Source organism: Pristis pectinata, chromosome 28 (genome assembly GCF_009764475.1).
Source record: "Pristis pectinata isolate sPriPec2 chromosome 28, sPriPec2.1.pri, whole genome shotgun sequence".
In the NCBI taxonomy this organism is placed as follows: Eukaryota; Metazoa; Chordata; class Chondrichthyes; order Rhinopristiformes; family Pristidae; genus Pristis; species Pristis pectinata.
The window spans coordinates 9,733,308-9,984,684 of NC_067432.1; the positions used below are offsets into that span (position 1 = coordinate 9,733,308).

Below are 251,377 nucleotides of genomic sequence, written 5' to 3' on the forward strand. Positions count from 1 at the left end.
TCCTGCTCTAAGATCTATCTAACCCTTCCCTCCCACATAGCCCCCGATCATTCATGTGTCTATCTTAAAGTCTCTTAAATGTCCCTAATGTATCTGTCCTCCACAACCTCTGCCGGCAGTGCATTCCACGCACCCACCACTCTCTGTGTAAAAAACTTACCCCTGACATCCCCCTTATACCTTCCTCCAATCACTTTAAAATTATGTCCCCTCGTGTTAGCCATTGTCGCTTAATAAGGTTTAAAAAAGTTTAAAAAGACCAAGGAATTGATTGTGGACTTCAGAACAGGGAAGTCAGGAGCACACATACCAGTCCTCATTGAGGGGTCAGGGAAAGGGTGAGCAGCTTCAAGTTCCTGGGTGTCAACATCTCAGAGGATCTATCCTGGGCCCAATACATTGAATGCAATCACGAAGAAGACACGCCAGTGGCTCTACTTTGTTCGGAGTTTGGGAGATTCATGATGTCATCAAAGACTTATAAATTTCTATAGATGTATGGTGGAGAGTATTCTGACTGGTTGTATCACAGCCTGGTATGAAGGCACTAGTGCACAGGATTGCAAGAGACTTCAGAGGGTTATAGAGTCGGCTACCTCTATCACAGGCACAACCCTCCCCATTATTAAGGACATCTTCAAGAGGCGGTGCCTCAAGAAGTCGGCATCCTTCACTAAGGACCCTCACCATCTGGAACATACCCTCTTCTCATTAATACCATCAGGGAGGAGGTACAGGAGCCTGAAGACCCACACTCAACGATTCAGGAACAGCTTCTTCCCCTCCGCCATTAGATTTTTGAACGGTCCATGACCACTACCTCGTTATTCCTTTTCTTTGCACTATTTATTTATTTTTGTTATTTATAGTAATTTTATATTGTTGCACTGCATTGCTGCAGCAAAACAACAAATTTCATGACATATAGCTCAGTGATAATAAATCTGATTCTTCTGATTTTTCAAATCGCATCGCAGGCAATTTAACAGTGTCATGATCTTTAAAATAGGACCTCATCAGAACAGCTCATCTGAAAAACATCGCCCTCACAAAAGCAGAACTCCATCAGTGCCATCACTGTAGTGTACCTGACCAGACAGCAAAATCAAAAATTTTGTAATTCAGAGGGAAAACTCCCACTGACGGAGCCAAGATTGCAGAGGTTGGTGAGTGAATGTATGGATTACTGTATCACTGTTTCTGTTACAACCCCATACCCAGATGCAAGTACAGAATCATTCCACTTGTGCTTAAATCCACGGCATGTTAAAGCTTCAAATAACTCAAGGGCTGCTTATCGTATGCTTTATTCAAAAACTCGGTGAAGAGTTAATACTTTGCAAAGTTATTGAATGAAATGTTGGAGTGGACTAAGTGGGTCCAGAGAGAGAGATGGTCAGACTCACACTCTGCAGCCAAGGTCTCATATACTGTACATCTGTCACTGTTCTTGGTTACGTCCAGCCCAACTGCCAAGACTGGCCATCAAAAATGGCAGTACAGTGAGGGGTGGGGTGGTCTCAGCACTGTTAACTCCTCAGATCAAAATCTGCTGCTGGTCACCATCTACTGCCTGATGAATCAGTGTTGCTTCAGGTTTGTCACATATATACATGTATGATGTATGTAATGTCATGTATGTACAGATGTGGAGAAGCAGATATGACTTGCACATTGACTCTATGTACCCTCATATTTCTTAATATTTTTTCTATTACTTACAGTGAGTGTAATATGTTGGTCATATATCACAAAATGGAGATTTGAGTGAATGGACTTACCTGCATGTTCAGGACTTGCCTGCTCTGATGCTTTCAGAGTTTATACTGCCACTGCACCTGTATGACAAGTGCAATGGCAGTATAAAGCTCTGAATGCATCAGCAAGCAGGGCAGCAGATAGACCTGAGTGGGTAATGGCGGGTGTGGGGACGGGTAGCTGTGCTGAAAGTAGGGATGAAACTAGTGATGCTCTGGAGTGAGTGCTTTGGAGGAAGGGCCAGCTCGAACATGGTGGCAGAAGAGCAGAGCAGTGGGATGTAAGCATCAGGGTACCTTTGGGGATGTTGAAATAGGAAACCTCCCAGTGGCCTTGACAGTGTAGGAGTTGTGCTACAGAGTCATGGTTAATGAGTTGTAGTCATTGCCTTGAACAGACACTTAAAAGGAGAGTAAGTTTCACACACTTCAATTGTTGACATCATCGATTCAGCAGTAATGAGAAGTAAAACACAAAGTGGAAAAGAATCAATTGATCAGAGTATCGATCACGTACACTTCTTTCAGGAATTAGGTGATTTCCATGTATGCTTCTGCTTTTATCTATTTTCGTGAGATATCTTTTTGCACCACAGCCTTTAGCAATCACTACAACATGCAATTTCTGAATGTCATATTTGTTTGGTGTTATTAAAACACCGATTCTATCATATTGTCTCAACTCTCTCACTCCATGACTTGAAGTATAATGTTATTTTTATTTCAATTGCTTCTCTTCCACTCACCCCTCAAGATTTGGCTGAGCTAAGCTCCCTCACATTCAGAGCCTTTTATGCATTAGGAACTCAGCAGAAGTATAACCTGAAGTGGAATGTGGCATCATCCTGTCATTGAGTAAGAAGTCTGCTACTCAATGTCTCATTGCTAGACTTAAGCACCTTTCTAATACTTATTACATCAAGTTCAACAATTCGCAATGAATGCTCAGCTGCACCATTGACACAGGATGACATGGTGAAATAAATGCACTTTGTTTCATAAAACACTCAAGTAAAAATGAACAAAACTGGGATTCATTTTCTGACACTAACTCTTCTGGTAAGCCACAATAGAAGCAAATGGATCTCATCTCTTCAATCATACATCCTGTTGTAGTGCAGGATCCAACAGTTTCACTTCAATCCATTTTGAGAGACAAACTATGAGTACCAAGGAGTTATTGGTCCCTTTCTTGCCTTAATCAATGCATACTCTTTGGGAAGTCTCACTGGCCATTTCCAACTCTGTAAATATGTCTTTTCTTTCACAGTGGTTTCCATTTTTGCTTAAACTGGTTGCAATTATTTGCATCTATCTCCAGGCCAAGATAAATAACTTCTCTTTGTGCACACAAGCACATGAATGCACACTTGCTCTCTTTGAGCTTTACACTGTGCTTGTGTAATTGTCTGAGCACTCTGGTATTCAAAGATTCTTTTTTTTTGGTACTTGTAACCATTTGGACATTGTCTTCATTTCACAGACAGTGATCTATATCTTGTAGTACCTTGTCTACTGCAGCTTGTAAAGTCTTTGGCAATGACTTTAGGCCAAATTCATTTGTTTTGGTTTAAGGACCCCTATAAATGTTAGCTGTTGAATGCTTTTGATTCTCCTTATCCTCTCACCAATTTTACACATAAATCTTGTGAAGGAGGCAAAGCATGCTGTTCATTTTGTTCAATGTCACCCTGTAATCCCTGCATATTTGAACACTTCTTGTTCACTTTCAGTACTACTATAACTGGTGTTATCTAATCCTTCTGGTTTTTCTTCAGTAGAACTGAATTCCATCCTAATTCTTCCATCTCTTTCTCCACTTGCTCCCTCAAGACACATGGTACTGATGGAGACTACAGTAGATTGGCTTTGCACCTAGCTTTAAATGAATATTGATCTTGTAAGATGTAATACTAGTAGTAGTATCCTCACATCCTGTGTAGTATCTCAACAGTATGTCTAAGTGTGTTTTTGAAGCATCTACCTTGAACATTTGGCTTGAGTCTAGCTTCAGTTCTCTGAGCCAATCTTTGTCCTTCAGTGACAGTCGGTTAATATAAATCAGTAAAAACCATTGATCTGAGGCGTGATTCCTTTGGCCTAAAATCGTCAATTCTTTGCAAATGTATTTTCAAGTTCAATGTACTCTTTATCAGGGGTACGGTTGAAATTACTTAAGTATGGGCCATTTCCCATCTACTTCCATAGCAATCCCTTTGTCGATGCACTATGATTATAATGATATAGGAAGCAGCCATTTGGCCCATCAGGTCCATGATGACTCCCAAGGAAGCAATGCTATTAGTCCAATTCCCTTCTCTTTATTTCTCTGCACCCCTGCAATTTGTTCTTTCATGCATGCCCATCAATTCCCCTTTGCACGTCAACTGTGCCTCTGTCTTAAACCCATTCTATTTTCCACCTTTCTCCTGTTAGCATAAAACCAATTCTCAATTGTTCACATTGTTTCAGCATAATTGACATCTTCTCTGTGGCTTACTGAAGTGAACCCTTCCAAACCATGAAGAAACACCATTACTGGAGTTGCTTTGATTCACTGTAGACTTACATGTCCTTTTATTCCTAACTGTTGAACACGTTGTTATTTTAATTTGCCATATGTGCAGCATCCACTTCATCCATCTCACACACATGCTTTGGATTCTGCTTTGGAACTGTGGGTTTCACCACTGCTTTTTATAACTAACAATTACAGCTACATTTGGAGTTGATTTTCTACAGCATTTTGTGAAACCTTATCCATCAATGTCATAATTTTGTACGCGAGACTAAACGTGAGGTTCTGTATGTCTATCATCTTCAATGTAATTTGCTCATCGATTTATATGCCACTTAACACACAGTCTGAATAAACTTTGAAGATGCAACTTCAAGACATTTCTCAACGCAATAATATACTTGCCTGATTTTGATTGCTAGTTCCAAATTTGGAGTTCTTCATAATTTCCGACAGTTTAGGATTGCAGTCACCTTCGAGCTTCTGGACTATTTCACTAAACAAAACATCTTCTGCTTTCTGCAATGATAACAAATGTATTAACATGCTGTATGTTTAAGAAAGCACCTCAGGTAGAAGAATGTCTTTCTTGCACTTCCATTTATTTGTATTGGTATTGGTTTATTATTGTCACTTGTACCGAGGTACAGTGAAAAGCTTGTCTTACAAACCAATCGTACAGGTCAATTCATTACACAGTGCAGTTACATTGAGTTAGTACAGAGTGCATTGATGTAGTACAGGTAAAAACAGTAACAGTACAGAGTAAAGTGTCACAGCTACAGAGAAAGTGCAGTGCAATAAGGTGCAAGGTCTGTGCCTGTACAATGTCAACATTGCTCTGAAAAACATTTTCCTATGGTTGGTGTATGAACTGAAAAGCTCACATCTCATGTTCCACACATGTTCAGAGTCCTGTTGAAGAGTCTCAGCTCAAAATGTCGACTGTTCATTTCCCTCCACAGATGTGGCCTGACCATTTGAGTTCCTCCAGCATTTTGTGTGTGTTGCTCCAGATTTCCAGCATCTGCAGTCTCTCTTGCATCTGCAAGTTCCTTTGAGAACATCAAAGAGACTCAGAAAAGCTGTGGCTAGTTAAATTTGTAAATACATGATCATACCCTTTTCAAAAAGCAGAAAACATTATCGTCTCTGTAAATCTTTAATGCATGTGGTGACATTTATGCACACATACACCGAAAATAAAGGAGTTCGAGAGTGGAATAAATGAATTGCACGTATTTACTAAATCTCTTTGTATCTTCATGTTCCTTAATATTCCATGTACTATTTACAGCTTGAATAGTAATATGTCACACAGCACAACGTTGAAGTTGGAAGTAACACTGAGAATAGCAAGGGCCTACGATGAATGCTGGGTAAGTGACTTTGATGTCCACTGACCATCAGCAGCTCAGTAGCACCAACACTGCCGAAACATAATGGCAGTAGGTCCTGTGTTAGTACTGCCATTGAATGAGGATCCTAACAGCACAGATTATTCCACACTTACACCTGGTAAAGGACAGTTGGAACCCTGTCTGACTTCTCATCCTCCATCCAAACATAGCCCAGAACAATCCAAGAGCCCGGATCAAAGGTCTTGACCTGAAATGTCGACTGTCCATTTCCCTCCATAGATGCTGCCTGACCTTCTGAGTTCCTCAAGCATCTCTTGTGTTGCTCCACAATCCAAGCTGTGGTACTTTACAAATAAGAAGTTACACTAATCCACTTACTGCATCATTGCATTATTCCAGGTTCCAACTTCTGTACACAGGATGAAACCTTTAAGTATCCAAATTACTGCAAAACACAAAAGCAAAATACTGTGGATGTGTAAATCTGAAACAGAAACAAAAATTTCTGGGAACACTCAAAAAGTTTCTGACAAAATGACCTGAAAATTTAACTTTTTCTCTTTGCTGCTGGACTTGTGACCACCATGCTTAATTTATATTTTAAAATATTCTGGAATTATGCAATGTTTAAATATTGTCTTGCTTCAATTGGATTATATTGTATCATTGTTAGTTACTAAAACCTTTCATCATCCAAACATATTAGATGAACTCTTGCTCTCCCAGTCTACCTCATTGTGGCCCTTGCACTTTCTCTGTAATTGTAACATTACATTCTGCATTTTGTTTTCCTTTTCACTACCTTGATGTACTTGTGTGTAGAATGATCTGTCTTGACGACATGCAAACAAAAGCTTTTTACTCTGTCTCAGTACATGTGACAATAATAGACCGATACCAATACAATAAGATGGTGTTGGTTGAAAAGCTTGCTTCAATCCAGTACAAAGTTTTATTTTAAAATCTATTGCTCAAATGTATTATGAGCAAATTGAGAGCCTCTAGAAATGATGCAACCATCAAATGATTAACTACTGGAAGGCTTATATTTGTTGTTCAAACTCCACAAAGTCACAATCAATCGGCTGGAGGAACTCAGTGGGTAGAGCAGTATCTGTGGGGGGGAAAGGAATTGTCGACGGCAATTGATTCTGATTCTGATTCTGATTCTGACAGCTCCTTTCCTCCCACCGATGATGCTCAACCTGCTGAGTTCCTCCAGTAGATTGTTTGTTGTTCCAGATTCAAACATTTGTGTCTCTACACAGACAGTACCTGAAGTTAGGATCAAACCAGGGACACTGGAGCTGTCAGGCAGCAGGAAACATCATGCAGTAGCTGGCTAAACCTCCTTCCTAGTCCATGGTTATCACAGCAACGTAGACCCCCCACAGTGTTTCCCTGGATTGAGATCAGTTAGTTCATCTCTGACTGAGTTACTCTGAAAGATTTTCTTTGAGAATTTCTCCCGAGTTTTGATTCTAACCTTTTTTGTAGTCAGTACTAATTCCCTGCTCTCCTCAGGATGTGGGAGATGAGAATGCAAAGAACAAACATTTTAGAAAAGAAGGCATTAATAAAAACTGTTCTGAAGAGCAGTCACTGGAAAGAATTGAAATACTATAATAAAGCTTGATTTCCTTTGATATCAGCCCACACAGGACAACAAAAGGGAGACTGTGGATTTAAAAATAATTTGGTTACAATCTGTTGTTTTATGTCTTTGAGCTTGCCTGGATTGTGCCTTCACTCCAGGCTCTGTGGTTAATTGTGACATAACAAATAATATTACATCTGGACTCAGAAGAATCAGGGTCAGCAAAGGAGAAAGCCAGTCAAATTGTCAGTCTGACTGACAGCTCATAGAAGCAATGGAATCAGGGGCTGGTCATATAGCCCCTTGAAGCTGTTCAATAAGATCACAGCAGATCTGACCACTTCCTACCTGAGCCCCATAACTTTTTTGTTTCTCTAAAATAGACTCAAAGGCCGAGTAACTACTTAAGAACCCTGCCTGACTGGCAAGCAATTGGACAATGTAAGTGGGGCCACATTACATCAGGTCTAGTGCACTCAACTCTTGGTATTGGTGTATTATTGTCACTTGTACCGAGATACAGAGAAAAACTTATATTGCTTACCAATCGTACAGATCAATTCATTACACAGTGCATTTACATTGGGTTAGTACAGAGTGCATTGAGGTAGTAAGTACAGAGTGCATTGACCTTGCCACTTTCCACTCCAATAATCTTGCCTCCATTTTATTGCATTCTTTCTCTCCTTGAATCTTACCTTTGGTCTTTCCATAGCTTGGCTTAGATGACCCTTGAACCCATAAACACCCTCAGGACCTGTTAATGGAATACCTGATCTCAGTGTTGGTTTTGGTCTCACCATGGGTTTGTTGTCCTTTCTTTGGATTCAGGAATGGCCCCACCCCCCGCCCAAAGCTGACAAAACTCCTCAACGTTTTCAGTGCTTGCTGCCTTTGTTTATGACTGTGAACAACCAGCCTATCACTTGACTTCCAGTAAAAGCCTCGACTGCAACATCTGGGAGCTGGCTTGTAGCTTCAGAGTTCCCTTCCCACAGATCAGTACTGGGTGGGATCATTCCAGTCCTTTTTAATGTTCAACGCCCAACATTTAACATGCTCACATAAAGTTGCTCTGCCGCTGTTTCATTGTGGTTAGTTTTCATCATCGGTAGAGATAAGAGTGACAGATCTGATGGTCCCCTGCTGAACTATTCAAATGATTTAGTGTGTCTGGAGTTTTTACATCCACTTCCAGACCTGGAAATCCACTCCAGGTTTTTACTCCAGGTATCAAGACTTTATTCATTTTCTGGGATGTGGGTATTGCTGATATGGTCAACGTTTAGAACCCATCCCTAATTACCCCTTGAGAAGATGGTGGTGACCTGTTGCCTTGAACCACTGCAGCCTCTTCTGGTGAAGGTACTTGATCCGTGCTATGGGGAGGGCAGTTCCAGGAATTAGAACCAGCGACAATGCAGGGATATACTTCCAAGTCAGTGACTTGGAGGGGAACGTGCATGGAGTGGGAGTTTCAGTGATTCCTCAGCCTCCTTGCCCCCATTCATTCAGGTGCTACATTTTTAATTCCTGAAAGCAAAAGACCTACATTTCTATAGCGCCTTTCACAATTTCAAGACATTCCAAAGCACCTGCAATGAAATCTTATGACAGGTATCTATCCTGGATTAACCATTTGGCCAGGGCAATGGAGATAACTCATTTTTCTTCTTTGAGATGGAGCCATGGGATCTTTCCCATCCACCAGAAACAGCAGATGAGTCTTGAGTTAACACCTCATCTAAAAGATCCATGTAACAATATCTCAATACTGCACTGGTGTTGGTCAATGGTCCATTCAAGCATTTCCTCTCAACCAATAGAGCAAGTGCTGGGTTTAGGAGGTACTCAGCTTTTATTCCTCACTTCTCTGCCTTTAAGTCAGGCCTCTATCCTCCTGAGAACCTTGGCTTGTACCAGTCTAACCTCTGCATAACAACCCAGCACACAGCTCTGCTCACCAAACTGCAGCAAGGATGTAATCATACTGGAGAGGTCATAGAGTTGTACAGCATGGAGATAGGCCATTCAGCCCATCACATCCATGCTGACCAGTGAGCACCCATCTATATTAATCCCATCTTCCAGTACCTGGCTTACAGCCTTCAAAGCCTAAACAATTCAAGTGCTCGTCTAGACACTTCTTGCATGCTGTCAGTGACTCTACTTCTACCAATCTCTCTGGCAGTGCATTCCAGGTACTCCCCACTCTCTGGGGTGGAAAAGGCCCCCCTCGGACCCCCTCTGAATCTCTTTTGATGCAGAGGACATTTACATAGCTGTTGCCAGGGCTGGAGAATTATAGTTATAAGGAGAGACTGGATAAGTTGGGGTCATTCTCTTAAAAACAAGGAGACTTGGAGGAGAATAAGTTGAGATGTGAATAATAAGAGCCCAAGACAGGGTGAACAGAAAGGATTTGATTCCCTTAGCAGAGAGAATGATAACAAGAGGACATTACTTTAACAAAATTAGTTTTTTAAAAAAGAGGGCTTTGAAGGGTAAAGAAAATCACCCAAGCTCTGGAATTCGCTCTCTGAAAGGTGGTGAAGACAGAAGCCCTCTCATGTTTAAAAGGCACCTGGATGACAACCTGCAGAACTGTGACCTCCAAGGTTGTAGGCTGAGAGCTAAAAAGCCTGAATTGTTTATTTGCCATCATGAACACAATGGACTGAACCCCCGCTTTCTGAGCCATACGGTTCTCTGAGTTCCTTTTAACTTCTGTTTCCATAGAATCACAGAGTCATGGAAAGTCATGGCCCCTGAGTCACCACCTATTACATTAACCCCATGTTTTATTCTCCCCACTTTCTCATTAAATCCCCCAGATTTGTCTACACACCAGGGGCCAATTAACCTACCAACCCACAAGTCTTTGGAATATGAGAGGAAACTGGAGCACCCAGAGGAAACCTACACCTCACAGAGAGAACGTGCAAACTGCACACAGACAGCACCAAAAGTCAGGAATGAACCTGGGTCTCTGGCGCTGTGAGGCAGTGGCTCTACTAGCTGGGCCACAGTGCTGCCAAGCACTAGATTGAAGAAGCTCTCATTTTTAGGAGCCCATCATAAATATTGTTCCTTGACACACTACCTTAAACTTCTAATTATTCTGCCTCCTAACTCGTCACCATTTTGTCTTCCATTTAAAAAAACAGGAGGCATTTTGTCCCATTTTACAAACCCATTAACACCTGCTTTCCATTAGTGGTCACACAACTTCTGTCTCCTCATCTTCTGACAGTGAAATTTATTTTATTCTACATTTTAATGGGATTTCTTTAAATCCCAGACTCCAGAAACCACCCTCACTTCCCAGAAGCAAAACTTCATTCCTGACATTTTGTTGATGTTCAAAGCTCTTCAACATCCTCAAGCTCTCCTTCCTGATAATTTCTTAGAAGTACTCTTTACCGACCAATGTAGCTCAACTATAAAGAATGGTATGTTATGAAATGAAGTCACTTGGGTGAGATTCCCAAAGCTCATCTAAAGTTGGCAGAGAAACACCCTGTTATAAATTAAATTGAAAAGGGCAGTGGGACGGAGAGACATGGGAAGATGGGGGGTGGCTACTAACTCCAGTCAGATAAGGTGGAGGGGTGTAAGTTACATTGGGTAGTCATTAGGAAACATGGCCAAGATAAAGTTCAACTCTTTTGTGTGCGATCTCTGATGGGAAAGCAAGTTAGAGTGTAGAAGGGATTACTTAGGAAGTGGGTAAACCTCTGTAGTTTGATGGAACTTGGGGAGGTTCAGGATCCACAAAGTGAACAGTGCCTGAAACAGGAAGCCCAGATTCACCTTTACGAAGGGTTCGCTTGTTATATTGTTTAATTGTAAATTCCACTGAATAACAAATGAAGTTGGGCTGACAGGGTGACAGATTGATAGACCCCTAACACAATGAGCAAGTTAATAACTCACCAGGTCATCAGACTCCTTAGTTGCAGGGGCTGCCTTTTCTTTGCAGCCAGCCACCGAGGCCACTACTCCCCTTGGTTAATGGGCCAATGGGAATATATATTTAACAGGGTCGCTTCGGTCTCAAAAATGTAGAAGAATTTGTGAGAGACCGATTGCCAAAGCTAAATGTCTAATTAGACACTCGCTGGTAAAAGCAACAGAGGTACAGATTGATAATTGTGCTGGAACTCTGCTTCCATGAATTGTGGCACTATGCTTCGTGAGTTTGGAACATTATCCGTCACTGTGACTGATGGCTTCCAGCAAGAGGTTTCAGCTCAAAGTAAAGAGCAAGCTCACCTTCAAGCTCAACTGGTGTAGATAATGCAATCTTATCCTTGAAGGTTGTTGCACACACGCACACAGTCACTCATCACCACCCCACCCTCAATCAGCCCCCACAGTCCTGCTCTGCTCTCTGACTTTTCCTTTTTCACCTCCTTTCTCTTTCTGCAAACCTCCTTATTTCATCACCTCACTTTTCATCTTTTGACAGAATTCACAATCCAGAGTGTTCGTTCCGCCCCCTGGTTCCCAGAAACAACCAATTCTTCCCAATGATTTGCAGTTATTCAATTCTCTATGTCAAAGATTAAAGTGCTAAGTAATTGCTTACTAATGGGGACTAAATCTGCTGTTGAAGTTCTTCCTTGCTTGTAATTATCATGAATTATTGAATTATCCCTTAATAAAAAATCATTTTTGATATGTACATTACCAATGAATTTGATTGTTCCTTCAATTGTGTGGAAAAAGGCAACAATCTCTTTAAATAAAATTTTAGTGAAGATTCAAGACGGTATTATTCAGCATTAATCATAATGGTTAGTTGAACTAGTGTCTCCTTCTAGTACTGCCCTGCCCTAGTGAATGCCTCCACCCCCTCTCCCCCTACTCCGTGACTCTGCAGGCTCCACCTCCAGCCTCTGATCTGCAGCTTGGTGACAGCTGTCATCCCCTGGACCATAGTCTGAGATCTACAAGAGGCGGATCCACAAATATGGTCATTTCCCAGCACAGGGGAGATACCCACGAACTGGCAGGAGGAGCCGTGCATCAGTTCTCAAGCTCTGCCCATTCTGTGGCTACTGATCTAGGCTTGGAGAAGTCTGCTCTAGCTCCCTCTCTGCCTCTCTCAAGGATCCTGTCTATCAGGGCAAGGATAATCTATCAGAAGGACAAGCAAAAGAAAACACACAAAAACAAGGAAGGAACGAACGAACCGAGAAGCGCGATCAGGAGAACCAGGATCCAAGATTTAAAACGAAGTTAGTTTCTCTGCAAGGTGTATGGTACTTTTCACATTTCTGAACAACGGCACTGAATTGTACAAGGTAATTAGCGTTTTGCCAGAGAGAGATTTAAGAAAAGCAAACAATTTCCTAATGTTTAGGGAACTATTGGATTTTAGAAACAGTGTGTGCTAGCTATTTCACTGAATGCTGAAAGTACTTCTGTTTCCCTTGTAAGGGAAGAGAACATAGTAAAAGATTTTATGCCAATTAATCAGCTCTACTTAAATTTGAGATACTGAACCATGGATTGTTAAGCAAACCAGTTTTCACTGTTGTTGGATTGTTACAGAAAACTTAAGATGCTATTTGGCAGTCAGTGACTAACTCCAGAATATCCAACAGCAATCAATAAAGTAATTACATGCTGCTGGCAAGGCTATTGTTTCCACAATCTAATACTTTAATATTCTAAATGATGCAGAAAGGAAGGAATAGGTTGATAATGTTGGCTGTTCACTGGAGTCCGACATTCCTGTGTAAATGTTGAGGACACAGTTGAGGCAGTGTTTGCTGTGGTGTGCACCAGGGAGTAACTTGAAGGTATGCTCTCAGACAGATGTTCAAATATTGCAGGATGAAATCAGTACAGCTTGTGGCTGTTTGATATACCAGTGTATGATTTTAGCTTGAGATGTTGAATTTGCCTGTATGAGCTTCAGATATGAATAGAAGTTAAAAAAAAGTTCTAAAAAGTAATGACCAGAAAATGAAAGAACAACAAAATCCATTTATTTTAATTGCTTTATTATTAGCTTATTATGCTTCTAAAATAAAAGCTACATTGCAGTATATGTTTTGATTATTTTCTCATTTTAAATGCACCACAGAGAAGGGGAAAATGTGATTTGCTTGGTGCTAATGCTGAATCACATTCTCCTGGCTCTTCCCAAGCATATTATTCATTTCCCCCTCATCAGGAGCCGTTAGTGTGCTTTAGTTCAGCCACCAGATGACGCCAGGCTTCCCTCCATAAATACACTGGTCTCTATGTCACTCCGGCAAGTCTCGTAGCAAGTAACAAAAGTAGTTTTCATGTGAGCTTTGGACCACATACAGAGCAAGGACTGATTGCAGAAGCCAGGAAAACGAAGGTCTAGAAAAGAGCATTTTTTACAGAAAAATACCCCTACCCTGAGTCCAACATTGAAACGGAAACCTGAAGTTTACTTTTGAAAAAAAGTCGTTCATTCCTTTTTTACACACCCTCTTGCTACACAGTCTGTGTCTCCTTGGAAATTAACATTACTTACCTGAAGGGACTTTTTGTTAGGTGGCTAAGTAGTCAGAAAGTTCAAGTTAAAGTAATCAAACCACTGCAAGTGATGCATTACTGTATCAGCTGGTGAGCAGGATAGAATGAAATGGAGCAATGAGAAGGATATTGGGATTAATCACCCACTTTAATAAGCACCCTTTGGTTACATAGAAAATATGTTAAGTTTCTCTTTTTGTCATTAGGATCAGTAAGGATGGCTATGAGCTGACTGGGATTAAAACCTAACGGAATTCACTATTCCCTTTAAGGAAAGGAAACATACCATCCTTCACCCATTTGGTTTCGACAGGAGCAAGCTCAGGGATTTCAATTTGCCAACTTTGTGTGCGTGTGTGTGTGTGTGTGTGTGTGTGTGTGTGTGTGTGTGTGTGTGTGTGTGTGTGTGTGTGTGTGTGTGTGTGTGTGTGTTCTCAATGTTCTGGAGCAAACATGTGTGCATTTGCCATTTTATATTTCTGGATGATTATTGGGGGCCCCTACTTCTTTTTTTTACCTTCACCTCCCCAAAATCAACAGCAGTAAGGTTGACTCTTAACTGCCTTCTGTAATGGCTCAGCAAGCCACTCAGTACAAGGCCAGTTGGGGATGGGTGATAAAAAGCCAACCTCATCAACAATGGCATGTTCATAAACAAATTAATAAAAAAAATTGTCTACATCCCCTCCCCCCTTTCCTTTCTCAGTGCCTCCTGCTATAGTTTGGGATCCACAGGTGTCCTTTTCTCTCGTGTAGCCTACTCAAGTATCCCTCACCCCGTGAACCAGGACAGAATGAGTGTAGAGTTTTTCAATGCACTCAAGCTGGGCTTAACCATGTCCTTGGCTAATGTACGCTTCTAGCCACTGGACAATGAGCAAGTACACACTTCACCAAATTTACCCTCAACAGTTCAGTGATGCTGAGGCAAAATGTACCCCTCCATGAGATCAATTAACTCATCATAGACTACAGCTGATGTATGTGAACTCCCTGGACCTCATAGCAAGATACCAACTGAACAATTTCATGAACTGTTAGGTGATAATTTCATTTAAATGAGATCAGAGTGCTTGAGAGTCCTCTCTCTACTTTTAGTAATTGTTCTTTCTTATCAGTTTTATGCACTTTTGATGCCATTCATTGCAATACTGTGGAGGTAAGGTTGCCATGCTGAGTGATTTTTACGGACAAAATTGATTTTGGATGTCTGTAAAATCGGAACCCGTTCGTTACCTGGGGACAGCTGTAGCGAAGGCATAGATGAAACCTTCACTGGTAGTTAAGCTAAAGCAAGAGCAGGGAGTGAATCAGATGATCTCAAGAAGATAGAAATAGGCGGTCTTAGTAACAGCACGGATACATGGGTTGAAGCTCCTCCCAAGCTTCAGTCTCAGGAACATGGATGCGGCTGATGACTAGGGTACAGAGCCGTTGGCAGGCACCAGAGGCATGGCTTCAGTTTTCCCAATAATTAGTTCAGGGAAGTTAATCCTTCTCTGATAATGGATGGCGGACTACCTGACTGCAAACTTATTGACAGTAGAGGGATTAGGGTGGTGAAGTAGAACTTGAGTACTGTTACGTGGCAGTTTAAATTGTGTGTTTAAATGTTGTTGCTGAGGACCAGCATGTGGGTGGTGGAAATAGAATGTGGACAAGCATAGAAGAGGCAACAGTGCAGGCACAAGAAGAGAAGCCATTACAACTGATTCTCTAGCCACTATATATGTATGTGCTCCCACACCACTGGACAATGAAGCGATGTGTCGGAGATTGGTGTGGTCCACCACAGATAGAACATATAGTACAAGGTGAGATATTCACCTGTGCCAAAACCATTAGAGGGTCTGAGAAAAACCAGTTTGGTACTATGGGAGGTAATATTAGCAATATATTTATAGGTCCACAGTTTAATTCTCTCTACTAAATCTCCCACCTGGTTTATTTGCGTGAACAGGGAAAATTAAACATTAAAACATGCCACAAACATTACTTGAGTATGTTACCTTAAGTGCTACAAGCGGATATTTATGTATTGGTTATATATGATTAATGCCATTGCCAGAACTCTCCATTTACTTCAATGCAGCTTTGGTGTAACAGTGGCCTAAGTTTTCAGTACTTATCCTATTTACTTAAATCTGTTTGCATTTTCATGTGGCATTATGAAATACATCCGTCCACAACTTCCCACCATATTAGTACAAGCAGTAGGTCTAAAATTGGTCAGAAAAATAAAAATAGGTTTCAATAAAAACAAAAAATTATTTATATACCCACTAGGTCAGGCAGCATCTGTGGAGAGAGAAACAGATTTAACATTTAGGTCAATGGCCATGTATCAGGACTCAAAGGTAGATTTACAGATCACCACACAGGCAGTCTACATAAACCACCAATGTAGAGTCAGGAAGCTACTAACACATGAGAACTGGTTTGACTATTGAAAAATTATCAATAAAAATTTACATAATCCTCTAAGTGAACCAGTCTGGAAATGGTTTGGCAATTGAGATTTCATTTACAAATGCTATGATGGTTACACCTACATTGCCCAATGAATCACATTTTACAACATTTGTGTGCACTTTAACCCTTGATGTTGATGGGAGGAGAAGCAATGGATGGAATTTAGGACTGTGTTAACAAATTATCAGTTCTTCAGGATCACACCACGGTCTTTGGGAATTGAAGATTAGTAATCCAAATACCGCTCTGAACAAACCCGAACATTGTAAATGAAAATGATCACTTTTATCTTCATTGTTTGGAGAACTTTTGTTTGTCGGTTGTTACCAGATTGGAGATTGATTTAAGGGGCCACGTGACTTGTTGCAGGTGGGAAGTCATGTGATGAAATCTTCTGGAATACGTCAACCTAGAGTTGCCTAGCCTGCTGGGGTGGGCGTGAACTCACATCGTGATCACAACCAGAGAAAAGTGCAACACAAGGTGTATTACTAAAAACAGAGCTTGACAAGGCTAAGCAACAAAGATAACCTGTACCTTTAACATATAAAATGTCCAAGGCAGTTTAATATTAATAAATAAAGTTTTACACTGAGCCTCATAAGATGATATAACCACAAGACATGAAAGAGTTTTAAGTTTTAAATCTCTTAAAAGAAGAGAGAGGTGGATATCTAGAGAAGTTTAGGTGGGATTTCCAGAGCTTAGAGCCTTGGTCGCTAATGTAAATACCTTGCCCATATCTCGCTGGGTTATTCCACTGTGAAAATGTGCTCGTACCATTGTGCATCGTACCATTTCTTTGACATTTGTATGTTTTGCTGTCTTTCCTTCTCTCATTTCCCGAACAATTTGACCTCTGCTGGGATGTCTTTCCACATGCTGTACGTAAGCCAAGAATGACCTGAGCGATCACCTTATGTGTACAAGTATACACAGAGGAAGCTGACAGACAAATAAACAGTCCCTACATCCACTTCCGGCACAGTAGCTCCTCACTACTGATCGGGCACAGGAGCAGTGTGAATTATTTTTAATTCCTCCTCTCCAGCCCCAGCTAATAGGATAACAACATTTATATGACACTTTTACAACAGCTAAAATTACTGAGATGCTCAACAGCTCTTCTTCAATAAAAATTCTGAGTTTAATCTGGAAAGTTTGATACTTTGGGATTCAGAAGGGCATCACAGAGTGTGATTACTGTGAGAGCTAATCATCAAGGAACATTAATGGATTGGCTGGAAAACATAAAATCCTACAGCATTTTGAGTGAGAATGACCTGCTGAGGTCCTCCAGCATTTTGTGTGTGTTGTTCCAGATCTCCAGCATCTGCAGTCTCTCTCGTGTCTCCATTTTGCTGCTCTACTGTGAAGTCTCTTCATGGTGTGCCTACCCTGAAGAAGTTTTCTTCCTTTCTTCGATGGGAGTTCTGTGAGACCCTCTCTCACTGCTCCCCCTCATGGTCCTCCCCCTCCCCCCACCCTTTTATTCTGGTTTCTGCCCTCTTTCTTTCCAGTCCTGATGAAGGGTCTCGGCCCGAAATGTCAACTGCTCATTTCCCTACAGAGATACTGCCTGTCCTGCTGAGTTCCTCCAGCATTTTGTGTGCATTGCTCTAGATTTCCAGCATCTGCAGTCTCTCTTGTCTCCATTTCTTACAAGGTTTTCTGATTCAATTTAAAATGCATTACTTTTGTATTCAATTCCACAGATCTAAATACTCCTTGTCAATTCAGTGCTTGCTGATGATAAAGGATGGGAAACTAATTCATATAAGTCCAGGGTGAATTTGGGAGCAGTCTCTAAAGTACTGGTCAATGACTGCTATGTATGTCAACTATGCCTACTGGATTGGACATTCAGTGCTGAGTCCCACTCTAGTCTGATGTCACTGGGTAGTATGGAGGAAAAGCAGTACAGTTAGAAGTGCGATCTTTCAGATGAATTGATAACCTGAGGCCTTGTTTGCTCTTTTAAGTGGCTGTAAAAGAACACGTGATGCTATTTCAAAAAAAGAGCAGTTTATTTCTCCTTGGTGTCCTGGCCTCCATCACTAAAACAGGTTATCAGCTCACTGTCTGTGGGAGCTTGCTGTGAGCAAATAGGCTGATTCATTTCCTCAGAGCAATAATGAAAAATTCTTCACTCGTTGGAAAGCACTTTGGGATACATGAAGGCACTACAATCTAGTTTTCAATCCTTTTTAAAGATATATTTAAATTAGGTTTGATTTACAAACTTAACGTGCTTGAAAGCGGTAAATACATTCTTGTATATTTCCATGGTTGTCGTTAAATGAACTTTACTGTCTTCTGATGACTGCACGTAAAAATAATACTTACATCATATGATTCTAAAACCAAAGAAGACAAAAGTCTTTGCCACATCTTCATGTTAAGCACTGTCACATTAGTTTTTGAAGAAAAAGTCACTTTAAAAGTTTGAAAGGATGTGGTTGCTAATTGTTACTCTGCATTACATGTGACTCAAAGTTAAGCTTTTAATCGCTGGAATTTCTATTCTTGCCTCTTCCCCAGCATCACTTTGTGACAACAGTAAGGCACGTGTAACGGATGTGGCTGCAAGATGTATCCAGATGTTTCTCAAAGCAGGGGAACCATGGCTTGCCCAAAACTAATATTATTGACTTAAAGATCCCCAGGATAATTAAACTAAATTATGGACTTTGTAAAGCCGTTACCCAAGGAGAGAGTCAATAAAAACTACAAAAAGGACAGCAGGAACCATGAGTCCTACATCATAAATCTAAATGTGATTCCTCAGTCACCGAGAAACAATGGCCCAATTATTGTAAATGAAAATATGACTTAAAATGTAGAGCTGCTTTGAAAACCATACACAGAGAGCGTACAATGCATTAAATATCACCCAGGATGTCCTGAAAGCATTGCTTCGCCCAGACACATCACTGCCCGCTTAAATTTGTGGATTGCCCAATGTCAACTTCCTGGCAGAAGCTGTCTCAATCATCATTATCAAAACCTCGCCCCTTCACAGAAATACCAGCATATAGTGGAGGATGGGGCAAGGGAGGGGACAAGGAAAATTCACCCAAAAAACAGATAAAAATTGTTTTGACAACCAGATAGATCACGTCAATGTCTTGGCCAGCTGTCAAACCTGTCAAGAACTTTGATGTTCAAGAACATTCAAAGACAACTAAGAAAGTCAAAATAAATGAAACCTACAACATTTAAAATCAATTAAAACATTTAACTGGTCTCAGTTGGTTAAAAAGCAATGCAAATGGCCTCATACCTACTTTTGGAACTTAAGTGACCCAGTTAAAACATAGGATTCCACGGAGCTTGACTGGGGAGATGCTGAGAGGGTGTTTTCCCTGGTGAGTGAGTCTGACACTAAGAGTATAGTCTCAGATAACAGGCCAGTTAATTAAGGCTGAGAGGAGGAGGAATTCTTTCCCTCAGAGGGCTGTGTATCTTTGGAATACACAGATACACAGGGGGCTGTAGATGTTGAATTTTTCAGAATATTCAAGGCTGAGATAGTTTTTGCACTTCAGGAGAATTGAGGGTTATGGGGATCGGGCCACTTAAAAGAGCAGACAAGGCCTCAGGTTATCAATTCATCTGAAAGATAGCACTTCTGACTGTACTGCTTTTCCTCTGTACCACTCAGTGACATCAGACTAGAGTGGGACTCAGCACTGAACATCCAATCCAGTAGACTTAGTTGACATACATGACCATCATTGACCATACTACTGTCCCTCTCCAGAGATCTACCCGAGGTATAACATGGAACAGGTTTGCTGCGTAGACCTCCTGCCTCTGCAACTTTGCTGCTGGACTTGAGTCCATGTGGAGGTTATCGCTGAAGCACAGTCAGGAAAAGGCTTTTAAGTAGAAGTCAACACATTTGGGAATCCCATCCTTACTGATATTTGTCCAAGGAACCACCCTACCTTTCAATACAAAATACAGGCCATCATTTCTGCCAAAGAATGTTCTTCCCTTTCTGATAACAAGGCAGTTTTCAGATGGGGTAGGATAGTTGGAGGAGGGAGGGACAATTATTCCAGGACAGGGGTCAGTTGTCTCCGTGCAAACAAAAAGTGGGGTTCGCTTTCATGTTTGGTCTGTGGAGCTAAGAGTATCAGCCATTAATAAAATCATGAGGTGCACAGATAAAGTGAAGGGTTGCAGTCATTTTCCCAGAGTAGGGCACTCTAAAAATTAGAGGACATAGGTTTGAGATGACAGGAGAAAGATCTAAAAATGATATGCAGGGCATTTTTTTCACACAGTGGGTGGTGGGTATATGGAACAAGCTGCCAGAGGAAGTGGTAGAGGCAAGTACAATTACAGCATTTAAAACACATCTAGCGACATGGATAGGAAAGGTTCAGAGGAATATGGGACAAACGCAGGCAGATGGGACTACCCCAGGTGAACAACTCAGGCAGGCACTGTAGTGTAGCAGTTAGTGTAACGCTCTTATAGCACCAGCGACCCGGGTTCAATTCCCGCTGCTGTCTGTAAGAAGTTTATACGTTCTCCCCGTGTCTACGTGGGTTTCCTCCGGGTGCTCAAGTTTCCTCCCACATTCCAAAGACGTACGGGTTAGGAAGTCGTGGTGCATGCTATGTTGGCGCCAGAAGCGTGGTGACACTTGCAGGCTGCCCCCAGAACACTACGCAAAAGATGCATTTCCCTGTGTGTTTTGATGTGCATGTGACTAATAAAAATATCTTAAATCTTAACTTGGTCAGCATGGACAAGTTGGTTCAAAGGGTCTGCTTCCATGCTGTATAACTCTATGTTTCGGTAACTTCTCCCACACATCCAGTGGAGTTATTGGAGCTTATAGTGAGGAGGTGAGTACCAGCATTAACTGATTCTCTCACGTCCATTTGCCATCACCGAAAAGACACAAGTTTTTTCAATTGGTTTGTCTCTTTCTATTGGGCTTCAAGATTCTCTTTTACAGAATTTTCAGAGGTCTTGTAGTGATACTCAAAAAAAAAGCATGTAAAAAGTGTGCTGGAAACCTTGCACACACTGTTGAACTGCAAAACAGCAGGAGATATTGGCTATTCGATCCCACAAGTCTGCTCTGGTAAAAGTAGGTTAATTGGCCCCTCAAACCTGTTCTCATAGTCAATAAAATATGATTTATCTGATTTTGACTACAACTCCATCTTTTTTGGCCCAATCCCCATAACCCTTAATTCCCCCGAAGTGCAAAAACCATCTCAGCCTTGAATATTCTGAAAAATTCAACATCTACAGCCCCCTGTGTATCAGCGTATTCCAAAGATACACAGCCCACTGAGGGAAAGAATTCCTCCTCCTCTCAGACTTAATTAACTGGCCTGTTATCTGAGACTATACCCTTGGTGTCAGACTCACTCACCAGGGAAAACACACTCTCAGCATCTCTCCAGTCAAGCTCCGTGGAATCCTATGTTTCATCTGAGTCACTTAAGTTCCAAAGAGCATAGACTGTGTTTCTTTATTGTTGGATTAGGCATAATAAATTGTGTTAAACCTCTGCTAGGGGTTGAAAACTGAAATGGCTTTTGACTTGTTGGAAACTAAACCAAGTCATTGTACCTTGGATTGTTTTCTCTGGAGTGTCAGATGCCGAGGGAAGACCAGCTAGAGGTCGAAAAAGTTATGAGGTGCATAGATAGGGCAGATCATCAGAGTCTTTTTTTCCAGGATAGAAATTCATATGCTAGAGGACATAACTTTAAGGTGAGAGGTGGTAAGATGTGAGGGGTAAGATTTTTTTGCAGAGAGTGATAGGTGCCAGGAATGCACTGCCAGGGGTGGTAGTAGAAACAGATGAGATAGTGGCGTTTAAGAGGCTTTTAGAGAGGCACATGAGTACGCAAGGAATGGAGGGATATGGATGACGTGCAGGCAGATAGGTTTAGTTTAATTTGGTATTATGGTTGTCACAGACATCATGGGCCAAAGGGCCTGTTCCTGTGCTGTCGGGTTCTGTGTTCTCTGTATCTGCTGCCAGGTTAGACACCATTCCTGATATTCAAGAACAGACAGAGCACGTAATCTGGTGCCAGATGCAAACTTGTCAGGACTTGTCAAACTTCTCATTATAGGAAGGATGTGGAAGCTTTAGAGAGGATGCAGAGGAGATTTACCAGGATGCTGCCTGGATTGGAGAGCATGTCTTATGAGGATAGGTTGAGTGAGCTAGGGCTTTTCTCTTTGGAGAGAAGAGGATGAGAGGTGACTTGATAGAGGTGTACAAGATGATAAGAGGCATAGATCGAGTGGACAGTCAGAGACTTTTTCCCAGGGCAAAAATGGCTAACACGAGGGGACATAATTATAAGGTGATTGGAGGAAAGTATAAGGGGGATGTCAGAGGTAGGTTTTTTAGACAAAGAAAGGTGGGTGCATGGAATGCACTGCTGGCAGAGGTTGTAGGGGAAGATACATTAGGGACATTTAAGGGACTTTTAGATAGCCACATGAATGATAGAAAAATGGAGGGCTATGTGGGAGGGAAGGGTTAGATAGATATTAGAGCAAGACAGAATGTCAGCACCACGTCGTGGGCTGAAGGGCCTGTACTGTGCTGTTATGTTCTACGACTGAATCAAATTTTACAACTTCAGAATGCTATGTTTCTGATTCAAGTATTCTGAAAGAAAAGTATGAGCTTGTCTGATCTGACCCAAAAGTTCAGAGTCATTTGAATTTGACCTTTTCCCCACAGCAAGTTTTGGGCCAGTGAGGTTGGATAGCAAACTCCAATTCACTTGTACAGTTCATCATAGCAATTGTCCTCCATGTTGTATACTGTGATTAATGCATGGGAATTTAGGTAATAACGTCTGAAGTAACATTGACATTTATGATAACACTCAGGAAATAAAGGTAAGATTTCCTGGATACCAGGAAAAATGCCTAAAGATGCTAGGTCAGGTCAGTTTGGGAAGATTTCTGGTACAATTATTACTCTTTGAGGGGTTGACATGTTATCATTCCCAAAGTCATATTTTAAACCCAGGGACACTTGCAATCAAATACACACTAGGGTTGTTCTTTAGACTTCCTAAAGTGTACAAGTGAAAACAATCCCAAATCTATTTTGTTCCTCTTAAGGGGACTTCTATGGCACACAGAATGTATAGCTGGCTTGACACTGGTTTAAACTGTAGTGATATCAGGTCTTATGTAATTTCAGGATACAGGTGGATAAGCCCCTGAGTGCAACAGATACATTCCTGTGCAAAGGTATATTGAGTAAAGCTTGAACTCAATCCATTATTAATATGGATTAATGAGTCTCAACTAGGATGGCATTAGGGAAAGTGGCATTGATCTAAGTAAATCAGGGCTGGGAAATTGAAAGGATTAGCCAGAGTTCCTATTCCTAATCTGTAGAAAGCTTCTGTATGTCAGTACCAGTTCAGTCTTGTTCAAGAGATGAGTCCCCTTGTCAAATAATGACTTAAACGAGATGTCCTTGCATAGATACCCTTGTGTGTGAACACCACAACACACTGCTGACAGAGCTGCTGCCTCAGCACCAGAGTCCTGGATTCAATCCTGACCTCAGGTGTTGTGAATGTGGAGTTTGCATGTTCTCTGTGTGACTGCGTGCATTTCCTTGGGATGCTCCAGTATCCTCCCACATCCCAAAGATGTGCAGGTTTAGAAGTTAATTGGCCGCTGTAAATTGTCCCTAGTGTGCAGGTGAGTGGTAGAATTTGGGGGAACTTGATGAGGTTAATGCAAGATTAGTGTAGAATGAGTGGTTGATGACCAGCACGGCCTGGATGGGCCAAAGGGCCTGCTTTCATCCTGTATCTCGCAATGACTTTAGAAATCGGATGGTGCAGAAAAAAGTTTAATGCTACGTGAGCTTTACTTTCAATGAAAAATAAAACATAAAAGAAAATCAGGGACTCACTGGGAGTTTCACAAGTTCCATAATTATCTTCTGAATCTTCCACATGCAAATGTAAAAAGTAATCGAGATGCATGCAGTGACATTCAATACATGCAATGGACAACTGTGTGCTAGTTCTTTACTTTACATTCATGTTCCTTGGCCTAACCTAAGACTTCCCACTTGTCCCTAACATCCTTGTAATGTCCAAATGCCCCAAAATCATAGTTTTCATCTGAACACCGAACCCAGTAACCTACCAATGCATTTACCAACTCCAACTGCCGCATACACCCACCAACTACTGACTCCTCCACGACTGCTGACCCCCACTCAATTATATCCTCTCCAACTACTGACCACCTCCTCAATTACCACCCCTCTGACTGCCAACCAGTCCCCAACAATTGACCATACCCTGCCACCCGCCATCGATAAGAACAACATTGATTAGTTTTGTGTTCCTCGCAGATCTTTATCTCAAAAATATTTAGCTTATTCTTATGTCATAGTGGGATAGAGCACGGGAAATGGTCCTTTGGCTCAACGAGTCTGCACTACCCATTAACACTAATCCTACATTAATCATTATTGTTATTCTTCCCATATTCTCATCAACTGCCCCCTAATTCTACCACTCAAGGGGCAATTTGCAATGACCAATGAACCTACCAAACTGCATACCTTTGGCATATGGGAGGAAATTGGAGCACTATGAGGACCATAAGCTATCAGTGTAGAATTAGGCCATTTGGCCCATCAGGTCTGCTCCACCATTCAATCATGGCTGATTTTTTTTCAACCCCATTCTCCCCCCTTCTCCCTGTAACCCTTAACCCCATTACCAATCAAGACGCTATCAGTCTCTGCCTTAAATACACCCAGTGACTTGTCCTATGGATGTACTTAACCCGTTTCTCGAGGAAACCCATGTGGTCACAGGGAGAACATGCAAACTCCACACAGACAGCACCCAAGGTCAGGATTGAACCCAGATCTCTGGCACTATGAGGCAGTGGTTCTACTAACTGCATCACTGTGCTTCCTTTAGTCTTCAGTCTTAACGTGGGTCTGGTGATTCTTTAAAGGTGGTAATTTACCTACAGTGAAAGAATCAGCGAAAGTTCATTTCATTGGAACAACTTTGGCAGTTCTCCAATAGTTCAGGGCAGGGTGGGTATGAAACTGAGAAACACTGGCCAAGAACATTTCAGCATCTCATGGCCTAAGTAATATCTACTGTTTTTTGCAGATTTTACTTAGGCCGTGCTCTGGATCCAACAATATATTTACTTGTAACCAAGATATCAATAGTCGATCAATTTACCTCAGCCTTTGTTCAATGAACTGACTCAGTGAAGGGTATTATCAGCCAGAGTTCTTGCTCCTGATTATTATCCATTTCATGCTCTTCATGTGGAAAGGAAGTGTGGAGAAGTGTTGGTCTTTCCTCAGATGCCTCTCATGACTAAATAACTTTGTGATCCTTTTTTGGACCTTGTGTATTGAATGGGAGGGAATGCTGAGGGCTTCTGTAAAGGTATAACTCAACAAAAGTTGGCACCATTAAGGAATAGAGAAGGAGTTAGATAAAATGTTCTTGATCACTTCAACTTTTTTTCTTCAAATTTATGATGTTGGATGATTTATTAGAATTTGTTTATTATTGTCACATGTACCAAGATACAGTGAAAAGCTTTTGTGTCATCCAGACAGATCACGCCATACATAATTACATTAAGGTACAGTTACAGAGAAAGTGCAGTGCAGGTGGACAAATAAAGTGCAAGAGCCAAGATGAGGTAGATTTGGAGATCAAGAGTTTATCTTTTACTGTATGAGAGGTCTGTTCAAGAGTCTGTTAACAGCGGGATAGAAGCTGTCCTTGAGCTGTGTTCTCAAGCTTTTGAATCTTCTGCCTGATGGGACGAGGGAGAAGAGAGAATGACCGAGGTGGGGGGGGGGGGGGGTTCTTGATTGTGCTGGCTGCTTTCCCGAGGCAGTGGGAAGTGTAGGTGGATTTATTTTAAAAATATACAGTTTTCATTAAAAAGGTTCTACAAATCTTACATGTCCAATAATATATGTATCTGAGCAATCATGAGCTAAATTTTAGCTAAATCTGAATCTACCACTGCTTGGAATAATCTCAGTGGGACGTGCAAAGTACTGTAGAGTAGGAATTTGCTGGGAATTTAACATCCAGCTATTGTACTGTCATCCCAACATTTGATCCCATTGTGCGTGACGAGATAACTTTCTATTCCTATAACCATTGAAGCGGGCCTCTCAAGTCTATGCCAACATGATGAGTGGGAAATGCAAACGTGGGGCTAAGAAGTTTGGTAATGTGTCAAATATAATTTGGCAGGAACATGGGTGGTTTCAATATAATCAGAATAGGTGGAATTACACCGATGGGTGTCTGCAATTAATGAATAAATTGAACTTTACAAGCAGGTTGATTAGTGGATGGGTAGCAAGCTGGCAAAGCTTATCTCAAGTTATCTGGAAAGTGCAAAAGAGAATCAATCTCTGTTCTTCCAATAGAGTGGAGGAGTGAAAGGATACTCATGCCTAAGAGGTTAATACAAGATGTCACTAAGTTCATACCTACTGGTAAATGACAAGCTAAACTTTGGTTTTGATCAAGAAGTGTGATAGTGCCAATAAGAAATAGAAGGCAAATCACTTCATTGCATGCTAACCAACTGATACTACCCGAAACTTGGAGGTCAAGTATGTTCCTCATAAGGTATAGTCATGGAACTAGACTTGTTCCATCCTATTGCATAATTTGGGGGGAAGTAAATGAAGTTTCCAACGCAGAGTGGGAGTATCTTTGAGAAGATTTCTGGTCATAATGTCCTTAGAGCTTTTTCTTTTATATAAGGCATAGTAGGTTATGGATCAAGTGCTGGTAAATGGGATTAGTTGAGGTTGAACTTGATGGTCAGCATGGACATGCAGATCTAAGGACCTGTTTCTGTGGCATATTACTCTACAACTCTGTAATTTTCATTGACAGTTCAATATTTCACTCAGTAGGTAGCACATCTGACAAGGCAGCATTCCCTTGGAACTGCACCAAGGTGTTAGTCTGGATTTTGAACTGTAGTCTTCTGTTGTACTCAAAATTTGATTCCAACCATGCCTTTGATATAAATTTTCTTGGAAAATGCACGGTAGTGTAGCGGTTAGCATAACGCTATTACAGCGCCAGTGACCCGGGTTCAACTCCAGCTGCTATCTGTAAGGAGTTTGTACGTTCTCCCCATGTCTGCGTGGGTTTCCTCTGGGTGCTCCGGTTCCCTCCACATTCCAAAGATGGACAGGTTAGGAATTTGTGGGCATGCTATATTGGCGCCGGAAGCATGGTGACACTTGTGGGCTGTCCCCAGAGCATTCCACGCAAAAGGATGCATTTCACTGTGTGTTTCGATGTACGTGACTAATTAAGATATCTTATCTTATCCCATTTAGTACTATATTATACATCTGTTGGATGTGACACAAAACTGATACCTAGTCTGCTATGTCAGGTGGAATTTAAGGCCTAGCATCATTTTTTCAAAGAACTCCCTGATGAAAAAGCCAAAAAACCGCACATGGTGGAAAACTGAGATAAATAAACAACAGAAGATGCTGGAAATACCATGCAGGCCAGTCTACATCTCTGCAGAGAGGAACAGAGTTAATGTGTCAGGTCCAGGACCTTGTATCAGAACTGATTTTGATAGTTCCGATGAAAGGTCATTGACCAGAAATGCTAACTCTGTTTCTCTCTCCACAGATGCTGCCTGACCTAATGAATATTTCCAGTATTCTCCTATCTTCCTGGTGTTGTAGTAAGAATTATTCTTCAAACATTATCAGTACTACAGATTTACTAATAAATTTGGTCACAAGGTACCACGTTTCTCTGATACAATTTCAATAAAGAATCTGACACAATTGAAAGTTGGGAATGTCATGGAAATTGCACAGTATCCTGATTTCCATTCCAAGTTCCCTCTCCATCTGATATGAAAATACACAAAGAATCTTGCATTTGCATTATGGCATTCAACATGCAACATGTTGACATCACTTCCATAACTTCTTTCAGACAGGTACATGGATAGGAAAGGTTTAAAGGGATCTATGCCAAACACAGGCAAATGGAACCAGCTCAGGTAGGCATGGACAAGTTGGGCCGAAGGGCCTGTTTCCACTCTACACTACTCTTCACACAGTATGCACTATCAACAAATCATTTATGCAAAGGCTGGCTTTCTTAACATCTGTTAGAGCTGATTCAGGCTTTGATCTGAATGCCCTAAATTGGAAAATCAGCTGCTCCTGTTCAATCAGGTTAACACCAGCAGAATGACAACTTAGGGGGTGAGGATACTGGTAGCTCAATGGTGTCAACAGAGTAGCGGAGCATGAATCTGTGTTATAGAGGAAGACAAGCAAGAAAAGATATCTATAACTAGGAAGAATTCAATTGGTCCTGAGAACTGTGGCATTATATACAGGGTAGATCATTCCCAGTAACTGATATTTAAACTGATTATCCAGTCATTTGAATTAAGCAGGTAATGCAGCAAAGTGTGAAGATGGTATGTAATGAAATTCATAGGACCAAATCATTTGAATTAAGTGTGCCTTTGCATTAAGGACAGTAAGGCATTAAGGACTGTGTGTAAAATGAATATACGAGAATCAGCCATGATTTTCACATGGAACACCAACACAACATAAATTGTCTGCAGGATGATTGTAAATTAGGAATGGAAGGGTCCAGATTCATTGGACCCCAAGAAGCTCCAGCAGTGGAAATTATGTACACTTGTAGAACTGCTGGATCCAGAATAGGTGCACAATGTACCAAGCAAATTTTGTATATTAAAGAGAAATGTTAAGGTAGATAACATACTGTTATGAATGTCACGTAGGTGCAAAGCAGTATCATTGAGGGATATGGGATTGTTTGCCTAAAAATGTCAAAGACAATTGCAATAAATTGGTTAACGTTATCACTAAAATACTAGAAATAAAAACAGAAAATACCAGAAATACTGAGCCAGTCAAATAGCATCTGTGAAGAAGTAAATAGAGTCAATGTTTCCAGTCAATGGACTTTCATGAGAGCACCTCAGATAACTTGTAACTATTTATAGATGCTGTTTGACCAGCTGATAAGTTCCAGAACTTTCTGCCTTTTTCTTAACGCTTGGATTTACAGCAACTGTACAATTTTACGAATTATTAAAAGAGGCACTGGAAGCCTTTTACAATTGGCAGGCCTGTTCTCTAAAATTATCTCACATTACTCCATAATAAGGCAGCAATTGATGTAATTGTTCTTTAATGCACCCACGGTGAATAGTGATAACAAAATGTAGAATTATACTTCTGAATGACTATTAGATGTTTGTAAATATCACACTACATTTTGTTTTATATCACTGTGGCACTTATTAATACACAAGTGAACACAAAGGCTTAAAAAGAATTAGGTTGTCAAAGAGCAACAACTACAAGGCTGGTAACTAAGTACATTTTTCAGTGAGAGATCCATTGTACTGTGTTAAATCTTTTTTAGTTTACAGAGTTATAATTAGTGCTGCTGTCTCACGACTCCAGAGACCTTGGTTTGATCCTAACCTTGGGTGCTGTCAGTGTGGAGAGTACATGCTCTCCCTGTGACTGTGTGGGTTTCCCCCAGGTGCTCTGGTGTCCTCCTGCATCCCAAAGGCATAGTGTATGCAAGTGGCAAAGAAATCAAAGGACAGTGAGAGAGAATAAGTTGCAGGAGTGCAGGGAAATAAGGAGGTGGGGGAGTGGGGGTGATGAATCTAATGGGATTGCCTCCCTGGGAGCCAACATGGACCTTCTGTGCCATTGTACATGTCAGATAAGATGGTCGACGGACTGAAACTGTGCAATTCAGAGTTGCATAGCAATTTCATTTGGCTCATTCTTGACAGGAATTCATTGTGAAAGCAGAAGATGTGGAAGAAAGGATTTAAAAGTAAAATTTTGGAATGTTGCTAGATTTTCAAGGCTCCCTGCAGTGAAGAGATCGATGGCGAGGGAATTCAAAACAGAAACTGAAAAGTTAGGATTAAGCTGGGATGTCAAAGGAAGCCTTTTGTTCTATGGGATGATATGCCGAGGTAAATTTCAGGGGAAGAACATTTGAAGAAGAGGGCAATGAAATATGGGTCCAGGGAAGGACTGAAGAACGTAGCGCAAAGCTGAAGATGAAGGTGTGTGAAAAGGTGAATAGGCAGAGTTGATCTTGTAAAATGGAGCAGGTTTAACTAGGCATTATATTTCTTTTGTTTCTAAACATAGCCTTTATTAATTATGTTACAGCAAAATGATCCTGATAGGCCACTAGTCACAAACACTGACTAGAATCAGTGTCTGTGACATTAACTCCTTGGTCTCACCCTATCACAGATATTCCCTTTGTTCTACCCACACCTAAAAAAAACTAACTTGTTTTCTCTTTTTCCCAGTTCTGATGAAGGGCCACAGACCTGCAATGTTAACTGTTTCCCTTTCCATAGATGCTGCCTGACCTGCTGAGTGTTTACAGCATTCTCAGGTTTTATTTCAGATTTGCAGCATCTGCGTTTTTTTTATTTTCACAAGCATAAACTGAAGGGAGCCATTGTGCCCATTTCAATTTGGGGAAAGCATAAGAGATTAGAGTCTTACAACATTTTTTCTGGTGCCCCAGGTTAATGGAGACTCTCCAGGATTTCTGCTGGTCGCACTGGGAAATCAAGGAAAGCCTTTCAATATTTCAGGAGAATGTGCCTTTCGTGAGAGTGAAAGGCCCAGCCTTAGATTACACAAAGTAATCTTTCTTAAGTTTTAGCACCACAAATGAATCAGGTATTGTTTGGAATGTAGTTTCAAAAATAGGGATTTCAGGTTGTTTAAAAAAATGTTTTTATTGAAGACACAAAGTAAACTCCAAGTTCATGTGACCATCCCCTGAATTTGTGTTGCTGAGAACAACTTTTGTGTTCATCCCCAAAGTATCACACCACTGCAGCTGCATGGAAGTGTGTTACAACTGTGGTGAATCATCCAAAATGAGTTAAAATCAATTGTTAGGATGCGAGTACCATTGGCAAAATGGTTGTCCATCTCTCATTGCCCTGATAGGTGGTGGGGATGTTGGTAGGGGAAGGATGGCTTTATGTTTGTGGCAACTTCTTATATTTTTCATATTTCCTTACATCAAAGAATGAGGTCATTCAGTCCATCCAGCCTGTGCCAGCTGTCAGAGCATTCCCATCCATTCCATTCCCCATTTATTTCCCTGTAAACTATTATCCCTCACATGGCCTTCAACTCCACACCCACCTGCACTAGGAGTAATTCACAGTAACTAAGTAACCAGCACAGCTTTGGGATGTGTGACCAAACTGGTGCACCCTGGGGGAAACCCATGTGGCCACAGGGAGAATGAGCAAATTCCACCCAGACAGCACCGGAGGTCAGGATTGAACCTGGGTCGCTGAAGCTGGGGAGCAGCAGCTCTTCCAGCTACGCCAATAGCCGGCTGGGTTACCTCAGCAGGAGATTGGGAGTCTCACACATAATGGAGTTGCATGATACTGGATAATGGGCTTTCTTCTCGAAAGACCACTAGTCAGCCAAGAATTACAAAGGCGACACAGCCTCATAGCTGATCCCAGGTTTCTATTTCAATGTGCTTCCAAATTTCAAAATGTCATTGTGGGAGCTGAGCTCGCATTCTCTGGATAAATGGTTCAATAACATAACCACTATACCAATACAGCCTGTGAATCATCCGTTGTGAGCCCAGAAGTCCACATGCATTTTGTTCATAAACTTCAAACTACTCTTAAGTTTTTGGTCAATTATTATATCTGTCAAAGCACAGAATGTAGTTACTCTTCATGGGTGGCAATTTTGAGAGGCTCTTGGTTTAAGTACACACATATTCTGGGGTGAGGCATTTGAGAGTGATCAAGGAAAAAAAATCGATGCATGTATATAGCATCTTACCAAAGCACTTCCCATGCAATGAAGTATTTTTGAACTGTATTCACTGCCGTAGTGTTGGAAATGCAGCACAGCAAGATCCTGCAGACAACAATGTGACGATGACAGGATAGTCTATTTTTGTGATACTGATCGAGGGTAAATGTTGACAAGTACTAGTGAAGAGTGGAGTGAACCAGAGATAAAATAAAACTAGCAATAAACTCCATTGAATGGAATTCCCAGGAAGCTTCTAGATCTCCCACCATGGCTTTAGCAGGAGGTTGAAGAAATCCATCTCCTCAGGAGGCTAAAGAAATTTGGCATGTCCCCTTTGACACTCAACTACATCTATCGATGCACCATAGAAAACATTCTATCCCGATGCATCGCAGCTTGGTACGGCAACCGCTCTGCCTGGGACCACAGGAAACTGCAGAGAGTTGTGGACACAGCCCAGCACATCACGGAAACCAGCCTCTCCTTCATGGACTCTTGTCTATACTTCTTGCTGCCTTGGTGAAGCAGCCAGAACAATCAAAGACCCCACCCACCTGGGTCATTCTCTTTTCTCCCCTCTCCCATCAGGCAGAAGATACAGGAGCCTGAGGGCACGTATCACCAGGCTCAAGGACAGCTTCTATCCCACTATGATAAGGCTATTGAACAGTTCCTTTATACGATGAGATGGACTCTTGACCTCACAATCTACCTTGTTATGACCTTGCACCTTATTGTCTACCTGCAATGCACTTCCCTGTAGCTGTGACACTTTACTCTGTATTCTGTTATTGTTTTTACTCTGTACTACCTCAATGCACTGTGTAATGAATTGATCTGTACGAACGGTATGCAAGACAAGTTTTTCACTGTACCTCAATACAAATGACAATAATAAACCAATACCAATACCATAGCATCATAGAGTCACACAGTACAGAGGCAGTCCCTTCAGCTCACCCAGGTCCATACCAACTATCAAGCACCCATTTACACTAATCCCATAATATTCTTCCCACATTAAAACTCCCCCTAGATTCTATATACTAGGGGCAATTTATAGTGGTCAATTAACCTACCAACCCTCACACTTTTGTGAGGTGGGTGGAAACTAGAGGACTGGGGGAAAACCCATGCAGTCACAGGGAGAACGTGCAAACTCCACACAGCCAGCACCTGAGGTCAGGATTGAACCCGGGTCTCTGGAGCTGTGAGGCAGCAGCTCTTCTCAGTGCACCATTGTGTCGCCCTACCCAGACAGAACTTAGACAACAATCAGAATGATCATTCCATATCCACTTCCCTGAAGTAGGATTTAGAGCAAAATAGTCACAAAACATTCTTATATTTGCGAATGGTGACAGGCCTTCACAAGTAAATGAGAACTCATTCACTCTCCTCGTCGTGGCCGCTCCAGGTCATTTGACCATCACCAAGCTCAGATCTATTAACGGGCAGTGTTCTTAACTACAGCGTGGGCTAACTCAGTGCCCACAAGCTACACTGTGGTAGTTCCATCACACCACCGAGACAACCACATTGTTAAAGTTGATATCTCCTACACCTGAAAGACCAGAGAGCATCACTTAGCAGTTATTGTACAGTCCCAGGTATCACATGTAGGAATCTTCACACTTTCCTCCTACCTCTCTACTGCCTTAGTCCCTTAACCACAACTTGTCTGAATCATGCTTTGAAGCCATTTCTCCCATTCTTGTTTACAAGAACAAATATTTTCATTTCTGTAGTGCCTTTAACACTAAAATATCCCCAGACTCTTTATGAGAGCTTTGTGAAACAACGGTCAACATTGGACCACATGAGATATTGACAAACATTTTGTTCCAAGCTCTGACATGGGAGGAGATGGAGTAAAAGACTTAAGACCGTAAGATATAGGAGAGGAATTAGGCCATTTGGCCCATCGAGTCTGCTCCACCATTCAATCATGGCTGTTTTTTTTTTCAACCCCATTCTCCCGCCTTCTCCCCGTAACCCTTAACCCCCTTACCAATCGAGAACCTATCAACCTCTGCCTTAAATACACCCAATGACTTGGCCTCCACCGCCCTCTGTGGCAACAAAGTCCACAGATTCACCACCCTCTGGCTGATGAAATTCCTCCTCATCTCATAAAGGGACATCCCTTTACTCTGAGGCTGTGCCTTCGGATCTTGTATTCTCCTACTAATGGAAACATCCTCTCCACGTTCGCTCTACCTCGGCCTTTGAGTGTTTGGCAGTTTTCAATGAGATTCCCCCTCATCCTTCTGAACACCATCAAGTACAGGCCCAGAGCCATCAAACGCTTCTCATGTGTCAAGCCCTCTGTTCCTGTGAACCACCTCTGGACCCTCTCCAAGGTCAGTACATCTTTCCTTAGATACAAGGCTCAAAATTGCTCACAATAATTGCTCAAATTAAGGATGCACCCAAGCTTTTTTTGAAGAGGTGCAATGTCCCTATGAATCTCTGGCCCATGACTGCTCAAAGTGGAGGAGAAGCATTCAGATAGTATTGAGAACTCTGAAGCCATGCATCAGGAGTACATAGAAGCCCAGCATAAGTGGCAGATGGACTGGACAACTTCACAAACTACCAACCTGCCTGCTCCATCAGTCACCTCCTGCCCCATCTGTGGAATCCCTGATTCACACACAGGTCTCTTTAGTCACCTCAGAACCCACAAAACTGATTTGGAAGCAAGTCACCCTCAATCCCAAGGAATGGCTTAAATAGAAGAAGAAGAAGGATACAACAAAGTTCACCATTGATCAGATGGCCAGAGGCCTGGTGAAAGAGGTAAGTTTTACTCTAAGCCAACCTCAACATTCTCTGTCAACCAAGCCTCCCACAACATAGCTCCGTATTTTTTATTAGTTATTCACAGAATATGGACAACAGTGAATCAGATGTGTTATTGTAATAATCTGGCAGTCTCATAGTTGCCAGACTGATCTCAGTTTTATGCTTCAGATTTTTTTTAATTAACTGAAGTCAAATCTCTGCATCAGGCCTCTGAATTCTCATGTTGTGACTTAACTGCTTACAGCAACAGGGCAGGTCGAGAACTGTACTTTTCCTACTTGTCCTCTTTTCTAAATCAAGCTGTCATATGACACAATCTTTGCTGCTTTTCCTCCTCTCCCCCAGCTGTAAAAATTAAAAAAGAAACAACTATCTGTTGTTTTAATTGCAAGCAGTGGTGTGGCGGGCTAACAGTTCATTGTAAACACTCACAGATAACCTGTAATTTTGTTCACATAAATGTACTTAAAAACGAGATTTTTTGAATGAAAATTAAATTGAAGACAACCAAACAAATATTGAGGAAAACAAATTTGTGTGGACGATCTATGTTTCTGTGGCAACCATCCAAGTAGATCATCAGATCACTGCAGTGCAGGTTGTTGATCCAAAGATTAAAAATAGCTTCACCTGTTGCTTCCTTTCTAAGTTCACACCTGACTTTGCAAACACCATTCACTTACACTACTACCACAGCAGTCTCTTTCAAACACTCCTCACCCTCCTTGTCTATCCTTCTCCCCACTTTTAGCCCCTTGCCTGTATTTCCTGGTAAGTTAATTGGCTGTGAGGCATTCTGGAATGTCCTGAGGCCATTATAGGAAAAATTATGAAAGCAAGTCTATCATTTTTTATGCAATTCCAACGATCAATATTTTATCATCAGAACTGCATGAAAAGAAGTCTTAGTTCTCTACTTCCTTTATACCTCATTTTCTCTATATCTCATTGAATCATGAATCCTCCATTTTACCAGTGCATACACCCTCAGTTTCCATTCCCAAGCTGCTCATGGGAAGTAATGTAAATGATGATTCATAATTTGGTTATTATTTTTAAATAGTGCTTAATATTTTTGGACAATGCCAGCTATTTGTGTGTATGCTGGTTGATAAGGTGCAAGAGAATGCTCCAAGCAGCAAGTGATTGAACTACCAAGCATTGTGCATCTACCAAGATTGAACTACCAAGCTGGCAGGACCTGAAAGATCCATGAGATGGGGCAGCTTCGGAAGAGTTGATTACCTCTTACAGATTATGTAATAGTGAAAACGCCTTTCAATTAGACACAGAACCCTTTGTATATCTGTAATATGCTGAGATCTTCATCAGTTGCTCTTCAACATCCAAAAGGTGGCTGGTTCCCTGGTGCCCACTCATGCGGGCAAAGGTCAAGCCTCTAGTCTGAGTTCAAGCGACTTGACTGAGAAGGTGATATGCAGGGACGTGGCTGGCTGAGGACTTTAACCTGTGCCCATCCAATCCGCAGCACAGACGTGCAACAGTACCTCCTGGATAGCTAGACCAGAACTCTGTTTCCCAGAAGTACCCCTATAGGCCCTGTTCCCACCCTCAATTCTATTTGGAAAACATCCCTGGAGAATGATAAGTTCCACCAAGTCTTGGCAATCAAGGACATTCTTTGATTCACCAGAGGCTTTGAATAAACTGGAAGAAAGTAATCAGATTCATATTTTTAGCAAAAGCCATTCAAGATGTCTGCAGTTCTAGCTGGGCACCGGACGGCCTGGTGGAAAAACATCCTGAGGGCCAAATTCAATAACCTCCGGAAACAGGTGGCATGATTGCAATGCACGATTGGCCCACGCTCATTGAGTGGAATAGGTCAGCAGGCCAACTTTTACTGCATACTTCAGCATTAGGCCAGTAACATGGGTGAATAGCCCCAGCTTAAAGATCAGCACCACCTCTTAAAGGGGAGGTCCACTCATATTGGAGCAGTTGATGGCAGGTGTTCTTTAACATAACCTGACCAAGGAGACGGGTGCAACATGGGAGTGAGCAGGATTGAAGATTTACAGATACTGACCGGGAAGCCTTGAGAGGGGAGGCGGAAAAAGAGTTGGGACGTCCTTTTTTCTGCAGGAGGGCCCGAGCACAGCAGGCTGTGGGAGCAAGTAGTTCAGGAGCTCAGGCATCAGATCCCATGGAGCTGGGTGGAGTACTGCAAAAATCTCTCAAGCAACCAAGGTCCGTCAATGCACCTTTGAAAGCCATATCCCAAGCACTGTGGCTGAGACACTACACAGTTTGCTGCACCCGCGTCACATCTCCCAATAACCCCATCAATTAGGACTCATACCTTACATTCATGCACTCCACTGCACCGGACTGTAACTCTTGCACCCATACCTCACAGCTTGCACACACACACTGCCAACTATTCAACCCTGACAGTCACATCTACCAAACAGATTGCATGGCACCACTGACACAGTCCAATGTAACTGGAAGGAGCAGGAGATAACCTATATGTATTAGTTCCATACAGGAGAGCGTGCTGGCCATTCCTAGTTTGTTTCAGAAATGCCGGGGATAAAGCCATTGAGGGAAGTGGTACTCTTATTCCTGATCCTCCTCCTCTCGTCCCGCCTCACTATCAGCTCACCTTCTCTTCTGACTGCAAAGCTATATATGGTGCAATAATAGAACTCCAACTTGCCTTCCCAACCAACCAACCCAATCCACTTCATATTTAAGATAAGATAAGATATCTTTATTAGTCACATGTACATCGAAACACACAGTGAAATGCATCATTGCGTAGAGTGTTCTGGGGCAGCCTGCAAGTGTCGCCACGCTTCTGGCGCCAACATAGCATGCCCGCAACTTCCGAACCCGTATGTCTTTGGAATGTGGGAGGAAACTGAAGCACCTGGAGGAAACCCACGCAGACACGTGGAGAACGTACAAACTCCTTACAGACAGTGGCCAGAATTGAACCCAGGTCGCTGGGGCTGTAATAGCGTTATGCTAATAGTGTTGTATGACTCCATGACCCTATAGAGCAGCCCGGTAGAGGAAGCACACCAATGATCTGCACTATCACAGAAACTAGAAGCAGGAGTAGGCCATTCCGACCTTTGTGCCTCCTCTGCCCTTCCAATGAAATCATGGCTGACCTTTTACCTGCACTAATCCCACATTATTTGACTCATGCAATATCCAAAAACCTATTAATATCCATCTTAAATATATTCAGAGACTGAGCCTCCACAACCCTCTTGGGCAAAGAACTCCAAATATTCACAACCTTCTGATTCAAGGTGCATCTTCTCATTTCAGTCCTGAGAGGCTGATATTCTTTCTGAAGGAAACAGTGGCCAGTATTTTGCATGACTCTCCTTGTGCATATGCAACCCTCAGACGTATGTGGGTTGTGCACCAAAATCCTCAGAGATGTTGTTTGCAGATAACCTTTGTCGCCCAGTGGTTACCTTTTGGCTCAGTGCTGTGGGTAGCTTCAAGAGAACTGTAACAGCAACATTGGGCATTGACTGCAAGATTAGTTGCCTAACATTGGTCACACATCAGATTGGCATCAAGGGTCTGGATCTTTCTTTGGTGCCAGTTTTGGGCAGAGTTACTATGCAGTGCCCACAAACCAATGTGGTGTGGTCTCTGGAACGGCACACTGGGGAACCTGTAAATCTTGTAAAGCCCCTTTCTGTGCAGCCTGTAGCCTCCGGCGATAGAGAAAGAAATACAAGCAGTTCTTTTTAATAGAAAGTCCTAGTGACCTCCCTTCCAGAGTGGGGATGTCCAACCACAAGATATTGCAGTATCTCCAGCTCAAGTTTGGAAAGAGAACATAAGAATGTAAGCACACAAAAAAATCAGAGCAGGACTCAACCAATCAGCTCCTCCAGTAATTTGGTAGGTTCATAGCTGATCCAGTCTTGGACCCAATACCGTTTTCCTGCTCTCTCCACATACCTTTTGATTCCTTTGTAATTTGAACATCTGTCTGTCTTTCACCTTGAATATGTTCAATGCCTCTGCGTGCACAGTTCTCTGGGGTAGAGGATTCCAAAGGTTTGCAGCACTCTGAGTAAAACATTCCTTCTCAGGTTCAGCTGAAAGGGGCAAACCTCACTAGGAGAAACATCCTCTCAGCATCATGCCTGTTAGTCCCTCTCTGAAACTTGTATTTTTCAATGAGATCACCTCCCAATCTTCAAGGAGCATGGGCCCAATCTTTCTTCAACATCAATTCCTTCATCCCAGGAATCGAACCACTGGTGAACCTTCTCTGCACTGCCTCCAATACAACCACTTCCTTCCTTCAATATAGACACCAAAACTGTGTACAGCGTTCCAAATGTGGTCCCAATGAGGCCCTGTAAAGTTGCACTAAAATTTCCATACTTTCATACTCCGTGCCCTTTGCAATGAAGGCCAACATTCTATTTGCTTTCCTAATGTTTTGTTACATTTGCAAACCAACCTTTTGTTTTATGCACTGACCCCCAGATCACTTTGCACCACAACATATTGTAGTCTCATTTCACTCAAATAACAATTTGCTTTTTCCGTTCTTCCTTACAAAGTGGACGACCTCACATTTTCCTACCTTACTTCAGCTGCCAACTCCTTGCCCACTCACATACCTGTGTCCCTTTGCAGGCACCTTTTGTTCTCCTCACAGCTTGCTAACCCACCTATCATTGTATCATCAGGAAATGTGGTTACAGTACACTCAATCCCTTCATTCAAGTCATCAAAATAGATTATAAACAGTTGAGGCCCCAGCAATGAACCCTGTGGACGGCACTAGTTATAGACTGCCAATCTCAAAATGTCCTTTTTATCACAACTCCCTGTTTTCTGTTAGTTAATCACTCCCTTATCCATGCGAATATATTACCCCAATCCCATGTTCCTTTTCTGGGCACCTTATAGAATGTCTTCTGGAAATCCAAACACACTACATCAACTGGTTCTCCTTTATCTGTCCTGTTTGTTACATCTTCAAGGAAGTGTACAAATTAGTCAAACGTGATTTCCCTTTCATAAAACTATGTTGACTTGATTGTTGTATGATTTTCTAATAATGCATTCCAGCATTTTTCCAATGATAGATATCAGGCTAACTGGCCTATAGTTTCTTGCCTTCAGTTTCCATCCTTCCTAGAATAATAGTGCATTTACAATTTTCCACTCATCTGAGACCTCTCCAGAATCCAAGGATCTTCAGTGGATTATAACTAATGCATTCACTGTCTCTTCTTTTAAGTCACTTCCTTTAAGATGCAGTCACTTCCTTTAAGATCCTGGGTGCAGACCGGTAGGTCAAGGAGACAGCAGCCTTTAGTCTCATTAGTTTGCCAAGTTTTCCAGTGATGGTGATTGTTTTAAGTTCTTCTCTCCATATCCATGATCAATTACCAATTATTGGGATGTTTTTAGTGTTTGCTATCAGGAAGACCAATGCAAAGTACATTGTTTAGGATCTCTGCTATTTCTGGCTTTCATTACTAATTCCACATTCTCAACCCCCAAGTGATCAACATTCACTATAGTTTGTCACTTCCTTCATATATAACTGTAAAAGCAACTGCAGTGTGTTCTTAAATTATCTGTTAGTTTCATGCTCCATCTTCTTCTTATAACATTTTAGTCATCTTATGCTGATTCCTAAAAATCTTCCAATCCTCCACAAATCTTCACAACATTAAAAGCATCTTATTTCATTTTGATACCATCTGTAACTTTCTCAGTGAGCCAAGGATCATGTATTTTTCTCGTAGATCTTTTCTTTCTCACTGGGGTATACCCTTGTTGAAACACGTCCTTAAACGCCTACCACTACTGATCTACTGTCTTACCCATTAATCTACTTTCCTAGTCCACATCAGCAACACGGTTCTCATATCATTGTAATTGTCTTTATTTAAATTCAGGACATCAGTTTCAGACCCAAGTTTGTCACCCTCAAATTGAATGTGAAATTCTACATTTCTGTGATTACTCTTCCCTGCCAGAACCCTGCCGGAACCCTTCTCTATGTGATTATTAAAGGGTCTTTATTCTTTTCCATGCATAAAAGATCCAGATGAGCGACCTGTCATTTAATTCATCAAAATGATTCAACAATTGCAGATGTCTATAGTAAACATAATTCATTGCTAGCATGTGGACTTCACTGGCAAGGCTCAATCCCAATTGACTCTTGAAAACTTGTGGCTTGTTCAACCATTTCAGAGCACAAGTGAGGGGCAATCTGTAATGAGGTGAGAAAGGGACCCTGGAATCACAAATAAGTTAAATTCCTCCTTTGATACTGGTGAAGATGATTCTTTTTTAATGATAATTTGGTAGGTTCATGATCACACAGTAAGATTCTTTTTCCAAGGGTAGAAATGTTAGATACCAGAGAATTGCATTTAAGGTGAGAGGGGGAAAGTTTAAGGAAGATTTGCGGGGCAAGTTTTTTACATAGCGAGTGATAGGTGCCTGGAATGGGCTGCCAGGAGCGGTGGTGGAAACAGATACAATAATGACATTTAACATACTTTTAGATAGACACATGAATATGCAGGGAATGGAAGGATATTGATCATGGGCAGGCAAAAGAGATTTAGTTTAATTTGGCATTGTGCTCAGCACAGACATTGTGGGCTGAAGGGCCTGTTCCTGGGCTGTACTGTTCTGTGGTCTATGTTTACTGTTATTGCTGTTACCTTCTTTATTCCCAATTCATTTTATTTGCAAGTTTTGATTTCCATCTGCAAGACTAATCTTCAGATTCACATCTCTGGATCAAAGGTTCAGGTGGTAACTTAGATCAGATTCCAGTCCAACAATTTATGCTACCGTCATCAAGCCCCTTTAATTAAGGCCTTTGCAAAATTAATTACAGTATCGACCTAGCAGAAGAAAATCCCAATACTGTCAGATTAATTTTGCCGTAAATGTTATTGCAGAGGGAAATCAATGACGTTGATATAAAAGAGTTGGCTGGAGCCTGTGGGACATCAAGATGTATTCAACAGCTCTACTCGGACTGCTCCAAGTTTCCAGTTTACGAGCATACAAACCGCAATGGACAGGGAAAGACCTTCTGATTCATGCTGTGCACAGTTTTATACCATGAAACATTCTCTCTCCATCCTACAGAAAAACATGTCATAGAGAGAGATACAGGACACAAAGCAGTCCCTTCAGCCCACTGAGGCCACAACAACCATCAGCCACCCATCTACGTTAATCCTACGTTAATCCCTTTTTTTATTCTCCCCACATTCTCATCAACTCCCCCCAATTCTACAACTCACATACACTAGGGGCAACTTATAATGGCCAATTAACCTATCAAACTACACTCTTTGGGATGTGGGAGGAAACTGGAGTACATGAGAAAACCCACGTGGGCACAGGGAGAACAGGCAAACTCCACACAGACAGCACCTGAGGTCAGGATTGAACCCAGGTCTCTGGCACTCTGAGACAGCATCTTTGAGATGAAAGTAAGTCCAGGATTATTTACAGGGGGGAAAAATATTGGGAAATCTCCTGCAGACTTTAGGTGATCTAGCTGAGGAGGTCATTTGGATCCCAGCTCCTCTCCAGTGCCTCATGTTTGTGTGTGGTGATCTGTGGCCCTCCCAGATACTGATCCAGTTCAGTCAATTCCCATCCATTGCAGACTCTTCCAGAGGTCCTCTGTTCTCTGGGGAGAAGAAAAACATTCACACGTCCGATATATCATCACTCTTGCAATGTCAGAGCTGGAGGAATTGCACAGAGCTGGAAAGATTTCACACCATAGACCTATCAAGTGGTGCACTTCCAAACCATCTGGGGCAAACCATCCCAGGTTTAATTCCTGGTTTGTGCTGAGTTAGTTCATCTCAGCCATCATGGTATTTTGGGTGCTCTAATTTGCCTCAGTACCCTTTGGGCTAGTGAGAGAGAGTGGTGTTCCCCCGTTTGATGGATAAAATTCTGCCTGCCATTTTCCAAGGACCCCCTGCTAGGAAGTGTATGTGTCAGATGAGTTGAGAGAGGACTTGCAAAGGAAGAGGGGTCTTCCTGATCGAAAAGCTTCAAGGTGCAGTGCCAAAGCAAGGTATCAACAGAACCATACCTCAGCAGATTTAGGACAGGTATGGAAAAAGGAGGTAGAGGGGAACAGATAGAGGCAACTTTACATCCAGTGTATTAGTATGAGGCATCAGTGAGTCAATGTTAGATTTTACAGGGCTGAATGAACCACTCTGTTCCTTATTCCCTGTTAAATGCAATCCATTTACCATTAAATTCTTATTTTATACTTCTGGCCAGAGCTTTGAACAATAAACAAATTGCATAAAGGGCCAGTATTTAAAAGGAGACCAAAACTGAATAAGGATTTAATGGAATTTTTCACCTAAAACAGCTGGAAAAACACAAAGTACACAGAAGTATTTATTTAGATTCCTGTGATGCCAACCCTTCTCTCCGCCAGCCTGAGACCTCTCTTCCCTTGCACTTCTGAGTCTGTACTTCAGGGCACCAAGGTACGGAAACGGTGCTGACAGTAGCTCCGTCAAATATTTATTTTACAATCAGTCCTGTCATAATCATTCTGAGTTAAGCATAGTGCATAATGTCTTCTTATGTAGATGTAAGATTCTTAAGGGAGGTGCAAGTTCACTTTAGGCACATTTCACCCCCTTCAGTGGTCAGAGGGCATCTTTGTTTTATTTTCTAATCCTCCAGCTACCTGTTAAGAATGCGATAAACCTTATATTCCCTGTTGATATGGCAGGCTACAGCTTTGCCTCTAAGTCAGAATGTGCAGAGACTTGAGAGTGATAACCCAGGCTGGTACTCCTATGCAATACTGGGGGAGTGATGCACTGTTGGAGATGTCACCCTTCAGATGAAATATAAATATGAGACAACTCTTTGTCTCCTATAAGAGCTCAAATAAAAACAGAAAGTGCTGGAAACTCTCAGCAGGTCAAGCAGCATCTATGAAAAGACACACAGTCTTTGATCTGAAACATTTCTCTTTCCACAGATGCTGCCTGACCTGCTGAGTGTTTCCAATATTTTCAGTTTTTATTTCAGATTTCTAGCATCTGCAGATTTTTAAAATATTTTTGGATATTAAAGCTCTGTGATGCAGTTTGAGCGAGGAGCAGAGACGTTAGAACATAGAACATAGAACACTACAGTGCAGTACAGGCCCTTCGGCCCACAATGCTGTGCAAACATTTTATCCTGCTCTAAGATCTATCTAACCCTTCCCTCCCACATAGCCCCCTATTTTTCTATCATTCATGCCCCGATATCCTGTCCAACATTTAATGGTGAACCAACAATTCTGAAAGCAAGCTGTCTGATCATTACATCATTGCTGTTTCTGTGGAATCTGTGCAATTCCTCTGTCTCTGACATTGCAAAAGTGATGATATATCGGATATACTTAACTGGCTTTGAAATATCCTAAGGGCGTGAGAGTTCTTTCTATGCTAGTTCTTTCTTTGCAGTGTGGAACTGAAAGAGGGAGAACAGAATGATCCCAGAGCCAATTTCCACTCACTTCTGAACTGACTGACCTTGAAGTGAGTGGCAATTGCAAAGCTACAGCTGGTTGCCAATCTCCAAGGTTAGGAGACAGAAAATCAGCTTGGGCTCCTGCTCCTAATCACAACCATGTGACTCCCAGTTTAATGTGTATCTGCATGAAAGATAGGTTTTCAATGAACTGCCATCCTTCTTGCAGTTGAATAGCTTGCTGAGCTCCAAATTGTTCTTTGAAGTCATCAAGGGCTTAGCTCAGTAGTACAATCAATGCTCACACACTTGGCAAGACTCCCAAGGGGAGTGCGATAGAGACAAGCCAGGCCAATTGTGAAACGGAGACACAAGAGACTACAGATGCTGGAATATGGAGCAACAAACAATCTGCTGGAGGAACTCAGTAGGCCGAGCAGCACCTGTGGAAAGAAATAGACATTCGACATTTCGGGTTGAGTCCCTTCTACTGGACTGAAAGAGTAGAGGGGAGTGTAAAGAGGTAAGGGGAAAGGGTGAAGCAAGAGCTGGCAAGAGATAGGTGGATCCAGGTCCAAGGGTCCAAGTCCAGATGAAGGGTCTCGATCTGAAACATCAACTGTCCATTTCCCTCCACAGACGCTGCCTCACCCATTGATTCCTCCAGCAGACTATTTGTTGCTGAGGCCAATTGTAAAACCCTCCATTGGCCCCTGGCTAGCGATCAGGTGGTTTTTCATGTTTTCCAGAAAAAGGCCCTGCAAACTGACAGGGTGGGAATCTTCCCTACATTTATTCCTTTCCAGTGACCCTGCCAGCTGAAATCATCTAAGTCAACACACACAGGTAGTTAGGCTGTTGAGTGTCCATGTGCCCATCCATGGTGCTGTCAGCCAGTAGCAGCTCAAGAATCAGCTCCTTCTGTTCCATCTGTTGCAATGGACCGAGAATGAACCTAAAAAGCTGCAGATGCTGAAAATCTGAAATTAAAAAAAATGCTGGAAACACTCAGCAGGTCAGGCAGCATCTGTGGAAAGAGAAACAGTTAACCTTTATTTCCAGCCTCTTGGGAAGTTCTAGAGTCACATTTAGGACAAGCATGGTAAGGATGGTAGATTTTGTTCTCTGAAGGGCATTAGTGAACCATGATGGTTTTTACTGACAACCTGGTAATGTTATTGGCACTGTTACTGACGAAGTTTCCCGGACCTGAAATGTTAACCGTTTTTCTTTCCACGGATGCTGTCTGACCTGCTGAGTGTTTCCAGCATTTTCTGCTTTTATTGCAACAGACTTATTTTGGCCAAAATAAATGGCAAATTCCAGTGAGCAGCACACTTTCATTAGTCTGCGATGCATTCGGTACCTGAAGATGAAATTCCTTCTTGTGCATATGGTTGCATAGCAGAGGGTTTAAACTGATCTGTAGCCAGTCAGTAAGGGTGAGCAGGGCACTGCCCAATTCATTCAGAAATCAGAGCTGGTGGTTGCTGACAAGGCCTCTGGCCCACACCAGCAGCAGATCACAGATGTATTAGGTGGCAGCAAACCAAACTGAAAGAGTTTATCACAAAGAATGAAGCTTCAGTGGAACTGGACATTAACATTGCAAAATGAATTTGTGTTGCAACATCTAAAATCCATATTTATCTTCACTTGATGGTCACAGTAAACCAACAACAACTTGCAATTATATAGAGCACCTGACATAGTAATGTTCAAGGGCACCTCATAGAACTGTTATCCAATAAAACTTGACACCATGACGCACAAAAAGAAGCTAGGATGAATGAACAAAAGGGAACAGGTTCAGGGAATGGATTCCTGTTCTGAAAACCTGTCCGAACTATTTCTCTCTCCATAGATGCTGCCTGGCCTGTTGAGTGTTCTCAGCACTTTCAGTTTTAATTTCAGAATTCCATTGTGTGAGTCCTGGTAGCTGGCAGTAAAGGTGTCATTAGTAGAGCAACTGAAATCGGAAGAGTACAGGTGGCCAGAACTGGAGGAGGGCCGAGATCTTGGAGGGTTGATGGGCTGGAGGAGATTAAAGGGAGGAAGGGGTGAGGTTGGTCGAAAATAAAGATGAGAATTTTAAAACTGCTGGACTGGAACCCAGGAAAGCGTAAGATGATGGGTGAACAGGAGTTGTTCTGAGTTAGGACATGATTAGCAGGAAATTGTGCTCAATGCAACATTTTAAACTGCAACCAATTTAGAGATGTACTACAAGGTAATATAAATAAAATCCCATGATTTTCTTCCCATAACCGTAAATTTAAAAATAAATGTGCAGGAGATTAGCTGAGACCTCTGTCTAAGTCGGTGCTATTTTAATCTTCCTCCTCCGAAGGTTCTGACTTTGGAGTTTGGATTATTCAGGCACAGGGACTTTCAACTGGGAAAAGGCTTCTGATGTGTTGAGCCACTATTTGCTTTTGCCCTGCTCTTGACCTCTTCTTCATCTGATGCCAAACACAGAGGAAATCATTTCACATCTCAGCAATCACATTAAACAGACAATATAAGAATAGTGTGCCGTTATATATCCCACCTCATTCTCCTAGTTATTTCTGTTTGCTTTTATTTGATCATGGAGAGGAGACATCACCTAAAATCCCAGTAATTATTGACCATCCCTAATTACCCTACATGAAGAGGTAGTTAAGAGTCAACCACATTGGTGACTCTGGAGTTACATGTAGGCCAGACTTGGTAAGTGTGGCAGATTTTGTTCTCTGAAGGCATTTTTATGCAATCTGGTAGTTTTCTGTTACTGTTGCTGAGAATTGTTTTAATTACAGATTTAGAGCCATAGAGAAATACAGCACAGAAATTGGTCCTTTAGCCTACCGAATTTGTGTTAACCATCGAGGACCCATTTTACACAAATCCTACCCTAACCCATTTTATTCTCCCCTCATTCCCATCAACTCCTTCCTAGGTTCTACCACTCACCTACACAATGGGGGCAATTTAGAGTGGCCAATTAATCTACTAACCAGCATATCTTTGGGATATGGGAGAAACCAGAGCACCCGGAGGAAACCCACGCAGTCACATAGAGAACGCGTAAACTTTAGATCAGGATTGAATGCAGGTTACTGGAGGCAACAGTTATACCAGCTGTACCACTGTGCCGCCCTATATAATATTAATTACCTGAATTTAAATTCCCTAGTTACTGTGGTAGAATTCATATAGTTGTATCAATGTTCCTGAACTCCGTCTATGAATCCAGCAATGCTAAGTCACTTGTTTACAGGTTCTCTCCATGGTGACCCCGGTTTTTCCCTTTCAGGGGCATCCCCTTTCCCCACCCTCCCTTCAGCTTGACAAGCTTCTTTTGTATCCTTCCCAATTCTGACAAAAAATGAGCTCTGTTTCTCTTCCCACAGATGCAGCCTGCCCTGCTGAGTATTTCCAGCAATTTCTGGTTTTTGGAACACTACATCACTTCCCATTTAATATGCATTTAATCCCATGTTGTGCAACTGCTGAAAGTGAAGGTAATCCCCCCATGAAGGGGGTTACCACACATGATCAGAAGCAAGAACCATGACAGACTGTGGTTCTCCCTCCCCTTTAACCCAGGGACGTGAGGCAGACTTTAACCTTCCCACTGCACCCTCAGCTGAGAACTGCTAACTGCACAGGAGCTGAATCCACCTTGTCTGCTGTGTAGATACTGAGCCACCAGAGGGAGCATTTGCATGACATTCTTCACTCACTCAATGCCTATCTTCAGACAGTAAGAGTTGAATCAAACTAGTTTCTGAAAACCAAGAAAAGGCTTGTATAAAATCTACATAAGCACTATGCACATGTGAGTAGATATTCTAAATAAATTTTCTGAGATTAAAACAGGAAATGCCAGAGATACTGGCCAGGTCAGGTGTTATCTGTGGAGAGAGAAGCAGAGTAACCAGTTCAGGTCTGTTCACTGAGCTTACTTTGAGCTGCATTGGAGCAATGTAGGAGACTGAAGTAGTCAAAGTGGGAGTGCATTGGAGAATTAAGTGACAGGTGACCAGAAGCTCACCTTTACTGACTGAATAGAATCCACTCGACCTGGCTTTCTGCCATGACTCCATTCCTTTCTTCCTGTTTCTCAATCTTCAATGCATCTGCTCTGATGACAACACCTTCCTCGCCAGTGGTTCCAATATAACTATCTCCTCAACCATCCTTGACATGACTCTCAACTAGGTCTGTTCCATTTAAATCACTTTGGTGCTCACCCCATCTCCTACCCAGAACAATGATAGGGTTCCCTATTGGGTCCTGTTCTGGTTGCCCCATTACAGGAAGGATGTGGAGGCTTTGGAAAGGGTACAGAAGAATTTTATCAGGATGCTGCTTGGATTAGAGGGTATGAGCTATAAGGAAAGGCTGGACAGACTTGGGTTGTTCTCTCTCTCGAGTGTCAGAGGCTGAGGGAAGACCTGATAGATTTATAAAATTATTAGAGGCATAGATAGGGTAGAGAGTCAAACTCTTTATCCCAGAGTAGAAATGACAAATACTGGAGGACATGTATTTAAGGTGAGAGGGGGAAAGTTTAGAGGAGATGTGCAGGGCAAGCTTTTACACAGAGAGTGGTGGGTGCCTGGAATGCGCTGCCAGGGATAGTGATGGAAGCAGAGACGACAGTGGCATTTAACAGGCTTTTAGACAGACACGTGAATATGCAGGGAATGGAGTGAGATGGATCATGTGCAGGCAGAAGGGATTTAATTTAATTCGGCGTCATGCTCAGCACAGACATTGTGGGTCAGAAGGCCTGTTCCTGTGCTGTACTGTTCTATGTTCTATGTTCGAGTCCTAACCTTCCACCTCACCAGCCTCCAATTCAATGGATCAGCCTCTGTGATTTCTGATACTTTCAACATAATGCCACGGCCATCCCCTTCCCTTTCAACATACCGAAATACACTCCAGTCCACTTTTCTGTCTCTGCCAATCCCCAATTCCTTTCTCGTTACACATTCCCACACAAATGCAGAAGATGTAACACTTGCCTTTCGACCTCCTCACTTCCCCTCATCATGGGTGGAAACCACTCCTTCCAGATGAAGCAGCAATATACATGTACTCCTTCTGATTTAGTGTATCGCATTCAGTGCTCAAGATGGGGTCTCCTTTATGCTGAGGAAACCAAATGCAGGTTGGATGACTGCCTTACGCAGCAACGTCTGGTCTGTTCAATCATGGTCATGGGAGTGGAGGCCAGTGAAGAACACAAGAAAATAGGAGCAGGAGTAGTCCACCTGGCCCGTCACATCCCACATTGTATGAACCTCTGAGACGCACAGATAAAGTCCCATTTTGTACTCGTGATCGATTTTGGACAAAATTGAACTGAAGAAGTTTCACGCATAAATAAAGTGATACACTTTGGGAGATTGAAGTTGAAGGCAGAATACAAGGTTAATGGCAGGACTCTTAGCAGTGTGGAGGAACAGAGGGATCTTGGGGTCCACGTCCATAGATCCCTCAAAGTTGCCACGCAGGTCAATAGGGTTGTTAAAAAGATGTATGGTGTGTTGGCCTTCATTAGTCGGGGTATTGAGCTCAAGAGCCACGAGGTAATGTTGCAGCTCTATAGAACTCTGGTTAGACTGCACTTGGAGTATTGTGTTCAGTTCTGGTCGCCTCATTATAGGAAGGATGTGGAAGCTTGAGAGAGGGTGCAGAGGAGATTTACCAGGATGCTGCCTAGGTTGGAGAGCATGTCTTATGAGGATAGGTTGAGTGAGTTAGGACTTCTCTCTTTGGAGGGAAGGAGGATGAGAGGTGACTTTATCAAGATGATAAGAGGCATAGATCGAGTGGACAGTCAGAGACTTTTTCCCAGAGCGAAAATGGCTAACACAAGGGGGCATAATTTTAAGGTGATTGAAGGAAGGTATAAGAGGGATGTCAGAGGTAAGTTTTTTTACACAGAGACTGGTGGGCGCGTGGAACACGCTGCCGGCAGAGGTTGTGGGAGCAGATACATTAGGGACACATGAATGATTGAGAAATGGAGGGCTATGTGGGAGGGAAGGGTTAGATAGATTTTAGAACAGAATAAAATATCAGCACAACATCGTGGGCCGATGGGCCTGTCCTGTGCTGTAATGTTCTATGTCCTAAAAAGGCAACAGTAAGAGCTTGTAACCCAAGTGATCAATATAATTGATTCACAGTATTGCTGGCTGCTGATACCATGCTCTACCTGCAGTGTCATTTTAATTAGGCGAGGAGGGGAAAAAAACTTCCAATTATTGATTAAACTCTCCTCAGTAATGACTCAGTATTTCCTTCCCAGTAAGTCACTCAGAATGTTTGTGTCTGTATTTATCCTTCATGTCAGCTTTTGTCAATCATTTAATATTATATAAAGCAATTTTTTTTTACTAACAATAACTAGAAACTGGTAACAACTTCAAAATAATGACAAAGGTATTTCCCAATAAGTTTTATTGTACTGCATCTTTTTTTATTCTTGCGTGGCTTGTAGATATCAATCATGAGACCAGTAGTTATTGGCCATCACTGATTGTCCTTGAGAAGCTGGTGGTGAACCTCCTTAAACAGTGACAGTCTGTATGGTGAAAGTATCCACAGGTAACCAAATGTGCAATCCTTGTCCAGCTGAAAAACTTGCATGTGTGCACCTCAGGAATGAGGTCATCATATCTAAGTCCAGTGTAATGTCCATTCATGAGCCCTGCCCACAAGGGGTATGGTCCTGCAATAAACCCCAGGGTCTCTGTTGTTAATTGCAGCAGGCCAATCCTACACTGGCTGAAATCGGCTGACTGTGGATATTGTTGCTTAATCCCAGGAGTTTCCCAATCATAGTTCTGCAGCAACCAATGTTTCTAAAAAATGAGACAAACCCAGGTTGCCGATGACTGATTGGCAAGGGAATTTCTGAATTCCCATCTTAAACCATTTGTTCTTCTTCAAGAAGTATAATTAAAACTTATTTCTTCAATCATGTCTTTGGCTTCCTCAAATCTTATTCCAAGCTCAGAGCTCCCTTGAGATAAAAGTTGGTGATGAGATGACTTCACAAAGTAGCCAATACCTTCTGTTTCTCTCTGCCTTACAGAATCCCTCCTTTGGCATTCATCAATATTTGTTCTGTACTAACGACACAAACTCATTTTTTAACTTTCTTTTCTCTAGGTAAATTATGACCACTCTGCTTTTAGTGTTTGTATGTTTGCGAGTGATCGCAGCAGCTATTTCTGTTGAAGTTTCTGGTAAGTCATGGATTAATAATTATATAGTATTGTCTAAATTGTTAGATTGTTGCTTTAGCTCGATCTGTAATAAATCTAACACTGTCAGCAGATATTCAAACAATCACTTTGGTGAGCTCCTGTGAGACAGTCAGGGCAAATAAACTCATTGACCACCTCATGGGGATTTCTCAAATTTCATATATGTGTTTTAAGATCAGTCTGTGGATTAGTATCAAAGCAGTCCCGGGCCAAAAAATATATATTACAAGATGATAAGAGGCATAGATCGAGTGGACAGTCAAAGACTTTTTCCCATGGTGACAATGGCTAACATGAGGGGACATAACTTTAAGGTGATTGGAGGAAGGTATAAGGGGGATGTCAGGAGTAAGATTTTTACAGACAGTGGTGGATGCATGGAACGCACTGCCGGCAGAGGTTGTGGGGGCAGATACATTAGGGACATTTAAGAGATAGACACAAGAATGATAGAAAAATAGGGGGCTATGTGGGAGGGAAGGGTTAGATAGAACTTCGAGCATGATAAAACCTCGGCACAATATTGTGGGCCGAAGGGCCTGCACTGTGCTGTAGTGTTCTATGTTCTATGTTCTATATTTAACTGGGACCTAGCTGCCTATGAACTATGCTCAACCATGTGCATTCCTTGGCTGGGAAGCCATCAGTATAACTTGGGTCTGCTAGCCTCCAGGAATGGTCTGCCTCATACCAGTGTAAGGATACCCTGAGGAATTTGTCATTTACACTTCTGGATATTAGCTGAGCTTGGATTTTTTAATCATACTGCATCTTTTTTCATTCTTATGGACATCAATATTGAAGCCAGCAATTATTGGCCATCACTGATTGCCCCTGAGAAGCTGGTGAAGTTTAAGAACTTTCTTCTTAAAGTGTGACAGTCTGTGTGGTGAAAGTATTCCCAGTGTTGTTGAGAGGGGATTTCCAGGAGTTTGACCCACAACAATGAGGGAATGGCGATATATTTCCAAGTGAGGATGATACATGACTTGTTTCTGCTGTCTTTGTCTCTCTCAGTGGGAGAGGTTATTGGTTTGGGGGTGGAAGCCTTGGTGAGTTGATGCAGTGTATCTTGCAGATGGCGCAGTAACAGTGTACCAGAAGTGGAAGGAGTGAATGTTTAGTGTGCTGGATGTACTTTGTGAACCATTCCTGGAGTAAAACTGTGCGTTTTTTTTTATCCCTGTTCAATAGATAATGCTAAGGCACTGAGTGTGAAGATTGCCGCACAGTCACCAGTGAAGGCTGTGCTCGCAAGCTCTGTGACTATTCCCTGCTACTTCATCACCTCCACACCACTCTCTCCGGACTCTCCCCTGACATCTCTGCTAGCCCCAAGAATCAAATGGACCAAAATCACAGAGGACAGAAAAGAGACAGTCATCGTGGTTGCTACTTCTGGAAAGGTTAAGATCAACCAAGAGTACAAAGGTCGAGTCCAGCTTCCAAGTTACCATGAAATTCCAAGTGATGCCACCCTACAGCTGGATAAACTACTGTCAAGTGATTCAGGAATGTACCGCTGTGAGGTAATGCATGGGATTGAGGACAGCCAGGATGCTGTAGAGTTGGTTGTCAAAGGTAAATGTACTGCTTTATTTGTATTACTGTTTCCTGTGTCTGTAACTGTTCTCATGTCTTGCATTTAGGTGCATTAGTTTTGCCATTCTAAATGGAACGAATGAAATTGAATGTGCACAGTCTTTTTCCCAGGGTTGGGAAGTCAAGAACTAGAGGGAATAGGTTTAAGGTGAGAGGGAAGAGATTTAAGAGGAACCTGAATGGCAACTTTTTCACTTCGAGGGTGTCCATGTATGGAATGAGCGGCCAGAGAAAGTGGTTGAGGCGGATACATTAACAATATTTAGAAGACACTTGAACAGATACGTGGATAGGAAGGGTTCGGAGGGATATGAGCCAAACGCGAGCAAGTGGAACTAGCTTAGATGGGTATCTTGGTCAGCCTGGACCGGTTGGGCCAAAGGGCCTGTATCCATGCTCTATGACTCTACGGCTACTCATTTTTACAATAGCTATGTTCCAGAAGCAGCCAAATTGGTTCCCAATGATCACTCCCAATAATCTTAAGGTAGATAATCATTAATCAGAGTGGTGACCCTCCCTCCCCTAAAGAAATACCTTTGTCATTTTCAGAAAATAATGGCAAACTATGGTTAGAATGAACCATTCCCTCTGGTTCAATCAAGAACTAGAAGGAATAAGTTTAAGGTGAGAGGGAAGAGATTTAATAGGAACCTCTAGTCCTTGATTGAACCAGTGCCTTTGTACTACTAGCCTTTCACATCATATGCATAATCAGAACCTTTCCTATCCACGTACCTGTCCCTTGAATATTGTTAATGTACCCTCCTCAACCACTTTCTCTGGCAGCTCATTCCCTACATGGACACCCTCGAAGTGAAAGAGTTGCCATTCAGGTTCCTATTAAATCTCTTCCTTCTCACCTTAAACCTATTCCCTCTAGTTCTTGAATGAACCAGTGCCTTTGTACTACTAGCCTTTCACATCATTTGTAGGTCTGCTAGATGTGCATAGTCAGACGTGGACTGAGAGTTCAACACCCCTGCTACAAACAATAGACGACCTCTTAACAATGCAGACACAAGAGACTGCAGATGCTGGAATTTGGACCAAAAACCAAACAAGACCTCTGTCACCCTGTTTCCTTCCCCTTCTTTCCTCTCGTCCACCCACTCCATCTGCCTGTCACCCACACACTCCTCCCACTGGGTCCCCTCACCCAAATGTTCCCATCTGCCCTCCCCACCTCCCCTATTTGGTTCCACGCTCCACCTTCCTTTACCAGCATCTGCAGCCCTTTGTTGCCTCCACCTACCCCCTCCCAGCCTCTTGTCACCATTTCCACACTTCCCTCCTCCATCTGTCCATCACCCTTCCTCACCTGGATCCATCCACCACCTGTCAGCTCTTGCTCCACTCCTAACCTTCATCTCTTTATACGAGCTAATCCCCTCTATCTTTCAGTCCAGCTGAAGGGTGTCGACCCAAAACAAAACGTCAACTGTCCATTTCCCTCCACAGATGATGCCTGACCCGCCGAGTTCCTCCAGCAGTTTGTTATTTGCTCTTAAAAATGCAGTAGTTCAAACCAGGAAGGTGTTTGTTATCTGCCTTTTCTTTTTTGACTCCAGGTGTCGTTTTCCATTATCGTGCCATCTCCAGCAGGTACACCCTCAACTTCTACAAAGCCCAGCAGGCTTGTATTGACAACACTGCCATCATTGCAACCCCAGAACAACTACAAGCAGCTTACGATGATGGATATGATCAGTGTGATGCTGGCTGGATGTCTGATCAAACAGTAAGGTCTGGACCAATTCCACATTTTGCCCCACTAACCTTTGGGGAATGGGACAGCTCCATGTGATAAAAAAAGACCTACAATATGAAGCAAACTTCCACAGAACCAATCAGTCCACAAGCTTCCAATGCATTGTGAGGCTCCGCAAATCCCAAAGGGACTTGGCACAATTTACCTCAATGTGCCTACAGATTAGCTTTTGGAACAAATACTTAATTTTATGTTCCAGCGCATGAGAGATGATTTAACATTATATTCTAGAATACATCCTCCACTTTCCCCCTCTGTCTCCAAGGGTAATGACTAATACTGAACTGTGCTTCCAACAGCATAATTCATCCCCAAAACCCACTGTATGTTACTGGGCCAGTTATCTAGAGCTAATCTGGAGGTATGAGTTCAAGTCCCACCCCAGCTACAATTCTTTAAATTTATTGGTAATTAAACAAATCTGAATTTAAAAAAAAAAATCTGTAATGATAAATATGAAATAGTTCAATTGTAAAATCCTATTGAGTTTGCTAATCGTTATTGGGGAAGGAAAGCTCCTTGCTCTGTCCCATCAGACCCACAGCATTGGCTGACTGAAATCAGCATTGAGCTCAGAGCCTTTAAAGATAGGTGATGGACTTTGAGCATGCAGGTGAAATGAATAAAGTATCACCCATGACATGTCATGGAGCTTGATTCTGTAACAACAAACAAAATGTTGGAGGAAATCAACGGGTCAGGCAGCATCTGTGGAGATGCTCAAGAGATGTGGAGATGCTGTGGAGAGGCACAAGACCTCTGTGTGGAGTGGGATTGAGTAGGCTCAGTTAAATGCTTCCTGGAGCCGATGTTTACTGTAGGAGCCGGTGGTCAACTGTTTGCTGCTTCCTGTCCAAGTCAAGAACTTAATCCAAAGCCTAAAATGAGACAGAAGTACAAGGATGTTGGTCTGGGCTCAGACAGTTAGTTCCTGTTTTGTCCTTTTTAAATCTTTTACAAGGGAGTCCAATATTTACAGTGAATAAAAAGACAGTGTTAACAGTATCCCTGAGACATATTTCTGAAATACTTTTCTCAGGTATCCAATTCACAAACCGCGAGTGGGATGCTATGGTAATTTGGATGAGTATCCAGGCGTCAGATCATATGGTATTAGAGACACCAATGAAACTTATGATGTTTATTGCTTTGCAAAAGAATTACAAGGTAAGAAGTATATTTTTCCCTGGAGAAATACAAATCTGCAAATGAGGATGCAAGGAAGTTGAGAACATTGAGTGAATGTGGCCAAGGGCTCATGTTTTGGTCAAAGTTAAAATCGAGTTTATTGTCATATGCACGAGTACATGTAAGCACAAGTTCAGTGAAAGACTTACTTGCAGCAGCATCACAGGCACATAGCATCAGATACACAACATTCACAAGGAAAACATAAATTAAACATAAATTATACACAATTTTTACAGGAAAGAATATAATTAGAACAAAAAAATCAAATTCCATTATAGTGCAAAGTGGTCATAGTGTTGCTATACTGAGGTAGTGATTAGGGTTGCGCAAGTTGTTTCAAGAACTAAAATGGTTGAAGGGAAATAGCTGTTCTTGAACCTGGTGGTGTGGGACTTCAGGCTTCTGCACACTGAAACCTTGGTTTATGAGGAGAAGGGGAAGAGCATAGGATCTTACCAGGCAGAGGAGAAGGGGAAGAGCATAGGATCTTACCAGGCACTAGGAAATTATGTGATTAATTTTGACATGGTTCGGGCAAAGATAAAGGGTGCAGGATCAGTAGAGGTGATTGGATGAACAAGGTCCTTTATCCCATTCATCTCCATGCTTCCAAACTGCCATACCTGCTGTCATCTCAGCATAACACCTGGTTAATTCTCATTGGGTCCGTCATCTATCTGTCAATTAATTCTAGCTGCCAAACCCCCGCAGAGTAAGGTAATAATTCTTGATATCAGTCTTAAACCTGTCATTCAGAACCCTGACTGTACCCACTGGAGGAATGAGGACACCTTAAATCCAAATCTGAAGACGAAATTCAGATCGTTCACCCCATTCTGGACAAGTGCCATCCCCACTTAAACATGTAGTGGAGGAGGGGTTCGTGAAATTCCACTGAATGTCTTGAAATGACTCGAGACTCTTTAAAAAAGACTTTAATTTACTACATCCAGATGAAATTGACTAATTGACTGTACCCATTTGTCCTGCTGCACTATTGTATCTTGAATCATTAACATCCCTTACCCCGTTAAGTATCTAACCATGTAAGGTCCTCTCGGAATAAGCTGCTATATGAAGCAATGATCATAATTACATCAATAAAAAGATGCAACACCTGAGAAGCAATTAGTTGCATACTGACTGATTACTGTGCCAGCTGGTTCACTCTGTCTCAGGTCTGGATGATGGCAATTAGAATATCAAGTGTTCACCCCAGAAGTAATTGGTGAATAAACCAGTAAGTAGCTGAGTCACAAGGACTTACAAAGTCCCAGGTCTGTGCTACCAATTGATAGAGAAAGGATCTGCAAGAGTTGACCTCGGATTGATACTTTGATCACAATCCAGAGGTTAATTGGAGAAACAGTGTGCACAAACAAAGTAAGAACTCTTTATCATAGATTGTAGAGTCGCTATCCAATATACTGATGTCACACCATTCTCCAGTCTATATCCCAGTGAACCCAGAACCATTTGTACTGTGACCTCAATTATTTAGCCAATGCCATACTCAGAGGTCCCAATAAGGATCAGTGGTCATAGGCAGTCCAAGTCAGAAAATGGGTCCTTGCTTCCATGTTTATTGTTCCAGACATTAGATTTTAGCACACGGTTTTATTATTCAAACAGTTTTCATAAGGACTGGAATGAACAACCTTTGTATAGGCTGATGACATTTTATTCCACTCCACGAGCTCTAAAAGCAGTAGCTCCATTCCTAATTTGCACCTCTTCTGGCAACTTTCCACAATCAGGAGTGCAGCCCAAGACTCTACCTACAGAAAGCTAATGAAGCTGCCTTACAAATCCAGAGGGGACAGCACATCAACATGATCATGTAGCTTAGTGTTGGCTGTTAGAAACAGCAGACCAGAAATTTGGGATTTATAATATAATCGTTAGTTTACTGGATCATGAGTTCAAATCCTGGGAGTTAGGGTTTTAAATCAATTTGGAATTAAAAATCTAGTATCAGCTTTTCCACCTCTCTTGGTTATTCCATTATTGTCTCTTTAGCATTTCTTTTTGCACTACTTCAGATTCCACAACAATATTTGTATTATTCTGCTCTTTTGTGCTCCTCGTTGTATTTAATGTGGCATTTATTATTACCACGTATACTGTTTACTCTGCGAGCTTTATGCAAGCAAAGAATTTCATTGCACCCTGAAGCATATGACAAGAAACTGATCTGAATCTGAATCCGAATCAGTGTCACTGAATTGTTGTAAAAACCCATCTGGTTTATCAATGTCCTTCAGGCATCTGTCATCCTTGCCTGAGCTGGTCTATATGTGACTCCTGACACTCAGCAATGTGGTTGACTCTTAATTGGTCTCTGAACTGGCCAAGTAAGCTGTTAAGTTCGGGGGATATTAGGGGGAGGGGTTAATGAGTGTTGGCCTTGTCAGGGATGCTGGCATCTTGCGAATGAAGAAAAGAAAGGAAAGGTTTCTGTTGGAAGACCCCCCCCCCCCCCATATCCATGTCTGAGCCCTTATTCTTTTTATGTTAATAGTTTATGTACAAAGAATTTTCTGGACTTTTAGATCAATTGATGTGACTCAACTGATGGTCTGCTTTTTGCCCTTCTGTTTCTAGGCAAAGTCTTCTACATAACCACCACTGGAAGATATGCCTTCAAGGAAGCAATGGAAGCTTGCCTGGATAAAGGTGCTCAGTTAGCCACCACAGGACAGTTGTACCTAGCATGGAAAGATGGCATGGATCAATGCAATACAGGCTGGCTTGCTGATGGCAGTGTCAGATACCCAATCTCAAAACGAAGACCTAACTGTGGCGGCAACCTATTAGGAGTTAGAACTGTGTACCGATACCCCAACCAGACTGGCTATCCTGATCCCATCAATCGCCATGATGCCTACTGCTTCAGTGGTAAGCCAATAGCAACTACAGTAAAAATGAAAAATTCTGGAAACACTCAGTGGGTCTGAGTAAATAGAAATGGTTAATGCTTCAGATTTGGAACTGGGAAGGAGAGAAAAACAAATTAATTTTCAGCAGCAGTAAAGGTGGGTAGAGTGGAGGAATGGGGAGAATAAAGGAAATATCTCTGATAGGGTGAGACCAAATGGGTTCATGGGGGCAGCTGTCACCACATTATGCTTCTTTGATCGTGTTGTTAATAATGAGGCTGTGGGATATCCCCAACCAGTCAGTCCATACGAAAGAAAAAATGTAGCCAAAATGAAGACAGGCACAAATGGTCAGGTCTGATGCAGGTAGAAAAAATGAGCGAGCTCCTTCAAGTTGGAAAATTCGAAGGCTGGATCAGGCCCAGATATAAGATAAGGTATTGTTCCAATTTAGTCTTAACTTTACGTTAAGAACTTTACCTTTGCGTGGACATGAATGCTTAGAAATTGGAGTTCATCCCTCATATGTGCACTAAACAGGTGACATGTGTAACAGCATCTCCTAAAATATGTGACACACACAAAAAAAATCAGGAACTTGGTGAAAACCCAGTTAAAAATCATTGGAGAGTTTTTCATCCTGATTCATTTTCGAGGAGTGAGTGGTGATGATTTGGACTGGATTCCTGTCAGGATTGTGGAGTCAGATGCGTTTTTCAAAAAGGAATTGGATAAGTCCTTGAAAGAAAAATAATTGCATTGCCACAGGGAAAGGGCTAATGGAACAGAAAAATCTGGATAGCTTTTATTAGAAGTTGGCATGGTTTAATGGGACACATGACCTCCTCCTTTGCAGTATTGATTCTGTGATTGTATAAAAACCTTTTCAGGAACAAGAAACTTTTGAACCCAACAAGTAAAGGGTGCAAAAGAAGTTTACCAGGATGCTGCCTGGATTAGAGGGTATGAGCTATAAAGGGAGGTTGGACAGACTTAGATTGTTTTCTCTGGAACGTCAGAGGCTGATAGACCTGATAGAGGTTTATAAAATTATGAGAGGCATAGATAGGGTAGGCAGTCAGAATCTTTTTCCTACGGTGGAAGTATCAGGTACTAGAGGGCACAGCTTTAAGTTGAGAGGAGGAAAGTTTAAAGGAGATGTGCAGGGCAAGTTTCTTTTACACAAAGTGTGGTAGGTGGAAGAAGATATAATAGTGGTATTTACAAAGTCTTGAAATAGGCACATGAACATCCAGGAATGGAGGGATATGGATCGCGTGCAGTTTAATTTGGCATCATTTTCGGCACAGACATATTGGTCCAAACGGCCTGTTCCTGTGTTGGGTTCTATGTTGCTTCATGTTCTAATAAAGCTTCAAATAAGCTGAATTAAGCAGACTGTATAAAGCAATCAATGTGCATTTTGAAGAAGGTGCACATTACAATGATGTATGGAATATCTGCATTAATATGGTGACTGATGAGTGGACAAGCCTTGAGGCTTGCTCCACCTAGAGCTTTATAATGATCACTGCAGCCTAACCACCAGCTACCTGCAAAAAGTGAAGTTAAGAGACATGCTAATGGCGCCAAGGGAAACTAGATTTCTTCCAACAGTTCCACACCACCCTTAAACACGAGCTTCAGACATCCAATTTCTCCCCATCCACACTATCTGCTATGTCCCTCAAAACTGGCAAAGCTCAACATTTGTCTCCACTATTCAAGGCTAACAATGTCAATGCCAATTCCAAATGGAATTGAAATGTGCAAGTGCACTCAATTTAGCTGGATTACCTACCTAAACAGAAGGGCTACCAGTCCATGAGGAAAAACAATATCGGCTGAGACCACCCTATATTGATTGATAGAGAATTCAATTTGTTGCTAGTCTGCACAAGGCCATGTGTCTTCCCTGTAGTGTTCTGTTCATTGATAATCTCTTCAACATGCTGCTATTTCTCAACAGGAAAGCCTGATGTAGAAGCATTTACAGAAACTCCAATCGTCTACCCAGCCACAGAGCCAGAAGAGGTATTTACCGATGAAGGAAGCGCCTTTACCATCCAAACCATACCTGAGAAGGTAGAGGTATTCTTCACAAAGACTACTGAAGAGGGAGAAGTACGGGGAGATGTTTTTACACTTAGCCCTTTCACTCCAATAACTCTACCATCCACTGAGGAAGCTCTTGAGTTGACCATGTCTCCAGCGGTCCTCACCCCAGAGACTGGCAGAATCCCAGCTCCTGAAGAAGCTGTTACTGAGGGAATTATCCTTCCTAACATTACAGGCCTACCTGAAGAACGAACCATCCCTGGAATCATATCAGCCATTACTGAGGAGATCTCCAGTCCAGAAGTGCCAGTATCTGTGGTAGCGACTGTTGGGGTCTCTGTACCCATCGAAGAACTGACAGCAACTATAGGACTAGAAGTCACAGAAGTTCCACCTCACACTCCAGCCACCATAGAGGAGGTTGTTCCTAAGGCAACAGCAGTTCCAGATGTCCTGGCAAAACTGCCCGAAGGGCTGACGGCAGCTCCGCCTGAGACAGGAACCCCAATCACAGAAGTCATCACCCAAAAATTGATCGAAGTGGATGAGAGTTCAACATTATGTCCCATCAGCCCAATGGCTCCAACTGGTGAGTTAAAATGCTTCACATACAAGGGTTAATCACATTGCTCTACTCTTTTTTCACACTCTCTTATGTATTATTTTGATTTTAAATATTGTGATTGACTCAGCTTCATCAATTATTTGTTATAATACACTCTGTGGTCTGGTAATCTATTGGCTATATGTTCTATCTGATTTTAACCTCTAAAGTTCTTATACTGATTCTGAATTTAGATTCTGGATTCCTATATTAGATTCTTAGATCCCATTCTCCACTGACTGGTTCAGGGGGCAGTAATTTCCCTTTCAAAGCTTTGTGCATCCCTCTAACCTTCCTGTCTCCAGTAAGCACAGCCTTGGTTCAAATGTCTTCTTTAATCCTCGTGTTTTCACTCAATTATAAGAGAGATAAGATATCTTTATTAGTCACATGTACATCAAAACACACAGTGTCGCCATGCTTCTGGAGCCAACATATCATACCCACAACTTCTGAACCCGTACGTCTTTGGAATGTGGGAGGAAACTGGAGCACCCGGAGGAAACCCACGCAGACACGGGGAGAACGTACAAACTCCTTACAGGCAGTGGCGGGAATTGAACCCGGGTCACTGGCACTGTAATAGCGTTACGCTAACCGCTACACTACCATGCCTGCCATATTATAAAGCAAATACCTCTGAACTTTGTGAATATCAAAAAGAAACTACAACGTCTGGAAATCTGAAACAAAAACAGAAAATGCTAGTTAACACTGAGTGTTTCCCGCATTTCTTGTTTGTACCTGATGGAACAATTATATCATCTCAGGTGCCTAACTTTTAGTGTGATGGAGTAGACATAACAAGTTTGTACCATCACACCAAATGTTAGGCACCTGGGATTAGATCATTAAAAAAATTTATTTGACACTTGTGGTATGATCACTTAACTTTTGAGCAAAGCTTCGGTTCCATTTCATCCAAAATTGGAGTGATGTGCAAATACCAAAGCTCAAAATTTGGCACCATTTTTGATTAATAAAATACAACTAATGTAGTGATCAATCTGCCATGTGCTGAAAAAAATCTAATTTGTCTTCTTTGATGCACCTGGAGATTTCAGGAATTTTGTTGAGTATTCGCTCATCCATATGATAGAAAGTCCAAGTGACCCCAGTGGGAAGTCAAGAATTCCTATATAATCTTCCTATTCAAAAGCCAGTAAAACTTTCTATAAAATGAGTCTTTGGGAGCCATGTCTGATGGCAAAGGATGCATGGTAAGATTTAGCTGCTCTGTGTATTATTGAAAACCTAAGATGTATTATACTAGAGAGTATGTAGGGTAAAGGCAAGGTGTATGCTTTACTTTAAAAGCAAAGAGAAACTGTGGATGCTGGAAATCTGAAATAAAACCAGAAAATGCTGAAAACATTAAGCAGGTTAGGCAGCATCTGTGGATAGAGAAACAGTTAATAATTCAAGTTCTGATGAAAAGTCATCAATCTGAAATGTTATCTGTATTTCACTCTTCACAGATGCTGCCGAACCTGCTGAATATTTCCAGCATTCTCTGCTTTTATTGCAATGTGTTTAATGTGGCTCAGCTCAATTGCCTGTCTATTTGTTCCTTAACAGGGATTGTTTTCCATTACCGTGCTATTTCAAGCAGGTATACCCTTAATTTCACCGAGGCCCAGATAGCCTGTTTGGAAAACAATGCCATTATTGCCACTCCTGAGCAGCTTCAGGCAGCCTACAAGAAAGGATACAACCAGTGTGATGCAGGCTGGCTCTCTGACCAGACAGTCAGGTAAAGCTTCCACTTTCTCAATTCCATTGGATCATATACAGTATTTTGCGAACTAGAAATCCTGGCCCCAGTGACAATGTTCAAGTTCAAGTTCAGAATCAGATTTATTATTATCACTGACTTAGATGACGTGAAATTTGTTGTCTTGCAGCAGTTTATTGTTGTCATTATCATACATATACAGGGTAGAAGTGCCATGAAAATTACCTTTTTATAGCAGCAGCACAGTACATTACAAACATGACAAACATACATTAACATAAACATAAATTAACAAAGTAATATAAATTGCCATAAATTAACATACATTTATTAATAAACATTTCATTTCAACTAGCTTAATAATGATATTCCATTGGCAGGTACTACCATTAAACATCAAACCAATGCTTACAATTGTTAATGTAATACGGAGCATTAGCAGTTAGAGGAGGCCATTCAGTCCCTCATGTTTGGTCAGCCATTTAATTCAATCATGGCTGACCTTGGCTCCATTTTCATACCATAGCTACATAACCTTTAATATTAAATATACATAAAAAGCTGTAAGCTCCGGATTTCCTGGTGCCCTGATTTTGGTTCAAAATTTTTACTTCCCTTTGTGTGAAAAAGATTTCCTGATTCTGCTCCTGAAAGTGTGTGAAGAGCTAACCTCCTCTGACAGAGCCCCTCCAGTGTTAGCTCCCTCTCAAATTGCAATACTTGAGCTAAAATTGTCTATGAATATCTATAGTTTTGCTCATCTCTTTTACCATGAATTCTGGATCTTTTCCTTCCTGGCTGGAGTTTTTGTATATAGGACACAGAGACTTAAGTGGTCCCTAACCCCCCAGCACCTCGACAGCACCTGCTAGCAGTGCATCCACCCTGGATCAGTGAGCTGGTGTCCCAACGTGTCAGGTGGAAGCCAAAGTTCTAAATTTAAGCACATACTTTTGAAACCTCACGGAATAAGCCTTCTTTGGCATCCAATGATCTGTAGAACGGAAAGAAACTCTTCATACAATTGTGTCCTTCCCTTGGGCAGGGGTACAATGGGCCTTCCCACCTGCACAGGGTATCCTTCTCCCATTCTGTTACAGGGTGTGGTTAACACTGGCAAGACCAGCATTTATTGCCCATCCCTAGTTGCCCTTGAGAAGGCAATCATGATCTTCCTCCTTAAGTTGTTGTAGCCCACAATTCTACAATGCCAGTGGCATAGAACAACAAAAAAAATAGATTTTTGCATTTTTATAAAAAAATATTAACAATCGGAAAAATAACTTCCAATTTACCAAACCTCTCCAGTCACCTTCCTCCCAGCTTCATCTGCTGAGACAGATAATCACTTTCATGGCATGATGTTCTCAATCACAAGATACCCTGAAGTAAGTCATCCAAGTTACCATTCCTACTAACTGCTCTTGCTGTTCTTTCTTTGTCCGCAGAACCATTGTTCCCAGAGGTTAACTCTGTAAGGTTTTCATATCTCAAACTCCTTATGATTAGGTACCCAATGGTGGACCCTCGAGATCATTGCTTTGGTGACAAAGATGGCTTTCCTGGTGTAAGGAGTTATGGCGTCCGCAGTCCTGAAGAAACTTACGATGTCTACTGCTACATCGAAGCTTTAAATGGTACAGTGTGCAGATTTGCCTAGGAACTATAGTCACAGCCCCTTAACCAACCTACTCAGCCCTTACCTCTGATAAGAAACTACTTAAGACCTAAAAGCAAAGACTGCAGATGCTAGAAATCATAAATAAAAAAATGTAAATGCTGGAAACACTCAACAGATCAGGCAGCATCTGTGGAGAGAGAAACAGTTAAAATGTCCTTTCCTTTAACCATGGAATTACCCAAACCTAATTCCTTATTACCCAAACCTAATTAACCTTGAAAAGATTCTGAGAAGCGTCCTTTATGAACCATTACGGTCTTCCTTGTGAGGTACATCCATAGTACAGAGTTTCAAAGTTTAGATCCAATGACATTGAAGGAACAGTGATATTTCCAAATCAGGACAATGTGTGACTTGGAGAGGAAGCTGCAGGGGGTGGTCTTGCCTTCTGCTCTTCTTTTTCTTGGAGGGAGAGGCGCTGGTTTGGGAGGTACCTCTGGAGTAGCCTGAGTGAGTGTAGATGGTCCATGTGTAAGAGCAAGTTGTTCAACGATTTGGAGGCTAATCTATGCTTTGGAAAAGATGTTTTGCTGTACTCTAGTCATTGTTCAGTAAACAGCACAGCCAGCTTTGGTGCTCAGAAAGTGAGTGAGTCCAGCATACTTGTTTGAGGAAGATGGAGAAATGAGTTACACTATGGAAAATTGGAGCTGTTTTGAACAGTAGTGTGTCCTGTGTGCTTTTTGATCCTATGAGATTAGTCTGTGGCTGAATCAACCACCTGTGGAGGAGATTGAGAGCACAGTTCCGAATGCACTTCGCGAATGGGTCTGAATGCCTTTTCTGGTGAGACATTAAACAAAGAGGTACAATTCTGTGAAGTATTAAGTTTGTGACAAAAACAGTGAGACATGGTATATCAAGAAATATGGATTGGGTGACACCAAACTCACTTTCTGTAGGTTATAGATTCAAGAGGTATGGAAGATGAGGACATTGAATTCCATGGCTCGAGGACCTACAGAAGTGTAAGAGATAGTAAATGTTATAGAGAAGCCAAAAATAATGCAGTAAGACATACTTAGAATTCACATTGAACAAAAGAGGAAAGAACGAGCTTGTTGCAACGTCTTTATCATTTAACTTTTTGTAAAATATTCATTCAAGTGATGTGGGCTTCACAGGCTGAGCCAACATTTAATTACCCATTCTAAACTGCCCTTAAGGAGGTGGTGGTGAGCTGCCTTCTTGAACCACTGCAGTCCTTGAGGTGTGGGTATATCCACAATGCTGTTAGGGAGAGAGTTCCAAGATTTTGACCCGGCGACAGTGAAGGAACTAGAAACAAGAAAACTGTAACAGAGTAAAGTTGAGGCTACTAATGAGAAGTTGGCAGATGTAATATTTTAAATTAAGCAGACATACTTCCCCTCAGGAAGTGAAGGATTAAGTTGTCTTCCTCAGCACCAAGAGGGGCACAGATAAATATTACCTTACAGTAGTGGGTGGAATGGCTGTGTCTGTAGAGTGGTAGGTACGTATGAAGTCTTCTGATCATGAATAGACAGATTATGCTAAAGTGCTGAAATATAGGTCCTAAATTATAATCTCTATGAAGATAGGAGTGAGATAAATTCAAATGACAATGGTAAAAAAATCCATACTTTTTTTAAAAAAAGAATGACACCATCATATAACCTGTCCATTCAAATTGAAAACAAAAGCTCTTGAAAATTTTGTGCTTGCTGTTTCCAAAATTATACTACTTATTAAATATTTTAGAAAGACAGAATGAGCTTTGATGCAAAAAAATGACATTGCTAAGCTTGCCTGACTGTTTCTGCATGCTTTTCGCAGGGAAGGTATTCCATGCAACTGTGGCGGATGGATTCACTTATGACGAAGCGGTTGACTACTGCATCAGCCATAACGCGAAGATAGCCAGCACCGGCCAGCTGTACGCAGCGTGGAAACAGGGCATGGACAGGTGCCGAGCCGGCTGGCTATCGGACGGCAGCGTTAGATACCCCATCCAAACTCCCAGACCGTATTGTGGCAGTGGGCGAGCTGGAGTGAGAACGGTGTACCTGAACCTGGATCAGACTGGATACCCTGACCCTGAGTCACGCTACGATGTTTACTGCTTTCGAGGTGAGCAAGAAGAAAATGCCTTTCCCTTTCCCAAGGATAAAAACATATGGAAGATGAAGCAGTTGTGGGATTGGTGCATTATGACCCTGCCCAGCATCATTGAATGGAGACACAAGAGACTGCAGATGCTGGAATCTGGAGCAACACACAATCTGCTGGAGGAACTCAGCGGATCGAGCAGCATCTATGGGGGGAGAGAAATTGTCGAAGTTTCGGGTCAAAACCCTGCTTCAGGACTGATGCAGGGTTTCGCCCCAAATCGTCAACAGTTCCCTTCTCCCACAGATGTTGTTTGACCCACTGAGTTCCTCTTGTAGATTGTTTATCATTGAATGAAGACTCATCTCCAATGAGCTGATACAGAATTAGTTCAGTCTGGAAGTACTCCCAAAAGATAAAACATAAATTGCAAAATGGCTCTAAAAGGATAGTTGGTGTGAAAAATGGCAAAATGTTGCAATAAAATAGGTATACCTGTCTTCAGAAGTTGGAACTGAACCACATAGGTGTGCAATTTACCCTTCATTTAACCCATGCTGCTTGTTTTTGTGGCAGTGTACAGACTGCTCTACACAGTACTACATCTGACCCTCAGGACCACTGCCTTGTAACAGATTTCTGGCAAATGTTGGAGGAAGCTTTACCCTGTCTCTATCTTTGCCTGAGATGGCTTGACACTGATTTTGTGAGCCTAAGGTCCAGAAGTATTTTTCTGATGCTGATAAAAATTCATCAAAAGGGAAAGAAAAGTTGAGTTTTAAGCTTCAAGCGACAATTAAAATAAATGTTGTCAATACATTTATTACACATTTTCTGTACCTACAAAGGATGTTCCTTTGACTTCGCTGTTAATGTGTCCTTCAGGTAAAATATACAAATTTATAATATACGATCAAGATACATCCTATCCTACAGTTTATCCTCGTCTAGGTGTTTTATATTTGAGTGCAACCTACATCAAAAATTGAATATAAAGAGGCTGGACTGGGATACACTTCAGTAAATAATGTATTTTGGTGGTATATCATAAATTTGTATACTGTAGCTGAAGGACACTTTATATGGAAGTATATGGTTAGTAAGGGAATCTATGATGCTGTTACCCAACACTATTGTAAGAAACAAAACACAAGAACAAAAGAAGTAGGAGCTGGAGTAGGACACAATTCTTCCCAAGCCTATTCTTCCATTCAATACGATTGTGACTGAGCTGACGTTGGCTTCGTCTCCAGTTTTCCATCCTGTTCCCTATAACTGTTGAATTCCCAACAGTCCAAAAATCTGTCCTTTTCAGTCTTGACTCAGCCCCCACAGCTCTATGGGTAGAGAATTCCAAAAGATTCACAACCCTCTGACGGAAGAAATTCCTTCTTTTCCCAGTCTTAAATGGGCATCCCCTGATCTTGACAATATCCTCCCTCTTTCTACATTGCTCCATAGGAGGAAAATTCTCTCAGCATCTGCACTGCTAAGCCCACACAGAATCTTAAATGTCTCAAGAAGATCACCTCTCATTCTTTAAACTCCAATATGCATAACCTCAGTTTGCTCAATCATTCCTCCTCAAACAAGCTCTTAATCTCCTCAATCGACCCAGTGAACCTTGTCTGAACAGTATCCAATGCAAATATATCCCCTCTTGAATGGAGAGAACAAATCTATATGCAGTATTCCTGATCCCTCACTCAGAAAGATAAAGTCAGCATGAAAAGGCTTATTGTGCAAGTTAATTTCATTCTGAATTATGAAGCCTGGTGAGAGATTTCAGCCACGGTTCAGGAGAAAACCCCTGCTGAAAGGAATTGAGGGCATAAATTGAGAGTCATACTTATCCGTGGTTAGTGACTCACTGTGATGGACAGCAACTTCTCCCAAGTTTCCTCCTCATCTTCTCCCATAATTTTGGCAGAGGATTAGCAGAAGCCCAGAGAAAAGGCATGAGCAACCATTGTCACCCATGTCAGGATGTTGTAGTGTAACACTGGGAAACCCCCTGGGAAATTTTCCACTGTACTTCCTGGCATTTTCTTCCAACATGAATCTCACTAACAGGGTATTCTTTGTAGTAATATTTTAAATGAATCTTCAGAATATAATGTTTTTGTTGTTTTTATTTCAGAAGCCATTGGTCCCATGGTGACGGAGGAGCCAGAGGTCAAGGAGCTGACGGTACCCATGATCCGAGTGGATGAAGTCACACAGACTCCTGTGGTAGAGCTGGAAGTAGCCAAGACCGTGAGACCAGAGGAAGTCGAGCTAGGCAAAACCGATATATTTGCCGAGGAGACAACTGGGCAGCCCACTATTACAATGGGTTTGATTGAAGAGACCATAGCAACCCAGGTGGTACCTAAGGTGAAGATATTGCCTCCTGAATTATCTACAGTATCCCAAGTTTCTGAGCCCACCACTGAAACCATCCCAGATCTATACCTCACAAGCGAAGAGGCTGAGAGACGCCTTGCAACAGTAACACCCACAGCAGAGCCTGGTGAGTTTGTTGAGGAGGAAATTGTTACTAACTGAAGCTTACAACCAAGCAACCAATGTTAGAGGATCTGAACTTTCTACCATTAAGAAGCTGCAAATTATATATTTATAAACTTATCCCTTCATTCCTAAAGGTGGCAGTTGGTATAACATTAAAGTCCGAAGGGAAACGTGATCGATGTGCATAAAATTATTAGAGGCCTAGACAGCTTTAACAGGAAGGACTTTTGTTTATAACAGAGAGCACTGTTGCTCTGGGGAACAGATTTAAGGTAATTGGTGAAGGGAGATGAGTCTTTCTACTCACTGAAGGTGGGCATCTGAAACTCACTGCCTGAAAGGCTGGTGGAGGTAGAAACCCTTCACTATATTTAAGATGAGCATTTGGAGTGCTCTAATCTATAGGACAAGAAAAGGGCAGCGGGATTCACTTGGTCTGTTTACAGCCGGCCTGGATATGGTGGGTTAAATAGACCACTTCTGTCTGATAACTTGCAATGGTTGACATGTTGTGACACTGACAGAGAGGCTTATGTTACCTTGCCTTGATGGGAGATGAGGTGGGTTGGGTGATTGATCTTGGGCTTGCAGTGTTGAACAAACCAATAGGATGTTCACTTAACATCAAGGCTACTAGATTCTCTTATCTTTAATGGGAACAATGGAATGGCAATGTTTAATTTGGTCCTCTGAGGTGCTGACTTCTCCCAAATGACCAGGGCCAACTTCACATCCTAGATAACTATCAGTATGGTTATCCAACTGATGGGGGAGGCTCGGCACTTACAGAGATGTTGATCCCTTAATATATGCAGTCAATAGGTGCCAAAGGGGAAGATCTTCCATCTTAAAGACAATGCTTCTACCAGAACTTAGCAGGTATCCCATGGGAATTCTAGCTTACAGTGCTAATCCAATCATAGAATCTTCTACCCGGAATGAAAGGGCTTACGTATGATGAGCGTTTGTCGGCTCTTGGACTGTACTCACTGGAGTACAGAAGAATGAGAGGGGACCTCATAGAGACATTTAAAATGTTGAAAGGACTGGACAGAGTAGATGTGGCTAGGCTGTTTCCCTTGGTGGGTGAGTCCAGGACCAGAGGGCACAATCTTAGAATTAGAGGGTACAGTTTCAAAACAGAGATGAGGAGAAATTTCTTTAGCCAGAGGGTGTTTAATTTATGGAATTCCTTGCCAGGAACAGCAGTGGAGGGCAGATCATTGGAGGCGTTTAAGAAAGAGATAGATAGATATCTAACTAGTCGGGGTATCAAGGGATATGGGGATAAGGCTGGAAATTGGGATTAGAATAGTTTTTTTTCTCCCCCCCCCCCCGCCATTTCTCATTTCTTTTTCTTTTTTTCCCTTTTCCTTGGAGCAGACTCGATGGGCCGAATGGCCTACTTCTGCTCCCTTGTCTTGTGATCTTGTGATCTACCTGTGCGTCTGCAGTGGACTCCACACCCCCATAGTTGCTGTTTGTGTTTCCCCCGGTTCTCCAGTTTCTCCTACTGTAGGCGGGTGATAGGGAAATCAGGGAGGGGGGAGAGTTGACGGCACATGAGAGGTATAAGTGGGGGAATGAGACTGATGGGATTAATCTGAGAGCTGGCATGGAATTGATGGACTGAATGGCCTTTTTTGTCATGAGAAAATATGATAAAATAGAATAACAACTTTTTAAAGACAGTTGGACCGGTGCATGGATAAGAAAGGTTTAGAAGAATACGGGCACAGGCAAATGGGACTAGCTTAGATGGGCACCATCTAAGATGGGTCGGCATGGACGAGTTGGGCCGAAGGACCTGTTTCCGTGCTGTATAACTGTATAATATGAGCGAGTGCAGCACAGAGATTGTCCTGTGCAGTTCTGGAACTTGCCAATGAGCTGGTGCCTGGGCCGGATTGGACATCTTGGCTCATCAACAGGCAGCTAACGATGGAAGATCAACCCCATTGTTTGATCGATGATCTCATCGACTGTCCATTTCCCTCCATAGATGCTGCCTGACCCACTGAGTTCCTCCAGCACCTTGTGTGTTGCTAGAGCATTCACACATGCTTTATTCTTTGTTTTCCAATGGCTCGCTTAGCTCTCTGATTGTTCTGTGGAGGGTATAGAGTAGAAGACATGGTCCAGGAGTGGTGCATTGTGCAACACGCAAAGTCTGTTCAAGCAATCCTTATTTCGAAATAACAAAGAGATTAAGGATATGAGATCTGTGGCAAGGGAGAATGTTCTGGTATTTCTTCAGCAGTAGGAGGATCCAAAGTGCTGCATAAACAATAACTGCTCACTGTTTATTTTGCCTCTGATTTGAGTTTCTTTTTGAATTTTCCTTCAGAATCTGCTGATGTAACACCCATGCCAGAAGTGAGCGGGGAACCTTCTGGAATACCTGATGTTAGTGGAGAACCTTCTGGAATACCCGAAATTAGTGGAGAACCTACTGGAATACCCGACATTAGTGGGGAACCTTCTGGAATACCTGATATTAGCGGGGAACCTTCTGGAATACCTGACATTAGTGGGGAACCTTCTGGAATACCAGATATAAGTGGGGAACCTTCTGGAATACCAGATATTAGTGGAGAACCTTCTGGAATACCTGATGTTAGTGGAGAACCTTCTGGAATACCTGACATTAGTGGGGAACCATCTGGAATACCAGATATTAGCGGAGAACCTTCTGGAATACCAGATATAAGCAGGGAACCTTCTGGAATACCTGATATTAGTGGAGAACCTTCTGGAATACCAGATATAAGTGGGGAACCTTCTGGAATACCTGATATTAGTGGAGAACCTTCTGGAATACCTGACATTAGTGGAGAGCCTTCTGGAATACCTGACATTATTGGAGAACCTTCTGGAATACCTGACATTAGTGGAGAACCTTCTGGAATACCCGATATTAGCGGAGAACCTTCTGGAATACCGGATATAAGTGGGGAACCTTCTGGAATACCTGATATAAGTGGGGAACCTTCTGGATTACCTGATGTCATTGGATTACCAACCAGGATACCTGAAATTAGTGGTGAGCCATCAGAAACTCCTGATATAAGTGGTGAAGCTTCAGGAATTCAGGTTATCCTGATACCCTCAGAAGATCGGGAATATCCAACCAGGCCAACTGAGTTTGTTGAAGCTGGGAAAGGGCCAATTGAAGAACATATTTCAAAGATTCCCGATATTAGTGGGGAGCCTTCTGGGATTCCAGAAATATCTGGAGAGGCATCTGGCATTCCAGACATAAGTGGGGAGCCTTCCGGGATTCCTGAAATAATTGAGGTGCCGTCTGGCATTCCAGACATAAGTGGGGAGCCTTCCGGGATTCCTGAAATAATTGAGGTGCCGTCTGGCATTCCAGACATAAGTGGGGAGCCATCCGGGATTCCTGAAATAATTGAGGTGCCATCGAGCATTCCAGACATAAGTGGGGAGCCTTCTGGGATTCCTGAAATAATTGAGGTACCGTCTGGCATTCCAGACATAAGTGGGGAGCCTTCCGGGATTCCTAAAATAATTGAGATACCGTCTGGCATTCCAGACATAAGTGGGGAGCCTTCTGGGATTCCTGAAATAATTGAGGTGTCATCTGCCATTCCAGACATAAGCGGGGTGCCATCCGGGATTCCTGAAATAAGTGGGGTACCAACCCACATTCCAGAGATAAGTGGGGAACCATCCGGGATCCCTGAAATAAGTGGGTTGCCATCTGGCATTCCAGAGATAAGCGGTGTACCATCCGGCATTCCAGAGATAAGTGGGGAGCCATCCGGGATCCCTATTGTAAGTGGGGAGTTGGAAGTCAATGGAAAACCATATGAGGTTAGTGGTGAACCTTCTAGAGTTTCCCAAACTATTATTACATCCAGAATTATAGACATAAGTAAAGAACCAGAAGACATTGACGAGCCTTCAGGATCTCCTGAAGTTACCACCAAATCCCCTGTGGTGCCCTTGCCCATAACACCTGGTATTACAGATGTTTCATTACCTGATGTGGTCACAATTACAAGACAGACCGAGATTGAAATAACCCACGTAGAAGTAAAAGTACCAGAAGAAGCTCAACGTGAAAGAGATGAAGTTCCTTCGATATTAATAGACACCACAACAGCTGGAGAAACTCCCAAGACTGTGGACATGCTGAAGGTTACTCCAGCCACACCAGCCCTCCTCACGACAGTTCCACCTCAAATATCACCCGAAGTGTCTGGACCTGTGACAGCAGAAGGTACTAAACATTTTGATTCATATTCTCTTCCCTCAGTGTGATTTTTAATAATGACTGCAGTGTTATACCATATATTGTAATATTCTGTATCAAAAAAGAGAGACTTGTAAAATGATCTATGCTTTTAAGGGTGGAAAATGCACATATTCTAATTAAATCCAGCTCAAGGTCAGTCAGAGTTTACTTACTATCTGTTGAGGGTAGCTGGCAGATTGACAGATGTTTATTTTATTGTCCATCTCCCGGTCAGCAGAGTGTGATAGACAAACTGTCAATAGTTATCTTCATTTTTCTCTTGTATGTCATGATGAGAGAGATTAAGAGGAGAAATTTGTTGTCAGTTTTGAGTATATTGATTTTATTCCCATCCTGACATTCTGTTCCTTGAACTCAGTGTGTCAACACCAGAACATCCAGTCACCTAAACTCTCACGTGTATTTAATCCAGTTGAATAGAGATTCCTCCTTTAGCTCATAGGATAAAGCACAAAATACCAGCCCAGGTGCATTGAAGTCACTCCGAAACTCAGTTCCACTGAAGTTTGGTATAATTGTCTATCGTGCATTCAACTCGGGAGATACTTCTTGATCTGGTTGTTACATATTAAATTTTGAGTTGTTTAACTGCTATTTTATATATTTAAGATTAGTTTTTGTTCAAAGTTAAAAGTCAAAGTCAAGTTTATTGTCATTTGCACAAGTACATGTACGCACAGGTGCAATGGAAAACTTGCTTGTAGCAGCATCACAGGCACAGCATTAGAGACAGAACGTTCACAAGGAAAATATAAATTAAACATAAATTATATAAAATTATACAAAAATGAGCACACTTAGAACAAAAAAAGTCCATTGTAGTGCAAAGTGGTCATAGTGTTGCTATAGTGAGGTAGTGATTAGGGTTGCATAGGCTGTTTCATGAACTGAATAATTGAAGGGAGGTAGCTGTTCTTGATGAGACACTTAATAATTGAACATGATCTTGATAAAGGAGACCTTGTTAATAACCAGAAGCTGAAGAAGCCACTAAGAACAAAACAAAAATGCTCCCATTGTTGGTCCTCGAGAGTGTTCAAAGCGTCCTGACCACTCACACACTGTAAAATAGCAGAGTATCCATCCCATCTTAGTGGGAGACCCAGACCCCAAAGCTAAGAGGACAGTGTCCTAGCCTATTCAGTTCTCTGCCAACTTACCCTAATAAACAATCAGGGAACTAGCACCATCTTTGTACAGCATATTAATAAAAGAGGAGATCCTTAATCAATTTCTTTCCTCAATGATTGCACTGTCAGGCAGTGATGAGATCCATCCCTGTAAATGTAAGGATAATTCAGTGTCTCACATCACATATTCATACCCTGATTCATTTCATTTCTCCATTATTAAATAACTTCTAAACTCTGCTCATCAAGATAGACCAGCTAGTTACTGGTTGGGTAACCTAGGTGTGAGTTCAAATTCTGCTCTGTTTCAGAACTTGAGTCCAGTTAGAACTTGAATACAGATTTAAAAATGAGGAAATAAAGAGATGGTGTCAGTAAAAGTAAAGTTGCTTGATTGTTATAAGAGATCATTTGGTTCACCGATGTCCTTTAGGGAAAGAAACCAGTCACCTTTACCTGATCAGGTTTCTATTCTTGCTGTGCCCAATGGACAGCACACTCACCTCTGAGTCAGAAGGTTGTGGCTTCAAGTCCTACTCTGTGTCACAGGCAATCCAGGTTGACTCTCTAGTACTGAGGGTGTGCTGCACTATCATACATCCTGGCTTTCAGAGGAGATGCTAAACACTGCCTCCCGCACACCCCGCCCCCTTATCTTCTTCTGTCGATGTAACAGATCCCATCCCTCGACTTCCATGAGGTAAGGGATTTATTCTTGGGCAATATGAATTCCTCAGATTAGCATCTCTAAAATTGGATTATTTGGCTGTTAACACATTGCTGGTGAGGGATCTCACTATGTGAAAATCTACTGATCTAACTGAAAATGAGCCCAAATATGCTGCCATTGGTTTAAACAATACTGAACGCAATTGTGGATTTAAAGAATGAATCTATTATCACACTGAAATGAATAAATGTGCATTCATAAAGATTTTTTTTACAAGTATATGGCCCACTGCTGTGAAGAGACTATGCTGCTTAAAGTTAGATTTTTCTCATCAATTTAAAGTTCATTCTTTTGAGCAATAATCAAAGGTATTATGAGAAATAGGGGTCAGCCATGATCTCAATGAATGCAGAGGAGGTTTGTTTCTGAGCCTACCTTCTTAATGCTGCCAGCGTGTCTACTTCAGGGGTTGGTGAATAGGGATATTGGTATGTTTATCAGCAACTGTGAGACAGTCTCTGGACCTTCCCACTGCACAACTAGTAGAGCTGCTGCCTCGCAGTTCCAGTGACCCAGGTTCGATCCTGACCTTGGGTGCTATCTACGTGCACTCTGTACGTTCTCCCTGCGGCTGTGTAACTTTCCTGTAAGTGCTCCGGCTTCCTCCCACATCCCAAAGACTGTGGTCACTGTAAGTTGCCCTAGTGTGTAGTGAGTGACAGTATATGGGGGGAGTTAATGGGAATGTGGGGAGAGTAAAATGGGTTAGTGTAAGATTAGTGTAAATGCATGCCTGATGGTTAGTAGGCTGAAAGACCTGTTTGCACGCTCCATCACTTTCTTCTCTGCATCAGGCTGGGTGTCCAACATCCTGGAATAGATAGGAAGGGATTACCTCCAATGAAATATTGGAAAGACTGAAGCAAAATGACCTCAGTTCCTCCACAAACTTCATTCCTTAGTTATGTTTTTGGCTGATTATATTCCTATGAACTGCCTTGTGACATTATATCACAGTCAAGGCAAAAGTACTACTGCTGTCCAGAGAGCCTGAGTAAACTTTTTTTTTGGAGTAGTAATATTCTTGATAAAACATTGACTACAAACCCTGAAGTTGCTTTTAACTGTGTCACGGGATACTAGTAAGAAATGCACTAAAGTGTTAGCTTTGATCTACATCAGCGGTGAGGGCTTGGTACCAGTTTTGCCAAGAATAGTTTCAGTCTTAAAGAGCGTATTTTTTTGGTTAGGTAATTAAAAACAGAAAATTCTGAAAATACGCAGCAAGGCAGGCAGCATCTGTGGGGAGAAAAAGTGTTAACTTTTCAAGTCAAAGACCTTTCATCGGAACCGGAAAAATTTAGATCTTGCAGGGAAGAGAAGGAGAGAACAAAAGGAATGTCTGTGATCGGGTACATAGAACATAGAACAGTACAGGCCAGGAACAGGCCTTTCGGCCCATGATGTTATGCCGAACTAATTAACCTAGTAATTAAATGCCTAACGAAACTAATCCCTTCTGCCTACACAATGTCCATATCCCATCATTTCCTGCGTATTCATGTGCCTATCTAAGGGCCTCCTAAATGCCCCTATTGTATTTGCCCCCACCACCACTCCGGCATTGCATTCCAGGCACCCACCACACTCTGTGTAAAAGAAAATCTTGCCCCGCACATCTCCTTTGAACTTACCCCCTCACACCTTAAATGCATCCCTCTGACACAGATAGAAATGACGCCTGTGACCTGCTGAGCACTTCCATCATCTTCAGTTTTTAATTCGGAGGTTCAGTATCTGCGGTTCTTTGCTTTTCCACTACTGCTTAATTCAACACAACCTGTGACACGCACCTTCACTTAGTCTCCTCCTTATCACATTTCCTTCTTAAACCTCCATTCCACAATCCACTCACCCCAAACTTGGCAAGTACAAATACGTGTTTACTAAATTTTCCCAATTACAAAGAAAGGTCGCTGAGCTGTAACATCAACACTTACTTTCTCCATCGATGCTGCCTGACCCGCTGAGTATCTCCCGTGCTTTCTACTTTGATTTCAGACTTACGGCATCTGCAGTTTTTTATTTCCTTTTCAACTTATGTTTACGTGCTGGATTAACAAATTTACAGCTGAGTTGTTGGCAGTTATTTCACATCTCATACTGGGGGATAGATAATTGAATGTGGTGCTTGGTCACTTTCTTCTCTGTCCAGAAGTTTTTATTGTTTATTAAAGAATTATCTGGTTTGGATATGCAGGATACTCCTGAGAAAGGTGCCTGTGGTTGGTTGATCTACACTAGGCTGCCAATTGGCACTAGAAGATCTGTTTCAACCTCCTCCAATTCTTTTTGGGCGGTATGTCCCATCCTTAAATTCCCTGAGAAAGATAGGAATGAGCTGTTTTTTTGAACTGCTGCAATCCTTCTGATGAAAATGTTTCCAGCATCTTATTGAGGAGAGAGTTTCAGCATTTAAATCGAGCATCAATGAAGATCACAACTATCTACACGTAGTTCGGGTTTTTCCTTGCGGTCCCACCATTTTACAATCTTTTCTTCCCATCTGAAAACCTTGTACCAACTTCCTGAAGTACCAGGGTGGCATAGTACTGCTGACACCTCCAGTAACCCTGGTTCAATCCTGGCCTCCGGTGCTGTCTGTAAAAAGTTTGCTCATTCTCTCCTCTGTAACTGGGTGGTTATCCCATGGGTACTCTGGTTTCCTCAAAGATGTGCTTGGTAGGTTAGGTAGTTGGTAGGTTAGGTAGTTGGTAGGTCAATTGGCTGCTGTAAAATTCCCCTGGTGTAGGTGAGTGGCACGAGAATCAAGAGGAGTCAGTGGGCCTGAGAATAGATTACAGGGGAATAAAAGGGTGGATTGGATTGATGGGATTGCACTGAGAGCTGGCATAGACTCTATGGGCCAAATGGCCTCCTATGCGATAAGGAAATATGAAAAATGTTCACTGCTATAGCATGTACTGCATACTCATGTCTATATTCTCCTCAGATGACTTATAGGTTCTGGTCATATCCTGTTCCTGTATCAATATTGATTGCTTCACTCACATAGCAGAATATTTTCTCACATAACACTTTTCTAAAGCATTGACCTTTGATTTCTGAATTATCAGGTCCAGCTCATACTATTGTCTAACGCTCTTAAAGTGGTATCTGAAAACAGTGCTAACATACCAACTCAAGCAAGATACACTCTTTATAAATCTCATACTGCCCCTCTTTTTCCATGGAGAATATCTCCAAGGAAGATAGGCTGATTAATGTTAATTTTCTTTCCCCTAAGGAAATCCAACTTATCTTTACCAGACCTTTGACTATCAGTGGCCCAAGTAATAATTTCCAAAGTTCTGTGTTCCAGAAGTAAGGAGCTGCTGTAAAATCCAGGCCTGGGAACTGAACTTGCAATTTGGAGTGTGGCGCTGAGAGTGTACTGCAATTACCGAGCGTTTAACCACTCCAAATTGAGCATGAATTTAAAGAATGATGTTTAGAAAATTTCACACAGATTATTAATCTTTTCAATGTAACCAAAGTGTTTGATCAACTCATCTCAAGTAATGTCCTGGGGACAAGCAATTTAATTCACACACAATAAAGAGACTGGTTGTAGGTGTATTTTAACTGCATTGATACCTAGTTCTTTAGATGCTCAGTTATTGCCTGTGTCAAATATTGAGTATATGAGTCACTCTGTGATTTAACTGTTTTCTCCATAGTTGTCCCTGACCCATGCCAAGACAGCCCCTGTGGTCCAGGAACATGTGTGGTGAGAAATGGCAGCTTTGTTTGTAAATGCCCCTCTGGATGGACAGGCGAACATTGCGAAATAGGTACGTGAGCCAATTATTATGTTATATGGCCAGGTGGGAAGTCTGTTCAATCCCATGGAGGATGACATTTCACTGGTGCTTAACTTAAATTCTTCCAAAATGCAATGGCGTGTCCAGCTTGTGGGTAAGTGGGATTTGTGTAGATGGGTACAACAGGCAGAAAGCTGAAGGACCTGTTTCTGTGCTGTATGACTCTATGTGCATCTACTCTGCTGAGCTGTAGTTATAACACGTCCATCAGCTTCAGTTTTAAATGTTGATTGAGCTTGCTTATTGTTTGCAGTTGATGCACTGTCTTAGATATGAATGAAGTTCATAGACAATACTTCATACACACTTCTGGACATCATAACACAGAGATTCTCCAACCCTGAAGGTATTCAAGTATGTAAATTTGAACTGAAGGAAGTTAGGCTTCTGAGTTTTGTAAGAAAGAGATATATAGAACAGATACAAGAACAATAGCTTGTCCTTATATTGTATCTGTTAGGTAGCAAACAGCTCAAGAAACTGAGCCACACAAGTAGATGACCAAAGTCTTGGTCAAACAGGTAGGTTTTAAAAGAGGAAAGAGATGTAGAGAACAGGGGTTTGTGTGTGTGTGTGTTTGTGTGTGTGTGTGTGTGTGTGTGTGTGTGTGTGTGTGTGTGTGTGTGTGTGTGTGTGCGTGTGTGTGTGTCTGTGTCTGTGTGTGTCTGTGTGTGTGTGTGTGTGTGTCTGTGTCTGTGTCTGTGTCTGTGTGTGTGTGTGTGTGTGTATCTTGAGTTTAACAGCCAAAGGCATGGACACCAGTGGTCATAACAATTAAATTCAGAACTGATTAAGTTGCTGAATTGAAGCAACATGAATATCCTGGAAAGCTGTGGGACTGGAGATTAAAGTATGAATAAATTGATGTTAAAAATGTTCAAATTCTCCAGTGTAATAATCTCTACCAATTCTCACCTTGACCACAAGGCAGTGATACAGTACTATCGATTTCCATTTGTCGAAGAATTCCAATCTATTCAAAATGTCTCTAATGTTTGACAATAACTTCAGATTCTTTGTTATATCTCTAGACCATGTGAAGGGACAGGGTGGCAGGAAGGGTAGGGGCCTTGAATATATACTGTCCCATTATATACACATTCTGGGATAATCCCCAGGATTCCAGTATCAACTGTAGGCATTTCCTAACCTTACTGACATATCCTTTGCAAATACAAAAGCATTCTCAGACAGGTACAGACACATTCCCATCTTGAGTTATTGTTTTAGAACAGCTTACAGAGTTCAAAGTAAAATTGCACCATCATTGTACAACAACATTACAGGGTGAGAAAGTCAACAGACATAGAAATTTAAGTCAGAATAGAGAGTTCTTAAGGTACTGGACTTGCACCAAGCCTCGTGCCAAGCACCAGATGGGATAAAGTGAGATGTTCCTAACTCCAAGTTGTGAACCATTGGATTAGTTCTCAGCACTTCACTATATTATAAACATTGGGACCACTGGGAGAATGGAAGCAAAAAACAACCAAAGTGACCATAAGAGAATATGTGAAAATAAAATAAATTTGCCAATCATTTTTTGTGTTTGTGTATTTCTATATGCTCCGCCCAATGGGCACCATTTGATTGGTGTGTAGAAGAATCCATCATGCTTAATTCCATCTGTTTCTGTCTGGATGTCTGTCATCCTCAATGAACCTTTACCAAAGTGTTACCAAAGTTTGACCACTTTGCTTTTCTCATGGTTTAAAGTGTAAGCAAGACATGGGTTAATTGTACAGCTCAATGCAGTTTGTGACTGATTGAATTCTGCCTCAGGAGGTATGTTGTCCAAGGATCTTGGTGCTGTTCCAAGGCACCAGTTCATATTACAAGGTTTACTCCTGCCAGGTAGCCTGTTGCCAATCTTTCCCACCACAAACATTCCATTCCCTCCCACTACGATGAGATGGACTCTGACCTTGCACCTTATGGCACTGCACTTTCTCTGTAGCTGTGACACTTTACTCTGTACTGTTATTGTTGTTACCCATACTACATCAATACACTCTGTACTAATTCAATGTAACTGCACTGTGTAATGAATTGACCCGTACGATCGGTATGCAAGACAAGTTTTTCACTGTACCTCGGTACAAGTGACAATAATAAACCAATACAAATACCATTGACTATAGAAGAGGCCAGCACCTGAAAATATAGTAGCCAGAGGCAAGCCTGCTGGCAAACACAGAAGTGGTGAGCAGTGTTTCTGTTTTGCCTGTCACAGTGCTGTTGAGTGTCACTATTAAGATCAACTTGTTCGGGGAGTTTGAATTTCATTCTTTTCATGCTCTTGCCACCAATCCTTTTATCTCCTATTGAATTGTGGGTAAGTAAATGGGCCATGGTACCTTGAACAAACTGCAGTTAATTGAGTGTGCAAATTAATTGTCTCTTTGCAAGAACATTCCACCACACTGGAAGCCAGTGGGCTGCATGCTCAGGGTGAGTGACCCTGGGGATTTTCTCCTACCTATCGTCCTTTGTAAGATCCTCAACACTGGCAATTTATCCAAGTGGCAATTTATTCCAGTGATTCTCATGGAAAGATGTCACCCAAGAATTAAATCTTGGGTCCCATGTAGACACCAAATGAGGAAGAAATATCCAAAGAATTAATCTAATTAGTGGAAACCACAGAAGCCAAATTGTTCTTATTGCCACGAATAATTGTAAGGCAATAATATAATAATATTTCAATGTTGGTCTACAAGGGATGAGTGTAAGATGTCAGGAACCGTATGGGTCAGGTGACTAAGCATTGAAAAGTGACACAGAGGTGCAGCAGTTGGACCTGCAGCCTCTTCAGTGCAGTGATCTAGGTTCAATCCCAACCTCCAGTATGCAGTTTGCATGTTCTCCCTGTGACTGTGTTGGTTTCCCCTGAGTGTTCTGATTTCTCCCCATATCCCAAAGATGTGCTGGTAGTGTAATTGGGTTCTGTAAATTACCCCTAAGTGTAGGTAAATGACAAAAGGATCAAATGGGGAGCTGCAGGGTATGTGAGCAAGAACAAATTGCAGGGAAATAAGGAGGGAAATGGGATGGTAGGATAGCTCTGTTGGCAGCTGGCATGGACCCAATGGGCCAAACTAACGTGCTGTAGTAAGTAATTGATCTAAAGTTCCAAAGGTTTAAGTCTCAGTTTGGATTTTCCAAACGCCTGTGCCTTTGTGTGCAATGTGCAGATATCATGGGCCCACTTCCATTCTTACCAATGCCATTAAAGACACAGCAGCATACACCCACACACAGCAGGTCCAAGACAATAGAAACAGATCTGACAAGAAGGTTGGAATGTGGTAGAATTCCTATCCTAGCACCAGCTAAACTACAGACTAAGACTCTTGGTAAAATCTGCTTATCTCAGCGATTTCTTTCCATTGTTTTTGCAAGCTGTTGTGGTCACAAAATATAAAATGGAAGTCAAAAAGAAATGGGTTAAGATATCCTACTCCAACAATAACTCATTAATAGCAGAACTAATCTTGCTTACATGCAATCGATGATCAACAGTGGCATTTATATTGGGTTGCAGCTCTCTTGTTCAACTTGATTATTCTGGATAGATGCAGTGGAAAGCCGTAAAATGGCAACTTGAATTTTGCAGTTTTCAAAAACTTTTTTTAAATACCGCGCATATTGCAGACTGCAGTACCAAACCACTGGTCAGTAAATGCGTTGAATACTTCAAGGTCAGCAAAGTATGGATACCTAAAATTTAAATAAATCCAGGATTCCCACTGGGTGATCTGACAGGTGCTATTAAGAAGTCAGGAATGATCCTTTCGCGCTGTTGCTTCATGATGCAGTGCTCAGCATTGCTTTTGTTTAAGAAAGAGGGAGAAATCAATGAAAAGCCACTCATCATTTCCACCTCTTGGTGTCGCAAGCAATAGTATGGTATTTTTTGTGCAAACCCTTGCACCATGAAGATGAAGGTCATTCAATGCATGGCAGCCTGGAAACACAAATCAAGTGTGGTCTAAAAATGGGTTGGAGAGCAGAACTCTAACCTTTGTCTTGTTGTTTTGAGAAAAAATTGGGATTTACCACTGCATTCAGTTTCCTTTACATTAAGTCATGAAGATGTTTAACATTTGCATCTGAAGAGTTCTTTTACAGGATAAGTCACAAAGTTTTGTGTGAAATGGAAATCTGGGTTGCCCACAGTATTTAATGGCTTCAAATGTAGTATTCTATGTTGTTGTCAATTCAACCCTGATGCAATTGTCACCCTGGAAGGGTAGAGCTGATTAAACTATTTGACTCTTCACCATCATTTGTGAAAAACAATGTACTGCTGTGATGTTTGTGGACACTAACTGTTTTGCTAGTTAATCTAGTTCAACAATTGTTTTACCTTTACAAAACCTTTGCATTGAGTCTTGAAGGTTTGCATCAGTAAGTCACGGAAGTTTCAAACAATGTTGCTCTGCTTCAGGCTAAAGTCAGCTACCGCATTTGCCTCTCAGTGCCATGAAGCCTGAGTGACCTAGACGCCATTTTGAATGCTAAATATGCTCCTGACCCAATCTTCTTTATTCCTAAACTCTTGCAAAACAGTAACACTCTGCTCTTAGCAGGTACTAATGAAAGGGGAACACTTGTATACTTTTCTATAGGCTTCCATCTTGAGTCATGTGTGATGACCCTGCTGAAGAGATGCATGCTGAATGTAGCTTTAAGAATATAAACAAGGCAGAAATTAGTTGTTTAGTGTGCAGGTTAAATGTTACAGCAGGAACATGTCCATATTCACCAAATAAGTCTCTGATATTGACAAAGCCCAATTATTTTCAATGTTTTTCTCCTTTAAAATATTTTGTTTATTTGCTTTCAATTCCTGGAATCTAATTTATGCAAAAATGGGGTTTAATTCTACTACTACCAACAATCTTAGATATCTTTCCCCAGTGAATAAACCTGGACAGTTACAGTCAGTAATTTATTCCACTGAGGGGTCATTCTGTTTGCAACAACTCCAAATGGACACAGTTTCTAGAGTTAAGTCCCTTTTTGGCAGCAGGAACCTTGGTTGTCCCTCGTTATTCACAATCCAGAAATCCTCAGGCCAAAAGAGGGAGTTGCTATTATTTTAAAAATGTCCTTATGCCTTGAGTCATTGATGGGCCATAAGTTTTGTGGCACTGGTTTTGCCAGAATAAATAACACTAGAACATTCTGCCTGCTCCTTCCCGCTCATCCCCGACCTTCACCCCATTCCAGCTTTCTCATTGTCACATAGGCAGACAATTCCTTCTAGTCATGACTAGCTGTGGAATTCCTCATAGGGCTAGGAAGCTGAAAAAATGAATTCGACATTTGCTTTGAGTCTTATCCTCACTGAGGTGAGAGATTAATGCTTCTCTGGAATCAACATCATGTTATCTCAGGCCAGGCAGCTCACCGGCGGGTGCTGCAATATCGAGTCCCCACTCTTTAGCCCCACCAATGTGTCTTGTTCCAATTTCAGCAAACTATACCTTGAGGGATTTTCTGATTTTCAAACCAGCCAGCCTTGTGCCCTTTTCTGCTGATTCTGACAAACGTCTGCCATCCTCTGCCACAGTAAATGTTATCCAACATCAGAAGCAAGGTTCAAACCCAGATACCTGGGATGAAGACAAGTTTACATCACACCATCCAGTCCCTACAGATGTCAGACGTTATATTGTGTGGCTCCTTACACTCGCACTTCAGCCTGTCAAAGCATTTGCCACCCACACCCACACCTCCCCCTCCCCCTCCATTTCCTTCATCACTGTCTTACGATATCTGTGCACCATACAGAACCTCATCAACCTGTTAATGCCAATCAAAAAAATTCTGGCTATTTGCATTATTTGTAAAAATTAGTTTTCCATCATAATGTTCATGTCGAAACCCTCGGTAAAGTATGAGCCGTCATTAATATTAAAGATAGATGCATTGAAACCATGAGGAACTAAAATTGGTCTAATTATGGTAAACGTTCTCTATTCAATATTTCTAAGGTGGTCAGAACAGTTTTTCTCCCTTGTCATGTCCCAGCAATAATGGCCAAAGATGGAGCAGGACTCCATCATGTACTGCTAAGCTCAATAACCAGTTCCAAAAGGTTTATTCAGTTTGGTTATTCAATATTCAAACTTTCCACAGATTAAAAAAACAGAGAAGTTTTTATTGGTCTGAATTCTCTTGATGGCAAGTCTCCCTTTTTATACAAAACTGAAAAATAAATTTTAGAATTTTACTTGTGGTTTGGGTTCACATTCATAGAGTTGTACAGCACAGAAATGGGCCCTTCAGGCCACCACATCCATATTGACCTTTTTGCCCATCTACTCTAATCCCATTTGCCAGCAATAGGCATATCTGTCTATGCCATGTCCATTCAAGTCTCTGTCCAAAAGTCTATTAAACATAGTGGTTTTATCTGTTTCCACCTGCTTCCCCTGTAGCACATTCCAAATATCAACCACCCTCTGTGTGGAACAGAACATTCCTTTCAGATCCCATGCAATGAAATGTAACAGTCCTCAATAATAATTGGCTATAAATTGGCAATCTCAGCAAAGCCACTGATTGGTTTGCTGGTCAAAGGGCCTTTCTTCTATAAATGGTGCTGACGCACAAGTTTGAGGCATTGTAGAGGGAATTTGACTGCCCTCACACTTGACTGAGGAAGAGTTAATGCTCCCTCAAGTACAGACTCATTCAATAGAAAAGAAAACAATTTGCCCCTTTATGTCTGTGCTGGCTCTCCATAAAAAATACAGATCACATCCCTCATTTTGATAAGTTCAGAAAACTGTAGTGTATTTTTTTAAAATATTAGATATTTAAATACTTCTGAATTTTAAGGTTCTAATATTTAAGACCATGAGCTAGTTCTACAAAATCCAATTGGTTACTAGATTGAACAGATTGCTCTAAATTGGTCTGACTCCACTCTGATTGAATTAGTGGGTTTAGACTTATTTTGCTATTAGCATGCAGTAACTTCACCTGCTAATTCCAAAACATGTGGTTAGAAGTAATTCCAAGTGAATATTCCAGTGAGGAAGATGGGAGTCCTGTTCCAGGCAAAAGTTCCCATATTCAACTATAGTTCTCATTCCTAGGAAGTAAACAGGCAAACACAGCTGAGGCAAGATGAGAAAAAATTAGGGGAATCATAAGGGAAGAGGAAGAGAAGAGTGATTACCAGTTGGTAATGATAATACTCTCACTCAGAGGTTCCCTCAAGCAACTAGTAAGGTTTAAGTTGCTCAGCATGTATCTCTGGCTATAAAATCAATCATGACAGCAAATGGATGCCTCCAGAATAAGTGTACAGAGGAATCCCCTTTCTCTTTCTCCCAACCCTGTCAAAGAATTCCCTGCTTGAAATCCTAATGGCAGAACTTGATTTCTTGCAGACGTTGACGAGTGCCACTCGAGCCCTTGTCAGAATGGAGCTACCTGTATCGATGGCATCGACTCTTTCAAATGCTTGTGCCTACCCAGCTATGGAGGGGACCTCTGTGAAATTGGTACGAGAAAGAGGCTTCAGCTAACTCTACTAACAGCTTACAAACACTAGCCCAAATTAGTGTGGGCAACTTGTTCTGGGTTTGACTTTCATTGTATTTCTTTTTGTTTCTGACCAACCTTCTCTTTCATCCTTAGGGACTCGACTGTGATTTTCTGATAGTTTGTGCACAACAGTGGTAATAATTACCGCACTTCCCAATGTACCAGATGGTACTATTCGTTGTAAGGAAACCATCCTCTCTTTCCCATGAAGGCCCAAGCCTGGCAAACAGATAGGCCCACTAATACCTTAAGACTACTCTGTGAAACTCTATTCTATCCAAATGAGAAGTTTCATCATAATCATTATTATAGGTCACTGATAAAGTTTGAACTTGTAAGATGTAAGATCCTGATTGTGATTAATATGGCCGACTCTAGATTGCCACATTTTCAAGTGTGTTACCTGAGGTTCAAGCATTGGGCTACTGAGAAAGGGAAGAGGTATGATTTGACTCCCTCATTCATGAATTTCTACCAATTTTATTGGTAAATTTCTCCAATGGGAAAGTCAAGCTGGGATGGACCAACAAAGAGAGAAATTACTTTGAGTCTGTATCTCCACTGTGCCTCGTTCTCTCCTGAAGACACTGATTCAAGCTTTCTCCTTCAGCCTTCTGTTGCCAACAGTGACCATTCTTCATGTTTGAAATGTTCTTTGAATTCCATTTTCTAACCAGAGGTACTGAGCCAATTCTAACGCCCACCTTCTCCAGAGATGCCTCAATTGAGATCACCAGAGTAGGAAAGAGAGCAGCAAATAAAACCTGGAATCGAATTGTTATTTAGGGCTGTGCACTGCACCGGGTGTGTTTTTTACCTGTCAGGGAACCTGCTGCATGTTTCTGATTTGGCTGGAACAAAGAGTCTGTTTGTTCATCATAAAAGAGCAAAGCAAATAAGTCTGTCTGAAGGAATATTGGGATATACTGTATATTAAATTCCCATAACTTCCAGATTTCAATAAATCTAGGAATTCTGTATAACAAGCCATTTCCCTGGCGAGGATTGCTTAGACATATGGGATATTGTCCAATCTTTATGCAATTCAGACGAGGTGATTACCTCACTGCCATTTCGGGGTCTGAATCAGATTATCCTTTGAAGAAAAAAACAACTGTCTCAGATGGTCAATGTGATCAGTGGTATTACCTGAACATTTCTGCAACAAAACTGATAGGATTATAGAGTAGGTGTGAAGTAACCAATCCATGAAAGGTATGACCACATTATTGATTTATTTATCTGAAGGAAAAAGTCTTCTCCCAACTTCTCTGCTGTTGTCTCATCTGTGTTGCCTCTGATCAAAGGAAGGCAATAGCTTGACAGTACTGTTAAGCGGTGCTTCAGTATTGATGGGTAAAAGCCCTGCTTTTCTCAATTGCAGTCCAGCTGTTGGTTTGTTACTTTTTTTCTCCAAGGTGACAATTTCAGTTTATGGGCATGAGTGCATTGGGCATCCCAACAAGCCAACAAACCTTGGCCCAAGATAGGGGAGTTTATGATATCCTTGCAGGTAGATAATGGATCTAGTACAGAAACGTCTATTAAACTATCACGAGAATAAGCTGGGCAATGTCATTGGTCTCAACAACTTTGAGCGAGGAATAGAAAATGCTTGTACAAATGTAATTCTTCATCACCATCCAGTGACCTAACAGTGGAGAATGTCTCAAATAAATGTTGAATGAAGAACGAGGTTGTCTCAGTACATCTCCTGAAGGTAATGGAATATTATCAGTGATTCATATTAGCAAAGTGTTTTATTACACAAAAGAACTTGTAAACAGAAAGGCAGCATTTCTCTGTTCTGTGCCAACTACCATACAACCAAACCCGTTCTGCCAAATTCCACACACAGAGGTAAGTTATAATTCTTAAAGGGACACACACCCTCATATTATAAGGTTGGGCGCAGCTGAGATAACCCTTCAGTCAAAGACTGCACATGAAGAATGGTCACCTGATTATCATGGATCAGTAGGTTCAGAAGAAAGAGGAAGGTGGCCTCAACAATCCAGTGAACCCCTATTTAAAAATTGTATCCAGCCTCATGCCTATTGTGGCTATTGATATTACAAAATTCTCAGCCCTTTTGCTTTGGAGTTCATAGGATGTAAACTGGGATTTTTTCCAACAATACTTTTTTACTTCAACTCTTGAGTTGATATATTCATGATATAAGATATATTCCTTACCTTGGTCCCTAAGTTAACAACTAAGCCCACATTCAATGCCATATTAACTGAGAATTTCACTGTGCAAGAAATCCTGAGCACTGGTTAGATATATGAATAACATCAAGGAAAGGTTACGATCATTAAACGCTGTGTAATGCTGATGTGAGGCACAGGGATAAATCCTCATTTATAATCGAACCGTGACAGTATAAAAGGTCCCTTTTCCACTTCATGTGTTGTGAACAAACTATCATAGATCACCTAGATCTTTGTGTCGCAACTTAAAATTCAAACCTTTATAATAATTGTCTTTTTTTCCATCTCATATTGCTTGTAGACCCTTTGGCAAAATTTTCACCATGATTCAAAGGTGATTTTTCATCTTTGTAAAGCAAAACACTGCAGGCACAAGAAATCTGAAATAAAAATAGAAATATAAACAGGAAGTGCAGAATCTGTGGAACAAAATTAACATTTCAGGTTGATAACTTTTCCTCAGAACAGTTCTGTCTCTCCCACAAATCCTGCTTGACCAGCAGTTTTTATTTCCGTTTTCCACCCTGTTGCTGCAGTTCTGACGAGGCTTTCTCCTCCAGCACTGACTGGGATGATACCTTTGTTTTCTTGATAAGCACTGCACTGAGACTTGCTATGCAGGTAGGAGTAAGTGTTGACAGATTTGAGAGTTGGTCACTTTTGTGTTACCTCCCTCATTTTTTTAAAGACATCAAATAAGCTTTTAGTTTGTAAATAATTCCAACTGTGAACAGGTGCTGGGTTATTGTAAAGATAGAAAGTTAACATTTATCTTTGAAGAAGATAATAGGCATCCATCCCTGATGTTACAACAAATTTGAAGAGCAGAGGTTTATCTTCCAATAACAATAATACTGTTTGTAAGAATTCAGGTTTCAGCAGCTTGCTTGATGTTAATGTAATGAAAGCAACTCAATTTACTTTATCCAGATTGATTATTAACCTGTTTCTCTCTGCCATCTCCTGAAGATGTCCACCTATTATCAGTTTTCTTTTCAGTTTATCCACTTAACTAATCTCCCAGCACAATTTTGATCTGTCACATAATCTGTGTAGCAAGCATGTGGAGGGAAAATAAATATTCTAGTGCAGTCTTTTCATTAAACAAATACATCAGGTAACACCAATCAGTCCTTCAGGGTTCAAGGGGCAACAATTAATGCCATTCTTAACTCCTTATGTTGTATGAACTGAGGCCAGATCAAGGTGAAAATTCTGCCATTAATCTTAATAATTTTTGCAGATTTGCCTGGTATATGATGTTAACTGAATATTTACTAACCTTGTGTTGTTCTGATTATGTTTTTGAAGTCGTTGCCATTGTTGACTTGATAACTTTCTCCAGTGCTTTGTTGGTTCTGTTCCATGTTCATCGGGTGTTGGCTTGTATCATTACTGATCATAATCATTATGCAGATGATTCTGGGAAACATGATACACTAATGCTTTGTTTAGCTCTAGGGTTTCCAGGAAAGCAGGAACGAGTGGAATCAACATTAAAAAGCTTAATTAGAGCATTATATGTAGGGAGATGCATTACTGACGGTGCTGGGAAGTTGGCATGGACCCAGCAGTGAATTTGCTCAGTGTGGCGACGTTGCCAATGAGGGTCAGGCCGGGACAAGTGGCCATTCAGCAGTGAGATGTGGGCCATTTCTGGGGATTGGCAGATCCAGCTCCACGTGTTGACAGACCGTCCACCTCTTACAGTCTTACTCTGGGGTGTGATGGAAGCAGCTCTCTCTCTCTCTTTGCTTGTCTGCACAGCTCTCCCCGGCCCACAGGTTGCTCTACAATAACAAGCACGGTGGTGGAGGGGTGAGACAGCTGCTTCAGTCACATCCAACAGGAGATGATGAGGAAGATTGTAGCATGGAACAGGAACTGCCAGTTGCCCAGCACTTGCCCTTGCCCCCTACTCCACAGGGGGCCTCTCCGCAGGGAATCCTGGGAGCTTCTTTGCTGGAGGAGCTCCAAAAGAGGGCAGGGATTTGCACCAGTTCCCAGCACTACAATACACACCCCAAGTGTATGTCTCTTAAAAGTATGAGGGAACTGGAGGGCCAAGAGTGCTGTAATGAATCAGCATTCTGCAGGGTTGCACTAAGTGAGGTTCCAGTGTACCAGCATAGAAATCTGCTAAAACTTCTGTGTGTTTTGTTTTCCAGTGTGAGCTGTGATTGCAATGGTATGAATTAGACATGTTTAAACTGTTCACAAGAATGAACCTCAAATTAACATGGCACAAATCACATGCCAATTAAGAACCAGTGTCCAAACTTTACAACATATGCAGTTATAGCAATGCACATGAGTTAATGGGTGACACCACGAGCAAGATTTTGTTCAAAGCATGGTTTTAAATCTTCCTGGGTTTAAGGGAATGATTTTCTGAAATCTTAAATGTGCGATAATCATTTGCATCTGATGATTTTTGATACCAAATTCTGAATGATGTTTCAAAAAGGAACTGAGCTCCAATAGAAAAGGTTTGTAATGCAGTGTGTAATGGACACATTTTGTTCTGTAGATGTGGAGAAGTGTGAAGTTGGTTGGGCTAAGTTTCAGGGTCACTGTTACAAGCACTTCGTTGACAGACAGACTTGGGAAGAAGCAGAGCACCAGTGCAGGAAGCACAAAGCTCACCTGGCCAGCCTCGTCACTCCAGAGGAACAGGCGTTCGTTAACAGTGAGTATTTGATGTCGTCGTCAGGATCTCTTGTCATGTTGTAATCCAGTCACATATAAGATATCTTTATTAGTCAAATGTACATCGAAACACACAGTGAAATGCATCTTTTGTGTAGGGTGTTCTGGGGACAGCCTGCAAGTGTCGCCACACATCCGGTGTCAACATAGCATGCCCACAACTTCCTAACCCGTATGTCTTTGGAAGGTGGGAGGAAACCGGAGCACCCAGAGGAAACCCACACAGACACGGGGAGAACATACAAACTCCTTACAGACAGTGGCCGGAATTGAACCTGGGTCACTGGCGCTGTAAAGCATTTTGCTAACTGCTACACTACTGTGTTTGCCTCATCACTTCACCATTCCCCCCTGGACACCTTCACCTTTTGATGTATTTGGCCTTTTAGCTCTCTCTGATCTTAAATGAAATGCCCACCTCTCCTTCATCAATGAACATGCTCGGGTTCTTCTTCCCAGACTGAACACTTCATTCACAATTCCTTCTGAAAGGCTCACCCTGTAAAAGGCTTCAAAATGCACGTATGTGTGCAGGTTGTTCCAGTACTTCATTCCCGTTTTTAGGGAACAAGGATTATTTTCCCTTCTTGTATCAATCTTCCCCTTTACCAACATTACTGTGGTCAGTGCTCCTCCTGATAAGTGTAGCATGCTTAAGAGGAGCAAACAGCTGACATTTATTGTCCACAGAGTTTCCTATATTGACTTCCATCCCCTCATGCCTATTTCCATTGGCACTAATCAATAAACTTTGAATCTGTAATTTGTCAACTATTTCATAAACGTTGCATCATGATTACCAAGGTGGTCATCTTGGCATGGCACAATAATGCAGCTAGTAGAGCAAAAAACAACCTGCTGGAGGAACCCAGCGGGTCGAGCAGCATCTGTGAATGGGAAGGAACTGTAGACGTTTCGGGTCGAGACCCATTGACTTCCTCCAGCAGTTTAGTGTTTGTTCCAAATACCAGCATCCGCAGTCTCTTGTGTCTCCAGCCAGTTCAATCCCGACCTCCAGCATGGAGTTTGCATGTCATCTCTGTGATCACAAGGGTTTCCTCGGTGCACTCCAGCTTCCTCTCACATTTTAAAGATGTGTAGGTTGGTTAATTGGACACTGTAAGTTGCCCAGAGTTTGTAGGTGAATAGTAGAATCTGAAGAGAATTGAAGCGAGTGTGGGAAGAATAAAATGCTATTGGTGTAAATAGTTGCTTGATATCCGTGCAGACTCAATGGGCTGAAGGGCCTATTTCAGTGCTGTTTGACTCTATGGTAAAGGATGAACATGGGCCTTGGTTTCATCTCATCCAATTATTGTTATCATCCTTCTATCCTCCTGATCATTCCCGTTCCTAATTTCTAAATACCTTTCTGTAGTCCTATGCCATAAGGTCATTGTAATGAATTCAAGGCTCTCCTCCTTGAACTGATCTTTTCCCTGGAGTTCCCTGATGTTTCCCCCAGTCTATAATTGTACTTACATTTACCATATTACTAGGCATAGGAGGAGGCCATTCAACCCCTCCAGTCCATACAGACTGGTGGGAGATCAGTGTATTCAGTCCCATTTCCCCATTTTCAGTGTGTAGCTATGTAAATTTTTCTCTCTCTCAATGGCCTAACCATTTTCTTTTGAAAGACCTAACTGCCCCAATGCCTGTATCAGTGGATGAAAGGAGAGTTCCAGATCATCACCACTCTACATAGAAAAAGTTTTTGCTTCGCCCTTGTATCTTTCACACTTTTCTTTAAATCTGTGTCACAGATCCTTCAACCATCCACTATTGGAAGCATCTTCCCTCCAGTTAGCCCACCTAAGTCCATCATGATCTTTAAAAGATCAGATCTCCTCTCTATCCCCTTTTGCTCCAAGGAGAACAACCCCAGCTTCTCCAGTCTAAACATTCCTGGGGCCATCCTACCAAATCATTTCTGTGCCCACTTTAAGAACTTCACATGCTTCCTAAGATGCAGTAACCAGAACTGAACGCACTCCTCCAGCTGCAGCCCAAATCCATGTTCCAAATAGGTTCGACGTAACCTACCTGTTCCTTCATTGTTTACTTATAAAGCACATATTTATCAACTGCTAACAATTCCATGATGTATCTCCCCTCTCCTGCTCTTTTGAACTTTGATCGTGCTCTATCCATTTGTCCTAACCCTCACTCGGGTCTCTCAACACACAAAATTGTAGAATTATCAGGCTGTCTGGCTATAGCTGTTGAAATGCTAGCTCAGATGCTGTCAAGAAATATCAGTGCACAAGCTGTTTAGTTTGGCATTGAAAGTAACTCCATAATATTTCTTCTGTCAAGAGTTGTTCCAAGAGAGACTGATCCTTTCGCTGTCTTTTTGCAGGTTATGCCCAGGATTATCAATGGATTGGATTGAATGACAAGACAATAGAGGGAGACTTCCGTTGGTCCGATGCCAGCCCTCTGGTGAGTTTTGACCTCAGATAATCTATCCATCTCTTACTTCTCAAAAGTAAATATAACTCACCTGAAAAAACTTAGCACAGGAGAAATAAGAAACAAAAAAGCACTGTCCTGTGAACCATGGGGAAATGAAGAACAAGATTCAGCAGTGAATAATTAATTGAATCTTTAACTGATCATTGAAGAGGCCAGCCACAAAATAGCCATTGTTTTACCCCATTATGCAGCATTCGCTTTAGAGAGCAACACTGGAATAATGGCTAGCCATGACTGAAGAGGGAATTTCATGTTTGTAATTCCAGTGAAGTCTTAAAAGATCAGGAAAATCCAAGAGCATCCTGTAATATATGTGAAGAATATTCATATGATCTTACTTTTTTCTGTAAAATTGGTGTCATGGAGATACTTGAGTTTAATCTCAACCTCACCAATTATGTAAATGAAGGGGAGTGTTCTAGGGAAGCAATCAACATAATTTCAGACCATCATCTTCCAATCCATATATTGAACTTTTTTATGGCTATACTGGTCTTTTAATTATCTTCCCACCATTTCTAAAGGAGATTTACAAGGGAATGCATAGAGTCTGACATTACCAGAACAGACTGAAAATCAAACTGACATTCTAATAATGAATAGACTACACATGAAACATTAATTAATTTCTCAGAAGCATCAGCCTTGTTGTTTCAGCCTGCTGTGTTTTTATTTCCAACATATACAGCTTTGTTTTATTTTTATCCCACAGTGCAGTGTAATGAAATGATTTTGTTGTGTTAGTTGTTATTCAGGATGAGGTGAATCATTCTTTCTCTCAAATAGTTATATGAGAACTGGCGGCCCAATCAACCCGATAGCTTCTTCAGCAGTGGGGAAAATTGCGTTGTCATGATCTGGCACGAGAACGGCCAATGGAATGATGTTCCCTGCAATTACCACTTGCCTTACACCTGCAAGAAGGGAACAGGTAAGCTGAGTTGCACCTGTGCTATAACATCTGTACTCCCAGACATTTCGATAAAACAAATATTCTCCACACCCTGATCCTGACAGAAATTTGAAAGTGACAAACTGACAGATTTCTATGCAAAATGGGGCCACTTAGCTCATTGTTCATTGTCCTTCACTTACTCTGTCTGCCTTCCTGTTCGGAATCTCAGTTCAGGTTGATGCTTTTCCATAATGCTTGGCTCCGAATGAGGATTTCACACTACCCAAGATTCTAGAAAGCTAAAGTATCATTGCCTTCATTTTGTGTCTCACTCCCTTGACCAGGAGGCCAATAATTAGGCATTCAGCCATCATTTGAATGGTGACACAAGAGACTGCAGATGCTGGAATTGGTGCATCATTTTAATGACGTTAGTTTACAAATTCAGGAATCTGTTCAAACAGAAGGTTACAAGAAGGCTACAAACAACCATCCATATGATTGTTTGGTTGGATGCAGACACACAAATGACAACCTAATATGGCTTCATCGTGGGCATTATCATGAACATAAGCCAAGGGTAAAATATCTTGAAGGTTTATTTGAATCTTGAAGTACCAAGTACTCTTTCATAATGGAGAGGAGAACAACACTAAAATGGCCCATTTCAGGCACTTGCATCCCTACTGTACAATTATATAGTTCTAATACTTATTTCTCTCATTTTTTGAGATTATAAGAAATAAAGTTTGACAAAAATTTGAGTCAATTTCAAAAGACTCCTCCCTTGACTGAAAAGTAGAATAGATTTCATTCTTTTCACAGCTTTCTACTCTTCCAATCACTTTCTGATGCAAGGTCAGTCGTGGACATTTACTCAAAAATATAAACAAGGCCTTGATAGGGTCAAGATATTTTCAAGCAAAATTAAATTAAACAAATATACATATTAGTAAGCATCAAGCATAACTTCTTGTTAGATGCCTAGATAATTTCATTGAAAGTGATCTATTTACGTCACCTCACAAGTACTTCACGTAAAATAAATTGTATCAAAGCACAATAATCACTGTCAACTTGGCCAACAGAGCTGCCCCCTTTGAACATGCGAACACAATCAGTAGTGATTTATTGACTAATTGATCTTTGATTTGTCTTGATTGTGGTGTTAATTTGAGAGAAGAACGTTTGTCAAGTGAGCTCATTTCTTTGCTTTTAAATTGAGGTAATGGCATCTTGAATATTCATCTGAACTGTCAGACTGGTTGCTTTAATTTCCCTACAGAAGGATGATGCCATCAGCAATGAGTCCTCTCTGTATGACACAAGAATGATACCATTTGAGCTAGGATAGGGTTAAGATGGATTCAGTTTGCAGTGAAGTACCAAACAATCTGTGACATTTTAAATAATGGTCTTCGTTTCCCCCTCCCCCACCCCAACCAGTTGCTTGTGGCCAACCCCAGTGGTGGAACATGCCAGAACCTTTGGAAAGAAGAAAGACCGTTTTGAATTAATTCCTTGGTACGGTATCAATGTAAAGATGGGTTCTTACAACGTCATTTCCCCCAACATCAAATGTCAGCCAAATGGCCAGTGGGAGCAGCCAAGGATAGTCTGCATAGACTGTAAGTACACATTACACTGCTCTTCAATTTTTAAATGTTCTCTTTGCATCCACACCACCCTCCAGCTTCAAATACATCTTCCAATTATTCCTGTTATGCCAAAAAATATAGCAACGAGGTAAAACCAAAGATGCTGTAATGAGAGGACAGTATAGTTGGTTTTGTGGAAGGATGAGATCAAATGGGTTGAGGACCATTTGTTGCTCCCAATACCCTACGCTCCAATTTTGTTTAATAATCTCTTGTTGCCTGACGGTACATTGAAACTACTTCACCTTGGAGGTGAAGATCTGCTTTCCTTCCACTTTAACGTATCACGTATAACTTTAACGTAATGTAACGAGACGTAACGAGATATGCACAGTTCAAGAGTACCTATGGTCAGTGAAGAGCACAAATCTCGCCGTTATTTTCAATGATTTGTACAGACTCGTAGTGTTTACAGCTTGTCCAAGTTAACTTCCTGAATGATTTGTGCAAGCACAGGAAAACATCTGGGAAATCTTTCCATTCCAAAAAAAAAGGCAGGCAGGAAATCCATCAGCATGATTCCCTTCCTGCCACTTGGGTGAAATTCAAAGGTTTGGCAGTGCTTGTGGTCATAATAGCTTGTTCCCACATCCTGAATGGAGGTAGAGAGAAATGAGGAATGCAATCCTCAAACAGCTGAAATTATATCTTTTGCAGGTAGTTCGCCTTTTAAAAATGTTAATTGCTTAGTACCAAGCATCTGCAACATAAACTGAGCATTTTAATCTATGAGATTTAGCTTGAACATTTGCTTAAATTCCATCATAGAACACAAGCGGTTAATAAGAACCTCCAGACTCAGAAGTCGTGTTGCAATTGAACCAAAGCATCACTTTGAAAGTTGCTCAGTCAGGTTTGACTAGCTTCCTAAAGGAAAGAGCCATGTCAGTCATTCAAACATGAACACACTATCGGATTGGCAGTTTTTTGTATCCAGTGGACAATGAGCTGAGTTCTGATAGATGATTTGGAATTAAGATTCAACATGTAAAATAAATGCGACCTAGTTAAAGCACATCATAGGAACATAATAGGAGCAGGAGCTGGCCACTGGGCCACATTATTGGAAACAATTGAGGCTAGGAAAATCAAATAATTTGCAATAAAAAATGCACAATAACTGATTGCTTCAGCTAGGGGGAGATTTTCATTTGAGACATGGAATGAAGTCAAGAGGTGAAATACCCCCCCCAAAAAAGCTTCAGTCTATCATATTACTTCACTACAGGATGGTCACAGTTAATGAAATCAGTTTAAGGACTGAGGGAAACAAGGCTTCTGTCAGAAACACAGAGACCAAGCATATTTATTGGTCAATGGAATAATTCGCCCAAAACCCAATGACTGATATATTTCCATTTAAGCGCATTCAACAATCTGAGGACAAATTACATTTGAAATTGATTTCATATTCAGCAACCTTTCTCAAGCTCATTTGGAAATCACCAACCTAAAATCATCTCTGAAAAAAATTGGAATAGAATTATTTCTTTATATATTTAAAAGTGGTTAATACAGCTTTATTAATGCTGTTGAAAATTTACCACATGTTTACCATAGACAGCATAGTGCCTAAGCTCCTTGTGGTTAATATGATTTTAATCAACTGAAAATATGTTTTAAAAATGACATGCAGTGGAAACTATATCATTACGTGGATGTGCAGTGATCAGTTTCCATGGAAGTAAAATGTATGGAAACTTTTTGAATGTGGATGTTGGGTGGAAACAGTCATCAAGCACCATTGAGAAATGAAAGGTAATTTCATTGTACAAGTCTTATGATTTTTCAGGTCCTCAGTGGACCTGACACACTAATGCATGGAGGATGTGTGCTGTTCCATGTAACGCAAAGCTCAATACCATTTCTGTAATTTTCCTTCACACATGTGGGCACAGGCAGTCCACAGATCACTCATGTGTGACTTAAAGGGAGCTTGCCTTTGCAAGTTCCAGCCCAACACTGTCATTCCCAACACAGGTAGGTTCCCTTTGAGGTGGGTTTCTTACCTGTATCTCTATCAGGCTGGCTAGCTACCCATCCCCACTAAGAAATAATTACCATGTCATCCTAAGTTGTAACCCTTGAACAACACTACCTCAGTCACGATCTCCTTGCCAGACCTCAAGCACCATTTCCTTTGTTGAGGGGTGTGAAAGAAATTATTTCAATAGGCAAGGTCTGTTACAATGCCTTGTTCCAATGTTGTAGAGTCACACAGCAATGCAGCACAGAAACAGACACTTCGGCCCACCAAGGCAGTGTCAACCATCATGTGCCAAATGCCAGTGCCTAGGTATTACCTTGATGAATGGCAATGTCCAGACATTTGATACTTAAAGAAAGATACCAATATTGAAGACACAAGAGACTGCAAATGCTGGAATCTGAAGCAATTCCACCACTGGTAGCCTCTGTGCTCCTGCCTATCACCGTCCTGTCTCCACCTTCACCCTCTCCTCCCCCAACTTGGCTCCATGAGCCCTTTATTTTTGTCCTCCTCCTCCTTTCATCCACCTGCCTCTATCTCCCAACTCCACCCGTCCCCCTCTCCTACCTGACTCGATCTGTCCGTCATCCTTCACCCCTCTTCTGTCCACCAATCACCCACTGGCCCCGGTCTCACCACTCCCCCTCTCCTCTCTCCTTCCCTCTCCACTCTTAGTCCTGATGCAGGGTTTCAACCTGAAACATCAACAATTCCTCTCAACCCGCTGAGCTCCTCCAACAGTTTGTCTGTTGCTACCATTTGCGAAACTTCCTTAAAGTATCACAAACAGCTGCAGTTCATTGAAAGTCTCCCTGTTGATGAATCCAGTCCGGGGATGGGGTCAGTTTTGTGGCAGTGTCCAGCTTCAAAAGCAAGAGATTGTGGAAGTTTAATATATGCCTGGACAAAACTGCCCTTGAAACTTCTCATTCTTTCAACCTGATTTGGATGATTTCCAATAAATTTCACCTTCAGCACAATCTGATACAAACCATACCCAAATTGAAGCAATAAAACTCACCAGACAAATCGTAAATGATTCACCCGTGCGCAATATAAAGATCAACCACTAACTTTTTATTTCTCTTTTGCAGCTGCCAAATATATCCGCAGACCCCAGAAGAGGGTTGATACAAATAGGCCACATCCTCAAAAAGAACCAAGTGCTTCATACAAGTCTGGCCCTTAAGTGGAAAAAAAGATATAATTCTATTTCAGAACATTTATATTAAGAAAAAAATAATTTTGTCAGATAAGAGATTTGTTTTCCCAGCCAATATATAAAACACCAAAGCATCCCTAGATCCAATGCCTTTTTTTTCTCGATTTCAAGTCAAGCATTATCATTTGGGTTGAATTCTTCAATCTGTCATTGTGCCTTTGGGATGAGATGCTGAAGATTTTATTTTCAACCTGCTACACATCATAAGAAGTATCGGATCAACTTAACAGCTGGACAATGCCAGCTGAGATACATCAATATAGTTTAAAGTGATGTTGGAATGTAAAATGCAAACAGAATCATTCAAAAATGCAACACATTCACAGATTTAGTTGTTTTCAAAATGAGAAAAAAATATAGTTTCTTTGCTGTGAACATAAAAGCAACAGAATGATTGTCCTGATGCTATTCAACCAGGACCATGCAGTGCATGGTGTTATAGTTTCTTATTTGTTGAGGTGCATAGTAGAAATTGGAGTGCTAACCCATTATCAATTGCAGGAGCCACTTCCAGAGTGTAAGTTCTGTTGCACAAAAATCTTGCATTTCATAACTTTCGAACTGGAAAGCGAGCAAAAAGAAAAGATGGATTTGGTTTATGTTTAGAGAACTGAGGGGAAAAATATGACAAAATATGTCCTTCAACGTGTAAAATAAAATATACACCGTGATATTTTATCCTGAGTAAAGAAAACAATAACAGCTTTAAAAATATTTCAGTGGAGTGTATGTGTGAGTGTGTGCGCTTATTTTAATGAAACTGTGAATGTTTGAGAGATAAGGTGTATGCATGCAGCTGAAAAAAGTACAGAAAAAGAAGCTTTGCTTTTATTAAATTTTAGGTAATTGTAAAGAGGGGACTGGAAACCGTAAATCGGTTTTGAAGCTTGTGGAAACCAATTGATAAATTGACATTCTTCCCACTTTGAACCTTAAACTCAGAGAATTTCTTTTGTTTTAAAGGGAAATATCCTCTATTAGCAGCCGCAAAGCTGTCTCCCTTTTATTTTAAAGAAAGAAAATAAATCCCTTAAGTTGCAGAAAATGTAAGTCTGCAGTTTACCAATTTCACTAACGCCCATCTAATTTTCTGAGAGAGATTTAAGGTTAAGCAATGCGCTTCTAATCCTTGCATCTGCCTGGAACCCTGGTCCAGGTCGCTGGGATGAACCTCAACTCTCTGCCCAGATTCCTTGAACAAAGTGAGATAGTGGAGGGCCATCCTGGATCTCAATGAACCCAAAGTGCTCCTGAGAAATTCAGGTGTCAGAAACAGAAATATCACACTGATATAGATAGGGGCATCAAGCTAAAATAATGTTGGGACACAGGTTATGCTAGACACCACCAATGTGTCCACAACATCTGAGATAAGGATCCACATTATAGAACTAATGTCCCCTGCCCAACAGAATACATAAAGCACAAAGTTGGTGGTGTGTATGTGTGGTACAGAGTGGCACTCATTCACCCTGAACACAATTTCTTCACAATTCTAAATTTCAGTTTACCATAATCTAAAAGATTACGTGGAAGCCTCCTTCATGTTACACCTGCACCTTCAATGTTCAATGGTTTGATTCCACACCAATTGCAAACGCAAGGTCAGAAAATGCAGCCTCCACCAAGAGATTGAGTTTCACCCGACCTTATTGCAGAATGTTGCTGGATTCTGTCTCAGTGCCTATTTGCCTCCTTGTCTGTGTTGGTGTGGAATCCAAACCCTTTGTGCTGACACTGCATGTACAGCCCATTCCATCAATGGTGACAGAAGATAGTCAAAACCTCAGAATGACTCCTTATTCCAGGAGCCCCTGTTAATGCTGTGATTGGTTGCTGGATCAACTTGCCCACAGTGGAAAAAGTTCTCCCCTCTGGCACACTCGTCCAGATTAAAATTGGCTGGAAAGCGAAGTGAGGAGCAAGCAGGGTACCATAAGATAGTCAGTGCCAGTTCCTCGATCAACAGCCTTGGGATAGGAATGCAAGAAGAAAGGAAGTTATAAAGTGATGGTCACTTATTGCCCTGTGGGTTTGTTTCCTAGATTACATTGCAAACTAAAACATCTTCATTCTGCAAATCATTGCATTCTTCAATTGCCGCTGTTTCACATTTTCGCTTCCTTTTTTTAAAAAAACAGATGACTCTTTGTGAAGTCTGCCATCAGTTCGAACACTGGAGAAACCCAATACAAACAGCTCAGAGATGTTATAGAGTCTGTTCTTGCTGAGTTCAGTGGCCAAAACTGCTAGAGCCTCACCAGCAATACCAGCTTGCAACATATCTGACTTGTTTCTTATGCTTTTAACAGGTACTATACACCTGGAGAGTACTTAACGTCACAAAGGAATTCCTATAGGTAGTTATTTTATCATGATGAGGACAACAGGTTAAAGGAGCATTCATCTTTCTGTAATAATTCATTTCTTAAATAGAAATCATTCAAGTTACCAAACACCAGCACCTGCACACCAATCTTAAACCCGATAGCCTGGGTTTTGTAGTTGCTTCTTTCTGAATAGTAAGACTGTAATATTGCATCATGGATTCCACCAATCCATTTAACACTTCCAGTTTTGTGGTAAAGAAGGGATGGTATTCAAACAATCTTGTGAAATTTTATTTTACACCAATTTCAAATTTGTAAAACTGCTTTTGAAATGATTTAGATCATTTCTCCAACAAACGCTGTGAGAGAAATGGGTATGTGCACATTGTTTTAAGTTGTTCTTATGTACACTCTAAGCAAGCCTGAATCGAGCGCTTCTAAATGTTTGTAGTTGGAGCATTGTATTTGCTGGTAAGAGGAATTGATTGTACACCCTGCATGATAGGATTGTACCAAACCCTGTATGTGTTTTGCCATTTTGTAACATTTGTTGTTTTATTTAAAACATCAGCCCACAAATGCAGATGTTCATTCAAGCAAGGCCCTGTATTAAGATGAGGAACCCATCTGCATGAATTGAATTGTGTACAATAAACTGTATCCCATGTTACACCAACTCTCAACTAACCTGGTGACTTCCCGGAAGTCTGATCTTGGCTGGAGAGAGACATATTGGGAGCATGTGTGCATGTTATGCATGTGTATTGTTGCCTTTTCAACAGAAGGGCTTCAGCAACTATTCATTTTGTCTGCTGAACCACAAACAGTGAAGATTTGTTTCTAATGTGCCTTGTGGCTGTGCACATATGTATTTAAATAAAGTCACTGTCACAGAACTGGAATTCTGAGAGCATAGCCATGCAAGTTTTGACTTCTTTATTAGACCATGTGTTAACCTTAACTGTATAGTGCTGACAAACCCCCTTCTCATTTCCTGTTTATGTTGAACCCAAACCATTGAACTGGGGTGACTGTAACATGACCTAACTCTGATGACAAGAACACGAATTTACAGCTGAATGTTTCACTGGTTATTTGTCATCAAGGTGCTTAGATTTCAAAACAAATCCTCACTTGTAGCAAAGATTTTTCTCCACTTGCTAAATTTTTAGCAGTAGTAGCAAACAGAGGGAGATCACGTTCTCTACCATTCAATAAAAGCACAGCTGATCTTTTACATGAAGTTCATTTCCCACACTATTCCATATCCAACTTTTTTCTATTGTCAAGATCACAGTCCAATGTGTAATTGCTGGATTCATTGAGCATTCTATTGAAGGATTTAAAAAAATACTAAGAATATGTTGCTTGTGGTTCACCCCAAACTATTGCTTTAAAGTCTGCCGGTTTTGCAAAATTCATTTCAACAGTTACGATCCAGTTTTTCCGGGGAACAGAGCCATGCTATTATATCAGGCAAATTGGGACCAGCTCAGATAGACATCTTGGTCGGCATGGACGAGTTGGGTCAAAGGCCCTCTTTCCGTGATGTATAACTCAATGACTTGTCAGCAATTCGATCCAGTGCAGCATAAGAGAGTTAGTACTAGTTGTTCTGCCATTGAGACTGAGGCCTGTTGGAGATTTTGGTGGGTACCATCACCCAGCAGCAGCCAGTCTGAAAGTAAAATCTTGGAAATAAGCAATAAAACAAAAAATGCTGGAAATTCTCAGCAGATCAGACAGCATCTGAGGAGAAAAGGTTAACATTACAGATCCAAGACCTTCCCACCAGAACTCCCAATCTGGACAAGAATGATGCTCCTTTAATATCCATCACTTTGATGAGCACACAAAAGACATGGGAATATTCATGCAAACACCTCTTAAGCATCTTTGCAAGACAAATTTGTCCACATGCAACACCTCCAATATTTCAAAGTCGCTTTGTCCGGCTGTTATCACTGATTTGAATTCTTACAGAAATAACTTATAAAGGAAACCACAGAAATCATAGCTTGGTTTATATGCTAAGGGGTGTCAGGAATGGCTTTGCTAACTGCACAGGTTAACCAGAACTTTTTGAAATTAGTTCATAATGTGTGCCAAAACAATCTACCAAATGTTTTGCTTTTAAGGTTGACTTAAGCAGAAGAACAAACAGTGACTTCAGTAATGATTCAGAAACTATTTATCCTTAATTAGTGAAATGTCTTACATTGTACAATAAGGTTAAGATCTTTATTAGTCACATGTACATCGAAACACACAGTGAAATGCATCTTTTGCATAGAGTGTTCTGGAGGCAGCCCGCAAGTGTTGCCACTCTTCTGGTGCGAACATAGCATAGTATAGTAAAGTTATACTCCTCCTGGGTCAATAACTATTGCACAGAAATTTATCTTCAGTCACTTGCTCAAAGTGTAAAAGACAGCTTGTGAAATTCCATCCATTGACTTTAATTTCAGTGGCAGAGTACAATTTGCAAAGTACATCATACTACCAATCAGGGATGAATTTCTTGGCATATTTCCATGGCTTATTGCTTCAGAGTTAGAAAGTTTGTAGGTTCAAGCCTCACTCCAGTGACTTGAGTGCTAAGACATAGTGCTGTACTGAGGATCTAGTGCACTGCTGGAGGTGAAATTTTCAGATGGGCTGTTAAACTGAGGCTCTTTCATGTGGGCACAAATGATCCTGCGGCACCATTTTAAGAAAGAGAAACATTACCGATGCAGATCATCTGGTCATGATAACATTTCTATCTCTGGGAGTTCAATGTGCAAATTGGCTGCTCCATTTCCTACATTTTGAAGACTATGTTTTAAAAGTACCTCTGATAGCTGCTTTAGAACATCCTAAAGAAACATAAAAGAGTGTATTACAAATGCTTGTCTTTTTACCCTCCTCTTGGCTATCTGCATAGTCTTTCTCATTTATTGATCAACTTCATGCTCAGGTGTTTTTCAAGTTCCTACTGCACCTCTCACTAATAATTATTATCAGCTTCAGACACCTTTTCAATCTAGGTTGTAGGTTTACATAATCAATAACTATAACCTTTTATCAGGAAGACTATCATGCTCAAGTTAAGTCCTTGTAATGACTCGTGCTATTAAGCCAACCCAATCTGAATTGGCAACCACTTTGTACAGCATGGAGCAGTGGCTGGACAGCATCCAGTTACCAACCTGACCTATTTTGTGCTTTTTATCCCGTTCATTGCTTTGTCCTGTTTAAGCTTTATTGACCAAGGGGCTTTAGAAAAAAATATATGGTTGGTGCTGGTGTCTTACCATTATGTAACTTATAGGTCCCAACAATAAAGTTCCACTGTACACACCCACACAGCCCACAGAGAAAAATGTTTGGTCAATCCTGATTTAAGCTTCATTCAGCAACAAATTACCATGGAAGCAGACTGATTAAAGAGGGTGGGGGCAAGAGGCCATTAGTTATTTTTCTGAAAAGACGCTTGGGAAGTAAAGTGAGAATGGGCTAGGTTGGAGTGATCTATAAAATATGGGTAAGGATTCATGGTCTGTTTGGTGATTACCTTTTCCAATCAAAAATTAGTCTTGCTTATGCTCTTTAATTGCAGCTTTTCCTCCACCAGTCTACAAGTGACTTATTCCAGTAAGAACATGGTTATCAGTAGTGTCTTAGGCATCATTCCTGACCACACAGATTTTACAGAAGGTCAGTCTATCTTCTTTGAAATGGGAAAATAGCAGAGGGACTTTGAATAAACTGTCACTTACAATAACCATATTGGGACACACAGAGGTGGATCTCTGGAATTCTCTGTCACGTAGGGTTGTGGATGTGAGATCATTGGGAATATTTTAAGAGGTAGTAGATAATTTTGGAAAGATCAGGGAACAGAGGACGATGGGAAACTGTACAGAAGAGGAGATGAGATCTGGGGCTAATCAGCCACAATTATATAAAATGGCAGGGCAAGTTTGAAGGGCAGAGTGGCCTACTTCTACTCCATTTTGTCACGTTCTTATTGGAAAACTCACGTTAATATATATACCAATGATCGGGTGATATAAAAGCACAATCACCTTTGACAGCTCAATGTCTCCAGCACTAAATTTGGTGCTTGCCATGTTGCTCGCTGGACACCCTGTGGGATACGTTGCTGATATGTTTCTAGACAACAGTAGTGGATTGTGATGAGGCACAGGGATAGCAGTGTTTAGGAACCAACCTTCCTCCTTTACCCTCAGGCTTGGAGGGCTAACCTCTACCACCAGACTGGACTTCATAGATATAGACACATAGCGCCTGCTCATCACAGCTGTGTTTTCAATTCCTGACTCGGTTATCCCAACAGCGTTGTAAACTCAGTTGTGGTCCTACATTGGTGTTGGGATTAGGAAACTAGATGTCAAGGATTAAGGAAAACTGGTTTCTCTCTTTCAATTATCTGGCATAAACAACACTATGGATGAGAACTGTTTGGTTCCTATCAATCAGTGGTTTTTGTCAGTGATGTATTTTTTCATTCTTCAGTGCCTGGGTAAATTTTAAATATGCCATGAATTGGTGTGTACTGTTACTCAATGTGGGTGGATGTTAGCACTCCAGTTTTTATTATAGACCTCATACCATTGTATCATATTAAAATAAAACCATTTTACTCTTTGTGGTTGCCAATAAGTCCAGTATTGCTTAAATCATCCAGTTGAAATCTTCCTGAGAATGCAGGTAAGCTGTCCTTGTTTCTGATATGATGGAGTTTCAGATCTGATGGAACAATGCTGGGATCATAGAGAATATTATTCTGTGTGCTTAACTTTCAGCAGTCTATCTCCCCATACTGCTTCCTCATACTCCCTCGCATTTGAGGAAGTATATGGCCTACTTCATGGCCTCTACAAATATTTCCATTGAATATGGTCCTGCACTGATAGTTCTATTTCAGTTATTCTTAAGTAGAAATGGGTCAGATTATAAAATCAACAAAATGAAACAATTGAGTTCGCATCCCCAAAATTCAAGTAAACAGCAGTGTCCCACCCTTCATATCAATTCTACAAGATGCCCAATGCAATGGGTCATTGTACGAAGGTTTTAAATGTGATCTCTTTATCTCTTTATGTAGGCAGTTACAATGACAATTAAGGATATTGTCAGGCTCTTTGACAATATCTGAATTTTATCCTTATGGATATAACCTGCAGTATCATTCAACCAAAATTAAAACTCTCAAGGAAATCAGTTCAATTAATCATTTTCCCTTCCAGGCAGAATTCCATAAGAGAAGGCCAACATAATCCAAAACAAATATTTACTCTACACCAGTTTGAAATGTCATTGGAATATTCAGCAGCCCATCCTCATTCTGAGCAGGTAAAATGCCTAAACAAGTTACTACAATGCAGGTGACGTCCCTTTATTAGGTTCCATTTTCCAAGCCACTCACACTTGGTCCATTTCGGACTTGAGGCATTGTAGAATAATGGTTAAATTACTGGATTTATAATGCAGGGCCCTGAACTGGAGTTCAAACCCCACCTTAATTGCTGGACATTTAAATTTGGTTAATTAACATAATCTGGAATACAAGGTTAATTGATGAAAAATGTATCACTGATTGCTAATGAGAACACTTCTAGTAGCATTGGAGCATTGTACTCTTGTCTGTGAAACTCATTCTATTGAATGCAATGTAATGAATGTTGGAGGCAGAATATAACACATAATGTGACTGTATAGCGTGTTTGGCAATGCAGATGAAAGGGCAAATTTCTAAACATCATTAATGACAACCTTGAAGTTAACAGATAGTCATAAAAAATAAGCTTCTAGCTAAAAGATCCTGTACTGCAGGGTGATGAAATCACGTTACATAGTGGTATAGAAACGAAGCAGAAACAAGAACCATATACAATGATTGCAATGAAACAGATCAGAATTCAGGAAAGCAAAACAGGTGATGCTGGAAACCTGAGACAAAAGTATAAAATACTTAGAAACTCTGGAAAATTTACGAGGGCATTCAAGTTCATTAAGAATGACCTTGGGGGATACGTCATATTATAATTTGCAGATCCAGATTAAGAAGCACGTGTAAAAAAGGAACAGCTGGTAATGTGCTGCAATGAAAAGTAAGAAGGAATGAGGATTAGAAAGTAAATTACGTGGGTACACTATTTAAACCGTCAACCAAACTCCTTGCACATCCTTTGTACAATCTGCCACCCAACTACTTGATTTGCTAAGGGAATTCTCCCAGATTCCCAGAGGTAAAAACAGTCAAAACTTCTGAAGGTCTGTCCACACCACCACAGAAAATATTTAGCCATTCAGCCTACATGCCTCAGCTCAGCTTGGAGTGTATTCAACCTTGGTCTATTTCCAGAGCCTCTGATCCAGCTTCCAAACACATAGTTGTTCATATCTGAAAGAGTTCCTTGACAGAATCATACAACAGTTACGTGATATAGGTTATTCAACGTGTCACGTCTGTCTCAGTCATGAAAGAGTCTAATCCCATCTTGGTCAGCATCTCTGCAGGTCGGAGCTCTTCCATTACACATACTGTATAAGCACTGTTTAAATGTGATGAGAATTTCTGCCTCTTTCTCTTCCAAACACCAAGTTCCACTTCCCCACTGCCGTCTGGGTGAAAACGTGTTTACTCATCCTTTCTCTAATTCTTTCAGCAATAAAACCACAGTTGTCTTTACTGGTAGTCTGCTCCATGTTTGTATGCAATGGCAAGTCATTCCTTTTGATCTCTTCCCTCTTTTGGAATGGGTTTAACATTTAACCTGAGCCTTCTAGTTTTTGTTCACAGTATATGTTGATTCCATTTCCAGCACCTGGATCTTTGCATGGGTAAAGGCTTTCCTTTGTCCTCTATTCTGTGGTGAAAGTTAATTCAGCTCTCAACACATTAAATGTATAATTGGAATTGTCAACACAATTCATTGGACAAATTGGAAAGCTTGTTACGTCTAGATGTGCTTTTAGAATAGTGTTTTCTGTGGAGCATATTTTAACACAAAGGACTAAACTGTAGTGTTAAATTCATCCTTCTCTCTCTATCACAAACATGTCTCATAGTCAGGTCCATGTAGCCAGATGTACTGCCACACAGAAGCAGGATCACTGTTTCAGGACAACACCAGGAATATTTACAGTATTTCTCCTCCAGCTTCTCCATTCTCCAGCCAAACACACGTGGCTCCTTTGGCAGCAGGTCTTCAGGAACCTTCTGCAACTTTGTCCAAATGACTATTCTTCAAGCACGAAAGACAGTATCATTAGACTGTTCAAACATTAGAGGCCAGTCCTGTTCTTGGAGAACAAAGTATTTTATTCCAAACATCTTTGGATAGTGATCAGGAATTGGAATCTCGGGCACTCTTCCCACATCCCCCCCCCCCCCCCACCAACCTCAAGCCCAAGGTGATTAAGGTTTTCAGACACACACCAACTACCATCTCCCATACACATGTCAATTACCATTCTGTGTGAGCTTATCTCAAAGATGAGAGCTGTACTGTGACGCTTATGCTCTACATAGTTTGGTATCTTTAGAACATAATATCTTTTTTCATTCAGCCACCTGATTGGCCTACTTTACATGCATTTAAATGGAGACTAGAATCAGTGGTTTAGAAGTTCTTTACTTGGCTATCCCCCATATTATTACTTCACATGGTATTTATGTGAATACTATCAGGAGGAGATTATTGTGTCATTGTGATAAAAAATGATTTTTACTGAATTAACACAATTACATTTTGATGCTTTATTAAAAAATATAGTCATTTTCTGAAATTGACACTGTATAAGCCAATCTACTTTCAGTAAAATGGGTTTCATTGTGTTAAATATGTAGATAAAATGCTCAAATTTAAAAGAAATATATAAAAATATTTTTTGATTTATCCTTTTGTTTGTAAAATTTAGTGATACAAAATTTGTGTGGTTAAAGTTGCCTCTGCATTGTGTTCAGTGCAGGCTGGCTGTAGACAATATATGTATGAATATAGCATGTGTCAGTAGTGTTGTAGTATCTCTTTTGTGTTTCTTGCGTTATCATGCTGTACATGTATTGCACACTGTAATTTCCTTGTGTGATGTACTCTTTAGAATTAATCTGTATTCACCTTCACACGCTGAATCCTGGACCTACTTGTAAATGCTGCAGTTGTCATTTTGTACTGTATGTTTTGCCAGAGACTTCTATCAATCCAGAGGTTACAGTGGCGGAAAAATGGTGTTACTCTGTATTTGTTTCAACCTACCTCTCAAAACTACTTATTATGCACCTTTCTCCAATAATCAACAGAAATTAAAGGGTATCAGGACAATAGATACTGTCAGAAGACTGGTTTCAAAAAAGCTTTCACTCCATCATTTCAGTACAGGCACATTACATTTTTCTCCATGGAGGTCTCCCATAAGTTAGCAATAACCAATTGCCAATCCATCCACAGTTTAACATAATGTCCCACTTGTGTAACCCAGTAGCATAACCACGGAACATAATACCAGTTCTTGCACCTCTCTTCTTCAGTATCCTCTTGGTTGAGCTCACTAGTTGGTCAAGCATTTCACTGCAATGAGCTCGGCCATCCAAGGGATGTGGGGAGTAGGTGTTGCTGCATAACAGATGGTGAATGCTTTAGTTCCTGGACTAAGAGGAATGGCAGAAACTAGCCACAAATCTGGAGGCTGTGGGATCGATTTTGACTTGAAGATAATATTGCAAATTGGATGAAGGTGATTGACGGCTTATTCTGCAGACTTGCTAGTTTTTATTTCTCCTTAAGCTATTAAAAGAAATGGTTAACAGGAAATCGACGATCAGCTAGCGTGTACTGTTTTACTGTCTAAACCACCCTCTATGTCAATTAAACAGGAGCACACAGGATAGATAACTTAAAAAAAAATTACCAGGCAATAAGCATAAACTGAACAATCAAGTGATTGGTAAAAATTCATCTTAGTGGCCAAGGCTGACCTGATACCAAAGGAATGTACTTTGAGGGTTCTAGTGACTGGCAAAAAAATGGGATTTGATGGGTTTGTAGGGGAAGATGACATACCCAACACTAACAACATTAGTCTAACAATTACTGTTGAGTGCCAGAGAGGGACTTGTTCATCCTTATCACTGTGAAGAGTGGAAGATAAGGGACTAGAATCTCCACTTAAGTTGAGAATCTTTTCCCTGCTACTGAGGAGAGCCACCCTGCTGTCAAAATGTGTCCACACCTGAACAACTGATACAGTCATTTACTTGTCTCAATTGCAAAGAAAGATATAAACCAAACTCCAAATTCCCGTTACATTGGTCATGGAAATTACTTCAGCCATGATGGACAGAAAAAGAGGACTCCAGAAAATCAGCCATTGTACTTCTTATAACCTACAGTGCTTGTTTTTTCCCCATTGTATTCAGTCCTGTTAAATAAATCACTCTAAACATCACTTCCTGCTTAATAAATTAGTTTAAGCCATATTATAACTTAGCATTGTCTTGCAACATTGATGGCTTCAGTCAAAGAAAGTTAGTCAAGGTTAAATCCAGCAATGCTACTTATCACTCAGAGTTGGTAGTATAATTGGTATTGATATAGGTTTATTATTGTCATATGTACTGAGATGCAGTGAAAAGCTTTTATCTGCATGCCATCCAGACAGATCATGCCATACATAAATATACTGAGGGAGTAAAAAGATAAAACAGAATGCAGAATATAGTGTTCTGGTTACAAAGAAAGTGCAATGCAAGTAGACAAATAAGGTGCAAAGCCATGACAAGGTAGATTGGAAGATCAAGAATTCAAGAGTTCATCTTTTAGCATATGAGAGGTCCATTCAAGAGTCTGATAATGGTGCAATAGAAACTGTCCTTGAATCTAGTCGTACAAGCTCTCAAGCTAAATGCCAAAGGTGTGAAAGAGGAATTTATTCATTGGAGTTAGTGGAGATTTAGGGCCTGGTTTTCAATCAAGATCAATGGACTGAAAATTTGGAATCTCTATTGATTGCAAGGTCTTCAGCTCCAACTTGAAATAAGTAGGAAGTGTGCATAGGTCTCTTACATAAAACTGCTCCTAAGGCTAAGGCTAAGGCTAGAGCTAAGGCATATCATTAATGCAGATGATAGTATTGAACTGATTTTTCAGTGGAGAGAATTCCAGTCCCCTGCACTGCCAACTTGATCAACATTAGAAAAAAAAAGAAATATATTGATAAGGAACTGTGAAACACAAGGATATTTTATGACCAAATGCTAAGATTGTCATTGGTGAATCAAATGGAACTCTGGAGAGAGATCTCTTGTTTGCATCGGAGGGCTTTGTGTCTATATTCTCTCATTCAGCAGAGTAGTGTGGGGAAAGCACACCTCGCCGTCAGTACCATGAAATGTCTATATCGATCCTAATGCACTTGAAGGCTGCCCCCTCTTCAGTGGGAGGTTATTGCTCCCCGTGCCTCCGTCCACAGTCAGTATAAGTGGACTTCAGTTGTTTTTCAATACACTTATAGGATATGTGCTTCATTGTATTTTCTCCTTTTGGTTTTAATTGGAATAAACAATTGCATTGAAGCACCAGTAGTGACAGAATTTCCCCCACCCATTATAATTTTAAGGAGTTTGTCATTCTGATGATTAACTCTTCAGTCATTGGCTATGGATCAAGTGCTGCTAAATGGGATTAGTATAAATGGATACTGGACGATTGGCAGAGACATGATGGGCTGAAGGGTCTGTTTCTGCACTGTATGACTCTGTGACTCTATACGGTAATGTCTGGCCCATCCCCATATAGCCCATACAATTGGCATTCAATGACATGAACTAATTGTTCTACTCAAAGACTTCAATCCTACTCCATTCCTTTCTGTTCCATTGAATGGACTATTTTCTAAAACGGGGAGAGAATTCAGAAATTGAAAGTACAAAGATACTTGGGAGTCCTCGTTCGGGATTCCCTTAAGGTTAACTTGCAAGTTGAGTCAGTAGTAAAGGAGGCAAATGCAATGTTAGCAATCATTTCAAGAGGACTAGAACATAAAAGCAAGGATGTTCTGCTGAGGCTTTATAAGGCATTGGTCAGACTGCATTTGGAGTATTGTGAACAGTTTTGGACCCAATATCTAAGGAAAGATGTGCTGGCCCTGGAAAGGGTCCAGAGGAGGTTCACAAGTATGATCCTGGGATTGAAAGGCTTAACAGATGAGCAGCATTTGATGCCTCTGGGCCTGTACTTGGAGTTCGGAATAATGAGGGGGGAATCTCATTAAAACCTACCGAATACTGAAAGGCCTGAACAGTGTGGACGTGGAGAGAATACGTCCATTAGTAGGAGAGTCTAAGATCCGAGGATACAGCCTCAGAATAAAGGAACGTCCTTTTAAAACTGAGATGAGGAGGAAATCCTTCAGCCACAGGTTGATGAATCTGTGGAATTTGTTGCCACAGAAGGCCGTGAAAGCCAAGTCTTTGGGTGTACTTAAGGCAGAGATTGATAGGTTCTTGATTGGCAAGGTGGTTCAGGGTTACGGGGAGAAGGCAGGAGAATGGGGTTGAAAAAAATCAGCCATGTTTGAATGGCAGAGCAGTCTCAATGGGCAGAATGGCTCAATTCTGCTCCTATATCTTATGGTCTTATGGAATCATAACTCTCATTTTTAAATAATGTTCAATATTAGAAACATGATAGATTTTTATCCATTTTTGTCATTTTGATATAAATGAACCTATGCCAGGTGTGAACCATTGCAGCTTATTTATTTGAAAGGTTTTTAGATGTGAATCTTTTGTTCATCCACAAAGACAGCAAATATACAGCCCTGTATAGTTTTAACTGACAAAACTTTTATGCTTCTTAGTAAGATAATTTTACGATCAGACATTCACAGTGGGCAGTACCCCCTGCATCAAGGAAAGATCTGTTATTGTAAAATGTGTTGGGCTAAAGTTGACAGAACGCACAGAACATAACATATGTGTGCTGACAAAAGTCATATATATTTTTAGAAAATATAACAACCTTGCAATACTTTATTTTACACACACCTTAAAGTTAACCCTAAAAACATAGTACCAATATCGGTTTCTCTCTCAAAGCTGGCTTGTCCAGAGTTTTTCTTGTTTACACAATGAAGGCGTCTTCTCGTTGAAGGGATGGATATCAGAATTGAAAGAGCCAACAATGTATATAGATATGTCTTTTTAATATAAAATAAAAGCAACATCTTAATACAACAGTATGCGGTAACCAAGAGATAACAGGAAGGCGAAGAATAACTATGGATCTATATAATGAACAAGATTATCATGATCAAGATGGGCTCACAATGATGATTAACTTTGGTGTTTGTCTTCACACGCTTCAACTTTCTTGCAGTTACTGAGTATTGAAAGGATCCCTGATAAACCAATATATTGTGAACTTAGATTACAATTCATATCTTTTATTGAGTGCCTGGTATCTCCCTTATTCCACCTTAAGAGCGTGGCTTTCCCTGACAACAGCTGGAGCTCAGCTTTGGCTCCACCTGTGCATTGGTTGTGCTGTGGGTGAGTAGGTTTATAGGCTGTCACTTACATGCAAGAGAAGTCTTCTGGTCAACATGTCCTAATGCATTTGAAGGCTGCCTCCCCATCGAGAGGGGATTTTTTTCTCCATGTGCCTCTGTTTACAGTCAGTCTAAGTGGAGTTCAGTTGTTTTTCAATACACTAATGGGATTTGGGCATCACACATTTTCTCCTTGAGAAACAACGGACTGCAGATGCTGGAATCTGGATGAAAAACACGACGCTGGAGGAACTCAGCAGGCCAGGCAGCATCCGTGGAGAAAAGCAGGCGGTCAACGTTTTGGGTCAGGACCCTTCTTCAAGATAAGAAAAGGGGAAACCCAATATGTAGGAGGGAAAAGCAGTGCCGTGATAGGTGGACAAAAGAGGGGAGGCGGGGTCGGCACAGGGTGATGGGTCAAAGCAGGTAAGAAATAGTGATAGGCAGGTGCGGGGGAGGAGGGGAGAGCAGATCCACTGGGGGATGGGTCAAAGGCAAGGAGAGAAAGGAAAAATAAAGGTAGAAAGAGAGAGAGGGGCTAGGAAAGGGAGGAAGAGAAGCATAGTGGGGTGGGGTTGTGGGGATTACTTAAAGTGGGAGAATTCAATGTTCATGCTGTTAGGCTGCAAGGTTCCAAGACGGAAAATGAGGTGCTGTTCCTCCAGTTTGCGCTTGGAGTTCTCTGGGCTGTGGAGGAGGCCAAAGACTGACATATCAGTGATAGTGTGGAAGGGGGGAGTTGAAGTGACTGGCAACGGGGAGATGCAGATCGCCAACACCTCCATTTTCTCCTCTTGGTTTCAATGGGGAAAAACAAGTTTTTTTTTCATTTGGAGGATGGATGCTCTTTGGACAATTCATCCAGCAACCACAGCAGCCGTTTGACGCTACGTAATTGAAGGCAGTATGTAAATGTAAGTTGTTAAGAACTCTGCATCATGCAATTCTAGCCTCTTGAGTGTCTCCATTTCCATCACTCCACAACTGCAGCTATCACCGTGGAACTGCTCTGCATCCTAACATCTGTAGCCTCCTCACTAAAGATCTCTGCTGCCTACCCTTTAAAATATTTTCTAATACCATATGCTTTTACCAAGTATTTGGCTCCCTGCTTTAATAATCTTCTTATGTGGTTCATTGTCAATGTTTGTTTGACTGTGTTCCCTTTTGAAGAGGCTTGGTACATTTAATGGCATTAAATGTGCTGTACAAATGCAAGCTGTCGTCCCTGGAAATTGGACTGAAGTAAACATTTGAGCTGCAGTGCATGGTTATAATATGTTCCTTACAATTTTTAATTGACATTAAGGATAGTAAAGGTTGTTAATCACTATATTCAAGAATGATATATTCCAACAGAACAGGCTTCAAACACGTAGAAGGATAGAAGAATGGCTTATGATCAGTTCCATAGCTCCCTCTGAAGCAACGTCAAAAGGCTAAGCATTTGACACTACATTAAACACTACTTAGAATCCGTGTAGAAAGCACAGTCTCATGGCTATCAGGGAGCACCCAAGAGAGGTGGTGAGGGCTCAACTCATTGGCACAGCATCTAAGAGACAGCAGTGGATGGAAAGGAATGGCCATCTGCCTGAGCACTCAGACCTCATGCTTTCTGATGTTCTAGGGAGGTCATAATCCTACCCATGACCTCTTCATCTACTGTGGGAAATTAAACAGGGGGCAACAAAACATATAGCAAAAGTGCAGTAAGAGCTCTTTCCCTTTTTCTTTTTAAACAGCCTCAATACTTGGAGATTCCACTGAATCAGTGCTGTAACACTAGATCTCCATGTCACAGTGATGAAGCGACGCAGCTTTAGAATTCCCCATGCGATCAATTCCAGCAGTGTGGCAATTCTTAATAAATACCAAAAAGCAGTTTGAAATAATTAGCACAAATGCACTTTCAACACATGTTCATACAAGTGTGCATGAACTCATCTGGCAAATCATTGTACAGAGACACGTTGTCTCTGAAAGTGATGTCTCCCCACTCTGTGCTGGGACAGTTCACCCCAGTCCCCACTCTGTGCTGGGACAGTTCACCCCAGTCCCCACTCTGCTGGGACAGTTCACCCCAGTCCCCACTCTGTGCTGGGACAGTTCACCCCAGTCCCCACTCTGCTGGGACAGTTCACCCCAGTCCCCACTCTGTGCTGGAACAGTTCACCCCAGTTCCCACTCTGTGCTGGGACAGTTCACTCCAGTCCCCACTCTGCGCTGGGACGATTCACCCCAGTCCCCACTCTGAGCTGGAACAGTTCACCCCAGTTCCCACTCTGTGCTGGGACAGTTCACTCCAGTCCCCACTCTGCGCTGGGACGATTCACCCCAGTCCCCACTCTGAGCTGGAACAGTTCACCCCAGTCCCCACTCTGTGTTGGGACAGTTCACCTCAGTCCCCACTCTGTGCTGGGACGATTCACCCCAGTCCCCACTCTGAGCTGGAACAGTTCACCCCAGTCCCCACTCTGTGCTGGGACAGTTCACCCCAGTCCCCACTCTGAGCTGGGACAGTTCACCCCAGTCCCCACTCTGAGCTGGGACAGTTCACCCCAATCCCCACTCTGTGCTGGGACGATTCACCCCAATCCCCACTCTGTGCTAGGGCAATTCACCCCAGTCCCCACTCTGTGCTGGGACAGTTCACCCCAATCCCCACTCTGTGCTGGGACAGTTCACCCCAGTCCCCACTCTGTGCTGGGACAGTTCACCCCAATCCCCACTCTGTGCTGGGACGATTCACCCCAGTCCCCACTCTGAGCTGGAACAGTTCACCCCAGTCCCCACTCTGTGCTGGGACAGTTCACCCCAGCCCCCACTCTGAGCTGGGACAGTTCACCCCAATCCCCACTCTGTGCTGGGACGATTCACCCCAATCCCCACTCTGTGCTAGGGCAATTCACCCCAGTCCCCACTCTGTGCTGGGACAGTTCACCCCAATCCCCACTCTGTGCTAGGGCAGTTCACCCCAATCACCACTCTGTGCTGGGACAGTTCACCCCAGTCCTCATCCTGTGCTGGGATGGTTCACCCCAGTCCCGACTCTGTGCTGGGATGGTTCACCCCAGTCCCCACTCTGTGCTGGGATGGTTCATCCCAGTCCCCACTCCGTGCTGGGCCAGTTCACCCCTGCTCACCTCTTTGTGCTGGGACATTTCACCCCTGCTTCCCCCTCTGCCCTGGGACAGTTCACCCTGCACCACACTCTGTACTGGGACAATTCACCTCTGCTTCACACACTGTACTGGGACGGTTTACACTGTCAGGTTGGGATTTTGGGGAGTGCTGGGATTCCTTCTCCTGCTTGTCATTTCTTGACTCTGTTGGAAAGTTCACGGGTGTAGGAGTAGCGTGTTTGAAGTCAGAGGTAATATTATACTCTTCAATGGCATTACAGCATGGTGTTTGGCTAGCGCATCTAAATAGATTTGAGCTATAACTATAGTCTGCTTTGAACTAATAAAATGTAATAAAATATCTATAAAACTTGGTAAAAAATTTAATGCCCCACATTCGGTCCCTCTCCACCCCACCCCCATTCCCACCCTCACAAGCCCCGTGTAAGAAAGGCTGTTGCAGTCCTCTGAATATCTAGTCATTACAATTCTTTACTTCCTGGACAACAGGCTAAATAAAGCACTTGATTCTCAGATAATCAAATTGCTCACTCTTTAAAGGTGAAATCACACAAATTGTTCTGGGAAATTGGCTTCCATTATAGTAAGCACCTGGAGCACAGAGGAAATGTTGGTTCCTCAAGGACTCATGAAGTAGATGTGTCACTCATCCTGGAGGGTCCAGGTTTGATGTCCAGTCAACCAAGGAAGAGTCAAGGGGTTTCACCATCAGCCTTGTTACTCCTGATCTCAGAGAATCAGCCAGCATTGAACAATGACCCTTGGATGAGGACAGGATTTGGCTCAATAGTACACTGTCCTGTGGTTAAATAGTTGAAACTCATTGCCTACCTCTGAATGTGGCCTCTTGAGGGAGGTACTGAAGAGATATTGGGGATGACGAGTTGAAGTGTCTCATCAGAGAGGAGCTGATGCCTTCATGATATAAGGAGAAAGCAGTGGAAGGGATAGCCAATTGGCTCCATCCACACTAAAGTGGAGTCCGAACCTAGGTTTCACCAGATTAGGAGCCTAAGGCTGATCAGTGAGAATGTAACCAGCTCCAAGATGACTTCCAATAGGCCTGAGATTGACCAACTAAGAATGAGATCAGAGACAATTGATTGAACATGTGACCAGGATACACACGCGCATATGCATGTCCACACTTGTGTGCATACACGCACGTGTGCACACACATGCTCTGTTTGTCATATTCCTCTCTACATGTCTCTGGATGGTCTCTTGTTGACCTTGCATCATACTGCCACATGAATGTGCGGGGGCACTGATCCCTGATGGACCAGTTGAACATGGGTATCCAATTCCTGGTGGAATGTGTGGCCACTTGTTTTGCACTGGGTGCAATGATTTTGGGTTGGGAGGTCATCTGAATGTGATCCAGCATTACCTTGCTGTGCTGGGGAGAGTTAGAATTATTCTTTGTGTATCTAACTCCCAACAGGACAACCATATCATCTCTGAGATCTATGTTAGTCTTGAATCTTCAATGGGCCTTCAAATTCGTGTCTGGATACACAAATAGATGTTGAGGCCTAATTTTGACACATACTGCCTGGGCCTAGTTGCTTGTATGCTAATTTTGCAATCAAAACCATGACTGTAGCCTTGTAGAACTGTGCATTAGATCATAATTATTCTGTAAAAATTAAACAAATTTAGTTAATGAGTATGAATGTCATGGTTTGGATGCTAAAATATAGGCCAGATCTTGGGCTTATTTGACATATTCACTTTCACTCAAATGCCTGCCAATTCTGAGCCCAACAATCCAACACAGTGTCTCAACCCAAGGATTACTCCCTCTGAATAAGTTGCCTGATCACTGGGATTACTGTTGTAGCTGGAATCACTGCATCTATCAGTCCAGACTCTTAGCTGAAGACACAGTGGTTGCTGAACTAACAGGGAATGAAGGACAACAAAGCAAAAGTAAGAAAGGAATTCTGCAGGCAATTACCCAAAGTAAGGAGTAGGATATTAGCTGACCCTCTAGGAGCCAAATGCACAATAAATGACTGTGTAGTGTCTTGACGTTCCTGCCTTCAGTATTAAACACTAGGTTCACTGGTTTCTTTTTAAAAATATCCTCTGAAAAATCAAACAGCACACAAATGTTTATGAGGACTTTCAAATTGATTAGAAAAAGAGGCAGCACAGTGGTGCATCCAGTAAAGCGCTGCCTCACAGCTCCAGTGACCTGGGTCCAATCCTGACCTCTGGTGCTGTCTGTGTAGAGTTTGTATATTCTCACTGTGACCAGGTGGGCTGCCTTCATGTGCTCCCACATCCCAAAGACGTGTGGGTTGGTAGATTAATTGGCCGCTGTAAATCGCTCATACTGTGCAGGTGAGTGGCAGAATCTGGGCAAGGTTGAGGGGAATGTGGGGAGAATAAAATGGGAGCAGTGTAAATGGGTGGTTGACTGTTGGAGCAGACTCAAGGGGCTGAAGGTCCTGTTTCTACGCTGCATGATTCTCTGAAACTCAGATCTGGGGTAGTATCAGGGAAGGTAATATCTTAATACTTTTTTAAAATAATTTGATTTCACCTTTAAGGATGAGCACTAATGCTGGCTCAATAAACGAGGAAGGTCCTCCTGTGATCAACACAGCAGCTGCCCTTGCCTTTTAGTCCATCTTAAAGCAGTAGACCCCGAACTTCCCACTCTCCTTCCTGGGGAAGCCAAAGGTACGAACTCCAGGCTCAGGTGGACCACACTTGGGCCGGGGGAAGGCGACTGGGTAGCGGACGCTGCCATCAGCAACCCAACCAGCCTCGCAGCGGTCGAACTTGAGGAACTTCCAGGCAGCGTAGAGCTGGCCCACTTTGGCGATCTCACCGCCATCATCCTGGCAGGCTTTGACTGCTTCATCAAAGTTGAACTTCAACGGATGGCGGAGAAAGTAGAGTTTACCTAGACCGAGACACAAGGAAATCCAAGAGGGATTGGAGTCAGTACAGCAGCTGAACAATCTGACAGAGTGTGTGCAAGTGTATCCCGTGTGCATTCAGTAACTTGATCCATAAATGAAAACCAAAGCCACAAACAATCTGCCAGAGGGACTCAGCAGGTCAAGCAGCATCTGTGGGAGGAAAGGAATTGTCGACATTTCAACCCAAAACGTCGACAATTCCTTTCCCCCCCACAGATGTTGCTCGACCACTGAGTTCCTCCGTCAGATTATTTGTGGCTCCAGATTCCAGCATCTGCGGTCTGTTGTGTCTCCAAGGAAAACCAAAGAGCTGCAGATGCTGGAAAGCTGAGGTAAAAACAGAAACTGCCCAGCAGGGCAGGGAGCATCTGTGGAAAGAGAAACAGTTAACATTTAAGGCCTGAGACCCCTCATCAGAACTGGGAACCATCCTCCAGACCTGAAACGGTAACTGTTCCTCTTTCAGCAGACGCTGCCTGACTTGCTGAGTGTTGCCAGTCTCTTATGTTTCTACTTCTGTAACTTGCCCGATTTGTTAGGAAGCTAAGGAGGTTCAGCTTGTCGCCAAACATGCTAACAAACTCCTTCAGACGTACTGTTGAAAGCATCCTGACTGGTTGCTTCATGGTCTGGTACAGCAATTCGAAAGCACAGGAATGTAAGAAGCTGCAGAGAGCAGTGGACTCTGCACATCACAGGCACATCCCTCCCCACCATTGGTAGCATCCATGTGAGGCACTACCTCAAGAAGGTAAATTCTGTCATCAAAAATCCCCACCGTCTGGGCCATGCCATCTTCAGAGATGATATGGTTGTCCTGTTGGGAGTTAGATACACAAAGGATAATTCTAACTCTCCCCAGCACAGTAAGGTAACGCTGGATCACATTCAGATGACCTCCCAACCCAAAATCATTGCACCCAGTGCAAAACAAGTGGCCACACATCCCACCAGGAATTGGATACCCATGTTCAACTGGTCCATTAGGGATCAGTGCCCCCGCACATTCATGTGGCAGTATGACATGACGTACAGAAGCCTGAAGTCCCACACCATCAGGTTCAAGAACAGCTACTTCCCTTCAGCCATTCAGTTCTTGAACCAACCTGCACAACCCTGCAGTTTAGCAACACAAAGACCACTTTGATCACCTTGCATGAAAATGGACTTTGTATTTTTTGTTGTATTTGTGTTCTTTTTTGTAAGAATCGTGTAGAATTTATCTTTAGTTTATGTTTTTCTTGCAAACGCTGCTTATATGCTGCTATGTGCCTGTGATGCTGCTGCAAGTAAGTTTTTCATTGCACTTGAGCGTACACGTACTTGTTCACACGGCAATAAATTCAACTTTGACTTTGACTTTGTCTTTAGAGGGCTGATTTCACAAAAGAAGACTTGCATTTATATTCCTGATCTCAAGAGCCCTAGAACACAATCCCCCAAGGTCCTCCCAGCCCCCCTGGAGGAAGCCATGTGTTCAACATCCCATCTCAAGCCATGTTAAGACCAGCGAAAGATTCACAAGAGTTCGTGAGGCTGGAAGAGAGAAGCAGCCCCTGAAAGTGGCATCAGGGTGGTGAAGAAGGCTTATGGCACACTGGCCTTCATCAGTCAGGGCAATGAGTACAGAAGTGGGGATGTTATGTTGCAGTTGTACAAGTCATTGGTGAAGCTGCATGTGGAATTTTGTGTTCAGTTTTGGTCACCCTGCTATAGGAAAAATACCTGGAAAGAGTGCAGAGGAAATTTGTGAGGATGTTGCCGGGACTCGAGGGACTGAGTTATGAAGGGAGGTTGAGCACGTTGGGACTTTTTTTATTGGAGGATAGGAGAATGAGGGATGATCTTATAGAGGTATATAAAATCATGAGGGGCATAGAGAGGGTGAATGCGCACACTCTTTCTCCCAGGGTTGGGAAATCAAGAACTAGAGGGCACAGGTTTAAGGTGAGAGGGGAGAGATTTAATGGGAACCTGAGGGGCAACCTTTTCACCCAGAGAGTCGTCAGTGTATGGAACGAGCTGCCAGAGGAAATGGTTGAGGCAGGTACATGAACCACATTTAAAAGGTACTTGGACAGGTACATGGATAGGAAAGGTTTAGAGGGATATGGGCCAAACGCGGGCAAATGGGACTAGCTTAGATGGGACTCTTGGACAGCATGGACCAGTTGGGCCGAAGGGCCTGTTTCCGTGCTGCATGACTCTATTGTCTTTCCATCCTGGGAAATTCATCCACTTCATGGCCTCTCATGTGTACAAGGTCAGGGGCAACCCATTCTCCCACCAGTACCCCCACACAACTCAAAGCTCCAAAGACATCACCCCCCTCGCCCACTTACAAGCTGCAGTCAGCCCCCACAAGACCCCCACCTTTCAAAGTCGAGGCAAAGCAAAAGACGTCGTATCGATGCAGGTTCTTGTGGCGCAGCCCGTAGTTCCGGAGCCCGGCCGAGCTGTCCTCGCCTCCGCACGGCCCCCGAGGCACCGTGATGGGGTACTGCACCGACCCGTCCATCAGCCAGCCCGCGTTGCACCAGTCCAGGCCGTCCTCCCACGCCTGGAAGAGCTGCTCGAAGGAAGCGATCATGGCGTCCTGCTGCTCGCAGGCTTGCTTGGCGTCGTGGAAGTTCAGCCGGTACCTGCCGTGGTGCGGCTGGTAAGGGAAGACCACACCTGGAAGGCAAGGTCCAAGCAGCCATAAGTCTCTTGGAAGTGCACTAAGGAATGGCTCAGCAAGAGGCCAGTCAGCCCATCATGTCCTCTGCCTTTGCAAGGGCTCACATAAAAGGTCTTCTATAATGCCCCTTGGTACTGTTGGACTGGAAACATCAATTGTAGCTTAATTGTAGCATTCAGGATAAAATAGGCCACATCGTCCGAGAATACCAACCCCTCATCTGTACCACTCTGGTTTAATTTACCTGCTCTAACTAAGCCCAGGTTGATAACCCAAACGAAGATAAGGCCAGGTTCCCACTCCTGATCACACCTCCTATTGCTGGACATACAGTGTGAGCAGACCCCACTGAATTGCAGAAGGACTCCGCTCCATCACTCAACAACCAGGTTTGTGCACGAGACCTTGGCCACTCGAGCACCGCACCTGTAGAAATGCGCCCTCTCTCTTTTCAGTCCGGTCCCGTCCTAGGAACTGAAGCGACCCATTTCCTGGAGACACTGCAGATGCTGGAGTCTGGAGCAACACACAAAGTGCTGGAGGAACTCAACAGGTCAGGCAGAATCTGTGGAGGGAAATGGACAGTCGACTTTTCATGTGGAGACCAGTAGTCCAGATGATCCAAAATGTCCAGTGTCCAGTTCCCTCCACGGTTGCTGCCTGACCTGTGGAGTTCCTGCAGCATTTTGTTTTGGGGATATTTTACTCCATGAGTCTTAAGGAACTAATGTGGTTCTCCCATTCAATTAGATCATGGCAAATTCTTATCCCAATGCCATTTTGCTAAAAACCTCTACTGACATTTTCAATTGACCACTCCCTCTTCCCCATGGAGACATGATTTTCTTATCCTTTGAAAAACTTCTTTACCAGTGTTGCTCTGAAATCAATCACCATGTGCTGGAGGAACTCAACAGGTCAGGCAGCATCTGTGGGTGGAAAGGAATTGTAGACATTTCGGGTTGAAACCCTACATCCAATAATACCATGGGGCATTATAGTCCTAATGCAGGATTTCGACCCGAAATGTTGACAATTCCCCTCTCCCCACAGATGCTGCTCGACCTGCTGAGTTCCTCCAGCAGATTGCTTGTTGCTCCAGATCCCAGCATCTGCAATCTTGCCCTAAAATCAGCCAGCAGGGAGGAGCTGATCAGCCTCCAGGAAAACACAGAAAACTGCAGATGCTGGAATCTGGACCAAAAAACAAATCACTGGAGGAACTCAATGGGTCGAGCAGCATCTGTGGAGGCAGAGAGATAGTAGTCCTGATGCAGGGTCTCAGCCCAAACAGTGACCGTCCCTTTGCCTCCACAAGTGCTGCTTAACCAGCTGAGATCCCCCATCAGCTTTTTTTATGAGTCCCTGTTCCCTGGTCACCCCAACAAGGTGGTCATGAGATACACTGTACCCTGCCCGTTAACGCCACTGATTACCTCGTAACTCCAGCTCGACAATGCTGCTCTCATCCTCCAGACCGTCAATCACTTCGCACTTGTACTTCCCATAATCCTCCAGCCGTATGTCCGTGATGACCAGCGACACCTCTCGCTCGTCGCCCTGCTGCAGGTAGACGCGCCCCTTGAACTCCCCGAAGCTGCGGTGGCGAAGCCCGATGGCCACGATCACGTCACTCTCTTTGGAAAAATCCATGTTGAGCTTGGACCATTTCACCCTGACCTTGCGGCTGGCGTTCACCGCTGGCTCGTAACGATAGCGGCAACTCAGCGTTACGTTCTCCCCTCGGTAGGCAAAGAGCCGGTCCTTTTCGGTCTCGATGTGAAGCTTGATGCCATTGTAATCTGGGAAACAAGCAATTGTTAATTGGTTTATTATTGTCACATGTACCAAGATACTGTGCAAAGCTTTTTGTTTTCACATACAGATCATTGAGGTAGTCCTAAAGGAAAAACAACAGAATACAGAATCTCGTGTTTCAGAAAGTGCAGTGCAGGTAGACAATCAAGTGCATGAGTAGATTAGGAGATCTAGAGTTCATTTTTATTGTTCAAGAGTCTTAGTGGGGGAGAAACTGTTCTTTTCTCTCTCTCAATCTTCCTCTCTAGTGTCGTTATGTTTATTTAGTTGTTTATTTTGCACATGTATGTTATGTATAATTTATGTTAATCTAAGTTTATGTTAACTACGTTTGTCCTCGTCTTCTAATGTACTGTGCTGCTGCTGCAAAAAGCTAATTTTCATGGCATTTATGCCAATGGTAACAACAAACTTGGCTTGACTGTCACTGAGCCTGGTGGTATGCGTTCTCGAGCCTTTGTATCTTCTGCCTGTTGGGAGGGGGGAGAAGAGACAATGAATGGGGCGGGAGAAGAGAGAATGAGTTGGGTGGGAGTCCAAGTTAACATAATGTGTGCTGCCCATTGCAAAGCTGAGAGACAGCAACCTGGGGAGGGACCAGGTTTGATTCCTGCTCCTTAGTGAGTAAACTGATCTTGATTATAATAACAGGTTACAAGAATGGCTCTGGACTAGAAAGGAGGAAAGTCAGCCAGGGTTGCTGCTCCTAGGCTCACTCTCACTGGATATTGACACGGACAAGAATTCTTTGCAGATGCCTTCTAAAAGTGAACACGCTGCCAACACTCAATGACCAGGCAAAGTTGTACAGAAGAGAAGTAGGGAGAGGGAAAGCCCACTTGAGCCACCAATCCTTCCCATGTACTTATCTAACAGTCCGGTATTGAGGATCAATATGTTGGGCACCAAGATCTTTCCACAGCCTGGAAACCCTCTCAAGTGTCCCCTTTTCTCTTGGGCACTTTCTGGAAGGTAATTAGTGCTTGTGGATCCAGCACAGGTCAATATGCTCATGAGGGGACAAGAGAAGGACATTTGAGAGGGTTTCCGGGCTGTGGTAAGATCTCAGTGCCCAACAGGTTGATTCTCAATGATGAACTGTTAGATAAGTACATAGGAAGGCTTGGTGTCTTCAAATGGGCTTTCCCTGTCCCCACTGTACTTACTGCAGGGTTGTTTAAACATTTGTCATTCTCTGACAAGTGTTTATCCCTTAATTACATAAGAACTTAAGAAATAGGAGCAGGAGGTGGCCATCTGGCCCATCGAGCCTGCTCCGCCATTCAATGAGATCATGGCTGATCTGGCCGCAGACTCAGATCCACCAAGCTGCCTTTTCCCCAGAACCCTTAATTCTCCTACTGTGCAAAAATCTACCTAATTGCGTCTTAAGTGTATTTAATGAGGTAGCCTCGACTGCTTTCCTGGGCAGAGAATTCCACAGATTCACTACTCACTGGGAAAAGCAGATTCTCCTCATCTCCGTCCTAAATCTATTCCCCTGAATCTTGAGGCCATGTCCCCTAGTTCTAGTCTCACATACTAGTGGAAACAACATTCTTTTTTAAATGTTATTCTTACAGCATGGTAACAAGCCCATCCGGCCCAACGAGTCCGCGCCGCCCATTTTAAACCCAATTAACCTACCCGTACGTCTTTGGAATGTGGGAGGAAACCAGAGCACCAGGAGGAAACCCACGCAGGCACGGGAGAACGTACAAACTCCTTAGACAGTGTCGGGACTCGAACCCCGATCACTGGCGCTGTAATAGCGTCGCGCTAACTGCTACGCTACCGTGCCGCCCCTATATATCTCTTTCATAATTTTATGTGTTTCTATAAGATCCCCCCTCATTCTTCTGAATTCCAGCGAGTATAGTCCCAGGCGACTCACTCTCTCCTCATAAGCTAATCCCCTCATCTCCAGAATCAACCTGGTGAACCTCCTCTGCACCGCCTCCAAAGCCAGTAGATCTTTCCTCAGGTAAGGAGACCAGAACTGCACGCAGTACTCCAGGTGTGGCCTCACCAGTATCCTGTACAGTTGCAGCATAACCTCCCTGCTCTGAAATTCAATCGCTCTAGTAATGAAGGCCAACATTCTATTTGCCTTCTTGATAACCTGTTGCACCTGCAAACCAACCTTTTGCGATTCTTGCACAAGCACTCCCAAGTCCCTCTGCACAACAGCATGCTGTAATCTTTCACCATTTAAATAATAATCTGATCTTCTATTTTTCCTTCCAAAGTGGATGACCTCACATTTACCAACATTGTACTCCATCTGCCAGACCCTTGCCCACTCACTTATCTCTCTCTGCAGACTCTCCGCATCCCCTGCACAATTTGCTTTTCCATTCAATTTAGTGTCATCAGCAAACTTAGATATGCTACACTCGGTCCCCTCTTCCAAATCGTTAATATATATTGTCAACAGTTGCAGGCCCAGCACCGACCCCTGAGGCACCCCGCTCACCACTGATTGCCAACCAGAGAAACACCCATTTATCCCAACTCTCTGCCTTCTATTGGTTAACCAATCCTCTATCCATGTTAATACCTTACCCCCAACTCCATGTATCCTTATCTTATGGATAATTCTTTTACGCAGCACCTTATCGAATGCCTTCTGGAAATCCAAGTATGCAACATCCACCTGTTCCCCCCTATCCACTGCGGTCATTATATCCTCAAAGGACTCCAGTAAGTTTGTCAAACAGGACCTGCCCTTCCTGAATCCATGCTGTGTCTGCCTGATGGAAGCACTTCTATCCAGATGTCTCTCTATTTCTTCCTTAATGATAGCTTCAAACATTTTCCCAACTACAGATGTTAAGCTAACTGGCCTATGGTTAGCTGCCTTTTGCCTACATCCTTTTATAAACAGTGATATGACATTCACCGTCTTCCAATCTGCTGGGACCTACCCAGAGTCCAGAAAATTTTGGTAAATTATCACAAACACCTCTACTATAATTTCTGCCATTGCTTTCAGTACCCTGGGATGCATCCCATCAGGACCAGGGGACTTGTCTACCTTTAGGTCCACTAGTTTGCTCATCACTACCTTTTCAGTGACAGCAATTGTATCGAGGTCCTCACCTCCCATCACATCTCTATTTGGCATGTTAGACATGTCCTCCACCATGAAGACCGACACTAAATAGTCATTCAAGGCTTCGGCCATTTCCACATTACCCAATATTAATTCCCCCTTCTCATCTTCCAAGGGACCTACGTTCACTTTAGCCACTCTTTTCCGCTTTATTAATTAATATCTCTAGAACAGATAAGCATTGTTCCATTGTGGGAGCATATCAAATGCAGAATAGTGGCTGCATTTCCTACAATCAGACCAATTACTCCTCTGTAACAGTATTTCATCGACTGTATGGTATTTTGGCCATTAAAGACAGACTATGTAAGTCCCAGGTCATTCTTTTATCATGTGGTAAATTGGTTTATTATTGTCACATGTACCGAGGTACAGTGAAAAACTTTGTTTTGCATGCCATCCATGCAGATTATTTCATCTCATCAGTACATTGAGGTCATACAAGGGAAAAGCAATAACAGAATGCAGAATACAGTGTTACAGTTACGGAGAAAGTGCAGTGCAGGCTCACAATAAGGTGCAAGGCCATAACGAGGTAGATTTTTGAGGTCAGGAGTCCATTTTATCATACACAAGGTCTTCAATGGGTGCTAGGCTTTCAAAGCCGACGTGAATCCAGATCCTACACAATGCAACCTGTCATGTTCAGTGAAAGCTCAGCGGAGATTAGAGGAAGAAGATTCTTTCAGTGGTCCTGGGGAGGAGCAACTGAAGCAGTTCTCTGCAACTATCGTTGGAAGGAAGTAGACGCCATACAGTCAGCAGCACTGGCTATACTTACACTCGCCGTTTCCATTCCCACTGCCATTGCCGTTGATGTAGAAGGCACCATTCTGTGCCAGACACAAGGCCAAGCAGATCAGCTGTAGGGGCAGCACCACCATCAGAGCGAACTTCATCACTGAAAACCCTTGTCTGACTCAGCCACCATCCTACAACAGAAAAGGAACAGTTGGCTTAGAACATTAGTGATAAAGTTCCATGAAGCTTGGGTTTAGAAGCCCATAAGGCAACCTACAACCGAGTGAGATTTCAGTTTCCAAGTACCAACCACAGCTGAGCTGATAGCACCCTCCCCATGAATCAGAAGTCACAGGTTCAAATCTCACTCCAGACACTGAGCACACTGATGTTGACATTCCTTTGCGAGACTGAAGGACTGCCACAGTGTCAAAGGTGCCGTCTTTTGAATGCCATCTTAATTTGAAGTTCTGCTGCTTTCTCCAATGTTTGAGATCCCATGATCACTTTGGGAGTTATAAGGAGAGGCCGGATAGGCTGGGACTTTTTTCCCTGGAGTGTAGGAAGCTAAGGGGTGACCTTATAGATTCCTGTAAAATAATATGGGGCATAGAATAATAATGGTCACAATCTTTTTCCCAGGGTAAGGGAGTCTAAAACTGGAGGGCATAGGTTTAAGGAGAGAGGGGAAAGATTTAAAAGGGACCTGAGAGGCAAGTTTTTCACACAGAGGGTGGTGGGTATGTGGAATGAGCTGCCAAAGGAAGTGGTAGAGGTGCATACAAGTACAATGTTCAAAAGGCATTTAGAATGGTCAAGGTTTAGAGGGAAAAGGGCCAAACACAAGCAAATGGGCCAAGCTCAGGTGGGCACCTTGGTCAGCATGGAGGAGTTGGGCCAAAGGGCCTGTTTCCATTGTGTATAACATTGTGACTCTGTGAAGAAAAGCAGGGCTTTTTTTCCCCCCTGCTGTCCTGACAAATAATAGCTTAGTTTTAAGAAACATTATTCTTTTTTCCCCATGGTACGGATGCCTAAGACAAGAGGACAGAGGTTTAACCTGAGAGGGAGGAGGGGTGGAGAGCATCCAAGGGGGAATTTTTCACACAGATAACGGCTGGGATCTGGAACGCGTTACCTGAGGGGCTGGTGGATACAGACACTCTTGCAACATTTACAAAGATTGAGACAAGCACTTGAATTGCCAAGGCATAGTAATACGGGTAAAAGGGATTAGTAACGATGCGTGCAACTATCTGTTGCACCAAAGGTCTGTTTCTGTGCTGTATAACTCTATATCTCTACTGAAACAAATTATCTGGTCCTTATCACTTTGACGCTTGTTGTAGCTTCCCGCTTTTACTTCATTGCTGGAAATTTCTTTGGGAACAAATTAAAAGGTGCTATAGAAATTCAGATCGTTTTATTTTATCCAGGAAAATAATTAGTTTGTATGAACTATACCTGAAAATACTACATTCATTTTTTATTGATGAATGAACCATTTTGTGATTTTTCCATGAACATTTTTCTGTGTCATTTATGTCATTTTCTTCTGCAAGTTAGATAACTGGAAAGAGCACTAGCAAAATAGAACAATATAGCCCCAGGAAAATCTGCTGAGAAATTTAACAAGCAAACAAACACCTTTGATCTGGATATACAAGAGATACAGCAGATTCTGGAATCTGGAGCAACAAATAATCTCCTGGAGGAACTCAGCGGGTCAGGCAGCATCTGCGGGTCAGGCACCATCTGTGGAAGGAAAGGAATTGTGGACGTTTTGGGTCAAAAACATCAACAATCCCCTTCCTCCCACAGATGCTGCTCGACTTGCTGAGTTCCTCCAGCAGATTGTTTGCAACACCTTTGATCTGCTGCTGTATGAACTGGCATTCGCAAGGTGCTGGTGCTCCTGTAGTGCCCTCTCATTGGATGGAGTTGCATTGTTGTAGTAACTGGTTCTGGCCACCAAGCAGTGCTACTGAGCGCTAGGAAATGACTCATTTTTGCCACCTGGTGGCTAGTATTAGGAAGAACAAGCCCTTCGGACCTGATGCTTGAACTATTCAGAATATTGTCTCACCCCCCCTCCTCCACCCTGCCACTGACCTTCCTTTTTTTCTTTGCATTTTAAAACATGTTTTGTCTCTAACTTTTACTGGTTATAGTAAAAGATCATTGACCTGAAAGGTTTAAGTCCTATTTTGCCCTGTATATGTTCTGCCTGACCAGTAACCACATCAGTCCAAGGGAACTGGCAAGGTCTTTCCCGAAAATAGAGCAACTTTGCAGGTTGAATCCCTCAAAAACTGGTTGAAACAAAATCCTAGAAAAGTGCTGAAATCAGGGGGAAAAAATCAGTCATTTTACACCATTGTCTCTTCGCAGTTTTCATGTGGGAGATAGTTATTGAACTATGGAAGGCATCACTACCTTAGCTAACCCTGCATTGTACTTTATTGTTTATAGATTACTGACGTGCATATACCCACTGAGCCATCTCTGGAGCAGTGGTACTGACACCAAAAATAAGGTACAGAAATGCCCTCATCTTGTCGCCCCAGATCTGCAGCATCTGTAATCTCTTCCGTATTTAACAGGAGCGTTGTAGCTTTTCATGTTCACTGTGCAGATCTTTTGACTCAGTGTTGATTCTTGAGTATGGTTCTCTGAAGTACATCTCGTCCTCTTGAAATCGCCACAAAAATACATGTTCTTCGTTGTTGTATCACAAGCAGATGCTTGTTACATCACTCACACCTATTGCAGCCAAAGTTTAAAGTTAATGTATTTTAAAATACAAATCCCCTATTTCAGATATTAAACATTGCAATACATCATTATCTGTGGAAAGAGTTAAATTTTTAGGTTGAAGAGCCTTCCCCAGAACTGGGAGACTGAGAAAATAAGTGGGTAGGGGAAGGGGTGGATAGGACAAAGGGAATATCTGTGATAGGGTGAGGTCAGGGCTTACCTCAGTCAGACAAAGGCTGTGCCGGGCTGGGCATTGGATTGCGCTGAATTGTGGGACTGATGTTTGCCAGGAGGTGGCTTCTGGGATATGAGATGCAGGTTTGGGAGAAACTTTAACAGCAATAGCAACAGATCAGTGAGAGATGAACATTTTACATTTTAAATGGTAATCTCCAGTCCCAATCCCTAGAACAAAAAATTCAGCAGGCAAGTTTCTTCCAGCTGCTGCAGGTGTGAAGTCTAAACAACAAGATAGGGATCGCATCCTTGCAAGAGACAGGGTGGGAGGAGCTGTAATCATGATAGCTGTGGGCGTCAGTGGGTTTGCAGAAGATGTCAGTGGATAAGGAATCTCCTGAGATGGAGAGATTGAGAAAGAATGGAGAATTATCAGAGACAGTCCAAGTGAATTGGAAAGCAGGTGTGATGTCTAATTTACAACAGCAGATGGCAGCAGATATCAGCACAGTGAACAGGAAAAGCTGCAAAGCTCCCGTTAGATGCAAGAGATTCCTCAGATGCTGAAAATCTGGAGGAACGAACACAAAATGTTGGAGGGACTCAGCAGGTCAGGCAGCATCTACGGAGGGAAATGAACAGTCGACGTTTCGGGCCGAGACCCTTCATCGGGAATGGAATCAGGAATGTGGAAAGTTCCCATTCGGACTGGAAGTTCCCTCCGCAATACTTAACCTCCCTGCTGGAGTGGAGTCCATCTACAAGATCAATGGAAAACTGTTCAACCCTCCCTACGTAACCAGTGGACACAGCTGGTAATGGATACTACCTCATAGCTCCAGAGACCCAGGCTCAGTCCTGACTTCCAGTGCTGTCTGTGTGGAGTTTGCATGCTCCCCCTGTGACGGCGTGGGTTTCCCCTGGGCGCTCTGGTTTCGTCCCACATCCCAGAGACGTGTGGGTTGGTAGGTTAATCGGCCACTGTAAACTGCTCTTAGTATAGGTGGGCATATAAATCCAGGGAGAATTGAAGGGAATATGAGGAAGATGAAAATGGGATTAGTGAAAAGGGTGCTTGCTGGTCAGTGTGGGCTTGACGGGACGGAGGGCCTGGGGCCTGTTTTGTGCTCTATGGTTCTATGACCTAGAACCAATGTTGCACCAGCTTCAATCATCGACTGACTTGGCTCAGTACATGAAGCAACATTAGGGTAACCTCCCAGATCAATGTCCCAGGCATCGAGCCTATAATCATTTTATAACACAGGAGGCCATTTGGCCCATCCAGTCCATGCCAGCTCCTGACCTATGTCCCCACTCAGAGCTCCAAACCATTGTTGACTCCTACATTCAGAGAATTAGAGGATGAGCCTTAAACTAAATTTCCAGTTCCTTCGCCACCAATCACCACCCACTGGCAATCCACGTCCATGAGAACAGCCCAATCAGCATGGATGTCTTACCGTATCTCAGGAGCCATCTCTCAATAGGGGCACATGTTGGCAATGAGACCCAAAACAAGGAACTGAGGAAATGCGTGCTCAAAGTGCGAGACCTCAAATCCATGCAAAGTTCATGGTCTACAGAGCAGCAGTGACCCCTGCCCTCCTGTGTGAGTCAGAGACATGGGCTACTTAACTAGAAGAGGCACTTCAAAGCACTGGAAAGGTACAACCAATAGTGAACCAACATCAGTGTACTCTCCCTGACCAACATCCTTGGCATTAATCCCATAATGTTCCTATAGCAACCCACAGAAGGTGGCCATTTGGCCCATCAGGTCTATGCTAGCTGCCAACAGCCCCGTTCCCCTCTCCTGTCTTCCCTGCAGCTTATTCCCTCTCACAAGCCTATCAACTCCACCTCGATTCTATTTGCCGTTAACCTGCACTGGGGGCGATTTGCAGCAGCCAATTAATTTCCCAGTGTATCTATGGGATGTGGGAGGAGACCACAGCACAAGGGGAAAAACACACACGGTCACAGAGGGCACATGTAAATTCCACATAGCATCCGAGGTCAGGATCGAACCTGCATCCCCAGAGCTATGAGGCAGCGGCTCTAACCGCTGTGCCACCGTGCTCAACCAGCTGAGCTGTCCTCTTTGTCTGACACCAAACATCAGACTTCTTCTGACATCAAGACCCCCAATACAAGCACACTGCTCCAAACTCCGTCACACCAAGAGAACAAAAAATGCTTCAGGATGTTCTCAAAGCCTCCTTGAAAGAAAAGTGACCACTCAAACTGGTGGAGAAGCATGAGAATATAAGAAAATAGAAGCACGAGTAGGCCACTTGACCCTCAAGCCTGTTCCACCATCCAACATGATCATAGCTAACCTGCCCCAGACCCTTATCTGCTCTTCTGTGCCAGTTCCCCATAGCTTTGAACACCCTGATCTTTCAAACATTTATCTACCTTCTCTTTAAATACCCCCAGTAATCCCACCCCCACAACCCCATGTGATAGACAATCCAAAGAGTCACCACCATCTATGAGAAAAACTTCCTACGCTCTTCAGTTTTAAATGACTGGCCCTTAATCTTGCAATTATGTTCCCATGTTTAATATTCTCCCACTTGTGGAAACATCTCGACATCTATCATAGAGTCATAAACTTGTACGGCACGGAAACAGGCCCTTTGGCCCAACTTGTCCATGCCGGCCAAGGTGCCTTCCAGAGTTAGCCCCATTTGCCTGTGTTTGGCCCACATCCCTCTAAACCTTTCCTAGCCATGTACCTGTCCAAATATCTTTTAAAAGTTGCAATTGTATCCACCTCTCCCACTTCTTCTGGCAGCTTGTTCCACATACCCACCTCCCTCTGTGTGAAAAATCTACCTCTCAATCCCCCTTTAAATCCTTCCCCTCTCACTTTAAATCTATGTCCTCTAACTTTAGACTCCCCTACCCTGGGAAAAGGGGTCTGTGACCATTCACCTTATCTATGCCCCTCAGGATTTTATAAACCCCTGTAAGGTCACCCTCAGCCTCCTTCACTCCAGGGAAAACAGTTCCAGTCTGTACAGTGCTACTTGGAGTCTCACTTATTTCAATAAGATCACCCCACGTCCTTCTAAACTCAGTCCAGGAAGGCACTGAGCATTTTGCTTCTCTACAATGGGAGAAGATGGAGATCAGGCCCAAATGGTGGTAGTTTTGCACATCACAGACTAACCCCACCCTGTCAAGCTCCAAATGTCCCACAGCCATCACAGGACCCACTGAACTGGATTGGATCCTCAAGCCTGGGGGTGGTTACTTAAAGAAAAGGAGGGATATGGTTAGTCCTTGATTCGAAGTTCCAAGCACAAGATGGCAGCTCAGATGGTTCAACATCTCACTGAGTAGCAGCCTAGTAGCGGTTAGCGTAACGCTATTACAGTGCCAGCAACCCGGGTTCAATTCCGACCACCTTCTGTAAGGAGTTTGTACGTTCTCCACGTGTCTGCGTGGGTTTCCTCCCACATTCCAAAGACATACGGGTTTAGGAAGTTGTCGGCATGCTATGTTGGCACCGGAAGTGTGGCGACACTTGTAAGCTGCCCCTAGAACACTACGCAAAAGATGCAGTTCACTGTGTGTTTCAATGTACATGTGACTGATAAAGATATCTGATCTTATTTTGTGCTCAGACCTCTGGATTCAGGCTGCAGAAATGCTGGCACAGAGTCAAGGTCAACACCTTTTATATGTCCAGTCCCTACTAACTGAGAAATAGCACTCTGGCACTGCCACCAGCACTAAACTTAGATATTGATAGCACTGGAAAAGCAAGAATCTGCAGATGCTGGAAATCTGAGATAAAAACAGAAAATACTCAACAGACAAGGCAGTATCTGTGAAGAGAGAAAAACAGAGTTAATGTTTTGGCTGTAAAATAAAAACTCAGCAGAACTGGTGAAAGGCCTTTGACCTAAAATACCAATTCTGTTTCTCCTCCCACAGATGCTGCCTGACCTGCTGAGTCCTTTCAGCATTTTCTGTTTTATTTCAGATTTCCAGCATCTGCAGTCACTGATTTCTATTTAATGCTTCAGTAAAAGCTCGATATGAGAGATTATCGACCTAAAATACTAACTCTGTGCCTCTCCCCACAGAAGCTGCCTGACCTGCTGAGGATATTTTTACTCCTGATAAAGGATGTTCACACAACTCCAGCCCAGGATTTATTATTAACCGTAATCCTATTATATTTTTGAGGGAAGGTCATTTATCTGTAAATTTAATGATGAGGGATTGTTATTTTGAACTTTAACCCATTATCTGAGCTTTATAAGTCATCTACACATGGAACGAACACCTGCTGGGAATGTCTGCCAAGTCAGGTCATTGTGTCTTGATGCCTAGGACTCTGACCTCAGTGTCCAAAGAAGTCAAGCTCTATTTATATTGACTGTAGGCTCCTGATTAAAGGAATGAATGTGGTGTAACAGGTAGCACTGCTACCTCACAGCTCCAGCGACCCAGGTTCAATCCCGACCTTGGGTGCTGTCTGGGCAGAGTTTGTGTGTTCTCCCTGTGACACTGTGGGTTCACCATGGGTGCTCCAGCTTACCCCACCCCCAGCCCCCCGCAGCCCAAACACGTTCCGCAGAGTAATTGGCCACTGCAGATTACCCTTAGGGTAGGTAGGTGGCAGGGATAATAGGGGAGCAGGGGAGTCGAGAGAGAGAAAGAGTAGAGATTACAGGGAAATGTGGGGGAATGGAACTGCAGGGAATCTGCTAAGAGCCAGCATGGACTCTATGGGCTGATAGGCCTCCATCTAATGAAAGTAACACATGTGACTCAAGGAATATGGGATCGATGCAGGAAAGTGGTCCTGAGGTAAAAGATCAGGCATGATCTTAGATCATAGGACATAGAACAGTACAGCACAGGAACAGGCCCTTCAGCCCACGATGTTGTGCTGAACTAATTAAACTAGTAATTAAATGCCAAACTATACTAGTCCCTTCTGCCGACACAATGTCCATATCCTTCCATTCTCTGCACATTCATGTGCCTGTCACTGTATTTCACTGTGTTTTGATGTAAATGTGACGAATAAAGATTTTATCTTATCTAAGAGCATCTTAAACAACCCCATCATATCTGCCTCCACCACCACCCCTGGCAGCGAACCCCAGGCACCCACCACTCTCTGCGTAAAAAACCTCACCCCACACATCTCCTTTGAACTTACCTTCTCTCACCTTAAATGCATTAGACACTTCAACCCTAGGAGAAAGATACCAGCTATCTATGCATCCTGGAATGCCTCGATAGTAGAGACGGTAAACTTACTGAATGACAGAGTAGGTGTGAAGGGCCGAATAGCCTGCTCCTTATGTTCCTGTGGATATTTAGTTGCTTTGCTGGTGTATTCCCCAACTCCATCCCATTGTGGAGCAGCCGTTCCCTGGGACTATTTCCAATAGATTCTGGTCCTGGTGGTGTACGGCAGGCCAGAGCCACCTTGTGGAGACATCGGCTGAACTCTGGTCACCGTTCCCCTCCTCCCCAGCCCCTCCCTCCACGCCAACCCCTCCCTCCTTCCCAACCCCTCCCTCCACCTCAACCCCTCCCTCCTCCCCAACCCCACCCTCCACCCCAATCCCTCCCTCCACCCCAACCCTTCCTTCCTCCTCAACCCCTCCCTCCACCTCAACCCCTCCCTCCACCTCAACCCCTCCCTCCTTCCCAACCCCCCTCCACCCCAACCCCTCCTTCCTCCTCAACCCTTCCCTCCACCTCAACCCCTCCTTCCTCCTCAACCCCTCCCTCCACCCCAACCCCTCTTTCCTCCTCAACTCCTCCCTCCACCCCAACCCATCCCTTTACCTCAACCCCACCCTCCACCCCAACCCCTCCCTCCACTGAATGAAGAAATAATTACCCAGTGAGTTAAAATGGCAGAGATCACACCGGAAATGGCTGGGTCAAAGCTGATGGCTGGGTCAAAGAACTTTTATCCCTCTTGGCCATGACCAGGTCAGCCCCGGGTCCTTACAAGAAGGGTGTGGGGTGTAGGTACCTCCGTGAATACCTGGACACACAGGCCGGTTCCTAACCAATCTGAACTAATATTGAGATGCTGGTGTTCCCATTCTGAGGTCACCACCCTCGACAGAATCCCCTCCAAGCCACGCACCATCCTGACTTGGAAGTATCGCGCTGTTCCTTCATCACTGCTGGGTCAAACTCGCCCCGCAGTAGCTCTGTGGGGAGCAGCTACACAAGAAGGACTGCAGCGGTTCAACAATTAAGGATGGGAAGTAAATTCTGGCCTTGCCAGCGATGGCCACGTCCAAAAAAAATGAAAAGATTTATTTGAATTGAGAGATACATTGGAAACAAGAGCAAGAGGAGGCCATTCTGTTCCTCAAGCCTGTTCCATCATTTAATAAAATCATGGCGACATGATTTTAAGCCTCTATTTTTTTTTTCCTTGATTACCCTTTAGTGAAAAAGCCTTAGAATTCGTGTATGGAGATAAGGGGGTCCCATTTGTTGCCCTAAAGACACTTGGATCCTGCCCCTTTCGGGAAGCCAAGGTCACTGAAACCATCTCCTAGCTTGGCCAATGTTAGCAGGCCATAAAAAAGAGTCATCTCTTCCCAACAGATAATCCCAATCACAGGGCCAAGCAGGAGAGGAATGGAGCAACAAACTATCTGCTGGAGGAACTCAGTGGGCCGAACGTTTCAGGACAAAACCCTGCACCAGTTCCTCCAGTAGGTTGCAGTTGACCAGGATGGGACTTTATCCATTGGAGCATAGGAGAAAAAGGGGTGATATTATAGAGGTGTGTGAACTCATGAGGGGGAATATAGGGTGAATGCACACAGTGTTTATCCCAGGGTTGGGGAATTCAAGAACTGAAGGACATGGGTTCAGGGTGAGAAGGGAGAGATTTAATAGGAACCCGAGGGGCAACTTCTTCACACAGAGTTTGGTCCGTGGATGCAACGAGCTGCCAGAGGAAGTGGTTAGGGCAGGTACATTAACAACATTTAAAAGGTACTTGGACAGGTACATGGATAGGAAAGGTTTAGAGGGATTTGGGCCAAACGTTGGCAAATGGGACTATTGGGCCGAAGGGCCTGTTTCCATGCTGTACGACTCCATGACTCTATCTGCAGTCTCTTGTGTCTCCAGAAGAGAAATGGAGTTGTGTATAAAAACAGCACTGAGATTAACACAGGGCTTTTAATATCGTCAATCATCTCTAGGCATTTATGAAAAGCTTAATCTGACAAAATTCGAATATTTTGCACAATATTGTACATATAAACATAAAAACAGCACCGTAATAAATCTTAAAGCACTTCATGGGCAATGAGTTGTTGTTGAAATGCTCCTCCCGTTGTAATGTAAGCGAACACACCACTATTTCTGCAGACTAAAATCCCACAAGCAGCTAATGAATGGCCGTATTGGCTGGGGGGACGAAGGTTGATCAGGCCACCAGGAGGACTGGGCTTCTCATCGGGAAGCTTCGTCGTTGCCCACAGCTCGGAACCTACACCTGATGCCACCCAGTGTAACGCTGCCTCGGAACCTCAGTATGGATGATGTTCAGGGGCTGTGAAGCTATCGTCCGATTATGAAGCCCACCGTCCTGGATTCCGGAGGTGGTCCTACAGGCTGCCTCTATATTCACAGCAAAATCTCGGCGCCAAGCAAGCTGGATTTAAGCTTCTCAGAATAAACAAATAACCTCACGCCCAACACACGTTAAAACCAGTGTTTGTTTACTCTGGACACCAAAATACCTTTGATTTTCTCACCATCACTTATTATTTGAATTTCTTACCTACTGCAAAGTAAAGAATCATCTCATGGTATCATTACCAGATGTGAACTGTCCTTTTGCCCTGACATCTGGCTCGGTCAAGTTGTGTTTGTTAATCGCCTTGAAAATGCCTTGAGGTATTTTGCAATGTTAAAGGCGCTAATGTAATTGCAAGTTGCTGTTCGCGCTGTCAGCGTGTGCGCGTTTTAACCAAACACAGATGCTGCACTGATGTGAAAAGATTCTCATCTTTACTTTGAAGGAAACTCAAGAACCAGTCACTGGGGAGAAAATAGCCAAAGACAGCATCAAAATCCAGCAGAATCAAAACCAGCAAAATAGCCACACACTCATACAATGCAATTAAAACCATATTCCTGAATGCATCTGGAAGGAGTTACTTTCCATGGAAGTACTAATTCGTTGAGCATTGTGAGGGTTTTGTTTCACTATTTTTACTGAAGTCAGTGCCTCACACATCAGTCCATCGCTCTGAGTGGGACCCGTTTGCAGTACGGCGGAGCTGCCGGGAGAGGGAGCTGCAGACAGTGGTTTACTTCTTTCAAACTTCTCCAGAAGTTTTGGGAGTTTGAGAAACTTCAGGACTTCGCTTCCGCACAAACCTCTGAGTCGCACCGCAACCCAACTATCAATAGGCATATTCTTTCTCCATGTGCCCTCTTTGTCTTTTATTCTACAATATGAAGTTTAGTTCGTAACAATTTTACCCCAGTAACTACTATTTTCTTTAAATAAAGAAATTCCTAAATTCAAATATAATCCGATTCAAATGCGGTCTACTCACGTTGTTTTAGCTCGTTTTTCATCAGAAAAGTTATTTTTTAAGCAATCCTTCATTACCACCAAACTAATAATAAATCGATTGTTAATTTTATTCAACAAAACAAAACCTCAACTTTGTTTTCCAAATTTGTAAAGATTTCACTGGAAGTTTAAACTTTCCCATTGGTTCATGCGTCTTAAAACAATGAGATCGCAGCCTATCTGTCCAAAAGCACGGTGGACCCAAGTCCTGATTGAATATTGCCCTTGTCCTACTCCGCCCTGACCTCACTCCCCCAACAATAGACCGACTTCCCCTTTCCCCCACACTTTAGTTGTAGCAGCCTTTAAAAGAAAATTGCAAATTTGTTTTTTGTTTCCATAAATTTCGGTTAAAACCGTATTAAGTTGGCATTGATGTTAATCTACACATCTACAGGTTTGAAAAGCATTGTGCACCGAAATAGCACTAATTTGCAATTGCATCTTCAAGCAGTACTTACAAAGTTGGACAATTCTTTTCTGCTTCAAGTTTCCTGCAAACTTAAAGTTCAATTCCTTGGCAAGTACTGTTGTCCCTTTGTAGCCCAGAGCTTGTAGTAAATCCTTGGAACCTAATAACTGTACTTTATAAAAAAAAGGGTAAAGTAATTCGACGTCACCAGTCAGTCCAGTGACGCTCCGTCTTTAAGGCAGCTCCTAAACTGGTCCCGGCCGGACCCAGCCGTCACACTTCTGCAATTACCCAATATGTTTTTAGAGGAGACCTTCACGTCAGTCTATCCGCTCTAGGGGGCTCGTTTGTACCAACGCTGCAACTTCGATTGTCCACTCCCATCAAACACCCAACTGCCTTCACTGAATCTGAACGAGAAGCTGAAGTTTGGTGTGTTTTCCGAACTGTTCTGCCTCTTTCTGTCAAGGGTCGCGTGTGTAAAATATGCCTGGGATTAAATTAATCAGTATAATTGCTAAATAACTTTCATATCCGTCTGCTTATCTCCCTCTATTTTCCAATCTATGCTCAGCTATTTATACTTCATTTCTCGGCTTTTTTTCTCTCTTCCCTGTTGGTTAGTCTTTTGTGGTTTTCAGCTTACTGATTTTATATCCAACACATCCTGGTCGGTAAACTGGTATTAATAGGTACAGGGTTGCACAATTTCCCAAAGTATTTAGTCCCAGACACAGCTCTTCAGAGAATGCAGTCCCTTACCAAAGTCCACAATCCCAGGCCCAGCTCACAACTTCCCTACCTCGTGTGTAATCCCAGACACAGCTGCCTGGGTCACAGGGCCCACACAGCTTCCAAAATTGCACAGAGTTCCCAAAGGTGCAAAGTCCCAAACACAGATCCCCAATTTGCACAATCCCAGACATAACCCTAACTCCCCATTCCCAAAGTACGCAGTCCCAGACATGGCTCTGCAAAGTACACAGTCCCAGACACAGCTCTCTAAAGTACACAGTCTGAGACACAGCTCTGCAAACTGCACAGTCCCAAACACAGCTCTACAAAGTGTGCAGTCCCAGACACTGCACTCTACATTACTCAGTCCCTGAAATCACTTGCCAAAGTACACAATACCAGGCACAGCCCTACCAACATCACTGAGGCACACACAGTCTCAGGGAGAGCTCCCAAAGTGCAGGGTTCCATCCAGCATACTGCATCAGGCTGGGTTTACCCCCATAAAGATGGTTGCACATACTCCACAGAACCCCCACACTTTGCAACTATAATTGCCACCTTGTTAATCACCCTTGCTCATGTTATAATTTTCTAACCATTCTTGCGAGTAACCTCCTCAATCAAATTAAATCACTGACAAAGCTTCAAAGTCAGAATTATCCAAAATTCTGTTTGTCCTGCCTGGCTAAGTTGGTCCATGAACTGCCCGGTATGGTTTACAAATTCCCACTTCCAATTTGATGCCCACGTTGTCTAGAGTTAGCCGACCTCTGCCGAGGCAACCACAATTGTCCTTCATGCCCAGGGTGACAAAGGGGGAAGAAAAGCCCAGCTAGAAATTCTGTTCATCATCTGCGTCCAAGGTTTAAGATTTCTTTCCTTAACTTGGATGAAGCAACCAGGGAAACCTTTCCTTCACCCCTGTGTTTAAACTGGAGCAGCATCTGGATCCCAAATGTGGGGAGGCTGATTTATATAAGTATTTCAAAACAAATACACTGAAGTTAAACCTAGTTTGTGAATTCTCCCTGACTCTGAATTAAAATGGTATAATGGGTTAATATTTGGTCTTGATCTGTCTTTTCATAACTGTTGTGCATAAATTGGCATGCACGGACTAATGTTCCCTGTCATCTGTGTGTCTCTCTCACACACACATACACACACAGAGAAGTAAATATACCTCTACTTATCTATGCATCTTTGTAGTGTCATAATCTGAAGGCTGTGAGAGTGATTCGTTCGTTGAAGAGGTGGCATTGGATCGCTGGTGTTCTAGGCTTCCTGAATGGCACTGTGAAAATCCATGCTGCCAAGTGCGGGACAAGGTTCTGTTTAAAATAGCTCAGCCCTGCTGGGCACCCCTTTCAGCCATGTGCTGGCTCCCATAGTTTGTCAACACTCACCATCTCAGTCCGTAATATTGTAAAGCATAGGAGCAATACTTCAAAATAAGAAGTGTCTGATTTTGTCAAGTTAATCGAGAAAATTGATCAGAGTAATTGTCTGTCGGTGAATTTGCACAGAGACTGTTAGTGAGTATGACTACAGTTAAGACTGTTTAATCCTTGCTGTACTGGACCTAAACATGCTTGATGGCACAGTGCAGATGGAGCTTTACTCTGTCCATGACTGTGAAGTTTCCAATGTGACATGTAGGGAGAGGACTGTTCTGAACCTGAAACTCAAATCACTGCAGATGGTGGATGTCTGAAAGAAAAAGAGAAAATGCGGAAAAACTCAGCAGGTCAGGCAGCATCTGTGGAGAGATGAATAGTTAAAGTTTTAAGTTCTGATGAAGGTCCTGGACCTGAAATGCTAACTGCTTCCCTTTCCACAGATGCTGTCTGATCCTCAGGACCTCCCCAGTTTATGAACAACCGACATTTGTACAGCTGGTACGTCCGAACTTGGAGAGCGCCGGGATGGATTTGCCTGCTGCTGCGGGGCTGCAGGCATCTTCTGCCATGTGGGAACTCAGTTCATGGCTGCATTTCCAACTCACGAACTGTTCGGGTTATGAACAGTTCACAGGAACAGAACCTGAGGAGGAAATGTATTCTGAAACTGCTGTATTCTGAACCTGCCCAATGTGTTTGCTGGCACTGTGCAAAGTGAGCAATACTCAGTATCTAACTGGTGCTCTTCCTGCCCTGAGAGTGCTTGACGGAACAACACAGAGGAAGTTTTATCCTGTAGCTAATTCATGCTGTACCTGCCCTTGATTGATTAGTATCCATAGGGTGAGTCAAAATCAAAGAGGCAGGAATTTATAAGATCTCTTTATTAGTCACATGTACATCAAAACACACAGCGAAATGCATCTTTTGCGTAGAGTGTTCTGGGGGCAGCCCGTAAGTGTCACCACACTTCCGGCGCCAACATAGCATGCCCACAACTTCCTAACCCGTACGTCTTTGGAATGTGGGAGGAAACCGGAGCACCTGGAGGAAACACACAGAGTCATGGGGAGAATGTAGAAACTCCTTACAGACAGTGGCTGGAATTGAATCCGGGTCGCTGGCACTGTAAAGCATTACACTAACTGCTACGCTACCGTGCCTGCCCTTTAACTCTGGATAATTTAACTTTTCCCAGAATGTAGGAGAATAGTTTGGAAATGTCTTTGTCATTTCTCTTCAGACTAAAGAAACCTGCTTTGTACCTGTTGCACATTACGTGCAAGGTGATATCAGCATGTGAATGTCCGTTACTGTAGTCAGGGCTAGGGCCAGCCATCAATAGCTCCATTTACACACGCACTGCCTTTAAAAACAAACATGATTATCCTGAGATAGGCAGGTAGTTTGTCCTGAGATCCCTCTGTTTTAGATTAGATGTACCTACAGGTAAACAATATCTCTCTCTATATGATGTATACATGTATACATCTGTTTGTATTGTGCATTATGTACCAGTATCTGCATGTGTGTGTGTGTGTGTGTGTGTGTGTGTGTGTGTGTGTGTGCGTGCGCATGCGTACCTGTGCGTGTGTATGTGTGTGTATGTGTGCATGCGCATATGTTCCGTCTTGCTTCAGAGCCCTTGTTGATAATTTATAGCCCTCAGTACACCATTCCATGGAACTCTATTAAACTTTGCAGATTCAGCAATGCCTCAATAAAAGATTAAAAGAAACACATTGAATTTCTATACATTGTTTCACAGGACATATTGGCGTGCTTTATCACAGTTAAGTATTTTAGAAGTGTGGTTACCAAGGCAATGTAGGAAGAGCAGCGACCAATTTCCATGCAGCAAACTCCCACAAGCAGCAGGGTGATAATCCACAGGTAATCTGTTTTTAATCTTGTTGCATGAGACATAATATTGGGTTTGGCACCAAACGTAGCTATGTTGTATAATTTCAAAATAGGCATAGACTCATTGAGCACAGAAACAGGCCCTTTGACCCACTGAATTTGCACTGATGCTAAGCACCCATTTACACTGATCCCATTTTGTTCTCCCACCAACTCTTCTCAGATTCTACCACTCAGGGGTAATTTACATGGGCCAATTAACCTACCAACCTGCACGTCTTTGGGATGTGGGTGGAAAGCAGAGCACCTGGGAGAAACCCACACAGTCACAGGGAGAACGTGCAAACTCCACACAGACAGCAGCGGAGGTCAGGATTGAACCCGTGTCACTGAAGGTGCGAGGCAGCAGCTCTACCAGCTGGTGATCCCATAACTGGCATGGATGTTTCCATTCCACCCACAAGGAAAAGCAGAACTTTATTTGAAGGGCAGACTTCACTCCCGACAGTGCCCTGCCTCAGCATCGACTGAAAGGTCTGACTATACTTCTGTGCTCTCCTTCGAGTTCACTCTGGGCTGAATAGGAGTGTACCAGGCACTAAGCTAACATGCAGAGTGCCAGGATTTTGCTTTAGGTCTCGTGCTTATCTTTTTAGTGCAAAGCATGAATTCTTATCCCATGTGTGTAATTGACTGTCCTGTCATTTGAAGTAAACCCTGTTTTGAGCAGAGATTGGAGTGGATCCAGCAAGCAGAATAATTCAACACTCTTAATGCGGCATGCAATGGATCCTGCTTAATGGTCATGGACAAGATGAAACAGCTTTCGGCCACTTTTATGATATATTTAAAGGCTCTACTTTCTGTAAGAAACTGTTTTATGTCTTTTCCATGTTGGATTATGGGCCTGAAATTAAGTGTGTTTGATGTTTCTCAAGCATATTTCAAACATCCCTTGCACTGTGGGATATTTGAGCCGTTCTCTCCAGTTTATTCCTACAAAGAACTCTTTAGTTTTATTTGTTAATGAGGGGAAGGCAGGTCTCTTTATGTGAAGCCTTGTCCCAGCCCCTAATGAACCCACACAACGACAGATTTACTTTACCTCCAAGCAGGTATTACAATGAAATTTGCTTGAAGTATGTGGTCTGTGTGAATGAATTGGTGCTTAACGCCAAATTCATATGTGGGCACTCATCAGAAATGGAAAAATTCCATTACTCCCATGGATGACTGACTGGAGGATGATGGTGAGAGGAAGTCGTCACTGTTACTAAGATGCAGCACCATACACTTTTATGTTGCTGAAGTTAGTCATCCAAATGGCTCTGAGCCTTGAATGTGAATGATGCCTGGCTACCCACAAGGGTAGGCAGGTTTTATTTATACAGGATTCAGGCATCACTGGCAAGACCATCCCTCACTGCACGAAGAGGTGGCATTGAGCTATTTTCTTAAACCACCGCAATGTGTGTGGTGAAGAAACAGTGCTGTTGGGCTTGGAGTGATAAAGTCGTAGAGTTGTACAGCACAGAGTCAGGACCTTGGCCCACCACATCCTTGCCGACCTTTTTGCTCATCTACGCTGGCATTAGGTCGGTATCTGTCTGTGCCTTGCCCATTTAAGTGTCTGTCTAAATGTATCAACCACTCTCTGTGTAAAATTCCTCAGATCCCCTTTTCTTAACTCGATACCCCTACCATGGGATTCTGACGACTCATAATCTTAAATACTTCTATCAGCTCACATCTTAGTCTCCTTCGCTCCAGGGAAAACAAGTCCAGCCCATCCAATCTCTCCCCAGAGTTCCAGGATTTAGAGCCAGTGTCAATATCAGGATAGCGATCCACTTCCAGATTGGATGGTGTTTGCTGAATCCAGGTTGAAGCCTGGGGGCTCCCTCTTTTTCTTACTGTGTGTTTAACGCAAGTTTTTTTTATCCAGCTGAATGACTTGCTTGGCCTTCTCAGAGAATTAAAACAGAAAATGATGGAAACACTCAGCAAGTCAGTCAGCATCCATAGAATGAAAAACAGAGTTAAGAAAATGCTGCTTGACCTGTTGAGTGTTACCAATATTTTAAGTTTTTATTTCAGATTTCCACGAATCCTAATGCATCTGCATTTTTGCTTTGATTTTCAGTTAAGAGTCACTCATATCACTGAGGGTTTCAAGTCACTTACAGACCCCCAATCCTTTAATTCCTTCAATTTAACATTCATCAGTAACCAATGGGAGTGTGGGATTAGATGCCATCAATACCTAATCTGTGAGGGGTTCAATATAAATTCACTACAGCATTTAAAAAAAAACAAAGGTTGTCCAAATTTTTCTCAACTCACCTTTCTCCTCTTTGCATCGTATCCCAAGTCCCATGTAATTTAGATGGTCACCAAAGGCTTCTCCCAAACCCATGACCTCTAGCCCCAAGAGGGGCAGGACAGCAAAGTGCATTGGAGATGCACCTCCTGCATGTTCCCCTCCAGTATCACTGTTCCTTTGTCGTCTCCAGATCTAAACTCCTTGCCCAACAGCACCCTGAGTGAACTTTCACCATGCAGACAACTCCAGCTGACCATCATCTTCATCAGGGCATTTAGGGATGAATCTTGCCAGTGACACCCACATCTTACAAATTAATAAAGTATCTATCCCATGTGAATACCTATCCAGTCTGTGGTGCCCATAGTTGGCAACAAGGCTGATATTATGGTTCCACAAGAAATTCTGCAGATGCTGGAGTCTGGAGCAATACACAAAAAGTGCTGGAGGAACTCAGCAGGTCAGGCAGCATCCATAGAGGGAAATAAGCAGTCGATATTTCGGGCCGAGACCCTTCATCAGGATGGTCTGATATTACAGTTTCTGGGTTACACCATTGTTGAATTTCAAATACTATTTAAGCTCTTCAGGGATTATTGCAAATTTCCTGAACATGGAGACACAGCCTGGCCTAAAGACCTCTTTCCGTTTCATACACTTCCTGTATTGTGGCAGATCTTGATCAATATTGGAGGAAAGTTTAGTTTATCCCAGATAAGAGTGAACATGTGGGGCACATTCTGAGCTGGGAGTCTGTTGGAAAGTCAGATTGAGAATGGACTAATATTCTTAATGAGATAAGCAAATCCGTTTTCCGAGATGAGGCTTGTTGACCAGGGAAAGAAACTTGTTCTTTCAAGTAAATGATCAATACTAGGGTGTGAGCAAAATCTTTAAAAGGTCAGGCAGGGCCAGTGGGTAGAATATGACTAAATAGCCTTTTGTCGGTGTTAATATTCTTATTTAAGAAAGGATATGGTAGAATTGGAGGCAGAGAAAAGGAGATCTTATCAAGAGGCGAAACAGGGCGTGTCAGGATTCTTTGGCATTTAGAAGAATGAGGGGTGATCTTACTGAAACATACAAGATCCTAAGGTGGCTTTTCAGGGTAGTTGTTGAGATGTTTTCTCTAGTGGGAGAGTCTCAAATGAGTGAACATAGTTACAAAACAAGGGACTGGTCATTTAAAACCGAAGTGATTTGAAATTTTTTCTCACTGAGGGTGGTGAGTCTCTGGAATTTTCTACTCTTGCTCTGTTTTCTTATGTTATTGTGAAAACTAGCCATCAGTAAATAAATGGAGGTGTTTCAGGTGTGTCATGTGACATTTCACATATCCTCAAGGTCCACCGCTCTCAAGTCCTAAGCAAGTGATGTTGGCTGCCATGGTGAATTCGTAGCAGTACCAAGTGGTTGATGCAGTGTTAAACTGCGGACCCATCTACGCTTTCCAGTGGCTGAGCTGGATATCAAAGACGCCACAGTGGGGTTTAAGAGGACCCTGGGCAATACTGCTCCCTCACCCAATACCGCAAAACCAAATGAGCTGATCATTGTCCCTCTCACTGCTGTGTGTGGAACCTTCTGTCTGAGAAATGGTGGTTGCATCTACAAATGTCATTGCATTACCAAATAATCTTCTTTATGTAAGTGCCTTCAGTCATTATTTCAAGAAAAATATAACCAGTTGGCATAGGTTTAACGTAAGTAGTAAGTGTTAAGGGGGTATAGGGAAGAATTTTATCACCCAGGGGATGGTTGAAGTTTGGGATGCACTGCCAAGAGGTTATTGGATGCAGAGACTCTCACAACATTCAAGTAGCTAGACGAGCACTTGAATCGCCAAGGCATAGAAGGCCATGGCCCAAGAGCTGGTAAATGGGTACTTGATGGTCTGCATGGAGAGTGGGCCAAAGCTCCTGTTTCTCTGCTGAATAGCTTTCTAGGCACAATTCCTTTCAAAATACTTGCTCTCATCAGACTGCTCTGCTCAATGACAAAAACGCTTCAATCCTCTGATCCTAATGGTAAATTGTTGTCCTTTTAAAGACAAATGACTAACAAATGATGGCACTCACTTCCTAACACTTCCATCCACTTTTTAGCTGAGACATTAAACCATGGCCTCTGTCTGACCTCCCATGATGTCTATCTGCACTCCCATGGCCTCTACCTGCTTGCCCATAGCCTCTGTCTGCCTTCCCAGAGATGGATGAAGGGATCCCAACACACTATCTAAACAACAGCAGTTCCTCCTGATGATCAGGCCAATAATTATCTTGCCACTGCATCATTAAGATAATCTGGTCACTCTCACTTTGCTACTGGTGGGATCTTGCTGTGTGCAATTTGATTACTGAGTTTTCTACATTTCAACAGTGTCTGCACTTCAAGGAATTATTTCATTGCTAGGAAGCAGCTTTGGGACATCATGAAGTCATGAAAGATGCTGGTAAATGCCATTCATTCATTCTTTAAATCCTCATATTCTTCATGTTTTCAATGAATTGGTGTGAATGATTTACCTTCAGAGATTCAATCTCTTGAATCTCAGTGCAAGATCCTGAATGCTAAACATAGATCAGTTGGCCTAACAAATTAATCAGCATTATTACTGTGATAGAAATGATACCAAGACACAGAAACCCCCAAAAGAAATGTTTTGTTTAATCCCCTTTAATGTTTGCACCAATGATAAAGAGAAATCCAGTGGAGTTAGCTCTTAGCTAAATCAGTTGCAGAGAGTGGAGGAGTGTACATTGTGCTTTACACCTTACCATACAAAGTAAGTCGTTTGTTATAATAAATTTAGAGCAGGCAAGATGTACGCAATTCAGCGCAAGCATGGTTAATTCAATCTTGTCTTCAGTGGAGCTGTCTGATGCCTCTCAAGATCTGCTGACCCTGTGATATAGTTATAGGACATCGGTCAGCCAGCTCTATTAACTTATAAAAGACACCTTCATTGAGTTTTGTTGGATTCTCTTTTGGTGGTGAAAGGGGTGAGTTGAAGTTTATCTTGCCTTATTTTCAGGATATGATCAGAAAAGCCAAGGTATGGCAGTCACAGAAAGAGACTTGTACCATAATTTGTAAGTCATTTGTCTTTAAAAGAACAACAGTTTAACATATCAGTCACAGAAAGAAACTTGTACCTATTCAGCACAAATCAGTATTCTATACCTCGCCAGCACAGACAAACCAGAACCAGATATCTGCCTGTTAAGTATGCAGGTTCATAGGGAAAAAAGCAAAATAAAATGGGGCTACTGGAGAGCTCTTTCAAAGAACCAGCAGCAAGATGATGGGCTGAATGGCCTCCTTCTGTATTGTGTGATTCTAATAGTTTTATTTGGAATCCTAACTTCAGTTATGCACATTATTCCCAGTCCAAATGTAAATAAAAGAACTGGCTGTCACCTGACTGCCTTTGACATCGACGTAGGATTTGAACAAGAGAGGCACCAATAAAGCTGAAGTCAAGTTAAATCAGGATGCAGAAGTCATACCCAACCCAAAAGATGGTTGTTTTGGGCCAATCTTCTCAGTTGCTGAAGATAGTTGAGCCTCTAACAGAATTCCTTCAGCAACACCTAGGCCTCATAAGCATCCAGCAGTGAAAATCGCAGCAAGGGAAAGTGTAATCACATATCCTTGACACCAATCAGCATTATGTTGTTGAGTTCCTCTCCATCAAAATTTATGGGAAACTGGATAAAGTGGGGGGGTGGGGGGGGGGTCCTTTAACCTGAAATGTAACAGTTCTAGGTCCAGGAGCATGTCAGAGCTTGGATACTCTGACATGTGTGACACATCTGACTCCCCAGAGCCTTTCCCCCATATACAAAGCACCAGTCAGAAATATGCTAGAGTACACTCCAGCAACACACACAACATGCTGGAGGAACTCAGCAGGTCAGGCAGCATCTATGGAGGGAAATAAACAGTCGATGTTTCGGGTTGAGACCCTTCGTCAGGACTGCCAAAACGTCGACTGTTTATTTCCCATCCATAGACACTGCCTGACCTGCAGAGTTCCTCCATTATTTTGTGTGTGTTGCTCCAGATTCCAGCATCTGCAGAATCTCTTGTGTCACTGGAATACATTCACTTGCCTGGATGAGCCCAGCCCCAACAGAATTTAAGCAGCTCAATACTATCCAGGAGAAAGCAGACTTCTCTGGCTCAAGTGCCAACCTCCCAAACCTTCTCCCCTCTGGAAATACCATGACAGCAGGGAACATCACCACCTCCGGGTTTTCCCCTCTAAGTCACACACCATCCTGACTTGGAAAAATATCGCTGTTCCTGTAACTCACTCTCAGCACCTCAGAGACTGCAGCAGTTCAAGAAGATACCTCCCTTTTCCAAGGGTCAGATAGAATTGGATAAAAAATGCTGGCCTTGCTAACAATTCGAGCATCCCATTAATGAATACAAACACAACCTTCTGCATACAGTTAATTGTTGTAAAAAGTATATGGCTGTAAAAACCCTTTAAAAAGTTTTCATGCAATATACATTCAGTTGAATCCTTGTTTCCTGAATCGATCTCTGATTTCATATCCACCCCCATTTCCCAATCACCAGACACACACCCTGATATAGAAGACAAGAAACAATGGATTGAGAAAAGAACATCTGGCCGATGAATACCTCGGTTCCTACAACACTTGTATTGTCCATCTTATTGCGGACTCTAATCCATCCATATAATCAATTCAAATGAACATATCATGGACTTTATCTCATCAAGTTAATCCTCCTCACAGCCTTTGCACAATCATGTCTTTCACTCTATCCACTTAATTTTCCAAAGCAAAGTTGTCCAAGTCTCTTCCTAGTTTTCTGCCTGTGACTGGCTGCTCAGCCAGTTTGATGGCATCTTACTAGCTGCCAGTGATCCCACTGAATTAACAACTGACACTAGAAGGGAGAGAAGCAGGGCCAATGGTCCAGAAACTGGGATGTGTCATTTCATTGCTGAGCACAAATTCCAGACCATTTATTTTGCTTCTCTCCCCACAGACCTCCTGACCTACGGAGTGCTTCCAACATTTTCGGTCTTTATCACAGATTTGCAGCATTTACATGAAGTATTTTGATTTTGTTCTGTATTAGTGATCTATTGATCTGCAAAAGTAATCTAGGAAACCTCGAGAATTTAGTCATTTTCACATCTTTACTATTCAACCTTATCCTGCTGCAGTTCACTGAAAACAATCCCCAGGTGCCAAACCATCATCCCACTGAACACTGGGTGTCAGCAGCATGTAGGTACCAAAGCGCAGACTCTGAGGTTAAATTAACATGTCTCTATCGTGCATCTGGGCAAGGCATCTTGTCAATTAATTCTACTACTTTGGTACCTACTCCCTGTACGTGCATTGGTTCAGTCACTCTACACATTGCTTCAAACTTTCACAGGGACTTTATATCATAATTGCTCTAAAGTAATTAAACTGGAAATTATAATTGCATAGTGAATTAATCAATTAGTTAAAATTAGCAGACTAAGCTATCGACAACCAACATTTAATCTAAAGGAAAACTAAAGTGCAAGAACTTGTCACCCAATTTAATAAGCAAATCAATAAATACCTGAAGGTCACCAGTAGAAGCCCACACTGTTTTACAAGGGGTTATTTACAGGCATCATCACAAGTACATACGTTAAAGTCGATTGGATTATTTTAGGGAGAATTTCTGTCTGGACATTTTGTGGATGTGCAGTGGTTCATAGTGTGGTGCATGTGCTCTACAGGTGCCCTCACACCAACCAATCGTCCACCAACCACTCCCCACCCTCCAGTCCCAGTATCCAATACCTTGGTAAAGCTGGGTCGAAAAACACACTGGCAGTTGAGGAAAAAGTGCACAGGACCAATAAGAAAATCTGCAAGGGAGAGGATAATTTGCAAATACAAAGCAGAAATATCACCTTCAAGTCAATCTTGTGAGGAATGTCCAATGGAGTCTTTGTAGATTGTGACATGCCAGTGTAGGCAAGTGATAGATCATCCACATCATTTTTGCCACAACGTTTTACCTCACCTCCACAAGTTCCCTGCAGGAGTGGAGCTATTCTACAAAATGATTGGAAACTGTTTGACCTACATCACACCCACTCCAGATCCAAGGTCACCCCAACCTCAGTCAGAGCTACTACAGAGATACATTTTCACATGTAAATACTCGGAGGCCAAGCTCCAAGTCATCATTGTCTGAAGTATCCAAGAGGATGGATCTTGCACTGGACATCTGCAAGGGTCTTTTACCAACTTGCCCCCATCACACATCACTGTCTTCTGACAATGAAGGTCCATATCTCAGGAGCCACCTGTCAGCAAAGGCAGACATCAACAATGAAACTCGCAATCACCTTTGGACATCTGAGTATTTGAAGAGGAAGATATCAGATCTGACACAAAACAGCAGCGACCCATGCCCTCTGATACCTACAGAAGGCACCTCAGAGCACTGGAAGTTACAAGCAATGCTGTCTCCTCTAAAACCTCCAAATCTATTGGCAGGATAAATAAGCCATTGTCAGCATCCTCTCCCAGGCCAATATCCCCAGCACTGAGGCTCTAATTACATTCAGATGAATCAACAACAGACTCCTGAGGCAGGCACTCTGTCATAGCAACGGATTACTAGGAGGATAGAAGAAGTGCTTTCAGGATGACCTCAAAGCATCCAGGGAAAAAATTATCATCCTCACCAGCTTGTAAGGATTCCTAGTCTCAGACAATTAAAATGGAGGAGCAGCATCCAAGAAAGTATAGAGAGCCTTGATCTCTTTGTAATGAACACACAAAACAGTCGGAGCCCATACCACCCACCCATCCATCCAGTCAAGCATCCCTTGCCCTTCCTGCTGCAGAGTCTGTGGATCCAAAGCTGGCCTCATTTCAAGTCATCATTAACTACAAGAGACTGCCTGAGAAATTTGTTGAGAATTTTCTTCTCTTATTTATTGTAGTGAATGAGGTGACAGGGGAGGTGACCAATCACTCTTGAGCTTGTTCCGCCATTCAATTAGATGATAAATGCTGCATCCTACTCAACTGTACTACTTAATAATCTTGCCAACAAAAATCTACCAATCTCCATCTTGAAATTTTCAATGGATCTTCCTCTGACTCCATCTCCAAGCCTCAACAATAGAAGAAATGGAAGGCTTCCGCTATCTTTAGTGCAGGATATTTGTTCTTTAGCCTCAGGGATGTCAATTCTATCTGTTGCTATCAAACTGCCATGGTGTCCTTCCATAGAGCAAGCATGACCCAAAGTCATAGATAGCTGTTACAGATTTAAGTTCATGATCTCCCTCCTTACACACCACTACACTGATTGTAATCTCTTTGAAACTCTTTGGACTGCAAAAGTGACCCATTTATTTTGCCCCAGTGTTTTGCACATAAAAATGTGCTCCAAAGCAAGGTGGGCTACTCAACCTTACAGATCGTGGTAGGGAGATAATGGGGGTAATTTTCACTTTGGGCAATTGCGGGAAATGGACAATTTTGACCTGGAAGATTGTAATATTTTCTCATGTTCTGTAGAAGTGAAAAATCAGGAGAGTTGGACAATGGCCAATTGACCTGAAATTGTCCATTTCATCTTATTGCAAAAAGTTAAAATAGACCCACCTCCATAAGGTTAAACCTTTATGAGGGATTCTACTCCATAACCACGACTTATGAAGATTATGCAGCTTGATATTTTCTTGACGATGTGTTGCCGTGAAGTATCCCTCCTGCCCCGTCGCATTGGAGAGAGAGGCAGCAGAGGTTAATTCAATGGCCAATCATTTAAGGATATCCGAGGGGAAGCAGTGAGGCACTGGTCTGTGCCCATGCTCCCCGCTGCAGGATGAGCTCCCGATTTTACTCTTACTACTCCACGGAGTTCTCAGGTGGAAGTCAGGCACTTCGCCAGAGGAAGATGATCAGAGGACTCAAAACATTTCATTCTGAAAGATCTCTTTCACTCACTGTGCAGATATCTGGGTAACCTGACCTCTCAATCATTCCCCTGCTTCGTTTGCCAGCAGGGATTCTCACTAGTGACTCTCTTTGAAGAGGTCAAAAGGATATGGGGATAGTAAGTGACGGAAGATCACCAGCGAAGGGGAGGAACACTACAAATGTAAAGGGTTCTCTTGCTTTCAAATATGTTCAATTCGTCTGTGACAATGAAAAGGTTATTATAAAATGAAGCTGGCATTCCAGTGTGTATAAAAGGTACAATACAGTGATGCAGATCAGCGTATAACACATATCAGATATTCCCCTATCACATGCAAGAAGCAAGGTCTATTCGTGACATCCCAGCAGCTCCACACGGAGGGTGATGCGTTCATGCCAGGTCTGAGGCAAGATCCGGACAAACTGTGCGTAGAACGGTGGATCAAAGAGGTTGCGCTTGTGGCTGTAGTTGTCATAGTTGCCCTGGAATACCTACAGGGAAAGTGTCAATTAACAAAGGAAATGTTAATCGTGAATCTACTCACTTTTCATACACCATTCTACTGTTTTGCGCTCATCGTATTTACTGTTCTATTTGTTATTGCCAGGTAGTGTAGTGGTTAGCATAACGCTATTACAGCGCCAGCGACCCAGGTTCAATTCCCGCCACTGTCTGTAAGGAGTTTGTACGTTCTCCCCGTGTCTGCGTGGGTTTCCTCCGGATGCTCCGGTTTCCTCCCACATTCCAAAGACGTTCGGGTTAGGAAGTTGTGGGCATGCTAAGTTGGCACCAGAAGCGTGGCGACACTTGTGGGCTGCCTCCAGAACCCTCTACGCAAAAGATGCATTTCACTGTGTGTTTCTATGTACATGTGACTAATAAAGATATCTTATCTTACTCTGTGAGCTCACACAAAGAAGGAATTTCATTGCTCCATGCTGTATATGGCGATAAATTAATCTAATCTATTTCTCCATCTGGCTGCAATCTTCTTCACAAGCAATTGACCAACCATTCAGTGGACTCTGGTGCCCCACCCATCTGTTCTAAGGCCCTAGATAATTCTGACGAAGGGTCTTCTACCTGAAACATTAATTCTGTTTCTCTAGCCACAGATGCTGCCTGACCTGATGACCTGATATTATTTCAAGTTTCCAGCAGCTGCAGGTTTTTATTATCTGAATAGTGAATGTTGGCAGACCAGAACCTGCTTTAATCTAGACTTCTGCTATCTGCACAAACACTGTCTGGTTGGGGTCACTGGTTTGTCAGCTGAAGTGGGATCTTTTGGTTTATCGTCATTCTCACTGGAGGCAAATTACTGTAGCTCTCCGACTGAGAGAAGCCAACCCAACTTAAGGTAGAGCCACAGGAGAATGGTAAGGGATCTTAATGAGCTAAGAAGTCATTGCACCACTGCAGGTCAAGCAGTATCCATAGAATCAGAAACAAGTTTCCAGGACGCAAAGTGTAATGTTAACTATTCCTCCTTTCACAGATGCTGCCTGATGTATTGAGTGTTTCTGGTCTTTTCTGTTTTTGTTTCAGATTTCCAGCATTTGCAGATTTTTTGATTTTCTTTGGCAGGTAAATGTTGAGCCCAGTTCAAGGAAGGGGGATTACCAGAAGGCCCACCCTGCTATACTGGGAGAACTCGAAGCATTAGTAGCTCATTCCCCTCACCTACTGCCATCTTTTGTATGGAATTTTGGGACACTGGAGGATCAGTCCCTTCAGAGAGCTCCACCTTGGGCAAGACATACCTGAATAGTTTCCAATGAAAGAGCATCACTGTCCACTTGAATCAGTGCACTTTGAGTCTTTGCTCAGCCATTCATAACAAGGTTAATTAAATATAAGCAAGAAAAGGTTAATCATTTATATCAAGCTTATCTCTCAGTAATGTCCATGGTGTCAAAACAACCTTGCACTAAACGTCAGCGAGCAAATAACTGATTGTGGACTTCAAGAAGGGCAAGTCGGGAGAACACACACCAGTTCTCATTGAGGGGTCAGCAGTGGAAAAGGTGAGCAGCTTCAAGTTCATGGGCATAAACATCCCAGAGGATCTATCCTGGGCTCAACACATTGATGCAATCACGAAGAAGGCATGCCAGTGGTTCTACTTCGTTAGGAGCTTGAGGACATTTGGTATGTCACTAAAGGCTCTTACAAATTTCTACAGACATACAGTGGAGATAATCCTGACTGGTTGCATCACAGCTTGATATAGACCCTCCAATGTGCAAGATCACAAGAGGCTGCAAAGGGTTGTAGACTCAGCCAGCTCCATCACGGGCACAGCCCTCCCACAATCGAGAAAGTCTCAAGAGGCGGTGCCTCAAGAGGGTGGTATCTGTCATTAAGGACCCTCACCATTTGGGACACACCCTCTTCTCGTTACTACCATCAGGGGAGAGGTACAGGAGCCTAGAGACCCAAACTCAACGATTCAGGAACAGCTTCTTCCTCTCCGCCATCAGATTTCTGAATGATCTGTAAACACTACCTCATTATTTCTTTTTTTTTGTGCACTACTTAATTATTTTTGTAATTATGGATTTTACGTCTTTGCACTGTACTGCTGCCGCAAAACAACAAATTTCACGTCATATGTCAGTGATAATAAATCTGATTCTGATTCCCCACCAAGGCAGCTGAGGAATTCAGTTAATTAAATAAATCTGAAATAAAAATCCAGCATCAGAAATGGTGATCACAAACAATAAGGTTGTCATCTGGTTCACTAATGTCCTTTAGGGAAGGAAATCTGTCTTCCGTAACTCCAGTTTGGTGTCTATGTGATTCCAGACTCAGGGACAGCCACTCTAATGGAAGAGCAAGCTGCTCAGTCCAAGGGAAGTTCTAGATTAAAGTTGGCCACTAAGTGCTGCCTGTGCCATCAACATCCACATCCTTTATTAAAAATTTAACAGTATATTATATTATTTTAAAAAGGCCTTGATCTTGGCATAGGGAAACAGGATAGCTGCTTTGTGCTTCTGCTGGTAGTGGTTGAGGTAGGAGTATTAGTAAGACTCCAATAAAATTGCACGCAATGCAGGAAGGCCCAGATAGTGGCCAGGCTTTTCTAGGCATGATTGTAATATCCACCTGAAACACTTGGAAAGGCCAATGGGTTCTCAGCCTGACCCTGGGAGGGCCATCCTTCTGACAGTGCGGCAGTCCCGATAACTGCACTGAGCTTCAGACATGTGTAGGATTGAGGCTTCAACCCATAAGCTGCTCTCTCAGAGGTGGAAGTGTGAGTAAGTGAACCAAGCTAACACAGTAGAGCTGGAATACACATGGTTCCCAACAAACTTTCTCTTTTATATGTTGTACTTCTTACACATATGGCATTATCATAATATGTCATATTGTTTACCTTATCTGAAAAACACGATGATGCTGGAGGAACTCAGCAGGCCAGGCAGCACCCATGGAGGAAAGCAGGCAGTCAACGTTTCAAGTCAGGACCCTTCTTCAGGACTGAAGATAGGGTAAAGAGGAAGCCCAATATATAGGGGAGAAAAGCAGAGCAGTGACAGGTGGACAAAAGAGGGGAGGTGGGGCGGGCAATGTGGTGATAGGTAGATGCGGGTAAGAGATAGTTATAGGTAGGTGCAGGGGAGGAGGGGAGAGCAGATCCACCCGGAGGTGGGTCAAAAGGTAAGGAGGAAAAAAGGGGGGGGTCGAAAAAAAGAGATAGGCTAGGAAAAGGAAGAAAAGAAGAGGCATGGTTGCGGGTGGGTGTGGGGGGGTGGATTGTGGAGGTTACTTAAAGTGGGAGAATTCAATGTTCATGCCGATAGGCTGCAGGGTTCTAAAACGGAAAATGAAATGCTGTTCCTAGTTTGTGCTTGGATCACCACCTTGTGCCCACCCCAACTCCCCTCTTTTGTCCACCTATCACTGGTCTGCTTTTCCCCCCTAAATATTGGGCTTCCCCTTTTCCTATCTTCAGTCCTGAAGAAGGGTCCTGACCCGAAACGTTGACCGCCTGCTTTTCTCCACGGATGATGCCTGGCCTGCTGAGTTCCTCCAGCATCAGAGTGTTTTTCATCTAGATTCCAGCATCTGCAGTCCTTTGTTTCTCCTGTTTACCTTATCTGTTTTCGTTACGCTGTCCTTGTAAATAGACCAAGACTTTCCATCATCACTGTGGGCAATTTTAAAGGATTTCACATACTGATGTACTCCAAAGTCTTTTGCTCCTTGAGTAATGATGCCAGTGATTTTTTTAGGAACTAGGAGGTCAATCTATAAAGAGAAAACAGACAGATAAAATAAAAGGTAAGCCTCAGTATATGCAATAAGAGAACATCAGACAAGCTGAGCTGAACTCTTGTACCAACTGTAAGTACTCCACCCCTATCCATTCTTTCCTTCTTCCTCTTAGATGTTGTGCATGCCCCTAATGGACAGAAAGGTGGCAACCAGTGTAGTGATTAGTGGAAATTCTTGTACTTCATTATGAACCTAATCAATGAGTCTTGGAGGGCTTATGTGACCATCGTGGGGGTGGTACGGAGAACATATCAGTCAAGCCAATTCCTTTGGAAGACAGGTTGCTAAGCCCCCTAAACCCACATGCACCAAAGACAATGACGGAAAACTCAAGGTCCGTGACTTGGACTTAACTGCCTGTAGGTCCGGTAGAAACAGAATAAGCGTCTTCAAAAGGAGTTTGGAATAGTACTCACAGAAATTAAATTTACAGGACCACAGGAACAGGATGGGGGAATGGGACCGGTAGGATTGTTCCACTAGGAGTTGGGCTGAATGGCCTCTCTGTATGCCATAACAATTCTGTAATTCTTTGATATCAATCCCATATTAAACAATTCAAAATTGTGCATTCCACAGATGATAAACACATGTTCCTGAGAGGACCTAGAACTTGAATATTTATAGTTTAATTTATTCTAATACCATAGTCATATTTTAAACACTCATTGCTAACTGTTGTTTCCATAGCAATGGTAGTTTAGGACGGAGATTCATCCCCCCAATTTCCAATGGACTTGAAGCCAGATTGTAGAAAGAGCTGGGGAAAAATGAGCCTTTCAACTGACTGAGCCTGTCCCATCATTCCAATAGCCCCTTGAAGCTCCATCTTTTCAATCCCAGTTTGCCACAGTCTCTCCACATTCCTCTATAACACGTTACCTCTGTTTTCCTCTCTACAAAGGCTGCCTGACACACTCAGTCATTTCCAACATTGCCTATCTTTACATGGCACCCTTACTTGCCAAAAAGGCATCTTGTTTCCACCTCATACAAATGATTTTGCATTTCCGGCCTGCAGAGGCCATGGGTTTCATGTTTATTGTTTAAAGACCTTCCCTGGATCCACAATTAACAAATTTGCTTAAGATTATGTTGCAATTATTTTGCAGTTCAGATGGAGACAAAAACCAGACACTGAACTGCAAAATGACAGGTTTGAGTTGCATTCATTTGGCCAAGAAGGAGTTGGGTCAGATACCTGAAGCCACTGTGACTTGTCATTGAGTTCAGCTGTCCAGGCGTTGGTTTTCCCGTGCTTGTCCAGGCGCGCTAAGCAAGGTGCCCAGGTGAAAGCGTCAATCCCCCACATTTTGTATGTACTTGAGGCAGTGATCTGCTTGTCGCTGATGAGCCTCGACTTCATCCCGAGTGGCTCCGAGCAACCTGTTGTGTTTAAGTAAACTGTAAACACAAATTTTTATGACAGGGTGGGTAGTGCCTCCAAGTCAGTAAACATAATACCCTAACTTGTAACCTCCATTCTGCTAATGAGAACCAGGCCATCTAGTATAACGCTATTACAGCGCCAGCAACCAGGGTTCAAATCCGGCCACTGTCTGTAAGGAGTTTGTACATTCTCCCCGTGTCTGCGTGGGTTTCCTCCAGGTGCTCTGGTTTCCTCCCACATTCCAAAGACATATGGGTTAGGAAGTTGTGGGCCGGAAGCGTGGCGACACTTGCGGGCTGCCCCCAGAACACTATGCAAAAAGATGCATTTCACAGTATGTTTCGATGTACATGTGACTAATAAAGATATCTTATCTTATCCAGTTGGTTTTTATGGATAACCTGGATCAAGACAGATGAACTTTTCTGGTGGAATCTCTGAACTGTAATTATGCCAACAAAGGATTACAAGAAGAGAAAGAGGACATTTAATCCCTTGAACTATTCCACCATTCAATAAGTTTGTATCTGATCTGTGACCTAACACCATATTCCTGCTATACCCTCCTATATCTTAACAGCTTTGGACAACAGAAATCTTACAATCTTAGATTTAAAATCAACAATTGAACCAGCATCAATTGCCATTTGGAGAGTTCCAAACTGCTTCCACCCTCCATGTGGAAATGTTTCCTTACTTCATCAAAAGTCAGATTTAGATTTCAAGCCTAAGCACCTTGGTCTCGAATTTTTTTAACTAGAAATTATATTTTCTTAATCCTGATGAAGGGTCTCGACCTGAATGTTCAACTATCCCTTTGCCTCCACAAGTAATGCTTGACCCGCTGAGTTCCTCCAGCAGTCTGTTTTGTATTTACTCCAGATTCCAGCATCTGCAGTCTTTTGTGTCTCTGAATATACTTTCTCCCTGTCTAGGGATTAAATAATTGAAAGATCTAATGAATAAAAAAGTAACTATGATAGCAATGTGGTCAGTTTCATTAAAATCCCCCCCTCACCTTCTGAATGCTGAGGTTATCCATTCAGCCAAAGCATCATGGTTGGCTAATTTATTGAAACTGGGACGTTCTTTGTCTCCTTGTCTCGTTGCTCTCCCCACACCGACCAACAGCTACGCCTATTGTTCTTTGTAAGTTAAAAATTGTCAAATCAATTGGTACCTTTGCAGAATATCTTGGTCAGGAAACGTGGGAGTGAAGAGCAAGACTGTTAGTCCTGGGTTGCAGTGAAAGGACAAGACTCACATTACTTGCTGTCTAATATCCTTCCATCTATACCATGTTTTCAATGCTTGCCATCAGTTTCTCCTGTCTATTAAGCTGCTTCTAATTAGTAACCTGACACTTTGTCAATAAGAATGTCAAGTGTTAATATACAAAGAGACTGATAGTGTTCCTCTACTGTTGACTCATTTTATCCCCTTGAGTAATGTGATATCTGATCCTGAACATCACTGGCAGATTCTGATCAACTGAAAATGAACAAATTAGTATTACTCTGTGCATTGTTTTAGCATCTTATTGGATGATGCAAAACACCTCATGATCTGTGATCTACTTCCAAATAAGGTGACAGTTGCTATGGCAGCAAACACCTCAGCCAATCCCTAGTAGGAATGGAAAGAGTAACCTGTCATTCCCTAGTTTTTGATGTCAGTGTTTGAGAAGTAAATTATGGACATAGAGAAAATAGAAGACAGTCACAGTCAGATTAATCCGATTTTGTTCCCATCTGAAGGGTAACATCATCAAAGGTGTGGCATGGTTCACCTTCTGCAATGACAAGCACCCAAGGTTAAGCACACATTCCCTTGTGTGTGATCAGCTCTCCCAGGTTTCTGATATCTGACCAATCCAAATCATCTGCTACTTGACATGGGAGCAAGATAAATATCTAAGTGAAATGGAGCTGGAGACTATAAAGAAAATAACTGACTTATCAAATGCTTCAACATTGTCCGTGTGCTGTTGTGGGCTTTGGGGCAGGGAGATGGGGTCTTGGAAAATGTATAATGGAGATGAGAGGATGGATGAAAATTTTGGAGTGAGTCTCATTCCTTTAAGGATAAGGGATTGAATAATTAAAAGATCCAATGGGTAAGAAAGTAACCATGATAGCATGTAGTCAGTAGAAGGAGACAAATGTGAAATCCAAGATCATTTGTACATGTTCTATGGAGCAGGAAACCTATTGAGAGAATGTTCTATTCTTATTGTGGTACTTCACTTCTTTATGTTGGTAGCTGGGACTATGAGATTAGTGCTCCGGACACTATTACAAACAGGCAAAGGAGCCACACACAAAAGACTGGAGGAACTCAGCAGGTTAGGCAGCATCCATGGAGGGAAATGGACAGTCAACATTTCGGGTTGAGACCCTTCATCTGGACTCATCTTATCTATTTCCCTCCATAGATGCTGCCTGACCTGCTGAGTTCCTCCAGTGTTTTGTGTGTTGCCCTAGATTCCAACATCTGCAGTCTCTTGTGTCTACAAGCAGCCAAAGACCATTTCAGATCTTGAGATGCTTCCTAAGCATGTGAGACAGTAAATAACTTTCAACACAAATGTTCCTCATTCCATTAATCTCCAATTAGTGAACAAGATAAAGCTAACAGACTGCCTCAAGCTAACCAAAAATTTCCCATTAACCAACCATTTCATTCAAATTAACATCAGGTCAAACAGCCATCTCACAACCATTATTACATTAATGAAAATCTGTTTCCTGTAGCAGAAGTCAGTAATCAGAGGACAGTTTTTTTTAGTTTATGTAGATCAAGAACTGGATGCAGATTCAAAAGTAACTTTCCAAAAGAAATTGGATAAATACTTTAAGGTAAAACAGTACAAGTCCACAAAGAACAAATTGGGGGTGGGACAGTTGGACAACTCTGGTAAAATGCCAACACCAACATGAAGAGGCAAACTGCTTCCTTCTGTGCTGTATCAGTTGATGACTCTGTGAACTAATAGCTTCAAGCCAAGTAGCAATATCACTCTAAGGCCCACTTTACACTAAACAATAGTATTATTCCAGCCAACAATCCTACGGTAGCCACAGGCCTTCCTATCAGAATCATCTACAAAACACTCAGGAGATTGTGTTAACATATAGGGCGCTGCAATGTTTAGTTTTCTTGCTATAAAACCCTCACTAACATTATTCACTGGACAGTTTTAATACAGATGGGTGTCCACCAAATGATGTGGACCTAGTGCACCAAAGGGGCATGACAGCTGGACTAAGATGAGGTGTTTTCCAATAACACAACTCCCCTCAGGCTTTTGACATTGCATTCATCTCCTCTTCCATTCTTCACCACCGCTGGTCCCAAGTTCTAGAATTGGCCATTTTCATTCCATCCCAACCACTCCAGATCTAAGATTTACCATTCAGTTCACAGCCAATTAACTCCATGCGCAGAGTACAGGCTCTCTGGCACACCACTGGAATAAGGCGAATGTACTGAGCAATGATGGAGGGGTTGATCAGATTCTTCTTCTGCTCATTGTTGTTGTGATTTCCGGTAAATATCTGTGGAAATAAGGAAAGGAGAAAACTTGGTCAATGAAAATGTCTTGGTCACAGGGTTTTAAGATTTAAGATATCCTTATTAGTCACATGTACATCGAAACACACAGTGAAATGCATCTTTGCGTAGAGTGTTCTGAGGGCAGCCCACAAGTGTCGCCACACTTCCGGTGTCAACATAGCATGCCAACAACTTCCTAACCCATACATCTTTGGAATGTGGGAGGAAACCGGAGCAACTGGAGGAAACCCACGCAGACACGGGGAGAACGTACAAATTCCTTACAGACAGTGGCCAGAATTAAACCTGGGTCGCTGGCTCTGTAATAGCGTTACGCTAACCGTTACACTACTGTGCCTGCCACAGAAGACAGACAGTAGTGGTAGAGGGGTGTTTCTCTGACTGGAGGTCTGTGACCAGTGATGTTCTGCAAGGTTCAGTGCTGGGACCTCGAATATAGGCAACTCCTGCAGTACGCAGGGAAAGCATTCCTGGAAAACCATCGCTATATCGATTTTCCATATGCAAACCCCTTTTCCCCATTGAATCCGAAGCTATAAATGGAGATGCGTTCCTAGGAGATATTTTTATCTCATATTAAGCTATTTTATCAGCAATGACCAAGTGACCCACCACCATTATTTCATAGCTGAGGTCAACAACAGACTCGGGGGATGTAGGAGGCCTGTGGATTAGGAAATGGTTTAGTAAGTGGGGAAATAAGGGAAAGGGATGGGGTTCAAGGATTGAGGTTCATGGGAGAAGAGGGCGTAGAATGAGTTCAGGGGATAAATGGGTTAAAACGCTGTGACAGTGGAAGTGGAGTAAAGGCCAAGGGATTACTTTAATGAGCCAGTGTAAGAGCTGGCCATGGCTACTGCAGCCCCCCACAATGCAGCATGTCAGAGAAAATGCCTTGCAGACGAAGAGAGCGGCAGCACTGCACTCCGAGACGTCTGTTCTCATGTCCTCGGACTGGAGAGGGCATGGCAAAGGACAGACTCGGCCATGACTGCCAAACCAATCGACACAGTGATGTCATATCTAAATCTTAATGCCCCAGAATCTTGAGTGACTAAAAATGAAAATTAACAACATGTGTTTCTTCCACATAAATCCCCAAGAGCAAATTTTATTCCATATGTCATATTTTTGGCTAGTGATCTGTGAATCTGGAAGGGCAAATTTCCATTAGCCAAGCAGCCATGATGCAGGTGTCACCTGTTTCTATAAATGATTTGGGTGAAAATGTAGGTGGGCCGATTAGTAACTTTGCAGATGACACAAACATTGGTGGAGTTGTGGATGGTGAGGAAGGTTGTCAAGGGATTCAGCAGGATATATTCCAGATATAAATATGGGCAGAGAAATGGCAGATGGAGTTTAATACAGAGAAGTGTGAGGTGCTGCACTTTGGGAGGTCAAGAAGAAAGTCAAGAAGAAGAATGCAAGAAGAAAATATGGTAGGACCCTAAGGAGCTTTGATGTGTAGAAGGATCTTGGGGTGCAAGTCCATAGCTCCCTGAAAGTGGCAACACAGTGGGTAAGGTAAAGAAGGTATATGGCAGCCTTGCCTTCATCACTCAGGGCATCGAATTTAAAAATTGGCATGTCATGTTACAGCTGTATAAAACATCAGTTTGGCCACACTTATAGAGTATTGCGTGCAGTTCTGGTCACCACATTTAGGAAGGATGTGAAGCCTTAGGAAAAGGCACAGAAGGGGTTGACCAGGATTGGAGTGTGTTAGCTATATGGAAAGGTTAAGCAAATTTGGATCGCTTTTTCTGGAGCCCCTGAGGCTGACAGGTGACCTGACAGAAGTATATAAAATTATGGGAGGCACCGATAGGGTAGGTGGTCGGAGTCTTTTTCCCAGGGTGGAAATGTCAAATACTGGAGGGTATGTTAAGGTAAGAGAGGGAAAGTTTTCAAGGAGGCAAGTTTTTTTAAACAGGGTGGTAGAAACAGATACAAAAGCAACATTTAAGAGGCATTTAGGCAGACTCATGTACAAGCAAGGAACAGAGGGATATGAACCATGTGTAGGCAGATGGGATTAGTTTAATTTGACATCATTGTTGGAACAGACTTGGTGGGCTTAAGGACCTGGTCCTGAGCTGTACTGTTCTATGTTCTAGAATAACAAAGATACATAATCAAATTATAGAAATACGAAATCCATTTGGGGAAAGGCTCTCGAATATGGTTTCCAGGAAAGAGTAAAACTTGAACTTTTTTTTACATCTTTCATGTTCTCGAGCAACAAAACACTTACTGTCTGGATCAGTTCAAGTGTTCATTTACATAAAGTGGACCACTGAAGCCTGCCCCACCATTCAATATGATCAAGGCTGATCTGTCCCAGGCCTCAACTGTACCAGCTCCCCATTCCCCTGAAGAGCCTGAACTTCCAACAATTTGGACAGGCAAATCTTTAGCTCTGGCTGCAAACTCCAAGTAGTATTTTGGCCACATCCAATATTACAGCCAGGATTCAAGCCACCCTCCTTCTTATGCAATCCCTCAGAATGTGTTGTGCGAGTTCCAAAGTGGTTGCTGAGGCTACATTAGAAGCAACTTCCAGTAGCCATAATGGGATGAAACCAGCACATCTGAGAGAAACCCACACATTCACAGGGAGAATGTACAAACACCACACAGACAGAGGTCAGGATCAAACCCGGATCACTAGGGCTGTGAGGCAGCAGCACTAACTGCTGCACCCCTTTGCTGCCCCTCTCAAAGTGTGGTCATTTTTATATTATTGGAAGCGCAAAAGGAAATCAGTGCATGGTAAGATCCCAGAAACACCAGTGTGGTGACGGTGATTTAATCTGTTTTAGTAATGTTAGGCTGAGCCTTGACTATTGGCCAGGACATCAAGAAGAAAACCTCTGTGGGACCTTTTGCAAGGGAATTTTTTTTTTCTTTGGATCTTTTACTCTCAACAAAACTTACCACACAAGTGACAACACATTCAGTATTATCACCAATCAGGCCGTCAACTAACAAACAATATCTCTCAGTTAACAAGCTATGGGGAGTCTGTATGAATGGAACCAGGTGAGTTTACTGGTTTTCACCTGAACTGATTTAACCACCAGGTCGGATCGGCGGTAAAAAAAGCGAATGCTATGTTGGCATTCACTTCTAGAGGTATAATGTATAAAAGTAAAGAAGTGTTGATGAGGCACAATGGGGCACTGGTGAGCCCTCATTTGGAATACCATGTGCAGTTTTGGGCCCCTTATCTTAGGAAGGAAGTACTGATGTTGGAAAGGGTTCAGAAAAGACTTACGAGGATGATTCCCAGAATGAAAGGGCTTACATACGATGAGTGTTTGTCGGCTCTTGGACTGTACTCACTGGAGTACAGAAGAATGAGAGGGGACCTCATAGAAACATTTAGAATGTTGCAAGGACTGGACAGAGTAGATGTGGCTAAGCTGTTTCCCTTGGTGGGTGAGTCCAGGACTAGAGGGCACAGTCTTAGAATTAGAGGGTACCCGTTTAAAACAGAAATGAGGAGAAATTTCTTTAGCCAGAGGGTAGTGAATTTATGGAATTCTTTGCCACATACAGCCGTAGAGGCCCAATCATTGGGGGTGTTTAAGGAGGAGATTGATAGGTATCTAATTAGTCAAGGTATCAAGGGATATGGGGATAGGGCCAGAAATTGGGGCTAGATAGGAATAGTTTTAGTTTAGCTCATGGAGCAGACTTGATGGGCTGAATGGCCTAAGTCTGCTCCTTTGTCTTGTGATCTTCTGAAATGTCATGACATATTAAAAATAGAAATTAGAATCATTGAATCTTACAGCACAGAAAAGGCCATTTCGGACCACCCTGTCCATGCCGACTGTGATGCCGATCTACGCTAATCCTGTTTGCCTGCAACCCTCTACACCTTTCCTATCCAAGTACCCATCCAAACGCCTGTTAAACATTGTAATCGTATCCGCCTCCACCACCTCCCCTGGCAGCTCGTTCCAACATTCACCATCCTCTGTCTGGGAAAATGTGCCCCTCAGATCTGCTTAAATTTCTCCTTTCTTACCTTAAACCTGTAGCCTCTAGTTCTGGGCTCTCCTGTCCTAGGAGAAAGACTCTGACTATCTATCCTATTTGTGCCCCTCATAACTTTATAAACCCTCTATAAAGTTACCCCTGAGCCTCCTACATTACAGTGAGAGTAAACCCAGCCTATCCTCTCACTTCTTATAATGACAGCTCTCCATTCCAGGCAACGTCCTGGTGAGTCTCTTCTGGATTCTCTCTATTACTACTGCACCCTTCTTACAGTGTGGTGTCCAGTACTGTGCACAATACCAAGTGTAGTCTAACCAATTCAGCAATGCTCTGCCCATTAAGGTTTTATAAGGAAGCTCCTTTTACAGCTATCTCTGTAATTTAGATATTACCTTTTCTTTGTTTTTCTCACTGTCTTTAAAAATGGTGAAGTTTACTCCATCAGAACTATAAGCAATTTTGAAGACTTTGATGTATTCTGGTGCCCCCACAGCCAAGGCACCCTGGGTAATGACCCCAGTGATTCGCATCTTTCTCAGCAAATTGACCTGGAAACAAAAAACAGAACATTTTGTGAGAATGAAGAAACAGCTTCATTCAAAACAATTAAATTGCAAAAGCATAATAATTTCAGCTTGTTTGTAGGATTTTGCGATTTGACCTTTTATGTTAGAATTTCCACCTATCCCAGTTTTATGAGGTGCCCAAGTGGGAGATTAACCCACCCACTGACTCGTGTAAAAGTGGAAACTTCTTTTACAATTCAGACTAGAAAAGCAGAGCAAAGGTAAGGAGATGTGTGGACAATTGCTGATGCTTCAGTGGTCACTTTACATATCAATAGAGAAAGAGCCACAATAGAATTCTGGATATGTCCAAAAGCACATCTTCCTCTCTTTCCTATGACAAACAAACTGAAAGAAAAGCCTGATTGCTCAGTGCACTAAACATCCATACTGAACGACATAGACCAGGAAAATCCCATGTTCAAACCCAATGAAGCTAATCTTAGTTGGGCAGTGGTGGGATATGGTTCTTGGCCTTATTGCATCTAATCTCTGGAGCAGGTTAAGACCTGTGTGGTTTTGTTCAGCAACTTACGCTGAGTTAAAGTTTCCACAGTTAATAACTACATTTTGTAACTTGCTCATATGGCATTTCTTGATTTATAAGTGAGACTTGGCAGACTGAGAGGTGAGCATGTCATTATTGACTCCACAACTGCCCACACAACCAATGAGTATGAGGGGGAGATGTGGACACACAGGCTTTATATGCACTTAATCCTTTGAAAAATGCAGTGGGTAGGAAAATTGGAACTGCATTCATAAATGCCTAATCTTAACAAGCTGTAGAACAGCAATGTCAGACTTTAGTTAATGCTCTGCAGCTTAACCATAACTTTAACTGATTGACTTCAAGGTGGATCAAGTATCATGTGACATTTTAAATGACTGTGAAATTCATTCCATCCTAACAATGTGCAGTTACAACTCTTTAGCGAAACATTTTAAGGGAATTTACAAGGAGGACTGGAATCCAACCAGGTGTTGGCATGGGCCGATGACTGTGATAAATTGTGAGGCAGTACAAGTACTATTAATGTAGAACAGGCGAGTACTGCTTCAGATAAAATCTGGGACGCATGGAATTCTTCAGGACGTGTTTTAGTGAACACTGACAACAACTCACACGTGTGCTTACATCAAATGTACAATGATGTGACTGCATCACACACAGATCTACTGATAAATATACTACGACAACCAAATGCAAAGTCAAATAAGGATCATTGAAGGTTTTAAAAGATCTAACAATGCAAAGGAGATTGGGGAAAGGGCGTCAGAATTCAGGATGCCTTAAGTCTCTAGAAGACAGGTGAATAGGGATAAGCGGAGAGTAGATCAGAGACATGAGAGAAGATTCAAACTGGGATGCAAGCTGGGAGAGGAATACAGTTCTCCTAGAACCAATGTACCAGATGATGGGCTGACAAATCACAGTATGATTACAACTGCCTGCTGTAGACAGGATAAGAAATTGGGCTCATAAAATATCGTCATGAGAAGCTATGCATTTGAGTTAAGCAATGAGATACTTTCTAATTCCCTTCCCCAGGTTAAAAATATTTAAATGATGCTGAATGCAGGAAGGGATTCCCATCCACCCAATCTGCACCACCATCACTCTCCGTGCTTCTGGTTGTGATACACCAAGAGAAGAGATTCTGGGCTTAAATTGAAGTCAATAAGATCGAATTTCATAAGAGGTTCTGAAAGGAATTGACAGGATTGCAGCTGAGAGGGAGGTTTCCTAGTTGGAGAGTGTGGAACCATGGAAAAGGAGCATGAGGATAAAGGGTTGTTAATTTAGGACTGGGATAATTTCTCCAGTCAAATTATTGCTAATTTTTGGAATTTTCCACTACAGATTCCGTGCATGTTGGTAATTTGTTTATTATTGTCACATGTACCGAGATACAATGAAAAGCTTTTGTTTGCATGCATCCAGACAGGTACATTGAGGTAATAGAAAAGGAAAAAAAAACAGAATGCAGAATATAGTGTTACAGTTACAGAGAAAGTGCAGATCTGGAGATTTGCAGATGATATTGGCTAAAGCTGTATCTATGTTGACTCCGTTTGCTAAGACAGAACAACTTTGTTAAACCCTAAAACATTCAATGAAATCAGTAAGAGCATATAAATGCGCTGATTTGTATGAAAATTGTAATGTTAGTATCCCACCCTTTGAAAGGGATTTGCAGAGTTTTAAAAACTGAGAAGGCTGGTCAGATCTCTGCTTATACCTCAAAATCCTGTAGAAATTGAATGCATGCATCCAGACAGATACATTGAGGTAATACAAAAGGAAAAAAAAAACAGAATGCAGAATATAGTGTTACAGTTACAGAGAAAGTGCAGTGCAGGTAGGCAAATAAAGCGCAAGGGGGCTACAGCAAGGTAAACAGCAAAATTAAGAGTTCATCCTTATTCTATAAGAGGACCATTCAAGAGGTCCTTTCAACTTTTTAGTCACTGAGCATGTCAAAACTGAGATTAATAGGTTTTTGGACACAAAAGGCACCAAGGGATATGTAAAGAAAATGTTCTTAAAGCCAATATAAAGATACAAGTTCTGGAAATCTGAAATCTAAAGAATGTCAGAAATATTCAGCAAGTCATGCAGCATCTGTGGAGAGAGAGAATCAGAGCTGATGCTTCAAGTTGGTACCTTTCATCAGAATGTTGCTTCCTGACCTGTTGAGTATTTCTCAGCTATTAGTTTAGTTAAAATAGGTACACTGTAGAATTAAAACTCACACTATGCCAAACTTCCAGCTTTGCAGAAAAGCAATCTGGTTTCACCTCTCACCACCCAATTCAGCCAACAATAGATATTTAACTCTTTCCTAACAGATGTTGCCTGACCTGTTGAGTGCATTTTCCATTTTTCATTGTAAGGTTAGGTGTAGACTCATCCGAATCCCCAGTACCAGCATGCACCTGTTGGGATGAAGGGCTCAGTTCTATCCTGTCATGCTATGCATTACAGTGAAACACTGAGATCTCATCAGAAATTTATGCTGTTTGGTTGTGACTTCCCATGACCAATGTCTGGTGAGATGGTTCAATATTTTACTGGCTTTGGATTCCTGTCAGTAAACAGATTCTCAGTACCTGAAACCAGGGGTTAAGGTCAAAGGTCGCCATACTCCAAGCATTGACAATTCCTTTGTTGTTGAGTCGTGCTAGCTCTGGGCGCCAGCGTTTCAGGCCCAAGAATCCCAGATGCGCAGAGGATGCGGTGATCTGATAGTCTTCAATTGCTCCTCCCTCCATCCCCAGTGCAGATACACACGCTGAAAGGAGAAAGTTAAAGGCAAATAATCAAGAGTCAAAACCACTAACAAACATTGGTGAAGTGGCAAAGGTTATATTCAGGTTCAGATTAGTTTGTTGTCATATACACTAGAGTGCAATGAAATTCCTAGCTCACAGAGTAAACCGTATACATGGTAATAATACATGGTAAAATGCATGGTACTATACATGGTAAAAATCAAGTGATACTGGTTATATGACACCCAAGTTGCATTTGGAAAACATAAATATAGTTGGAGAAAGGAAAGGGGGAAGGTTCTGGGGAGAAAAGTAAATTAAGAGGCAGTGCATTGAGTCTAAATTTCAATGCAAGAGCAGACCCCTACAATGTTCACGGCCTCTTTGCCTCAGGATCACATTGGGCTAGAGAGGCACCTTGATGTCCCCTTTAATCTGAAAAAGAGCTGACTGTTAACCTGAATTAGCATACTGAAAGAAAAGACAAACCCAAGGCTAACACTGAGTTTGCACTAAGGGGCAAGCACAATGATTGTGAGCTTTACAGTCTGGTTCCTCCACATTCCAGTCACTTGCAAAGTTAACAAATCATTGTCTCTGTAAACCCACACCTCAATAGCAGGGTAGATTCCTTCGATCAAACTCCTGAACCATTCAGTTCCAGGAGGATAAGGTGCAAGGAGAACTGCAACCACTTCCATTTACATCCCAGTTATATTTAAAATGCTCCTTAAAACTTTTACCCTTTGACCCTTCGACCAATCTTTGTTAACAGCCCCAACTATCCCTTCTGTGAATCCCCATTTCTGTTGGTTGATGCTCAGGTAAAGGAGGATGGGATGTTCTGTTCCGTGGGGGGTGGGTAACAGGGGAAAAGCTGGGGGTAGGGGCAAGGGGACTGCAGTCCTGTAAGGTAATTCAAAGCCGTGGCGAATAGCAGGAGGGATCTGGTAACAAGAGTAACCTGCATTTATACAGCACCTTACACGCGCAAAATATCCGATGCTAGTTCACAGGAGCATTAACAAACAGAAATTAAAGGGGATTCTCAGAAGGTGATGTTCGGGCTCTTGCTAAAGCCTATCCATAGAGAAAAGGTTTGAAGGAGCATTTTAATGAGGAGAGAGAGGGAGAGGGCAGAGTCTTTCTATGACTCCTTAAAGACTGGCTTGTATTGCCATCAGGTCTTTATGGTGGGGTAGGGGTGGAGACTTGACAGTGAGAAGTGGGGCTTTCTGGGTGCCTGGAATGCGCTGCCTGGGGTGGTGGTGGAGGCAAATACGATCAAGGTGTTCAAGAGGCTCTTGGATAGGCACATGAATGAAGGGATATGAATGTTGTGTAGGCAGAAGGGATTAGTTTAGTTGGGCATCTGAGTACTAATTTAATTAGTTCATACAACATCATGAGCTGAAGGGCCTGTTCCTGTCCTGTACTGTTCTATGTTCATTCAGAAAGTCTGGGAATCAGGGGATTTTGGCATTGGATATTCCACAGAGTGAGGGTAGGACTGTGAAGATATCTATAATTGAGAATGAGAATTTTAAAAACTAAAACCTGCCTTTACCTGGAGCCAGTGTGGGTTAGTGAGCTGATGGGTGAACAGGGCATTACCCATTTAGTCACTGGCAGCAGAGTTCTGGATGACTTCAAGTTAACAAGGGGTAAAGCAAGGGAGGCCCCCCCTTGGAATCGTCAAATGTAGGGGTAACAAAGGCACGATGAGTGTTTCAGCAGTGGGTGGGTTTGAACTACACCCTCATTTCATGGAAGAATGTTTAAAATGGCAGAAACTATAGACCCTGCAAGGCAAAAGCCAAATGCATCACTACAGATAGCCCAATAAGCTGCTCAGTAGCAGGAGTCTAATTGGAGCGCTTGAGCCTGGTGCCAACTGACTCTTGGAGCTGGAATCATTCAATAATGAACAACCGCAGGAAACCGAGATGATTCCACTCCACCTCCTCAAAGCACCTCATCCTAACTCAGGACCATTGAAATAGTAAAACAAAATCACAAAGATATTTAGTTCAACAAAATACTGTTTTTGTGCTCAATGCCACTCTTGAATGGACATCTTGTACAAAAAAGATGAACTCTTGTCCTCAATCTACCTCATCATGGCCCTTAGCACCTTATTGTCTACCTACACTGCACTTTCTCTGTAACTGTAACTGTAATACTATATTCTGGATTCTGTTAGTGCTTTTTCCTTTGTACTACCACAATGTACTTACATTTTGAAATATTCTGTATGGATGGCATGCAAAACAAAGTTTTTCACTGCATCTTGATACACGTGACAATAATAAACTAATTACCAAATAAGGTGAGAAGCATCAGAATGGAGAACCAAACCAGTGTTGGGATGAATTATTTCCAAGGACAGTTCAAATCAGGCACAGAGTAATGGTTCCTCTACTCTATCCCAGCAAGGTGCCCCATCATAGAGAATATGGCAATTCATATATGGGACAGTAAGATAGGTGTGCTGAATGAGCTCTTTAACCTGTGCTTAATTTTTTAACAAGAGCACCCTGAGCTCAACTATTTCCATTTTTCGCACAAGTACAATTAACAACTTCTGTCAAATGTCCAGTGGATTTTGGACTAATCCCCAGTCCCATGCCATAGCTAGTAGAGGGGCAGGTGATCACTCCTACCATCCAGTATGGATTTGAGCCCAGATCCCAGAGATGAAGAGGAAAATATCCAACCTACAGCCCTACCCTGCACTCCTCATGTAAAGGTTATGAACTGATGAGTAACAGAACACTCACTGTGCTGGCAGGCTCTTCCTATGTATGGAGACGGACAATTGCATGAGTAATCTGCATCCAGATCCACACAGCTCCCTCCATTTTTGCAAGGCTGGGAAGCACAGTCATTGATATCTGAAAAAAAACACGTCGAACAGTTATAGTATTTACTGTATTAAAACACCATAGACGGTAACCTTGCACCATCCCTGCCCCTTTGCTGCACTTGTAACCAAGCCTTCACACACTCAATAATTTGGACCCCTCCGGTCACTAAAACCATCTCTATTTTTCCCTACAAAGGGTTAAACCCATGATATATTGGTTTACCAAAAGAAATTTCTGGAGAAATTCAGCGGTCAGGCAGCATCAATGTAGGGAAATGGACAGTCGACATTTCGGGTCGAAACCCTTCATCTGGCCAGTTATAAGTCATGTGGTCATCAGGTTTATATATGAAGTAAGCAAGTTTCTTGCTGTTAATAAACACTTTTGTTCAAAGGCTCTGCATTCTGTAGCTGTGACTGTCAGTAGAATTTACCAAAACTCAATCAACATCCAGACTCCACCTTAGGATACGTAAAAAGTCTCTTTTAAAACCACGTTTCCGCCAAGCTTTGGGTATTGGCTTTTCCGTCACATTTCAGATTCTGTCTTTTTTTTGATTTTTCTTCAGCAAATGCACTTCTACAATAAAGGCCCTGAACTATACAAGTTGCTTTTTGCTATCTTTGTTGAGGTTGATGGAACTGGGAGTTAAAAATCGTTATACCCAATTTGTATTTCAGAAGCCCAAACTAATGAAAGAGAATAGGGGTTCAAATCCCATTATGACCATTTTAAAGTATTATGTAAGTGTGACTAATTTGGAAATAAAACTATGGTATTATAGCGGTTGCTACCGCGGAATAAAACAAGAGTCTACTCGGAGGATTGCCAAACAGAACTGGTTTATTTTCCTGCCTTGCGCAAGCCCTTTAAGGGAGAATCTTCCCGCCCAAAACAACCGGCAATGACGTAAGTCCTACGTCATCAGGACTTTCCCGCGCGCGGGTTCTCCCCGTCGCTCGGAAAGACGAGGCCCGCCGCCATCTTGGGCCTCGTCGCTCCGACGCCGCGTGACCCGACTGCCGAGCCGGTTCGCCCGACTAGACGGTGAGTCGCCACAGTATCAGTAAAAGTGATCACAAAGCTGTTGGGTTGTGATTAAAGACCCAACTGGTTCACTGAAGTCCTTTAGAGAAGTTAATTTGGCATCCTCATCCTGCCTGGTCAGTTTGTGATTCAAGTCCCACTGCAACTTGACAAATGCTCTCTGGCCTAGAGACATAGAGTTGTATAAAAATCTTGAGAAATTATCCATGAACAATAATCTCCAGCTTTTCCAGCAATGGCCAATATGGAAAGTAATATCAATATAATACTTTCATACAAAAGTCAACTTGTATTAATGACCAACCAATCAGAATGTTACATTGTAATATATCTTTCTTATTTTACTTTTTGTATATTTAGACAGAAAAATTGAAACAAAGAGCAGAAGCTTCCCAGCAAAGATTCTCCAAGCTCTTCAAAAGACAGAGGAGAAGATATCAAAATAAAAGGGAGGGGTGGGGAGACGTAGAGCTGCTGCCTCACAGTTCCTGTGACCCAAATTCATTTCTGACCATGAATGCTGTCTGTGTGAGTGCTCTCCAGGTGCTACAGTTTCCTTCCATAACGGCACGGCAGTGTAGCGGAATCAGCGCCATCAACCCGGGTTCTATTCCAGCCGCTGTCTGTAAGGAGTTTGTACGTTCTCCCCGTATCTGCGTGGGTTTCCTCTGGGTGCTTCGGTTTCCTCCCACATTCCAAAGACATACGGGTTAGGAAGTTGTGGGCGTGCTATGTTGGTGCCAGAAGCGTGGCGACACTTGCGGGCTGCCCCCAGAACACTCTATGCAAAAGATGCATTTCACTGTGTGTTTCGATGTACATGTGACTAATAAAGAGATCTTATCTTATATTAAGATGTGCAGGTTGGTAGGTTGATTGGTCATCCTAAATTGTCTTTAAAGTGTAGGTGAATGGTAGAATCTGGGGGGGTAGCTGTTGGATATGTAGGATAAATAATATGGGATTAGTGTAAGGTTTAGTGTAAATGGGTGCTCGATGGCTGATGTAGCCTCAGTGGGCTAAAGGGAAGGTTTGTGTGCTGTACGACTCCATGATTAAAATTGGAGAAGGTGGAAATGCTATTTATCTCCCCACAAATGATAACTTGTGACCTTGGACACCCAGGCAGCTTAGGCCCATGCTATTCAATGTTACCTGCCACAATCCCAAAAACAGCCTTGCTTTGTGGGTCACCCTCAGGATTGAAGCCTCACTGACTGCCAGGCAATAGACTTCCCCAGTGGCATCTCACAGACGTCACTCTGACCCATTACCAAGTAAAACACAATGGCTTTTCCCAGAGGGTGACCGAGAGCAGTCTACAAGCTAATTTATCACACTTCAGTTCAGACAGTTTCATCCCATGTAATCCATGTTTCTACCAATTTTGAAGATTTCTCCAATGATTTACCATAAATGCCTCCTAATATTAAGATTTTGTCACTTCTGCCATGACCTATTCCAGTTACCAAACACGTGTCTGAAAAAGCACTTCTTGATCAGCCCTGATGTCAACCGTTCAGTAGTTTATTAGCATGCTCCATTTGTCGAGGACATACGGTTTAGCTTGGAATACTTCTCTGGATTTAAGTTTTTCAAGTCTGATAACCCTTACAATCCTTTATCTTTTCCCTACTTTCACTGCTGAAGTGCATTTCCTCAGGACACAGTCATTGGAATCAGAGGTTCAGTCTCGTATCCCTTGCCAGCAGCTTTCTGACCTGATATAACAAGTATTTTTCATGGGGCTTGGAATGATTCTGTTTCTGACCAGCATTCCCTTGCCACTTTTACCAAGAAACTAAGCAGCCAAAGAGAAACAATATCAATTCACAACTCAGTAACATCTGACAGCCAGGTGGGGCTTTAATCAAGGGAGTAGAGATGGCTGGTCTTAATAGACATCAGTGGGAGAGCCATGTGAGTACACCAGTCTCCAGTAAAGAGCTTTTAAACTCAGTCTCGGGGTTGGGCTCTAAATTAAATCAGTAAACGATTGTTCAATTCTCCAAAAATGTTAATGTGCCTTTCAAGTGCTGAAATATTTTCAGGGTTCATTAAACTTTGGAATCTTGCAGAAGCCTGTTCTTTCTTGACATTAATTCTTTCTCAGATCATTAGCTGTCAATCTCTTGTTAAATTACTTAATGTGCAAATGTCCCGCTATGAGAAGCCCAGGGAATGTTCAGTCATTAGCATCAAGCACTCTCTTTGTAACACAGGCCTGTTTAAACTAGATTGCATTGGAGCAGTGCCTGTGTTGTACCTTGTAAAAAAATAAGAAACCATTTCCATTGTAATTTGTGGATTAAATCAATGCCCCTGTCTTTCATGAGATATAACAGCTCACTTCAGGTCCAATTACACAGGTCTTACTGATGAGTGAGAAAACTCCTGGAATGCAAGATCATCTGTTGTGAGGTTCCACTAATCTAGTTCAGTTCCTTTATTGAGGTGAGAGAATGAACAGTTTAAAACTGTGACTGTCTATGCAATGGCCTCATTAGATGGTGGGTTTGCAAATGTCTGTCGTGTATGGGGGAGAGAGAGAGGGGGGAGAGACACACCAACAAACAGAGATCACAGATTGGGAAATTACCTTGCCTTTGGACGCGGGTGTTAAGTGCGTAAACTGAAAAATCTCAATAGCGGCAAAGCTAATAATCCTGAGGGTTTATGTGATGTGGAGACCAATTGCAAACTTATTTAAACTAATAGATCAGTGGTTGTTTTAAAGAAAACTACACACCTTTTTAACATTGGGTGATTTTCAACAACTGAGGAGTCGTTTTCGACTACCCAGCATCCCACCAATCTCCATACATTCCCAACCCCCCTAAATTTGTCAAGATCGTCAGTGATTTATAGAAGTCACAAAAGCCCCAGGGACTTTAGAGTGACCTCAAGGTGTAAAAGTCTCATAACCTTGCGTGGTCACTTATCAGTGATTCTTGCACTGGATTCCTGAGGCACTGGCAGATCCATAGATACTTTGAAGGTGAAGGTCAATAAAACATAACTATCAAGGGCCTAAGGGGAACTTGTCAGTGACTGACATGTTGCTGTGAGATGCACTCAATGGTTCACAGTCTAGTTAGAGGCCAGAGATGGGCTCGCATGCTGTAGGTCAGTGTGAGCCAAAACTGGCCAGGTGTGGACACAGTGAGGTATCTGCGTAACAGCAGCAAGTGCTGATATAGCTTCCAGAGAAAGATATAATAAGATATCTTTATTAGTCACACGTACATCGAAACACACAGTGAAATGCATCTTTTGCATAGAGTGCGCTGTTGGCAGCCTGCAAGTGTCGCCACGCTTCCGGCGCCAACATTGCATGCCCACAACTTCCTAACCCGTACGTCTTTGGAATGTGGGAGGAAACCGGAGCACCCGGAGGAAACCCACGCAAACATGGGGAGCATGTACAAACTCCTTACAGACAGTGGCCGGAACTGAACGCTTTATAGTGCCAGCGACCTGGGTTAAGCTAACCGCTACACTACTGTGCCTGCCACAGCAAAACACAGGTTTTGGGAGGGTTCCAGTTTTGTTTCTGAGCAGTGTTAAGCTGTAATCATTTTGCACATCACTGAAAAAGACCAACATTTTAATTCAATGAAATTGTCAGCAACTACGGCTGATTGAGACCAGGTGTTTTTCCCTGTGTGGGGAGTAGGCAAAGGGGAGGAAGTTCCATCACTTTTATTCTTATCCTGTTTGATTGATGTTTGGTTGAGTTTTAACTGAACTTGAGAGAAAAAGTGTATGGGACACGAGCCTTCATTTGCCAGGGCGTAGAAGAGCAGGGAGGTTATGATACAGTTTTATAAAACATTGGTTGAGCCACAGTTGGAGGACTGTGTGTAGCTCTGGTCACACTTCAGAAAGAATGTGATTGCACTGGAGAGGGTGCAGAAGAGATTCAACAGGATGTTGTCTGGGATGCAGCATTTCAGTGATGAGATGCTCCTTGGAGTGGAGGAGACTGGGGCAGGAGACTGACTGAGCTTTCCAAAATTATGTGGGGCACAGACAGGGTAGATAGTAGGAAACTCTTCCCCATAACAGGGGTGTCCCCATAACAGGGGTGTCAAAGACCAGAGGACAGGCTTAGCATGAGAAGGAAGAGATTTAGGAGGGGATCAGAGGAAGATTTTTTTTTGCACCCAGAGGACAGTTGGAATCTGGAACACACTGCCTGGGTGGGCCCTGGAAGCAGGTACTCTCACAACGTTTAAGAAGTATGTGCCGATGCATTTGAATTGCCAAGGCATACAGGGACCAAATGGTGGAAAATAGGATTGGTGCAGATGGGCAATTGATGGTCCGCATAGACATGGTGGGCCAAAGGGCCTGTTTCTGTACTGTATGGCTATATAAAAGAGATTTGCATTTGAAATGATACAGGTGTATTAAAACATTTTAAATGCAGTACTTTCATATTTTGAGTAGTTTATAACTTAGATATGGGTTCTTGATTACTAAACTATTTGAAGAGTGTTTATCAACCAAATTTGAGTACCATTATTGCATGCGTCCCCAGATGAGACATTGATCTCTGCAGAAGAGTAGCGAACGCAGCTCAGTACATCACAAGCACATCCCTCCCCACCATCGGTAGTATCTACACGAGGCGCTACCACAAGGCGGCAACATCTATCAACAAAAATCCCCACCACCCAGGCCATGCCATCTTCTCGCAGCTGCCATCGGGCAGGAGGTACAGAAGCCTGAAGTCCCACACCACCAGGTTCAAGGACAGCTACTTCCCTTCAACCATTCAGTTCTTGAACCAACCTGCACAACCCTAATCACTGTCTTAGTATGGCCACACTATGACCACTTTGCACTACAATAGACTTGGGTTTTTTTTTGTTCTAATTGTGTTCTTTCTTGTATAATTTAATGTTTTTCTTATGAATGTTGTGTATTTGATGCTATGTACCTGTGATGCTGCTACAAGTAAGTTTTTTCTTGCACCTGTGCATACATCTACTTGTGCAAATGATAATAAATTCAACTTTGACTTTGATCCCTGGCCAAACTATATCCTGATAAGAGGCTCTTAGGCAACAAACTCATTACCAGCAGTAGAGCAGATTTCTGGTCAGCTGTCAGTGTCAAGAATCGACTGACTGCTGGCATGAAAAGAGACTCTTTCTGCACATGCCCACTTGTTAAGGTGGCCAAGTATCTCGCCGGCCATAACTGCTCCAGAGTCATGTACGAGGACCCAATATTGCAGCTGCGTTTGCGTCTGCTCACCTACATGTGGCCTGTAGCTTGAGGTGGTCTCCAGAGCAACCCGTTGCAGAAGTTGCCATGTATGGATTGAGATAGGGGTGTGAGAGCCCAAGGAAACAGTTAAGATGCCTAGTCTGCATCAAGCAGACTACTTGACAATCGGTTGTCCATGAAACCTGGTGCTCCTTGGAACTTGCCTCGATGTTGAGAATGAAAAATGTTACCATCCTTTGTAGGGCAGGCTAAGAATTCTGACTGCCCGCAGAGAGGTAAATGCCATCTAGTTCTTGTCATCAAATGCTGAAAAGACCATCTCTCACTTGTCACAATGTGCACTGTGAACAGGCTATTTCAGGTATCTTTTACTCAGTTATCCACCACTTAACACAATAAATACCCTACAGGCACCTATTAACTCCCTGCAGATAACTTCTGATTAGCTATAGAGATTGCATTCCTCCCTCAGGCCAAGGAGGGTGGAGTCAGCGAGAGCCTGTTCCATGGTTGAAGGAAGAGCCATTGTTCCGACTGTTGTTTGAAAAGAGCAAAGGGTCAACTCATCAAAGAATTATCAGACCTGAAGGGCAATAAAGGCATTCTGCTCATTGCAGAACGGCAGGATTCAGTACAAGTTATTTTGTTAAAGTTTCTTTGATCTGCAGGTGAAGCTCTGAGAGTGTCCCCTGTTTTGTTATGTTTACCCAGCTCATTGTCCAAAGGCAGGTTTGCTGCACTTTGCGGCATGTGTGGTCCTATTCACTGCACTCCTCCCATCTCTCTCTTCCTGGATTACTAACAAATAAGTACTTTGGAAATGCTGTGATAATGCTGCAGTGAGGCATTTTTGGCAAGTCCGAGGTCCATCTTCACCATGCGTTGCATCAGGAAGGCTAACAGTATCGTCAAGGCTGCCTGCCACCCTGGCCATTCCCTTTTCTCTCTTCTACCTTCTAGGAGAAGATACAGGAGCTTGAAAACCCAGACAACCAGACACAAGAACAGCTTCTTCCCCACAGCTATCAGACTTCTGAACCAATCACCTCTTTCACATCCCCTTCCTGGTGGTGCTGCCACGTTCTTGAAACCTTAATTCTACCTCTTCTATTATTGTCACTTGAGCATTTCTTTTGCACTACCTCAGTTTGCACCATTCCATTGTTTTGTGCTGGGTTTATTCACTGTTATCTTTATTAGTCAAATGTACATCGAAACACACAGTGAAATGTATTTTTTGCGTAGCGTGTTCTGGGGGCAGCCCACAAGTGTCGCCACGCTTCTGGTGCCGACAAAGCATGCCTACAGCTCCTAACCCGTACATCTTTGGAATGTGGGAGGAAACCGGAGCACCCAGAGGAAACCCACGCAGACGCGGGGAGAATGTACAAACCCCTTACTTATTATTACCATGTCTACTGTTTACTCTGTGAGCTTCACACGAGCAAGGAATTTCATTGGACCGTGGTGCATATGACAATAAACTAATCTGAATCTAAAAGGTGCTACCTAAATGCAACTTCAAGCATTTGTGTAACCCCCCTCCAGCACAACCACCCTCTGTCTCAGTGCTCTTCACTCCTCTAACTCCAACCTCTTGGACAACCACAATTTCAAGTAACACCATGACTTCAGCGTCCCTCTCCCTCCCTCTGAGAGCCTGATTAAACCTCCAACATATGACCAAGCTTCAAATTATGCACTCTAATACTTCCAGCTTTGGTTACATCCATTCCCCTTTTATCTTGGCAAGGAGCCTTGGGGTAGATTTCTACGTCAAAGAGAAAAAAATCCAAAGTGGCTTTCTTCCACTGACACAATGAGCTTTAGGAGTTTTGCATGTGAACAGTGTTTAGGCTCATGTATTTGTATGCAGATATGCACATGTTCATATGTCACCATGGCAACGCCAGCAGCAGTCCTTTGATTTTGAATGTTGGTTCAATGAACAATCCAGAGACAACTCAGTATTTGATTCCACAGCTATGAAAATTATCCAATGTTTGAGATTCCTTTTGGTTGTGTGGATTCAAGGCCAAGGTATTTTTTATTCCCTGCTTTTTGGAGGTTTTGGCACCATTGGGATCAATTGGTGGCCAGTTCATTCTGTGTTTTTCTCGAGGTGTACCTTCAGTGAGTTCTAATCACGCACTATTTGACTGCCACAGGATCTCTGGCTGAGCGTATAAATTTGTTTGGGGCAGTGAAACCTAGTTACATCACTTGAAGAGCCTGGAAAGGCACCATCAACCACGTCTCTGGAAAACACTCCATGTTAAGTGGAAAGACCACTGTAGTTACATCAGTGTAAAGCATTGAGGAAACCATCCTCAAACATTAACTCCATTGAATTGAACACAATGTGTACCATTGTCTATGTACACACCTCAGGCACTTGTGAGTACAGTAATGTGTGTGTGTATTTCTACATCTGTCTGCCTACACCTATGTGTAGCCTACTGTCACCCTTGCAACCAGACCCAAGAGTTGGGTGCACAACCTGGCAGTTGACTCCCCATTATAAGCACATGCCTGCAGCAACAGCATACCCCAAGCCCTATTTCAGCAACATTCCACAATCCCAGCTATATCCGGCCAGCAACTGACACTTCCAGCAGCACGCAAACCACAAGGAATGCCGTCTAGAACAGTTCCCATATTCTCCTGACAATATTCCATGGACTTTCTGAATAAAATTGCTTTTATAAGGTGTTTTCATTCCTCTGCACAACTGTAAGTCACCCACAGTTTGAGAACATTGGATGCCGGTACTATACAGCATCTTGGCTCAGTCTGTAGCAATCAGACTTCAATGGCACAAACACCACTGCAGGAATTAAGCACCAAATCAGTTCGTGGCAGTACTGGGAGTGTGCTATTTGTCGGACATACCTTCCTTTGGCGAGGTCCCTTCACCCTTTCTAGTGGCTCAGAAAGTCTTAGCTGGCGGGGCGATATGTTAACTATTGAATGCTGATTCTGTGCTATTTTGCATCTATCTCCTGCTACACAGCTCCCCCACCTTCCCTCTCTGTGCAAGTAAGCGATTTTGCAGTGCATTCCTAAATTTGTTATTCACAAAAGAAGCATGATTACATTCAATTTACAATGAAATGCATTCAATAAAGATGTCAGGCAAAATACTGATTATGAATAACATTTAGCAGGCAGCAAGCAGAAGGCAAAGTATGGTACTGCATCTTCATAGTCAGCCCTATGCTAAGACATTAATGCTCCCTCCAATGAACAGGTATTCAAATATCTTCCCAGGTTACTGCTCCCCTTTTGCAACCATGGTATATTGAGAGCACAGTAATCTTCTTAACTCCAGATTTCTGTGTTTAGTAAACTCATACCATTCTTCAGAAGCAAACTGCCCTTCAGGCGGTATACAGAAAGATGCAAGGAAAAGGAAAAGCCTGATGGCAGGAGATAGCACTGAAAAGAAAGGATGTAAAGAATGGAGAGTGCTGGAGAAACACTGCAGCTTTGTCATCAATTGCAAAATAAAAGGCTGGGTTACCTCATGAGTACAGAGCTTTCTTCAGAATCCAAACAGCTCCGCTCACAACCTTTATCATATAGTCATGGAGTCATACAGCATGGAAACAGGCCCTTAGACCCACCGAGTCCTGCAGACCATCAAGCCTCTGTTTAAATTTTTCCTACATGGCTCCCATTTTATTCTCCCCACGTTCCCATCAACTCCCCCCAGATTCTGCCATTCAGCTCCGGACAATCTAGAGCAGCCAATTAACTGACCAACCTGCACATCATTGGGCTGTAGGAGGAAACCGGAGCACCCAGGGAATCCTACGAGGGCAACGTGGAAATTCAACACAGACAGCACCGGTGGTCAGGATCGAACCTGGGTCGCTAGAGCAGCGAGACATCAGGCTACCATGCTGCCTGAATCACCTGTTCATGGACTTGCTGTGTATGATCAACGTTCTGGACTGGAAACTGATCAGCCATCGAGGACATCTTCAAGAGGCGGTGCCTCAAGAAGGTGGCATCCATCACTGAGGACCCTCGCCACCCGGGACATGCCCTCTTCACATTACTACCATCAGGGAGGAGGTACAGGAGCCTGAAAACGCACACTTAATGTTTCAGGAACAGCTTCCTCCCACTGCTATCAGATTTCTGAACAGTCCATGAACCCATGAACACTACCTCATTATTCCTCTTTTGCACTATTTATTTATTTTTGTAACTTATAGTAATCTTTATGTCTTTATGTTCTGCACTGCACTGCTGCCACAAAACAACAAATTTCACAACATATGTCAGTGATAATAAAACTGATTCTGATTCTGCATTGTTAAAAGCACACTGAAGGCTCAACATTGACACATCAACAGTTGTTTCCATTGTGGGCCCAAGCTTTAAAACCCAGTAGTGTCAGAGGCCTTGGGCTTCAGAATGGCCCTTGCACATCTCCCTTTGAGCAGAGGGACAGGCTGACAGATCAAGTGGTGGGAGGAGTGATCAAGTTAGGGGTGGGGGCAGCAGGCAGAGATAAGAGCTCTGTGTTGGTATGGGGGGCAGATATGGGACCCTTGGTTTGGGAGGTTTGGGGTGGACGGCAGGAGACTGACATCTAGGTCACGAGCTTGACACAGTTTGAAGGGGGTTATGGGACCCAAAGAGACCAGGTTTGCTACAGAAGTTACACATCTGGGTTGGCAGCAGGAACATTGCACAGGAAATGATATCACACCATGCGTGATTAAAATGGGAACTGGCAGTTGCATCAGGGTAAAACTTGAACAGAGAAACCTTGTTGAATTTCCAAAATGATGCATTATAAGCCAGAAATGGTTGTTATTTCATTCCACTGCATAAGAGATTCACAGACAGCTTGCATTGATAAAAAAAGTATCCAGATTTCTAGATCAGTCTCATGATTTCAGATTTTTACTACATGCTACGTTGCTAAACAAATATAGCAAGGCTTTCATCTGATTGTCAACTGACATCTGAAAGATGTACATATAAACTGAGGTCAAGAAAGCCTCCCGTCTGTCACTGTCTAGGATCCAGTCCAAATATTAAATCGAGACAAATATATGATGCAACTGCATTTTTGACTTTACCGGGGTTCTGTGTATAAAGACAGTCTATTACCCTTGCTGTACTGGGCAATGTCTGTGGAGAGAGAAAGGGTTAAGCTTTCAGACTGAAGGCCCTTTTCTCTCTTTGCCAGTTCTGGTGAAGGATCTTCAACCTAATAAACTGACTCTGTTTCTCTTTCCACAGATGCTGCCTGACCTGCTGATACCAGAATTTTCTGGTTTTGTTTCAAATTTCTGGCATTCTTGATTTTTGGATCTTTCAGTGTGCAGTTTTTTGATTTTCACTAACCATAGCCATTATCTGGTATTGGCTCTAATCATTCTAGGTTTGATAATACCAGGGGGAGAAACAGCATCTAATCTTAGCAGCTTGACGATAGGAGCTAGTCAGAATTCCCTTTCATGCGGAACTCTTCGGCCTCTTTGGTATTATGAGGGATAATACTGGGAAATAAAAAGCAATTTTTTTAATCAAACTCAAATACCTCACCTTAAAGTGACTGCAGGGAAGAAAATCGACTGTGTGTGTATATCAACCCCAAATACATTGCATTATTTTGCAGTATCTCCCTGTAACTAGAGGGCATAGGTTTAAGGTGAGAGGGGAGAGATCTAAAGGGGATCAGAGGGGCAGATTTTTCCACACAGAGGGTGGTGGGTGTATGTAGTGAGCTGCCAGAGGAGGTAGTAGAGGCAGGTACAATTACAACATAATCTGGACGCTACATGGATGGGAAAGCTTTAGAGGGATATGGGCCAAACGCAGGCAAATGGGACTAGTGTAGATCGGCATCTTGGTCAGCATGGACGAGTTGGGCTGAAGGGCCTGTTTCTGTGTTGTATAACTAGCTTCACCATAGTTAATTTTGAAAGTGCAATACTGAAATTAAGAAACCAAATAAGCTTTTGAAAAGGAGCATCAGAGACAAAAACAGCCAGACTCAGTGTGTTCTGGCTCAATTCCATCAGTATCTACGGCCAGACACGACAAGATCCAATGGCAGACTTCATTCTCTTTGGTGTTAAATGTGGTGCTGACTCTATCTAGGGCAAAGAGATATTACACCCTCCAAGTGTCAGCAGCAGGGTCTCCCAGAACATCTTTAGCAGCAGATGAACAGGGGTGCTCTCTTTCTACACCATGTCTATCAAGCATCCTTAGGTCAGGAACAGCACAGAGTAGGTGCAGAATTAAATTCCTTCTATTGTATTCCCTGGAGCACCAGTGGGTCTGCCACAGCAGGGATTGGGTACATAGTGATGTTCTCTCTCTGCACAACCCAACAACCTGACTCATTTTCAAACTCAGGAGTGTCCTCTGCTGCCCAAGGGTAATATTTTCCCATCTGCTACACCAACCTTCTTGTGGCTTCAGTAAGACTGCCAATCTAGTGCCAGAGGAAGGGGTATCATTGGGCTGGATTTCAAAATAAATCCCTAAACTTAAACAACAAATTATTTTTTCCTAATTTACCACAGATGCCAATTGGCCATGTACTCTATATTAAATATCGAGTGTGTGGGACCAGTTTAAATCTTCAAGGATTCAAAAGTAAGCTCTTGGACCCACAGAATAAGCATAACAAAGTAACAAAAAGGAGTGGGAGTAGGACATGCTTCCCCTGGAGCCTGCTCCCCTAATCAGTAAGAACATGGCCAGGCTGATCTTTATCTCAATTTTATCGTCCTGTAAGCTTCTCGTAACCCACGACACACCCATGTTCCAAAAGATGTATGGGTTAGGGAGTTGTGGGCATGCTATGTTGGCGCCCCCAGCGCATTCCTAGACTGTGTTGGTTGTTAACGCAAAAGGACACATTTCACTGTGTGTTTAGATGTACACGTGACTAATTAATAAATATTATTATTGTTATTTCTCTCAGCCTTCAATGGCCTCAATGGGGGCAAAATGTACAGAGAGCTCAAATTCAGCTTCACCTGCACTGGGATATGTGCAATCTGATGTGGAAATACCACAGCAGCTTTGTTTTTTGCACTAATGTCTTGTTTTTGCAGTCGCTTTTTTCTCTCTCTCTCTTCACTGTTTTGTATAATTTATATTCCATGTGTTGTCCGTATCTACATGCTTGTGATGCTGCTGCCAAGCAAGTTTTCCCACTGTACTTGTACCTCACCATAGTAGTGCACATGACAATAAACTTGACTTGACACATTGATGTGATGATGTTTTGCAGTAGATATTATGAACTCCACTTTTGCACTCTTGTCTCAGCCTAAAGATATCAAGTTCAAACCCTATTGCAGTGACCTGCACTTGCATCTAGATTAACACTTCAGTACACTCTAGAGGGAGCACTGCACTGCCTGGGGGGAGGCACAGTAATGTAGTGGTTCGTGTAACGCTATTACAGAGCCAGCAAACTGGGTTCAATTCTGGTCGCTGTCTGTAAGGAGTTTGTACGTTCTCCCCGTGTCTGCATGGGTTTCCTCCGGGTGCTCTGGTTTCCTCCCACATTCCAAAGACGTAAGGGTTAGGAAGTTGTGGGCATACTATGTTGGCGCTGGAAGCGTGGCGACACTTGCGGGCTGCCCCCAGAATATTCCACGCAAAAGATGCATTTCACTGTGTGTTTTGATGTACATGTGACTAATAAAGATATCTTATCATCTTTTGTTAAAGTTAGGCCAGATGTGGCTTACGCAAAATTGGGTAAGTGCCTCAAAGAACTGTAACTTGTAATCAACTGCTCTCTAGGTGTATATTAGGACAGAGCTGGTTTACCTGTACAGTAGTAGGCACAGAGCAGAAAATTGCTGCCTCTCTCTGAGTACTGCTTATAAAACAAAATACCTTGACTGAGTAGATGCAGGAATTACATTTTCCCTGGCTGGTGCAACTGCAACCAGCAGTCACACAGTCTCAAAACAAGGGGGTCTGCTATTCAAAACTGAGACGGGGAGAAATTCCTTCACATTGAGGATGGTGAATCTTTGGGATTCTCTACTCAAGCGGGCTCTGGCGGTTCAGCTGTTAAGTATACTCAAGACAAAGACTGATGGATATTTGGATATTAAGGGAGACAAGGTTTGTGCAGGAAAGTGGCCCCGAGGTAAAAGATGAGTGAGGATTTTATTGAATGGTGGGTCAGGTATGAGGGGCTGAGTGGCCTACTCCTGGGCCTGTTCCTTAAGCTCTTACATGTGAAGATCAGGTGAGTGAATGCCCAACCCGAAATTATTCTACAACAAACAGTGACCATGCATTAAGAATAAAAATGCTTTATTGGTTTTGCGACATCCCATATTTGTGGAAAATTCTACAAACGTGCAATATTTCTTTGTTCTTAAAAAAAAGACTCCTGCGTGAGATACCCACTGGGCAGGAATGCACAGACAGATCCATTGCAGTGGGGATTGTCAGCTATGGATTGGAGCTGCAGATAAGCAACTGGAAAAGGCCTCAGAACCAGACAAATTGAATTATCTGGAAATCAGAAAATGCAGGAGTCACTCAACAGGTCACAGTGCCAGCAGAGGGTCAGACAATTCATGTGCAAATCCATCAGGAAGACAGATCAAATCGGACACAGATAGCCTCATCATAATATTTAAGTACATAACCAGCTTCCTGGGAGTGGGCTGGTTACTCACCACACCATCCTTCCTCCATTTAAACTAACATGAGGTTGGTCTAAGCTTTTAACTATCTTAACACCCCACCTGATCCAAACCATCCTCCCCAAGGAGATTTGATGCAGATAGGAAGAACCCATTTCACTGGCAGAATGGGCAGTAAGCAGAGGGCCCTGTTCAAAGACGATAAGTAAAAACAGCAGAGCAGAGCGGAGGAGAAATTTTTTTCCTGACAAGTTAGGCTCGGTTATAGCAGATTAACATATTCGAGGTCACAGACAGCAGTAGATCCCTGGAACATGCTGCCAGGGGAAGTGGTGGAAACAAATACGAGAGTGGCGTTTGAGAGGGTTTGAGATAAACACATGGATATGCAGGGAATGGGGCGGGGGGGGTGCTCATATGGATCACAGGCAGGCAGAAGAGATTTAGGTTAATTTGGCATTGAATTCAACACAGACATTGTGTGCAAAGGGCCTGTTCCTATGCTGTACTGTTCTATCAGACACATTCCAAAGGGAAGTGGATAGAGACTTTGGAAGGAGGTGTGTGCGGGTTTGTGAGAGCAGGACAGGGGAGAGCCAGCAAAGGCACTATGGATCAATGGTCTTCTTCTGTCGTGTCTGAAACTGGGGGTGATAACAGAGTACTGCTGGGCATTATCAGTGCTGTGTGGAAACTGACCCCATGCTTGAGGGCACCGTTGCCAAGGCTGAATAATGATGCAGTGTTACTAATTTAACATGCAACAAATTGATCTATATCCAGCACAGTCAGTCTGACCATGAAACATCTGTAATGCAATTGAAAATTTTAGGAACCTTGGTGGGAGAATAAATTCCCCCTTTATGTCCTGCTGAAACGATTCAGCTGTTGGGTTCACCCGAAGCTTTTCTGGGAAGTGATCCAAGCCTCAAGTGATAACAATTTCTCCTCTGGCGATCTCCTCACTGGCTGGCCACCAATATCATGGGAGCCGTCAGCAGATGCATTGATTGCTCTAATCTAGTCCTAAAGTCAAAATTGTCTCTCACAGGCCTGAGTTTCAACGATGGTCTTCTGTAAGCAGAGATAATGCACTTCTCCAACACAATCCGTAATTAATTTAATCAGGGAACTTAAACTTTTTGAAGAGGGAATGCAAATAGTTTTCTTTAAAAACACACAATTCTTCCAACCGGATTATTGGAAGACTATATAGAGAATAACTGATAATTAAAGGGAAAGTGCCTCCACAGTATCCGAGTCACCACTTGTTCATATCAGAAAGGTCCAAAGCTAATTTTCCAATGCTAGCTCCCAAGCTCCAAGCCTCTGAATTAGCAGCAGAGCTCTGCAGAATTATACATGGCACCCAGTTACCAATAGGTTCACCGATCACTACAGGTCATGAGATCAGGGCCCAGATAGGGGAAAGTAATTCTTTGATCAGAAGCACAAAAAGATGGGTGAATACAGTTACTGAGTAACCTTTATGCCTTTACGTCCATTGTCTTCAGTGGATTGGGATGTGCAGTTAGACACAACAGAGCTCACACATGCTAATAACCAAAGGTGATCTCCTCCGTCACTAAAACCAACACCAAACTCCAAGGTGACGTTGCTGCTTTGTGGTTAATAGGTTGAAAATACAACTGTACAGCAGAGGAACAGGCCCTTCAGCCCACAATGTCTGTGCCGAGCATGATGCCAAATTAAACTAATCCCTTCTGCCTTCACATGATCCAGATCCCTCCATTCCCTGCACATCATGTGCCCATCTGAAAGCCCCTTGAATGCCACTGTCGTATCGTATCAAATTCATGGAGTCAGCACTCAATTCAATGTTCCTCTTTCAATGTGAGCACCAAATCCCTTTGTGATCCGTCACCAATAGGCAATAATTTCACCCATGTTTTAACAGCCTTGACACCCAAATATCCTCCACAGATAATAATCCCCAGGTAGATAACTCCACTTACTTGTTTGACAGTGAACACCCTGGAAACCAGTAGGGCACTTGCAGATGTACTCACTGAAGACATCTCCTCTACGCGATACTAATTCACATAGACCACCATTTTGACAGGGGTTAGGATAACAATGGCCTGAAACAAACAGAAATATTCATGGGTTAAAAGTTGCCATTCAAACTGGAACTAACTACTTATCCAATTTAATTGACAATTTTGTTGTAGTGACGTAATGGCTTTGTTAGAATCTTCTAGCCATTTTCCAATTGGCAAGTTTCTATGCTTCACAGGAAGCATATATTAGGTGATCTTCCAACACTGCCAAAACTATCCAGCCAGTCCTCCCAAGGGTCTACAATGGGGGCAGTGAACTCACCTAGGATCAAAATCCATAATTGCACTCTACCTCCATAAACAGATTGTTTAGCCCACAATAATCCCATTCCCACACCTCTTTCTTAGATCCTTTAAATTCTTGTGCCTTCTCTTTTGAAAGCTAGTTTCCATCACCTTGCTTGGTCACACATTCCATCCCTTAACAATCCTATGCTTAGAACGATTTTCTCAAAATCCCTCACTTTGTTCTTAACTTTTGTCTTACTTTTGGTGTTACTGACCATTCAGTGGAAATACATGTTCCCGATTTGCTTCATCTAAACCCTTCACTTGATCAAGAGTTCCTTCCCAATCTAGTTCCCAAGCTCAGGGCCTCCTTTCCAAAGCCCTCCATCTCCCTTTCTCTCGATCTTCAGGACTGCTATTGGAATCTATCTTTTTGGTCATCTGTCCTAATTTCTCCTTACATGATATCTTCCATGGGATCTTGGGATGTGCTACTGCAATGAAACCACAATTTCTCGGAGACGTCATTATGTCTTCAGAATGGAATTTGCCTCAAAGCTGTGCTGAGAGCCGAGAAACAATTCCCGGCCAACATCATTACTCCTTCGATGCATTGGTTGGACACAGCATGAAGTGTAAGACACACCCTTGCAAAACCAGGAAGGTTTCTCAACTCAACATGGCCCTGTGTTGTGGAAATAACCCACAGTGAGGTTCGTGATGGGGGAAGCTTAATTAAGCCTCAATTTTAACTCTGGCAACCTGGCAGGAAAATGTGTAGCCAAAGCGCCAGTCAGGAGTTTCCCTGGTTGTTGCTACACCTGCATTTAGAGAACCTGCATTGCCTAATAAAGGCAAGTGGTGGCCCCAAACATATTGAAATACACTATATTATAAACATAAGATGATGTTATTTCAGAACTCGCTGTAATTTTAAGCTGAATATACATGAGTTGCAGCATCTCCAATTAAATAATCATTTTGAAATTTTGGTTGAAGCTCCTTCTGGCTCAATGGGAGTAGGGTTGCCTCTCCAAATCCAACAAGGAAAGTTTTGGCTTTCTTTGCCAAGTGTTCTCCCATCTTCCACCACTGCAATCCATCAAGCTCCTCAGCCCACCCTGCCTGATTTACCTTTTTAGAAAATAGTCTTGGGGGCATCTCAATGAACACTCCCCCAACCCCCGGCTTGTCCCACACCTGCCCAGAGTGACAGTCAGCAAGTGAATTGAAGAGGGAAGGATACCAAGTCATGTCAGTGGTCAAAATTCAATTGGCTTTCACTCACACATGGACGAACTACTGCAGGTTCGTCAGCCTGAGAAGGTGCAAAAGGTGGACAGTCTGACGTGTTTGCGAGGCAAAAACCTTCATCTGGACTACGTACCAGATTATAGTTACACAATGCAAGAACAGAGCTGGGCTTTTGATAGAGGCAGCAAGTTAAAGGCAGCAGGCAGCTGTTCACCCGGAGAGAAAGCATTCGCCACTGTTGGCACGTGGATGAACCGCTCAAGAGGTAAAGCTCTTGGGCTTTACATTCAGCATACCACCTTGTACCCCAAATGAGGTATGGAAGCTCTGCCCCCACACACAGCAGGCAGAAAAAGCAGAAAGCTTGCTGAAGCTCATCATCTCCAGAACTGGAAAGCCTCCCTGGGATGCATCCTGCCCAGATTGTGGCGAGGCTGATAGGCCGGTAAGAGAATCAGCCCGCCAAGCAATCCCCATGGCACATCACTGGCACCAGGTGTTCAGACTCAGGCCAAGGAAGGGAGAGGTAGTGTAGCAGCCCAAGCGATCAGCACACACACACAGATGAAGCGACAGCTACCATTGCCAAACACTAGTTTTTGACAAACTAGGGGAGAAAAAAAGGTTTTGGCATATTCTGTGAGAGTTCCAGAGTGGCTTCAAAGTCTGCACAGGACTCTTGAAGATCTGAGCTGCAGCATGGTCAAGCTTTGAATTTCTGTCCAACACTGTTGTCAGAAATTACAGGCAGCTTACCTGAGTGTCTGGAGTAGGTAGTGACATCGTTATACCTTACGTCTTCCAACGTATGCCCGGTGTGTTCCCCCGCACCACTTCCTGTTTTGATTGCATCAATAAATTGTATTAAAAGAAAATGGTGTATGACAGAAGAGGAGGGAAAGTAGAAGCATGGCTGTAAATTACTTCATGTACCACAGGAAGTGATGCGAAGGAACTTCCTGGCTACAATCACACTGAAGAAAGAAGCAAAATGGTTTTGTAGAAGATCTTATTATCAGCCTGGCAGCCCCTAAATTGAGTCCTCAGTCTAATATTTCACAGTTTTGGGCAAACATAAAGTCAAATGTAAACACTAAAAATTGGAAAGTACATGATTTACAAGGACGAAAGCAGTTGCAAATTCGTCTTGTTCACAGGTCCAATAGTTACTGAAGTGACTCCTTTCCAAATAAGAATTTGTCCCTCTATCCTAACGTTGCTGACGTGGGAATACATGGGAAAGATCCTTTAGCTGTATCAGAAAAGTTCTCTCACTATCTTATCAACGGTTCTCTCTAAACAAACAGGCACATCTGATGAAACATCATTGACCTGAAATATTAACTCTGCTTCTCTCTGTTCCCTGATCCATTGAATATTTCTAGCAGTTTCTGCTTTTATGACCACTGCAATGTCACAAATGAACTGTCATTTCCCATCTGTGAGATCTTGCTGGACTTATAAATTATTCCAGTAATCATCTAAATAACAACCGAGCCTGCACTTTAAAATTATCTCCACTGTTATTAAAGTGTTCTTGATTGTCCCTGGACAGTATAAAGTCAAATATGTAAGTGTTTTTTTTTCTCCCATGGATCATTTAATTTAACAAAACAGCAGAGGGCTTTTTGATTCAGATGCATAGTTTGGTTACAGATTGTTCTAATTAATTATAGCCCCAAGTTCTATAATCCAGGCACTGAATTAACAACTTCATGGATAGAACTGTGAAACGTGGGAGGTGCTTTGACACAAGTAAAATTAAAGCTTTGATGTGACTAAATACAGCAAAACTATTACTTCAGATCACAAGGAAGATACTGATCAGAGTCACCTCTGGTACACTTTTAACTCATCCGTCCACATGGGCATGTGAAGGAATTTAAATTTGACTGCTTTGAGGGGCACGATAAACAGATTCATGTTATGCACAATATGCATGCATCCTCATTGTGCTTCACTACCACTGGGGAGACGGTGGTCATCTCCCACCATCCTACGCACATCCTTCTACCAGAGCAAAAGACATGGTCCCAGAAATTCATCCACAATCGACAGAATAAAATATCCAAAATTTAGTTCTGGCAGGGTTGAATTTCTAGGTTCAACTTTGTCTCATATTAAGTTGTCTAACCAACTCTTGAATAATTCAATGGTTTTTAACCTCAATTATATTGGCCAAGGGGCCATTTGCCTAGTGAAAAATTTCCTCTTGTTATTGGTCCTATGCTTTTCTTGCTTCAGTTGTATAAACCCCTCTTATTCCAACATACCTTGAGGCCATCGATCTAGAATGAGGAATGTTTTACAGAGTAGATGGAAAAGCTGCTAGAAGTTGGAGAGTTTGGGCCCACTGTAGACTTCATCCAGCAGTTGTACACTCAATTTGTTAGGTTCTCTCAGTAAGGCTGACTCAGTTTTAACCCATTTTTTTTTGCATAAGTGAAAGTAAGCTCTTCCATGACACTCCTCTGATGAAAGAGCAAGGAAATTCTCTGGTGTTTTGGGCAAAATTTCTCTCTCAGCTAAAATGGGAGTTGATTGTCTATTAATGGAAGCTTGCTGTATGCAAATTGGCACCTAGACTTCCTACATCAAAACAGAACTGCACTTCAAAAAGTACTTCAGTACAGGCAACCCCCAAATTATAGCCATTTGGGTAACGGAAATTCAGCAGTACAGAATTCACAAATCACCACCCAAAAAATTGGAGATATGGGATAAAATTTGCCCTCACGGAATTTGTGTGAAAAGCGGTAAATGAATCAATGCAAAATTTATTATTTTTCAACTCGCATTTCTTGACACATGTGCAGATGGCCCAGTTTCGTGTTACAGAAAATAGTGATACGGGTTGTTTTCTCGGATGCAACCTCTCTGCAATGTTGGCGAGGGTCACCTTTAATGCCCTTTGCAACATCCTGAGGTTGTTAAAACAGGTATATTATTCCAAATGTTTTCATTTAATGGTCTTTTTTAACTTCATTTTAGTAATAACTATAAAGGCAGCACCAGGAGAAATATGCATAAACTAGCTCTGATGACAGAGGGAGAGAGAGAGAAAGATGGCGCTTCAATTTGAGGTGCAGCCCAGATTTTTAATGCAGTGCACAACTGTAGTTGGGATGGTGACAGACTTGAACCATTTCCTCATTAATGGGATGACTACTCTGCAGCATTCCACAATCTTGTACAGCTATTCCAATGGCTGTGCAGCATTTTGAGTTGTCCCGTGTTCGTAGGGGGATCCCATCTGATGCGAGACTTTCTATCCTGTTGTAATTCTCGTACATCAGCCATTCATAAAATCAAAGTTTGAAATAATTAACAGATGGTTTTATCCATGACTAACAGCTGTGTGGCCCTGTTATGAACAAGATACTGATGGTGCTTGAATACTTCTTTTCTCTCCTCCAAGAGAAGCTTTCAGGAATGTGGCCAAGTTTTAGTTGCTGGTCAATGATCTATTGTTGCTCTCTCTGACCTTCACTTTGCAGTCAATTATCTCTACAACTTCATTCCAAGTTGGGTTCATTTTGCTTCCATTTAAAAGCCACAGAACCATTAAAATGTTTTGACCAACAAGCGACAGATAACAGCTTTGCTGACAGAAATAGGTAGAACAACAACCAGCTCAATCCTCACATCCAGCCATGTTATCAGGACTTTCTCAGAGGGTCTTACCTTGCTCCACCTCAGTGCAGTGTTTCCCAGTAAATCCATCCACACAAATACAGTAGTAGGGATCCGAGGAGACTCCGGCCAGGCATGATCCTCCATTCTGGCAAGGGTTGGGATGACAAGGATGTCCTATAGAGCAAAGAGACACAGATGAAAACCATTAAGTTCTCCGAGAGGTGCAGGCTGTAACATGGGTAACCACCTTTCACACTGCTTTACTTGCATGTCACTGCTGCAAGCACCTTGCCTGCCACAGCAAATATGTAAATTGCAACAGCGACTGAACTACACAGTACCATACAGCACAGAAACAGCCTCTTTCGGACCACCTCATCCATGCCGATCTTGGTGCCTACCAATGCTAATCGCATTTGCCCACATCATACCCATATCCCTCTATGCCTTTCCTATCCAGTACCTATACAAAATCCTATTACATGTAATTGTATCTGCCTCCACCTCCTCCTCTGCAGCTCTTTCCAGATATCTACCATCCTATGTGTGAAAAAACTTACCCTCAAATCTTTAAAGTTCTCCCCTCTCATCTTAAACCTGTGCCCTCAAGTTCTAGACTCCCCTCACCTGGGTAAAAAGGTTCTATCTATTCTATAGGGAAGAAATAAATATTGCTCAGTGTAATGATTAAAGAAGTTCCTGCTTTCTTTTTCTTTAAAAGGTTTAAACCAAATCCTGCCTACTGAAGGAGTTCGAGCGAAGGACTCTGTTATGGAGCCAACGCCTTGATGCAATCATGAAGGCGACACGCCAGCGGCTCTACTTCATTAGGAGTTTGAGGAGATTTGGTATGTCACCAAAGACTCTTACAAATTTCTTTTGATGTACGGTGGAGAGGATTCTGACTGGTTGCATCACCGCCTGATTTGGAGGCTCCAATCACAAGATCGCAAGAGGCTGCAGAGGATTATAGCCAGCTCCATCATGGGCACAACCCTCCCCACCGTTAAGGTGGTGCCTCAAGGTGGCGGCATCCATCACTAAGGACCCTCACCATCGGGGACATGCCCTCTTCTCGTTGCTACCATTGGGGAGGAGGTACAGGAGCCTGAAGACCCACACTCAACAATTCAGAAAAGCTTCTTCCCCTCCACCGTCAGATTTCTGAACAGTCCACGAACCCACGAACACTACCTCATTATTCCTTTTTTGTTGCACTATTTATATTTGTAATTTATTGTCATTTCTGTGTCTTTGCACTGTACTGTTGCCATGAAACAACAAATTTCACGTCATGTAAGTCAGTGATAATAAATCCAATTCTGATTCAGATTCAGTCCTTGTAAATTGACAAAACTAATCCCAGAAATCCAGGCTGATACTTCAGTGCAGTACGACGAGTGCTGTCTTTCAAATGAGGCATAAATGAAGACTCTGTCTGCACTCTTAAATGGATTTAACAGATCCCCAAGGCATCCTTTAGAGAAGATCTGATCAATATTATCCCGGAACCTAATATCAAAGGGGATTATCTCAACATCCTCACAATGCTGTTTCTGGGAGCTTGCTGTGCAAAATAACTGCTATATATTCTACACTGCAACAGAGACTAACTTACAAAGCATGTCATTGATTGTAAATTGCTTTGGGATGTCCAATAAGGGACATAAAAGACATTTCAGAAATGAAAGGCTCTCCCTTTGTTCCTTTTACCCAATAGACTGACCAGCAGGGAAGTCAAGAATGTGGGGTCTCCAAGGATCAAGAGTCACAATGTACCTGCTACATCACTGGTTTTGTTTGTGGTGACTATGAGCAATAGCCACAATGAAAACCAATGGAAATCCTTGGTATGATCAGGTCCTGTACCCGAGCTTTGGCAAAGATTGCTTCTGCTCCATTTCTATCAGGAGTTAGAGTGAGAATGGTCAAAGATATTTCAATCCATCCACACCAAATCTTGTCAAAATCAATCTTTACAGCATCAGAAGGACATTAAAAAGTTTCAAGATTATAATTACTTTATCCCTGAGAAGGCTGGGTGCAAAGATAAAACAAATGAGTTCATTTTTTGTTATTTATAAATTCAGGGCTACACTGAGTCATTTTGTCATGGTGGATACACATCCCTTTAAAAGCCACAGAGACTAAATATGTTAAGTAAATACAGACTCAGATCTCTGAGTTTAATTATTTTATTGCCTGGGGAGCTTTTCCAAATGGGTAAATGTTTAAGTTGCTGTCTTTACCTCAAATATCCAGCAGTAATAAAAAGAGTCTACCCACCCAACCAAGATTACTGATGTAGTGGCCACATGAAAAGGGCAGTGAGACTCAAACCTGGGAGGGCCACATTCTTGGCTTCCTGAATAGCCAGTCAATTCTGTGAAAGGTAAAAAGTGAGGGATTTCAATCTCTGCAACAACTTTTATGTCCCTATCTGGATGTCTCAAAGCACATTACAGCCAATGAAGTACTTTGGAAGTGTTTCCACTATTCCCAAGTAAAAATGCAGCAGCCAAATTTGTGCACAGCAAGCTCCCAAAAACAACTAAGGCAGGTGTGATGTCTGAAACATGGCAGGTGGAGTGTCAAAATTGGCTCATGTAAATCATATGTGGCCAATGTAGGAGAGTTTTTCCCTTTGGAGATACATGCAACTCCTTTGATAGGATTCTATTAGTGATGGGGACATATTCCCAATTACTTATGTAATAACATGGCTAGACACAATGAGCTGTTCTTTCCTGATGTCCATCTTTGCTACAGGAAGGGATTAAAGATTTATGATCTGGAGGGAACTCACTTAATTCCAAATTTTAAACAAAAAAAAACAAGAAAAGTTAAAATTTGTGCAGCTGCTCCGAATCTTGTAGAAAAGGAAAGGGAAGTAGGTTGAGGGTTGTAGAGAGATTCCATGAGAACCACAAGATCGGAGAAAGAATTCCTCTCCAAGCCTGCCTTCATTTACCTCCAACAACATTCGTTTTTCGCTGGGATGTTTAAAATCCTGAAGAATGCCTAGGAATACCAGCTCTATCCAAGGTGTTGCATATTTTTGCCCTCTAACACCCACTCCTATAGTACATCTTGTGTCAGCCAAACAGATGCTCCATCCAAGAGTGACCTTGGAGAATCCTATCAGATTCCATCATCTTGTAGCCCTTTGTTGCCTCCACCAATCACCTCCCAGCCTCTGTCACTATTTCCCTTCTTCCCACCCTCCTCCATCTGCCTCCTCACCTCGATCCACCTCCCACTTGCCAGATATTGCCCCACCCATTCCCTTCACCTCTTTATATTGGCGATCTCCCCTCTACTCTTTCAGTCCAGGTGACAGGTCTCGACCCGAAACGTCGACTGTCCACTTCCTTCTACGGATGCTGCCTGATCTGCTGAGTACCTCCAGCAGGTTTTATTTTGCTCCAGATTCCAGCATCTGCAATCTCTTGTGAATTGACAATCTGAACGTCTTGGTTGAAGGAGACGGTACAACAACACTGGAGGCTCAATGTGAGAAATCAGTGTGTCCATTTTTGCTTTCATTATTTCATATGTTAAAATGGCCTCAATTCTCCCTAAATTCTTGCTAAATTCCAGCTGATGAAACCCACCAGAACGCTGCGGGGACTCCTGTTCACTGGCCATGAGCATCTCTGGAATATTCAGGTCTTCCTTGAAAGGCAGATGTCATTGGGAAGGTAAAATCAAGAAAGGAGACTCTCTATTCCAGAATCCCTTGAGGTTTTCCAACTTCTGACACATACAGGACCTGGACCAGCATTGGGAGCTGACACACTCCATGATATAGCACTGGATTTCCCCACCAACAAAAGGCCACTGGGAGCTAGAGGTGTGTCCACATTGGAATAAATGCCTTCTAGCCCCCTGCATACTAAATGTTTTCCAATTCTTCCTCTGATAATTGGGTCAACATTAATGAATGTTGGCTGACCACCAGAATTACAGCCATTTTCTTTCAGGATCAATGCTTCACTTGGAGTAAACGTACTGAAGTAAACACAAAATGAACTAATTGCACATGTACTGTTTAAATTATCCATCTTAGTACTCACTCAAGTATTTCCATTACTTGGAGGTCACACTGTATAAATAAAACCCATGTGTAGTCCCTATAACAAAATAACATGAACGCTAATCTAAACATGTCAATGAACCGCTGAGAATTTGTGAACTTCTTTTTTCTAACTTTTAATTTTGGAACTGTGTGTTTGTATTCCCTCTTTACTAATTGGATTTGCATAAGTTTAAAGGAGGAAATAACCATTATGCCCATTAAACCCACGTCATGTCTAGTTATTCTTTTATGATTCTCTCCATTTGTTAATTCCTATTTTAGGAAATTTGACGAAATGATGCCTCTGTCAGGAGTTGCACAATGCCCACTGAAGATTTACCATGGTTTAGTTATAGATGGGTGGCAGTTTGGTGTTTTGTTATTTTCCAGTACATGTCAAAATGAAAAAGTGTCCTGCATTCATTCCCTTACCTTCCTTGAATAATCTCTGTGCTGCTTAATAAAAAACAGGAAAGGCATATTATATATTTATTTATTTATTTTGCACAGAATCTGAGAGGTCCAAAACACCCTACAAATGTAGAGCATTTATGTAGAATATGCAGCAACCAATTTGCACACAAGCTCTTACAGAAACAAGATGACTGAGTAAAGAATTTTTCCATTTTACTGTTCATACAATAAATATTGGGTGTAAATGCCAATGTTAACCTACTACGATGAAATAATGCTACGGACTCTTTTATGGCCACCTTCGAGTGCAGGCAAGCCTTGATTTAATTTAACATTACCTTCAATTGGTATAGCTTCTTGGTCTTGGAAGCTGTACCATGTCTCCAAGGCAACAAAGGGACAAAAGTAGAGCAGAGAAGCCTTTGGACAAAATTGAAACCTACCAAGTGACCATTTCATTTTAAACCCTGGAAAATTAAAATATAGAATAAAGCAGGTGCAAAAGTGATTGCATCAAGAATCAAGTCATTTTGTGTTTTTCTCCCTTTCTTCCTTGTGAATGCCAACTTGATTTTCATTATTTTTTCAAGTCAACAATGGTAGTTCCCTGGCCTCTCTCCCAGTTTTCCAACTTCCTTTTGTCCGCAGCACTGGGAATCTGTCAGCACCAATTGTCCCTCGTAAAACAACCACAGAATCTCCCAAGACTGGAGGGCAAATCACACAATGAGACCTGATCTAATTTAGTGGAGAAGCATATCCCAAAGTTCACAAAATTAATAAATTCTCAAGAGAAAATCAAAGAGTCCAGTGGTACAATTTCTCAACTTAACCTTCCAATCATAATAGGTTCAGACAATATTTCACCTTCCATACTGCTGGCGTTCCAATCACGATTGCTGGTAAGATTCTTCAGATTCTACACTGAAACTCTGCACCTTAAATCTGTTATGTTATTCAATGAAATCTTAGCTGATCTGTGACTCAGTTTCATGTAAGGAAGTATAAGACTAGAAAAAGGATTATGCCCTTGGTTTATGGAGTCTTCTTCTGCTCAGAGATCATTGAAGAATCCATTCTACTTTTGATATCCAAACAATCTAACCAAATGACGTGAAAGTCAGAATGCCAATCATATATATCACATTGCATGTTTTAATTCAGTTGGCATGACATAACGTATAATCAGTATAACCAGCAATGGCGGGATGTGATCAGAATTATCTTAGGCGATGGATTATTAGAATGACCCAAATCACTCTTGAAATAGAATCGATCACAATATTTAAATCGCCGTTATGTAAACTAGATCGGAAAGTATTAAATGGAAAGGAGAACAGCATGAAAATTGGATTGAAGTGCTGCAAGGAAGCATTAACTTTAATAAAGTACATTGGGTCAAAAGGATTCCTGAGTCAGAATTTCACAGAACCATAGAACACCATGGTACATTTAAGGTTTTCATTTTCCTAGATGTTCTGCAGTCTAACCTTGATGATTGAGGATGCAGAGGCTGACATTAAACCTTTGACTACATAGTCTGCTTTAGATTTTTCAGAAGTAAAAAACTATGCTTCAATTCATAGCTTTCTATACTTGAAATACTTTTAACATCTTGATCTTTAAATCTTTTTCTTGGACTAAACTTAAACCAGAGCTTCATAAACTATAAAATTTCATCAATCTTACTCATCTTCACATTGTATCTAAAAAATTTGATTGTCCGAATCCTTCGGTCTTACCATCAAAAATGGTTTAATTCTTAGTGAATATTCTATCAGTTTAACCAAATGAAAGTCAATTTTAAGAGTTTTGCTAAAGAATTAGAAATGCAATTTTTTTTAAAACCAGGCCTTCAGCTGTGGTAAGCTCATTTTAAATACTTTGAAATTTTTCATGGTGAGGTTCAATTAGGAGCTGACCTCTGGACAAAACCTCACCGTAACAGTGCAATCATGGTTCTCTTTTGGCATTGATTGATGGATACTTATAAACTGGTTAAAAATAAAATCACAAAATCTTCTTCAGACCGAAATTCAGGAAGGCCAGATCTACAATTGCATTGCTGGATGTATTTTACAGTCTAAGAACATAATACCCCTCATTATGTTTCTGCTAAATCAATGAAAATGATTTAATCATTTATGACTATGTTTGGAGAGGAGAAGAATTTAGACTGGGAAGCAGGTTATCAACAAGAAAAATTTCACACAGTAAAAAGGTATAAGGTCACAAAGGAAATAGCTCAAACTAATTTCATTATTTTCCCTCCAACTACTTTGCCACTTGAGATCATCTAACACATCAATTCCCTGAACTGCAAGAAACGTTAATACATTTCTCCTCTCAGATGTTTTTGTTCAATTTACATCAGAATCACACCTGCAGGGCTGTGCTTTCGCTATTTATAAATACCTTTGAAAAGAATAAAATAGGATGGAAATAATCATGCAACAAGCAAAGAAACTGGATTTTTACATACAATCTGATGCAACATAGGGTTTTGGACCATTTGAAGGCAAGGTATGGAAGGGTTTTATATAAACCTAATCCACTCTTAAATGAACCTATCAATATTTTACCCACCCTTATCCCCTTCTCTCCAATGTGTTCATGGAGGAGCGCTCCATGGTCAGTACCATCATTCAGATGAGTTAGAGTCACACAACCGTACCACCGAAGAGTACAGAAACAGGCCCTACAGCCCACCATTTCCACACCAACCATTGTACTTATCCAGAGACAAGACTACAGATGCTGGAATTTGGAGCAAAAAACAAACTGCTGAAGGAACAGCGGGTCAGGCAGCATCTGTGGAGGGAAATGGACGGCTGACGTTTCAGGTTGAGACCCTTCATCTGGAATCACACTCGCCCCATTTACCTTCATTTAATCTGTAGCCTTCTTGGTTGTTCAGCCCATATCCCTTCTGCTCTCTTTTTTATTTTAAAATATATTCAGAAAAGATAGATATACAAAAAAATACAAAGAAGTACATGGCTTTATATACATTCATAATGGCGTTCAGTCTATACATGCAGAGTTTTGTCCAGTCTATACATTTGTGGTGTCCTCAAGTTAATACATTCTGAGCACAAAGCACAATGCCACTCATGTCCGTTTTAGGCGGTACATCTTTCAAGTGTTTGTGGGGCTGTTACTCAGGACACAGCCCCTTTGCTCTCTCAACCTGGTATAATTGTATTATGAAAAACATGAGAACTATCCCTGTTGTGTTAGTTAGTATTTCTCCTTTTGCAAACTGTTGTTTGCAAAAGCTTGATGTGTGAAAACTGGTTGCAACTTTTCCCCAAAATAATTATCATACTTTAAAAGTAAGTTATTAGCTGTAAAAGGCTCTGGGGTATCCAGAGTTCACAAAAGGGACAACATTAATGTTTTCCTGTGAGATAATTTTAAAACCTACCATGTGATCAAGCATTTGGCCACCTGTACTAAAATCTCCTTGTGGTTTGATACCAGATTTTGTCTTATGATGTTCCTGTGAAACGCTTTGAGAAAGGTTTACTACAATGGAGGAATTGTACTCATGCAAGTCACTGGTATTCACCAGTGCTACATCACAACTAATTTCCATGAAAAGTAGACCATCAGCATTGGGTTCTTAATATAATATGAATTTTTTTAAAAATCTGCTGGTGCTGAAAATCCAGACACAGCTCAGCACATCATGGAAACCAGGTTCCCCTCCATTGACTCTGTCTACACTTCTCGCTGCCTCGGTAAAGCAGCCAACATAATCAAAGACCCCACCCACCCGGACATTCTCTCTTCTCCCCTCTCCCATCAGGCAGAAGATACAAAAGCCTGAAAGCACGTACCAGCAAGCTCAAGGACAGCTTCTATCCTGCTGTTATAAGACTATTGAACAATTTCCTCGTACGTTTAAGATGTACTGTTGACCTCATAATCTACCTCATTGTGGCCTTGCACCTTACTGTCAGCCTGCACTGCACTTTCTATGTAACTGTAACACTTTATTCTGCATTCTGTTATTGTTTTCCCTTATACTACCTCAATGCACTGATGCATTGCATGGATGTCATGCAAAACAAGTTTTTCATTGTACCTCAGTATGTGACAATGATAAACCAACTTACCAATGCAAATGCTGGAAACATTCAGCAGGTCTGGCAGGGACAAGCAGAGTTATTGTTTCAGGGCCAAAACCGTTCCTCAGAATCTTGCATCGGGTGCCTGCTATATAGATTAGCTTCAAATTCTCCCCAGTATCCATTTTATTTGCTCCATTACTAAAGTCAGTAATGAATTTATTGCAGTGAAGGTCATCCACCAGTCAATACGGAAACCAACTCAGGGTCGGCTACAGATTCTCATGCCTGAACTCCAGGACCATCAGCTCAGGGGAATGAAAGTATGTTGTGCTGAATTTGCAGGGGAATGAGCTAACCAGGCTGCGTCTGGGACAGAATTTTGTTCCCAAAGCCTGTCCAAAATTGTTTTTATTTTCTCTCCAGTCTATAAGCTGCAGATACTGATAAGGAGTGGGGGTGTACGGTTACCAAGCAGTACAAAATAGAACACTAACCAGCTGGAACCACAGCAATCGGAAAGCAGAATCCAGCAGAATCCAACAAAATCCCCTCTCCCCTCTTCCCTATACACTCCTCCCACCAATTCCCCTCCCCACCTCCCTCCCTCTATTCCATGCTCCACGGTCCATCATCTTCAGCCCTTTGTCACTTCCACCTATCACCTCCCAGCTTCTGACATGATTCCAACTCCCACCCACCCATCTGCCGAATAACCGCCCCTAACCTGGATACACCTATCACCTGCCAGCTCTTGCTCCACTCCACCCATCTTTTTACGCTGGTTATCTCCCCTCTTTTTTCCAATCCAGATGAATGGGCTTGACTCAAGAAGTTGACTGTCCATTTCCCTCCATAGATGCTGCCTGACCCGCTGAGTTCCTCCAGGTTCTTGAGCGGTTCACCAGAATCCTACAAGAGTACGGAGCCAGAAGATCTTACAAGTGCAGCTACAGATAAGCAGCTTCCTTCACCTGCGGCCAGGATGGAATATCTTTCAACACCTGAGGTTGAGAAATAGCTTCGTGATGATGGAAAAAGTTACTTCAAAGGCACTCGCACACAAATTAAATCTAAGACTGTATTTTTTGATTAGTCTGGTTATTGCAGGTACAAGGATTAGTGTGCCTTGTTCCACCTAATAATGTCTTGGGAGACAATTAAATTTTTTCGAAGGTGGTACAAATGAATGACTTTAACATCAAAACTGACAAACTAAATCATTTACTTCCTGCCAAGAGGCAGCTTGTCAATAAATAACAAGATTAGTTTACAAGAGATTAACTCTCATTACCTTGTTCATCACTATGCCTCAATTGCTTAAGGTGTGGCTGCAAACAGATTTTAACGATGATATCCAACCAATCCATTCACAGCCACAGAGTTTGATTGTACTTCAAAGTGTGACCACCCATGCCCTGGGGTGGGCAAGTTTCTGTGTGATTTGTTCAACTGGAATGAGTGTTTAATGCTGACAAGCATGTCGTTTATCATCTACTGTGTTTCCCTATCCATAAATCATATTTCCACTACCAAGAACTGCCAAAAGGCAAGGTTGAAATTATTTAAAGATCCATTGCTGCCAGAACAGAGAACAGTAGAGCACAGGAACAGGCTCTTCAGCCCACGAGGTTGTGCTGAACTAATTAAACTAGTAATTAAACACCTAACTAAACTAATCCCCCTTCTGCCTACATAACGTCCATATCTGAATCAGAATCAGGTTTAATATCATTGACGTATGTCATGAAATGTGTTATTTTGCAGCAGCAGTACTGTGCAAGACATTAAGATATAAAGATTACTATGTTACAAAAATAAGTAAATAGTGCAAAAGAGGAATGATGAGGTAGTGTTCATGGACCGTTCAGAAATCTGATGGTGGAGGGGAAGAAGCTGCTCCTGAATCGTTGAGTGTGGGTCTTCAGGCTCCTGTACCTCCTCCCCGATGGTAGTAAAGTGAAGAGGGCATGTCCTGGATGGTGAGGGTCCTTAGCAATGGATGTCACCTTCTTGAGGCACCGCCTCTTGAAGATGTCCTCGATGGCAGGGAGGGTTGTGCCCATGATGAAGCTGGCTGAGTCTACAACCCTCTGCAGTCTCTTTCAATCCTGCGTGTTGGAGCCTCCATACCAGGTGGTGATGCAACCAATCAGAATGCTCTCCACCGTACACCTGTAGAAATTTGCAAGAGTCTTTGGTGATATACCAAACCTCCTCAAACTCCTAATGAAGTAGAGCTGCTGGCGTGCCTCCTTCATGGCTGCATCAATGTGTTGGGCCCAAGATAAGTCCTCTGAGACGTTGACACCCAGGAACTTGAAGCTGCTCACCCTTTCCACTGCTGACCCCTCAATGAAGACTGTTGTGTGTTCTCCCGACTTACCCTTCCTGAAATCCACAATCAATTCCTTGGTCTTGCTGAGGTTGAGTGCGAGGTTGAGTGCGAGTCCCTCCATTCTCTGCATATTCATGTGCCTATCTAAAAGCCTCTTAAACACCCCTATCATATTTGCCTCCACTCACTACTCTGAAAAAAATTTGCCCCACACATCTTTTGAACTGACTCCCTCTCACCTTAAATGCATGCCCTCTAGTATTACATTACAACCCCGGGAAAAAGATACTGGCTGTGTACTCTATTTATGCCTCTCATAATCCTATCAACTCCTCAAGCTTTTGACTCCCATAAACTTGAAGGATTTTTAAGTTTATAATTATGCTGAAATGTAACTGTCTATCAATTGAGATGCAAGTCCAAGACCTTAAACATTCGCTCAGGATCAAGGATGATTCTCAAGAAGGGTTCAAACCTGATGTTGGGTGCTGTCTGTGCAGAGCTTGCATATTTTTCTGAGAGCTCTGGTTTCTAAGGTCAGGGTGTTAACTGGCCACAGTAAAATGCCCCAAGTGTGTCAGTGAGTGGTAGACTGAGGGGAGTTCTTGAGAATGTGTGGAGACTATAAAAAATACTATTAAAAAAAACTACAAAAATTGGGATTAATGTCAGACTAGTGTGAATAGGTGATTGATGGTTGGCGTGGACTTGGTGAGCGAAGGGTCTGTTTCTGTGCTGAACATCTCTATGACTCTATGGTAAGACTGCAACACTGCCTGCAGGAAGATGCAAGAGATAACACACCACTCTCATCCACAGGGAACAGGGAGTGCTGGTTGCACAAAGATGTCGATTACATGGGAATTGTTCAAAAGAGCATCACTGTACGTCACACAGTCGCATTCGATGCACAAACCTTAAATAAATTGCCAAACCATGTCATCTCTGTATGCTTTTAAATAACAATGTTTTACACTGCAATTCTATATTTTAAGGCTGAACAGTATTATTGTAAACTACAGCAAAAATAAATCAAATGACTGTCCGTTCTCACCAGCACACGAAGTGCCAAATCGTCAAAGAGGATGTTGCTGCTAATCAGCCTACAACTACATTGCCATTTTGTATACACGTAAATAAACTAAAAGTGTCTTTTCACACTTATTCTGCATAACACTTGAAATAAAATTCACTGTTTGAGCTGATTTTCATAAAAACAAATTTTTGCCAATTGCATGAGAATTCCATACAAGAATACCAGATAAAGAGAATTTTCAAAGCATTTTCCCAAATGTCCTTGCCAACATGCACCTGCCTCCAACCCCCAGCCTCATACTGTTATTACTTAACTAGAATATCTGGTTATTATCAACCTGCTGTGTGCTATTTGATTGCATTTCCTCCAAAGCAACAGTGACTACACTTTAATGTACTTTGGGGAGACTAGAGGTCATATTAAGGTGCTACTTAAATGTAAGATTTTTTTTCTAATTGCAACTTGATCTGTCCCGGTCCCCAAACTCCCTTACGTCCCTGAGTCCCTTCTTCCCCCAATCCACTTTGAGACCCAAGCTGATTAAAGCAGCACTAACCATAAAGTCACTGCTGCAAAAACTGTAAGAGTCTTGGGTTGGATGTTTGGTCCATCACCCAAGCTCAGCAAAAGAAACCTGTGAACAGGAATTGATAAAGTAAAGCTGGGAATATCCACTTTTGTGGCGGTCCACTTGCCTCGGTTTAAAATGGGCAAAATAAAGGACAAAGGCTGGTCTTGAGGATCCTGCTGTTGTCCAAATAACCTGCAGAACAGGGTGAATTACACAAGGGTGGCAGCATCCACTGAAGTGGAATGAGAAGGGTTGTGCAGAAGGGGAAAAGTAACAAAAATGCAAAATTTAAGATAAAAGGACCTAGGGATAAATTTATAGATTTTCCCACTATTAAAACTGGACTGTCACCATTTCCTTTTCCCAACACCTGCACATTCAATCAACCCAGCCACCAGTGCTCACCACTAACTATTGATTTAAGTGCAGGTGTATGTCTGTTTGGCAACAGTGTATGAAGGTAGAGTACATAATGTGTCCTCTTTGAACTACCATTCAATTAATCAGCTGCACAAGCTGTTGTTACATCTCTGTTTGAAAACTACATGTTTGCCTCTGTGAATGAAGTTAGGTTTTCACACAGGTCTCACTGCCATTAATCTATCCAACTGTGACCCAGTTTTGTTATTTTCATCCACATGTGCTGCAAGATCAGAAGAACCAATTTCATTTCTCGCCACATTCCTGTCTCCTCCCTTGACAGTGCGGACTTTGCGAGAGTGAAAAGGGTCTGTTCTCAATCAACTAATTACTCCTGAACCCTGAGCAAAGGCAGGGAGTGTTGGCCAGCTATATGATTACATGAACCATCACAGCCAAACCTTATCCCTACCTGATGTCCATAGAGTGTCACTGGTTAGCAAAGAAGATTGGGAGTACTGTGATTTTCTTTTCACTGATCAAGGAATGTTGAGAGGGGCTCTGGAGAATGGACCAGCTCCCAGGTCACAAGAAGCTACCTTGGGACCATCCAGGGAGAAAAGCAAGGCCTTCCTAACCTGCTCAGCCTAGAAGTTGGTCACTGCCTCTCAGACAGCCTACAGTCAGCCAAAAAAATGTTTTGTTCATGGGTATAACCCCAAGAAATTCAGTCGTGCATGGGACCATTGCAGAGCGTGCCAAGGAGATTAAGGCAAGTCCAACAAAGGACTGCACGGGGAAGTAGAATCAAAGGAAGGTCTGGGTCATGGCCTGATTAGATTGTGGATCGGTAGACAGGGAATCTGCTTAATTTGGTAGCAGCGAGGAAGTGGCCTTGGCAGTCAGAATTTGTGGTTGGCGGGCGGGTCAAGTCAAGTCCTTAGACTGGTGGCTGCGATGGCTGAGAGGGGGAGGGTAGGTGAGAGGACGGAAGCAGGAAGGTGTTCAGAACACAGCTACCAGTTGGGGAATGGGGTGTATATGTTACTCAGAGAGTAGGGAAGGTTCAGGGAATCCAGAGGATTACTGGATAAGTACCAACCTTAAAGGCAACTAACAGAGTCAAACTCAGAGCCTTGGCCACCAGCCATCAAATCAATCCAATTTCTGGAAACACTCAGCAAGTTAGACAGCACCTGTGGAATGAGAAACAGTTAACCAAGACCAAGACCCTTCATCTGATGAAATGTCAACCATTTTTCTTCCCACAGATGCTGCCTGACCTGCTAAGTGTTTCCAGCATTTTCTGTTTCATTTCAGATTTCCAGCATCTGCAGCTTTTTTTAAAATTCAAAACCAGTTTCTGGGTCTTTTGCTGCCTTTAAGGTTGGTACTTAACCAGCTATCCTTTAAGTCAACATTTCTGGGAATCAATCCATAACATCCTTATTCCAACTCTGCACCATTAGATAAATGTTCACATCTAAGTGTCCTGCACCTCAACGATTAACTGTTGAGAAAAAATGTTTAAGAGATGTGTTCAAATGCTGTAAATTCAGTTCTTTTCTTGGTAATTTCAATGCCAGACAATTGAGTTATAAACCCCACAGGTTTATCATGTGCTTCACCAGCAGTTTAATGAATGTGGTGATGATAGAAGTGTTGATCCCAGGCCAATGACCACTTTAACTGTGGGGAAACTTGAGCCATCCTGTTTGGCTCAGAAATATGTGCTGAGGAATGTACTGAAGCTCAGTGCTGACACTGCAATGGCTTTGTGGGCAAGGACCGCAGTCTAGAGTCCTGCCACCACTGGACATTGAGGGGCTGGATCCTGTGTAACAGCCTCTCAAACACTTTATGGGTGTATTGCTTAAGGAGGAAACACGATTGGCACTGATACAGTGTAAGAATCTGTATTGGTTTAATGTCACACTGGACATAAAGGAAGACATGTACTGATTACATTGTATGTTTTTGAAATAAAAATAATTGGTTCAATTGCAAAACAAGTCAATTTGTTTAATTTTCTGTCAATCGCATCAATTAAGTGACTACAACTGGTTAATTGGCACAACCGTGTCCAAGAGCCAAAAAAAAGCAAACAGCTGGATTCTATTTAACAAATTACATTCTTATGTTTCTCTGTTTTTTTAATATACATTTCTTCTGGTCGTCCGGTCCGTGCTTGGCTTTGAACGAAAGGATAATTTTTACACATAAAAAAAAGTCACAGAACATGGACACAAATTGGTGATTTACTTTTCTAGATGCCAAACTCTGTGCTGTAGGAGCAAACCTATTAAACTAAAGCACTTAAACTACTTGTAAAAACCATTGGTAGAGGAGAAATTAATCTTGAGTTGCAGCATTAATCATGACAAATTGCACCTCACTTTACTCCCCTTGGAATCTCATTTCATTTGGAACTAACATTAAGAATGTGGTAAAACAGTTGTTGATTCATTATTGCTCACTTTATACCACCTCACAGAATCAAAATCTTTTCCCAAGGTTTGTCCCCGCATACCTAACACACGTCTGTCACAACTCTGATTACAGATGTTATATGGCAGTTGCCACACCTGATTCCAGATGTTATATGGCAGTTGCAACACCTGTTGCAGATGCAAGATAACCTTAAAGAGGGAAAGCCAGTCATTGTGCTAGAACTTGAGCGCCTGATGTTTATTATTTGACCCGACTTATCCTTCTTATGCAGGTCAAAGTAGTGACTGGCAATGGGTTTAAATCCTTAGAGGCCGCTCAAGCTGGGCCCCTTACAGTCAGCCAACACCAATGAATATGTAATTTCAACAGGTAGTCAGTAGATAGTGATTAAAGATTACCTTTCCCCTTCTCAGTTCTGGAAAGTGACCCCATTGCTCCTCCAACCATGGCAAACCAGCTGAGGATGTGTTGGGGATTGAACTTGGGCTATTTTAACTCTAGCCCTTAAATTCACAAGAACCACTGAACCTTAGAGAAAGTGGGGCAGCACATTAAAAAAAATCCACTGCTGTACTCAAAATAGTCACAAATGCAACCCTATTCTTTGTTAAATGACATAAAATGCCTTAAGGTATGACCTAATCCACATTAGTTGGACTAAAGTGCTTTGCAAGAGGTGGAACTCAATGCAATTATACATTGTTTGACTGCAGGGATCTATGAAGTGGTTTATAAATTCACTGAGTAAGATAACCCCCAAAAGCAGCAATGCCCCCCAAAAAAATTTGTCCTCAGTGCTATAACGTCATCCTGCCAGTGACACCAATGTTGACCAGGGCATATGGCTGGGTCTGAGCAAGCAGGATGTGGAGCAAGATCACTGAATGGAAAAGTATGATTCACACGTCCGGTTCCAGTAAAAGTAATTGAAGCAAGTACATCTGCATGTGGCCAAGGTGCTGCAAGGTGTTTTCTATTTGAAAACGTTTTAACCGTTCAAATAATTTGTTGTAATACATTATATAGCATTGTATCATGTTGAGTCAAATGTGAGGAGATGGACACATGTATGTACATCTCTAAAAACTATCAAATTTGAATTCCTGCACACGTCCCTATGTAAAGTTCAGATTAGTGTGGAGCAAGGGAAGTGGGAGGAGGGATAGGGAGCTCTGTGGGGTAATATCACAGTACTGCCATAGTTTCAGAGATCATAATCAGGTATTGCACAGATCAGTGTTACAAATGAATAGGTGAAAAAGTGGGCCTGGCCCCAACTATTGACAGACGTCACTAATAAAGTTCATCGTAAAGCAAAAAAAGATGATAAAAGTCTGAAATTTTTTTTTAAATGTTGGAAAAATACTCAGGCAACTTGACAGCCTCTGTGGAGGGAGAAGCAAAGTTGGTGTTTCAGGTCAATGAACTTCACCCAAACTAGGAAAAGTTAGAAAATGAACATGTCTTAAGATGTAGAGAAGGGAGAGGGGTGGAGAGGACCAAGGGAACATATGTGATTGGGTGGAAAACAAAGAAACTGGATAACACCAAAGGAGATGGTGTTGGCTGAGAGGGGCTGGTGAAAGCTTCTTAGTTCCAGCTGATCTGTGAAGAGGTGTAAATACAAGGTGACAAAGGAGAGCAGAGGAGGGAAAAAATTGTGTTGGAACTACAGTTGCAAGAATAATGGAAAAGATTGGAGGTGCCCAGCCGGTCAGGCAGCATCTGTGGAGAGACAAAACCCGAGTTAACTTTACAGGTTAACCTTTCATCAGCGTGGGCCAGTTCTGACGAACTGGAATGGCTGGTTATCTGAAATGGTTAAATTCATTGATCAACCAAAAAGAAATGCAGATACAGGAAATCTGAAACAAAAACAGATAATCCTGGAAATGCTCAGCAGGTCAGGCAGCAGCTGTGGAGACAGAAAAACACAGTCGGGATTTCAGGTCATGACCCTCTAAGTTTCTCTTTCCACAGATGCTACCTGGCCTGCAGTGTGTTCCAGTTTAATTTTTCCTAATTTTGTAATTGAGTTTAACATAGATTCCTGAAGACTAATGTGTCAAGTTGGAAGATGAGATGCTGTTCCTCGAAGTGTATGTTGTGCACTGTTGGAACAGTGATGGAGGTCAAAGGCAGAGAGGTCAGAGTGGAAGTGGGATGGTGACAGAGCATTTGTCAGAGCAACTGACAGAGCCATCATCACCACCACTTGTGTCCTTCACTCTCACTTCGTCTCCACCTTTCACAGGATTTTCCCTTTGATCTCTCCACTTTCCCCTATTCTCTGCAACTCAAAACATGCTAATTTTCTAACTTTTTGCCAGTTCTGATGAAAGGTCACTGGCCTGAAACATTAACTCTTTTTCTCTCCACTGATGATGCCTGACCAGCTGAGCATTTCCTGTATATTTGCTTTTATTTTGATAAAAATTTAGTCAAACAAACTGCCCGATATAAACCATCAATAAACAAAATTTCTAGTGAAGTCCTTTATTCTCTTAGAGCATTGCTTTTATACACAGAATGCACCATACCCAATTTGCTTTCTGCTCTTCAACTACCATACATAACAAGCCATTCACTTGTGGCTATTCTACTCAGCTCCATGACTTGAATTCTGAACAATGTTGAATTTAAATCCCATGACACAAAAGTTTTGATTTCACATTTTACAGTGCATATTTTTGTTCCAATTTGCTTAATACAAAAATACAATAAAATCTTTCAGTCCCAGGCTCCAAAACAGTTAACAATGTCCTTGGCACCAAGAGCTTTTTAAATCAAGCAATTCGTACACATTGTTAGTTTGGCAAAAACAGGGTTGTGTCTTTGGAATGTCTCTATGACCAGTGAATAAATTTTCCCCTTTCCACGTTTAACTCAGTTCCTCAGGTGAGGCTTGGCAGACTACAAAGGAACTCAGTGGGAAACTTACCAAATGTAAGTTGGATCAGAGATGCACGTTTGCAAGAACATTGACAAGACTGACTCAATACAACCATGTGCCTGCCAAATTGGATTCCACCAAATTGGACTGAAACAGATCTGCAGAGTGTCCTACAGATTAAATCCAATCCACAAAGTGATCAGATTGTGCTTTGAATAGTTATTTGTGAGCTGTGCCCATTGTATTGTTGTTATCTTGTTGTTATAGGTCAGCTAAACCATAATTCCAATTCCACTTTAAGAATGTGGTGCTTTGTTCAGAACTTGCTCAGTTCTCAAGCAGGGTAATGAAGAAAGCAGACATGTTTCCTTCATGCTCAGTAATAAGTCTGTGTAATTAATCACAAATATAAAAGATAAAGCCAGAGTTTACAAGTATCTCTACTAAGGCCAGTACACACTGTCCATTTCCAATTGCCCTTAAAGGGAAAGTGGCAAGCCCTGCTCTAGAATTACTGACTATCAGTTTCCATATGTAGATTGACAACTCCCAGCTCTACCTCACCACCACCTCTTTTTGCCTCACCACAGTCTCTTAATTGTCAGACTGCTTGTCCAACATCCTGTTCTGGAAGAGCAACATTTTTATTTAACAAAATATAGTGGAGACTGGAACCATTGGCATTGGTCTAAAACACATCACTAATCACCAACTTCATCTCTTTCCCTGACAACTGTCTGAAACTAGGGTGGCACAACAGCATAGCTAATAGAGCTGCTACCTCACAGCTCCAGTGAGAAGGGTTCCATCCTGACCTCAGGTGCTGTCTGTGTGGAGTTTTTGCACATTGTCCCTGTGATCCTGTGGGTTTCCTCTAGGTGTTCTGGTTTCCACCCATATCGCAAAAAAATATGCAGGTTGGTAGCTTAATTGGTCACTCTGACTTGCTTCTGGTGTGTAAGATAAGTGGTAGAATCTGGGTGGAGTTAATGGGAATGTGAGGAGAATAAAATAGGTTAGGATAGGATTAGTGTAAAAAAAGGATGCTTGATGGTTGGTGCGGACTGGGTAGGCTGCAAGGCCCGTTTCTGCGGTGTCTCTATGACAACCCGATTGGTCACAACCTTTCTGTAATGCTTGGTCTTGTGTTGTTTCAGAATATGTGATTACTAACATGGTCTATATTCACATCTGTAACATCACTCAACTCAGCCCTTTTCCTCAATGTATTCTCCTCATCCATGCCTTCTGGGTGTGACTATTCCAAACTGTTCCTGCTTGGCCACCGATTCCCTCCCTTCCATAAACCTGTAATCCAAATCTGTTGCCCATGTCCTCTTCAACCTCCGCGCACTCATCACCTGACCGCCAGCCAGGGCTCCACGGCAAGTTGTTGTTTCTGCAGCCTCGATAGTAAAGGTACTCTCAGTGCTTTCAGGAGGGGAAGGGTCTGGAGTTTGACATTGGGATTTAGCACCTTGTATAAGTGACATGGATTTTATATTTGACTAAATCAATATAGCAGCTATTTTTAAGAAAGTGAAGTACCACCATAGGGATCTTAAGAGCAGCACATTGGTGCAGGTATTATAGTGCTACTGCCTCACAGCTCCAGTGTCCCAGGTTCAATCCTGTTCTCAGGTGCTCTCTGTGGGGCATTTGATTCCCCCCACCCACCCACCCCCAGTGTTCTGGTTCCCCCCCCCCCACCCCATCCTAAAGATATGTGGGTTGGAAGGTTAATTGCCCCTAGAGTGCAGACAAGTGGTAGAATCTGCAGGGATTTAATAGGAATGTGGGGAGAATAAAATGGGATTCAGTGTAGGATTAGAGTAAATGGGTGCTTGATGATGGGTGTAGACTTCATGGGCTGTAGAACCCAGTTCTGTGCTGTATGACTCTATTACAAGGTGACCATGACTTTTGTTTTCAGATGCTGCCCCTGCCTTTCCCCAGAAATGTCTGAGATAAAATAAAATTACACCTCCATAGACTCCCTAGAGCTCTTCTTTTGGAACCAGCCTGACTTTTAGTTGTCTTGGCAGCTAACCCTACCCATCATGGTACAAGGTCTGGGGTTGTGTACCAGACAGTCCCAAAATAACTCCTGTTGGTTCAGTTCTCTGAAGGTCAAATGAATGGACACAGAGACTGAAGAAAAACATTGGCACAGATTGTGCTGTTCGATGGACATGCTCAAACACCAACGTATCATGTGCCAAACAGCAGCAGGATGGGGAAAAAAAAAATCAGCAATCTTGCACCAACGTGGAAACTCCTGACTCTGCACAAAGATTAACAGTGCTTGGAAAAGGCAAAACTATATTCTGGCAGCACCCAAATGCTGAAATTAAAGATTGTTTTCAATATTTCACACGCAATGTGACACATATGGTCCAGTGTACAGCAAATGAAAATCAAAATAAAAGTCAGCAGCTGCTGGAAATAAGAAAAGCAGCAAATGCTAGAAACACTCAGCAGGCCAGGCAGCATCTGTGCAACATTTCAGGTTGGGAACATTTTGGCAAACCTGAAACGTTAACTGTTTCTCTTTCCACAGACGCTGCTAAGTATTTCCAGCATTTTCTGATTTTATTTTCAGTGTGTAGTATTCTTGCCTCCAAGGAGATTCAGTGTTCAAATCCTGCTGCTGAAACTTTGACTGCAAAAATCTAGGCCGATACTTCATTGCAGTACTTTGGGAGCGTTGCATTCTTGGGGCTGCCAAGTTTATCAAGACATGTTATACGGGAGCTTCTCAGGTAAATGCAAAAGAAATGCACTGTTCAGAAGAACAGCAGGGGAGTTATCCCTGGAGCTCGAGCTAATATTCATCTCCCAATCAGCAAAGTCAATATTAAAACAGAAATTCAGCAGGTCAGGCAGCATCTATGGAGGGAAATGGACAGTCAACGTTTCAGATCAAACCCTTCATCTGGACCAGATTAAGCGTCTTGACCCAAGACATCAACTGTCCCATTTCCCTGTGTAAATGCTGCCTGAACCTCTGAGTTCCTGAAGCATCTTGTATGTTGCTCCAGATTTCAGCATCTGCATTCTCATGTGTCTCCTTAAAACAGAAACTGCTGGAAATACTCAAGCAGGTCAGGCAACATCTGTGGAGGAAGAAACTGGGCTAATGTTTCGTTGAAATCTCTTCATAAGATCTTCAAACTGAAAACTCTGGTTCTCCTTCCATAGATGCTGCCTGACTTGGTGAGTGCTTCCAGTGTTTCTGTTCTTAGTTTAAATTTTCAGTAAAAACAGATATTCTGATCATTACTGCATTGGTATCTTAGGGAACTTTCTTGGACTTCAAAGGCCTTCATTAGCTCTTAAACCTGTCATGGTCTGGGGTCAAAGGTGCTGTATAAAGGAAAATCTTTCTGGTGAATACATTCATTAAAAAGTTAAAACTATTGAAGTCAGAAGAAAATCGATATTTCCAATTATACGTGAAAGAAGAGTCACAAGAAGAGGTAGTATCTTCACACATCTCAGGAACAGAACAGGGACAAGCAGTACAGTTCCAGTGTTACAGGCACAACATGGTAAGGTATAAACATGGAAAGATCTAGGTATAATATTTCCAGAGAGGTTTAAAAATAAACTAAATACTAAAAAAAAGTTTAAATAGCCACACTGTTCAGTAGAGCCTCTGGTCTACACTGAACCAATTCTAGTAGAGATGACAACAAGGGCATTGTCCCTGGGAGGAGAAAAGCCAGCCAAGGCTCATCATTACTTGATAAAGTCCATTCAGTTAACCTTATTCATCTTTCAAAAAAGGTCCTACAGTTCCCAGTTTAGCATCCTCAAAGTTGCTCAATGAACTCATGGCCTTTTGCTTCTTCTACTCTACCATTTCCACATCGTAGTCACTCCTTCTGTAAAGATTAACTTTAGGACTAGGATCAGGAAGTTTGAGTTTAGTTATTTAAACCCTGCAATTTAAAGTAATTTTCCAAATTTTCTGTCTCCATCACACGCATGATTTTTCATAGCTCTTAAGATCAATTGCTAAACATACTCTTCCAATTACTAGATGCCTAAGTTTCTCTTTCTCCACAATTCAAACCCAGCAATCAATCTTCCGGTTCTTTGTTGCATTGCCTTAATTATGTGAATGCTTCCCTTGTGTTACCATGGGCAGAAATGGACCAATTACCTGAAGGATTGCAGTTTCCGCAGCAGTACAGTAGGAGCAGCATACAGTTTGGGACATTATGGCACAAGGAGCTGCTGTTTGGCCCAGCAAATCGATGCCAGCTTCTTGCGAATGATCCCATTTCCCCACTCTTGCCCTGTAACCCAAAAAATTATTTTCCCTCAACTGCCAATCCAATTTCCTGTTAAAGGTCCAATGAACTCCATTTTCATTGGACATACTGGCAGACAGTAAAAAAAATCACAGCTACTCTACACAAGACCCTTTTCCTCACACACCACCTGCACCTATTGGACTTAATATTAAACCTGTGTCACTTGGTCCTCAAACCATCCACAAATGGGAACGGGGAGGGTAGGGGGTAGAGGATTTGTATTTTGAGGGCATTAAATCTGATATCCATTCTCCACGTGCTTTCATGATGACCTGGAGTTCTGCAAAACCAAGATTCTCTACCAACCAGCCCTCCAATAATAAACATTTCCATCAAGACATAACTGCTTCCCATATCTTGGTAGCCACCTCTCAATGAAGGCAGACAACTGAAGAAAATCACAATTGCCTTCAGTACACCAGCACAGCGTTTGGCCATCTGAGTAAAAGGGATTTGAATGTTAGAATCTCAAAGCCTCCACAAAGCTCACTGTCTACTGGCCAGCAGTGAATCCCTCCCCTCCTGTACCGTTCTGTGACTTGGGCCACCTACAGCAGGTACCTCAAAGCACTGGAGAAGTACCACCACCAAAACATCTGCAAAATCCTTCAAATTCATTGAAAGGAGCTACAGACCAGCATCAGTGCCCTCTACTAGGCCTCCACCTCCACCGTGGAGGCCTTATTAACACTCAGTTAAGTCTAATGGGCCAGCCATGTTGTTCCTGTGCCCAACACTAGATCCTCCAGACAGACTATTCCAAGCTGCGTCATGGCAAGAGATTGCCAGATAGAAAGAGGAAGTGATATTCTCAAAACCTCCTTGAGAAAGCACATCATCCTCAGCAACTTGCAGAAGTCCCTGTCCCAGCACCACTCAAGATAGAGAAGGAGCCTTCAGCCCTGACACTGAGAACCTGGAGTCCAAGAGCCCACAGTAATAGGCAGAAGACGCACACCTCCTAAACTACTCACTCACCCACCTCAGCAAACACCTCCTGCCCACAGGTGACAGGGTCTGCTAGCCACACATTGTCCTCATCTGTCACCTCAGAACTGGAAATGGAACCAAGTCATCTCAATCCTGAGGGAAGGCTCAAGAAGATAATTGGATCAATTCTTTATTAATCCCATCAATCCCTTATGATCCTGTATACCTTTATCAAATTGGGATATATAATTAAGCTTGCCATTAGTCATTGCTGTTCTATACTGTTTGGACATGTTGAGCTCAAAGTCAAACAATATATTTTTACACAAATTCACTCTTCCTTATTTTCATGCCAGCCAGGGAATGCCTGAATGTGAAATACACCCCTGGATGCTGGCTAGAAGCAGTGCTCAATTCAATACAGATAAAATGGGCTCTTGGCAAGTTTATCATGGGGCAGTTGGTATCTCTGGTGAAACTTGTGACGAACAAGGAGTTGACCTGGAAAAAAAAACTGGGGGGAAAAAGAAAAGAGTAATTGGATAGGGGCGGCAGCCATATATTCATCTCACACGTGTGTTGAGTAAATGGATTGCAGGGCAATCAAATCAAAAATACAGCTGGAAGCACACTGCATCAATTTACTCCCCACAATCACCAGTACATATTTTTATCCTTCCAATTTGCTAAAATATAATACATATATAGTAAATTACACATGTAGTTATAGAGCAACTTGGGCTGAAGATATCACATTGCACACAAAATCCTGGTAATCTATTTCTTTCTGTTTAAATACACGATAATATTATAAACCTGCCTATCAGCAAAAGGATGTTTTTTTAAAAATTATCCTCATGTCGATCAGCACTCTTTTAATTCTAAAGTTTTCCTGCTTAAACATGATCTTTTTTGGTGTGGCTGCATACGAGTGCATATTCAGATACTGAGTCATAACTCTTTGTGATTCAGGGTTTCTGCTCCCATTAACCACTAGTCGTTATTAAGCAGTAACTCAGTGTTGAAAAAGAAGTTAGGCAAGGACATGGTCTGTTTGTTATGCTGTTCATTGTTGAATACTATGTGTTAACATTCACTGCCTCGGCTCATGCACAGATTCTGCACTAGGGTCACAGCTTAATACTTTATTTTTAATAAAGGACATCATCCGGGAGGTAGCCTCCTTCTTATTCCAATTGTGGTCAGCATTTTTTTTTCCATTTGTTTCAGATATTTTGGCTCACATTAACTTGGAAGTGTCAATTATTTTTTTTATAGATTTTCCAAACCAAGCACAATAGTCCCACAGGCAAGTCAAGGATAATTTTCTTGGTATTTCTGTACTGCAAATTAGTGGAAGACAGATCTCACCACTAAAAACAGTCATCTATTCTGTTCTATAGAACAGAAAACTGTAGAACAGGGCTCTGATTAAAACACTGATTCATTTTATTTCTTTCAATAACACTGAGTCAGGAACCAAGTGATGAGTTGATAACTTCAATTCCACTTTTGGCAACTGGTACCACTGATGCCACATTACAACTTGTGACCAGATGCACTCTTGACATCTGATGCAGTGCTTCCCAGCTGTTTGACACAAAGAAGCTTTGAAGAGACTGTTGGATGCACTCTCCAAGTGTAAATAACCCATAATATGAGCTAATGCTTGGTAAATGCAAGATAAATTAGTGAAGGATAAAACAAATCTTGCAACAATTTACGGGCCAGTGAATTTGCACAGATGTGATTCCCATTAAGTGATTTATTCTGAAGTCCAGAAGAGAATATTCTCTTGCATACTTTGAAATCATAGAAATATAGAAAAACCTACAGCACAATTCAGGCCCTTCGGCCCACAAAGCTGCACCGAACATGTCCCTACCCTAGAAATTACAAGGCTTACCCATAGCCCTCTATTTTTCTAAGCTCCATGTACCTATCCAACAGTCTCTTAAAAGACCCCATCGTATCCGCCTCCACCACCGTTGCCGGCAGCCCATTCCACGCACTCACCACTCTCTGAGTAAAAAACACCCCTGACATCTCCTCTATACCTACTCCCCAGCACCTTAAACCTATGTCCTCTTGTGGCCACCATTTCAGCTCTGAGGAAAAGCATCTGACTATTTAGCCGATCAATACCTCTCATCATCTTGTAGACCTCTATCAAGTCCCCCCTCATCCTCCTTCGCTCCAAGGAGAAAAGGCCGAGATCCCTCAACCTGCTTTCATAAGGTATGCTCCGCATTCCAGGCAGCATCCTTGTAAATCTCCTCTGCACCCTTTCTATGGCTTCCACATCCTTCCTGTAGTGAGGCGACCAGAACTGAGCACAGTACTCCAAGTGGGATCTGACAGGGTCCTATGGAGCTGCAACAATACCTCTCGGCTCCTAAATTCAATTCCACGATTGATGAAGGACAATACACCATATGTCTTCTAATCTATAAACCTGTAAGGAATCACATAAACCTATAAGGAATATTTGGTGTATCTGTGTATTCTTTTATGGGGAGTAGTGGTGGTGAAGACTACAGAAGAATACCAGAATTGAGGGGTGACCTGATAGAAGTAAACAAGATCACCACAGGCATAGACAGGGTGAAAGCACATAGTTTTTTCCCCCCAGTGAGGGACTGCCAAAATCAAGAGGGCATAGGTTTAAGATCAGAGGCGAGAGATTTAAAAGGGACATCAGGGGCAGATTCTTCACACAAAGGGTGGTGCATTTTTGGAATGAACTTCCAGAAATAGTGGCTGAGGTGGGCATATTAGCAACATTTAAAAGCCATTCACTTGAGTACATGGAAAGGAGAGTTTAGATGGTTATGGGCCAAACGTAGGCAGATGGGATTAGCCCGCTGGGCAACAAAGTTGGCATGGAGTAATTGGGCCGAAGGGCCTGTTTTCATGCTGTATGACTCTAATTGATAAACAGTGATCAACATTTCAACTTGAGTGTTTCAGGTGAAGTCCAAAGGGTTAGGCTCACTAAATATTTACTTCTACTGTGTTAGGTGAGGAATCATTCTAGTACTTGAACTCATAATTCAGCCTAAGCACCCCAATGCTGTGCTGTGGGAACTGCAATCTTTCAGGTTAATCTAATGGTCCTGTTCTGGTGCTGTCAAAGGTGCCTTGAAAATATTAGAAGGTTAGGGGACAGATCGTCTGCTGCCTTGGCCACTACTACTTCCCATAAAAGAAAACACAGATACACCAAATATTCCTTATTATATTACAAAAATGTGCAGGGGAATGGTGTTGGCTGGACTTCGGAATAAATCACTTTATGGGAATCACATCTGTGCAAGTTCACTGGCCTGATAATTTGCAGGATTTATTTTTTTAATTTTTACTGACTTATCTAACAAGAGGACAACATCCCTGGTCTCCCTATATTATAACGATCCACTGTTGCCCTATGCTTTTAGTCCCAAAACAGTTTAAGGAACTTTAGTGTGTCAGAAAATCTAACACATTAATATAAAGTACTTTCAAGCAAACAGAATCTTTGCCTAGCAAGCTGTCAATGCAGCAGAACAGAAAGGTGGTGTGAATTTTTGTATTGTATGCACCACAACACATCATGAAATGGCACGTCAGGCTGGTGCACAAAGCTTTTCCATCCTGTGACGGACAGGAGGTACAGGGAGAACGACTCCGCAACCAACGCAAGATCGGAATTGTGCTGGAAATACTCAGCAGGTCGAGCAGCATCAGTGGAGAGAAAAAGATAGAGACACAAGAGACTGCAGATGCTGGAATCTGGAGCAAAAAACAAGCTGCTGGAGGAACTCAGCGGGTCAGGCAGCATCTGTGGAGGGAAATGGACGGTCGATGTTTTGGGTGGCAACCCTTCATCATGAAAAGATACTTAATGTTTCAGTTGAATGGACAATCAACAGGAAATATCAGCTCTTCCTTTCTCCACAGATGCTGCCTGAACTGCTGAATAAAGCAAAGTATTCTGAAGTCCAGCTGACATCATTCTCCTGCACACTTTGAAATCACACAAACCAAACAAGAAGCACTCAGTGTATCTGTCTATTCTTTTATGGGGAGTAGTAGTGACGAAGGCAGCTGAAGATCTCCCGCCATAGCCTTTGAGTAATTCCGGGGAATATTCGACAAGACCATAAGAATCTTCTGTTTTTATTTCAGATTTCCAGCAGTATTTTCCAGTGGCCCAAATTCACAAGTTCATGATTTTAAGGGAGGTCCAAGTCCCATCTCTGACACCGAGAATCACAAGGCAGCGGATCTCCTTGTTTTGATTTCTGCTTCAGTATTGGGAGTAGAGAGAGGACTTGGGTGGGGTGGTGAGGACCAATTCTATGGGACATACAATAAACACATGCCCAGATAGCAATGAGGGAAACAGAGAGCTTCTCTTGTATTAAAACTGCTTTTAAGTTCTTTTTAACATTATATTTACATTGCACAGCTATAGGGATGTATTTGATGGGAGCGATACAAAATGAATCTCGAAAGGATTTATCGAATGTGCTTATGATTACAATCAAAATGAGAGAGAGAGTGAAGATTACCGAGTTTTCAACTACCCTATAAATTACAACTCCAGAGAAAAGTTTCTGCAAAGAATACCTTTCAAATTATATATAAATGCAAACAATGATTCTGTGCTCTTGATGCTTAGACGAGCTTTAAAAAATGCCTCCATTGTAGTTTCTGGCTTTATTTCATGTTTAGATGAAAGCTGATTTAATTGTTGGGTTTGGACTCTTTCTGGAACTCTAAATTACTTCTTGAGCTGTGGATTTTTTTTGATCTAACTGGTTACACGTCATGTGTTTGGCAGAACAAATCTTATCAGTTAATGTCCAGCTCCCTTTTAACTCAGTTTTGACAGTGCCAGCATATGGTGGAAGCCAAATCCTTACAAAAAACTTATGCAGCAAAAATAGAACCAGTCATTCAACTGGTGACCAAGTTCAATTTTATCATCTGTTATGTTCATAGCTGCCTTTGATAGCATGTTAAAAATATATTTTTGTGCTACAGTTGGCTGATGGCACATCAGGATTTTCATATTTACACATTAAGCTTCCACTTCTGTGCTATTGTGGCAAACAGCCAACTGAAGTTGGGCACTTTCTCACAGCACCAAAGTAACCAACTCAGCTACCTCTCCAACTCCAGTTCAAACACGTCTCATGGTTGTCCATAAGCCTGTCATCTTCTTCATGTTATTTGAATACTGGGTACCAGATTATAGCTTTACAACACACACAAAATGCTGGAGGAACTTAGCAGGTCAGGCAGCACCTATGGACGGAAATAAACAGTCGATGTTTCGGGCTCTAGATTCCAGCATCTGCAGGATCTCTCGTGCCTCCATTTTGCTGCTCCACTGCGAAGGATCTTCCAGGTATGCCTACCCTGAAGCAGTTTTCCTCCTCTCTTCAACAGTTCCGTGAGGCCCCCTCTCACTGCTCCCCCTGTGATCTCTGCTGACATCACTCCTACAGCTTTGCAAAGCAGCTTTCAACAAAATCACATTTCCGCCATTAATCACATAATTTGAATCAAAATATCACCATTACATTTTAGCTGTCTTACCACCACTAACACCTTCCCAGTGCTCACGTCAAATGCAATGGACACTGCTTTCTGTGGTCTTTTATTTTACTTGGGAGTCCACATCACGTCCCAGTAGTTTTATTCAAAAGTTACCGCTGAAGACTTCAATGTAGTTGTTAAAGCATTAAGGAAAACGATTGATCAGTTTTCCAGATGTTGCACAAACTGTTACCACATTCATGCACATTGCTCTTGTTCACAATCACAGATTGCTATCTTCCACCAATTGCTCTGCTACAATGGTCAAAGGGAATCCCAGATGACTTCAACATGATCGAGGTGACTCAGCTGTGGCTCCTTTGACAGCACTGTTGCCTTTTAGACAAAGGGTTGTGGTCTCACTCCAAGACCCAAATAGGCTCTCACTCCCATACATCTCGGGTGGATGCTTGAGGCTACTCTCCTTCAGGTGAGATGGTCAAATGACTATTTCTCAAGTGAACACAAATGATGGCACTAAATCTAATGATTAAAATAGAAAATGCATTTATTTTGTTTAAGATTTCCAACTTTTTTTTATTACTTTTAGTGTTTTGGCCAATATCTGTCCCCTCAACCAACATGTTAGAACATGGTGACTGATCATTATCACTGAGGACTTGCTGTGTGTAAACTGCACGCTGTATCTTCCTACCTTAAGAGAGTGACCACAGGTCAAAATTATTGGTTGTAAAGCACTCTGGGATATTCCCAAACACTATACTATTTGTTCAACTGGTAATGTTGAATTATGGACATATTTATCTTTTACTTTTAGGATTTGTTTTTTCCAAATTGATGACATCATAGAGATACACTTTTTGGGGACTGTATAGATTCTGTTCTGCAGTTATCCAGAGTCAGACAATGCATCCCCATCTCCATCCATCTCAAACACAACCAGTGTATCAGTTTTTCAGCATACGATCCCTACAGCATAGTAGTTTCATTCACGTACCATGAAACAGAATGGAACTGAATCTATAACTGAGCTTGATTTTTTTTTTGAAAGAGAATAGCTCTTCCTTTTAAACTGTGGGTGAAGCCTGTGGTTACTCATGTTTAAAACACAAAGATCGTGGAATGTGATTCTCAAAACACCGGAATAATTTCCTAAATCCCATGAAGTAAAAACAGACCCGATTCTTCCAGTCGCATAAAAGGCAGTGGTCCTGGCAATAATTTCCAAGGAAGTGAATCATTCCACATGTTCTTGTTAGAAATCCTTGATTCATCCCCGAACCCTCCCAAAGCAAACTAGAAATGGGAAAACTGTATTCCCTTCAGCTGGGTTGCAATGCAAACGCCTGTCCCATTTTACATGTGGTTTATCCGAACTTTTTATAGACTGCAAATCCGAATTAGCAACGGAGATCATTGCAATGCAGAGGGACTGTTGTTGACATCGCGCTGTCAACTAAACACATTTCTTTGTTGCAGAAAAGTCAACAAAATAAACTGGCAGAGGTGAGTCTCGCCAGCGCTGCGTTTTGCAGAGCTTTTTGTTATTCAGTTTAGAAATGATCTCATCTCACCGGTAAGGATTTAAAAATAAGGGTGGGGAGGATGGGTGATTATAATCGAGGTTATTATAATAAAGCGCCCTGTTTCAGGAACAACTCGGGAGTAAAAGTCTTTGGAAACAAAAAGACTCAATGGAATCTAGAGTTATTTAAAGCAAAACAAACATGCTTCAGATTCTCTGTTGGAGTTTATAAAGATCAACTCCCTTACCGCTAGATCCCAGGGCGAGAGTGTAACTGATGAACAGGGCGATGCAAAAGCTCATCATCTTCCCCGGCTGGTCCGTCGGCGTCCGTCTTCAAAAGTTGTGTGGAGCAAGGTGGGGGAGAGGGGGAGAGAAAAGGCAAGAGTTGAGCTGATAGCGCAGATTGCGGGGGCACGTGTCTTTCTGTGCATCCAATTATCGAGCTGAGCTGCAAACCCTGCCTCAGGCTCCAGCCCAGTGCGTCAAGTGGAGCTGCTGCCAGCGGCTGCCTCAAGGAGGAGGTTACCTCGGCTGATGCTCCTTCCACTTTCTGTCACTCTCTCTCCCACTTCCCCCTCAGCCCGCTCCCTTTGTTCCACCCCGCCTTGTCTTCACTTGAAGTCACCTTCAGTCTCAGCTCTATTTCTCCAGGACCTGTTATTAAGCCAACATATATATTTAACCTAATCCTAAAAGCTGACTTAATTAAAAATAATTACTGCCGTCGCTTTTTTTTAAATCAAATTCTTTTCTCATTACACGGGATTCCAGGATTATCTTTAAACCAACGTTTTGGGGATTGTATTCCATAATTACTTGAAATTCTCAAGCAGAAGTGATCTTGAAAATAATGCATGATTGTTACAGTTCCGGAGCCATTGCGTAATCTTATCAGTAATGTAAACTGGTGTGCAACTGTCTTGAACTTGGAAGGTAAGCTTTCATCTGAGGCCAGAATGCACTTTGCAGTGCACATATTAGCCTATGCAGATAGAAACAATATGTTATTTTGATAATGCTTGCTTCCTCTTTAAAATAGCAGACTGCTGTGCTAGTCACTAAACTATGTTTCCCCACATAGCAATAAGTTACGTTCGAAGTGGGTCCCTTCGATCAAGGCTGAGATGGGGGAGGAATTTTGTGTTGATGTCCAGGAGGAATGCAAGTGAAGCCATAATTTACCAGTCTGGGCATGCTGTCAAGTACCCACTCCAGCTAACATGTCGCACGGGAAAGTTGCCTGATCTGCGCTCCTGGTTCAATGCTTCAGATTTCAGATGTCTTTGCAAAAGAGACTGTATTATTCATTGGGGCAATAGTGAATGGGTTGCAGATATCGTACAGTCACAGAGAAAGATACAGCACAGAAACAGGCCCTTCAGCCCACTGAATCCCTGCTGACTATCAAACACCCCCTCGTAGTAATCCTACATTAGTCCTTTTGTTTATTCTCCCACATTCTCATCAACTCCCCTCAGATTCTGTCACTCACTCACATATTAGGGGTAATTTTTAATGGCCAGTTAACCTACTTTTTGGGATGTGGAAGACAACTGGAGCACTTGGAGGAAACCCATGTGGTCACAGAAAGAAAGTACAAACTCCATAACGGCACCCAAGGTCAGGATTGAGCCCAGGCCTCTGGCACTGTCTGGCAGCATCTCTACCAGCTGCACCACTGTTGGTATTGGTATTGGTTTATTATTGTCAGTTGTACCGAGGTACAGTGAAAAACTTGTCTTGCATACCGATCATACAGGTCAGTTCATAACACAGTTCATTACATTGGGTTAGTACAGAGTGCATTGATGTAGTACAGGTAAAAAAATAACAGTACAAAGTAAAGTGTCACAGCTACAGAGAAAGTGCAGTGCAATAAGGTGCAAGGTCACAACAAGGTAGATTGTGAAGTCATAGTCCATTTCATTGTATAAGGGAACCATTCAATAGTCTTATCACAGTGGGATAGAAGCTGTCCTTAAGTCTGGTGGTACGTGCCCTCAGGCTCCTGTATCTTCTACCCGATGGAAGAAGAGAGAAGAGAGAATGTCCTGGGTGGGTGGGGTCTTTGATTATGCTGGCTGCTTCACCAAGACAATGATAGGTAAAGAGAGAGTCCAAGGAGGGTTAGCCAGTCCTGGACAACAGGAAGGATGGTTTGTTCATGCAGCACATCAGGAACCATTCCAAGGCTTCTACCAGTTACTTCTGCTTTTCTCCCTTTAAGAAAGCTCAGTGTAATTCACACAAGAACATCAAAAAAGGAATAGAGGTTACCCTGTAGCAGAGGTGTCTAAAACTAGACCGTACAGGTTCATGGTAAGAGTAGGTTTAGTGGAGATCTGAGGAAAAATTTCAGAAGGTGGTTAGAATCCGGAATACACTGCCTGAGGGGGTTGTGTAGGCAGAGATGTGTCTAGAGGATCACTTGACTCACCAAGGCATAGAAGGCTATGGACCAGGTGCTGGGAGATGAGGTATACATATATAGGTACTTGATGGTCAGTATGGACATGATGGGCCAAAGGGCCTGTTTCTGTGCTGTATGACCCTATAACTCTATGACACTATGAGCAGGATGTGTATCCATTCAGTAAAATCATGGCTGCTGTTTTATCTTGGCTACCTTCCCCCATCCTCTTTAGTGTCCAAAAATATATTCACCTTTTCAAACACTGAGGCAGAGAATTCCAAAGATTCACATTCCACTTGGTAAAGAAATGTCTCATAATCCTAGTCCTAAATGGCAATTCCTTTACCCTCAGCACTTAGCCCTTCATTCCAGGCTCACCAACCAGAGAAAACTAACACTTAGCATCTATCTTGTTAATTCAATGTTTCAGTGAGATCAAGAGCCGCGAGGTGATGTTGCAGCTCTATAGAACTCTGGTTAGACCACACTTGGAGTATTGTGTTCAGTTCTGGTCGCCTCATTATAGGAAGGATGTAGAAGCTTTAGGGAAGGTGCAGAGGAGATTTACCAGGATGTTTCCTGGATTGGAGAGCATGACTTATGAGGATAGGTTGAGTGAGCGAGGGCTTTTCTCTTTGGAGAGAAGGAGGATGAGAGGTGACTTGATAGAGGTGTACAAGATGATGAGGCATAGATCGAGTGGACAGTCAGAGACTTTTCCCAGGGTGAAAATGGCTAACACGAGGGGGCATAATTTTAAGGTGATTAGAGGAAGGTATGGGGGGATGTCAGAGGTAAGTTTTTTACACAGAGAGTGGTGGGTGCGTGGAACGCACTGCCAGCAGAGGAGGTGGGGGCAGATACATTACGGACATTTCTTAAACTCTTAGATAGCTACATGAATGATAGAGAAATGGAGGGCTATGTGGGAGGGAAGGGTTAGATAGATATTAGAGCAGGGTAAAATGTCGGTACAACATCATGGGCCAAAGGGCCTATACTGTGCTGTAATGTTCTATGTTCCTTGTATTTTCTAAACTCCTATGAATATGGACCTGTCCTACTTAACCTCTCCTCATTTGGTAAACCAAGAAACAAGTCTAGTTAAAGATTAGCTGGACTTCTTTCAAGACACTCCTTTCGTCTTCCTTGTCTTTCAAAGAATCTCCAGAATAAGATAATTGATTCTGGGGAAGAACAATTACCTTCCACAGGTGGGCTGGCTGTATTGTGAGCTGAAGATTGATCAACACTCTGAACATAACCTCAAGTCCTGGAAATGCCTTCCAGTGCTCCACAAGGGTGACTTCTCAATTTCCCACACCACCCAATATTCTGGCTTTACAGAGTGAGTTCCTCAGTAATATTGAGGTCATTGAAGTCAGAATGAAATAAAAACAGAAAGGGCTGAAGATATTCAACAGGTTAAGCAGCATCTATGGAGAGAGAAACAGAGTTAATATTTCAGGTCAGTGACCTTTCATCAGAAATATTCAAATGATGATTGTAGACAGTTGTATTTGTGTAGACCCACATGAATTTGCAGATGCGATAGAGGCACTTAACTTTAGATAGACACATGAATATTTAGGGAATGGAGGGATATGGATCATGTGCAGGCAGAAGAGATTTAGTTTAATTTGGCATTATGTTCAGCACAGGTGTTGTGGGCTGAAGAGCCTGTTCCTCTGCTGTACTGTTCTATGTTCTATGTAATCAGGAAAGTCCAAGGCTGGATACCTGATTGAGTTGGATGATACGTATTTGTCTGGACCTTCTATAACTGGTCTCAGTCAAGACTGAAAAATATCAGGGCTCTAACTCAGAGAGGGTAAGATTCTCAAACAGCACAGAGGTGCAATCCTGACCTCCGGTTCTGTCTATGTGGGGTTTGCACATTCTCCCTCTGACTGCGTGGGGTTTCTCCCCACATCCAAAGATGTAAGGTTAATTGGCCTCTGCAAACTACCCCAAGTGTGTAGGTGTGTAGTAGAATCTGGAGTAAGTTAGTGGAAATGTGAGGAGAATTTAAAAAAATGGGATTAATGTTAACATTCTCGTTGGGGGTTCAGTGGAGAAAGGGCCTGTTTCTGTGTTGAGTGACTAACATGATTTTTATAACAAACAAGGATCAACATCTCCAGACAAGGATAAGTCAAATCTGAGAGTAAGCAGCAATATGAAACTTTTTCCAGGTTAGCATTTACCAGGATTTCACTTTGAAATGTTGGTGTGCAGTAACCAACCTCTCATTGTGGCTCCAGTTACCTCACTCAGAGTTATGCCACTCAGCAGTGCTTTCTTGCTTACTCTAACTTAGAATGTTTTGCAGTAAATTGTAATTAAATGACAGACACAAACCACAAATTAGAATAGACCCATTGGTGCTGGTCAACAGAACAACACCCAGTTAGAAAATCTACACCAGATTCTGAAATCTCTGAACTGAATGAACTCAGTCAACACGCTTATATGGCACCTTTAGTGGAAAAAACATCGCCGCCTGCATCTAGGATGTTTTGAGCAGGCTCACAAACATTCAAAGGAAACAGGTAGACACAGGGAAGTGGCAGAATTGAGAGGGAATTACTCATAGAGAAACCCAACGCACAGCCATAAGTTTGTGCATAAACACGGGAGCAGTTGAACAGCTCAGTTTGTTGATTGGTTGATGAGTCTGAGGTGTACTGGGTGTGAGGAGATGGCCCTGATTGTTACTTCACAGCACTGAAAGCAGCCGTTATATACGTCTATGGACTGAGGTGCACATCGCTCATTTTGTCACGTTGTTAGTTAGTATTGACCATGATAGCAGGCCAAGTGCTATAGATACAGTATAGGATGGTCTGGATAGAAATACTGCTGAATAAAAGAACCCTAATTGGGTAAGGCTGTGCTTTTAGGGATATTCTTCATCAAGGTGACAGATAACAAGGAAATATAATCTTCTGCAAATACAGTCTCATCAGCTTCACTTACCAAGATACAACTGATAGTAGTAAAACTCCAATGATTCGGCACAGTCAGACCCTTGGTGGTGCCTAACTGTCAGATTTTACAGATTATTGGATGTTACTCCCATTATTACCCCAATACATTTTTGATTCACTTTTATTGATGTTACATATTGTTATAACACATTTTCCAATGAATCTGTTAAGTTTAAAAGGTGCAGGAAAGGAGGTCCTGCTGACTATAAAGGGAGTGCAGGAACCAGAGCCGCGCTGTGTTTAAAGGAAATCTGGAAATGGGACCCTGACGAGATGGAAAGGAATGCAGCAAACAGGGTTCCAGCATGCTGCAAGGGAGCACAGCAAACATCATCCGGTGTGATATATGCTGAACCATCAGGATTTCTGAACAGTTGGATGGCAGTTTATCAGAGCCTTACTGTACCTATGATACCTATCGTATCATCTCATCTACCTGCCAATGACCATGGGAATCATCCTTCATAGGGCAGAAAATTTCTTTGTTGGTTAATGCTCCATGGAGCAAATACAGAATTGCTCTATCTCCTTGCAAAGGCAGCCATGCCTGATGCACAATATAGGGTTGATGTTATTACTGAGAGGATTATATTGTTGTGCTGACAGACTACTTCCAGATTCTTTCAGGTACAGGGGAGTTTGTTTTACTTATTTGTTCACAGGATGTGGATACCACTGGCAAAGTTGGCATTTATGGTCCATCCTGAATTGTCCCAGAAGCTATAAGGCAGGTTAAAGTCCAATGTATTAAGGGCAGCACAGTGGCACAGCTGGTAGAGCTGCTACTTCACAACATCAGAGACCTGGGTTCAATCCTGACGTCCGGTGCTGTCTGTGTGGAGTTTGCACGTTCTCCCTGTGACTGCACGAGTTTCCTCCGGGTGCTCCAGTTTCCTCCCACATCTCAAAGACATGCCATTTGGTTGGTTGTTTGGCCAGTGTAAATTACCCCGCGTGTGTATGTGAGTGGTAGAATCTGGAGAAGGGGGAGAATGTGGGATTAATGTAGGATTGGTGTAATGGGTGGTTGATAGTCAGTGTGGACTTGTTGGACTGAAGGGCCTGTTGCCATGCTGTATCTCTCTTTGATTCTATGACCATGCAGTGGTTCTACTCAGACCAGATAAGGATGGCAGATTTCCTTTCCTGAAGGGCTTTGGTGAACTAGCTGGGTTTTTACAGTAATCTTGTATCTTCACTACTGGCATTAGCTATTTATTCCAGATTAATTTAATTACGTGTATTTAAATTCACAAGCTGAAGTGCAGGGATTCAAACACATAACTTTGGAATAATCATCCAACTACTAAATTACCACATTAATGGCAAATAAGTGCACCACCTCACAACTAACTTAAGCACCATCATTTCCACCTAAGCCGTTATCACACAGAAAGCTAATGCTAAACTAATCCAGTCTTTATGTGTGCACTCATGTCTAGGTTTCATTTCTGTACATTGGGCTTCTTTTCTTTTCACTTTTGCCTGTGGATCATCAGCAGTCCTGCTTTGCTCTTGGTTTATTCTGCCAATGAGCATGAGAATTCTTTACAATATTTTCACTGGTCATAAGCAATTCTGTCTCCCTTTCGTACCACTTCCCCCAGTTATCATTTACCCTTCAAATTCCCTGATGTGCAGTTTTCTGCTTCCTTCATGAGTATGTTTACCACAGCTGTCACAAGAGCATAAGAAAGTAGAAGCAGGAGTGGTTTCAGTCAACCCTTGAAGTCTGCGCCCCCCCCCCCCCCCCACCCCCGTTCAACATGATCATGGCTGATCTGCTCTCTTCTGTCCAGCTAAGCCTGCCCTGGAACTGTGAGTCAACCCATAAAAATTGAATAGAAATTACCCAATCATTCTCCTGGGATTTGCACATCTTAATCACTTAGACCTAAATTACACTATTACATGAAAATAGGGGGAAAGCAGATTTTGCTTTACAGGAGTGACTTCAAGCAGTGTCATCAGCAGTGATCGTTATCACATTGCGCAACTGGAAAAAAAAGCTGATATTTAAAATATGTTGGTTTGACTATTTTCACAATTAAGGAGATAATGTAAATATTTAAATTCGTTTCAGAGGTTTTGTGAGAATTTCCATGCTCAGCATAATCTTTGTGTTACAGAAAAATTTGAACATCAACCACAGAAACAAGCAGCTGACACCAAACCATACAATAGCCTGTTGTCAGCAGGACTGCAAGGCCAGTTCAATGGTATTAACCCTGTCAGCAGCACTCCCCTCCATTTACTTCTGCTTCTTTTTCCCTCATTCTTTTCTTTCCTTATTTCATTTTGGATTATATTCCATTCTCATTCAGCACTGCTCTGAGCTAGTCACAGTTGCTTTTCTCTTTGAAAGGTTGCGGTCCCTGTAACGATAGTTCTCCTGCAATTGTATTAGTATTGGTATTGTCACATATACCAAGACACAGTGAAAAATTTAGTTTTGTAAAGCCATCCATACAGATCATTTCAGAACATAAGTACTTTGAGGTAATACAAGGGTAAAGCAATAACAGAATGTAGAGTGTAGTGTTATAATTACAGTTACAGAGAAAGTGCAGTGCAGGTAGACAATAAGGTGCAAGGGCCATGATGAGGTAGATTGTATGACATCTCTAATATACAAGAAATCCGTTCAAGAGTCTTATAGCAGCCGGATAGAAGCTGTCCTTGAGCCTGGTGGTGCGTGTTTTCAAGCTTTTGTACCTCCTGCCTAGTGGAAGGGAGGAGAAGAGAGAATATCTGGAGTGGGAGGGGTCTTTGATTATGCTGGCTGCTTTATAAGGAGTCTCAGCATTGTGACCCAGTGACCATGAAGGAATAGTACCCTTGTGTTCTGGCCAATATCTGCTCATCACTAATATCTCTAAAAGAATTTATTGTTCTTTGTATCCACTCAATGTACAATAAAAGTAACGCGTGTTGTACATTTTTGAAATTTGGTTCCATTGAAGTCAAGGAAAAATTTCTAGCCCAATTTCTGGTTGTTATTTTATTGCAGTTTTTGACACTTTGCTGTGAGCAGTTTAGTTGCTGCACTTTCTAAAATAGAATACTTCAAAACTTCTTCAATTCTTTGGGTTTCCAAACATGCAATATAATAACAAGTATTTATTTTGTCTTTTGGTAACACATATCGAAGTCATAATAAGTTGTACTTGCAAAGAAACTTAGAGGTGAAGATATTCTCGTGATCTCACTGTTCTCGTTTTGATGGGAAAAGTTGTGGGAGTTTGAGGTGTTGTCAGAGAAGGTCATGGAGTTACTTCAGTGCATCCTGTAAGTTCTTTAGGCACAGTGCCCAAGTCTAGTGACATGGGCAACAGTCAAGCTACATTCTCCATGTTGCACTCTCTGTTCCTGCACAATTAAAATAATCCTGTAACACATGCTGTTCTGCATACATGCTCTAACACCAGACTAGATTTTGACATTGTGTTTTAGCAAATCAGCAATTCATTTTACATTCCTCCTGACTTCTTTTTAAGATAAGATATCCTTATTAGTCACATGTACATCAAAACACACAGTGAAGTGCATCTTTTGCGTAGAGTGTTCTGGGGACAGCCCACAAGTGTCACCACGCTTCCGGCACCAACATAGCATGCCCACAACTTCCTAACCCATATATCTTTGGAATGTGGGAGGAAACCAGAGACCCAGAGGAAACCCACACAGACACGGGGAGAACGGTACAAACTCCTTGCAGACAGTGGCTGGAACTGAACCCGCATGTTATTGCATTTGAAATCATTGAAGTAAAATTCAAGGGAGTGCTAAGACAGGCATCCAATTTTCTACAAACCATCTTACACTACCGCACAGAATCCAAATTTACTCTATATGTTCTGTAATGTATTTTCTGTGCAATCATTTTTCTCTATCACACAATCCATGATCCATTATGCTTCAGCTCCGTGTTCACTTGCTAAGTACTACGGGCTCCTGGTGGGCAGCCTGTTTTGATTTTCACATTGAGAAATCTAGGCAATCAAGACTGATACCCACAGGACCAAAACAATTCCTAAGTCATGAGGAAGAAAGATCGGGCAAATTAAGACATCTTGGTCAGCATGGACAAGTCAGGATGAAGGGCCTGTTTGCGTGCTGCATAACTCTATGATTCTGTGACTCTAAATGACCTTTCCCCAATGCATAATTCCTTATGGTTCTCAAACACTGGAGAACAGAAGGAGAGTATTCTACATAGAATTACTGTGTTATGACAGCACAAAAACAGGCCACTCAGTCCAACCAATCTGCGCAAACAAGCCTTCTTCTCTACTGTTTCACACAGCACTATCTGCATAACCTTCTACTCCTTTGCCTCTCTTGATTGTAAGGACAAGATAGGTAAACATATCTATGCCTTAATATTTGTAATGTTCAGATGGACACGTGGAAGTTGTGGGGACTGTTGAAAATGATCTCATATCTGTATGATCAGGAACCTGACTTCCATTTAGTGCTTTAATTGGGCCAATATTCATCATAACCATTTCCATAGAAGATACATTTACATACTAGTTATCCTCTAAGATACATTTTGCCTGTGGTGCCTTTGGTTTTATTTAAATCTGTGGTGTTTTTCTCAATAAGTACTTGCACTGCCAGTGGAAACGGAGATAGTCAATTTTCCCAATTTGAGGGGAAGACAAGTGAATGATGAACTCATAAGTGGTTAGCAGTGGCCTTCCTCACTCCTGTAATGAACTTAGATTCCCTTTGCTCCCTGCAGAGCTCTCTATTTATACCACATGTCTCGTTTTGATGAACAGTATTCCATGTTGGGTGGAAACTGAATCCCACCCATTATGTGGTTCAGACAGCAGAGATATACATGATGTTGTTGGTTAAAAATCTAAATAAAACTCAACAACATTGTGTTTTAATATGAAAGATGTAGAATTAAAAACACACACCATTGAAGGGTTCTCGCTGACATTATAATCTCATGTAGCGACTCACCATCCGGGTAAGCAAACCGGCTCGGCAGTCGAGTCGCACAGCGTCGGAGCGGCAAGGCCCAAGATGGCAGCAGGCCTTCGTCTTCCCCGAGCGACAGGGAGAACCCGCACGCGGGAAAGACTTGATGACGTAGCATATACGTCATTGCCGGTTGCATTGGGCGGGAACAGTCTCCCTTAAAAGGCCCGCGCAAGGCGGGAAAATAAATCAGTTCTGTTCTGAAACTCTACGACTCGCGTCTTGTGTTCATTCCACAGTAGCAGCCGCTACATTGGTGACCCCGACGGTCCAAACGGATTTTGGACCTGCACAATGGACGGCAATGCAGCATCCAACACAGTGGCACTCAAGCTGCCCGCCTTTTGGACGCTTCGTCCCAGCATCTGGTTTGACCAGGCCGAAGCACAATTCCACCTTCGGCGGATCACCTCTGACTCCACAAAGTACTACCATGTGGTCAGCTCTCTGGACCAGGAGACAGCCGCCCAGGTCAGTGATTTCATCCAGTCCCCTCTGGAGGAACATAAGTACCCCGCTTTCAAAGACCTTCTGATTCGGACCTTCGGCCTCTCCCGTCGTGAGCGCGCCACCCGCCTGCTTCATCTCGATGGCCTGGGGGACAGATCCCCATCCGTGCTAATGAATGAGATGCTGGCATTGGCCGAGGGGCACAAGCCCTGCCTAATGTTCAAACAGGTCTTCCTCGAACAACTACCCAATGACATTCACCTGCTGTTGGCCGACGCTGATTTCAGCAACCCTCGTGAGGTGGCTGCCCGGGCAGACGTCCTGTGGAAGGTCAAACTCGAGCGCGGTTCGTCCGTCGGCCAAATCGCCAGGCCGCGAGCCCAACGCCTGCCTGAACCAGTCCCAGCAACCGGGCGACCACACCCCAGAAACACAGATGACGACACTGCCAACCAACTGTGTTTCTACCATCAGAGGTGGGGCGCGGAGGCCCGTAGATGCCGCCCACCCTGCAAGTCAGGGAAACGCCAGCGCCAGCGGCTGCTAACAGCTACTGTGGCTGGCCACCGACAAAGCCTCCTATTCGTTCGGGACAAGCAGTCTGGGCGGCGTTTCCTCATTGATACTGGAGCAGAGGTCAGTATTTTGCCCCCAACCAGCCGCTACACTCGCAACAGGCAACAAGGTCCGGTACTCAATGCCGCAAATGGCACAACGATACGGACTTTCGGTACCTGTACACTTCAGTTACAATTCGGCGGCAGCCGTTTCACCTGGACCTTCACCCTTGCCACCATCGCCCGACCACTCCTAGGAGCTGATTTCCTTCGGGCCCACAACCTGTTAGTCGACCTGCGAGGGAAACAGCTAGTCCACTCCACAACCTTCCAGACCTACCCCCGGGAGAAACCAGCCTACCAGCCCCGCGCTTGGACTCCATTCTCCTGTCCGGCAACGAGTTCACCAAGCTCCTAGCTGAATTCCCATCAGTTTTGGCACCTCAGTTTACGAATTCTATGCCCAAACACGGGGTCCAACACCACATCATTACCACAGGGCCACCACTTCATGCCCGAGCTCAACGTCTACCTCCAGACAAGCTCTGCCTGGCAAAGGAAGAGTTCCGTCGCATGGAGGAGCTGGGGATTGTTCGCAGGTCAGACAGCCCCTGGGCCTCCCCTCTGCACATGGTCCCCAAAGCCACCGGCGGGTGGAGGCCCTGCGGTGACTACCGCAGGCTGAATGATGCCACCACCCCGGACCGCTATCCCACCCCTCACATCCAGGACTTCACAGTGAACCTACAAGGGGCCCGCATCTTTTCCAAAGTGGACCTCGTTCGGGGATACCACCAAATCCCGGTCCATCCGGATGACATCCCCAAAACTGCAATTATCACCCCATTCGGCCTTTTCGAATTCCTTCAAATGCCATTCGGCCTTAAGAACGCCGCGCAGACCTTCCAGCGGCTGATGGACGCCGTAGGCGGAGACCTGGACTTCGTGTTCATTTACTTAGATGACATACTAATCGCCAGCTGTGACCGCCAAGGACACCTTTCCCACCTCCGCCAGCTGTTTTCCCGTCTCCGTGATTTTGGCCTCACAATCAACCCGGCCAAGTGCCAATTCGGGCTTGACTCTATCGATTTCCTCGGCCACAGAATCACCAGCGACGGAGCAACACCCCTACCTGCCAAGGTGGACGCTATCCACCATTTTGCCCACCCCAACACAGTCAAAGGTCTACAGGAATTCCTGGGGATGGTCAACTTTTACCATCGGTTCATCCCTGCAGCAGCCCATATCCTGTGCCCTTTGTTCGCGCTGATGGCTGGTAAGGGCAAGGACATCGCCTGGAACGACGAGGCTGCGGCTGCCTTTGTTAAGGCCAAGGACGCCCTAGCAAATGCCACGATGCTTGTACACCCGAGGACAGACGTCCCAACCGCCCTCACGGTGGACGCATCCAACACCGTGGTTGGTGGAGTACTGGAACAACTAATCGAACGCAGTTGGCAACCCTTAGCATTTTTCAGCAGGCACCTTAGACCACCCGAACTGAAATACAGCGCTTTTGATCGGGAACTTCTAGCGCTGTACCTGGCGGTCCGGCATTTCTGGTACTTTTTGGAAGGCAGGCCTTTCACCGCTTTCACTGACCATAAGCCTTTGTCCTTCGCCTTCTTCAAAGCCTCTGATCCCTGGTCAGCTCATCAGCAGAGACATTTGTCCTATATTTCCGAATTCACAACGGATGTCCAACATGTCTCTGGGAAGGACAATGTCGTTGCTGACGCACTTTCCAGACCAACCATCCACAGCTTGTCCCTAGGTATCGACTACAAGGCCCTGGCTGCCGCACAGCAAACCGATGACGAACTGCCCAGCTACAAAACCGCAATCTCGGGCCTGCAGCTCCAAGATTTCTTGGTTGGTCCTGGTCAGCAGACCCTCATTTGCGACATCGCAGCAGGTCAACCCCCCCCCCCCCCCATAGTTCCTGCAGCCTGGCGGAAACACGTTTTCGATTCGATACATGTGTTGGCGCACCCGTCCATCAGATCCACTGTCCGGCTGGTCGCCAGCAAGTTCATCTGGCATGGCCTGCGCAAACAGGTCAGAGAGTGGGCCAGCAATTGTCAGCAGTGCCAGACATTGAAAATCCAACGACACACCAAGGTTCCGCCACAGCAATTCGAGCCTACCCATAGAAGGTTCGACCACATCCACGTCGACCTCGTAGGCCCTCTGCCGGTTTCAAGAGGGGCTCAGTACCTCCTTACCATCATGGACTGGTTCACGAGGTGGCCAGAGGCAACCCCTCTATCTGACATCACGGCTGATTCCTGTGCCCGGGCGCTGCTTACAACTTGGATCTTACGTTTTGGTGTTCCAGCTCACATCACTTCAGACAGAGGCACACAGTTTACCTCCAGCCTCTGGCCTGCATTAGCAAACATGCTGGGGACGCAGCTGCACACCACCACGGACTACCACCCTCAATCAAACGGGTTAGTGGAACATTTTCACCACCATCTGAAATCAGCCTTGATGGCCCGCCTGAGGGGTCCTAACTGGGTTGACGAACTGCCTTGGGTCCTGCTCGGCATACGCACTGCCCCCAAAGAAGATCTCCGCGCTTCGTCAGCTGAGCTTGTGTACGGGGCACCCCTAGTTGTCCCAGGGGATTTCATACCTGCCCTTCGAGACCAAGGGGAACAACCCCCAGCAGCCCTACAAAGACTGCGCGAGAAGCTCGTCAACTTAGCCCCAATCCCCACCTCGCGGCATGGTCAAGCCCCATCCTGTCAGCCCAAAGAACTACGAGACTGTAAGTTTGTTTTCGTTCACAGGGGCACACCTCGGGTGCCGTTGCAACGACCATATGAGGGACCATTCCGAGTCATCAGGAATAATGGAGCCACCTTTATTTTGGATGTTGGGGGCAGGGAACAGGTTTTCACGACGGACCGCCTCAAACCAGCCCATTTAGATCTGCAACAACCGGTCAAGGTTTCAACGCTGCGACGCAGAGGCTGGCCCCCTAAGCAGCGGCTGGCACAGCCCACGGACCTTGGGGACTGTATTGCCAGTTCTGGGGGGGGGGGGTTGTGTAGCGACTCACGGTCCGGGTAAGCGAACCAGCTCGGCAGTCGGGTCGCACGGCGTCGGAGTGGCAATGCCCAAGATGACGGCGGGCCTTCGTCTTCCCCGAACGACGGGGAGAACTTGCACGTGGGAAAGACTTGATGACGTAGCATATACGTGATTGCCGGTTGCATTGGGCGGGAACAGTCTCCCTTAAAAGGCCTGCGCAAGGCGGGAAAATAAACCAGTTCTGTTCTGAAACTCTATGATTCGCGTCTTGTGTTCATTCCGCGGTAGCAGCCGCTACACTCACATGTTTAATGAACCTAGCTAGTACTGCTGATGTGTACTACGTATTATTCACTCCCCATTCCAAAATCCCTAACATGACCAGCTAGAAGCAGTCAGATGCTTTGAGATTGTCTTAGAATACTCACAATGAAAGAACAGTATTTTCCCTGTGGTTTGAGCCTCCTGATGCAACAAAAATAAAACTAAATAACATCTAGATCATTAACTTTTTACCATTCTCTTTTTCTCCTCTCTCTTAACTCTTGCCATTCCATTGTTGCATCTCTGTGACAATACTCTGTGTATCAACCCTGACTTTTCCTGTGGCTGAGTTATTTTACTGTCGAAAGCAACACTGGTGACCCTCAACCTGTCCTCACTCATTGTTTAGCAAATGCAGTTTCCACCAGGAGACCAAAGCACATCTAATCAGTGCCTTTCAAGATCTCATAACGTCCCAAAGTGACTTTAGCCAATTAAAGGCATTTCATAGTGACACAAGGAGGCAAGGCAGCTAATTTGCATGCAAAGTCCCACAAACAGCAAAATGAAAATGATTAGACGATGTTTTACTGATGATTGTGGGATAAATATTTTTCATTTATTCATGGAAATGTAGACGTCAATGCTAAGGCCAACATTCATTGCCCATATTTAGCTATGCTCACCGAGCCACTTCAGAGAGCAGTTAAAATTCAGCCACATTACTGCTGGTCCAGAGTTACATGTGTTCCAAACCTGGTAAAAGCAACATATTCTCTTCTCTGAATCACACCACCAAACTGGAAATGTTTTTCGAGCAATCCGGATGTTTCATGTTCACCATATTAATGCTATGGTTTTTGTTATGAACTAAGTAACAACAGAAAATGGAGACACACGAGACTGCAGATGCTAGAATCTAAAGTAATTCTGGTGTCTGGTCCTGATGCAGGGTTTTGACCCAAAACATCGACAAATCCTTTTGCCCCATAGATGCTGCTCGTCCCACCGATTTCCTCCAGCAGATTGTTTGTTGCTAGAAACAGAAGACGCTGGAAAAACTTTGCAGGTCAAGCAGCTGTTGTGGAAAGAGAAACAGAGTCAACATTTCAGGTCGAAGAACTTCCCTCAGAACTAGAAAACAAGCTAGTTTTAAGTTGCAGAGAAGGTGTGGGAGACTTGAATAGAACAGGGGCTGCTGCTGAAGCCATCTGGTTGATATATTAATGAAGGAAATCAGAGAGAGAGAAAAAACAATGGAAAGTGTAAAAGTTGTGAAATGCAGATCAAAGCATTAGGAAGAGCTGGGCAGTTCAGGCAGTGTTGGTGGAAGGAGAACTAAGTTGCTATTATAGTTGAATAACTTGCAGCAGAGCTAGCCAGTTCTGATGCAAACAGTAAAACTAGAAGTTGTTGAATTCGATATTGAGTGTGGAAGGCTGTAATATTCTTGGTTGGAAAACAAGATGTTGTTCCTCCAGTTTACATTGTGCATTGTTAAGAAAATTTGTTAGGATTTAATAGCACTAGAGAGGGTGCAGAGGAAGTGCACCAGAATGTTGCCTGGGATGGAATGTTTCAGTTATAGGGAGAGATGGAAGAAGCTTGGTCTGTTCTTCCTGGAGTGGAGGAGGTTAAGAAGGGACATGACCGAGGTGTATAAAATTGTGAGGGGTATAGATAGGGGAGACTGCAAGAAACTTTCCTCATATCAGTAGATTAGGCTAGATTATTGTCATATATCAGGGTGCAATGAAATTCCTTGTTCACATGAAGCTCACAGAGTAAACAGTATACATAGTAATAATAGATACAACAATAAATACAATGACAAGTGCAAAACAGCAGAATGGTGCAAAGATTGCAGTGTGATCTGAGGTAGAGGTAGACAAAACAAGACGACATAGATTTGGGATAAGGGGGAAGAGATTCAGAGGGAATATGAGAGGGATTTTTATCACCCAAAGACTGCTGAGTTCCTGGAATTCATTGTCGAGAGAGTGATTGAAGTGGGGGTCACTGATGGCACGTAAGAAGTCTCTCAATGAAAACTTGAATTGCTTCAGCACAGAAGGGTACGGGCCAAGTGCTGGGAGATGGGATTGGTGCGGATGGGTGCCCACTGGTCAGCATGGACGTGGTGGGCTGAATGGCCTGTTTCTATGCTGTATGCCTCTGTGACTCTATAAAAATGTAAGAGGCCACAGAAAGAGAAGTCAGAATGGGATGGAGAATTAAAGTAACGGGCTACTGGAAGTGCAAGGTTGTGAGATATACAAAGTGCTCCGTAAAACGATCAGTCAATCTGAGCTTGGTTTTTCCAAACTAGAGGAGACCACATCATGAGCATCTTAATGCAGTACACTAAGTTGGAGGAAGTGAAAATTTATTGCTGCTTCACCTGAACAGACTGTTGGGTTGTTGGATAATGGAGAGCAAAGAGGTAGAAAGATAGGGGCTGCTTCTCTCATTGTTGCAGGGGAAGCTGCAATGAGAAGGGGGGTGACTGGTGGAGATGAAAGAGTGAACCAGTTGCCTCTCTTTCCCAGTTCGGAAGAAAGGTCGTCAACCTGAAACATTGACTCTACTTTTCTTTCTGTGGATGCTGCCTGACCTGCTAAGTGTTTCCAACTTTCTTGATGTTCCAGCATTTGCAGGATTTTTGTTTTATTTTCATCCAGCTTTTTATTGACTTAATTAACTGAAGTTAAAATCCAGAGCAGCCCTAATAATGATTTGAACTCAAGTTCCTTGATCATTAGTCTAAATGAAGGCATAATAACTAAAATATTGTATCTACTTTGCCTGGGCACTGGGACAAACACTGCTGCTCTTAGTACCATAGGACCACAGGATCTTTTACACATCCCGAGAGGGCACATAAGGCTTCAGTTTAACATCTCATCTGGAAGATGACACCCCTGGAAGTGCAATACCCTTTCAATATTGCCTGTAACTAAGTGACAGTCTAGATGATGTGCTCACGTCCCTGGAGTGGCATTATACCTTCTGATGAGTGCTTCCACTGAGCCAGGTTAGGGGCAATACAACTGAGCTCAAATTTAATGGTGCAATTATTTCCTGACTGAAATCAAGTAGCACAGACTAAGGATAAAACCTCAAACCCTCCAGGCCGGTAAGGTTCATTTCTTCACTGGCTTATCAAGGGTGTCTGCGTCTTAATGCAAGGATTCCAATTATGCTTTTCTTTGTGCCAGATTTATACTTTTCACTGCCCAGGTCATTTCTCTAATGATATATGTTCACTAAAAGCCCACATATAATCACAACATGGAAATAACAATCATTCAACCTTTTGAAAAAGATGTTTTCTCTCTGATTTTGTTCACACATAAATCACGTCTGAATGGAAGGTGAACAAGCGATGGCCTGTGCTTTATTCGTGGGTTTTTTTCAAGGCACTTTGTAGGTGGTGCCTGGAAGAGATCTGGCCCCAAAGGCCTGAAGTTCCATTACATCAGCTTCACTTCAATGGACAATCCAAACCTGCCTGAAGCATTAGCTTTCACTGTATTAGACAAATGGTCACTTAATCCAACAGTACAGAGTACAATAATGAGTCAGAGTGGTTTCCATGCGATTAACTTGCAAATTTAAAATGTTTTTTTCCATCCCACTATTTAAGCAAAGGCTTTAATCACCATTACACATGGCCGTTAGGCACATAGCAAAACAAGGTTAACACTGTGACAGGAGCTCACTGTTACAGGAACTGTTCCATGAAGTGGATTTTTTTCTAATTTCTTACTAATTCAAGCTCATATGATCGTCCCATGATAAATCTTCAAGCTCACTAATAGACCACTTGATTATTCACAACTCACGTTTATATAGTTCCTTTAGTGTAAAACAAAACACCTCTGAAGGTGTTTCACAAGGATGCAGTGAAAAGAGGAACTGTTAGATATAGAAATATTAAGAAAATCTTTTTATTAAGGAGGTGTTATTCATGATAGGGTTTAAAACAGGTGAAGGAGAGGTAGAAGACAAGAGATTTCAGAAAGGCATTCCAGACTATTGTCTCCAAGACAGATGCAAACACAGCAACCAGTGGTTAGGTGTGTAGGTATGTACATTGAGAGAAGATTATAGAAAGAGAGAGGGACTAGGCTGCAATTTATAGCCATAAAGTCATAGACTTGTAAAGCACAGATTCAGACCCTTTGGCCCACCATGTCCATGCCGACCATTTTACCTATCTACGTAATCCCATTTACCTGCATTAGGTCCGTAGATTTCTATGCTTTAATTGCAAGGATGAGAATTTTACAGTTGAACTATTAGCTGATCAGGAGCCATTTAGTTCAGTGAGGATAAGTAATGGGCCAATGTCAATGTAATCTTTTTTCCCAGGGTGGCAATGGCCAATACCAGAGGATATCCATTTAAGGTGAATGGAGGAAAGTTTAGGGAGATGTTAAAGGTAGGTTTTTTACACAGAGAGTAGTGGGTGTCTGGAACACACTGCCGGGGGTGGTGGTGGAGGCTGATACAATAGGGACACTTAAAAAACTCTTAGATAGGCACATGGATGTAAGAAAAATGGAGAGTTGTGGGCTGTGTAGGAGCGAAGGTTTAGATTGATCGTGGAGTAGTTTTATATAGGTCGGCACAACATCGTGGGCTGTAGGTCCATACTGTGCTGTACTGTTCTATGTTCTATGTAACATAGGGTCTGAGGTGCAGAGTTTTATGTCAACTATTATATGGAAGGGGGACACTCAAAGGCTTGATTCTGGAGGTGCCAAATGCAAGAATGAGGGTTTCAACAAAGGTCTGGTTGAGCTGTGGGACAGAGAGGAGTGACCTTACAGTTTTCCTTTTAAGTTATTTGTTCACAATATCAACATTTATTGTCTATCCCTAAATGCCACTGAACTTTGGAGACAGTTAGGAGTCAACCGCGTTGGTGGATCTGGAATTGTGTGGGCCAGACCAATTAAGGATGGAAGATACCCTTCCCTGAAGGACATTAGTGAACTGGATTTTATTTTACAACAATTTAATAAACATGGCAGGATCCAAACTTTGGATCAATGGCCATGAACTCTGGCTGCCAGACCAGTAACTTAACAACTATGCCACCATATACGCAGGTGGAAGGAGATAGTCTTTCTGATGAATAAGACAATGATTAGGTACTTAAGGCTCAAGGAGGATGCAAAACCTGCAGTCTGATTCAACCTAAGACATTAACTAGGGGGATGGAATTGGCTTAAAGGAAGAAGAAACATCCACATTTCTCGACCAAGAATGTCCTATTTGATGATAATTAAGGATGCCAACTGTTCTGCATTGTCCTGGGATAATCGGGAATTGGAGGTTAATGTTGTGGAAGAAATCAGGGTGAAAAATTGTAAGGAATTCTCAAAAGGAATATTGAATAGAAAATCTAAGTTTTGTTTTCATCTTATCATTGGTTTTCAATCTTCTGGGGACTAGCTGGAGACCAGATAGTATTGTCTAACTGGTGGTTAAAGTATGCTAGCATTATATGCTTGTCCTCTCCTGAATGGCTGCATTGGGGCTGTGAATTGCAATTCTATTATAAGCCAGAATATACCCAAAGTTGGCCAGTCCAGGCTGTTCCAGTATGGACATGACTATGCTCAACGCTCACGGTCACAGACCAACAGCCTGCTGACAAACTCTGCCTCTACCTGAAGGAAAGCCATCTCGGCCAAGTACTTGCAGTTACCAATGATCATGGACAGCCTCAAAGCTGAAGAAAGAATTCACTTTGTGGTACTTTTCAACCATTTTAATCACAACGTTAGTATTGGTATTGGTTTATTATTGTCACTTGTACCGAGGTACAGTGAAAAACTTGTCTTGCATACCAATCGTACAGGTCAATTCATTACACAGTGCAGTTACATTGGGTTAGTACAGAGTGCATTGATGTAGTACAGGTAAAAACAATAACAGTACTTTATCCTCAATTGTCTGCAACATTTTCTGATTATTAATAAAAAAATTAATGGATAGAAGTATGAATTATTACCAAAGTTACTGATATACAGTTACCACTATAAAAATGGAAATATGAGTTACAGTTTTCAAATTATCAGTGAAAAAAGCATAGAATCCTGTACAATGACATGGACATGACTTAAATGATCAATTAAATAAGTGGAAAATGGGAACTAAGCTTGCAAACTTCATCATCTGCTTAACCTGCAGCGCCATAAAGTCTGTGTGTTCTTACTGTCTTTATTTCCCCAGTGCAGATGAGGCGTTTATCCATGCACCCTTACAACCTGCAGGCTGAGGTATACGCATCCAGTCCTGTCTCCTGACACTTTAACCCCACCATTAGAGCAAATCATTTCAGAAAAATGCTGCTGGAGGGCATGCATAGCAGGATTTACCTGTTAATTTTGATAATTACACATAAAAGAGAAAGATCTGCCATGGGAAGTGTGTAACAGCAAAAGGCAACATTCCCGCCTTCTGACTGACTGAATTCCTCCTGTGGAGCTAGAATCACAGGGACTTTCAAAAGCTGCATGGCAAAGGTTAGTGCCCATGAAGCATAAAAGTCAATCTGGCAGACAACAGGACAAAGCTCACTGAAAACATGAAGTGACTAAATGATCCATTAAAAGTAATTGAAAGCAATGGAACCGTGGTGCTATTTTATCAGAAGATGAGTACTCTCCAGTAGAAATTGGCCTGGGCCTGTCTTTAGATCATTCTTCTTTACACCTTCCTGCTTTCTTCCAACTTTGGCAACAATCTCAAGGTCCTATTCCCACTCTTCTGCATGTAGTCAGCAAATCACTGACAACCACTCTTCCTTCCCCTACAATATTAGCCCTAAGGTTTTCCAACAGTCTTTATTCAGTTCTCAGCCCCCTTAATCATAAATGTACATCACAACTCTTACTAGTGTCTTCAAGCAGCGACCATACAGACAGCGAATTCAATAACAATTCAATCTGAAATTGAACTTAATTGAAATTGAAATTTGAATTTGTATTTAGTTTTAAATTTGAAATGGAAATGAATTTGAAACTGAAATTGGAAATAAATTAGAAATGTAAATACAATTCTAATTAGAAATCAGACTAGATTTGTAGTTAAGAAAGTGGACTTTTCACAGTTTGACTCCAGATTTTGTAAATATTTTTCTTATATTTACTGTAATATACCTTTTCGGGAATTATTTGTTGGCTATACTGAAGACATGCAATTGTCACCTATGACATCCTTAATATTTCCTTAGCCCTAAAATTTCCAAAAATACAAAATACACGCAACATGCGTGGAGAACCGGAGCTTGTAACTGGAAGTTTTGTCACTGATCCTTCGTGGAGCAGGATTTTCCAGTTGAAATCATGGGTAGAAGGTTGATGAACAAGCGGAATGAGACAGAATTAGGAGGATGAGGCATTGTGATTGTGACTGGAAGATTGGTGAACATGTGGGTGGATTAGAATTGGGGGGGGTGGGCAGGTTTGATCAAGGGATGGACATGTGGGGTGTGGTGTTTCTGATTGCTGTGGAGGTTAACAGGTTTCTGTCCTTCCCAGTTCATAAGCAGTACTAGAAAAGTATAGTAAATGTCCAATAATCCACTATGCAATTGTTTGGAAATCCTGATGGTTCAGCATCAAACTCATCAGATGCTGATTTCTGTACTCCCTTTAACAACCTGGGACCCCATTTTCTATGCTCTCTTCAACAGACTACGGCCCTGGTTCCCATGCTCCTTTTAAACTCACCCATGCCTACTTCCTCTGCTCCCTTGAAACTCACCTGTTTCTATTCCCCATTCTCCACTGAAACTCATCAGAACTCAATTCCTGCACTCCCTTTGAACTTATCAGGTTCGCTAGAAAATTTATTGTACTATGTTG

General features: G+C 42.5%; 3 protein-coding genes and 1 long non-coding RNA gene across 8 annotated transcripts; 1 reads left to right on the forward strand and 3 right to left on the reverse strand.

Moving 5' to 3' along the window:
- Positions 1 to 4,920: 4,920 nt before the first annotated feature.
- On the reverse strand, positions 4,921 to 6,562 carry LOC127584098 (uncharacterized). Its single transcript, XR_007958343.1, has 3 exons — positions 6,439 to 6,562; positions 6,015 to 6,081; positions 4,921 to 5,330 (listed from the first exon to the last, which is right to left on the reverse strand). It is a non-coding gene; the product is annotated as an uncharacterized LOC127584098 (long non-coding RNA).
- Positions 6,563 to 12,315: 5,753 nt separating this feature from the next.
- LOC127584100 (aggrecan core protein-like) lies at positions 12,316 to 103,777 on the forward strand. The gene is made up of 19 exons (XM_052040664.1): positions 12,316 to 12,542; positions 51,650 to 51,726; positions 52,942 to 53,328; positions 54,921 to 55,095; positions 56,160 to 56,287; positions 58,916 to 59,209; positions 61,160 to 61,837; positions 63,431 to 63,605; positions 65,097 to 65,224; positions 67,066 to 67,359; positions 69,479 to 69,850; positions 72,197 to 74,095; positions 79,672 to 79,785; positions 87,225 to 87,338; positions 92,125 to 92,283; positions 94,666 to 94,748; positions 95,568 to 95,712; positions 97,123 to 97,304; positions 100,419 to 103,777. The coding sequence occupies exons 2-18, from the start codon at positions 51,657 to 51,659 to the stop codon at positions 97,191 to 97,193; spliced, it is 5,286 nt and encodes a 1,761-aa protein (XP_051896624.1). The 5' UTR covers positions 12,316 to 12,542; positions 51,650 to 51,656; the 3' UTR covers positions 97,194 to 97,304; positions 100,419 to 103,777.
- Positions 103,778 to 114,760: 10,983 nt separating this feature from the next.
- Positions 114,761 to 142,024, reverse strand: LOC127584041 (hyaluronan and proteoglycan link protein 3-like). Of its 2 annotated transcripts, XR_007958332.1 has the most exons (6): positions 141,877 to 142,024; positions 129,914 to 130,064; positions 125,636 to 126,001; positions 123,893 to 124,195; positions 117,934 to 121,500; positions 114,761 to 117,837 (listed from the first exon to the last, which is right to left on the reverse strand). XR_007958332.1 is itself a non-coding variant. In XM_052040569.1 (5 exons), exons 2-5 carry the CDS (start codon positions 130,029 to 130,031, stop codon positions 121,214 to 121,216), a joined length of 1,074 nt encoding a protein of 357 aa, XP_051896529.1. In that variant the 5' UTR covers positions 130,032 to 130,064; positions 141,877 to 142,024; the 3' UTR covers positions 114,761 to 121,213. The 2 variants fall into 2 exon arrangements, 1 of the variants encoding a protein (XP_051896529.1); XM_052040569.1 differs by having other exon boundaries at positions 114,761 to 121,500.
- An 8,774-nt stretch (positions 142,025 to 150,798) lies between these two features.
- Positions 150,799 to 229,242, reverse strand: LOC127584029 (EGF-like repeat and discoidin I-like domain-containing protein 3). 4 transcript variants are annotated; one of them, XM_052040548.1, is made up of 11 exons: positions 229,029 to 229,242; positions 198,291 to 198,416; positions 195,363 to 195,443; positions 193,020 to 193,145; positions 176,015 to 176,128; positions 173,073 to 173,254; positions 169,785 to 169,940; positions 165,218 to 165,362; positions 161,617 to 161,801; positions 160,233 to 160,388; positions 150,799 to 156,616 (listed from the first exon to the last, which is right to left on the reverse strand). In XM_052040548.1, the coding sequence occupies exons 1-11, from the start codon at positions 229,084 to 229,086 to the stop codon at positions 156,473 to 156,475; spliced, it is 1,473 nt and encodes a 490-aa protein (XP_051896508.1). In that variant the 5' UTR covers positions 229,087 to 229,242; the 3' UTR covers positions 150,799 to 156,472. The 4 variants fall into 4 exon arrangements, with proteins under 4 accessions (XP_051896508.1, XP_051896506.1, XP_051896510.1 ...); XM_052040546.1 differs by having other exon boundaries at positions 161,617 to 161,819; XM_052040550.1 differs by lacking the exon at positions 195,363 to 195,443.
- Between the last annotated feature and the right edge of the window lie 22,135 nt (positions 229,243 to 251,377).

Coding starts and splice junctions, on each gene's coding strand:
- LOC127584100 (XM_052040664.1), top strand. CDS start 51,657: ATGACCACTCTGCTTTTAGTGTTTGTATGTTTGCGAGTGATCGCAGCA. Junction 55,096..56,159: donor ATGTCTGATCAAACAGTAAG/GTCTGGACCAAT, acceptor TACTTTTCTCAG/GTATCCAATTCACAAACCGC. Junction 56,288..58,915: donor CTTTGCAAAAGAATTACAAG/GTAAGAAGTATA, acceptor TTCTGTTTCTAG/GCAAAGTCTTCTACATAACC.
- LOC127584029 (XM_052040546.1), bottom strand. CDS start 229,086: ATGATGAGCTTTTGCATCGCCCTGTTCATCAGTTACACTCTCGCCCTG. Junction 169,941..173,072: donor ACCTTAACCCCTGGTTTCAG/GTACTGAGAATC, acceptor TTTTGTTTCCAG/GTCAATTTGCTGAGAAAGAT. Junction 160,389..161,616: donor ACAAGTCACAGTGGCTTCAG/GTATCTGACCCA, acceptor TTCTCTTTATAG/ATTGACCTCCTAGTTCCTAA.
- LOC127584041 (XM_052040569.1), bottom strand. CDS start 130,031: ATGAAGTTCGCTCTGATGGTGGTGCTGCCCCTACAGCTGATCTGCTTG. Junction 124,196..125,635: donor TGTCGAGCTGGAGTTACGAG/GTAATCAGTGGC, acceptor CTTGCCTTCCAG/GTGTGGTCTTCCCTTACCAG. Junction 121,501..123,892: donor CTTTGCCTCGACTTTGAAAG/GTGGGGGTCTTG, acceptor GTCTCGGTCTAG/GTAAACTCTACTTTCTCCGC.